Source organism: Pelecanus crispus, chromosome Z (assembly GCF_030463565.1).
Source record: "Pelecanus crispus isolate bPelCri1 chromosome Z, bPelCri1.pri, whole genome shotgun sequence".
Lineage (NCBI taxonomy): Eukaryota > Metazoa > Chordata > Aves > Pelecaniformes > Pelecanidae > Pelecanus > Pelecanus crispus.
The window spans coordinates 6,402,221-6,690,578 of record NC_134676.1 but is presented as its reverse complement, the minus strand read 5'-3'; the positions used below and the strand labels follow the sequence as shown (position 1 = coordinate 6,690,578).

Here is a 288,358-nt window from a genome sequence, read left to right as displayed (position 1 = left end):
CACACCTCTGCTTTTGGGACTTTTCTGTGATTTTTTACTGTATTTCTATTTTTTTAATACAATAAAAGGTATCCAGATTACTTTTTCACTTTATTTCTGTGGGGAATGTCGGCAGACTCATTAAAGAGTTTAAAAGTGGGTACATGGAAATTAAGATAAAGGTTTACATCATAATCACCTAACACTATAGCTGTTGAGAAAGATAGAACTGCAAAAATGCAGATGCAGATATAAGGGCTACCTACTTCCAAAGTTAATTTATGAAATGTTAAATGGATAATGCATAATTCATCATTTCAGAAGGGATAAAATGATCATTGAATGTGCAAAGAGAGTCTGAAAGTTTAAGACAGTGCTAAAATTCTAGAAGTTAGTTCACAGATAAGTAAGAATATGGGCTATTTCCAGGAAGGGAAGTCAACGGTGAGCCCCGAGATTTCTACTGGTAGTAAGCTGAAGAGCTCTTACAATGCAGACTGTAGAAACCTGCAAAGCTGCAGTATGGGAATCTGGTTAGCAGATGATTGTCTGTGTGATGAGCAAAAGTGCAATCACTTCTCTTGAGCAATGCTATCATTAGTGTGATATGAAAGTGGGATAAGTAGCATTTACCCCTCTAAGGTTCAATAATGGACTCGTTCTGTACCCTGACCAATTTGCAGTTTTGGTAACTACAGACTGGCCTGAAGAAGTATTTCTAAACTTTCCACCGCAAACTCTAAGTAGCTGTCTCTTAAATGTATCTACACAAAGGATTAGGAGGACGGGATACGGTGTGTAAAAACCAAACTGGAAATGAGGATTTAAAAAAAGCTGTGGCTAAAAAACACAAGTGAGATCTCCTTGTACTGTTTCCTGCAGTGATTGTAGATTGGATGCTCATCTTTCTGTCAACCATGGGAGGGAAGATCTCCAGGGAGGAAGACGCTTTCTGGCAGTGTGACACCTTGGTCTCTCACAGCACCTCTCTTCCTTTACCTGAACACCCCCAAAGTGATTCTGTAGACACATGAGCTTAGAGAGAGATCAATATATCTGTAAATATCCAGGGACAGAACAGATTTTACTGAAAATGTAACTTCTAAAGGCATATTCAGTTACCTATGAATACATTTTTTTAAATTACAAATTGGGGGTTTCATACGCTGACATTTGGGGCCCACAGGGCAATTTAATAGCTGGCAGAGATCCCCTAGTCAAAAGATACGGCAAAAGCTAGTGACAGGGATAGCATTAACATTCCCAGCTTCTCCCGCCCTCACAGGCACAGAGATATATTGATGTGGGGCCAGGAAAAGAAGTATGTTGCAACGTATGGAAACAATCAGCAACTATATATTTCGCACATGTTTTATAACATATGCCATACGGCATTTGTCACAGGTCCCTCGCCCTGTAGGAAGAGCACAAAGTGAAGGAAAAGGAAAATATATTAACTTTCAAGTAGTTATTTTCATGTAATTGTCTGGTCTCAGCCCAAGTCTCAATCAGATAAAACCCACCAAATTCTCCATTGATCAAAGTCTCTCCAGGATGCAGTGCTATATTCAACATTGATCTTCCATTGATTTAGTGTTATTTAAACAAGGCTAAATTTAAGCTAGCATTTTGAGACAGATAATCAAGAACAGAACCAAGTTTATTGGGCCTCTTAGTAAATTACAGTGAATTGAGGAACTCTGTTAACCAAAGTCAGCTATATTCTTGTTAAAAATAAGCCCAGAAATGGTGTTAAACTAGACATTGTTAACCTGTTCCAAACACACTTTGAACAATGTAACTCTTTTTCAATGTTGAAATCTTTGCTTATATTTTTATAAAGGCATTTGGTTTTGCCATCAAGAAACCATGAGGAAAAAAAAAATGGATGTAGTACAATATACACAGAAAAATCATGGAGTTAGACATCTCTTCTCCTTTACCTCCTCCATAAATATAAAGTATCAGATAATAGAAACCAATTCATGTGATGTACTGTAAGTCAGGTGTTATTAGAGTCAAAGGTGTTATCTGCCTTAGTAAATAGTTGCAATAATCTATAGCCTAATACACTGTAAACCATGGTAATAGATAAGAATAAAGCCAAGAATACCTCTTACAAATAGTCTCTAATGTTTATTTGAGTTTTCAGGGAGCAGCATGGAAAGATTTTACTCCCCCGTCACAACCCAAGGAGTGATGTATATTTCAACCTGTGCAAATTAAGCAAAATAAATAACTACTTAAAAAAAAAGATAAAGAAATAACAGTCTGGAGAAGTCAGAGTCTCTCAGAACTGTTTCTGTAATAACTCATCCTGTATGATACTAATAAACCAAAAATAAGGGGGAAGGGAATGACAAGGTTTGTTTTCTTTTCCACCCGTTACATTTGAGAGAAGAGGAACAAGATGTGTAGACTCAGTTTCTAAATCAGATATCCACAGAGACCAATACCAACTGTTGGAAAATATTGGAATCAGGACTTTATGATTCAGTAACCTTGTGAAAGCTTCTCCGGACACTGTATTGGCACCCCAAGTATTTACCCTACATATCCAATATATTGACAAGTAAGCAAAGCACTAACAGTGACCCACCTGGTAGAAGAGTAAAGCTGCTAGAGCAGCACACTCTAGCTAATTCCAATTTTTACAGCCAAAGCCTTCCACTGTCTGTAACCTGAACTGTTTCCATTTATTGATAAATGGAGATCTAGTTTTCTAAGCATTTATAATAGATACTGCTTTGCACAAAACCCACAACTGTACCAGATGTATAAAACAAGTCTTTAAACACTTAATAGTGTGTCTGGTGGTATCAAAGAGAGCCTAGTAATACCAAAATTTAGGAATCTCTGATCCAAAAAACCAGTCTTCAAGAACAAATTGCACAGAAGCAAACTCAAAGGTTTCTTGTATGTTTTATTTATACGTTGTTTTGATTATGCTTCTTTTTCCCCACCTTCATTTCTTATGTCTTTTCTAGTCCATTCAGTAAATTTCTGTATTTATATTTCAGTTCTTCAATGTGTAGATCTTTAGTATCTGCTTTCCTGAAATTTAGACATTTTTCATCAGTGTTTTCGTGCTTGTAACAATTTGCAGATGAACATGTTGAACAGTTCTAGTACATTGCTCAGCTGTGATCCCTTTTTTGAGTGCGCTTTGTCTTTAATATATTTCTAGATGTTTTGTACTCTGTTCTCTTACTGGCAATTCTTACATCTTTCATATAGGTGAAGTTAGGTTCACAAGCTAGCTATTTCCTGCATACTCTGTTATTCTCTTTGAAGTGTGCCTCTTAAGTGCTCAACATAACCTTACTGAGGATACCTATGAGCAAAATAGCAAAAGGTTAATATGTTAAAGCATGGTGGGACTTATTTGGAGGGTCACAGACACTGCTACAGAAAGGAAGGGCTACATTTGGATTGAATTCAGTGAAAAGACAGGATAAAATTGCAAGCAGATGGATTTTTTCTTTTATTTGTCCAAGTGACAGAAAGCAGCATTCTCACTAAAATTCTGTTCCATGATACTTCTCAGAGTTATTAAGGCTCAGGGATGCAGAACACCTCTTTCATCCTACCTTTCCCCAAGATACAAAGCAGATTCTGCTGAGGTTTTGACATATTCACATCACTTTGCATAATGATTGTAAAAACATCACTTTTAATTATCCATTTTATTATGCCTTTTTTTTTTCCTCAAGTAGGGACAAGTAGCTGTGACAAGAAAAGCCAAAATACTATAGAAAATGCCAGTTAAGGCACTTTCTGATAGGAATAGGAAAAAACGCATCATTATTTCTGCTTAGCTTTCCAACTCAAATTTCCAAATTAAAAAAAAAAAAAAAAGCCAGGCAATTCAACTGAAAATCCGCATTGCTCCAGAGATGTGAGTGGATCTGGAGGATTCTTCCTTGCTAAATGGCCAGTGATGCTGTTGACTACTCGCCTATGTTTGTTGATAGTGGCCATAACTTCTTTGGATGTACAGTCTCATGAAAACACATTTGGACTAGCTTTCATTGAGTATTGTATTAGGACTTCTCAACAAGTGTGACGGTGTTTAATTATCTATGAGACTTTCTTCTGAAGCTGACCCAGTAAGTGAATACTTTGTGTCATGATATGATTCATATATCATTGTTTCAAAGGTTTTAAACTGATAGCTGTTTGTTTCCAGTTACACTTGGTTTTGATAATGGTTTTTTAAACTTTGTTGCTGTTAAGCAACAACAAAAGTGATGTCTTAGTGCTACAAAAGCACCCCAAACCTGTGTGAAGTTCTATGAAGCGTGGTTTGAGCAGCATGCTCTGGAGAGACCCAGCTCTGAGCAGAGCCGCTCTTCACTAATCAGCCTGGAGCCATTTAAAACACCCATTATGTGATGCAATACTGGTGACTCAAGATATTTAACCAAAAATGTCAAAAAAATGTCGTTTAATCTTCACAAAAGAGAGAGGGGAATGAGTTGCTATACAATTTTTCTATGAACATGCACTTCCCAAAAAGTTGAAACCTTGTGTCGTGGTTTAGCTCCAGCCAGCAGCTCAGCACCACGCAGCCGCTCCCTCACTCCCCCTGCCCTGATGGAATGGGGGAGAGAATCGGAGGAGTAAGAGTGAGAAACACTCCTGGGTGGAGATAAGAACAGTTTAATAATTGAAATAAGGTAAAATGATAATAATAACAATATAATAATGATAATAACAATAACAATATCCAAAGCAAGTGATGCACAATGCAATTGCTCACCACCCACCGACCGATACCCAGACAGTTCCCGAGCAGCGATCGCTGCTCCCCGGCCAACCCCCCCCAGTTTCTATACTGAGCATGACATCATATTGTATGGAATAGCCCTTGGGGCAGTTTGGATCAACTATTCTGGCTGTGCCCCCTCCCAGCTTCTTGTGCGCCTGGCAGAGCATGGGAAGCTGAAAAGTCCTTGCCTAGCATAAACAGTACTCAGCAACAACTAAAACATCAGCATGTTATCAACATTCTTCTCCTACTAAATCCAAAACACAGCACTATGCCTGCTGCTAGGAAGAAAATTAACTCTATGCCAGCCGAAACCAGGACACCTTGCCACCTTCTTTCCCTTTCCAGCTTTGGCTATTTTTCCTCTCTCCCTTTTGGAATGGAGGGTGTTTCCTCCTTCCTTTCTTTTTGTTTTGTTTTGCTTTTAAACTTGTAGCCCTCCAACCCACTCCCCGTGAACAGGCTGCACAGACTTTTGCAAGCCCACAGGTAAACTGCAGAACGAATCAGGCCTGAATTTTCAGGTGATGCCATACGTGACTGCCTGTCCTTCTGCCAGCCCTTATAAATGCTTAACAAAGGGCCTTATAAGGACAAAATAGGTAGTTGAAATATTCATACTCTCCATGGCTATATTATTCTCTTACAGTCAAACTACACAGAAATTGCATATTTCCTGTCTTTCTTGTTCAAAGTAAAAAAAAAAAAAAAAAAGATAAAGAGGAGAGGAAATGGCCAAACTGCTCATACCCATCACACCAAACCCATCACTGAATTCGTCCCATCAGCAGAAGCTGCAATGGTAACATAGAAATGAAAGCCTTCATCATTTTTCCACTTAGTTTTCCTTTCTTACATTTTCTGAAAGTCCTCATCAGTTCATTTTGATTTATATTTGGCAATGTTTACTAAACCTTTAGGGAAAAAACAGTTTATATAGGAAGCAATCACGCAGTTTACCAGTATTTCATCTAGCAGGCAAACTGAGAAACTGAGATGGCCAGCAGTTATTGAATGTGGTGGGGATGTAGTGGTGGGCCAAGAAACCAAAAGACCGGTGAATACAGCAAGCAGATGGCATGGTGAATCTCCCACACAGGTCATGCAAAGCAACCAATCTTGTCAAAAATCTTCTTTGCAATTATTAAGGTGATCTCTGGTTTTGACTGCTAATTTCTCTAATGACATTCACCCTGCATTACCAAAATAGGGAGGCCAACATAAACACTAAAACCCAAATCCACATGTAATCCCCTAAATAATCACAACTTGCATTTCAGTCTTTTTAAGAGGTATCAATTCACTGATTTGAGTGGATTAAGTCTTTGTTGTGTTGTAGAGTGCGGGCTGCTGTAGTCTGCTCTTTCTGGCTACTTCCACAGCATTGCACAAGTGAAATGTCACAAGGGTTCTTAATGCCTGCTTTTCCTGGCTGTTTGCATGTGTTTAATAAAGTCTGATTCACTTATGATTTCTGAGTGCAGTTTATTAGCTTTGCCAGGAAGATGAAAATGCAAGGCAAATTCAATTGAGTAGATGTGAATGTTTTTTAAAAGAAAATGTCAGTTGTCTTTTTTTGCCCCCCTTACTGGTCCAAAACCATACATTTCCATCAAATCTTTATGGAACCCTAGGGAAATTAGAGTAAAATATTTATAATTGAGTTAGAACAAGTGGTTGATTTGGAGATAACTGGAAAGGTATCCGTGATATTTTTACCCTATAACCTGGAATATCCTGACTGTGACAACCATTTCATATTCAGCAAAAATGCAGTCTTAGCAGATGATGGCATATGCAAACAGTGGCCACAACTAAGTATTTTATGTTAATGTGCCACTGGGCTGATTTTCTCTTTTTTGCTAAAGACTTCAACCTTGATTTTTCATATAAATTATGTATATAAAAAAGAATGAAAATGCTTGAGTAGCTTTTCTGAAAAACTTTTTAAAATAAATTGTTGTTGTTGTTAGTGACCTTCTCTGTTTTCCCATTTCTAACTTTGATATTGGAGGTGAAATGTTGAATTTTAAAATGTTTTATTTTTGTCTTCATTAGCATCTGCTGTGCAGTGACTGTGCCAGCTGCTTTAGAAAAAGGCTTGATGCATGTGGCCTTGCTTGAAAAACTTGTAAAGTTGATAGTCAAAATGAACAGCTGATGTGTGAACACAAGAAATAACATCGGAGTTAAGGAGTCACAGATTGGTAGCTTCTCTCTATCTTTAGTTCAAGGAGAAAAAAAAAAAGGTCCACCATTATAGTTTCTAGACATTCTTTTAAGGACGGGATAGAGGAAGAAAGGACATTCAAATTATTAATGACCAATGATTAAAGCAAAATCTAGTTAAAATGGCCTGAGCCTTCACAGGATAATTTTTAAAGTTTATTATTCCAGCTTAGGTCATCTCATATTCATATAACTGATACAGGTGATCCCTCCCAGCAGACTATTTACCTTACCACCCTGAATAATTCACTTTCTTCCCAGTAGTATTGTTGTTCCTGTATCCTGGAAAAAGCCTCAAAATTAAAAAAGAAGTAAAAGCTCTCTTGGGTTTGACATAGAATAATTACTTTTAATAACCAATGTAAATCATCACAGATTCTTGATTCAATATAGTGACTTCTGATTTACTTTGCGTGACTGATGGGAGAATCGGGCCAATTGCACTTGCACTTTAAAAGGCCAGTGGTTTCATTTTCATAAGTAAAATAGAGGGATTCCTAGGAAACAGCTGTATTTCTTTATTTCTGGGTGTTACTGAGGGGGCTCAAGAAACTATACAAATGTTGCAGGGTAAACCAGCCTGATGGATTGCTGGTGTAGAGTGCCCTTAATGTGAGATGTTCAGCTTTGCATCTCCCCTGCTCATATGTTACCACTAACTTGGTTTTATGCTTCATTATTAATCTGTAAACTGTCTGCAGAACAACAGGAGATGAATGTCCAGGCTGAAATGGGCGGGGGTAGTCATTGATCAAACTGCTCAAGACAGTTCCTATCGATTTTTTGAAGATATGCATCCCTACATGTCTGCAATAATATGGGAATGGCTTTTGCAATACAAAAAAATAAAAATAAAATCCCATGTGTTTGGATTTTGCTTAGAAGGTAGACGATTTTACAACATTATATGTGTATATTCTGGTTTGCCCTATTGGTTACGCTGACCTCAGTAAGTTCTGGGGACTAGACTGCTAAGAGCTTTTTAATTGTGGGTAAAAAAAGCCTGAACAGAATAGTAGCTATAACTTTTGTAGGTGAAGAATTTAGATGATTGTTTTTATGTCTCTGAAAAGAAGCTTCCAAAGACCAGCATTTTATTGTAATGGTGCAAATAGGTTGACTCAATGATTTGGATAAACGTGCTATATAACCCATCAGCTTCTATGTCTATGAAGATTTGTACATTACAGGGCTAGACCATGACACAAATAGGTGTGGTTTTCTCCTGACAACGTGTTCTTTTCATCAGGGAAAAAAATCTAAAAAGTGTAAGAATTTTGCTGGGAGATTCTCCAACTGTTATCTTTACCTAAAAAAAGAAAAAAAAAAAAAAATTGAGTCTGCACAATTTAGCTGGAAACCTCTGAGGGGAAATCACTTCTTTCTGGTCCTGCTGCATTCCACCTCCAGGAATTAGACTGAACTTTCTAACAGGATATTGGCTGGAATCTGGAAATATAAATGAAAAAAATAGAAGGAATTGAAAAGCACCATGCAAAGACCTAAAAAGATATTGAAATCCACTTAAAATATGTCCAGGCTGGTTTCAGTAGCAAGAGATGTATATTTTTCTATATATATACATACACACACCCCTAGTGATAATATGATGAATTGTTGAGAAATAGCACTAGAGATTAATTTGGGTGAAAAAAACATTGAATTAGGTTAATTAATTTTGTGATACTGTTCATTTCTGTCTCCTGGCAATATCTAGTTGGGGATTTGATACAAAGCTGGAACAGGAAAAGTTAAATATTTCTCATCAGACTTTTATGACTTGCCTTGTCGTATGCCGCACCTTCAAATTCTGGGGAATGAGGAATGTTAATAGCTGGCAGAGATGGTGACTGGTGCTTTTGCAAAGTTCCTCCAGTCTGCTCCAGATCAAACATGAACACGCTATACTGTCTTATAAGGAATTTACAATTATGCTTTTTCTCTGTGTCTACCATCTGAACCAAAGTTAATTTAGGTAGAAGAATATGGAAAGCTATGTAATAATTTCCTAGCATTGAAGAAAATTTGCATCTTTTCTATACAATGACTAATGGTCATGAATCACATAAATATAGTGAGGAAGATTGGTTGTGTTGATGTTATGATGCCACTTCCATCTTCCACTTCTTCCTCTTCAGCAGCTCTGTTAATTCAAAATTTACTGCAAATAAAGATTTCAGCTTTGCCTTGCAGCATTGATCTGAAGCACAGTTGAACCAGTTATTAAAACATAGAGTCTTCCGAGCCAAAGAAATAATCAAAATTCCAATTAATGCTGCTGCAGCATTACACTATTGTCATAGTAACAGTGGCATGAAAGTTTACATCAAAAGCCTTGTTAGGAAGTGCCAGTCTAAAAGCAATCAAATCCCTGGGAAAGCATTCAGAATTTCAAAAGAAACTAATGAAAGAGGCCTTTAGTATGTAATTTCATTGACAGCTATTCTTAGTTAATAGAGGCAACCCAACCAGGGTCTTCTGTTACAAGGAAGCTCAGTGGTTAAAACAAATGTATTAGAGCAATAGTGTTAAGATTAACAGAAACAAAGAGGCACTGTGCAGAAACACCAAAGCACAAATTTGTGCTTGTAAAAGGTAAATCCACAAAACAGTAACAGCATTAGGAAGATTCTGGAAAAAGATGCTTCATGGACTGAAAAAATGGGTAGGTAACTTGGGTTCAGAGAGCATGAAAGAGATGACTTCCAGGCTCTTGGAGATTGACCAAGTGTTTTAAATGCTCAGATGAATGGTCCTTAGCTTGTGACCTGTGTATAATATGCTGCCTGAAAGACCATCTGATCTGTCTTGAGGGCACAGAGGGAGGGAAAATACCAACAAAAAATAAAAGAAACTAGCTGAGCATATTCTGATGTTGGTCAGCATGCTAGCTTTTATGTGATTTCCGTCGTAAAGTTAAGGAATGTGTACTAAATACTTTTTCTTATGGTATGTTTTGTTGGAGCTTTTGGTGGGGAAGTGGATTGTTGTTGATTACAGTTCAAAAGCAGCTGAAATCCCACAAGAAAAGCCATCCTTACACAGTGTTCCAGGAAAAGATAGAGGCATTGTCATAAAGATGGATATTCTCATGAGAGTTCTTCTGCTTGCATGAAGGGAAGAAAAAAACTTACACAACCTCAGAAAGTCATTCCAGTATCTCCTAAGCTCACTAGGCTGCCAGATTCAAACTGAGATACAAGTCTTGATTTGCAATCTAACAGAAAACTTAGTCTTCATTTTGAATCAAATTTAGACTCAGTGGTCAAATTTTGCAAGCTTGGATAACTAAAGTCAAGTCAATGTGACTGAAATAATCATTGGTCACGTCCCCAGTATGTGCAAGGCAGTCCTGTCAAACCAAAAGCAGACAAAAAAGAATAACAGATGTGAAATAGCATCTAAAAGTAGAAAAGAGAAGTGAGTCTTGGGAGGAAAGAGGGGGGGATATGAGAGATTCGTGCACATTCAGGTAATGTTCTTTTGATCTTCTCTCACTCCTGTATTTCATGTTCATCATTAATGCCTGCACAGAGGGGAGGAAGGATGGAAAATCAGGTAATTAGTTACACATGTACTTTGATCAGTATCGCATTTTTCTTTTTCAAGTTGGTTACCTAAGTGCTAACAGACAAGAGGGAGGGTTTCATTTATGGCAATTGTTCAGCCAAGCACATTCTCAGGAAGGTTTCCATAATCTCTAGATTTAATCCTGTCCTCCTCTAATGATAACTTAAAGGTGATTTGGATTTGATTTTATTTCCACATCATCAAAGCATTCTTCCTGGTAGAGTTTCTGTATTTCCATGTCCTCGATCTCAAGACACTGTACAAAGGTATTTAACTGGCACACTTTTGCAGATGATGAGCACAAAGTCTGGAGAGATAAATAAATGGAGAGTGACTTGAAAAGTTAGAACTAGATTTAGAAATCTGTTTAGTGCTCAAATGGTGACCTTCCACAGAGGGGAAAAACTTCCCCTGCTCTTTTCTGATGGTAGTAGCTGATGCTATACACGATGTCTGATGAAGTGAAATAGTGCCTGTCATGCAGATAGGGTCCTCATCACCATCTTCAGCTTATCATATCCCCCCTACACCATTCAACATAAGAGAGAGGGAAAAGAAAGTAGTGGGAAAATACTTCTTTAAAAGAGGCAGGGTCTTTTATCTCAGATATTCTGCTGGAGTGAGGCATTTTTAGGCTAGTCTTGACATTGAAATAGGGATCTACTCTAAAGAGGGGCACGGTTGTACCCATTCATTTCCCGCCTGGAAGGGGAAGGGGAGCGATACACCGTCAAATACCACGAGCGTGCATAGCTCTGTTTTTGTCCTTCCCTAACGCTGCAGACAGGATGCTGATCGGCTTGTGAGATAAGACACAGGTCATTTCCCTTCATGTCCTGGCTGGGGGCAACATTTGAAAGCAAGGTTGTGTGTTAATGATGACAATCCTCTATAGGAACTTTTACTGAAACTTCAAAAATGTGCCCGTAATAGCCTTAGACAGCGGTCAGCGTGGGTCCTTTTCTTCTCCATGACACAGTCCCAGGACACCTGTCCATAGAGGTCCCCACATCCGCTATAACTAATGAGGTTGTGGAGCACAACAGAACAGCATAGGTCACTCACTACCAACAGCATGACAAGTGTCGGTTCTGTATAAATTACCTTGTAGACAGGTTTTGTAGAATATTTCATTATTTTGCGTGGCAGCTTCAATAGCAGCAGTATGGGACACATCTCCCATTAGTAGTCTACAATATATTTTCTTGTCAGTTAATCTTGAAAGCTGGCTACCGTTCCTCAAAAAGGCTGGATCTTTCATTTCCTTCTAATAAATACTTCACACTAAATGCATTATTGCTAGAGAGATGTCAGTAATCAAATGCTTATCATCACATTTTCCTTGTGACTTATGACAAAAATATTTTCTGTAGTGGATGCAAAAGGAGAGTAAGAGAGGTGATGGGAGTAAAATAAGGAAAGGAGATCAAATCAAGTGTTAGACAAATAGCCCCCTGAACAGCCAGATCTCCTGTAGCCAACGCAAAGACTGGAAGGCTCTGAGACATGAAAGAAAACAGACAATATGTTTCAGTGGCAAAAAAAAAAAAAAAAAAAAAAAGGTCTGAAGAACAGAAGTATGCAAAGTATTAATATCTCCTTAAATATTTTGTGAATCTTCCATGGTGCTTATTCTGTTCTATGTACTTTATAACCTCTCTGTGTGTGTAAAGTCTGAGTATTTAATCCTGGCACACTTACGCACTTTAAAAGACAGTTATTGGAGACCTGGCTCTGCTAAAATTGTTGCTATGAATTTTTTGGTAGCATAAATGTGTAGCCCAGAGCAATAACCCACTATTTCTTTTGCATCATTATCTTTTGCAGCTCCTTACGAAGAATTAGCCATTTTAGACATGTTGCATATGTTTCAGTTTCATATTGCATGCAGAAAAAAAGCACAGCAGCAGCTTGCATTATATTTATTCCAAGCAATTATGATGCAGCTGCCATATGAGTACTGAGAACACAGACTGGTCAAAAATTGAAGCAAATGAAGGAGAACAAAAAGGACTCCTACAAAAATGCTTATGAGGATGTGGTGAGTGGAGGAATCGGAAGGGACAGGCTTAGGGTGGTTGGTTGCTTTTTGCTTAAAACATTTTGAAGATCAGAGATTCATGTAGTTCTCTAAAGAAATGTGCCTGCAGATCATTTACGCTGCGAAGCAAGATTCCAGCTGATAACTACTCATTGGCTGAGTCCCGTTTTTCCACGTTCCCTCCGGGAAGGAGCAGGTTTAGAACCTTCTTAGCTGCAAACTATCGAAGGCTCCAGAGAGCAAACTCTCCCTCAGTTATGGCAAAGGAACAAAAGTACCCAACTTAATCCTTTCACAAGCCGAACCCTGTGCCTTCCAGTTCTACAGTGTGTCCATCCATCTCAGTGCGTATCCCCACCCCTTCCCATTAAAGCGTGGAATGAACCCCAGTGGTTCAGAGGGAGGATGTTGCTGTGTTTGGGTCTCAACTCTTCTACAGGCTGAGAAAATCACTTAGTCTTTCTATACCTCTTTGCCCCTGGTGATGGAGATAAAATCTGTCATTCCTTCCATACTTTTTCTTGTCCTTATCATGTTTATATAAGTTCTTAGGCTGAACTTCTTATCAGTGATAAAATGGTATTTTGTAAATGGGGCCAATTCCAGTGTTAGAGGTCCTCAGTGAACTCTTGTACAGGTATTAATGAGAGGTGAACAGGGATATTTGGCACATACCAGGCCTCACAAATTCAGAAGCTACTTAACTAAGGAGTTTTCAGGTATTTTTTGAGCTCTTAAAGCCCAGTGATACATTTAAGGAATATAAAATTCAATCTTCCTTAATGTATCTGCCTGCCTATCTGTGTGTTGGTTTTACATTACCGTCCTATCACAGTATCTGAACAGTTTTCACAAAAAAAAAAAATCAATAACAGTGGTGTTATCTCTCTCTGCCTGCACTGGCTTTTCTCCTTTTCACTCCTTTTAGGCTGGGTCTGAGTTTGTCACCTCCATGCTGTGAACACCAGCACTGCCCATTAGCTGGCTCGGCTGAGGCAGGGATGCCGTTTCACTTGAAATCAAGAGGCCCAGCAAGTGTGATTTATCCTTTTTATCACACCCACCACGTACCCTGCTGAGATGCAAAAGTCTGACTTCCCTATGCACGTGGCGGTGTTGGCGGATGGGAAATGTATCTCCGCTGGTGCAGGAGGTCTGTGTCCTACCAGGGGGAACGTGTCCTCGCCTCCTCGGGAAGAGGACAACCAACCAACATCTACACCTGTGGCTTCGCACCGCTCCAGGGAGGGTTTTATCTGCTCGGTGTGACTTCAGTCACCTGTTGAGCCTAAGCAGTCTGAAGTTCTTCTTGTTTTTTTTTTCTTTTTTCCTTTCCCTCTTTTCTTTCTTTTTTTTTTTTTTTTTGCCAAGCTCTCCTGACTTTTGCATTCTCTCTGTGTGCGATGAGGGTGGTTGTGTGAGTTGCTCAGAGAATAATTATCCTTGCTGAGACCTGAGGAGGCAATTCATCATGTCAGACTAACAATGGCTGCAGATAGCACAAGGAAGCCTACATAACTAAGCGTTGAATACTAAGCACAGAGTGCACTGAATTTCCCTGGTGAATATAGAATTTGGGGTCATTATCGCACATTTTTGCTGAATATCAGTGGACGTATTTTGAGGCTAACAGATGCATCACTTTGGCTTTATTTCCATCTGCCAGGCAAACAGAGGATTTACGGCTATTTCACAGAGCCCACCAAGCAATGCTATGAATAGTATCAAATAGTCTTTTTGCTAAATTCTGCTTGCCTTGGGGGTATGTATAATTATCTCTTCTGATATATTGCATATTGAATTGTATTTATTTTTATTGTGATGTGCAATGGTATGTTCCTGCTCCATTTATTGGCATCTTGCAGATAGATGGCAATTTTGTATAAATTTGTTATTTGTTGCAGAGGAAGGCTTCTCTGAGTGTTTGGACCTGGGCAAATAAACTTCATTTACAGCTCTTGTAGTGATGGGCTCTTTCCTCCTTTCAAACCTGGTGTACAGCGGGAATACCCACACCAGCAACATGCCTTCTCTTTTGTATTTCAAGGCCGCAGTGTCAAAGTCTGCTGAACTCAGGGGGAGCATGTTCTATAAGCTGAGATAGCTTTGTTTAGGGCTGCACGGAAAACAGATTTGAATTAGTTCGGTGTGTCTGATAGCACTGGAAAGAAGGTAGGCCAAGCCCTGCCAGAGATCTCCTTTTTTAAAGCCATCTGGGATAGATATATGTATTCATATACATATGTATTCAGTGATGTTTGTGAGTGTATGTGTGGTTTTATTCCTTTTTTTACCAAAGCTTTGATAATTTTGTGGAGGAAAGCAGATTTTGAAGAAGTTTTCAGCCAGATTTTCTGGGAGTAAGTTCTCCTTTGTTAATAAGGAGCAAGAATGGGTAAATCAACTTGGAAATATTAACAAATAAACTGTTGTGAAATAAATTAGACCTTTTTTTTCAATTTGAGTTCACTTTAATATGAAAAGGAATTTTGAAATTTAAAAGAATATAATGAAAGAAATTTGTCATTTTATGATTATTAATTTGAGATTAGACCTTTAAAATAAAGCTGTTAATTCACAAGAATCTTGTTTCAGATGTCATCATAAGCTACTGGTACAAGTCAGAACTTTCCTGTGTGTCTTTTTGCAGAATAAAGAATATTTTCACTTCTTTCACAAGAGAGAGAGAAAAGGCAAAGAAAACTCTTCAAAACCTTAGTGTGAAAAATTTTAAGAGCTGGACTTTGAACAAAACTTTTTTTTTTTTTATTGTTCTCAAATGAAAATGATATAAATACAGCTGGAAATAAAGCCATTCACAAAACATCTGTTACAATGACCCAAAGTAGTTCAGTAGGGGAAAGCTGAAATACAAAGTGGATTTAAGATTGAAGAAAAAATACCTGTGCACTCGGGATGGTCTGCATGTGAATAAGAACTGTGCCACGTCCTCGGAAAAGTGTAAAGACAGGAGAGGGAATTTCTCTAACCAGCTTCTGTGCGCATCGGTATCTACCTGGGTGAGTCATTCTCTAAGGGCTAGCTCGTAGCATAGATTATCTGCCCACGAAAGAGAGAGAAGACACGTCCTAGCTCTCTCACACTGCTCTACAGGGTATGAAGAAGAAAGGTGAGGTCTTGGCTCCATCTCTATCCTTGCTGCCTCATGCAGGGTGCTAACCAGGCTTTCCATAAATCACCGAACCACAGAGAAAAAAGAAAGTGATGCTTTAGAGAGGGACCTCCGAAGCAGAGCTTTGTATTTAAACTTTAAGACTGCACCTAATGCTGCCGACAAGTTTCTCACTATTATCACCTACAGAGCTTGTTGGGCCAAGACATCATTGTGCCAGAGAGCAGACAGTGTGACAGCTTCCCTTTTGCCTTGGGTAAAGTAGGAGCCTTCAAAACTCTGTAACTTTCCAAAGCTTGGTCTGTAGATTCACACAGTTTTGCAGCTCCTTTGCTTCTTGCTGAACCGAGAGGCTTTATGCTGGCTGGTCAGAAATAATTTATCTGGAATTCACAGTGGTTTTCATCTTTTGCAAGACTTTTTCATTCTGTTACTTGTGAGTTTGACAGATTGGACTATGAGTCTTCATAAAATAAAATCAGACCCGGTCAGATACTAGAACCCTTTTTCTCTGGAAATTTAGAAAACGTGCAAAAAGTCATATTAGATTTCCTTCCAATAGGCTTATTGGAGCACAACAGGTGACGGATTCCTCATGAAATTCCACAACTGTGTTTAGAAAATGAACGCTGTGGTAATATTCCCTGTGAAGAAGTTAAAACCTGTCTGAAGCTGTCCTAATTACAGGACTAATGAAGAATTAGGCTTGAGAGCTGCAAACTTCACGGCCCTGTGTACCTTGCTGGGTGGCTCCTGATTTCGAAGCCACCATGCAGAGTTACTGATGGGCCAAGCAGGGCCAAGCAAAAGACATCTGACTCCAGATACTCTTGCATAGCAAGCCACAAATTCCCCCAGATCTTTCTAATTTTTGCTAAAATTATTTCTGATAGAGTAAACAACACCCTTTTTCATGCAAAAGAATTGGGTTCAGAAGTAGATAACCAGTTAATAGTCTCAGTCACAGGTTCAGATATAGGGAGACGTATGTACCATATACTATCAGTGCCTTCTGTGAATGGACAATCTTCGATCAGTGAAGCAGATCTGAAATGTGTTGAACACATGATTCAGGATTTTGTTCACAATGAGAGAGAGGAGAAGGAAGTGGCAATATATATATACAACTTGATACTAACCTGGAATGAAATTCTAAGAAAATTACATTTTTGAAATAAAATAAACTACATGGCTGCAATACTTCAACACCCTTCTCCATTCTGTGACTTCTGAAATTGCCAGCATGGTGTGAAAACCATGGTGATTTCTGTGATGTTTCTACTTAGCTGTGATGCAGAAAATGCATCTTCAATCTTTCTTTGTTGTTTTCAGACCCCCAGTTTAGAGAAGTTAATGGTCTGTTGTAATTCTATTATGAACTCAGCTGAATCACCACATTTTCCAAATCCACAAGGCTGGGTTGCATTTTCTAGCTTCCCCCAACAGATGGCAATTTTGGAAAGTCAGGATGATGCCCAAATAGTATATTAAAAACAGAGTTGAAGCACTTGTTTCTCAGTTCATGCTCTGCAGTCCTGGCTATAATCTAGTCCTTATCAATGTCCCATATAGAAATAAAGGCTGTTTCTTTTGATGTGTAAGATATTTTATTGTCATTGAGAATTTCTTATCTTCAGAGGGAACTGCCCCTCCTTCCCTTCCTAGCCCAGGGAATTACAGGAATCCCTCCCACAATCATTTGCAGGCATAATGAATTTTATGACTCAGTGTACTGAGGATTTGCTGCTAGACTGCTAGAACAATACTGTTTAGCAAGATGCTTTGGTGGAGTTTATGATTTTGGGAATATTTTATTAACATTTTCACTTCAGTGAAGATGACCCCAATTTTAGGATAACGAAACAAAACTCCCTCAAAGAATAGGCTTTTAATCCTACACCATCTTCTACATCTATGTCACAACTCAACCAGCTATCAGGCTCCAACTGTTGACTTGAAACACACAAAAGTTAGAAGAGGTTTTGCGCTCTGCTAAAATGAGAGTTCCCTGCTGAAGATCTGGCTGTTCGAGTGTGTTGGTCCAACAGTCATGATTGGAGACCTAACAATTCACCTAACTCCCAGGAATAAAAATCATCCAAGGCTGTACTCCTCAGTGCAGTTGTCTCCTGTTCATACTTTATTCACTTGGAAATCCCTCAAGCAACGAACATTGTTCTCTTTTTCACAGTCCAGCAGTGACAGTCCTTAGGAACAGCGCTTATCCCTGTCCTCTCCCCACCACCTCTCCTACATGCCATCGCTACCCACCTGTTCTAAATACTGAAAATGAACACAGTAAGTGATATTCACTCAAAAACAACGTATGATGTGAATGGACAAGTGAAGCATGGTTATTGCAGTTTAACAGCTGGAGAAACTGGGACAGTATAAGGTTCGGTGGTTTATCTAAAGCTGCAAAGGTAGTGGCAGAGAAGAGAGAAATGTCAGACTCGCAGACCCAAGCCTTACATACCAGGCAGTCCTTCCTCAAGATTGTAGGAGTCACATTTAATTGATGAGCTGATTTAGGATGAAGCAGAGTTTGCCATCAATTACAGAGCAACATTATTGTGTCTAACTTTGCTAAGCCCCTGAATGAACCAAAGGTCTGCCAGGGCCAAAAGGGCCCCAGTCAATTCTGCTAACTGTGTAATTCTTAAACAGAGCTGAATTCTCCTAAACTGTATTTATGCTAAATTTTGTGGCACCTGATGACCTCAATTAAAACCTTTCAGAGGAAATCAGAAGTGCCAGCAAGGTCCTGCAAGATGAATGCCTATGGTTTTCTCCTGCTAACTGCTGATATAAACTTGGCAATTTTAAAGAAGATTTTATAGCGATGCTGCTGCTGTTTTTATCGAAGGTGTCAGAATGCCAGTAGTGATAATGTCTCACTGAATGAGCAGCTTGCTTTCTCTGGTCCCTTTCCTAAAGCACATAATAGACATCATTAGCATCCAGATAAATCTCCCTTTATGGTGCATTTGGTCACAGAGAAGAATAAAGTTGTGTTTTCCTAAAGCTCCCAAGATTATTTCTACTGTGATCATTGACAAGGGCACAAACTTTTATAACTTTACTGGTCTTTATTGGACAAGCCAGTAATTACAAAGAAGAAAAGAATTTCTTAAGAATGGACCTAGCTTGACAAACAAGATGAAAGCCTGCATGCCATTTGCTTTAAAATACATATATAATGTAACTTGTAGGGTACAGAGAACTGTACAGGGCAAATTCCAGGCTCAAGCATGAGCACCAAACCCCACACATAATCGTCATACAACTGAATAAATATACATACAGGAGTTGGAAAATAAAAAGCCAGATGCTCAGTGTTCCTGAATATCGCCTTCTTGAAAAGATAAATGCATGCATCTGCTCTTCTTCTGGTGACATAGGGATTTCAGCTTAAACTTTTCTAATGAATAAGTATTTAAGACCTGCCAAGGAGTTTAGAAATTTCCTTTTTAAAAAAATTGCGTAGGAAATCACACCAAAATGACCATAGGAGTGGTTATTTCACTTGCTTCAAATTCAAGTCAGGATTTCTTGAAGTTTAAAAAAGATTTTCATTATTTTAATTGCAAATAATAGTATTTGAACATTTCTTGATGCTTCTGTTAAGCAAAAGCTTGGCAAAATATCCACCATGGCAGGAATTTTTTCACCAATGATGGAATAAAAAAATGCCATTCTGAGGAGAATATATTTTTAATTGCATGTCTGTTGTAATATTTAGGACTTGAAAATTAATTGTCTAATTAGGATGAAGTTTAGGCATGTTTTTAGCTGCACTGACCCATAACATAAATATATTTTGGTTGAACATAGGATTTGCTTGAACAATTTTAAATCCCCACAATCACAAGTGTGCAGCAACTGCAGTCTCAAATTGTTCATTTAATGTTAATCATCGCCGTTGTAACTTGGAGCCAACCGGCTCTAAGGGACATGACCTTATCACAGTGGACAGATGGCAAAAAATTTTCAAGGCGTGTTAAACCTTTTTCTTCAACACTTTTTTGTTCTTAACATATTTATTGCTGACACCATATATCAGTGTTATAGCTTCTGTTCAGGTGAATACGATCAGTTGGCAGTAATAGGTTCAGCTCTGGGAGCCTTTCAGCCATTGCTTTTTGAGCTGTTTCTGTAAACTCACCGTCTGGAAGAAACAAGGAAAAAAAAAAACAAGAAAGGGAGGGAGAGAGGTTTTTGGAAACCCTTCAGCTTGGCTTAATTCCCATGCAAAGAGGAGAATAAATTAATGCAGACACTGTGTTTTCCTGGCTCGCATGTCATATTTTCTCGTGATTGGAAAGATCAGTGACAGCACAGGATGCGTGGAAGAGAGAGGGGGAAGCAGAAAATGCAAGAGGAAAAATATATTTGAAAATGTTAAACTCAGCTCTAGCAGTATCTGTTAAATGTCTCCTGTATTTGTAAGAGAGCTATGTTTCCCTGCATTAGCACTTAGCCTCCGCTGCTCCACTGATGTCTGTCATCCGAGTGAAAGAACCGAATATGATTTCGAGACACAGTAAGAAACACGCCTTAATAAATGCATTTGCAATTGTATCATATGACTTTATGAATGCCCAGTGTAACTGTGCAAACTATGAACGTATTTTATGTGTGTCAGATTTTCCATTCCAGTGCTTCTTCCACATTTTTCCTCTGTTCTTGAAGAAAAGGGTAATATGGACACCTTTCTCATTGTGTTTTTGGGGTGAAGAATTATTCCTGCCTAGCTCCAATTCAGCAAGTCCATGAAGGGCTTTCTAGGTTCAATAGCACTTTTCTCTTCTGCAGGCAAGTATACTCATGATACGACAGAAGATTTTTTAAAGGGACTTTGTGTTTTCTCTGTGCCAAAACCAAGCTCAGCCGCAACTACTCTTATTTCCTATTTGCTAAATATCTTGGCTGAGGTGACGTGGTATACATTGGACATATGTTCTACATGAGAAATGTGAGTATCAAGAGGAAAGATAAGAACATCCCACCCAGAGAGTCATCACTCAGAGGTCCTAAGAACAGATTTACTGGGACGAAGATGGAAGGAGGTGCGGGAATTGCCTCTCTTAGCAGCAAGGAGAACTCACCCCTGATAAGTATCATCCCTGCAAAGTTGTGTGGTTGCAGATGCATCAAACTGCGAGTGCACAGCACGTGTTCTGGGCTGAGAGGCTCCCGGTGATTAAGTTGTACGTTCAATTAAACTTAATGCCCCAATAACTTTGAGAAATGCAAAGGGCCCACAGGTGCAGGAAGGAAGAAAATCCTCAGGCTCCCTTTAGTGGCCAATAAACCTACTATAAATGCTCGTGACTGGAGGCCCAGATCTTTATATATAGCTGCAAAGCAGCATTTCCATTAGCTTTAGCGGTGACAAGCTGGTTTCTGTTGGTTTTGGATTAGATCATGAAAGCTCTAGATAACAACTCCTGTGCCACTTTGGGAAAGACGTGGGGGGCAGTTGTTCTTGGTTATGTTTTGGGAGTCAGGGACCAACTTTTAATCTTAGTTCTAAGCATTTTTTAGTTCCTTAAAGCCTTTCAAAAATAGACAGGGAAAAAGTTAAAAAAAAATAGTCAAAATTAATGTCAGTATGCTCTACTATTTAGAAAACATTACTCCACCTCTCTTACTGAGGGTTCCTGAAGAATTCACCAGGCTGACTCCATAAAGCATGTGAGATTTTCTCACCCAGCTTTAGCTCTCTAAAAATTAAGAAAATTGGTGGTGTGGCTGATTACAGAGGAAACCAAAGCACCTGTTTCAAACTAAAAAATAATTAGGTAGATGCACCTACTGAGTATATTAGCTGTAAAGAGAAGCTCACATAAAGAACTTAGATCCGTTTAAGGTGTTTATGTTTAGCAGACTTGAACATCACCCAAAGAGAGGTGCAAGGTCTTCTTACCTTTCTGGCAAGCAACTCCCTCTCCTCCCTTGCCTGCCCCAAATTCTGTGCTTATGCAGCTCATCCCAAAGTGGCCCATCGACCAACGAGAGCTTTGGTAAGGTAGGGGTGCCAATACAGACATTGTCATTATTTGTTGTTTTCTCATGCTCTACCCTGTCTCTTTTTTTCCTCTCTGTGTCTCCCATGTTAGGTTGAGAAGGCAAATTGTAGGGAACAGGCCCTGTCCTTTCATTGTACTAGCAAAGACTTCCTGGGAAATCTGAGTCTACATTTGAATAAAGACTTGACTACCTTGCTGTATTTATTACTGCTGCTGTTTGTTTGTTTGTTTTCCTCAGACGAGTCATCTTCGGGTATGGAAAGTAGGAATCATTCATCATCCCCAATAAAACACAGCAAGCAAATGAAAATAACATTCAGACAGACAGCAGACCAAACCCGGAGCCTTTGCAGAGAGGTTTCCTTTTAGATGAGAAATCAGTGACCTGGGACATGGAGGACCAGGGTGGGGGTGAGGGGAAGAGGAAACGGATTTCTCAGGGCAGGTTTTGGGATGCGGTGTGACAGTTATTAGCCAGAAAACACAGCTGAATGCAAAGTGGCAAGGCAGACTGGGGAACTGCAGTGCTGCTGAACCAAAACTGAAGGAAAAGGTGCTGGCGAGTGAACTGGAAAGATGAAATGTGTACTTGGCTGGAATCGATAATAAAGCACGCTGTATTTGGCTTGGCAGCAGACACCAAAGAGCTTATCAAAACCAACACATTCTCTTGTAGCGGAAGGCAGTACAGTAACTATCTGATTACTGAGCAGACTATGTAAAACTGTATAAAAACTTTCTTATTGTACTTAAGTCAGCAGGGGACAGAGATCCTCGCTCTCCTTGCGGGAAGAGGGGAGACTGATAGAGTCATCTTGGCTTACACAGAGTAGAGCACATGGCGAATGGGAATTTCACAGAGAAGCACTTTCTCTCTCTCTTTTTTTTAAAAAGATATTTTGACAGCTAAGTGCAAACTATTCTGAAAAGTGTCAACTGTCCAAACAGTTTTTATAAAAAATAAAGCCAGTAAGAGTCTATAGAAATTACAGAATGAGACTTTCACAGCACCTTTTAAACCAAGAAATAATTTTAAACATGTATATCCCCAGTCAGGATTTCATGGGTGAAATTGTAAGTGGATGAAAATCTTCCTAGCCAATTTTAAATAAGCAGAATAATCTACTACAATTTAAAGGTCCTAAATGAAATCACAGGGTCATCCACAACTTCTATATCTTGTCTTAGAGTATGGCTAAGGTTAGAAAGCAGTTATTCCTCCCCCGACTTTTTATGATTTTATAGAAGGGAGTGTAATAGAAAATACAAATGGAAAAAATAATTTTTCCTTGATGAAACTCTTTCTTAACCAGATGTACAAAGCAGCTAAAATTCTTTGGCTTTGATAAACAGGAACAAGGTGCTGCTAACCATTAGTATTGTAAAAGAGCAAAAGATTTAAGGATCCAGACCTAAGAGCAGCCTGGTTGTTGGAGGCCCATTTGCTACAAATTAACCTGACTTTGACCCTAGCCACAGAAAGAGATCTAAAACAAAGCTGAATATTAGCATATACATGTATATGCCTTATAAATAAATACGCACAATTTACTCACTCAACCCACAGCACCAGGAACTCCTTACCAAATGCACCGACCCGCCAATACAGAACATCACTAATTACGAAGTGGTGATTGTCTGTGATTTCATGACTTGATTAATGAGTTTGATTTTCCACTGTGTGATTATCGATTGAAACTGTGTCCGGTAATTTTGTATGGATTTAGTACTCCAGCTACTCAAACTTAGACAAAGATACATATAAGATATGGAAAAACTTTTTGCACATTAAAGGCAAAGGCTTGCCATTTAGGTCACATGCAAGTAATTACATGGCTGATATTGAGCACAGAGAGGTGTTTGTTGCAATAGAGTGGCCTGCAAGAACTGCTGGCTGCTGAACACTTCCAAAAGATAAGAAAGATCCTTCAAATCCTTCAAACCTGCTATGCAATTACTGAAGATTTACAGGATATGTTTTTCATCTTTTGCAAAACAAGGGTTTGCAATAGAGATGAAATTGGATTGGACCAGCAGTTGGCTCCGTCAGGCATGCAAGCTGTATTAAAAAAAAGAAAAAGAAAGATTCTTCCCCTATAAAATAAGCCAGATGGTTAGCAAACCAGACTCATGTCACAGTGGAAATATATGGCTGATTTGTCCACGCACTTCTTGATTTAGTAAGTAAAATTGCCAGTGGAATAAAGACAAGTGAGAAATGGTGTTATGAAAATACAAATTATATAAATATAAAAAAAGGAGCATATCAGAGAAGATAGTTCAGCTGTACTGGCACCGCACACAGCCCAGAGGAAGAGGTGCTGTAAATTGTCAAGAAAAATGTGTTAAAAAATGGATATGCAGCTGACTTAAGGAAAAAAAAAAAAAATCATATCAATGCCTCAAAAAGACAAAGAAGCCATGCCAGTGAGTTTTCTACAGGAAGAGAGAAGCTGAAAAAGAGGTGGCAAAGAGATAAAAGATGCTGCAGATGTTGTAAACAGTGAACTGGGTAGAAAGAGACAAGAGGAGGGTATCAGAGAATTGAAAGGAATAAAAAATGTAGGTGTAGAGGAAAGAAACACTAGGAAAGCATTGTGTTCTGGGTGTCATTATGAGTTTGATCAGCTCTCAGGAAACGAGTTCACTTTGATGCAGCCCACACCACTACTTGTATAATGGGTAAAAGAAGTAAGGGGAAAAAAAAAAAAAAAAAGACGTTCAATCAGCAAGAGCTATATAAAGGGTACTGAATTTGAGGTGATGGTAAATGGAGAGAGGAGATGTCTGAGTTGTAAAAGGGAGGATGTTTAAAGAGAGAATCAGCAGCTGCATTTTGCTAGTCAACAAAGACCGGTTCAATGCCCAAGGGAGACATTTCGGACTGGACACTGATAGAAACCATCTCATTTCCTAGCAAGAGAAAAACACTGAACAGTAGAAAAGGTGAGTAATGCACATTGCAGAGTCTCTGGGAGGGATGTGATAGAATAAATAGCAGGAACAACCAAGTATAGGAAATGAGAACATGACAATGATGTTGATCACGTCCTTGCAAAAAACATGGCTGTGTAGCACTGCACTTCCATAATGACCCAGACCCCGGAAAAAAGGGAGAGGAAAATGGTCTTTTTATGACAGTCAGTCTCTCTCGCATGGGGAATCCTAACAAGCAAAAAGCTGGTGTGACTGGTTTCTACGTTACCTCCCAACAGGTGAAAAAAATGCTTTGGGGGAAAAAAACCCCAGTTACATAAAAGAAGTTGCCGTAGCCAAATGCTCCTCAGCTCTCTCCAGCTGATATATAGCATTTTGATCTGGACTCTAGCAGAGGACCCAGCAGCATTAATCTACTTCTGACAGCTTCTCCCTGTAAGTGCAGAAGCAAATGATACATCCTGGTAGGTAGTGGTAGTATTTTTCCCTATCTATTAAATATAGTTTCATGGCCATCTTGATAAAACTATGCCTTGCATTTAACACTGCACTAACACAATCTCCTTACCAAAAGGTCACCATGGCTAATTGCCTTATTTACAATTACAACTGTAAAAATCCAATACGAAATATGTATTTGCAAATAAAACGTTTCAGCTCAACAGTTACACTTAGCACAAGAACCAGTGCTTGACTTGTGAAATAATGCAGATGGATCGAAGTCAAAGGTACAGTGGTAAACTACCTTGTTCAGTGGCCTTTTTCCACTAAAACAAAATCATTCTTTAGCATGCTCTCATTTATACCACTTGTTTACATGTACAGCGAGTGTTAATTTCTCTCATATTTTCAACTTGTTCATTTTTCTCTTTTTGTTTTCAATATCTCTACGTTTTCCCTTCATTCCCTCTGCCATCAAATTAAATTACATACTTATGCCATAATTTGTCTTATTTGCAAGAAAGAACGAACTTGGGAAGAAGGTGCAGAAATGCTTATTATTAAACAAGTCCGCAATGGGTAGAAGTTGGTCTGTAATAGGCATAATGGAACGAATGGGTTTGTGTCCTTTGTCTCCTTTGCCACTTTTCTGGCAATAAGCCTGAGTCCTTCCACTGTTTCCAGTGATTCTCAATTTCCTATTTCCTTCAGTACTGCTGAATCTCTTCGTAAGTTAGTGCCATCTGGTTCCTCTCGTTTCCCCCAAATCTTCTCGCCTATTACACACATCTCTTCCCCAGCCCCCTCTTTGACTCTGTGTAACACCTTTGTACGTAACTCTCTAAAATTTCTCTTCACAATGCGTAAACTCGTCCCCTTTCCTCTGTCTATATATTTTTTGGCTTACACCTGGGAAAGAGTTGGAATATACTGCAGGCAACCTGCAAACATATATCTGTGGATTGCCCACCTGCTATTACCATCCAATTTTAAATGGGTAAGAGCTGAGGTTTTTTTCTACCTTTTCTTCAGTAGTAACATTCAAAAGTTTCCTTCCTTCACCTAAAGGTATAGGAACTTGATATCTTTCAGAATTCAGCCTTTCTCTCAAATTTCGTTGAGTCTGACAAGAAGATTAAATGTTATTAGAGGAAGATAAATTTACTGACAGCTGGACAGGCAGAATGAGACCATGACTGCGTGAACTCTTTTCCTTTAGGAAACCAGGCTAAAAAGCTGTCACCTCAAAAATGCAAGGCCTGACTCTTCTGGGCAGCTGAAGGATTCTTCCAAAAATGAAGCACATTGTCATGATGGTGCAGTGCTGATAAAAAACTGGGAGAAGTGGCTGATACACCAGATGGTTGCATTTCCAGGCCTCGACAGGCTGGAGAAATGGACCCACAGGGATCCTGTGAAGTTTAACAGAGGGAATTGCCAAGACCTGCACCTGGAGATGACTTTATTTTGCAGAAAAAGACTTGAGGGTCCTGGTGGGCAGCAATTAAACAGGAGCTGTGAATGTTTCCTTGTAGCAAATAATCTCCAACAGCCTCCTGGGCTACATTAGGACCATAAGAAAAAAAAATTGCTGTAGATTCTATGGAGCTGCCAAAAAACCTGGAAAATATTGAGGGACTTACACTCCCAAGATCTCTAAACATCAAAAGCAAACTCAGGAATAAGGGTCCTTCCCAGTGGGAGAACTAGTTCAAGAGAGCTAGAATATAAACTTTGTTCACAGTTTTTCCAATACACTTGGTGTATTTCTGAAGAAGTCTGCTCTTAGAGAGAAAAATAATAAGGAAATCGTTTCAGCTTTTAATAAAATTTTCCCTTCCATGCTACATCTGTACTCTCAAATGTTTTAAATAAGCAATTTTGGGCTTTTTCTCATGCTGCCTTGCACACTTAGAAAAGGCTCAATGTAATGAATATTTGCTGAGACACTTCATTAACCTTCTTGAAACCACCTTAAAACTCACCCTGATGTAGACAACTGAGAAGATTTCAACAGCCGCATGCTGAGCTGACTGCTATAACTGTCTTGAACAGTCTTAAGTAAGGCCTACCAGTGGTGTCCTTTTGCACAATGGCTGGCATTTAAGCTTTTGGGGCAGATTATTCTCTCTTTTTCCACACTTTAGACAACAGTAATTATAATGATCATCATCATAATAAACATAATAATAGATTTTCTGCAACTCCGTATTGTATAATTGTAAGTATACTCTTTGAAGGCACTCCCATTAACTTCCAAGAAGGTTATGGTCAAAAAATGCAAATATTGGTATGAATGGGTCCCTCTAATTGCTCTCCATAGTCCACTGTGCTTCCCCAGACCTACTTTTTTTTCACACTAGAGTTACCAGGCTGTTTCATCTTCCTGCAGCCCTGGACAGTGGCATCTTTGTTAAATGGTTTCTTTCTGGCATTTTTTCCTCCCTTATTAGCTCCTGGGGGTTCCTGCAATTGTCAGAGACAATTTATGAAGCTTTTCTGATGTTAGGGTAAAGCAACGTCCTCAAGGTTAAAAGTGTTATTCGATTGTAGCATGAGGGGTAAAAACTCCTCTTTCCCCTGACCTTTTTCATTTAATTAGAGATTCTTGGGAAACCTCTCCATGTGTCATTCTACATTTAAAGGCTAGAAAGGAAAGGGTGCCTTGGTCTTGTAAAAAGACACTGACTGTTGGTCTCCATATGGAATACACCACTGGAAAGGTTGGCAGTAGTGACCGGTTGCTCCACAGGATAATAAGACTGATGACTAAAGTCTGAGAGCGTGACAATCTTAACGTTTACGTTTTGATGTATACAGATAAGGGCACAGTGAGGCTGTAACTAACTGCATGACCTGAGGGTGTAAGAGGGAAACGTGGGAATCTTGTAAAAGATCCTAAAGTCCCCATGCCTCCAAAGCTAGGGAGGCAGAAGAGCATGCTGTTTTCATGCAAGGCATTTGTGCACTACCTGTAGGCAGAAGAGTTTTTGTATCCCATTATATTAGAACAGATATGTATATTATCCTTTCTTTAAAAATTATTTTATCTTCCTTGCTTTTAGTCAGGCTGTGTTGTCTTAAATCACGGCTGGAAAGGTGTAGAATTAGAGTGCGAGGGTCACAATCAATTACCACAACTTAGACTTTCTCTGCTTCTCTCTGGTATTCTTCAATTTGAGGAAGAAGCAATGGAAGATTGTAGCATTCCCTGCTCTGGTAAGCTTTTAGAGTTTTTTTCCATAAGTGTAGAGCTTTGATATACAGTCTTGCATCACTGAGAAAAGTTGTGGTTCCTCTGTCACTTCAGGGAGCAAAACCAAGAATCACAGAATTTTAGAATCATTTAGCCTGGAAAAGACCTTTAAGATCATCCAGTCCAACCATTAACCTAACACTACCAAGTCCACCACTAAACCGATTAAGGGTAGGGTAATAATTAATTTCATGTTTCCTGGCTTGGTGGCTGCATTATTTTTTAATGGAAGTAAAACTGGGAATCACTAAGTTTGGAAAGGATCTCTAAGATCATCAGTCCAACCATCAACCCAACACCACCATGCCCACTAAACCATGTCCCAGAGTGCCACATCTACCCGTTTTTTGAACACTTCCAGGGATGGGGACTCCCCCACCTCTCTGGGCAGCCTGTTCCAATGCTTGACCACTCTTTCAGTGAAGAAATTTTTCCTAATATCCGAGACTGAATCCCTGAGAAAGTGGCAAGGAAGGAAGGAACTTTGAGGGGAAGTGAGTGAAATTACAAGTCCAGACATCAGAAATTTTAGTGTCTGCTGTTTTATAGGTATTGGTGATTTTTTTTTTTTTGTTTCCATCACAGACCTCATTATAAACAAATTCTCCTTTCTGCTCCTTTTAGGAGATAAGTACCACCTATCAGCTTCATGGTGAGAAGACATTAAGTCATTCCAGTGAGACCTGGGATGAGAACGTAGCTGGCTAATAAAGCGGAGTTACTGCTCAACCATTTTATCACTCAGGCTTCTGGCTGGCTTGATGCAAAGTGGATGCTTCAGTAGGCCACATGGCATTACCCATGTGCAGGTAGATGATAGATGGGGACTTTTATCATTAAAGCATCTCATGCATATGCTTGGATGGCAAAGGTCTGAGATCCAAAGTTTGTCCTACACAAATAATGTTTGGATGTTTTTTGTCTGGCAATGCTTCATCCAAGTTTGCTTCTAAATTTAGAAAGTGGAGGAAAAGGAGGTGAAGGAAAAAAGAAGACAAGAAGTAATGTCGCATTGCTCTCCATCCAACAGTTCGCTGAGCCTTCTCCTTACAGAGCATGGGTCCCGCTGATGGATTTTGACCTTTGTGATTTTGGATCACTGAGAATAATGTCTGGAAATTGTGTTACCATAATATTTTAAATCTAAAGACAATGAAGTTTAACAGCAAGCTCTTAAAAACAAAACCAAGACAAAAAATGGAACCAAACGGAAAAAAAAAAAAAAAAAAAAGAAAAAAACCACACCTAACTAGCTTCGAATATCCAGGTTTTGGATGTCTAACTTGAAACATCATTACCAGATATCATTTTTTAACATTGGATGTCCGTGCCTGCATTCTGATACAGGCAAAAACTTAATGGTTACAGGAGAAATTAAAACGCCAGGTTAACAAGTTATAGATACAGAAAATTAAAACCATCTGGTTTAATCCCCCTGTATTAACAAGGACTATAGACTTTCCCTGAATTGGCTCCTGTGTGAATTAGAATTTAATTTTTAGGGAGAAAAATGAAACAATACAAAACAAAACCACATTCAATCTCCATTAAAATTGTTGATGATGGGATCTGAGACACTAAATCAGCATGCAAGTGAGGCTAACAGTAGAAAACGGCAGTCTTTTGCATATATTCCTCAGGATAAATAAGAAAGAAAAATCCAATGCCTTCCTAATATAGAGATGGTATAGTATGCCTTGCACAGAATACACAGTACTGTGTCTGAGAAAAAGGAAAAAGTTCCATGTTTTTACAACAGGCCATAGGCCTGGTAGCTTGCCCTCAGAGATTTAACAAATACGGGCATAGAAAGAAGCCTTATTATAATATTTAACATCAGATTTGAACCAAGTCGAACTAGCTGAGCATCTTTCACTGAGAAGATAATTGATTTCCTCTGGGGAATATGTTAGATCTCATTTGTTTGGACTTCAGTAAAACATTTGATATGGTGCTCATAGGAAATGCCAGTGATATTTGAGAAGAAAGGGATGACTATTATAATTGCATGATGGATAAGGAGCTGGCTACCTAGGCACCCATTAGCTTTTCGAAAGCCGAATTGTGTTACTGGAGAAGAGTTATTAATGGTGTTTCTCCACGACTAGTCAGGACAGGAATCACTGGGGGTTTTGTTTTTTCTTTTTTTATTATTATATTTTTATAAATCACTGGTATAAAATCAATCAAATTAACAATATATAACTAAGTTTAGTAAAACAGAGGTAAATACACTGTAAAATTACTTTCTAGTAACACATGAGTGTAACCTCTGGATATTATATCATTTTTAAGAGTAAAGCTAGTTTTTCAATAAGCACTAACTGATTCATTAATAACAATTAATTGTCTGAGGAAATATTTCTAAAAAAATTCCTACTGATCTTAAATATAGCCTTTACCACCTGTGGATCCTGGGTCATGAAAAATGTACCTTACAGCATACCAGGAGGGGACAAGAAAGGTTTATGCAAAAGGACAATGATAAGCTGAAAATACATACTAATAAATGAATAGGTTTAAGTTAAAATTAGAATGTTTCTAGCAATAAACCCAGTAAGATTCAGGAAACAGTTGTCTCTCTAGGATAACAAGAACAGAAATATATCCCATTTAAGAGGGGGTTGGATTATGAAAAGGATTATATGAGATGGCTGCTGGAAAACTGGGTTTGTGGCAATCCTTGCTTCTCTCTCATTATTTTTAATGCCTCTGTGTCTTGCAATTACTAAATTCTAAAATGTGTCTAAAGAGGCTTATTTCTAGAGGACTTTTACTCACTGATTTACACTATCAGAGGTTCCCCGGAGTAATTAACCTGCCCCAGCCACTTCTGGAAATGAATTTCCACAGAGCCATCCTATGCCTGATGGGATTTCTGCTCTTTCGCTGTGTGCTGGTCAGCCTTTGGCAAGCCATCAGCTCTGGATACTTTCAGTGGAGGCAAAAAATGCACGTTTTTATTTTCTTTTGAGATGAAAAAGGTTTAGAGATCATAGGTGAGTTTCGCTCTCAACTCAAGGTAGCTTTACTGCCTTTGAAACATGGTTTGATTATTCAAATGTTTGGCTTAAACAAAACCCAACTTTAGGCTGGGCGCTAATTTATGTACCAGCATAAATTATTACCTGCTTATTTCCTTACTGCTTGTTTGCAACAATAATTCAATTTACTATAGTCAAAATTATTTCAATAAATATAACAAATTATGGATGTAATTATTACAGCATGTATTTCAGAACGCAGCTTTATTTACAAAGGACACAGCATTGATTAAAACAGCTTGAATTATGCTAACTACAACACTGAGATCTCTTTACAAAGCCATCTGAGAAGCACAGTAATTTGAGTTCAAGGGAGAGGCAGTATTACAAGAACGCTAATGATAATCGTGTTTAAGGTCATTGGCAACTAAAGTACTTACTGTACAGGAACCTTCTGTCAGAGACTATTATAGTTGAAGGGCCTTTGAATGGGGTCGAAACACTCGGAGTGTGTTTCTGTGACAGCTTTGTTCTTACAATATTTATTCTGTTTCTAGTTTATCTGCAGCGCAGTATTAAATTTAGAGTGTCATGAGCCAAGTGGTTCATGCAAAACTAAATTGACAGAATGCAATGATGGTGTAGTCACACCACAGCCTTTCTAATAATGGCAATGCCTTGTTAGATCAAAAGCATCCCCCAGGACCTAGGAGGCAGCGCCAATAGTCCTGTTCACACAGATTACAGAAGTACTGCTGGCTGCACAAGGCTGTTGGAAATAAAGACAAATCTTCTAGGATCATATTCTTTTGTAGCTGGTCATCAGTGCACAATTTTATTTGCTGCACATCTATTTTATTGCATTTTATTTTTGTTTGTCTGGAAAAGGAGGAAGTAGATGAGCAATTAACTTCACATACTGTACTGTATCGAAACTTCTCCCAGTCTTTAATCTGTTCAGATTCACCACAAAACTTCATGGTATTGTGAATATTGCAGAAGGAAAACTGAGTCATGCAACATATCAATTGCTACCCTACCCTTAATTGGTTTAGTGGTGGACTTGGTAGTGTTAGGTTAATGGCTGGACTGGATGATCTTAAAGGTCTTTTCCAACCTAAACGATTCTATGATTCTGTGATCAAGTAGCTTGAGTGTTGTTTCCTAAATGGTTGCAGAGTGTCCACTTGCCAGCATCATGGCTTGGGGACCTAATGGTGCTGCCATCCTACCCAAATAATACTGGTCTCCACCAGGGTGTCTCAGCACTCTGAAGTGGCAGAGGAATTGAAATAACTCCAGTGTGTATGGCAAAAGATTGTTTCACACAAACAGGACATGTAACCGGTCACTTGGGTCGGGAGTACCACACTGTCAGATTTTGAATGACACACGTTACACATGTGCCTGGTGATGGGGACAGGTTCAGCATTGCCTTCCCTCCCTGTCTAATGGGCTCAAGCTGTGCCAGGGGAGGTTTAGATTGGATATTAGGAAAAATTTCTTCATGGAAAGGGTGGTCAAGCATTGGAACAGGCTGCCCAGAGAGGTGGTGGAGTCACCATCCCTGGAGGTGTTCAAAAAATGGGTAGATGTGGCACTCTGGGACATGGTTTAGTGGGCATGGTGGTGTTGGGTTGATGGTTGGACTGATGATCTTAGAGGTCCTTTCCAACTTAGTGATTCCTAGTTTTTAGTTTCATTAAAAACTAATCCAGCCACCAAACCAGGAAACATGAATTTGCTACTCTACCCTTAATTGGTTTAGTGATGGACTTGGTAATGTTGGTTGGACTGGATGATCTTAAAGGTGTTTTCTAACCTAAATGATGCTATGATTATATGATTCTCTATGATTCTATCTGTTTGCATTGGGTTGGTGATGGACAGTCAAACTATATCTTAAAGCTCATGGGAAATCTTCCATAAGTACTGGACTTTGGAGATTATTGTTCATAATATTAGTTGTCTATTGAATAATATTAGTTGTCTATAGATATATTCTTATATTCTTATTTATCTGTTAAAATCAAAAACAGAGCCAGAAAAGTGTTTTCATAGGAGCCTCATTAGATGGCAGCTTGTCTTTTTCCATTTTGACAGCAGCTTTTCTGCAAACTTCAGTCTTTGCTATTTTCTTGAGAAAAAATAACTCACCTGGGTCCTGTCCTCTATAAGGATTAGTTAGAATTGAAAGGAAAGATTAAAAAAACAATCTATCATTTTGACAACAGTTTTTTAATTAACATCTGGATTTACAGATTAAAAGCCCTTTAATATTTTAATGAAAAAATAAGGAAACTTACAATATTGTTGATTCATCTTCAAATAGGTTTAGGATTAAATTTTAAACAAATAGTGGATTTGGTCAGATATTTGAAAATGTTGCTGTCTTGATTTTTTCAAGTGTTCTGTGCAACCAATGTAGTTTGAATTCCTTATTCTTATATCACATTTATGGGCCAGGTTGTCTTATCAAATAATAGTTTTCATTCTTTTACCCTTTTAGAGAAGTGAGGAAAGTAACAGCAGGCTAGGCATGGTGTTTCCTTGAGTACATACTTCCCCACAGACTGCATCCCCAGAGACGTGCGAAGACAGGAACCAACAAAACCACCATTTCCAGAATGCAATGGAAAATCTTATTAAATCTGCCACCTTCGGTCTTCAGTAAGATTATTGGGTGTTTATCTGAAATAAGGCAAGCTGAGTTAGCAAAATGGTACATTTTCATCATGGGTAGTTTTCAGTGGAAAAAACAGCTTTATGAAAAAAATCATTTTCCATCAAAAAACCATAGTGATAGGCATTTTGTTACAGAACTTAATGTGAACACTTATTACTTTACAGCAAACATTGATCCTCTTAAGCATACGGATATGGTGGATTATTCCGCTTATTTCATTTTAAGCGACAGACAAGAAAAGCAAACTTTAAAGCACATACACGACATTGCGCATTAACCACAGACTTATCAAAAATCAGCCACTCCTACATCAGCAAATTAATACAGAGTGCCAAGCAGGGTTTTTTTCGAATGTAAATAGGAGAAAAAAAAACAGATAGATTTGCCGTTCCCTGGTGAGTGAACATCATCTCCCTGTGTTTAAGTCTGAATACTTTTTATACTTCTTATGCATTAACATGGGCCCATTTAGACGGTTTTGAACAGATGTCAGACTTAAAAATAATACACACGGCCACGGGTCGATTTTTCCATTGAGTGATCCATTTCCTTCTCTGATAGGGAAAAAACAAGGGGGAAAAAGCAGAAAGGAGAAGGCAAGGAAAACCTTATCCTTTAGTGCCTGGTCGTAAAGACTGAGCTGTGAGGGCAGAGCCATTCAAGGAGGTTTCAATGCAAAGTTTCGGGCAGCTCTGGGATGTGCACACACACAACCACTGGCATTTGGTTTCACCCTTAATGGTACCATCTCCTTGGCACCGACGGAGGGGCATTAAATATTCATGAGTTTCTTAAAGGCTTTTGGAAAGAAAGTGCTAGAAAGGAGCATTAACATGCTGATCTTTTCACTAGCCTGTGTCAGCGAGGGGATATTAAATAATTAAGCCAATTTAAGCCATTTTTGGCGCAGAAGGAGGTTAAGATTAGCGGCCCCCACATGCTGGGAGATGTCGCCTTTTCCACTGCTGATGCTTTTAGGCCTAGGAAAGCAAAAACAGAATAAAAGGGCCAGGTTGATTCCCAATAAAAAATGCACTAAAGCGCTGTTTGTTCTATGTTGTAGCCCCTGTGTTAGATCATGCACGCCTTTTTATGGCTCCAGATGGAAATGTGACCTCGTAAAAACCTCTCCGTACACAATATGTTCTCTAACCTCTGCCTATGAAAAGGCTCATGCAGAAATTAAACAACTGTGCAGAAATGACTTTGTCTGCTTGTGAAAATACAGATTCACGAAGGGCTATCCTCCCAAGTCCTGCCTCCTGGCACCCTACATTATATTTTCCTTTTCCTGCTGAGCCTCAGGGTGTTGAGACATTCATCGGCTGAACACCACTGAAGCCCAATCTCCAGGAGGGTGCTTCAGCTTGGGGCATTTGGATCAACAAAACAAGGGTAATTTTAACCGAGTCAAAATGGGCAAAACATGCATATCTAAATTGAGAGAACACATTTTTGTGAGGTTTACTCATACACACACAGACACACTCGCATAAAAAGGTCAGAACTACGGGCTGTGAACAACCAGGCACCTTTGGGGAAGATATTTTCCAGTTTGAAATTTTGGGTCCAGAATAGAATTGAGCTAAAAAATGCCAAAGATTGTCTTGGAATAATTTTCAAACCTTATCTCACATGGAGATGTGGGTTTAATTTCCATCTCTAATTAGTATTTAACTGTTTGTACAAACTGGGAACATTTCAGCTGGGAGAGTTAGAAACCTCTTTCTTCTGCAGCACATGTTTAGGAGTTGATACTGCACGTCAGAAAGTTCAAGGCTTTGATCTGTAAAAGGCAGAAAAGAAATGTAAAATAGCTCTCTGACACGGCAGGTGGCAGTTGGGCTATTAGCTGTTATGGGTAGATTCAGGTCTCTCACCCTCATTTTTCATAGCAAATTTGACAGCTCTTGAAACATTCCTGAGACAGACTGGAGGGGGAAAAAAAAAATCATTGGATGGGAAATGCATTTCCACAGAACTCTTCCAAATGGTGTTCAGTACTTCCTATCACAGAACAGAAAACCTTTCAAGTCAATTAACACATTTTTTTCTCAAATACATTTTTAATACTTGCTTTATTTTTATCCAACTCACTAATTTCCACATATTGAACCCAGAACACAACGGAAGACTTTACTTACAGGGACTGACTCTAACTTGGTTTACAGTAGAGTGGAGGGAGAGAGCAAAACCAAAAAAAAGTCACTGTAATAAATGCAATGTTACCTATAAGAAACAAAATCCTTGTTTTAAGCAAGATCAAAGCCAAGTTTGTGATGTGGCTACATAATCAGTCTTTTTGTAAGCAGGCTGCTTGCTGGCGAGAGTGCTTCTGTGTGTGCTATATTAATGTTTTCTAAACATGGGGTTATGTCTATACCAGCCACAGGAATCCAAGTGCATATTAATAAAGAGTCCTTTTTATATAGCTTGTGATTTTTATGCAGCATTGTTTCCTTCAGCTTTCTTTTTCATTAATATTTAAGGAGAAAGTCACTTCACTACGATATTCAGATTCCAGTGAGATCATTCCTAAAATATTTAAAGTGGGTAATGCAAGTTTCCAGAAATAGTGATAAATATAACCTCAGTCTCCTGACCTCATAACACCTGCAGGTGGGGAAATATACTGGAGGCATTTTAGAGATCCACATGCCAGACCGACCCCATTTTTTATATCAAGAAATGGAGACAAACAAGGACAAAGCCATCAGAAGGTTGTCTGATGTATACTTCTGGCCACAGTGAAGGTCTTTCCAATCTTTTCTGAGAGAGTATCTGCTAAGAAAGAAATCCTTACTGTGACATTGGGCTAGAAATATAATCTTTCTGTGCTTAGTTTTGCATCAGAAGTTCATGATAACAGCTAGATAATGTTGGGAAATGTGGATTTATTTATTTTTCTTAGAACGAGAAGAAAATAATAGACTTTTTCAGTGATTACCTGTTCTGGAAGATCTTCAAAGAAATTTTGAAATATGTCTTTTCTTTATCAGAAAACCTCCTTTCCCTGTTTCTTCCCCAGAAGAGAGAGAAAAGAAGATAAAGAGAATATCTTATGTGCCAGTGGTGCTTTTTGGTGCTCTCTTACTTTTCTTTCTCTCATGGGTTTTTATTGTAACTCTCCCCACGTACCTTTTACCTGGTCATGGTGAAATCCAAGGTATTAGAGTACGAAATAAAAGTTTCAGAGCTTAGTCACCATCCATCCAAGGGGATCTGAAGTCATGGAGCAGATCCTCCCCTCCGGACTATGCAAACTCTCAAATGGCATCCTGAAATCTGAGCCTCACAAACCCTCCTAATGGGGAACAGAGACCCCTTCTTTGCATCCTTTCTGGTCCATGTGAGAGAAGGACATGATATGTGACTGTGGGAACTGTACAGAGGATAAACAAATAACCTGCATTAAAACTACCTTTACAAGCGAAAAAGTAAATAATACATCTTGAGATTATTTTTCTTCCCCTGTGGCTAATCAAAAAGTGGTTGACTGAAACCTGTTTAGTACTCTAGTGTGTTCAGAGAATCAAGTGCTTAAAGACAATAAATTAATTTCCCCTATCCGTCTCCTTATTGCTGTTTCCCCCCTTTCTGATTCTGGATTTTTCTGGTTGCTGGGCTCTGGCTCAGTTTTACCAGCTGCAGGTGTGAGACAGTATGAAACCTTTAACGAACCTGTCATTGGCTTGTGACTATATGGAGTATTTTGCACTCAACAACATCTCATTTGGCTGAATAAATAAAAACCTCAAAACAAACATCCTTTCCAAAGGTAAAATGCTACTTGTATTTTGGACTCAGCACTTACTGCACTTGTAAATATGCATCAACGTGGCTTGTGGTATATATGATTAGATGCTACATGGGGAGTTTTATTGTTTTATAGTTACTGCAGCAGCAGCAGCAGAGCACAGACTACATGAAATTTAGATAATTGTGGATGGGAACCAAGCAATTTTAGTTACAGTTATTCCCTTATCTGTAAGTGAATCTATGGTATTTTCTTATTTTGTTTGCAACGCTAACTTTAAGGAGAGCTTAGCTGGGACTCTGCGCTACTTTCCCCTTCCCCTTCTGTTTGAACATGCAAGTGTAACCCATTGATATAAAAATATGGGTCACTCTTCTCATGTAATATGAAGTTGACAAACGAGCAGATACATCCATAAATCCTTTAAATGACTAAGGAAAGCTCATTTAAAACTCTCAACTGACATCCTCATTACTGCTGTTCAACAACACAAGGCTATTCATGCAATCTGGCTCACATACCATTGTTTGAAAACCATCAAAACCACCGACAGCCGCATGCTGAGATACAATAAATGTCAAGTCTATAGTGCCTATTTTCGAGAATTGTTTAATGCTGGCACAGTGTGTGTGCCAAAGAACGCATAATCAAACAGGCAGCGCTCCTCATTGTGGCCATCCCATCGGGGCTTGAAAATTGCTCAAATTTGACCCAGCAGCAGAAAATGACAAAGTGGAGACATGTTAGGACTTTGGATAGAAGCTACCTAGCAGAAAGCAAGTAAGCATACTGTTATGTAAGAAGGTTTTTGATCCATCAGTGCAAAAAGTCATCATCGTGTGTCGATTACATCAACTTCTAGTAAGCAAGGCTGAAGGAAAGTCTCTCAAATTTCAAGTTTAAAAGAACAGGTGGAGGTCAGCCAAAAATATCAATTATTGTCACAAGTCACCCGAGTTGCCTTGATGAGGATTTTGTAGATCACTTCAGTGATTATACCTACCAGCAGGTGGTATTACTGGATAGTATGAGCAGATCTGCTTGGGTTTTGCACACAGTTTGGCATCTCTGGTTCGTTTGTCCGGGATATATTAATGATTAATCCCAGAACATCTCAGCTTATCCACATCTGGGATAAAGGACAGAGTGACATTCATTACACTCCTATTATACATAAAATAAAAATTGAAAAATGAGACATTTGTTTATCCAGTTTGTGCAAAATCTAAGAGGAGAAAGGAACACAGGAGCATGCTTTCCTAAACAGCAGTGTGGACCAATGGGCTTCAGAAGTTTTTAGGATCCCTGGAAGAGGAGGAGCAGGTAGGGAGCAGGGATAGGAGTTTTTCGGCAGCACGACTTTATGCTTGGGCTATTTTTTTCTCTACCTGAAAATCCTGACTGGATGTAAATGGAGATGCTTCTATTTGGCTAGATTTTTCCCTGGGAGGAAAAATTTCTTCAATAAGGCTGCCAGATATGCAGGAAACTGGGACATATGCACAGCATGTGTGAAAAACAGCTCTGCACATTAGTTAGTCTGACACATCTGGGAAATGTCAGACTTGCAGAACAAGCGATCTGTGAGTCACAGATGTCTTGGGTTGATTGAACACAAAGAGAAGATGTAGGTAGTAAGAGTCCCGCAGCTGCAAACCACTGGACTCGGTGAGCATCCCATGAATGAGCACACATTTCTTCCTGGGATTAAAAACGGCACTTGTGAGCCAACAGAAATTTGGACACACCATGTGCAGTCCCCAGCCGCGACATACCTGACCAAGATCTGGACTCAGCACAAACACAACTTCATCCAACCCCTCCCAGCTTTCCCTCTCATCCAGCCTATTTCTTTTTGTGTGATTTCAGAACCATGAACTGCAAATTTCCCTGAGCATTCAGAGTCTCCACAAAGTTGCTGTTTTGAAGACCATTTATTTATTTACAGTAGCAAAGTGACCTCAAAGGATTTGGCCCAAGCTCCCTCTGACAGCAATATTACATAGGCATGGGACTGCAGTCGGAGAAGCTACTATTAGTATAAACCAGCAAAGCAATTAGCAAAAAATAGATTCTTTCAACGGGTAGATTTATTTTTTTGATGAAGAAAATAACTAACTTTCCCCTTAAAAATGGTAGGAAAATGGAAGTAATAAGAAGTAAATTTACTTTTTCTGGGTTACTCATCTAGACAGAAGTAGATCAGAAGCTAGAATCACAGTGTCTTGAGCAGTGTTTCTCATCCTTTTAAAGCTAAGAGCCTTCTAGCTCCCCCAAAGTTAAAAAGCCCACTAACCACCCCAGCAACAGTGCCAAAGTTTATTTTCCATTTGCAGCTGAATAGGAGCTATATTAAACTTTGACTTGTAATTTTATTATTTGCTTTCATTTTCCGCTATATGGTTTATTTCCTTCCTATCTTAAAAAAAAAAAATGGTTATTACAATTATTTCACAGACCAATTTCTGTCTTAATAATTAGCCCACAAACAGGGATAGACAAACACCATCCCAGTTAAACTACATCACAGATGTATAACTGTAAATGACAGATGAAATAAGACTTCTATGTACAACTGCAAGATAGAGTAAACCAATTACTAAACTGCAGAAATGATGGAAGGGGATTTTCTCTCTCATCTGGAGCAGCAGCCCTCCAGGAATAATCAACAAAGACATCTTGTTGCAAATGTGGATACTCATTCTTTGCATAAAGAATTACTGGGGTTTAAACAAACAAACAAAAAAAAAAAAAAAAGAGAGAGAACAGACATTTAATAGTTTGAAGCTTTTCAGACAATTCAGAATATACTGGAACACAAGTATAAATTGCTATGGAGGGGAGAAATTAAAGTAAAGTGCCTGTTCACTCATGTGTAAACCTAAGGTTAATAATTCATACTTGCTCCACAGAGTTGTTGCAGTGAGATGTGATTAATTAATGTTTATAAAATACTTTACAGTCCTTGGGTTTCCAGAGCTATACTATATATAAATCCAAGTGATGATGGACATTACTCTTATTAATTTACTACTGCTGCTCTTTGTGTATGATCTCAAGAAACTTCTGAAACTTTAATCTCAAACTGCAATGTTAGTGCATCATCCGATTTTGGCATCTTTACATATGATTTCATCACAGTTAGGAGGGCACCAGAAAAATAGATGTAATTCCAAAAAGCTGAAATGACTCATGTTAACACTGCAGTCCTAAAGCATGACAAATCTCTATACAGACCTGTGAAAGGATGTTAACAGTATGACAGCATAATGAAGGTTTTTTTTCACTACACTGTATTCTACATCATTACACTTCATAACTGATGCGATCCAGGACCAGAAGTCAAAGATGTTTGTGAGCTTCAGTTGTGGACCTCCAAAATTAAAATATATGACAGGGTGAGGCATTTTCATTGATTTTTTTCTTTTTTTTTTTTTTTTTAATTTTTACTTTATGTATCATAGGCTAAAAGAGGAGCTCATAATGCACCAGCAAGATGTTAATTTTTTTTTAAAATAGTTAATGAGATCCTGAGTGTGATCATCTTGGAAGAAAAGACTCTGAATAAACTAGATAATAAAAATAGTACGAGGAGTTCTCATTGGCTGCATTTCCTACGAGAAACAAGGCTTGTGTGGTACAGCATCAGTGCACATGGGTTTATGTGTTTGTTAGTTTACCTGCTGCCCTAATAACTTATAAACTCAGTTTGACAAATTTTAACCATATTTGACAAAAGAGTGGGCACCCTAGATACATGAACTTTTAACAAGATTCATCAGAATACAGGGGCAGGGAGGAGAGAGAAAACCTGCCAGTATTCCAGCTGAGGTTCAGGCTACAGTGTGATCTTCACTTTTCATTGACACCAGAAATTGCACCCTGAAAAACTATCTGTATGCAAGAAATTTTTTAATTCAGGCATTCATTTTTGGAATGTAAGAAATTAAGAAATTAATTGCCAACATCAAGTAATGCCAAAAAGTAAAACCACAAGAGAGCAAGACTCCTTAGTTCTGATCTTTCCTCACAGATAGCTGTTTTGTTGTGCTTCATAAATTGGTGTGGTTTTGTTCCCTTAGAGGATCAAGACATTAGTTTTCCATGTGACAAAATGTAGATACTTGCAGAAAAAGGATTGAAGTCAAGAAGGACCAAGAATAAAGGCATTTGAGATGAATTCGATACTGATAGAGTGCTCATGGGAATGTTCCAGGATGTGGAGTTAAACGGGAACCAAACACCCCTTGTCTATACCATGAAATGGACCAAACTTTAAAACCAGGGAGGCTGCATGTTAACTGTTCACAGGGAAAGGTCCTTCAACTATTCTAATTTGCTTGACAGCCGGCTGAACATGAGCCAGCAGTGTGACCAGGTGGCCAAGAAGGCCAACAGCATCCTGGCTTGTATCAGGAATAGTGTGGCCAGCAGGAGCAGTGACATGATTGTCCCCCTGTACTCAGTGCTGGTGAGGCCGCACCTGGAATACTGTGTCCAGTTTTGGGCCCCTCACTCCAGGAAAGACATTGAGGTGCTGGAGCGTGTTCAGAGAAGGGCAACGAAGCTGGTGAAGGGTCTGGAGCACAGGTCTGATGGGGAGTGGCTGAGGGAACTGGGGGTGTTCAGCCTGGAGAAGAGGAGGCTGAGGGGAGACCTGATCGCTCTCTACAACTACCTGAGAGGAGGGTGTAGTGAGGTGGGTGTTGGTCTCTTCTCCCAAGTAGTTAGCAATAGGATGAGAAGAAATGGGTTCAAGCTGCGCCAGGGGAGGTTTAGGTTGGGTATTAGGAAAAACTTCTTCACAGAAAGAGTAGTCAAGCATTGGAACAGGCTGCCCAGAGAGGTGGGGGAGTCACCATCCCTGGAGGTGTTCAAAAAACGGGCAGAGGTGGCACTTTGGGACATGGTTTAGTGGGCATGGTGGTGTTGGGTTGATGATTGGACTGATGATCTCAGAGATCCTTTCCAACCTTAATGATTCCTAGTTTTTACTTTCATTAAAAACTAATCCAGCCACCAAGCCATGAAACAAGAAATTACTCTTAATTGATTTAGTGGTGGACTTGGTAGTGTTAGGTTAATGGTTGGACAGGATGATCTTAAAGGTCTTTTCCAACCTAAACGATTCTATGATTCTAATTACAAAATGATGCCCAATAATTATTTAGGGAAATTGCTGCTGGAGCAAGCTGGTAAGGGTTCTGTCAGATTAGCAGCGTAAAAGATCATATTCCAGTGCCTATGAATATTTCCCAGTTCATCTGAATTTCTGCTACAAAGACATAGCTTATTAAAATATTTTAAACTTAATCTAACATTTATTTATCTTGATGGCATTTACTTGGTTTTGATTGTTTTTCTTAGCTTTAATGAAAAAGAATAAAATGGGAGGATGGAATCCTCTCCCCCTGGGTGTTAGGAAATGACAAAAGATTTTGACATTCCTGCCACCACCATGACAATCCTTCATGGGAAGTGCGATTGCATTTCCTTCCCCTCCTTTGAAGCCTGGGTTTGCCAATGGGAAAAAAATAACTATCATAGATTATGACCAGACACACTCAGAATATAAACTCAGTGTGAAGGGAGCTAGACTGCCCTCCTGAAAATAAAATGTAAATCAGGGACTTTTGCCCATTCTCCACAATCTTAGGAATTCAGTGTTTGGAATATGCTAGCCGAGTGGTCTTAGCAATGCTGTCGAAATCACTGGGTAGTAATAGTTTAAAGCATTCCCAAAGGTGGTGTAAAGTGAGCCAGGACTGTGCAGAACTAATATTTGACTCAGCTTTATTATGTGATGTCTCAGACACAGATCCCTTGCTGGCATTTAATCAAGTTTATTGAACATTTTGGACCCAACAAAATGAAGCTGAAATTTGGAAGTCCTAAGAGATCAGATTCCATATAATTATTTGTATCAGTACTGAAGAGAATAAAATATGTATTAGGGTGTTTTTGGATTATAACATCATAGTTTGCTTGGATAAGGTGATGAGAAAGCTGAATTTTCTCTGCATTTTTCGATTTATTGTTAATTACTATGATGTTTTGCTCTAATAAATCGTATTCACACTCAGAATTTTCAAATGGATGCCAATTTTCTATAATAATTTATCAGAAAATGTGCAGAACTGCTGCATGGAGTGAAATGATAAAACTATTTAGAAAAGATTTATTGCACTGCTCGTGGTGTAGCCTCTATGACTTAAGATCATTAGTATTTTGCCTTCCTGCTCTCAGATCTGACAATACGTGAGGGCAGATTTAGCAGTGGATATTAAACAACTAAGGATTATAAACCACATAAATCATTTGTGAAAGGCTGTTTTCCATGAAAAACAATGCTGGAACCTAGCTCTTCTCCTCCCAAAATTCTTTCATATTCTCCCATTTAAGCACCTACCATAACAGCGGTGCACAGACAGACAGACGCATATGGGTCCACAGCTGAACCCCATCGTGCAGAAAGCCATACTGGTATAGTTCCTTAGCCACCTGATGTGGCTGGAGGCAGAATTTCTAAATAATGTTTTATTGCCACCATCAACCCCCCCCAAGAAAGACAGATTAAGAAATAATCACAACCACATGAAGAAGTTAAGGAAATAATGATAATGATGCCATTGATAACAGTGAAGTCCTGATGCTTTTGCTCAGGATTCACTCAAGTTTTGGTCAGAAAAGGAAAAATAACAAGAAAACAAGAACTGGCAGAACTGGTAAATTCAGAAAGAAGGGGTGAATTTGTGATAAGATTTTAGGCTGAAATACAGAACAAATTGATGGGTTTTCTGTGAGGGAGACATTTCACAGCTTTCTGACCTTTACAGGCACAAAGCTGAGATGAGACCCACCCATACGGTGCTGCCCCACATTGCAGTGGGCTGTGCAAACATGCCAAGATCCCGGTGAATCTTCCTCAATATATTTCCTGTGCCTAATTTCCTTAATATATTCCCTACTTTTTGCGCTCCCAGAAATGAAACCTGTGATTCTTATAAACAATTTTTTTTAGTCCTTTAAAGCTGTCACCCCTGTCACCAGTGTCCACTTGTGGCCAATCTCTGCTACTTCAAATCCAGGTGATAAATAGACAACAACTACAAAATACACCCAGTCAAAGGAGAGTTTTATAAAGTACAGTCACATAAAGCACTCGCCTTGATTCTTTTCATAGTGATGTCAATAGCAAATCACCTATTTACTTCAGTGAAAACAGAGTTAAACCACTTATCAAACCCTTATTATAGGAGCACAAAATATTTAGCCAACATCATCTACTACCAAGTGTTTGGTTTAGCATGTTGGCTGAGCCACAGGAAGTATACTAATGAAATTATTGTCATTTGGGAAACAGCCCACTCTCTGGAAGCTTGCCTGGATGATTTGATCTGAATCCAACATAACTTGGAATTTTTTTTTTTTTTTTTAAACTGAAACGTACAGTAATGCAAATATGTTAACTAACACTATCTTCTTAAAAACCTGCTGCTGCGCTAAGATATTGCAGGCTGTGCAAGGATATTCATTTTAAAGTCTGTAGAAAAAGCAACCATTTTTGGCCCTTTTACCTGAAATTATCATAGTAATGAAAGTCCCAGTTTCTCAGCTGAGAGTTGAAGTGTAGCCTTTCTGCCCAGCAAGATTTAAGCCTTTGTATTATAGTGGTGTTGTCTCACCATATGTTTAGAATATCACAAAAACCAGAATCACCTTGGCAACATTATTTCTACTGCTCCAGTGAGATAATGGTTTTATGTAACTGTTAGTACTGGTCAGTGCCTTAATTGCAGCAGAGAACTGATAAAAATGAAGCACGGTTTTACAGCAGGCAGCAGCATACTTACAAAGAACTCTTAATCTTCATCTGCAGATCTAATTGTTTATGGTGTTCCCTTTAGGAGGATGCTCACCCAGATAATGCATTTTGAAACTTTGACAGAAACTGTGCAATAGAAATAAAACGCTCCAAATCAAGACACGTGAAATGGAAGGTAACAATATCCCACTTCTAACATAAAATTTAGAAATCTAAATTCATCCACCAAAATCCCTGCCTGACTCCATCATTGTGTGCTACATTTTAACAACTTTCATAGCTGTCTTCATGTGGTGTATGCCCAGACTTCTAAGATAATGAACATCTGGAGCCATCTCAGATGCATAAATTTGGGCCTGTGGATGGAGGAACTCTCTTCCTCACAGCCCCTGAATCCTGAATTCAGAGAGATCGTCACTTACTGTCCTACTCTGCTTTTCTCAGTACATTTCAAGAAAGAATAAACATTTTTATATGCTTAAATACAGAAGAAGACACAAGCCTGAGACAGGTGCTTTACTCGAGTTTTAAGTAGACCACTAAATCATGAAATAAGCAGGATCTGATACACTCTCCTTGAACACTGCTTTCTGCTGACTAGCTCAATTATTTATCAGTGTTGGCCTTTAAATCCCATTGTTCATCTCCCAGCACGGCTTACACTTTGATTAAAGAATTTAGAAACCCACTTTGGGCATCTGATTTAGCAAACTAGGAGTAAAACCTTCTCACATGAGGTCTGGTTTGTTCTTCAGCCTTCGGTTATATGTGCTGAGGACAGATCTGTCATGAGCTGTTCACGGATGCAGGTGTGAAAGTGTGCTTTTTTCTAAGTTATTCACCTCCATCACCTGACAGGACTGGTAGAAATTGTGTGCCCACACATGCATAGCTCTTTTTTTTTCTTTTTATTCTTTTTGAGTAAGATGTATGGGATATTGTGGAAAATAAGCATAAAAAAAAAAAAATTGAAACAGATATTTCTATAACAAATTTCTTTTTTTGTTACAAACTAAATATATTTCACAAAATCATATCAAATCTGTTTTTAAGATTGAAATCCAAACCTCATGTTGTGATTTATGATCTCATATTCTTTAACAATACCACAGATGCCATCAAGAACTGCAGAAATTAATGTCATTTTGAAAAAAAATCCAACACAAAACTGTTATCTGGTGTAGGTAGGAGGCTCCTACAGACCTTCAAGCTCTTTCAAGCAGGAGTAAACAAAGTTTCCGTGGATATTGTCCTTCTCTTAGTGCTTAACAAAATATCTTGTGCTCTCAGAGACAACATCATGGGGTGGGGGAGTCTTGTCTGATCTAGTGCAGAAGTGCACCTCTCTTTCTGGAAATGACAGGAGTTCCCATGAATTTTATGTTATTCTTCTCATTGTAACTGATGCCACCCATCCTGTTGAATGCTTCTTCAAATATCTAAGAGAAAGATTTTATTACAGCTTGAGTCATGTGAATGCCCCCATACATGCTTTGAACAAAAGCTATGTAAAGATTAACGTATTTTGGACAACTTCAGTTTTATCATTTATTTTTGCCTTCAATGTATTGAAGCTGAAAATGCACCTATGGCACTGGAAGATTCATTATAAACTCAGTTATACTCCAGATTTGATGGTTGAAAGGCCGTGTGTAACAATAGCAATGGTATGTAACAAAAGCAACACCGTCCTCTGGACAACGGCATGAAAATCTAAGATATATAACATCAAGGATGGAAAAAGAGTTTCATAATCAGCTTCCACCATTCTCTTGCATTTCAAATTGTCATTTTACCATATTTTAAGCCAAATTTCTAACAAGCCTAATTAGAAGAGATAATGATTTGTAAAAGAAACCTTTATAATTTCTTCATTTTTTTTAATGTTTAAACACATTTGCCAAGTACAGAATTACTTAGGGCTCAAGGTTGCATTTCTAAGACAGTTGGAGGCAATTGAGGTAAAACTGTTGCAGCCCTGCCCTCCTCCTTGAGCTGCCAGATTTTGAGTGCTAAACTGGCAGAAAATTCATCCTTTTGCTGCTCTTGTTTTGCTGAGTGACATTTCTGCTCCACAGATTTAGCTGATGTGGACCGGTTCACAAAGGGGGTCACTGAATATTAGTTTTGCACAAAGCAAGAGGCAATACCATTGCTTTAAGCCCTACCTGGTCATGTAGGAACATGGGGAATGTCACTGCCGTAAAGGAAGACTGTCTGGACAAAGCCTTTGTAAATATGAAGACAGATTCTACTGGCAACCATCAACCAGCTCAGATTTTAAAAAAGGGGAAGGAAAAAAGAAAAAAAAGGGAAGAAAGAAAAGGAAAAAAGTTTTTTTTAAAGCCCTTGAATTCTGATGTGGTGGGTTTTTGGAGGTTTTTTTTTTGAGTTTTCCATTAAAGCTACCTTCAAGGAAACAAGAAAACAATTCTTCAGGGTTTACTCCAAAAAACTTGAACTGGAAACAAGGAAAGCATACAAAGCGTGCCCTTTAATAATCAAAATTAATATTTTCTGTCAAGAAGTTACAGATTTCTAGTTACTGTATTAATTTTATATATAAATAACCTGACATATTTGTAATTTTTATATATGAACTGCAAAAGTATATATGTTCTTAAATCCATATATGTCAGAGAGCAGAAATAATGCGCTCTAGGGCTATGTTTAAAAAGAGGAAAAGCTTCACTGAACATGGTATAGCCATGGGAAGCCTTCAAGAAAACAATTTACTGCTCTTAAAAATAATTTTAAAATCCTCTCTTTCTTCACAACATGTTTCCTAGTTGAAATGGTTCTTAAGTCATCAAGACTTGATTAAAACTTCCAGCTTAATTCTTTTTGTCATCATTTTGTCAAAAATTTATGATAATTTTATAATACTTTGAAAAAGCCCTAGAAAATATGGTTTAGAGAAGATTTCAGAAATATCCCTGAAGCTTAGATTATACAACCCACACAGGTAATGCTTTGTTTTTAATTTCTATGCTCAGATGAGGGAACTAGGACTAAGGTAAAATAAATGTATCTGGAGAAAAGCATGTAGCTACCCAGAGCCGATGTGGAATAGAACATCTTTCTTCAAAGTTCAAGATCCATTCAAGCAAATGAGTAACTGCTTTAAACATTTTTCTCCATTGGGGGTGGCCTTTTTTCAAAAGCATGAGCTCGCTCAATACATTGCTTCTTCTAGACTCCGTAGCACTCATTTTCACTGCAAACTCAAAGGTTACTCGTATTTCTTCCTGATGGCCCATAGAAGCTGAACTTCTATCACATCTCAGACCAGCTGCCACAATTCTCTCAAACTTGTTTTTATATTTACAAGGCAACAAAACACACATAAACATCTCTGACATAGTCTAGTGACTTGAAAATGTGCCAATAATAATTTTGTTGGCTGCACTGGTCCCATCCTACTTTGCTGTTTCACACACAGAGCTCAAAATTGGTTCAAGCAGCTGCTGAGAGAAATGTGAAACAGCTCGCTCTCCTTCCAGTGGGGAATTACAGGATTTTTGTTAGTGATTACTTTAGAGGGCAACCTTGCCATTTTGTGTTTGAGAAGAAAGCCAGCCGTATCCTGGGCTGCATCCAAAGCAGTGTGGCCAGCAGGACGAGGGAGGGGATTCTGCCCCTCTGGTCTGCTCTGGTGAAACCTCACCTGCAGCCCTGCGTCCAGCTCTGGAGCCCTCAGCACAAGGAGGGCATGGACCTGCTGGAGCGGGTCCAGAGGAGGCCACAAAAATGATCCGAGGGCTGGAGCCCCCCTGCTATGAGGCCAGGCTGGGAGAGTTGGGATTGTTCAGCCTGGAGAAGAGAAGGCTGCGAGGAGACCTGATTGTGGCCTTTCAGTACTTAAAGGGGGCTTGTAGGAAGGATGGGGACAAGGTTTTTAACAAGGCCTGTAGTGACAGGACAAGGGGTGATGGATTTAAACTAAAGAAGAATAGATTTAGACTAGACGTAAGGAAGAAATTTTTTACACTGAGGGTGGTGAAGCACTGGCACAGGTTGCCCAGAGAGGCGGTAGAGGCCCCATCCCTGGCAACATCCCAGGTCAGGCTGGACGGGGCTCTGAGCACCCTGGTCTGGTTAAAGCTGTCCCTGCTCACTGCAGGGGTTGGGCTGGATGGCCTCTAAAGTTCCCTTCCAACCCAAAGCATTCTATGATTCTATGATTCTAAGACTGCATCTCCCAGGATCACAAAGTAAGATGGATATATATGGACCTACCTGTAAAATGTATTGAGCACATCTCAGAGTACTCAGAGTACCTGGAATACGGATTCCTTCAGGACGAACCAAACTCCCTAGAAGCAATGACCTGGCACTGTTTGGACATTGGCATGGGCCAGGAATCATCCCATGCAAGTAATTTGCAATGAGACACATTATTATGGTGGGGTTGTGTTCGTCTCCTGTATTCTCATGAATAGCTACCTGCCCAAGCAGTCCTCATGCCGTTGGGATGTCCCAGAGTGCCATGCAGTGCTTCCAGCCACGGCTACAGAAGAGCCGGAGTGTCTTTGTGCCATGTCTCTCAGCTCTCTGTGGGCTTTTGGGTCTGTCAAGAGGCAAAAAAAGCCCACATTTAGCTAATGAAATTAAACCCTAGCAGTCTAAATGCTGTTTTCTACAGATAACGTCCAGAGAAAGTCTGTGAATATTTATGATGCTTATAAAATACTTTCTACCACAGAAAAGGCAAATCATTCACGTTTCTCCAGGTTTCTCAGGAAGGTCTCATGCAACTTAGCCTGGAGTGACCCTCTTACCATGAAGAGGTAAAGAGAGTCTTCTCAAATGGTGGGGGGTAATTCTTGAAGAATTCACAAAACCTCTACTGTCAAGTTTTGGAGTCCTAGCCATTGGATGTTGTGGATACAAAAGTTTACAGGCCAAAAAAAACTTTTCCAGAACAACTTCATGAAAGAGAATTTGACTGAAGATCATTGAATTCTGACTCAGGAAGTTTCTGATGAATGATGTCTGAGAGAGCATATGTAACATATCTTAATGTGTTTTAATATTCTTTCCTGGGATCCTGCTTTTGGTCTCAGGAGGAAACAGTTATTTGGTTGGCTGCAGTATAGAACATGCATTCTTCTATATTATAAATCTTTAATTAAGATAAAGCAATATGAAGTATACCAAAACAAGAATCTGAGAGCGTTTCCTCCTACAAGAAGAGGGAAACCCTTGATAGATGTTAGTCATGTTACCTGAGTCATTGCAAGTGCTTACACTCAGAAACCTAACCAAACAATATCCGACAAAAAATACTGTGAATTGATCAAAATGAAGTAGATCCCTATACCTTTCAACCTATTATTCTCTAAAGATAAATGCATTTTATTTCTGGGTAAATAATACTCGTATTTCTTTCAAATCCAGTCATTGTTTTGCAGTCAGCAGCACAGCAGCCCCCTGTAGAAATGTGAAAGCTGGAAATGATCTATTAAGCTGGGACCATTCTTAGTAGGACAAGACACAGTGCTTTATCTTGTCTAAATATAGGTGATCTAAATGTAAAGACCTTTACCAGTTCCCTTGGAAGCCTTGCCTACCATCAAATGCATCTCACCAGCTGGAAGTTAGCCAAATATTTAAATTCTATTTACTTCTTTCTATTACTACTGATTAATTTACATATCCAAAGTCATCCCAGCAGAATCCTCTCTCTCTGGCCCACTTTTATTACACAGATTAGAAATCTCTAAGATAAGTTGTCATATGCAAGTACTCCACCAAGTGCCAACAGCCCGCTCATCCACACTGTGAATTGTTACAAGCCCAAGCTGAAGCACTTGCACATGTTTAGTACTTCTTTTAGGTAAATATAGCCACATAAAAGTTAAATATTTAATTTAAGTTAGTTTTCCTGGCTTTCTCTACAGTGAAAGTAAGAGTATTCTGATCTGTATGTTTAGTAAAACAGCAACTGGAAGATACCAAGTGAGGCACACAGAAAACACATGCTGTGGGTATTAGCAGTAATACTACCAAGAACATGGTCTCTTTTATTTTCCTCTAGTGGCACAAATATGGAGAAAAAATACTTTTTTTTTCCCCCCACCATAGTTTTACTTCAGATACAGGATGCAAGATAGATGGGGACAGATGAAATTCTGGGGTTTGAACACTGTGTTTTTGTGAAATTATACATGTGTGTCTCTGAGATTATTTAGGATGTATAGAGTATATATTTTCCAGTGAGGAAGCAGTCATATACTGCCTGTCCTGCTTTACAAGATGAAAAGAATACATATAGCTCAAAAATGGTAAAAAGCATTTTATTTAACTATAGCATTTTGACATTTTTTGCAGGAAAAAATGTGTCAAGGAGAGCTGTCATTCACCTGCTGTTTGATCAGCAGAGCTGAGGGAGGGTCGGGGAAGCGCATCTGCCTTCAGACACCCTGCCAGCGGTGACGGTGCTGCTGCTCATGGCCGCCCCAGGGGGAAAGGACCAGCCGCAGCCCAGAGGGTTGTGATCATAGAATCATAGAATCATTTAGGTTGGAAAAGACCTTTAAGAGCATCTAGTCCAACCATTAACCTAACATTACCAAGTCCTCCCTAAACCAATTAAGGGGAGAGTAGAAATGTCATGTTTCCTGGCCTGGTGGCTGCATTATTTTTAATGGAAGTAAAACTAGGAATCATTAAGGTTGGAAAGGATCTCTAAGATCATCAGTGCAATCATCAGCCCAACACCACCATGCCCACTAAACCATGTCCCAAAGTGCCACGTCTGCCCTTTTTTTGAACACTTCCAGGGATGGTGACTCCACCACCTCTCTGGGCAGCCTGTTCCAATGCTTGACCACTCTTTCCATGAAGAAATTTTTCCTAATATCCAACCTAAACCTCCCCTGGCACAGCTTGAGCCCATTTCCTCTTGTCCTATCACTTGTTACTTGGGAGAACAGACCAACACCCGCCTCACTACTACCTCCTTTCAGGTAGTTGTAGAGAGCAATAAGGTCTCCCCTCAGCCTCCTCTGATAGGTGTAACTAGAAGAATTCTTTCTCCAGGCTCCAGCTTTATTCGCCTCTGCCCCCTAAGTGAGACCCGCAGGTGACCATAGCACGAACATCAGGTTTGTAGGGCAGACCTTGAGGTTTAACATTCAGCATCAACGCAACTCTACTGATGAACCATATAGCAACGAATGAGTATCTTAGGCTGCAGTTTCTATATGGTATCTGGAAGATGTTGTCCAAAGAGGACAGGCTGCTTTAAGATCAGGTTTGAGATCAGCACAGACACTTGTGTATTGATGTAATTATTGACACTGATTTATATTGCTTAGGCTACTGCCAGGGCCTGGAAGCGTTGATGCCCCAACATGGTGGCAGGCAGTCGAGCCCTGCCAAGAGACCCGTCCAGGTCTCCACAGCGACAAACCGGGGCCTGCCCAGCCCCAGGGGTGCGGAGTCGAGGGCCCGGAGCCGGGAGGCTGCCGCAGCACTCGCACCCCGCCCCTGAGGGCCGAGGGTCCCGCAGGTCCCTGTGAGGAAGGGGCTCACCCCCCCGAAAGGGCCCTCGCCACCACCCCCCGGCGGCGCCCGCGCGGGAGCCGGAGAACATTCTGGAAGGAGCCGGGGGGGCGGGACGAGCGGCGGGGCCCGGCCCCAGCCCCGAGGGGCCCCGGGCGCACCCCCGGTATTTGGGTTGGGACCCGCGGGGCCTGTGGCGGTGCTTTCCCGGCCCGGGCCGCATCCTGGTGCCCATCACCCCCTGACCGAGCCTGAGAGCGAGATGGGACCCGGCCGCAGCTCGGCCCCGCTCTGGAAAGGAGCTCGGAAAGCAGGGGGGTCTGTGCTGAACCCCGCGGCTCAACGGGAGGGTCCCCCTTATCCCCTCCACATCGTGGTGCCTTCCGAGTTCAGGTGGGTGTTTACCATCAATAAAGCATTTAATTGATCATTTGATGCCGTTTCACCGTAATTTAGCCCAAGGGAACCACAGAACTGCCACGATCCTCTCCGGACAGCCCAGTTCAGGTCGTGATATATACTGAGGGCTTTCAACAGTGGCCTTCAAACCCGTTCTTAATTTACAAAATCTGACACAAGGTGGGCAGCCTGCAAACCAGTCACACCTCCTTACCCATTAAAAGCGAAGGTCCTTTTGTGTCACAGTGTGTCTTCTCCTGCCTATTTGAATCCCTGTGATTCCCTATAAGGATTTTTATCACTCAGTGGCAAGTAGATTGAAAAGTTTCTGTCAGGTGAAAGAACTGATATGGTACTGGCTGTTCTCAAATTTCTCGGTAGTCCCTGGAGGTCCATCCTGGCTCAGAAGTTTTATCACAGCAATATTTTACAGCTTCTATAACTTAAGTCTTTCTGAAGTTTATTGTTGGCAGGTATAGCATATTCTCCTAGGCTTTGTGGTTTCATCTATTTTTCTTCTTATCTTTCATCCACATCATGGTAATCAACTCTGCACAGGTTGAAGAACTCTTCAAAGTACTCCTTTGAACATCTGCCTCCTTAAAGACATCCCTGCTGTATTCTCTGATAACTTGGATCTCATCCAGTTTTGCTAGATAAAGACTTAGGAGTATTTGGTGAACACCTTATTAACTAAACAGGAGAGCAGAAACAGGTTCTTACATTTTTCATTAACATCTGGTCTGAGAACAGTGGGAGGGAAAAAGCCAGCAGTGAATGATCTGCATGCACTGGTTGGAAACTGGTAGCTGCTCTCCCAGATGAAACTACATATTTGAAGTACCATTTAAAATCTTCAACAGGGAGCTATCATACCATCTTTTATGTTAGTTATGAGGAATATAAATGAGGGTTTAGCTACTATCCATCCAAAATGCAGAGCTGAGCATCCTACTTTTTCCCCAACTGTTCAGCTGAAACCAGCTGCTTTCTGTTTCGGAAGCATACACAGTACGGGGAGCCAGCAAACACCACAGAGAGATAAGTAAGGATTCTCATATGTATCCAAAGAAGCTTCAGTGAAGGGGCACCTTATTCCACAGTCACCTGCAGTCAGATTCTCATTAGAAACCTGATGCGTACTGCAGGGAATGAAAACCAAACTTCCCATTGACTTCACTGAGTTTTGATATTGTTTCTTCCTGTTTAATTTTCCATTCTGTGCTGTGTTCTCCATATTTTTTTCATTAAAATGTGTTCCCAAGCTGTCTTGCATATTCACAGCAGTAGTAATTTCTCTGACCTCTTCCCATCATTTTCTATGCCAACCAAATTGTGTCATCCACAGGATGAAGCAAATCATCATCAATTTCTATTGCTCTTAGTATTACCCATCTCATCTTAATACCCTCCATTAAACTCATATACTGTGTGCACTTGAAACAAAACTCTGGATCTTGTCTTGTATCTTTTTGTCATTATATCTGCTCTTTTTCCCTTTCTAGAAGGCATTAAGACACATCCAGAGTAGAGAATGATGTAAGGCATTCCAGGTGGCCAAGAAGGCCAACAGCATCCTGGCTGGTATCAGGAATAGTGTGGCCAGCAGGAGCAGTGACGTGATTGTCCCCCTGTACTCAGCGCTGGTGAGGCTGCACCTGGAATACTGTGTCCAGTTTTGGGCCCCTCAATACAAGAAAGACATTGAGGTGCTGGAGCGTGTCCAGAGAAGGGCAATGAAGCTGGTGAAGGGTCTGGAGCACAGGGCTGATGGGGAGCGGCTGAGGGAACTGGGATTGTTTAGTCTGGAGAAGAGGAGGCTGAGGGAGACCTTATAGCTCCCTACAACTACCTGAAAGGAGGTTGTAGTGAGGTGGGTGTTGATCTCTTCTCCCAAGTAACAAGTGATAGGATGAGAGGAAATGGGCTCAAGTTGCGTCAGGGGAGGTTTAGGTTGGATATTAGGAAAAATTTCTTCACAGAAAGGGTAGTGAAGCATTGAAACAGGCTGCCCAGAGAGGTGGGGGAGTCCCCATCCCTGGAGGTGTTCAAAAAATGGGTGGATGTGGCACTCTGGGACATGGTTTAGTGGGCATGGTGGTGTTGGGTTGATGATTGGACTGATGATCTTAGAGATCCTTTCCAACCTTAATGATTCCTAGTTTCACTTCCATTGAAAAATAATGCAGCCACCAGGCCAAGAAACATGAAATTGCTACTCTCCCCTTAATTGTTTTAGTGGTGGACTTGGTAGTGTTAAGTTAATGGTTGGACTGGATGATCTTAAAGGTCTTTTCCAACCTAAACGATTCTATGATTCTAAGTTTGCTTGATTTTCATACATTTACTCATACTGTATTCTCACCTACCGCCTCTGCATATCCTTCCCATCACTAAGAGTCTGTTTATTCTGTTTTCCTTAAATTGTCTTTTGCTTTGGGTTATGGCTTTTGTAAGTTTTCAGGGACAGAAACCTCATCTTCCTCTGTGTGACTGAAGTATATTCATCATCATGCGAGAACGTGTAATTCTTTTCTGGAGAGGGATGTGAATCAACTGTAAGATTTTCCACTGCCTTCGGAAAAGCTGCCCACTTACACTGACTAAATACCTTAAGTGTTCAAGCTTATTCATTCAACGTCCTAGCTAAAGAGGCATCTGTGATTAGTCAGCATTGTCTAGCAGTGAAGGCAAAGTCAGTTTGCAGGAACTGTCAGCTTCTTATTGAGAAAGCTGAGTGACTTTGCAAAACTTTATCATTAAAAATATTACTCATTCTCCTCAGTGTGAACATTAAATTAATGGGAAATTTATGAAGAAGGCAGAAGATGCACTTTGTTAAAAACATGCAAGACCATCGTTTACATTGCTGAGAGTGATGCAATAGAACAAGTGGAATAAAAAGGAAAAAGACTGAGTGTTTCCGGATGGAGCTCAAGATGGAGTGGTTAGCGTTGATATTTTGGGCTTGCAGAAAAACTAATGAAAGGAACTGCCAAGGAATCTTTGTCAGGCTATAATGTTGGAAGGGACTGAATGAAGTCACAACCATCATTTATGAAACAAATCTTGAACCTGCTACCCCTATCGTGATTTATTTTTTCCAGGACCAGGAATTCCAAACTATCTTGTTTGCAGAATGCAGCAAGAACAGAAAAATATAGAACTTTCATCCACCGAATTTCATAGATGTGAAATAGACTGCCTTCCTCTTTTTATACAAATAAAGGTAACATAATATTAATATAAAATACTTGCTTTACTTTACTCTCGTAACGTTGTTCTTTAACTGGAATTCTGTTCCAACTGCAGCCATGAAAAATAATGGCTTTTGAGCTTGGTCATGTAGTTGTTGATACTGTTGTAAGTCTAAAAGCACTGCAAAAAAAATGGTGCATGACAAAGTACGAGAATGGGAAAATCTCATTGTCACATTAATTATCTATTGACAGAAGATATACAGTAGGTGATGCAATGGCTTTGGATGTTCTTGTCTTTATTACCTCTTGGGGGAAAAGTTCAGATCATGAAATGAGTTTGGTGCTCTTGAGTGGACATTTGTCCTCATCACAAAACAACCTCATAATTCAGCGCAGTGTAACAAAATTGGAGAGCTCAAATTGCGGAGGCTTAGAACCAGGAGCATCAGGGAGTGATAAATCAGGCTAGAGGTGCAGGGCAATGCCGCTTGGGGTGACTTTCACAGCATCTGTGAGACAATGCCATCCCCATTACAAATCATTTTGCCGGGCAGACATCCTAAGGAGCTCCACATATTTGAAGGGACAGATCAAGCTAGAAACAGTGCTAAAAAGAAGGCTGATCAGAACTGGTGTAAGACACTACTCTGTTCAACTGCCATTCAATTTTATGAGAACAGAGATCTTAATAACACATTAAAGTCACATTCTGTAATTTTGCCTTTCCTCTGCTAATTTTCAGTGATTTTTTTCAGAGTCGTAAACAATGAGCAGTGTGCATGATGCACACTTGTATAAACAAGAGTCCCTGAGGGGGGATGTCTAAATATGGCTAACTACTGTAAGTATACTTAATTGAATTATATTAGCATAATTGTCTACATTAGACATCCATCTTTCAGTTGCTAGTACAAATTCAGGCAAACACTGATGCATTCCTATAGCTAACTATAAACTTTGTGTGGTTTACATGAAATGCATTGACAGTCTTCAGTTTAATTTTTGACAGTCAACATCATTACCTCAGTATCACGTCCCGAGTTCTGAAGTGGCTGCAGCAGGTACCTTTGTTTACTGTCTCTACAGGAAGGCCCACTGGCAGATATTTTGTTTTTCACTAATAATCACAATCTGGCCCACAGAAAGTAACATTCAACTTGGGAGAAGATGTTAGCACAGTTGTAGAGTGTAAATCATCGCTATGAGACACTAAACTCTGCTGAGGCCCATCTTTTGCTTGTTGCATACGTTTGTTTCTGTCTGTCATGATACAGGGAGGGCTCAAATATCTAAGAAAGGCTAAGAACGAGAGAGAGAAACTACATATATTATTGTTTATATATTTTTAATATATTTATATATAGTGTATATATATTATATAATATATACAGCAGACAAAATGAGAATTCCTTGTTTTCATTCTAGCTATGCATTCTAACAACTCAGTCTCAAAATATACATTTTTTTGTGTGTCTCAAGAAATTCTTTTCAATCATTTGTAAAGACATCGGACCTTTAATGCAGTTCATGAACTGACAAGCTGATGGAAGACAGAAGGCTTCTGTGCTTAAGTCCTAAGGCCTATATGCAAAACCCATGAAAAAGGAAAACTTGAGTACTGCAGTATTCCACCTTGACTTACAGCCTTCCCCAGATTACTTCTCAACTAGACACAACATGTGATCTGCCATAACTGGGAGGAGGGGTAATTAACTGCCATATATTATGTATTTGCAAGAGACACCATGGATACATTTGCAAAGTGTTATTATTTTATTTTATTTATTAGCTGGCTTTAATTATAATCCTGAAGGAAGCTGAATTACAGTCTTAACTGCAACACAGTCTGACAGTGGAGTAAGTTATATCTGCCACCTTCATGGGACTGTAGGCAACACAGCAAAATATAGTGATCAGTTTACTTTTTCAAATCTCCCAGACATGATTAGTTGAGAGACTAGTCAGAGATGTAAAAGTCTTTAGACACAGAGCTGCTGTTTTTTAATTCTGTCAGCTAGGTTTGACAGCTAAATACGATCTTCTGTGATGGAATTATAATGATTAATTAGGTAAAGCAGCTGCACCCAGCCTCTTGTGCAGTTATGACTTATGTTATCCTCACTGACTATAACCTCCATCAGCTCTGCTCAATTAACTGAGGTTAAGCATTATAGATTATTGAGGAATTGGGTGATGGTAAATCAGAATGACTTTCCCATTTTAAAAATAGAGGATGGTCAGGTGCTTCAGAGGCAATATGCAATGCCAAGCATTTACAGCACCATTCTCTGCCATAGATAGTGGCTGGACAAATCATTAAAGATGGGGTTTATCCTAACTGAATAACTGAATTTTGTCATCAAAAAATTAGACTTGGAGACCAAGTTGCTCTTTATGGAGTGACATACAGTCACCAGAAAGAGGCACCCATTTCAGCCATCCAAGCTAGATGGGACAAATCACCAACCAGAGGAACCTCTCTCTCCTTATTAACCAAAGAGGGACTCTTAACGACTAGATGTCATGCTCAAATTTTACATGATCAAAGTGGAGTGAGATAAATACATACTCAGATGCCTGAAATTGCTCATGGAAGATGTAGCATTCAATCCTCAGAGAGGATGATGCCTCATTCTTCTTGAAGAGACTAACCTAGTACCAAATCTCTTTCAAAATGTTGCGTGTATGAGCTGGTTGTGGAGACACTCCAAACCTGGAGATTTCATGGGCTTGCTACACCTGAAAATATGACTGTGTAAGCTGTGTCTGTGCTAGTATTTTGAACATACACAGGGAGGCACCCAAGCACATCTATACTGTTAAATTGTTAAAATGATCCCTAGCTTGGTTTCAGACCACGTCAGGCTAGCACTTTTGTAACCAGTTGCTGAGCATGTTGCAGAACTTAAGCATAGTCCAGGGACCACTTCCAACAGCAGTTTGTGTGTGGTAACCCTGCTGTGAAGGCTAAGAGAGTTTAATAGTATGGAAAGACGTTGCTCCGTGCCAGATGATCTTAATGTCAGAGAATGGGCATATTTAACTTATGAATCCATTTAAGGCTTAATCTTAGACTGTATCTATGCCTTCTTCTACGACGTTTTCTGCATTGCAAACTGACCAGAAGCAAGGTATCCCTAAAACTATGAAGCCAAGCCAGTGTGGATATATGTCCCTCAGTAGGGTGGGTGAAATGACATACTAACCAATACTAAATGGTTTTCAATTGACTCAAAGCTTAGGCATCTGCCTGAAAAAGACCAATGAGCATCCCTCAAGGTTTCTCAGAATCGTAATTTCTATGGTCTCTTACATGTGGAACGACTGCTTCATTCTCCTCTGTGCAGTGTGCAGCATTGGAACAGTCACAGATGTTTCCCCTTGTTATTTATTGTCTCATAGCTGCCATCTGTTCAGTGCAGCATCCTGTTGTCTCTCCACCAATATTTCCCTCATAAACTCTTTGGACAAGCACATCTCTTTGTCTCTAGGATGCTTGACTTAAAATCTCTGTGGCAATACAGGTAAAATAATAATAGTAATTACAATAGCATAAATGTAGACTTCAGCAGTTGGAGGCAGGAAACAGAAAATTCACCTTAAAGGCATGTATGTGTTTATATTCCTCTGAAATAATCTTTCTGAAATAGAAATGTAGCCACATATTATCGAACTATATACTGTAAAGTAGTACTTTTGATGGGGAATTTTTGACATCAAAAAATACCACTGGGTTTTCTTGAAAGGAAGGGGAAATGGAGAACAAAACACCACATTTTAATGAACAGAAATTCTTCATGAAACTATAACCTTTTCAAATTTAACAGAGCAAAACAAATCAACTGCCCCCCAGATCATCCAAAATATAATTAGTTTAAACCCTGCAAAACAGCCAAAGAAGAAGAGTGAAAAAATGAACATTTGCTAATGAACATACATATTTTTCTAATTATATCAGTTATCACTCCAGGACAGACACAAATGACACTGACTACTAGTATGGTTTCATGGAAATCACAGTCTTTATTTTTTGACAAAATGTATGCATGTTTTAATTGTAAAATTTATAAATAAATTCAATAGTAGAAGTCGGGGGGGGGGGGGGGGGGGAAGAAGTTGATGAGGCTATACTGTACTTCATGCCAGCTTTAAAAAGGAATATTTAAAAGACCTGTCCAACTGATCGATCAAATGATTTCCTTGGATGGTCAAGGACTGTGAAAGATGGTGACTGACCTGATGCAATTCTCTAGTAAGTCAAGGGCTGAATGCTACGTCGCAGATGTTACTACATGGTGGAACAGAGCTGCACCACTGTAGGGAGGGAAGGATTAGGCAGACAGTGCCTTTGAGCACTCCTTGGTGGGATGCAGGAGTGAGGCCAATGTGTTGTATGTCTGTAGGACGCCGCACCTCCGCTAGTGAGTCCTGGTGAGCCATGAGCAGAGACAGAGCAGTAGCCCTGCAGCCTCCGGATGGCTGGTGCGTGACTTGTGCTATGCTTGCCAACCCTTTCTGCTAAATGGAAAGGACACAATGAGGATGGGGCTCTACAGGGTCAAAATTGGGAGCCTCCAAGCATTCCCTTTGGGCCTGGTTCACACACACACATTCTCACACAGACACGCATGCATGAGCTGAGCACAGTCTAATCCTAAACCTACGTGTGAATGCAAAGCTGAAGGTCAAATCCTAAAGTCCTTAAACTGTCAAAATGTCCATTGAAATCAGTGTTACTCATTTGTGGGTTGGTGAAATGATCCATGCATGTAGAGAGGAGGCAATAAGTGCATCCCTTGTCCTAGAGCTGATGGAAGCTGGTTCTGCCTTGGATGCTGTCTTAACTCCTAGCATTTGAAGACCAGCCAAGGACCATAGGGAAAAAAACACCGTATTTTCTCCACTCAGATTTGCAGAGAAGGGATGAGAGGGTATGCTAAGTGACTTTATCTATAATACAGAGGAACCACAGGGCAACCATGAATTGGGCCTTCAAGAAGCTACTTCTGCATGAGGGCTGAAGGGAAGGAACTCCAGGACCTGGTCTGGAAGATGCTGTGTCAATGCTGCCTTTTTGAACTGTTACAGGTTACTGTGGTCAGCTCCTGATGGGTGGCTCATGGGGAATTGCCATCAGGTAGTACTTTCCTTTTTTTTCTTCAGGGATCCTTTCAGCTTTCGCCACAGACTATCCTTCCTCTTCATCTTCTTCTCTACCATGGGCAGTGAGGACTCTTTCCTTCGGATTTCCCTCACTAGTCCATGAAAGACATCATCAATGTAGAAGCGGAGAGCAGCTGAAGTCTCAAAAAAGGAGCAGGAGTATTCTCTGGCTAAGCTCATTCCTTCTTCAGTCGAGACCTAGAAGGAAAAGAAAAGTCCATAAATATTGCCCAGTGCACAGAGCATGAATCAACACGAGAACATTGCAGTATATGTAGTCTGACTTTTTGGATACTGCAAATCACTGACCTTTAATTTTACAGGAAAGTATTCTAACAGTACCCCACGGAGAAGATTCAAGAGTGAAAGGACCAGATTGGATCCATGAGATGTTTTAACAGAGCTTACTGGCAATATTCATGTCCTCAGGTATATTATTTCCCTAATTCTGATGTATCAATTTTTCCATGCATTTCCTCTCTTTAGTGCAGTAATCCTGTACAGTTCAATAGTGCTGGTACCTTTATTCCACAGACTGGAACAGATAGCCAAAAAGACTTACATAGAATTAAGGTCCTAGAAAATCCCTGTTCAGCATTAACCTAATCCTGGAGGCAACTTGACTCTTTAGGCACACCAGTGTTCATACCTTAAGATTTTTCAGTCACATTAATTTCTGAGTACGCCTTTAAGTGTTTTGGTCTTGGCAGGCCTGTAATCCTATCACTTAGCTCATGCCTGAGCTGTACAAAGATACAAAATCTATTTGTTTTTCAGCTCATCTTCCCCAAGTGGCTTTGTGTACTTACTATTCTCAGAGAACACGGAGGAAATGTGTCTTTGTATTTTAAGGAACTGTAAGGGAAGGAATCACCATGAATCTAGCGGGAACCAAGGGAGTTCTTTTTTAATTTGCCTGAATTCTGAAACAAGGATCTTATTCCTAAAATTTCCATACTGGCTACCTCTTGGCATTTGACTTCCCAGCCTGCTAAATGGCAGGGTGCTCAGCACGCTGATTAATGTGTGGTTTAAATAGAGTTTAAATGCTTGTCATAAGGAGTACCACTGCCTACCACTTAAGGTACTTTTTTGCACTTTGGGAGCTCATCCAGTAACATGTAACAAGTCTGCAGCAAAACAAGGAGCAAACCCTATGAGCTTCTAAAAGTTATGCTGTCTTCCAGCCAGCAGACTATTCTTTCTTTTCAGTAGTTGAACATAAAACAATGAATGAGCTGTATGAATGAAATATATGGTGTATATTCAAATTCTAGGTCAGAAATACCAGCCTTTGGTTTTATTTGTATTTGGATATCAAGATTTCTTCAGGTAACTTTCCAACCATCTGGATAAAAAGGCAAAAAATTACTTTGAGATAGACTTGTGAAAGCCTACATAATACTATGAAAAGTACCAATTGCTACTGTCTACCACAAGACTAATCTTGGGGTTTTTTTTCTCATTTCTACCTCCATGCACCCAAAGGTGCCATTTATATTTATTAGGGAAATAAACCCTGATGTTTCAAGATACAAACAAACTCTCTTATACCTAAATGCCCTTTATGATAAAGTTGTGATACCACCATGCATTTTTTGTACCTATCTGTTAAGCCTGATGCAGTGAGAAACAGAATTTTGGATGAAACAGATCATCAGTTCATTCCAGCCCAGAGATAAATCTGCACCGAGCTTGTATCTGCATAACACAGATCACAGAATTCCTCCCCATCGCCTTTGCATTGAGTCACAAACTTTGTAACATTAGTAAGATCGTTCCTTTATGTTACAGGTATAACTGCAATTTAATTAAGAATATTGTAAGGGTAAGCAGGGAGGTTGTACGCCAACCTGAATAATACTCACTGACACAATGAAAGATTGTTACCGCTTTCCAACTGCTGTAATTGCCAACCTTTAGCAAAAGGAGATGGGTAGCAATATGGTCCTTGTTTTTCTCTGGGCAGCTGTGTAAGCAAAAAGTGTGATTCAACATGTCTGTTGGGCACCATTGAGAAATTGATTGTCTGGATAGAAGACTACTTTGGTCTATTTTGCACTTTATAATCATTTTTTCCCTTGCTATGCCTTGCGTGAGCTGTAGGAGGATTTTTTATTTTATTTTGTTAAAGACACTGCAGTTCTGAGCAAATGATTACACAGAGCTGCAGTTTCAGTGAAGATTTTATACATTCATTACCTAAAAGGAAAAAAAAAATGCACATAAATTGAAACATCCTTATGTTAAAGAATGGTAAGGCTGTAAATACAATTAGGATGCAAGCACAGCAATACTCAAATACAAAAAATTGCCCTTCCCTTTGCTCTATGGCTTTCTAGTCTTTGCCCATCTAATTCCTCCTTTATTCCACCCTTTTTTTTTTTTTCTTTTGTCTTTTCTAGGATCAAAACTGTGTTTTCTCCCACCTGCAAGGAAGAACAACTGCAGGGAAGACATGCTATGTTCCATAATGAAACAAGACTGCTAAGAGCTGCAAGAACTGGAGAATACTCAGGAGAAATAAATTGTGCAGAAAAACTTCCTCCCAGTCTCTGTGTGGCTGGAGGCTTGTAACTTGGCCAAATTTGGCTGGATTTCTATTAAAAGCAGCAGAAGTTTGGTTCTGGACTCCAGCTTCCTACCAAATTGTAGAGACAACTTTAAAGTTACTAATGGCAGTACTTCATTTCAAAGTATAGTATTTTTCCTAAATCTTGCCCTCAGGAACTGATTAACTGCTTTGGTGAAATTTTATTAACTAATTCAACATGAGCAGGACACCTGGCACAAACAATTTCAGGATGTTTGGTTGAACTTTTTCAGCTTCAAGGCTGAAAACAGACTTCTCTGAAATCTAATGCTGTCATAATTAGCGCTACTGCTTCCAACACCAATGAAAATACAGCTGTAGTAATTTAATTGATCTCTTTGCTGAAGAAACTGTAAAATACAGAGAGATGTCTAGAGGAAAAATAGACATTTTTCTTTCGGTTCATAATTCGGTCAAGAGGCTGGACACCTATGGAATGAGAAACAAGGGATAAAGCCATTGATGAGGTCACTGACACTCATATAATTCCAGGGATTTACCTTGTTCCCATCTTATTGTCAGACGAGAAACTATATCATAGAAATCCATCCCAGATCTGCACAGCCCAGGGACTTGTTGACAAATTGCAGCTTCCGCGAGTCTGCATCAGCGGAAGATATGATCTGTCAACGTGACATGGACAGACAGGTCAGGGAGCGAGGTCGTTCAATTGAATATATATCTGGGAAGCAGAGCTTTATATCTCATCTGTAGAGTAACCCTCCGTGATTGAATGTGGCATTGTTTCCCAGACGATAATTTTGGTTATATTGATTCCAATTTAGCTCATTCCTTTGCTGGTAAACCTTAAGAAGGGAATGAAGGAGGAAGAGTGGTGTAGTGAAGATAATGAAAAATGAAAATTTAGGAGCTGGCAGAATCTTCCTGAGTTTGATCCAAACTTTAAAAACTATGATTGTCTGGGTGCAGTTTGCATCGGGACTTAGAGAATTAGAGAAGCAGGACATGAAGCTCGCAGTACAACCAAAGAGTAAGATCCCCCAGAAGGACAAGTCCATAAAATGGGCAATGAAGCCTCATGAACATGATGTGTGAGCCCCAGGAAAAGTCTTTTCACATCTTCCTTGGAAAACGCGTGGTTTTCAGTGCCCATTTAGGCACATGTGAGTTGAGAAGGAAGATATAATAGTTACAACAGCATGTGGACTGTGGATAGCACATGGGACTGTAGGCTGAATTTGGGAGTTTTTCATCTCTGGGTAGTTCAGGGCAGCTGGAACGCAGCACAGCTTCATACAGACAGGAAGTATTCACTGGCTACAAACCGCATTTTATAGCATTAAGATTCTGTTTGTGGCTTTTGCAAACCTCCCTTGGAAAATTACAAGTGAGATTAAATGCAACGCTGACAGCCTGTGAAAGCTGTGATGGATGAGCTGCCATCTTTAAGACAGCTAGTTCCCCACTAAGGTCAGCTCCTGAACAACTGAAAGGAGAGCACAAAGCCACCCGGGCTGGATGGTGGGTGGGGAGGCACTGGCAATCGTTGGCCCCCATAGGCAGAACATAAAAATATCTGGATCTGAGAAGGAAAGTGCAAAGAAACTGAACAGATCAATAATCTACCTCTGCCCTTGGATTGTCATTAGCTGGCAAATCTCCATCAGGATCAGACTATTCTGTATTCAGCTTTGTCTCTCCTTTGGTCAAGGCAGCAACAGAAGCATCCCAAAGTAGATTTCATTGACAGAGATCATATTAGCAGAGTCAACAGCATCACCTTGGGTGAGGCAGTGGTGGTCTTCATGCAGGGAAGTAACGCATTTGCCCTTGTGACTCTCAACCCTGCAACAGCATGGTCTACTTGACATGGCTTTTGCAGCTTTCCCCCTGTGATTTGAACCTCCAAGTTGCCATGGAGAGGTCTGGAGGCAGCAGCTGGAGTGCTAAGGGTTGCAAGGATTCTCCTAAATTTTTGTTACAGACTTCCACCCTGGCAGTCCTCATTTAACTTCGCAGTGGGAAACAGAGTGATAATTATAGAACCAAAAGCTTCGTTCTGTGAATTTTTTTTGCTGAAGACATGAGGTCTTGATCACTAATCAGAGACAGAAGGGGACACATGTTGGTCAACAGAGTGCTCATCTAAATCCCACTGCGGCTAACAGGAGGAATTCCAGTGGGTTTTCATCAAGATCTGTATTTTTGACAGGCAATAATTTATGTGAACAATAAACAAAACATAACTGTTTAAGAACATAGGGAAAGGGATACAGCATCTTGAGCAGCCTTGTTTGTACCACAGCAAATAATAAGAGGACTAGGAAAAACCACGAGCGCTCTGAACAATGTCTAGGAAAGATCCACATCTCTTCCTTTCATCTCTGGTAGATTTTTTCTGTTTCCTGACAGGCCCCATTGCAGAAAACAAGCAATCAGATGCCAGGTTGTTGATATCAGTTTAGAGACAAGCAGGCAACCCAGAAGAATCTACACAAACACTTGTATCCCTTCCCATCACAGTCCATTCCCTCAGCATATCAGAAACAACATCATAAGCTTTTGGTACAGGCACAAACCTATAATATGCCAGAGGAAAAAGCTGGAGAGATCAAAGGTATTGACAATTTCCTAGGTCTCTAATAAGCAAATTTGCCAAGAGAAAAAGAGAAAAATATTCTCATGAGTCTAGAAAGTGTGAATGCCATCTTGGACAACCAAAAGCAAAAAATGGGTATTGCCTATCTGACTTGAATGATAATTTGATTAATCCCAGAACTGACCACTGAGTTTATGCCGAAGGCACTCCCGCACAACACTTGCGAGATTTCTCATTAATGGTGAACAATAACCACGACTGACCAATTTTCACTCGTCTCAGTTCATCACCTTATGTCTAAGGTACCAGGAAGAAATTAGGTGTCCCCCGGCCACCCAGAACTGACAAGCGTTAGGGACCTACCTGGTAATCTGGATGGGGACGAGCTGGATTTTGGTGGGTGGGACTGGGTCCAGTGAAGGCTGAGCTGAGCATTCCTACATTGCCACCTGCCTTTCTAAGAGCCAAAGGCTTTCACTGTAAGCATTTGATTCCTGTTTTGAGAAACACGCAACCCAATCCACTAACCCAAAAGTAGTTCTATTATACCTATGTCATTTTTGACAGTTACTCATTTTTTCCTCGGACAAGTGTTGTATCAACAGGCACGGTGGCAGAGACTTTCTACAGGCTGGTGTAAGGATCTTTCCAAGTGTGAAATGCTATTGTTCAGGTCAAAGCTCAAATACTTGGATATTACAGAAGTGGCTAGGGTTGAAAACCTGAGCAGAACCAGATAAAACAGAAAAATCAATCTTTCTGTCTTCTTAAGACAAGCAGCACTGTTGTTATTTGTTCACATAATATTTGTTATGGAATATTTTTTAAAAAGAAGAAAAAAGTGTTCCAAGCCCTTTTACCCTTCTTCTCTTTCTTCAGATATTTACGTTTATAAACTGCCTATCATATTCTTGCCACTGAGCAATGACATCCTTGAAATGAGTGGAAAAAACAAGATCAAGTGGAAATCAATTCAGGCTGAAAGAAATGTTGAACACTAGGCTTTGGGAGTAACCAGTATTTCCTCTCTGTGGCCAGACGTTCAATATGACTATGTTTCAGGTCTAAACAAATGTACAGTAAATGCGAAAGTAAAACAAAAATTGTTGGTGTTAAAATCTCCGGTTTCCATCTCCCTCAACACAAACATTCTGTTTTGTTTCAGAATCTTAAATGAGTTTTAAAGTGAATTATTTTTTAAAAATATATTGTTGAAACTTTCCTTCTGCAAACATAAACATTTTAACCTTTACTTACAATCACATTCTCAAATGTATACACCACAGTTACCAGTTTGATTTGACCAAGATTCCACTAGAATTCACTAGTTTCTGCTGACATAAACCAGCATTTTTCATTCAACCAAACACGGGCACCTTATTTTTTTCCTCACTCCATAGGGAAGCAGGCTCCTCTTTTCAGCAGCCTGATCAGTAAATAAGTAATGTGCTGCAGAAACATGAGAGGAGAATTTCATGTCAACACCATTACTCTTAAATCCATTTGGAAGTCTTCAGAAGTAATTAGTTGAACAAACCTCACTCCGACTTCATGGCAGGCAATTCTGCAGGCTCAGCCTTGCTGGATTTCCAGATTACAAGGCTAGATGAGATAAAGGCTGCCATACAATTAATCAGTATTGTGAAGGTATTGCAATTAGTTCTGTTCCTCTTTCTCTCTCCCCAGAGTTACATGATAGCTCGTGTCTTAGAAGAGTTTTCCATGTTTTCCTTCCTGCCTTGCCACTCTGTGACACTTTTTACTGGTTTCCCACTTAAGAATTATTGGTGACCAAGCATGAATGGCCATGGGAGCAGACAGGATTAGTAGACTGGGCCAAAGAGATGATGTGGTCTTGCTGTGTGAACTGATGTCCTGCCAGCCTGGATGCCATGGAGATAGCACATGGCACAGTACTACACATCTCACGTCCTGAGCTGTTCCGACCTCTGAAGGCACTTGCATTACAGAGGCTCAGATATTCTTTCCCTTCCCCTCATAACCTGGCCTTTGCGTTTGGACAGGAAGTAAAATGTGGTTTTACCAATGCAGAAAAATAATAGGATTGTCTGGGGCTTCAGTGATGAGCTTTGTGTCTTATTTTTAGGGGATGGAGGATGGAGAGTGTGGGATTGTAAAACTAATTTGCTCATTTTTTAAAAGAAAACTGTATAATAGTCTTGAGAAAAATTAAATTCCTAGACAAAACTGGAGAGATTCATCTGTCCCAAATCATGCACTTCTCACCTGGTTAGTCACTAAGGCGGGACATGAAACACAGCTTAAACTCTCTGCTCTGAGTCAGGAAGAATCATACTCTCATTTGATCCGAGAGAACTGCAAACTGTTGGGGGCTGGGAAAGTAATCTGATGAAGCATCACCGAACACTTGTTCTTACGTTTTTCACTATTGACCACTGTTAGATTAGACTGACATTTTCTCTGACCTGCTATGGTCATTGCTACACTCTAACATGAAAACTCTAAATTCTTACTAGCTATTTCATTAAATACATCTGTCTCACCCTTTTTCATATTAAAAAATTCTAGATCCAATGCTAATTCACACTTGAATAATTTCTGGAGATTTTTAACATCTTTTGTGATGAAGATTACTGCCCAGCACTGATTTCTGTCTAGTCTTTCACACCCTTTTGGTTTCCCCTCCCTCCCACCACACTTTGGATCCACAATGTCTGTGTAACACAGGAGCTATGCCTCCAGGTAATTTCCTTCCTGCTTTGGGGAAATGTTTGGAGTAAAGAGAAACATTCTCCATGCAGTTGCCTGGTTGCAAAGCAAGCGGAACACATGAGGCTCCTAGGTCTATTGTTTCCAACTTGTGATAATGTTACTTCATTATTTCACAGACATAATGCTAAATAATTAAATCAACATCTCATTTCATGTAAAAATCACTATGGAATCAGGGTGCTGCCTGCAGGTTAGGCTCTGAAGTTGTTCTTCTCTACTATAGACTGTACTCTTTTGGCTTTATCTTGTCAAAAGCAAGACTGATGAGTGGGTTAAAGCATCTTTATAGCAGGAAATGTTTCTAGAGAGATGGCCTCAGGATCTGACTGAATTGGATACTCAAAGCCACGTGATCTTGCATCAGTCAGCAATAGCTCTGGGTCTAATTTGAAGAGAATGTGGAAGTGTTAAATCCTTAGCATCAGTCTTCAAGATGAACAAGTACGGGTCAATTGCCCAAAGCATTTTTCAGAGATCTGACAATTTTCTAAATTGTCCATCATCTTTAAAGGTACTTTGATTGCAACCCTCAGCTGAAGACACAGATGGCCATAAGATGGTTGCAATAAGCGGACGTTTCTACACCAGTTCAGCTTGGAACATCCACAGGAGGAGAGTAGGTTTCTGTACGGAAAAAATCTAGGAATTGCAGTTTTAAGTTCGCAAGAAAGGAAAATCTTTTCAATTTTCTTGTAAGCAACAACAAAAAAAAGCAATTATCATCTGCTAACAACAGATGGTTATTAAAAAATTTACATGTAAAAGAAGCTGCAAATATACCTTTTAGACTTTTTTTTTTAAGCAAATAGGAAGTCAGTAGCGTTGAACTCTTACCTTAACACTGCAAGTGATTTCTATTGCTTTATGAGCACAAGTTAACTATCAGTCCAGTACAGCCAACCCCCATATCTTTTATCTATCTATAGACTGGTGTAGGCTATTTTCATTTATGTGTTAGACATTAAAATTCCACTAGTCACTTGAATTCAGTTCTTCATTAGGAGTCAAGCACTAAGCAGACTGGGTACTGAGTAAATCCACTTAATACCTGGTAACCTATGCAAATCTCTCTGTCATTATATTGCATTGAAGATGGGAGTAACACAGCCTCTAACAGCAATATTTTGTCCTGAAAACACTCCACCGACATGAGAAGGTACAAAACCATAGCGGGAGTCAGTGAGGAGGGCAGAGCAGAACACTGCTTTCAGTGTGCTATTTTCCACAGTTGTCTGCTGAAGATTGGGAACTGTGATTCAAGAAGTTTGAAAGAAATCAGAAAGAAATCTGAAGAGCTAAATAGGAAACGACAAAGAGGCAGAAACAGCTGTATATTTATTTGTGTGTGTTTTTACATATAATCACAAAGAAGAACTGTAAATCAAGTAAAAAAAACCCACACAACCAAACAAAAATATTAGTGATGCAAAGAACTGAAATAATCTTTTGAGCCAAAGTATCCAAAACTTGTGTTCAGTCAAATGTGTCATTTTTAGATATATGAACAGACTACTGGAATTAAGCTCTGAAAGTTCCCTTTATGCTTAAGCCAAATATGAGCTTCCAACACTGGACTAAAAAGGTCACAAAAAAAAAATCTGTTCCAAATGCAGTAAATAGTGTTGTGTGTCCTGACACCACATATTGCTTCACACTCCATGGAGTGCAATACACATATATTCCGGTGTACAGTTTTCACATCTAAACATACTCCCAGATACAGCTTGCAGGCAGACAGAGAACACTATGCTAAGTTCCTGGCAGTGAAAGGAAAATTGCAACAAATCTCTCCCTCCTTCCTTCATCTCCATGGAATTGTCATCTGCTGGGATTCAGGGATTCTGTCCAGGCTGCTGAAGTGGGTATTCAACAGAAGGGAGGCAGAGAAAGAATTTCTAATGAATTTATAGAGATTTGGATGGCAATAGAATAATATTTTTTTTCAGAGGTCATTTGCTGAAGTAAGCAAGTGTTGAAATGTATGAGGTATCAAAGTGCCTTATGCACAGTTTACAGAACAATATTTCACCTTTCCACCTATTATTATTTCCTACTTGGGTTTCTTTTCAAAGAAAAAGTTACTCAATGTAATGAGAGGGAGATGTTATATCAGGAAATGGGAATGGTGAGCTGTTGGGTTTTTCCCTGGAACATGTAATTAATTTTGAGGGTTTAGTAATTTTGAAGTTTATTGGGAAGGTTTGTCAAACAATCTCATTACAGGAAATACTTGCACAGTATCTTTATTAAACTAATGACATTGATCTTCCCCATGTCAATATTAGTTCAGACAAAATATTACACTTTTTCAGAATATGAATTGACTGAAAAAATTCATGGGAGCTTCACTGGAGTCTTCCTTTTGAGCTCCTTTCTAACATGCTGAAAGGAGAGCTCATGGATGAGCAAAGGATCTTTTCTTGGTCACAGGAACATTGGAAAAAAGAGGTCCATGACACAGGAACCTTAAAATGGGAATGACAGCTGCATAAGGAGCATCCACTTAGCTCCATCATGTGATGTGATCCGCCAGTGTGGACAATGCATAATAAAATATTGAGTCTGAAGAACTGCATATGAAGGGGATAACAATGAGAAACGAATGTGCTGAGGGAGAAAAATTAAAAATCTTAAATGGCCTGTGGGTAGGAAGAGCTGTAAGAATGCATTTAGGTAATTAGACATAACAAGCTCTCTTACTGCCTGCTAACCTCACTCAAATTACCTCACTTTTGCCTCAGGCTAAGAACATGCACTCGGACAGTTTCCGTGGTAACTTGTTCGTACATCTGGGGTTAGCTTGTCCTGTTGGCAGGCTCCCTGTTCGGTGGGCAGTTTCTTTGGACAACCCTTCTGTATTTGCCACCTGTGGGCTTTGATTTTTACTCGGGGGACTGATCACCTTAAACTAAGCAAAGTAACAGCTAACAGCTGGTTGAATCTTAACTTTGCTGAATATAGCCCCAAACTTTCTTGCATACATCCCCAGGACATCGTGGATGCTGTACTAACAGAAACTTAAGCAATGATGATGCTCAAGGATTAATCGGTAGGGCTTTTTTCTAGAATCTTAATTTTTGACCAAAGCCAAACAGGTTAGCTGGGATGCTAGTTCTTGTTTATTGCCACAAAGGAAAGGCTATAGTGAAGAGAGAAGAAGAGAGAAGCAGAAGAGTGAAGGTGGAAGGATGGTGGAGGGGAGGAAGACAGATTGTATCTTTATTATGCTAGCTTGGGGGTAGAATGAGAAAACAGACTCTTAAACAGAACAGCGGAAACTCCTTGCTAGAAGCATCTGTTTAACCTCCTCTATCCATGATGTATCCATCCAATTATGCAGATATTCTTTTGATGTGTAAAAGATGCTGTATTAATACAACCTAGGAGCCCAAATCGTAATTAGAGCTGGTAAACTCTTATTCTTATCCAGAGTAATAGACTTTTCCGCACGCAACTGATAAAGCTGTAGCTCAGTTTACCTAGTGGCACGTGTGAATGTGCAGCTACACACATAAACACACACACGCACAAATGCTGCTGGGATCAGATTGAGCCTCTCCAATACACCTGGCAGAAGAGGTTGGCCTTACAGCAAAACTTGAATGTGGATGCTAACAAAACACTGCTCTAAAGAGTCCCTTTGGTACTGGGAGGCATTCAGCATCAGCTCCTCTGCAGATTAGAGCTGCTTTCTGGCATTTATGTATTTCCCGTGTTTCAGTCAGCTAGCTAGTTCAAACTCTGGAAATGGCACTGAGAAGGTGAAAAGACAGCGTGTGTAGTGCAGATGCCACAAGCCAGGCTGCCCTCCTGCCTCTTCTCAAGGTTTTTCCAGAAATTCTTAGAGGAAAAATGGTGGGTTGTAACCTGGAGTACAAGCAGCCAGGTCAGCTGCTGCTTCTGCATCCTCATGGACAGGAAAGATTGAAAATGAAGGCCAGGAAACAGATAACACATAAGTTACGATAAATACATCAGTAATACTATGTGGGAAATAAATAATACCTTAAAACATAAAGAATATTAAGGGCTGGGGGGAAGAAAGACACAGCTTTTCAGGAGTAAACTAATCTGGCTGATGAAATATTAACAGTATTTTATCACTGTGATAATCACGGTAGGTAAATCTGGAACTGGCGCAGATCTCCATGGATGCTTGGATGAGCAACACCATGGTTCAGACCACAGAGTGGAACTGTGACACCTTTACCCAGCTATGCAGGTATAGCAATGACAAAGACAGACAATAACTCATTTGATTTCTCTCAGGAAGCTTGCTCACAATTTCCTAATGGCTGGGCTCCCCCCACCCCCCCCCCCCACCCCCCCCCCCCCCTTAAATACATAAATAAGGCTAGGTTTGGGGGAATAAAATTGCTGGTACTAAAAGCAACAGCTGGTGAAAAACAGTAAGTGCTTGAAGCCTTAACAGTTACTGTCACTAGCAATTCAGGACATGTTATCACCCCATTATTTTTTTACCCTTAAAAATAAAATGAGTCTTATTAAATGGTTTAGAAAACGACAACTGCCTGTGGTAGAATTTTGTTGTTGTCAATGGAAGGAATATTAATAAGAGGATAGGTGTGATATCTTTGAGAAAAAGGTGTGGAAAAAGAAACTTAGATCCCATTTGAGAGAGAGGAGGCAGTTACTATGGCTGACACAAATGATTCAAGCTGGGATTAATATATTTTGCTAAAAGATGTACAGAAATCAGAGAATCATAGCATGGTTTAGGATGCAAGAGATCTCTGTAGTTCATCTAATCCAAACTACTGCTCATAGTGAGTCCACACAGAGCAGACTACCCATGTCATACTCAATCAAGTTTTGAACACCTCGGAGGCAGGACATCTCACAGCCTCTTTGGGCACTTGTTCCACTGTTTGACCACCCTCATGATGAAGAAAACTTTGTCATTAATCAGATTTTTTTCCGCTGCAAAACATTTTTCATTTCTTCTCATTCTTTCACTGTGCACCTCCAAGAAAAATCTGGCTTTGTTTTCATTTTACTGATTATTAGGTGGCTGAAGACAACAAGATAGCTCCCCTTTGGCTCTTCAGGCTGAACAAATCCACAAGCTCATATTTCTCAGCCTCTCCAGTTACTTTTTGTGCTCTATCCACAAGACCATGTTGGGGATTTCTGCTGAACTCACTCCAGTATGTCAAGATATTTCTTGTCCTGGGGAACCCAAAACAGACACAATTCTCCAGATACCTTCCCACAAGTGGTGAAAAAAGGTCCAAGGATCACTTCCTTGGATCTGCTGGCTACATTTTTGCTAATACAACCCAGGGTGCACCTGGCCATCTGCACTGTAAGGGCATATTGTTGATTCATGGTCAACTCGTCCACCAGTACTTCCATGTCCTCTTCTGCAGAGCTATTTTCTCTGCAGTACTGCCCAACTGCTACTGCTGCAGGGTGTTGTCCATCCCAGGTGCAGGCTTAGCATTGCTTTTGCTGGACTTCATGTCATTCCTGTCAGACCATTTCTCCAGTCTGGCAATGTCTCTGTGTGTACACCCTACCTGCCAGTGTATCAACCACACCACTCAATTAGGTAGCCCTCATGAAGGTACCAGCATCCAGCTGTTAGTAAAGATATTCAAAATACTGCCTTGCAATTGACCTCTGAGGAATGCTACCAGTAATTTGCTGTTAACTGGGCTTTGTACTGCTCGTCAGAACTCTCTGAGCTTGGTGGTCCAGTTAATTCCATCCATATCCATCTAAACCATATCTCACTTGTTTGGCTACATGGACACTATGAGAGACTGAGTTGAAAGTCTTCTTAGACTCAAGGTAAACATAATCTGCTCTTCTCATCCACAGAGTGAGTCATCTGAAGGCAACCACAGAAGTCAGTCAGCTTGTCGGGCATGATTTGCCCTTGGTAAATCCATGCTAGCTGTTGCCAACCACTATCTTATCCTTCATGTGCCTAGATGTGGCTTTTGGGGATGATTTCCTTCATAAACAAATCATCTGTTTTTTTCAAGGCAACTAGATTGAAAAAAATTACAGACATAATTGATTTAGCTTTAAACTCCTTAGCTCAGGTATTGATATTTAAAAACACAGACATCAGTGCAGGCTGCACAGTCTTATACAGGAACCTCAGTGTACACCCACCCGCTGAGTCCTCTATCACTTCAGCCTCATTGAAGGTTCTTCCAAGGCTGCTCAAAGAATGTACATGCAGATGTAACTGCTGAGTTGTGATAAACATAACAAGAGATAACCCTGTCCCATATAAGTAAAGACAGGTGGAAGTTTTGATAATTAAAGATTTTGGGTCACAACTTGAATTTTTCTACCTGCTGGATTTCTGCTTTGCCACTTTTAGTTTTTGTTTTTCTAACCACTTTTCATGTTTTAAAATCTTGATTTGATACTTCTGACCTTTTTTTTCCCCTTACTAGTATTTTATTGAAAGAATGCAAAACTAAAGTAGACTACATATTATCAAGGAGGGCAGAATACAGCCTCACAGCCTGAGACAATGAAAAAGAGAGTAGAAGTACTCAATTCTCATACCATATGGGCAAGAAGGCTCAGCAAATAAAGCAAAATTACTCAAGTAAATGGAAAAATTCCTATTACACCTCAGTTCAGGCTCTAAAGAAAATAGTCTGGTAACAAGCAGTCATCCATCTCTGAACAGGTGGTACACCTGAGTATACAGAACAAAAAGTGGGAGGAGGAGGGGGGCAATGAAGGAAGGGAACAGCTTAGGCCACAGATGGCTTAAAATTATCCAAGAGAATGTTTGTTTTTAATCCAGAATGACTGCACCTTTTCATTTACAGCTCTGGATACTGAGACCTACCCAGGAAAAAGGTGGTTTGCTGTTGCTTTCCTATGTAGACTTGACAATTATGGCAATGGTTACTTTTCTCAGATGTGTCTAGTGAAAGACGAACTGGTTTGATCTATATGTGCTATTCAATACTGCTTTCTTTCCGCAACATATGCTGAACTTTGCACTCCATAATCTGATGGTGGGGCACACTGCAGACCGCAGAACCGCTGTACCTATGGGAAGAGTAAATAGCTTAAATGAAAATTACACTACAGCTCATCCGCAATAGGATTTAACAGTTTTCAATTTCTTTGGTCTTCTAGGGATTAAGTATTTGATGTTGACTCACTTTCTTTCCTGTTACTACTGTTCTGTGCATTTGTAAGGCATGTAGTCCTGTGAAATCAATAGAGTTACTCATAGAAAATACAAATGTTTAACTCTGCCCATCAGTTGTAATAGTTCTCTTGTCTTGGGTAAGGTTCTCTGTCCTTTCAACATTCTTGTGTACAACCAAAACAGAATTTTGCTGAGCTGGGTGTCAGCAGGTTGAGTGAACTGCTAACAGGAGACCATGAGCCATATCTCAGTGGCATTCCACCCGTGTAAGTGTACATGTCTCTTGTACGAGCAAAAGGATGGGCAGGAAGTGTTACAGCTGGAGTGGCACATAGCCAAAGCTAAAACTCCAGAATTTATAGCTATTTTTGATGCCAAATTCAGGGATTCAAGTAAAATATGGCATCTCTTCCTACCTTTCTCTTCCTTTTTGTTAATTAAGTTTGTAGCTTAATAGTTGTAGAGCAACATTTTCAGATGTTATGAAAGTTTTTCTGAAAGCCCCCGAAAAATCAGAAGACAACACAAAGAACAAGATGAGTAAAGAATAAAAAATAATCATTGAAGGGAAGCTTTTTGAGGGTAAACCTATTGTTTATAGAACTTATATAGAACTTAATTCTTTTTTCTTTTTTTTTTTTTTTACCTACTAGGACTGGTGGTCATGGGTATATGAAAAGCTATATTTAGTACTCTATTTTAACACTCATTGATACAGTCCAGAAAGCAATGGAGAAGCAGTATTTTATCTGTCAACTCATTTGATATAACTGGAAAAAAGAAAACATAGACAAACTTTAGCTATATAATCTGTTTTTCAGGTCTGAATCAGAAGCTGCAAATCTCAGGTTAAAGTTGATTGGGGGCAATTGCTCTGATCTTAACATAATGAAATCAATTATGCACACACTGTAGAGAAATAGGTACCCTAGCACCTGTGGAGGATGCTCAGAAGAATGACATAGGTTTTTAAGAACTCCTTGTCATTGTTTCAGTCCTTCAATGTTTCTGGCAATGACAGTATATACCCCATTCAAAAACAGAAGAGAAGAAAACCTTGTGCCCCATTTCATTCCCACTGAACGGCTGTCCTGAAGCCTCTGTACTGTCACGAGATGACCAGTAACCATCACCTAACTTCTAGGCTGAATGTGTTCCTTGCCACTTAATACCCATTAGATGTTATCCCACCATTGTTCTTTATTTTAAATGGTTCTTCCTCACAATTCTTTAAGTCCCTTCACTTCGTATCAACGTATGCACAGTACTTTTATCACCTCTCTACTTTCATTTACCTAGGCTAAAGAAATTAAGCTGCCTTTAATTTCCACTGATAGGACCAGCCTGATGTGCACTGTCTGCACCTGTGCCAGTCTGAATTTGCTGACATCATCCATAAGCAACTACAGCTAATCTTAGCTGGGATTTCTCTTGAATCTTCTATAATACCTTTGATGCTTCCATGCCACTCATAAACATACCACTCCAAATACCTCTTGAAGTGACATTTATTTTATGCACAATTGCATGAAGTTTGTGGTTTATAACCACCCTGTAAGTGGCTGATTTATCCAACTTTCACTCCTGCCTTCCAGCTGATGTGTTATACCAAACAGTCTGTCTATTAGTCCTTAAGGGCACGGCCCTGCACTTTTTACAATTACATTTAATTCCACTTCTATCACTCCTCTGGGTCACACAGCTTTTCCTCTACAATAATCCTGTCTCTTCTAGATAGGAAATGCTCCCACTTTGTGTTATCAGCAAATTTTGTCAGTACACTCCTGCATTTTTATGCTTAGGTCATTAATGAAAATGTTAAAGATCAGCAAATTGAAGGGTAATACCTAATATTCTTAGGGGGTAGATCTAGTTCCAATTGGTGGGGTCAGAACCAAACCCTCCCTTTCTAAAGTGTTACTTAAATTTAAGAGTGTGTGTAGCTGTATATGTGTGCAATCCAGCTGTCATAAATTTTTGCCAGTAAATCACCCATCTCTGTTGGCCCATCTCAACTAACCCATCTGTTACGGTTATACAGAAAATAGCGGAGAAAAGGCTGATTTATGAAATGCTGGATGATTGTCCCTATTTTTATTAATGTGTGATTATGACTTCCCAGCTACATTGGGTAAAAATAGTCTAAGGCATGGCTTTCCGTGTGAAAATACTGAGTTGACAGACACTAAACGCTCCATGGCAAGGAGCCATGAAGCTGTGCTGCTCCAGACACCCCACTCCGCGAATAGCCTTTAGTGCGGCTCCTATCGCAACAGGGGCCCTGGTTCACGACCCATGCTGGTCAGCAGTGCAATTTTAATTCCAATAATCCAACGCCTTGAGGCTTCTGTATGAATTAACTGCATGGGCTTGCTTCTAAGTGCCATTTTTTGGAGACAGGGATAGAGCAGATGGGGATTTGCACAGGCCAAACTGTTGGAAGCCAGTGATAAGGAGGAAAAAAAAAAAAAAAGGAAAAAAAAAAAAAAAGAAAAGCCGTGAAAGACAACCCTTTCATTTGTGTTCTTTGCATTGCCACCTGCCAACCTCAGGCTTTGTGATCTCCTCTCAGTGAACCGTAGAGGCAGCAGTTGGAAAGATCAGATATATGCTCAGGGCAATCTGTCAGAAACTACTTTGTCACATTCCCCAACACTAAAACCCATGGAAATAAAAACTCTGTGTTTAAAACTCTAACTGCCCTATATATGGGAGAACTACTCTTTTAACAGAGAAAAAAACACTGAACATGACTCCTGTCCTGACATCCTTTTTTTTTTTTTGTAACATCACTAAAATATTAGCTTTTTTTTTTTTTTTATCTCCCTTAAGCATCTGTACCTTGTTTGTTTGCCTCTGGCAACACAGTTGTAATGTCATTCTCAAGAGAGTATACTGAATTCCATTATACAATAAATGAAATAAAAAATAGCAGAACAAACCAGCAGATAAATCCAACAATTATTATTAAACACATTTAAAGATATTATTTGTCTATGTTTTGCCACAGTATCAGCCCTGTTTGGTCCACTACTTGGCTATACTTTGTTTTTTCTAAGAGATGAGGCAGATAAATGGTGTGTGATTTTTTTTAAACTAAGTACTGAAGTTTAAGAAAAAAGGTATATTTAAGTATGCGTAGACTATCCTTGAAGAGACAAGGATCTCGGAGTAAATTTCTGACTTTTTTATGCTATAATACTTCTACATACCACACAGATTATGCTGTATAGCATATTTCCTTTCAAGCTCAAAGCACTCTGCAGATATCCAATTAAGTTTTATATCAACCTGTTACGTGGTATAATCTTATAATACCTGTCAAATGCAGTGATAAGTATCCAAACTATATTTGGATAATGAGGAGTAGATAGAAGGAAATAAATATTTTTCCACCTATACTGTCATCCTTAGAATAATTAAGAAGCTGTATTAAATTAAATATTCCAGCTTCAGTTGTAACTACGGCACGAAAGCATAGTATAATGTCGTACTTGTTTACCTGTAGAGTTAAGAACAGATTCCCCATTTCTTTATTTAGCCTATGGGGTGGATAACATATTTACCCTTCCATGTACTAAGGGGGCTGTTGGAGTTATTTTCTTTTCATTCAAACCTCATTTCACATGGGTCACACACAGGAATAAGCTTGGAATCTCATCTGAGTCTGTACAATGAAGCCACCACGTACTGGCAGAATTTGGCAGACTCGGGCAGTTTTTGCTGGAAAGAAGCTAGGCATTATCATGAGGGCAGGACTGAATTGTACTGACAAGGCTCTACGTTGGGATGTTTTCACAGCATTTCTCCAAACTACTCTTGAATACAGAAGTTTTGGTGAGTTTCAGTACTGCCATGAGGCCTAAATGTACTCACATCTTTTGAAAAATAAGTTTGAAAACAATTAAGTAATTATCTAGGCAATATAATCTCTTTGGCAGTCCTCACTATATGATGCTCTTCCACAGTGCTCAGAGATTCATAAGCATACTGACTGACCAGTCTGCCTAATATAGTCTCAGTAATATAATTTCTTTCATTTTGTGCAGGTTGTTAAAATAATTACCAAGTCTAGCCATCCTTCAGAATACCATGGCCTCTGAATAATGTAGTTTCACTCAAATTTATGCAAGGTGAATTCAGCTCTGTGAGCGTATCGCTTTAATTCCTGCTCATTAGTGAAGTAAAATTTAACATACATTTTGAGAGGTATTGTCTTCCTTTTCCTTTCACCTCCATGTTTTGCCAATACTTTCAGAACTGACTATCTGTTCTGGGTATCTCCATTGTTTGGCTTGTGACTGGAGAACCGCTGACTGGTCCTAGTTTTCAAAGGTCGTGTTCTACAGTCTTTTCTAAATATGAGATGCTTTCTAAATATTCTCTGAAAAAAAATATCCCCAAATCTCCCATACATGGATTTTTTTGTTTCATTTACTCATCAACGACTTAACTTTACTCTCACTACAGTTGTGTTACTGACCTGTAATACTTAGAGCGAGGCCAATAAGCGCTTTTGAAAATCAAGCCACATATCACAAATACATCATCATCAGAGTCACTTTAAAATCAATGACAGTCATCAGTCATCCAAAGAAAACCTAATCAACCAAACAAAGGTCAAAAAGACGCTCAGTTGTATCTGACCACTTCCATGTGGTGTCATGCATATTGTTAAAAAAAAAAAAGTTAAAACGATAGAGGCAATTAGGTAGCAATATTAAGCCTTTTATCAAAAAAGATTTAATCTTTACCACATTTTCTTTTCATTTTGTGCAATCTTTGTGATGCATTCTGCAGAAGACTGTTTTCACTTGCCTATTCCCCCCGCCCCCCCCCTGATTTTTTCAGATATTTAGAGGCATGGAGCACATGAAAAGAAAGAAAAGTAGAGTATTTTAGAGGTAATATAGATCATCTCTGGATCTGGTGAGTTCTCTTAACATAGAAACATGTCGCCCTCCATATCCCATTGTAAGTAATTGTGGTTATCAGATAAAGCAGTCATCAAAAGGTGTTTTATGAACCATTGTGCTTATATAAAGCGAGCTGCCGCTTTGTCACTGAAGGAAATTCACAATCATCCATTTTCTATAACTAGTCAGAGTAAGTTTCTTCGCAGTCTGTAGATCTGCTTTCTAAGACTTGCAGATACCTCCCTCAAAGCAAAAGCCTCTATCCCACAAAGGCAAATGTGATGAATTTTGACCTCTGGGACTGTGCTTGCAGCAGTAGGAATAATGATAACAATAAGTAGCTCTTTCAACTGCCACACCTTGCACAGTTTTGGACTAATTAAGCCTCAGATTGCACCTATTTATTTATTACGGGTGCCTCTATTGAAAGATTAAGAAATAGAGGTGCCAACAGACATACAATCCTCTTAAGTATTTTTCTCATTACCACAGTCTCAAATGCACATAATATGTAGACATAATAATATGTAATATTTATAGACTTTAAGGTACAATTAACTAATCAGACCTCCTCCAGAGTAAATAGGCTATAGAATTTCATTTGTCTCAGTACCCTGTGTTAAAAATCATCTGCAAAGGAAATTATTCAACCTTGGGAGGAAGGAGACAAGAGAAGGAGAAGCTTCTGTGGTGGCATGCTGCAGTGGTCAAACACTGCGGAAAATGCTGAACCTCCTTTCAAATATGAATGGGCTTTAACTGTAATTGGCTTTAGCTCCCAGCCATTGATGCTTGTTTCAATCCTGGCTACGGTAAACACGAGCATGGATTTTGCCCCATCTCTGTTCTCCCTGGGGTATTTAAAACTCTGCAATCGAGTCACCTTTCAACCTTCTGTTTAATAAGGCAAACAGACCGAGCTCTTTAAGTCTCTCATAGTAATGTGCATCCTGCAGGCCTCATCCCTGGGATGATACATATTTTATGAAACAAAAAAAAAAAAATCTTTTTTGACCCATTCTGGCTCCATAGCAGTGTGATACAGAAGCTGTTCTAGCAGTGAAAAAAACAGGGACATAGTAGTACCAGACAATTGGACCGAAGACAACTTGATTCTAAAGCAAAGCACAAGGTGAAAATGGATGGAGCTTTTATTACAGCAGTATCTAGAGACTGGAGCCAGTGTTGGGTGAGATTTCATGCTCCATAATCATACATAGCCTAGAGATCAGTGGGTTTAGTCTACAGAGGCCACAGAAAAGAGAGGTGAGTGTCCTGGTTTCGGCTGGGATAGAGTTAATTTTCTTCCTAGCAGCAGGCATAGTGCTGTGTTTTGGATTTAGTAGGAGAATAATGCTGATAACATGCTGATGTTTTAGTTGTTGCTGAGTACTGCTTATGCCAGTCAAGGACTTTTCAGCTTCCCATGCTCTGCCAGGGGCACAAGAAGCTGGGAGGGGGCACAGCCAGAAGAGTTGATCCAAACTGACCAAAGGGCTATTCCATACCATACGGCGTCATGCTCAGTATAGAAACTGGGGGGGGTTGGCTGGGGAGCAGGGATCGCTGCTTGGGGACTGTCTGGGTATCGGTCGGTGGGTGGTGAGCAATTGCATTGCGCATCACTTGCTTTGTATATTATTATTATTATTATCATTATTATATTATTATATTATTATTATCATTACTATTTTACTTTATTTTAATCATTAAACTGTTCTTATCTCAACCCAGGAGTGTTTCTCACTCTTACTCCTCCGATTCTCTCCCCCATCCCACCGGGGTAGGGGGAGCGAGCGAGCGAGTGGCTGCGTGGTGCTGAGTTGCTGGCTGGGGCTAAACCACGACAGTGAGCTAGAAAAAGACACAAAGAGATAAAATGCCTTGCTTTAAATGTCTTTAAACCAGAAAAAGTTTAAAAGAGGTTTAAAAGAATAAAAAGTATTTCTTCTGACTCCTTGTGGGTTACTCCCCCCCCCCCCTCCCCTTTGCTTTAAATTGATTTATGAATGTGTTCTTTAAACACTGATGGCTGAGATCAAGATCTCTTTTGCTCAGTCACTGTGCTGGCGTATAGCCCTTTGGATTTTTCTAATGGGTATGTCAGATTTTGCTCTGAGAGCCACAGCATTTGACTGGTCTTGGACATATTCCCTGTACGTCTGTGAAGCACAAATGAGGACAGCACAGAAAGAGCAGTGGTGATCGACTCTCCTTCCTCACCAAGGCCAGCATCTTCTCTGCAGTAGCAGCCAGCTGCTAACAGAAAAGGACCTGGAAACCCCACATTAAACAGGCTGAATGCATTACATCACATGCTGTTAGATGGGTTTTTTTGTTCTTTTTTCTATATAATACGTAATATACAGATTGCTGCTGATGCCTGCACTGGGGCTTTACTACCTTTAGTCTCCTCTCCAAATTGTGCCCTACTATATGGGTGTGGAAGAACATCTAGAAGCTAAAAAAGTATTTCACTTTTTCCCAGCAAGCACACTTAGAGTAACTCTTGTTTTGTAAACTACCTGTCAACACACTCTCTCTAAGGCTGATTGGCAACTAGGTGGAGGGGACTTCAAGAAGTGGCTTGTATCCTTATTATCAAAAACTTTCAAATTACAAGAATGGCTACATTTTCACTGTTAATGTGTGACCACAAAAGCTACAATCAGAGACTAACAATGTCAGGCAGCCCTAAGGCAGGGAACAAACTGTATCGACCATTTATTGACTTATATAGACTGTCTTTTAGGTAAGTTTTCAGGGTTTGTTTTTTTTTAAGAAATTATTTACCCAGTCTAAATCTATCCCAATAAATAAAATAAATAAAATGGACTAGGGACCATTCTCTAATCTAATCCTAAATTTATATAGCTAAACTTTCTTTGTACCCCAAAGAAAGGTCCCCTTGCCTATATTGCCTAGAAAAGATAGCCTGTGGCCTTGCCTCCCTCCAGATCACCTGTGGACATCATCCTGGAAGCTGCTACTTCCCATGCATCAATATTTCCAAGTGAGCATGCTAAGTATTAAACAACACAAACAGCTATGGATCAGTGCTTGAGCCCACTCCTTGGCCCTAACCATAAACGTCAGAGCAGATCTTGCACCAGTCTCTGTGTCATTATGCTTATCTGAGATAAGCTGCGTCTAACAAAGTGGGGTCACGCAAACTTGGCTCCAGAGGTACCTACGGCATGGACCCACTCACTCTAGGATCTTGCTGTAATTAGTAGGCACAGTGTTAAACCACCCTCTGGAGATGCTTTCCCCGATTGTGAAGAGGCTGAGAGACAGGCTCCCAGCCTCAATTGCCTCATTACAAAAAAGGATGAATTGCTGCCCAAGTGCGACATATGCCGTGGAATGCCTTGGATTGTTGCGGCAGATATTTGGGTGGATTTTCTGTAGTTTGTTACCATACTTGTTGCTCAGGACTGCTGTCAGGGGGGAGCGGACAAAGGAGAGCTGCAGACAACGGGACAGTACGTGGTGATGTGCAAAAACTCGCTCCTTAGTCCAGGCAGAGGTCTCTCAGCAGTTCCCAAGTGTGTCTTCCACTCAGGAGACCTAGTACTAGTATAATTGTTGCTGCTGTTATTATTATTACCATCACTGTTGTTGTTATTACTCAATTACTCTAGTTAAAAGCAGAGAGGCAGTCACTTTTGTGGACTTAACCACAGACGCTACCACGGACTTTGTTTCTGCCAAGGAAGATTTTGTTCCCGGTATTTGCAATTATAACGCCCATCCTTGTTTTAAGTCTACAGCATTTTTCTTCAGTCCTCTGGTACACTGTATCAGCTGTTTCCCCTGCTTGATATAGCCTTCTTACAATGTATTTCTGTCTTACCCGTAGCTTCTCACATAAAAACAAGTGCTAAAGGCTTAGGGAGGTGTATTTTACAGCTATACTGGATTTGATGGGTGCTCTAAGAGATCCATTTAACATATGAGCCTGAGCAACTCTAGTAACAACCAATATCCAATAAAGCTGATAGAATTACTATTTGTTGCACTTTTACTACGGGAAAATGTTTCACAATGTGTGATATACCCTGATTCATATCCTGTCATTTATCAAGAGACGTCTTCTTATTAGACCTTGTTAACCAGAAAATAAACCCTTTTTTCGACTTTATGAGCAGTAAAACATGATAAATAATAATGGAAGAAATAACTGTCAAGCAATTTACAAATGATATGTTGTGAAAATATGGCACCTTGATGGTTTCTCCTAGGAAGACATATGCTGCAGCAATACCATGATTCACAAGGTGCTTTGCTTATTAGGGGTAAAATGAATGTGAATGGACAAATATCAGCTTAAAGCTCAAGTTGAATCAGTCTAATGTCAAACATGGCATTAAAATCTTGTGCCAGGTAGCCAAGAGAAGTTATGCAGAGATGAGTCAGGAGATGGCTCTTGACAGGCTTGAGCTGGATAAAGCAGGCACCTTTGTAGCCTAAAGATTTCTGAACGCTTCAATGTGCAGAAGCCACCCCAGACTCCTGCGTGTGCCGCGGAACTGCCTCCCACCTCAGTGCATTCTCACTGGGTAAGTGATGCTTACCCAGTCCCTTAGAGTTTGCACAGTGCTTGGGAAGCAGTATTAAAACTTCTCCTGAACATCAGGAAAAAAGAAAGGACTTGCTTCGCTCAAGATTACAGGCATTTTAACATGTCCATCCCTACTTTTATCTCCATGAGATATAGTGAATGAGAGTGAGAATCTTATTCTGGACACCTAATCAAATTATACAAGATTTTTTATTAGCTAAATAATGAGAAATAGTGAACTAAAACATTAAAATAAATGAAACCTATGAAGAATGGTAAGACAGATATACATTTAGGCTCTGTTTTGGATTATCTGGACAATGATTCAGGTACTGGAAGTCTTAAACAGGTCATTTGAATACAACCTGTGACATTTTCTAAGACTTTTTCAAACAAGTCTTTAGTACAAAAATGCAATCTGTTGGCATTTTTCAGACGTTCACACACACACACACACTTTCATAAGCATTTCCCTTCTGTTTTGGAGAGGAGGAGAGAGGGAAGGAGAGAAAAAACCTGGAAAAGCAAGGCAATGAAAAAGTATATTTGTGAGAAAGTAACCAAACAGAAAGCAATTTGGAGCTTGGTGAAATGTTGGAGGTGGTTGTTTGTATCTGTTGATTGGTTCCATAGCATCCAAGTAGAATGTAAAAAATAGCTTTTCTTCTGTCTTGTTTAGTGGTGATTTTCAAAACACTGAAGATAACTTGAGTTCCCCAAAGCACAAGATGATCCTGACAATTTACTCTTACAAGAAAGCTCTATGACCTGAAAGCGCAACAACAAAATTAGAATCTTATTATAGACTTGGGACCAGTTTGGGGTGTAATGCTATTATACCAATTCTCTTCTCTGCAGGAGAACAGTGAGCTAAGAAAATATTATCTATTGTCTTCAAGACTGCAGTACAGCAGAAAGGAGAAAAATACCAGCAAAAATCTGGCTACAGCTTTGATAGAAACAAGATTTCATGTAGCTTTCATTACCTGTAATTTAATGTGTTGAGTAAAAAACACCTTAGATGGTAAAGAAAAAAAACAATTCCAATTTCTGAAACCTCAACCTGGTATTTAAATGTTTTAATTTTAATTAGTGCCATTATGTTGTTTTCCTCTGCCATGGTGAAGATCTCATTTTCATTTTACATTTGAACTTCTATATTTATCTTACTTATGAGAGGTTTTTTGTGTGCTTTAGAGTTGGCCACAAATTGAACTGCAGATATCTTTTGAGATGCGAAATATTTAGATTAAATCTCAGCTATGGACCTAAAAGTGAGAATATCCTTGAATCAGAATACACACTGAATACAAAGGGCTGGTTTCATCCTATGATCTTTAAGCACTTAACTAACTTAGTGGTTTAATCACCTCTTGCTGCCTGTACAGTTAACAACAGGTAACAGCTGGTTCACCTAACATCTGAATTGCTCTTTGAAGGACCTAGGCTTCCCTTCTAGTGGTAAGGAAGCCACCATGACTTCATCCTTAACTACATATAATATTTTATTTATCTAAAAATTTATCTAATCTAGGCTGAAGCTCATTTTTATTTACACCTTTATGAACACTCATGAAAATAGCTACTGTCATGAGAATGTATTATGAAATTCAGACCCACATCTTACTCATCCTTTGAATTGCTATCATAAATCCTAAATATCAGATAGTATATACTGATGGTTTTCTATAGACTTTGGGGAAAAAAATGATGATAGATTTAAAGAGGTTTCAGTTGAATTTCTTTACTTTCATGTGTGTGAAAACATCACGTTCTAAAGTCTGCCTCTAATTCTTTTACAAAATTGCTGGAAACTTTGTGAATAGGTATTTGCATTTTTTTTTACAAGTAATGTATTCAGCAATGAGAAATAGAGAACTTGAGTCATGAGCCGAATCAAATGTTTTCATGTAGATCATAAGTAAGTGGCTATAAATTTCTCAGGTCATTATCAGAAAAGGGGAATTCCGCTCTGATTTCTGGAATATATCTAATTAGATTAACTGATAAGGGAAGGGAAGGGAAGGGAAGGGAAGGGAAGGGAAGGGAAGGGAAGGGAAGGGAAAAATAGAAAATAGAAAATAGAAAATAGAAAATAGAAAATAGAAAATAGAAAATAGAAAATAGAAAATAGAAAATAGAAAATAGAAAATAGAAAATAGAAAATAGAAAATAGAAAATAGAAAATAGAAAATAGAAAATAGAAAATAGAAAAGCTTTTTTAAAGTCTAGTTTTGGGGATTCTGTACTCTGTAAATATTTTTAATGTCTTTATGTCTACTCAGTGTAGAAATTCATATTGCAACCTAAGTATATGACTTTCTTTGCCTTTACAGTTCCAATCCTTTCTTTTCATTTATTACTATCAGTCAGTATGTTTCATCTAACATCTAGCCTCTAGGGAAGAATGGATCTTGTCATATTTGTGTAAAAAATCTAATACATTTCTGGGGATATTTAAATAATGGAAGAAGTCAAAATAATATATGCAACAGTCTTGACCTGGATCAGACTAAAAGTTTACTACAAATGTACTTCACAGTTTTACTGAAGATTCTTTTTCTAAATGAAACAGGTTTTAAATTTGATTCCAGCTTCCAGATCTGTTCTACTAATCCTGTGGGATGAACTTTTATGGTGACACTGTTCTACATCCATAAAATAAGATAAATACATCTTCCTTTCCCCACTGAACTTAGATTCCTGTTGATCTGCTCATACTTATGCTTGTGCCACGCACATTCATATTTTTCACATGTATTGGAACAGTTATTAACTTTCAAGCTTTTATGACATGGGTTGTCTCATAGCAAAAACAAGTGTAGAACCTAAACTTAACTGAGTTTCCACTTAGTTGTTACAATAAGGATTTGGCATGAGTTTTATATCTAGAAATAATATTTTTTATCCTATCACCTTTGCAATATCATTCTAAATTGACTGGAATTACAGCATCATCTGGAATGATGGAGGAAATTTACCAAGGTTGTTCCCTCAAAAAAATGCACTGAACATTGAAAAACTAGCTTTCTGCTTATCTGCATCAGAACTTACTATTTATCTGAATCTGAATCAATTAAGGATAGGATGAAACTTCTTTCCTGTGAGGGTGGTCAGACACTGGAACAAGTTGCCCAAAGAAGTTGTGGAGTCTCCATTCTTGGAGACACTCGACAGAACCCTGAGCAATCTGCTCTAGACTCTACTTTGAACAGGGATGCTGGACTTGACGATCTCCAGAGGTGCTTCCAAGCCTCAAGTAGTCTGTGCCTGTGATTCTATGATTCCATGAATAAAATAAATTTTCTTTTTATTAAATTAGTCACCTGTTCAGAAAGGAACACATTTTATAGTAGCTCATTGTAGTGCTCTGTTTAGAACAATACATTCCATGTACCTAAAGTAGTAAGTCATTACAAGGATAATTTACCAAAGGACAAACTTCTGCATAATATTATCTTTACTCCAGCTGAGAACAACTTGCTTCTGTTGTACTTGGACACAGAGAAGACAAATCATTTTTCCACAGTGGCAACAAGATTCAAGCCTCCCGGACTACAGTGGTTCCCATGTTCCGAGTTTTATTTATGTGGGGATTTTTTGCACCATGTAAATCTGCTTTGAAGCTGAAGACAAAGGATAAGTATGTGAAGAACCAGAGACCAGCACATATTTGGATGAAGATAGCTCTTCAAGTCTCAAGGTAGACTTGAAAAGAAAATCCCAGAGGGCATCCCACTGAAGTGCTGTGTCGGAAATTTACAGTCTGGTATTATTCATAATCTTTGAAGAATGTAAAATTAGGAATGGGTCACTTGCAAATATTAAAATTAATCTAGTGTGAACGAAGAGATGGATTTTTTGGGTTCACAAGGTAAGAAGAAATCTCCCATTAATCTTGTTAATTTACTGCAGTAGTAAGTGTCATGCATCTCGGTTCATTTCTGCAGATTATGGGGATGTATGGCTTTGACATAGCCAGTTTAATTTGCCTGTAAAAAGCAAAACAGTGGTTCAGATATAAGCAGTGAATTAAACATGGCAGTCACACAAATACGCAAGTTAGAGAAGGTAACAATAGCTGAAGAGCTATATCCTGGTTTTCAGCAACATATGTACAACATCTCAGAGAAAATCCTCGTGACCTCAGTTCAAATAACAGGACAAGAATATCTCAAAAAATGTTGTCTCTGAACTTAAAAGGTTTCTGTTTCAAAGCTTTCTCATGGCTATGATTACTGACGATGTAGAACACAACAGTTAACAGTAATGTCCAGCGCACAATTTGGCTGATATTTCTACTCTGTGTGGGCCACTGTACGCACGAAGTAAATGAATGGCCCCTTCCCTTGAGAATTTACACAAAATGGTACCCCAAGGAACGAAACAGAAGGTGAAGAGATGAGATTAAGAAAATGCTGTACTAAGTGTACACAAGACACTGATATTTTCAAAGGGCTACTGCATAAGCTTTCCTGTTCTTTTTATTGTCATCATTGAATGGAAAAATACCGAGATGAACACAGAAAGTTTATTCAATAAGAATATCTTTGTTATTGCTTTTCTCTTAGATAATCCATTTCCCTGTGTGCATTGTGTGAGTAATGCCACAATTTATCCTGCTCAGGTCAATTCGGAAACCTGTTTTCTCTTATGTATGACTTCTGAGTTCACTCACTAAATCTCTCTTCACCCTTTATTTTACACAAATGAGGGATTTACATTAGCTCAGCACTCTGCAGCACTATTCGCTAGCAACACTACTTTTCTTGTCATTTGTTTTCCATGAAGAAAAGCAAAACTGTCAGGATATTACAAGAACTGTTTCAAGTCTCATTTTGTAAAATTACTGTTGTTTAATGTTTTTAAGTACTTACAAAGTACCTGGTACTATATGAGCTAGATTTAGAGAAAAAAGAGAACTAAAAGTCTGTCAACTATTTTTAGAACTCTCTGAAAAGTATATTTAGTCGTCAAAAAGAATAAATCAAAAGAGAAGAACATGTTCCCCTTTTATAAAAAAAAGGTCAAAGAATATTTTGGTCAATGAAGCATGCATCCAAAGATGTAAGTATTTAGCTGCTAAAACTGTATTTTTTCTTGTGATTTCCGTCCCTGTATATTTTCTGTTCACCTGAGAGTTTTACACTGCTGGTATCACTGCTCAGTCTGGTGGCATTTGAGGTTGTATACTCATGGGTGGAGATGCTTGGTGATGGAGGGTACTAACAGAAATGATCTGGTTCCAAGAGTGCATTTCAGGTCCCAACATGCACTCGCACTTCCTCTTGTTGCAAGATTTAGTTTGCTGGCACCACATCTCTGCTAATAAGCCCCACTTACTGAAACAAGACACTTGGGTCTACACTATTTCAGTGACCACCGCTTTCATGCCATGACGATACAGCCCAAGTAACGTCTCATAAATATTAATAGTTGTTACCATCCTTCCATCTCCTATGTTGTATCTTTCAGGCTGTTCTTTTTGTTCTGCAAACGCTTCAAACTTTTATCTCTGTGCATACACTCCCAAGCCTTACAGCCCTCCATTCTCTTATATTGTGCCATTCTTTTCACTCTATGAAAACACTGGTTCCTTTTTCTAATGTTTTCTACTTGTTATTGACTACAACCAGTCGCATTATTCAATGCAATTTAAGTGTCTGCTGCTCATAGCCCATCCTCTATTTCTCTGCTTGCAAACACATCCCGAGCAGAGTCATCATTTGTCATTGTGTACCAGCAATCCGCAGCCATCAATTTGCAAGGTAAGGTTTGTTCCCGAATTGTTTATCTCAGCAGTTACATACTTTGAATTCAAGGAGTGTAATTTCTAACTCACAGGAAAGAAACTGAATTCCAGGGGGAAAAGTTTTGGGACCCTTGGGCTAGGAATCTGGTTCCCAGATCTCTCTCTGGGATAAAGGGAGTTTTTGGTGTTGCTATTCATATTTCTCTTAGTCAAAGCAGCTTGACCAAATTAATATTTTTTTACACCGAATCTTGTTTGAGACAAGGTATAGGTGATTTTTATTTGAGCAGCATCAGGTTAATTAACAGTAACTGTTTTTCTACATTTCTATTGACTACCTGTAGGAAAACAAAACTAAAAATTTCTGGGGTTTAAACATTTTTTTATTCTTTTTGGCATTAAAAACATAGCCACCATTAACAATCAACACCTTAAAAGCTTTTAAAGCCTAAAACTGGAATTTAAATTCCTATACTAGGAATGTATCCACCTGAACTTCAGACCATCATTTAATATGAGGAGCTCATGTGGCTGAAATGATGTTAAATTCTGACCACATTGTTACCGAGTAATTTGCTGTAAAGAAAATCTGTTTGGAAAACATGTAGATATGATAAAGAAAAAACTATTTCCAATTAATAGTATCAGCTCACTCTATTCTGATTTCTGCCCCTTTTTATAAGGCACATTGTGAGAGGAAAAGATACACCAAAATAAAACAAATGAATAAGTAAATTAATAAATCATCTGGGAAAAAAAACCCCAAACAAACCTTATCCAAACAAATGGAATTGCTTTTGAATTTTATTCCAGTAAAACAATTCCCAGTATAATTTTGCTGTGTGGCTAAAGGTCAGCTTTGAGGTTGCTGCGTACTCAAAGCATACATAAATTGCCCTATAAAAAGAAACTTTTGTCTCACAGCTTAAATTAAGACTTGTTACCACGAAAATTTTTGAGTCACATGATTCATGAACTATCGTTTGTGGTGGCATTCTTCTGATCAAATGTTAATCTCTTTAACAGGGACCTCAACATCAGAATTAGTCTTACAAGACTCCCTGTCTGTTAAGAGAGAAATAAACCTTTCTAGGATGGGTTTCATTCCATCACAAGATAAATGTCTAAAACAGTTAAAAAAAAAAAAAGGATATGTAAAACTGTCCTTTTTTGCCAGTAAACTCTAGTCTTTTATCCCTCTAAGTTATATGGTATGTGATTTGCAACACTTGGTTGTACGGAAATTTTTATATGTAGTCTAATAAGTCAGGATTATTGCTCATACCTATTGCAAGCAGAGGTAAATCATCATCCCATCTTTCCTTCCTTCATTCCGGTCCTTTATGGCACTGCATTGGAACTGAAGTTCATAGCTTTGTTTATGCCCTCTAATTATTTATGTGTTTTTTTTTCAGAAATACTAAGTAACTAAAATTTCAGAAATACTAAATACTAAAAAACTCCCTCCTGTAGACAGGGGAGATACACTTCAGCATAAAACTTGTGGTGAAAACAAATATATTGATGCACAGATTTGGATCAGACTGTATGCAGAAACAATTTTTTTTTTTGTTCTATATCATACTATAATAAAAATAGTGTTAAATAAAAATAACATATATTTCATGTTGACACACATACACACATGCCCACATGCTTATATATATAACACTATATATTTTTCATCTCTCAATTACTCAGGTAGAAAGTAGTTAGTAGAACAATCAGATGTGTCTTGACAGGAAAAAAGCAGATTTTAGTTTTACAATGCTATCAGGCTTCTCTGATGAACTTCTAAAGTAATCTAGGAAAGACATGATCATTAGAGTCTCATTACTTGGCTGGGTAATTGCTGTTCGTATCAGAAACACAAATCACAAGAAAGGCTTATTAAAACAACCTATTAAAAATCTCAGACAGACAGACTGCTCTGCTAAGTCATGTAAACATTACCAAGGAAATTACAAAATTGGAAAGACTTGTTAAGGTTATGTTTTTTGTCTTTCTGCTTGTAAGAACAGGATTTTTTTCCCTACTATTGTCTGTTTATGAATACCTTATCCCATCTAGTGTGCAGTGAGTCAAAAATTAGAATATCTATCATTTCCTACAGCAGATAATTTCGTATACTAATAGACTTCAGTGCTAGGAACTTTATTCTTGCTGTTTGAGTCTTTCTTTTTCTCAGTTTCCTCCTCTCACTTACAAACTCTTTTTATTTTGAGCTATCTGACTGCTTTAAACTGCTCGTCCATCGCCAGAGCTGACCATGGCCCATCCCCTGTCCTTCTGCTGACCTAGCCAGTTCTCCTTCCTTAGCCTCCTAAGAGGTGCACAGATAACAGCTATAGTTCTGATCCAGCAAAGCGGATAAACACTGCTTAATATGAAGGAGATACTCCTTGTATTCATTAATATTAAGGAGATGTTAAGTATTGTGATGTTTGACTTAATAGTATCTACTTTTGTCTGCCCCTCATCGTTCACATGCTAAAGCAAATGTCAGTACTCGGACAGTGCAACCAAGCCTCCCGGCCAGCATTCCCCAGCACCACCCCCATACTTCAGCGGGTCAAGAGGAGACCCGCCACTTGTGAAATCAAATTTTTAATTCAACAACCCCAAATAACTGTCCAGAAAATATCAGAGGGACCTTCTCTCCTTTTTTTTTTCCTGCATAAGAATGGTTTAGTGCACGATGGCGACATTTATAGGCAATGTAATGAGTTTGCAGTCGAACTTATAAATATACCACTGTTGACAGCTTTTTAATGTTTCATCAGTTACATACAAAGATGATGTGGAAGGACACAATTGGTAAATATTTGATGAATGTCATCAAGACAAGGGCAGAGTTACATTTCTAAGAACTTTAAAACTAATAAAAGAAAGTTGTAGGATTTTTTTTTTCAGAGCACCAATCATCTATTTCCTAAAAGGTCCTGAGGGGCACCCTAGGGAATGTTTATGAAGACAGTCACACAGAACTAAATTCATGCTGTTACTGTAGGAAAGGAAGAACTGTTATTTTATTCTCACTGGACACTTTAATGCAATTTAAAATGACTGAGATAATATATTCTCTTCATAATTTCAGGATAAAAGGTTTGCATGGCATTATGTTTATCATAAGCCTAGAGGCAGAATTTTACTAATATACTGTTACTGCCCTGATGGAAAATAGTAAAAGCCAAAAATTTAGTATTTTTCTTGTCATTTAAAATGAACCTTTTTCCTCTGCAGAAAAAAAAAAAAAAAAAGGCTCTGATATTTAAATCATGGACCTTTTCACTTGCTAACAGCAGACATTATTTGTAGATAAAAATAATTTTAAAAATAACTATAACAGATTATAATCCCATCAGTAGAAATAAAAATAAAACTGCATGCAGTTTTATAAGGTTAAGGATCTCAACATGAGATCAATAAAACCAATTAAAAGATACAAATTGTTATCCTTAAGTTAGAGTTCATATTCACATATCCCACTAGGTTTACAGTCCCCTTTCCCACACTGACTGTCAGTTACATTTGATTTTATGTATATAATGCAAATCATTTTATAAAGAACATCCTTATGGAAAAATTACCACTAATAAAATTATTATTTCTTATATGTTCACTTTTGTATATAATTGTATATATCATATTTTCCATGCAATCTTAATTCTGCCCATCTGTCTGTGCAATCCTGTTACAGAAATCAGTAATACTTTCTTAGCTAGAGCTTCTAAATTTTTATTAAGCATACTTGACTTAATTTTAATAATGCCTGCACTAGTGTACAATCAGTCTTCTTGTAGCATTACATCCCTACCACTTGTGGGGATGCACAGAATGGGCTTCTCCAGATAACAGTCAAGAAAGGTCATCTCCTCTGTCATCCCTACTTGTCTGATCCTTTCTCCCATCACCCACAAAAACCAGAGAGAGTGGCTGCTGTCCGTCATCCTTATTTTGTATGAAGAAAGAAAACCTGCCCAGGAAAGTGTCACTCTGTTCATTTTGACTCCTCTGCTTGCCCTCCTTCAACAGTTAGCAAGCTAAGAAAGGGAATGTGTCCTGCAAATTCACCAACACCATCGACAGAGGTACGCTTTCTGCTTTTGAGGACAGGCAGATTGGTCTCAAGGGTGGAAGAAAATAGGGCCCATACTATGGGAAGTTAGGATGTTGGAGGGAGACATATCTATCTCCTGGAGAATCACCTCTAATGTGGAGATACAATGCCAGCTCCAAACTTTTTGTCCTCAGTCCCAGACTCAGAAGAGGATCTAACGATCTTTGCATCGCCAGTTGGGCCCATGACTGATATGGAAAGGCACTTGAAAGGTATCACAGCAAAATAGACCCAAAATGTTAGGAAGGATGAATGCTCCCTGACACTGCATGGATCTGCCTTGAGTACCTTATGAAGAAACTTTGTTTGAATTGTCTCTGTATCTGGCTGCAGAGAAAAAAGCGTTATCTGCAAATAGTTGTTCAGTAGGTAGACATTAAATTTCACCACAAATGGTATTTTGCAATAATTATTTGACTAACTTGAGCAGTTACTGTATATAGTGCCCATGGTTGAAATTAAAAAGAGACAAATTGAAATGAAAAGCTGACTCTTAGCCAAAGCTGAAGGGATGCTGCTGATACCATCTGCTAGTACAGCCCACAGGAACCAGGAAACCACAGAATTAGCTTTATGTGAGGAATTATGTTTCATCTGCTTTTTAGGGAAGATTAACAGAAGCCTGTTGTCCAATTGCAATATTAGTACCCATTTAATATTGCTTCTGATTTTACTAGGAGTGATTTTAAATCTCTGTTGAGAAGTGTAAATGCTTTATCCAAATGACACAACTTTTGCTGCATTGACAAGCTAGGTGGAATCATAGTCACAACTGGTTTTCCTGTGCATTTTCCAGATGTGCTAATGATCCAGTCCTAGGATACCAAGAATGATTTTTTTTTTAATTTTTCTTTTGCAGTTCTAAATGTTGCTCTTTCTCTAGTAAGCAGCATCCTTATGTGGGGAGAAGTCTTGAGTATTTTGAAGACTGTTACATATGAGAATGAAGGAGTGAAAGTTTTGAGGTTTTTTTTGTCCTAGTCCAAATTATTTTTTTAGATATGAGATTCATCGTTACGTTAAAACACTCAAAAATTAATTTAAATATTTTTTTGATAGACTGCAGTGAAGTAAGCTAAAAAACAAGACTTCCAGTATATAAGAAAATCATAGAATCATACAATCATTTAGATTGGAAAAGATATTTAAGATCATCAGTCCAACTGTAAACCTAGCTTTGCCAAGTCCATCACTAAACCATGTTCCTAAGCACCACATCTACACATCTTTTAGATACCTCCAGGGATGGGGACTCAACCACTTCCCTGGGCAGCCTGTTCCAATGCTTGACTACCCTTTCCGTAAAGAAATTTTTCCTAATATCCAATCTACACCTCCTCTGGCACAATCTGAAGCCATTTCCTCTTGTCCTATCGCTAACTACTTGGGAGAAGAGACCAACTCCCACCTCACTACAACCTCCTTTCGGGTCGCTGTAGAGAGCGATAAGGTCTCCCCTCAGCCTCCTCTTCTCCAGGCTGAACAACCCCAGCTCCCTCAGCCGCTCCTCATAAAACTTGCCCTCCAGACCCTTCCCCAGCTTTGTTGCCCTTCTCTGGACACGCTCCAGCACCTCAATGTCTTTCCTGGAGTGAGGGGCTCAAAACTGGACACAGTATTCCAGGTGCAGCCTCACCAGTGCCGAGTACAGGGGCACAATCACCTCCCTGCTCCTGCTGGCCACACTATTCCTGATACAAGCCAGGATGCTGTTGGCCTTCTTGGCCACCTGGTCACACTGCTGGCTCATGTTCAGCCAGCTGTCAACCAACACCCCCAGGTCCTTTTCGGCCAGGCAGCTTTCCAGCCACTCTTCCCCAAGCCTGCAGCATTGCATGGGGTTGTTGTGACCGAAGTGCAGGACCCGGCACTTGGCCTTGTTGAACCTCATACAGTTGGCCTCGGCCCATCAGTCCAGCCTGTCCAGGTCCCTCTGCAGGGCCATCCTACCCTTGAGAACATTGACACTCCCACCCAGCTTCGCGTCATCTGCAAACTTACTGAGGGTACACTCAATCCCCTCATCCAGATCGTTGATAAAGATATTGAACAAGACTGGCCCCAGTACTGAGCCCTGGGGAACACCACTTGTGACCAGCTGCCAACTAGTTCTAATGCCATTTACCGCAACTATTTGGGCCCAACCATCTGGCCAGTTTTTTACGGCACTACTCTGAGACTTGGGGGTTCAGATGTGGCACCCTGTACCTGCTAGAGACAGAGTAACGATATTCTGGGAGGGAATAGAAAAGATCCTCCCGTGATTTTGGAGCCCAGCAGAACATTAATATAGAAAGGATATGATATAAATAGAACAAAAATAGCTCTAGCCATACCATGTGAAATGGGTGGGAGAAGTATTTGGAAGAGAGTTTTTCACTAGTGTTATTATTGGAGATGTAAAATGAACTGTGCATGGGCAGAACATTTCCAACTAAATACCTGACATTGAGCCTGAACCCCAAACATAGATTCTCTGTCTGATGGCTCAGTGATCTAAAATGGAGCCTGAATTAAGAGCAAAGTTAGCTATTGTCCTTGGCCTTAACAGCTACAGAAAATCTTCCACTTGGTTTGACTCTAGAGATGCACAGGAAGGGAGGGAGGTTTAGAACATTCAGCAATGAGATTTATGTTTTCCTAACTGTGCTAATCTCATGCTGTTACCAAAAAAAGCAACTGACACAAGGTAAAGTGAGAGCTAGGCTTTTTATATCAGTCATTGCCAGATGCTGGCTTCTCAGCTAAATGTGAGTCCCTGCTAGCTCCACAGCTGATTTTGCTAACTGCAATAGCAGTACGTACGCTCGTTTCTTCGAGACCTAGGCCCTAAGGCTCATTTTGTTATTCCCCGTGTTGTGCTTTTTCTTGTGCTTTTTCTTCAACATTAAAATCCTTACTTAAAGGTAACTTTACTTCTTTTGTGTGTATGTGGGGTGTGAAGCATTTTAAAAATCACATTTCAGGGTGTTTTCCATAAGGGAATGCCCTGAGTCTTTATGGACTACTGGAATACTGTGTCCAGTCTTGGGCCCCTCGGTACAAGAAAGACATTGAGGTGCTGGAACGTGTTCAGAGAAGGGCAACAAGGCTGGTGAAGAGTCTGGAGCACAGGCCTTATGAGGAGCGGCTGAGGGAACTGGGGTTGTTTAGTCTGGAGAAGAGGAGGCTGAGGGGAGACCTTATCGCTCTCTACAGCTACCTGAAAGGAGGGTGTAGTGAGGTGGGTGTTGGTCTCTTCTCCCAAGTAGTTAGCGATAGGATGAGAGGAAATGGGCTTAAGCTGCGCTAGGGGAGGTTTAGGTTGGAAATTAGGAAAAAATTTTTTACGGAAAGGGTGGTCAAGCATTGGAACAGGCTGCCCAGAGAGGTGGTGGAGTCACCATCCCTGGAAGTGTTCAAAAAACGGGCAGACGTGGCACTTTGTGACATGGCTTAGTCTAGTCTACCCTTGATTGGTTTAGTGTGGACTTGGTAGTGTAGGTTAATGGTTGGACTGGATGATCTTAAAGGTCTTTTCCAACCTAAACAATTCTGTGATTCTATAAAGAAGCCACATACTCTTTGTGTTATTAATCTTGAACTGGATGTAGAAACTCCACTAGTGTTGATATGGGAGAAAATAGTTTTCAGCAAAGACAACTGTCGTGGTTTGTATAATCACTTTCTGCTGATCTAATAAGTTTGCACATAGAATTCCCATCAGGAATTAATGCATTTTCTACACAAGTGCTGTATTCCCAGTGCACTACGTTTTAGAGCAAAGCAGGACAAGTACTGAATGAGAATATTTTCACTAAAGCAAATAAGGTCTAAAAGAAAGGGTTATGTCAAGAATAGGATAAATTCAGGGCCCCAATGAAGCCAGTTGACAATTTTTGTAAATTATGAATTAACCAGCACAGCAGAATTTTTTCTGCTCATTCTCAGTGTCAAAGGATCTCTAGCAACAAGAGGCTGGCTCCTGATTTTCATGCTGTATGAAGAGGACTACACCTCCAGTAATTACTAACCCCATGATCCACCATTAACAAAAAAAAAAAAAACAAAACCACTTCCAGTGATTTTGTTCTCACTGCCCAGCATCAGGTCAAGATTTTGTTGTTATCCACAAAGCATTTTTACTTAATGTGCAATCTTTAGGATTAGTATCTTTGTGATCTTTTATGGACAAGAGGTTGTTTCCAGTTTATTTATTAACAGAATTTACACCACAATGACTAAGACTCCTGCTGAAACAAAGTCTTTGTATTGTAAATTATTTCCAATGTATCCAGTTCCTGGGTTTCCATTAAACAAGAAATGACTCTTGTAAATGAAACTGTTTACCATGCCAATTACTAACACTATGATATCTTATTTCAGATTATGTTAATCAGAGAAAATGTAACCTTGAGTGTTATTCTCTGGTCTGGAAATCTAATTGAAATAGTTGCCAGAAAATTCTTATTTCTCTTCCTTTTGAACCTATTCTAGAAGCTGCATAAAATTATATAACAATCTAAGCATTAAGCAGGGAGATAATAACTGACATTTCAGATCTACTAATACATAGTTATAAATCAGATAATTTTATATCTCAGCAGATTTATTAATCTGAAAAAATTCATTTGAAGCTGTGGGATTTTAATAATGATATTCATATTAAATTACTTTCTGAGGCTAACCTCTTGCTAACGCTACTCAATCTTTTCTTTTTTTTTTTTTTTAATAAGTGAGGGAGCTACACAGGATAATTTTTTAAAAAAAAAAATCCTTAAGATAATCTCATAAGTACAGTGTTGACATTTTCATGAATAAGGTACACCCTTGTTTTGCTAGGCCGTCTGTTATTTTAAGCCCATAAAATATTTGGAACAGATACTTCCCATCACACTGTGCAAATGCCAGGTGTGAAATATAGGTTCAATTTAAGCCACATACTCTTTTCACTGACTTCAGTGGGGCTAGGATTTTTCCCCATGAATTCAGCTTTCAGCATCTTGTTTTGACTTCATATACAGCCAAAAGCAAGGGTTGATGTACGAGTAGCATTTAGCCAGTAGTAGCCCTAGGAAGTACCATAACACATCTAAATCATAACGTCTTTCCTACTTCTTCTTTGCTTTCAGGGATTGTAATATGCTGCTCATCTACAACAACATTAAATTGCTTTACCCTTCCTACATATGCACTTAGCAACTCAAGTTCTCTACATTGAAAAGTGGAGTCATAGACTAGTTTGAAACTTATTTCCAGCTTATTCCTCATATGAGCCTTTTAGCTACCTGGGAAAGGAATAAGTGACCTCTACTTGCTTTATGCTACAGAAGCATGAAAGAAATTCCTACTATTTTTCAGCGAGTGTCATGACGGGAGATGTAGCCTGATCAGTCTCCTCCAACAAGGCTGGAAGTGTGAAGTATGCTTTACCATCAAACATGTGTTACGTATGACTTAAAAGTGAAAATATTTTGTCTTTTATTTTTTGCCAAAACTTTTCAGTGTTTCATACAGGTTCTTCCTCCCTCCCTTCCACCCCTTCCTCCAGATACGTTTTACAGGAATAGGGAAAGGATGGCAGAGACTAGTATTTCTAATCAAACTTCAGGCTTAAGGGATCATACTAAATTTCTTAGTTTGCATGTTCTTTAAACTATTGCTGAAAGCATCCAGACTGACTACCCTAGAACTGAAACCATAGGACCAGTAAAATACTCTGACTGGTTTTCAAGCTTTGCTGTATTTTATCTCTTATATGTTTCTTGGCCAAATATTCAGTCTATAGGTACTGATTTTAAATACTTATCTACCTAAGTAACAGTCTTGTGGAACTTCATAAAAAATATACAGAACGAATGCAAAGTCTTCAAAGCCAAATGAAGAACTGGGCCAAACTATTCAAGGAGAATTCTCCCTTTCTCCTACTGTCAAAGAATTTCCAGAATTTAAGAAAACAATATTTTCTTAACTGTTTAACTACCTTGACCCCATTTCCTAAAGGAAAGCAAACAAGACTAACCTTTAATTGGATTTAGAAAAACTGACCAAGAGTGAAAGAAAAGTACATGGAAATTTTTGAACTACTCTTATTTTTGTGAATCTGGTAGTGACTCTTGCTTCTATGGCAAATTAATGAAAATGTTTAATATATTATGGAAACTGCTTCAAAGGGAGTTGGAATTCTCCCCAAAAGGATTTCTTCTTCCCTGACACACTGTCTAAGATGAAAAATTACCGGTTTCAGAATATCAAGTTTCTAATTTAGTGTCTGAATCTAAGGTAGGTAATGAGAATCAACACACGATAATGTCTGTCTCATTTTAATACTTTTGCATCTGACACCTTTCCAACCTTGAGGAGTCATGACAGCATGTGATACATAACCTACGTTCATGTGTTCTGTTCAACATTGTAACAGCCAAAGCCACGCTGAAGAGAAATATTTTATTCAATTTTGGAGAGAGGTAGCTTATTTTAATGTTATATATATTGACTACAATGACCTAAAGAGAAAAGTAGTGAAGGTATAATTTGAAGCCAGTGTTGAAGTTACACAGCTTGTGTTCAATAGAGAAGTAACTAGAATAACAGATGATTTTGGAGAATGATGTGGTACTTCAAACATCAGGGAAGTCTCAGAGGCACTGTACTACAAACTGACCTAGTATTCCTCAGGCTGCTTTCAATGGCATGGTTTTATTACATGTTTTGGTACCTAGGACTACACTGACACTGTTCTCCAGTGTTTTATGCAGGCATCGGAATAGCTAAAAAGGAATAAACTTCTTCCTCTTCATCCCCTGTGTCTGTTCCCGGGGTGTTATGGAAACGATCCTTCTATTGTTGATGAAGGCATCTCAGTGTGAATTAAGCACCTAACATGATCAGATATTTTTAAAAATATCTTTAAGTTTGCATATGCATTTTTAGATACTGTTAAATACCTACTATCCTTTGAAAAAAACCTCTCAGCTGGGAGCCAGAATCTTGCTGCATGACAATTTTTTACAAATGGTGCTGAAGCATTTAGGTCACTTCAGTGTTCTTGCAAATATTAACCAGCTAAAACATGGCTAACAACCCAGCCATGGTCCAAGTAAAATAATTCACAGCTGAGTCACCTTTTGGATATGACACTGATAACACCTTTTGGAATGGTTGGATTGCTCTCTGAGTGTGTTTGTCGCTTATCACATGACAAACCATATGAGAATGCATTCCTTGAGGGCAGCAGTTAATAGCTTCTCTTTGGATTAGGACTGAGCTACAAAGTGGAATGTGTCTCAGCTCTCTAAGTGGTTTTGAAAAAGCAGGCTGGTGGCCAACTCTCTGGACATTTGCAAAATGCAGTTTCACTGCATTGTCTTTCATTATTTAAATTATCCTACACTTATATCAAGAAAGCAATTTTAAAATGCTCAAAGTGGGATTCATCCCACTACACTTAAGAAGGTTAAAAATCAGTTCTAAACAAATTTCTTTTTTGCAGACTGTTTCTGTAATCAATAGACCTTACTGGGATACAACACTGGACTTCATGACAATGATCACAACATTCTAAATGCCATATGATAGTTATCTTATAAATTGGCACGCATTCTTTTACAATATATTACAAATTCTCACTAGGTTTTGTCTTCTCCCTACCTGAATGGGACAAAAATTGTATGTTTTTGTACCATAAAATAAAATTGCAATAAGGGATGCTGAAAGACAGGATATTACAGCAAGTTCTCATGAAAATCCACTTTGTACATTGTGGTGCTGCCATGTCTTTGCTTCTAGTGGACTTTCTTAGTAGCAATGCCTCAGGCCTGATAGATAAGTTTAATTCTTTACTTACTTAGGTATGCAGCTGTGTATTGAACGGCAGCTAGCTGATGCCATACTGGATGTAGTACGTCTGAAAAAACACTCTTGACATGTTTGACATAAATTAGTCATATAAAAGGCATCATTGCTAAACTGTCTGAACATAAAACAAAGTTCACTTAATATTGCTGAATGAGCTGGTCAGGTAAGAGTCCTCTAGCTGTCCTTACGCCATCAGATAACACAACTAGAAGAAGAATTATAGGGAGAGACCAGGCAAAATGCAGAACTCAGTGGACCCAATATAGGATCTGATGCTTCATCTTGAAAGCACTGGAAAGCAATGGCAGTTTTGGGTAAAGAGGATTTATCAGACTCTTCAGCACTTAACTATACGAAACTCACAGTTAAGAATGAATAGATGTATTTGCTAAGCAAAATCTAGATTTTTGGAAGTGTGATCATGATAGTCTGCTAAAAAATCCTAAAAGGAACAAGGCTGCATTTCACACTTGCAATAAGAGACAATGTGAAAGGGTGGCTGAATCAGTTCAGCCGGGAAAAAAAGGGGTGAAAGGAGGTGAATATTTTAAAAATGCATCACAAATTGAATAATATGTCTTAAGTCTAGCCATGTGGAAGTTAGGAACCAATTCTTGACTCCTTCTCTAGCTTCCTTTTATACTCAAGAGAAGAGGCAGATACCCCTGGGCCATGTGCACCACCTGAATTTCTACCATTCTGAATGGTAGATCTGAATTTCACCATGTGCACCCTTGAATTTCTACTTCTTCCCCCAGCTTTATAAGCTGAGCATGACGTCATATGGTACAGAATATCCCTTGGGTCAGTTGGGGTCAGCTGTCCCAGCTGTGTCCCCTCCCAGCTTCTTGTGCACACCCAGCCTGCTCGCTGGTGGGGTGGGGTGAGGAGCAGAAAAGGCCTGGACTCTGAGTAAGCACTGCTCAGCAATAACTAGAACATCCCTGTGTTATCAACACTGTTTTAAGCACAAATCCAAAACATAGCCCCATACTAGCTACTGTGAAGAAAATTATCTCAGCCAAACCCAGCACATTCTCCACCCTTATTCCATACCATTCACATCGTGGTCAGGTCCCACACTATCCAGTACATCCTCATTAACCACCCCCCCTCCCATCCTTTGATATAACACACAGATACCATTTCCTTAGTCTATGGACCACCTCTGCGAAATGTCTGTAAAATGTCCATAAATTTCCACAAATGTCCACTGAGTTCCTTTAGTCCATGACTTTGGGCTCCATCTGTTATGGTGGTCTCTCAGGACAGGAGAGGTGGTGTGTTGCGTGGAGTTACTGGGCACCAAAACCAGCTCAAATTGGGTCACTGCTGCACTTGCACTGCTTTCTGTAAGGCTTGTCCTCCATTGGTTCAGGTGGTTAGTTGGCTGATTCTCATCTGCTTTCAAAAATTGTTACAGCCAGGATGTCAGCTGACAACATGTATAAGCACGATAACCGGAAAATGTTTTCAGTGTAATAAAATATGTTTCATTTTATAGAGGACATTTTCTTCTCTTGAGTAGCTCTGTTAGCATGCACTTATTCATCTATGTCCTCTTTCTGCCTTTTTTTACCTAAGTTTCTAAAGTTTCTGTTTTTCTTTTTTTCTGTTGAGGACTACTATTATCACCTTCATTAGAGCTCATTGAGTCCTGAAACTAAAGTAGCAGCATCTGACTATTGGGCAAAATGGAAAAGTCTGATTCTACCATGCTGCACTGAACAATGTGTTACCTCCGGCCCATGTATTTAACACTAAAAATCATTTTATTTTCATCAAAATATCACACAGGCATGTTTGGGTTTTATTTCACAGGAGACTGTTGCGTAACAGCAGACAAGGCATATTCAGACAGCTAATGAAAAGAGTCATACACTAATTCTGTACTTTCTTTGGAATAGCAAGGCTAACGAGTTCTGGTCTGGAAAACATGTAGCTATGGGCAAAGTTTCAAGTTAATGTACTCTTCGGAGAGGAGTTCTCTTGTTCTTTACCAGCTAAAATTGTCTGTCTGTGTCTGGTTCTATAGCTACGCTCTAGGGGATCAGGAAAGTGGCTTCTCATGCATAGGTGTTTCACAGTAAAGCTATCTGAAGATACATTCATAGGGCAAATCAAATGGTACAGTTCAATCTTAGGGCTAGAATAACTGAGCTATATGAATCTCTAACGAATCATGGTTTGTTTTCCTTTGTTTTGTACATAGTAGCAGCAGTAAATGTCTGAAGTGATTTTCACAGCTTTTATAAGAGAATATGACATTTTGGCCTTCCTCAAGAAACACATTCGCACACGATTTGTCATGTCCAAAAGATTCTCAAAAGGCATGACATGGCCTTAAAGGACAAATTAGAAAGAACTCAGTTTGACTGACAAGAGGGAAGCAGCTTTTGTCTGCCTGACCCATGTCAAGTATGGACAATGAGCCAATGTAAAGGTCACTGTGAACAACAGCCATGGGGAATTTCAGACTTCCAAAGATGAAGCAGTACGGCCAGTAGCTGTGAAGTCTGTAAAGCCTGAAGTGAATGAAACACTTTCTGAAACCCATTTTACACTTAGCAGAGACTCAAGTGTCTAACATATTTCAACACCCTTTCTGCAAACTTTTTGACTTTGTGTCACTAATGACATTTTAAGTCAAATTATTTGCTTCATTTTCCTCTATGTGGCAGGCAGATACCTTTTACAATGGATAATTTTAGAAGTGTGCCTCCTAATTTACAGAGATGGATTGAATGTTCCCACAAACATGTCCTAACTGTTTAGTCACTCATTAAGCCACCAATATTATTGCTATGAACAGCCTGGAGAAGGAGACAATTAGAATTCCATTTGCTTCAGAAGTTGTGTGAACATATTCATAGCATAGAGTTATATAAAAGGCAATCCAGAGAAGAAAAAAAGTATACATTTTACCTAAGAAAGAGCAGTCTGGGGGGATTCAAGCAGTTTTGTGTGATGTTTCAGATATGCATGTGCCATGAAATGCAAATGTCCTTTGTACGTGTGGGTATGAAAATTGACTTAAACACAGAATTCTATAAAAAAGCAAAACACTACCTGACTAGCTTTGCTTTTAAAATTGTCTGCTTGAATGTAACCCATGTTTGTTACAATTTGATGACTGAATAAACTCCATTACTGCTTATCATAACTTCTGTGGCTGTGTCATCTCAAAGACAAGCTCAGTAAGGATCAGAACCCTGATGTGCTAGGTTCTATGAAAGTGAATTGGAAGATATGACCTCTTCCTGGAACAACTCAAGATTCAATTTCAGACATAGCAGACAGGTGTAACAAACAATAGCCCCATCTCACAGTTTCATCTTTAATTATTTGCTTGCAGAGTACAATAATTCATTGCGGACCCACACTTCAGTAGTAAATTAATACTCCCACTCCCGGTGCTGGCTCAGCTATTGTGACTATAAGACCAGAATTAAAGTTCTGACCCATGTTTTCAAACATACTTCCACCCTACTCCAACTCCAGTAGCTTCTACAAGGTAAATTCATTATGTATTCTAAGACGAGACACAATCTGAGTTACAGTCTACCAGTGTCCCAAAGGGACACAAATAAAAACAATCTTTCTGAGTATGTTGCATTTTTTACAATAATTATTTCCACTTTAGATTTTACCCAGAAAAATGTATATCATATTCTTGAAGAAACAGTAACAGCAGAAATAAATAATTCCTTAGACACTTGATAAAGTTGAAGGTTCTTCACAGTTTGTAAACAACTTTAATATTGCATGGCATGTAAAAAGGCACAAAAAAGGAAATTGATTACAAAACTGAAAATGAGAAAAACAAAATCCCAATAAACTAAATTAACAAAAATCAAGAAGGGCAAGTTTGTACTGGTGACCTTAGCTGACCTCCATTAGAGGGTAATTACTACCCAATCAATAGTCCTTATGCATAACTACGGACACAAATGGTCAATGGAAAGTGATAAAAGAATGGTGATCAATAAACATTACAGTCTGGCATACAATTGTCCAAGAAGTGGGAGGAAATGTATTACTTTTTTACTTTGGAAAGACAATATGCAAACCAGGATTCATCAAAATTTGGGATTTGAGCAGTTTCTACGATATAACACATCACCATTCATTTTTAAATCCTTCCTTTGCAACTGAGTTAAATGATCTGGTTACAACATGGCTGCTTAATGATCACCTTCAGTGCAATTCCATTTTGTTGGTATATGGATTGCCAACATCCCTGAAGAACCCCTATAAACCTTGCATGGTGCTTGTGAAAATAAACATTCTCCACTTAGCTGTTTGAGACCAGAATCAAATCAAAATATTGTTTCTTTGCCAGGACAACAGAAAAGAGAGAAGCAAGGCTCTAAGCCTCAGAGCTTTTGTTGAGACGGTGAACCTCCTGTTGATGGCGCGTATACAATTGCAGGGGCCTAAACCAAAGTGCAATGAAATATCTGATGAAGGGGAGGAGGAAACTCTTTCACTAAATCCAAGCAATCTTGAATCTGGCCCTCAATGAGACCCAACTGCAAAAAATAATTTGGTATTATTCCCTGATCACTGCTAGAAAATCAGTCATGAGCAGTCCTTCAGAATCGTACTTTATATTTCAGAAAATGTTCCTGATTTGTAATTTTTGCTATCTAATTTACATTCACTGAGAGACAGCAGTCAGTCAGCAATATAATATAAAACACATTTACTGCAGCTTCACACATATACACTCCTCCTCCTGCAGTCAAAGAACATTGATGAAAATTATCCCTGGGACATGGTTTCCACAGACAGCACATGAATTTTTGTACTGGCAATGTTTAGCTATTCCTTGTGATCCTGGTCAGGATCCACTCCTATGTGAGTGGTTGGTCAGAATCAAAAATAGAATCAAAAAAGATTCACGTAAAAGGACTACAATTTTGGTAATTTAAAATTGGATTAGGAAGTCCTTCCCCCCAAAGAGAAAGACAACAGACTCACTATTGTAGAAATATGGCAATCCGTCTGTTAGATCTTCCCAAAACCCCTTCATGAACACAGTCTTGAAAGGTGCCTAGGTGATTTTGAAGTAGATACGCTAATTTAAATCAAGAGAATGAGCAACTTCTTGATTCCCTCAAAACCTCATTTTTAGAACAATTTTACCTATTTTACCATTAACCATGAATAGTAGTATAAATCAAATCAGAATTCTATTGCTAATACTGCTTTTAGATCTCAACCTTCTGGATGCCCAGAGCATATAACCCTGATTTTTAGTGATACCAATAACATATTCCTTGTTCAAGTTGGGAAGTGCTGACCCACCAGTGTGGTTCCAAGAACTTGATCAAGATTAGTCGCCCGAATAAGTGCTATGGGATAAGCGTTACAATGTTACAACATCAAACAAAGCAAAATAAAGTTACCTTCTTCCTCCCATCTTTTGCTACACATTTTTCACTAAGCAGTAAGATTGTTTAAGATCATTTGGCCAGAATGGATGAATTTGAATTTCAGAATATGACACCACCTTTGATTGCCGTCCCCCACCCTTTTACTTTGCCATGATTAATTTGCTATTATGAATAGTCAGTTTACATCTGGACATGAAGCTCCGAGTGACACCAGTCTCTGAATCATTTTACCCTGGGGTAGCGATATCGTCTGTTCCACCATTACCCACATTATCTAAATTGCTTGAACATGTTTATGCACAGCTAATGGATTGTATTGTAAGGAATAATGTTTTGGCTAGACATAAATCTGGTTTTAGACCTCATTCCATGATAAATATATTAATAGCCTTTACGCATAATTTGTTTGTACCTCCACACAGTGCACAACTGGCAGGTAGTATTGTTGGTGACTGATAGTATCTTTATAACATTAGATTTAGATGACTGTGGCCTTTGATTAAAACACATTAAACTTTCTGCCTGTGTTATTCCCTTGTCTGGGATTGATTAAAGAGATTATGATGTGCTTTCTTGGGTAGGGCTGCATGACTAATTACTCGTGGTGCTCCTTGGAACAACAATATTCATGAAACTGATTGGCCACACTTTATGGACCTCAGTTCTGCAACTTTTACTCAGTGAAACAGAACTTAGTCTTGCAAAGCCAATGGGATTTCTTCCATGAGCAGCTTCAGACAGCTTATCCATTCCATTTACCCTCTCCACTTAAAAACTGGCAAAGGTTTGTCTGAGAGCAACGTACACATTCAACGTTCTTTAAGTAACTCGTCACAGGATCTGCAACTCTTTAAGGAAATATTCCTCTTTGTTTTCTACTCATCCCAAAGGTCAACAGTCCTGCAAGATTTCTCCAGTGCATTAGCTCAGTTCTGCTGATGGAGCATTCTTCAGATAAAGCCCTTCTTGATCAAGAGTAACAGATTTGCATGAACCATGGCAGCTGGCCTCAGAGCCAGACAACAGACCATGGGGTCTGTGCTTTCCTGATATAGCTGTGTGTATCCCTCACTGTGCAAGTTCATGCTTCCAGCACTGAAGTCCCCTGTTCATTCCCTGGTATTAGATTAGGGCATAGCCTCCACCATATCTATTAATTAAAATTACATTGTAAGTGCACATATGTATGTATGTATATATATTCTATATATATTCCACTATATATTTACTTCAGCCTGTACTTCGCGTGTGTGTGTGTTATGTTCCAGTAGCAGCTGAGACCCCTTGCAGGTCCTCAGAAAGACAAGGAGGTTATTCATGTCTTTCACGTGCAGCTGCAAAGCTGGGTTAAGATGAAGTTACCTGCCATCCTCCAAACACTGGTAGTTTCTACATGAACAGTAAAGTTCCAGATGCGGGTTTATTAAGCAGCCAATATGGTTTTGATCTCCTCTGTTAGCACTGGCTGGTGTAGTGTGTTTCTGTTACACTTCTGTGACTCTGCAACTTCATGGCGACTTCATTTATATTGGGACTGCAATTCTCCCTTCTGTCCTGTAACTTAGCTATTAGCAACATGCAGTAGATATTTATGACTTATTTGTATATTAAGTTGAGAGACTTAATGTAATGACCATTATTATCATTACCAGTCATATCATAGAGAAGGGATTATCTGTAATACGGCAATATCTAATGTGTGACATAAGGAATTGTGTGCTCCTTGAACACCTATAAAGTAAAATCAATCCTTCCTTCCACACTCCCCACAGATTAAATATAATAAGCCTAGCTGCAGATGAATGATAGGGGAAGCTTTCTGCTTTAGCAGCTTTCTGCTATCCCTCCTTCCTAGTTATTGTAATTGGATAATGTTCTGAAAAGTACCCTGGTAATAGCACAAAAGTAGGTGGTGATGGTTCTCTTGACACGTGACCTTATCAGAAAAATCATCAAATGACAATGTTTCTCCCCAGGAATAATATACACCCCCCCCCCCTGTACTTGTTAACTTTTTCAACATGGAAGACAAAATGCACCACAGCAAAAAAACATCCTGGAGGTCAGAACTCAGGCAAGGTAAAAGCAATTTTTTTTACAGGCCAGAAGTTTTAACTATGGTAAGCACTTCTGCAACCACAGCTGCAGTGTTAGTTTTTCTTTCCTTTAATTCTGCAACATTGCTGCACAAGGATAACATTGCATGACCACGTTGTACACTTCAATGGGATCCAACTTCCTTCCTTGCTCTGTTGAAAAGGGTCATCTTTGACTTTGCATGCAAAGAAATAATGCACTGAATTCCCCTGTACCACTTTCCATGCCCAGGAACAGTCAGTCAATCAAGCCACACAATATTGAAAGAGGTTAAATGTCCTCTGCACACTGTCATAATTCACCAAATATATCAGGCAATAAAATCCCGTGATAACTCACTTTTCATGACAAACCTTGTAATGAGAAGTGAAAATGGGACAAATTCATCTATTCACTTGACATAGATTGTAACTAGGAGGAGAAAAACTAGCCCAGAATTAACCCATTCTTGTAATGATCGCATAACTGAAAGCAGATTTTTCTCCTTGGCTGTAGACTTGAGTGGTGGTTCTTGATTTTATTTATCTTCTTTTCTCTCAAGTACCTCTCTAGCAGCATGACTAGAGTATAGCAACTACAAATGAATGAAAAGAAACATTTGAAAATGTCTAGCTATCTCATGCCAATTTCCATGGAACAGAAGAGCAATCCAGACTTCCATTGAATTTAGATGCGTAATTGAACCACTGCCTAACAGCTATTCCCCCTTTAAAGAAACTTGACTTCTCCTTTTAGAATTTTTAACTCACTAAATTCATATATGCTCATCTGCCACAAACAACTTTTCCCCATTTTATGAAAACACTATAGGTACAGAACACGATACATTTAATGATGAACTGCAAGGTAATTAGAAAATGAAGGGAATTTAGTCCCATCTTCAAAAAGATGGTGCCACGATCCAGGTGCCTACAGCCAGATCCTAAGATTAATGCAATTTTACTTCTTGGGTAGCAGATGGGACTAAAAAAGCTGGAAATCAACAGATATGAGTAATGCAAATTCTCTACACATTTGCAAGAAACCATGCAATATACTGTTGAAACAAGGCCGACTCTGAAACCTCTTCTGTATCCAGTACTTAAAGACTCTCACGAGGGGTCTCAAATTACTAGAGGGGCTTTTGCACCTTGATCTTTATAAATGAAAAGCCTAGATACCTTAGGCATCGCAGGAGAATAAAGTGAAGTGGTACATGGGATATCACAAAAATATGGGGTTGGAGAGGTGGCTCAACTACATAAAATTGTATGAAAGCAGAAAGCTTAAAAATATTAAGACTGTGGCATTGCTGACACATTCTGGAAAACTACATCGTGTAGTATCAAAGTGACCTCTGCCCATCTTGTCATGCCAAATCAGCTTGTCTTTTGTTACTGTGTCTGTTGACAGCACATTATGTGATGAAGAATGACATAATACGGAGGACAATATGAAATGAAAAGGTAACCTTTTGTGACACGTATGGCATTAAAACACCAATAATACAAGTAACCGATAACATTTCGATCTCCTCAGAGGATTAGAATGAATGCCTCCCATTGTTATACGGGAACATGTGTTTACAGATTTGAGTTAAAATGAGTTTTCAAGTAAATGGACCAGTATCCTGTTATTTTGAATGAAAGTGAGATCCTTTTACATTGAGGATCATTTTCTCTCACAATATGTGTCATTCTGTTCTCTTGTATGGTGTCAGTAGTGAGATCTATTCCCTGGCTAGTCCCTTTTCAGGAGAGAATGGAAGTGATTTGGTATCTACTGTGATATGTATAAGAAACTTCTGAATGAAAACCACAGTAAAAAGACTTCCACTCTCCACAGAGCTGGAGTTCTCAGAGGAGCAGAGCACCCCCCTCCACCTTCCACCATCGAGTTTAACAGGAGTGTACTTAGCTGGGAAGGAGTAGGGATGGAAAGAAAAAAAAAAAGAAGAGAAGATGGTACAGGGAGCAGTACAGAAGAAACGCTAGGAAAAGACTGATGGCAAAAGAAAAATAAAGGGAAAGAAAACAGATGGAGATTTACTGATAAGAATGATAAAGAATAACAAGGAACAGTTGATGGAGGCTGGAAACCATGGGAAAATGTGCTTGCAAGCAGACAGTTCAAACAAAGACACTGATACGAAAAAGAAAGCTGGAAAAAGAAGAGGATTTGGAAAGACTGGAATGTTCAGAAGAGAAAAAGGACAAGCAGCCCCGAGGGAGGCCCTCTGTTAGTATTTTAACTGCTACTTACACTTCATCATATCTCTGTAACAGCACGTAATACATTGGTTTTAATTCCTGTGTTTCTTGGCTATGAAACAGAGGACTGGGACAGAGTATGCTGTCATGAAATACTATATTTATTACTAGATTTTTTCCCGGGTTTTCCTGACACAGTCCACCAGAAACTGTTTTTTTAAAAAAAATTTTTCTTCTTTATATAGGACCTCTTCGAGATATGGCTAACTACCTTTTATTTCTAACCTTACATTACATACATTATTATTTAGTGTACCACCTATATTATATTTTTGTCATATATCTGTTTCTGAGAAGCTCAGAGCCTACATTTTTTCATACTTCTTAACCGGCCCTAAAAAGACATTTCTGAAGAGCCTGATGCTTTGCTAAGGCTGATACAGCTTCTAGGATCCAAACTATCTTTGCATTAGTTGTTTGCACAATTAAGATTATTTAATGCCAGTGCTGTCAGTGCTTTGAAGCCATTGGTGAAAGATATTTATAAAAATATAAGTGGTAGGAAGAAGGTGAATGGAGAACAATTTTTCACTTTCAAAAAGCAAACGCAAAACAATAAAATAAACCACGGTATTTACTATGTGGCAGAAATGAACATCAAACATTAAAAAGTTTACATTACCCTAAAAAGAGATCGATGAAATTCCTAGGAGAAAAATTCACTGAGGACTAGTAAATACAAAAATTTCACCTCTGGCTCAAGAATTTTTTAGTCCAGAAGATTCTTGAGGCTTAGAGTGAGTCCTGGAAAAAAAGTTATTACCTGTTCTCCTGACCTCCCTGGGCTCTGCTGGTAGGCACCGTCAGAGACCGAAGGCTGGAGGAGCATGGTCTGCCTCGCAAGGCCACATCGTCTCATCTCTGTCACGGGGAGGAGTGGCTGGCACTGCTTAAAATGAAGCCGAGTAGCTTGCAATGCAGAAACGCGCATCTTAGATCCTAGGAGTTAGCTCCAGAATTGGAAATGGTATGGCTGTATCAACACGGTTCTGAGCAAAGTCTAATTAACAAGACTAATTAGTGCTTTGAACAGCGTCTTACAGAAGAGGCTAAACTATGTCTGGCCTACAAATTATCTCTATTTCTCATCTGCACAATTCTGTTTATTTTATATTAGGTCTGGGATGTCTCTGTTATGCCATGTAGAGATACGTATAGTATGCTTGTTATGACATTTGGTTTTCTTATTTTTCTACCACTGCTTAAAATAAATGAAGAAGGAGTTAATTTAAAATTGCATATCTATATATTTACATTATACGTACACATAACATTATCTCATATATATTCCTCTTCAGGCAACTTTCCAAGCTGCATTAACTAAAACTGTCATCTTTATATATAAAACATTTTTCAGGTGCTCTTTTGTATTTACAGCATCAGTCAAACTGTTTATCAAACCAAGAATGGATCCCTTTATTGTCAACAAAATTGGTATTCATTTCTTTTTAACAGACTGGCTGAGGAACCAAAGTAATCAGTTTTAGGAAGTGGATTTTTTGTAAATGGTTTTCTACTAAGGTTCAGTTTCAGGTGATAGATTTATTCAAGTGATAGGGTTTGGTTTTTTTCCTTTATTGAAAGATTTCTTTTTACTTATTAATTAGTATTTATTTAATAATTAATATGACCTAGACAGGCATGAGCTAAAAATCATCCCTCCTCCAGTTAAGGAACTAGTTATGATTTGGAAATATATTCACCTTTACTTTCTGGATTCTTTACTTCTTCATAAAGCAAACAAAGACTTGCTGTTAAACTGTAATAAACTCAGCAATGTCTTTTGACAAGCTATAACCGTAGTTCTATAATTTTATTTTTTGGTTTGTGAATCAATCTTCTCTAGATCAACAAGAAGTGAAGGTGACAAAAGTATAAATGTCAGTCACTGAAAATGTACTATTGAGAAGTAGAGCACACTTTTGCTGTGACTTTTCCTTAGAGCAAGGATCCTTTATTTTTGCATTTCAAAGCAAGATGATGTAGGCTATTAACTTCTCACTTTGAAGAAGAAAGAAATAGTTCCAAACGGGAGAAGAGGAGAAAAGAACGTATTTATTCTGTGTGAGTTCTACTCCTCTACTGTCATCATTTTTTAAAAGTTGTCCTGAGCTCTGTGGTAGATCTCCACTCCTCCTTTCCCTTAGAAGTCAGACTTTTCTTGCACCTGTGGTTTTCAAACTAAAGAATTGGTAGTTTTTTCTTAGCATGCACAAATCCACTCCGATGAGTGAGAATTATGTTTTTACAAAATACACTAAGTCAAAAGCATCCAGAAGGAAATAAACCCGCGCTGAATGAAAGAACTGGAGAACAGCCAATCTATCCAACTTTTAATAATGAAATGGCACTGCAATAGCATCCGCTGGCCCCAACCCAAGCACAGAGTTTTTATTACCCTAGGTCCTTAATGCACATGTAATATTCTAAGCTGTGTATGTTACTTCAATCCTTATTAAGTTGTTTAACATGCAGCGAAATAAACAATTATTATACATACTTCTGAAGTAGTGAGAGAAGGACGGGGAAAAAATAAATTACCTATGGCTGCTGAGCAGGTGAGGTGATAGAAATTAGAGTATAATGTCACTAAACATTGAATCAGAATATCACAAGTTCTCTGAACAGGTTTTTTGCATTAAAATTTTTCTCTGCTGCTTTTCTTCTCCCAAGTCCCTCTGCAGTCTCTTCCTCTAAATACAGCAGAAGTAGTTCCCTCTGTTTTTCTCTCCCTTCTTTCCTCCATATTACAATAACGAAGCAACACTCTTGCTGGCTTCAAGCTGCAAAAGACAGAACTGACTGGGTAGGGATACACAAGCCCTGTGAGCACAGGGATTTTTGAAAGCACAGTTTAGTTCCAAGGCTCCAGTTTTGCATCATTAAGAACTGGTGCTTAGGTGGCATTATCCAACCAATGTCCCTCTCCAAATTGTAATTAGTGTTACAACTGAAAGAAGCAAACTCAAGTCATCGTAAAACTCAGTCAGCCAAGCTCTCATTTTTGTAAAGCTAGAAAATAGATGGTTGTTTTTCTCCTATATGAAGGCTTCAGATGAAACTTTGGGAAGAGACTTCAGGCACTTTCAGCAGCTCATTTTATTCTTTTTAATAGAGCCATTTGTTTTTGTACTTTTTAAAAATTAGGTGACAATAAAAGCTGTCAGGAAGACAAGCCTGGAATCTGATTTTCCTCTTTCCGTAACTGTCCCCCATCAGCAGTCATTCTGCTGAAGTCAGCGGAAGTGCTCCCAAGACTTTCTGAGGGAAGAATCAAGCCCTTCGTTTTTGTGCCAGTATAGCACATCCAGTGAAATTTCTTCCTGCTGCCTTTAGCTCACTGTGTTTTGGTGCTATAAGGGAGCGAATGGCTGCTACAACTCTGCTGTTCACCCCTCTCTTTGTTGACAAGTCTCTGGCCTTTTAGATTCTCTGAGGACAAGTGTACTTGCAAGGATGATTTCTATATGACAAAGGACTCTGCCTTAAAACTTTAATGGAACTATCATCCCATTTCATATTGGTTAATGAAACATTGTCAAATTCTCTCCTGTGGGATTATAGATTTCAATGATCTAATCCCAATGATCTCTCAGTGTCTTAATTTTTTTTTTTTAATTCTTTTTTTGATTAACTACTATACAATTTCATTTTTTTAAACCTTCTTTTTCTTTTGCTATAGTTCCACACAGACACAGGTATTATACCTATTACATTATATACAGCTATCAGCATACCAAAATGTGTGAGATCTCATCCGATGTCCGCTGTACGCAAAGGAAGCGTTCCCAATTACTGCAGCAGTTGATGAGCAAAAGAGGGTTGATTAGAAAAACCTACATATATTAAAACCCTTTGAAAGGACATTATAGATTTCAACCTAAACCTGGGATGGTGGCAAAAGCAGCTAATGAAAACAGGTTTCATAGATCAGCCAGACACAGAAACAGCAAACACAAGCATGGTGTAATTCACTGATTGTTGTAACATATTTGAGCTTGACTGTGAAGCTCTTTACTACTAGACACAGCGTATGATGAAAGTCAGTAGAATTCCTTTCATTTACTTTGATGAGCTTACTGTCAAGTTCATAATGTTTACAGTGCTTGAAATTACATGATTCAGTCATAACTACAGCTGGTCAGAATCTATGACTTTGTTTCCAAACAAATTTCAAAAGCAATGGTTTTTGGTAAAAGCTGTTCATGGAAAATCCAATTTGTCAAAGTATTATTAATGGAATTGTTTTACTTTTTGATGTACAATTTTGTAAGTATCAGTACTGTGAAAGGAAATGAACAGTTTAAAAAAAGTTAGTTGAAAACTCAGTTAATGTAAAAAAAATCCAGCTCAAGTAGAAATATTCCAACCATTCTTGCTCACTAATAGGCAGCAAACTATCAAATAAACATATTGGCAGGACATGGTCCCAGGTGAACTATTAACAGTCAAGGGAACATTTGTTACAGGGTTAGATAGCTTTTAAAATGATCTCTGAGCTTTTCACTAATTCCCTGGCCTACACCACACGAACAGACAATGCTTCTTCCCAACCCAACTGTGTTTTTCTGGCAGTCATTCTCTACAGATGTCCTTTGTCTTAAAACATCTGCAGTTGCAAAGGGATCCAGCCATGTGCCTGTGTAGGTGCCCGGCTAGCAGGAGCAGTTAATGGGATTTTCAATTTGCTTTTCAATATTCACTTTTTCCACCTTAGAAATCTAAATAATTGAAAAAGTTTTGTGAATTACAAATCCCATTGAAACCCCTGTACACAATAATAATTTAATTATTCAAGTCTTTCTACTGTTATCGTTGATGCAGTAATTGGAATTTCTTTTGCAATGTGTACGCTAATCATATTCCTAAGAGAAGGAAAATCTCTTTATTTCACATTTTTTCTGTTCTTTTCCATTATTCTTTTTTCAAATGGAAGAATAGTTGGAATCTTCCTGAAGTTTTCAGGACAGCTAATCCATATAATTATCCAGAACACTAAATCTCCAGCCTATTTGTCCAAAGAACAGTTATTCAGAAATGTGGCAGCAGAAATACTGTTACTCCCTGCTTTCTGAGGATCAGGGAATGCAGTGTCACAGGGTGGGGTTTTTTGCACTAATATGCCTTCTTCAGTTGCCAAAGGTTGTCCACATATGGTAAAGAGCGAGAATGAGCAAGATGGTATTCTTTGGGTCAGAGGACAGAAGACTGTCAGTAAATCATAGAATCATAGAATCATAGAATCGTTTAGGTTGGAAAAGACCTTTAAGATCATCCAGCCCAACCATTAACCTAACGTTACCAAGTCCACCACTAAACCAATTCAGGGTAGAGTAGCAATTTCATGTTTCCTGGCTTGCTGGCTGGATTATTTATAATGAAAGTAAAAACTAGGAATCATTAAGGTTGGAAAGGATCTCTAAGATCATCATTCCAATCATCAACCCAACACCACCATGACTAGTGAACCATGTCCCAAAGTGCCACATCTACCCATTTTTTGAACACTTGTTGGTACTCCTTAGGAGGGTGTGTTTTTACATCTTTCCAAAGATGCATTTCCCCTTACACTTGACTCCACAGGAGGTCTGGATCATGTAGACAACTCCAGACTAAAAGGTACTCAAAAAACACATTTGCAATGTGCAGTAGGTTATTCTGTAAAACATTGGCTGCATACCACACTACTGAGCTCCCTGAACTGGCACCTTAATTAGTTATTTGTATTTACGCAGAGTCATCTTCCATTAATATGGGAATCCTGTAACACAGTGATCAACGAAGGAAAAGTCGGTCATAAAATGAGCAAGACATGGGAAAGAGTATAGACCAGAGAGAGATGATAATGTGCTAATTTGATTCCTGTTACACAGTAGTACTAGCAACACTGACTGTTAGTGGAATGGCATGGAAACATTTCGCCCGTGCAATGGACACCAGAAATGTATTTACCATTTTAGCACAAACCCAAGAAACAGTGGAGTTGCGTCCCCATGGTCTCTGCCTGATTTAGTCATCTCATTCCCTGCTCACCAGGCAGCACGGCTTGCAGAACCCAGGTGACTGTCTTGGGCCAGTGTTGCACCAAGTCCCTGGTTGTGCCAGCTTAAATTCATGCACTGTGAGGGCTCTGTCTGGCATTTCAGTGTACAGTGCACATAGCCAGTGTGTTCAGGAAAAATTATTCTGCAATTAGAACAAACAATATTCACAGCGGCCATGCGAAGCAGATAATCTTATTAAAACTAGCTAACTGAACATAAGGTTTGGGGTTTTTTTAAAATTATTTCTTTTGCAAGAAATATTAACTTCATGAGCTGATCAAGGAGGGGGGGAAAGCTTTAAGATGAAGTCCTATCTCTAGGTTTGATTGGTAAGAAATGAAATTATACTTGACTTTTAAAAATAGAAAGAGTATCCAACTGAGGTCTGGATATATTTAAAACACTTAAAACATCATGAGATTCTATTAATTTGTGAAAATTAAAACCTTAATGAAAGAATAAGGAAATCACTTTGCTAGTACTATATGACATGGCCTTGCTCTCCCCAGTGGTCTTAGAGGAAGGCCATTCTTGGGCAAATTATAAGTACACAAACAAAACCTCCTAGAAATTTATAGCATTAAATGTAGCATGGAAGTGATAAGAATAATGAGATAACATGGCCTGGACACTGGCATGGACCCTTTCCCAGTTGAAGATTTAATCATGACTCTAGATAGCTTCTTTCTGTAGATTTTTTTGAATTCACAAATTTTGTATTTTTGACCACAGTTGATTCAGGTTTATCAAACTCTCCTAAACTCTCCTAAAACTTGGGAACTGTTGGTAAATTTCATAAGACTGAGGTGAACCTTAAATGCAGGTTTTCTGTTTCTCATATCTGGGTTTGCCCAACAATGCTTTATACAGAAAATTAATACCAACCTATTCAAGTATAAGAAATTAAATTAAAAAAAACCCAAACAACAACAACAACAAAACTGATAGCTATAAAATAATTGTCCATTGTGGAATGAAAGCAGCTACAGAAGTTTGCAAAATCAAGATCCTGAAACAATCTGAAGGAGGAAAAAAACCTCTTTTCATTTCTCCGGTGATTTGAGGAGAAAACTTAGCTGTGCTTGGGGTCAGTTCTGGAGATGAGTTATTATTTTCTTTTCAAGTTCAAGTATGAAGAACACAACATAGAAGAAAGAACATAAACTGAGGCTGTATACTGTGCTACAGCATTCACTGTCTTGAGAAAATCGGATGGTAACAAATTATGAATCAACATAACCCCACTCTCATCTCTGAATTATTGAGCATGAAACTAAAACCTTTGAGAGGCTTAAACAATCTATCACTTGCTAAGCTTTCATTAGAAAATTAGCTCATGATATGTAATGATCTCTCCTATACATTTTAATTCCTTTTAACTGTTTAAATAGAATTTGAGTAATAACTTCTTAATGTTCACCACAGAAGGTAACTAAATCTTTAATGAACTCCTGATGCAACCAGTTTAATACTTTAATTTAATTGAGGTTTATGAAAAAAAGAAGAAAAGGAAAACAGAAAAGACACCTTCCTTCTTTAATATGTAAAATAGTGACAATATTTTCTTTTAAAAAACAGGAAAAATATTTTGAAGCCAACTGTGTTTTCTCGATCCTCAAATAATGTAGCTATAGTCAATCCATTTTGAGAATTTCTCTTTCAAAATATTTTGTTTTCTTATATATACTAATTGAAGTCAGACTATTATTCTTCAAGCGTACAGAACTTGTTCTTTTGTCTCTTTTCCTTAAGCACAAACACCATGTTTATTATCCTTTGGTCTTCCAGCAAACACTAATTTTAAGATATTTACTAAAACTCCCTTTGAAGCAGCCCTTCAATTCATTCTTCCATTTCATTCCAGATTCTAGGGTGTACATTGTCAAATTCTTCTGATTTAAGGATATTTTAAGATTTAATTCTAACCCTGACTACAGCAACTTTCACTTCCACTCCATCACCTCCTGCACACATCTTGCCATTGCGCATTTTCAACACGTTCTCCTTTAAAACATAAACAAGGTATTAGTTTAACTTTGGGGCCACAATTCAAGAGTGTGTTGTCAGCCACAGACTCTCTGAATGCTTGATCCCACTTCATCCTTTCACATTCTCCTGTCATTTCCCTTGGATTAGTATTTTTTTACTGTTTACATTGTTTTTTTTAAGATCTAACAACTTTGGTCAGAACGGCTCATTTGATATACACTTTTGGTTGGATATAATCTTTAAAAAATGCATTTAATTTGCATCTAAATAATTTATTCATCTTCAATTTGGACACTGAGTAAAGAAATGTAATTGTTATTTGCACAACTACATCACAAAGAGTTCAGAGAAGAGCAAATTCTGTTCCTTGGATGGGAGGTCTTCACTGACTAATTAGAAGTCCATGGAAACCTCCAACAGTTCAATGGTCACTTTAAATATTAACAAATAAAACTAATGTTTTTTTTCTGCTTGACCCACAAGACTTCTTAGTTCTATTATACAACTTCCTTACTGTGGTTTTGAAAGTTTTCACTGTATTTATGAAGTGCTTGTGATTCCCAGATGTTAGACTCGATATAAGTATGCACTGTTGTTATTACTCTCATCCACATCTGTGGAACTTTTCCTAAGAACTAGTTATGTCTCCAGATGGTGATTGACTCTGCAAGAAAGTTCTGTAGGAAACAATTAATGAACAGCATTTTCATCACTGTCCTTCTTAAACCATAGGCGCACCTGGTAGGAAATGAGCCACAAAGGATTTCCACTTTACTGTGTTATTATATCTGGTGCAATGTAACAGATTGTTTCTGTATACTATTCAGAGTCTCCCTAATTTATCTCTGTCTATTACAGATGCTTTTGGTTAAACACCTTTTGTGCTGTGTTCTTACAATTGCTTTGTTTAAACACACCACGCAAACCATCCAAAAATACAAACACAAACCCCCATGAGGAATAATACAGCAGTTTCTACCTGTAGACTCTGACAGATGGGCTGCTCTGAAATTAATTTTTCACTGGGATTTTATATGGACATATCCTAGCTTTTAAGAATAGTTAAGATATTTTCAACTGTTATAAACCATAATAATCTTAAATTTGATCTAGTCATCTTGACTCCATTTTCTCTTTATCAGGGAAAAGAGATCAACAGTCTCATATATGGTTCATTCAGAGATCCTCTTTAGGATGCCACTCATCCTGCTGTAGAGATCTACATTTTAGATTTCCAAAGCTAGGAGAGATTAGTCCCAACCCTAATGACGTTAATGGATGTGAATTTAAGATCTGACCCTGTGAGGACAATATAGGGGATATGTCTACTTGGGGAGACCTCAACTTCCTTCTGTATGCTGCCAGATGCATGTAGTCAGGGAAGAATAAAGATTCAACTGGAATCTAAATACAGATGTTAACAGAGCAGGACATGGTGTCATGCAGATGAAACTACGCAATTCCCAGACAAGAGCTTTTGTCTGGCTATCTTGCAACTAGGCAAAGTCAGCTATGCTTCTTTGAAAACACCACAGTTAAATATGTTCTGCTAATTCGCTAGCATTCAAAAGGAGAGAGGGGAAATCCTTGCTAATAATAATTTAGTAAATGGTAGAAACCCCACTGCCTAATGTGTGCATACATAACTACATTACTCTAGCCGATTATAGCCTTACAGCTTATCACTTCTACAGAATGTCTATAAAACAGAGGTTGGGAGGAGAGAGGAGAAAACTATATAGCAGACCCAGACCCAGACCTCTCTTTTGAAAAACTGAAGGTCTTCTATGTCTGTAAAAAACCCAAATGGCTCCTTGTTACCAATTTCCTGATGGAAGCTCTATAATATTAATTTCACTAACCTCAATTGAATGTTATGTGACAAACTACTGGTTTTACTGGGGTGAAAAGCCCTTGATCTGCAATATAGACTGCAGAATTTTCTTTATACTTTTCTTCCTTTGTTTTCTTTCTTAAACAATAAGAAAAATGAAACTCTTTCCAAAGAGAATCCTATATTCCTCTGAGCCTATGTTAAACAGGATGAACCTACAAGTCTAATGGACTCTCTCTTCTAAGGTAATTGCAAAGCAATGGAATTGCATAGCCAGTGTTAGTAGTTATTAATCCAGATCTGTTTCTAAATTCCATTTGTACTGTCTTAAAAAAAACCCAGAATCTACATATTACTGAGCAAGAGACACATAGATCTCAATAACTGTCTTTAAAATGTAAGTATTGATGTGGTCTGTATTGTGTTAATCAGCAAGACAGAACTGTAAAGGGAACTCGGAATGAAAAAGAGGAAAAAATCCCTTCTGAACATTTTTTCATAGTTCCAGCGAAGTTACACTATCACTCTCACAGTTTATGATACAGAATGAAAACAAAATCATCACTATATACAACAGAAGTTACAGCTTCTTTGCAAAGATTTTGATTCAGGCATAGGTATTAATTGCCATTAAAAATGGAAACAATCAAAACCACTACAAATGTGCAAAGTATAACCGTAAAAAGAAGTCTGTTTTCCACAGCCCTGCTTAGTATTCCACCCCGTGCCCCAACACACACAATCTAGATGACTGCTTATTATAATTTTAATGTAATGACTTGGATCATTCACACTGTAGTGTATTAAATAAGTTTGAAAACAGAGGAGAAAAAGATGATCTGACTTTAGATGTCTAAGATCCTTTTCCCAGCTTCACTAACCTTTATGAAACCCAACTACAATCCTGCTCGTTACAAAGTGCTCTGAGAAGTTTCCTCACCCACACCACCTGCACATTAGAAATCTTCGTGAATTGAATGCAGATGCACGAAGATGGTAAAAAGATCTACTACTAATTTTAGACTCTTCAAAGGCTGGAGAACTCAAAGAACTCATCAGAATGTTGGGATTGGTATATTCCTCTTTGGAATCTGGTTTCACTTGTAGCTTACCCATAATTTGTTATAAGGTTTCCTGTTAGATGATTGCACAGAGGAAACAGGTTCATCCCTATGGCCTTGCCTGACGATCTCTGGATTGTGGCTGATGCTGGTTGCTGTCACCAGAGCCGATCCTGACCTTGGCTTTGTGGCTCCTATTCCTGCCTTCTTCTCCTTGGATTTGCCTCTTCACCACAGACTCATCTGAGGATCTGGGCTCTCAGCCGTCCCTGGTTCCCATCTCTGGATACGCTCTGCTCACCTCTCTCAGGTTCTGTGGGACTACCCCGTGCTGGCACAGCCGCTGCCTTGTTACGAAGCCTGGCTCCTGGCTCCCGGCTCCCCTGCCCTTAGAGAGCAGCCAGCCCATCCTGCTCCCAGCAGTTACACCAGTAACCAGCCCAGTGCTGGTTTTTACGCTGAAGTCACCGATGTACGTAACGATCTTTCATTTACTTCAATAACAAGAATTTGTTCATGGGTGAATACTTTCCTTGCTTGTAGAAAACTTATTACCTGGATCCTCATCGGCTTAGAAAATGAGGGAAATTGGCTGGTAATCTCCACTGTGAGGCCTCTCAAAATGAGACAGGAGCCTAGTAGGAGAGTAGCTCCCTAAGTCCCAGCAGCGGGGACATGCATGTCTGCTTCTGCTTCGGCTCCTGCTTAGAAGTCTCTTAATGAGGAAATAAACAAGGAGCAGAACCAGAAACTTGTGAGTGATGCAATCCATTAAGCAGCATGAATTGCAAATTTTGATGAGCCAGGATTCTTTGTAATAGTCTTGGAGCAAAATTGATGAACAATCTCTAAAATAAACTGCATTCTTATCTTTATGGAGATTTTGAATAATAAAGAGATTCATGCAAGGAAAAGCTTGTTCACTGATAAATTACAATGAAAAAGAGGGATAAATTTGCTGAGAATTCCACTGTTGATAAAAACTGTTTGAGAACGTTATTTGTTGTGAAAGTTATATATGAAATAAATTTACATACTCAGTCAAAGGAACCATTAAACTACAAAGACAGGCTCTGTTAGTTGCTCCTGGGGATGGGGCAAGGACCTCTGCAGAAGAGTCCCTTTAGGAACCATTTGCTTTGGGCAAAATTTCCACCTAGCCAAACTGCTTTGTTTACTAAACCTGTACGATTCGCAGAACACATAATGCTTTCAGATATTAGACCCCCTCTACAGCTTATATCCCCCAGGATATACTTGTGATCCACATATATTTTTAGTTTTATTTTATTTAATTTCCCCTGCATTGCCTACGTTTGTTCTATTCTCAAAATTACAAGCCAGAAGAACTAAAATCCAGTATACTTTGCAGACCTGGTTCTCTATATCTGTTCTCCGTATCTGGCTGCCAAGTGTGGGGCAGTTACAGCTCGGTGTCATCCAGATGTTCTCATATAAAGAGGATGAAGGAGGTTTCCTACTAATTCCTTTGAATCTTCCAACCCACTCTGTTGGCATATGCCAGTGACGAACCAAGTGGTTGACCTTTCTGCCTCCTCCTAAATGTCTGAAAGTGTCTAAAAGCCTCTAAGTCTAAACCAGTCATACATGGTTTAGAATCATCAGGAAGAAAAAGTCAGTGTCAGATAGGTATTTACCACAGCCCAGGAAAAGGTTCTTAAATAGGACGGGTGATTACCTGATTGCACAGAACATCTGTTTCTCCCCTTGAACATCAAGGCAATGGGTGACCAGATCAGCTTCAGACAACTAATTGTCGCTACCTTAGGTTACTCAGATGAGGTGTATCCTACCCAGGGAGGGGGTACTTCTGACAGTGCCTTTTACATCGGTGATGACATGCTAACGTAACAAAACCCAACTCTTCCCCCACCATTTTTTCAGTATGCCTGGAAATTTTCCTAAAGCTCCCAGCTGAGAATAAGCTTGCATTCAGACAGCTTGTGCATGAAGTAAGTTTGCACTTAAGACTGGTGTCAAATTTGTGCTCAGAATATAACTACATCTATCCACTGCTTCTCTCTGGTAATTACTAGTTTCATGGGGATCATTTTTTCAGTCATGTTTTTGCATTATGAGATACATGGAATACAAATTTGTTTAACATTACTTACACCATAAAACCTAGAATAAATGCAGGGACTTTGTGTCATTGCTTCTCACAATCTAGCAACAATTTTCATTTCCATTTAGAAGCAAAACCTAACTGCTTCTTTGAGGGGTATGGTTTTTTTACTGAAAAACAAATTACCATATTGTTTCATGCAAGCACAATGACAATGTAACAGCTAATATTCATCTACACTAACACTACTCCAGCCCAAATAATTTTGGTTTCAGCCAATCGTCTCTGTACTATTAGCCATAGGATAATTAGAATACAACCAATCTTAGTATTATAATTACTTGCAGCTTAATTCTCACATTGACCTGATATTGCACACCACTATGGCTCATTACACTTGTTTTATTAACGCAGTGTACCAAAAATTACGTTAACACTCTTGCTAGCTACAACATAATCTTCTGGTTCACCCACACACAAAATAGCCTCCATTAAAGGTGAAATAATAATAATAAAAATATCACAGTAAAACTTAAATGCTTAGTTAGACTCTGCTTTCCAAGAATCACAACAATTTACATAATTGTTCAGACATTTTTCACAGCATATTCCTAACCATTCTATTTTGTGTGGAAAATTATATGTATATGTGCTTCTGCAATGTTCAAAGATACTGTATTGTATGACAGCAGGAATTGAAATAAAATGAGTTCATAAAATCAATGATGCCAGTGTATTAGCAGTTTACCCTCAATATTTTGCTGCAATGGTTATCAAAAGTACATTAATTTTTCTTATTGAAAACTATTTATATATCCCTAATTATCATTAAAATGTTATTTTGTCTACAGCACAACAAATTAATCTTCTTTTCTATTAAAAAGAAATAATCTGATTTTTTTTTCCAGGCTTTGCCTGTTAATGATGCTTCTGTGAAGCAAACACAAGAGAAAGCTCAAATAAAAAGAATTAAAAGAAAAAAATGAAAGGAAGAACTAGAAACTTGTTAACAGAAATTACAGACAAGGTTTATCAGTCTCCACATTAATGGTCTATTGTTGCTGAAGGTTTTTTTAAGTGTATCTTCTTCAGTGAAACACCCACAGTTGTTTACTAATTCTTAATAAAATTGATTAGAATGCAGGCCACAAAAAAAATAAATCTGTGGATCAGTGATGGAAAAAGCCATGCTACCTACATGGCTGAGTAAAACAGGACTTGGGCAACAGCTGGGTAACAGACTCCAACACAATCAATCTAGAAAAAACATGGTTTAGTTATTACTGACATCTTCTGATAGTCTCCAGTTCACCATTTAGGCAAGAATTAAGAGAGTGAAATAAAGAAAACCCTCCAGGAAAACCTTGCCTAACTTGGAGTGACACCTAATACCTGGGGGAAACACTTTTTAGGGAAGAAGGCTTTCTGGAGTTGTGTGAATGGCATGTCTAGTGATTTTTGTCGAACCGAGTTGTATAGTTTCCCAAGTTCTTCCAGAATGTAGGGGACTCAGAAAATGGGATTACTAGGTGTAATTCTCACACAGGATCCAAAATATTAATGCATTCAAAGGAAGCTAATTCACTCCTTGAGATGTTTGGAGGAGGAGGCAACATTATAAACAGTTATATTACTACTGCCAGTTCATAGGTACCTCATTTATATTTATATTGACCAGAAGACCATTCTGCTATAGATACCAAAAAACACTTCATGAAAGACAGACTCTGATCTCAGACTACACAGCCTCAGAAACAGTATTAAATTCACAGCTCATTAAAATGCAAGGCTACTAGATTAGACTTAATTTTTAGGCCCAAGTCATCAATCTTGATACAGATTTCCAGCCTTTATTTCGAGGTTAAAGTAAAAAATAGTGAGATATAGTACATTATAGCACATTATAGCACATGACAGTAAATCTTGTGAATACCTGCAATTATTTAGTATGACTAGCGACTTCAGAAACTAATATTGGATTTGAATAAGCAAATAGACGCTGCAAAATATATCTGGAATTAATCTGATAAAAAGTTTACAGAATGGTAAATATTAGGAAAAGACACTGCATAAAGGAATCGGTAGTCAGAGTAGAATGAGCATCTCAACTTTGCCTGAAATATTCACACTTATTCAGCAAAAGTAGCCTGCTTTTAAAAATGCAGCATTTCACACCAGGATAATGACTCAAATCATACCGACTCTTCCTGAACAACCAAATGCAGCGGTGGTGTTTGCAGCTTTGGGAAATGAGAACAAAGTGGCAATTGCCAATTGTCTCTAATACATCAAGGGTGCAGCTCAAAGGCAATAAAACATTTGCATCTTTTAATTTCGTAACTACATACAGCCCATTATGCATTATGATACCGAAGACTCAGTTCTGCTGATTTTATTCATTATTCTTCAGGACTGAAGGAGCAGCAGTGTAGCAAACAACTCGAATGACTTCTAACTTGCTGAGGCTCCATCTTTAATTATACTGAAGCTAGAGGAAAGCCCTACATGGCCATTCTCCTTTCTTTGGAGAAAGAGGGACCTCTAGAAAGTAGCAATATTAAAAATAAAGACTATGCATTTTCTTAAAAGGAAAGACAAAGCATAGAAAGACATTGTTCTTTACTTATTTCTAGCTGTGCATGATGGCCAAGTACTTCAAATTAAGGGGAGTGTAAGCCTGAACTTGAAAGGTTTTCAATTCAATAAAGTTGCGTCCGAAAGTTCGGATCACCACTTGAAATGTAAGTGAAATCAAGGGTTTTGACTCAAAGTCAACACAAGCTTAATCTTTTAAGAATGCCCCATCACTAAACATCCAGCTTGGAAGACAATCTTGTCAAGGCTCCTCTTCTTGGCAGAAAGGTAAATGTAAATCTGAGAGCACAGGAAGTATGCTTGATTTTTCCTTCCTGGCATGCCAGATAATTGGGATAATAACTCTGTCTATGCACCTAGTGTTTTCCCAACATTGCTATAAACATCTCAGCTCTGTGCTACAGAAAACAAACACTTTTTATGTTTCCCTATATTAGCCCTTAGATTCCAATTTGTCCCTCACTATCTTAGACAAATGGGGTCACGTAGATCTTTTGCCTTCATTCAGGTTTATGAGTATGCAATAAAAGGCAGGTTTAATGGGCCAGTAGTCCAGAATGGGAAATCATCCAGCTAGTGAAGCATTGAGGACATCAAATTAGTGGCACTGCTGATCAGGTTTTTTTCCCCAGCTTGACATCTGTTTGCAAACACTCACAGCCAAAATTGTTTTGAAAGGCAATGTCAGCCATAGGCTTTGGAGCTTGCCTCCTCTGATGCATCAGTGAACATCTCCACCCCTTACTACTTGTTATTTTCTGCTGTGAAATGACACAAAACATATAATCATGCGCAAGGGAGACAACATTATCCAGTGTTTTGATCTGATGAGTAGAAGTCAGGATTCCTGGACTCTGACACCATTCCTGATTCTCTTGTGACTCTGTCTTATGTGCATGTTTAATATGTACATTAAATTAGAGAACACATGTAAGAAAACATGTGTTTGTGTTTCTTACAAACACATGTAAGAAAAGTTTCTGGAAATCTTGAGTTTGAATTGAATTAGCTTTGATAATTCTTTGATTTTCCTTTCCAGAAACTGTTCTACTAAATGTGACTACTATTGAGAATCAACTTGCACTTAAAGAATAAATGAAAGAATATTAAAAGATGCATATACTTTTGAAAAGAAAGGACTCTTGGGACCACTGTTCTGGACTGCTTTGTAGTGCAGACTGAACATCTTTATCCAGTGATTTCTGCTTCAAGCTCACATTTGCTTGGAAAATAGAGTACCTCAGAAAAAGAAACAAAGAAGAAAAAATGAAGAGTGGAAACCAAGTACCAACCAGCAGTAATTATCACATAATATCAATGATTTTATAATAATCATATGATCACAGTATAAGTACAGTGGTTACTCTATATTAACACTATGTTAATACTGCTGTACACATTAATGTATAACATGTGGGTGTATGTAAATGTAAGTGTTTATGTAAATGAATGTTTTCATGAGACCTCTGTGTGTTTGCCCTATCCAAGTTAGTTGTTACGGTTCATTTTTTATACACGTTACAGCAGAAAAGCAGTGACACTAAATAAATCAGTGCACAGTTTTGTCTTGTCCCCCATGCTATCATCAACAGCAGCAACTTGCTTAGGGACAGGACATGAAAATAGACCAAGCATAGAGAATATTTCTGCTATATTGTAGAATCATAGAATCGGTTAGGTTGGAAGAGACCTTTAAGAATATCCTTACAGCTTCTGGGAATCTAAGGCTCCTGAGCTAGAAATGTCATGTTTTTCTTTAATACTCCTCAGATGGCTGGTTGAATTACTTTTTTTAATCCATCAAAAGAACTTTTACATTTACAATTCCTGCAGCAATGAGTTCCATCATTTAGTAAGGCACTGTGTAGGAAAGCATTTTCATTTGTTTACCATAAACCTGATTAATCAGATTGTAATTTAGATTAATCAGATTGCAATTTAATTCTTCTCAATTCTTTTTTTGGAACAATTAATACTCTATTTATTCACATTTTCCATGACATTTTCTCCCCATGTCAAAATTCTCACAGTTTCCTGACTGAAACTTCAAAATTTATTTGATGTAGCCACATTATATCTTTACCTACCTACTTTTATATTTTCAAATTCTACTGTATCACTTTAGAGCAGAATGAAGAAGAGGCCGTTACCACTTCTCACAGTATTTAAGCAATGTTTAATGACATGTAGCATTTGCTTTTTTCTCCTCTGTTCTTTATTCCCTTGGTAATATTTCAGTTTGCTTTTTGGCTCCTACAGAGCATTGAGCTGACAGAAATCAGTCAACAGTAATTTTAAGATGACTTTTTTCAGTGGTGATAGCTTGTCTACAGACCTTTGGCATGTATTTGTTGTCATGGCTGTCCCTTTACTACTTTCCAATTCCAGCACTGAATTTCGTCTTACAATCTAGGCTTTAAATATATTAAGAATTACTCTTAAACCTCATCATGGTCAGCTGTCATTTTTACTACCCAATATAGTTAACTATCATTGAAAATATTTCATTTTATTGTCCAGTTACTAATGGATATATTTACAACAGGAGTATCTATATCTACACGGAATTACAACGATAATCTCTGTTCATTGTTGACCATTTATTCCTCCCTTTTGACAGTTATTAACATGTGACATGTCTTCCTTCAATTTTAGTTTTGTTATCCACATAAATCTCTTCAGAAATTTAAGAAAAATATAACTGGAACCCTGTTCCCTGTATGTTTGATGACTTAATCGAAGAACTCTAAAAGATTTGTTAGGTGTGAGTAACCTCTGTGAAAACCATGATGACTTCTGCCTGTAAAAACATATTTATTCATGTACCTGTTATTTCTGTTCTTTCTTACAGCAGCTATCAATTTGCTCAGCAAAACTCAGATTTACTGGGCCATAGATCCCTGGACTGTTCTAAACTTGCCATCTTCCATTTCACTGGCGCTGATTCCATTTTAAACACAGTTAATAGTTCAGCAATTTTATACTTGAATTCTTTTAGAACTCTTGGGTGAATACCATCTGTTCCTGATGATTTGTTACCATTCATATTATCAGTTAGTTCTAAAACATCTCATTTCAAGCATTTTTATAAGCTGCCCAAGTACTGAATTCAGACAGTCTACTAGAGAAATGCTTAAATCTGAAGTCCCAATTCTAAATTTTGGGAAGCTTATGTTCAGACTGCAGATCTTCTATAACTATCAGTCTTTTTCTGATATAAATAATGAACTAAACTTAATGTCATAATCCCATTTTTCAGTTTTAGATACCCACATTTCTATCATTCAAAGTCACCTCAGCATTCTCTGTCTTTCCTGTGATTGTTCAGAATAAAAATATTACAAAATCCTTTAATTTAGATACATTATTCATAAAGATAAAACCACATATATAGAGCCAAGTAAAGGCAGAACATTACTGACTTTGTTCAGATCTTATATAGAATTTCACTGAGAATCACAAACGGGAAAACTAGATATGGTGTAGGCACTCTTGACACTCTCATCAATATAGAAAAATGGAGATGTCCTAAATTATCTGTTTATTTTTAATCACTATCTAGACAAATAAAACCATACACTGAAGAAGTAGGAGGCTTAATACATTTTAACTGGTAATGGCATTACGGAGTTTCTTAGTAATAGCTTACTACTTAATTTTAGGTATCATGGGGTATTTTTTTAATTACTGTGTTGTGTTAATTTTCTCTCTAAGTATCAGAGGTTTTTAACACAACTATTTTCTGCCAGAAATTCAATACTATGAACCTTTCTGCTGCTTCTTTCTGTTTTTACTTGTTGAAGGAAAATAGCCATTCCAACCTTATTTTGCTTTAATGAAGCATGCTTCCAAAGAACAACAGACTTTCTAGTCACAAGGTTAAGGAACTTGCTAATTAAAAAAATAAAGAAGATTTCTATACTACTGTGTAAGTTTGGCACAACAGTAAGCCTTTAACTTAAGTGCACAGGGGGAATAAAAAAATTCCTATCAGAACTATTCTATAGTTTTTAATGAATTTTTTTTATTAATTATCTTCTCTTTCCTTTGTGACCTTTTTACCTGTGCTCCATAAAAAGCAATTTCTCTTTTACGGACATTCCATATTGAAAATGTCAGGCAATCAGGACAAATATAAAATTATTTTTATGTGCTATGGTTCCAAAATTAGTAAAAGCAGTATTTTGTGTGTGTGTGTGTGTGTTAAATTTAAATGATATAAATGGTGCTATGTTGACAGCCCTGGAGAATGAAGCACTCTTTCTGTCCACAGAAGAGTGGTACAAACAGCGTGTGTTTCTCTAGCATGTTCTGAAGAACTAATTGCACTTCAGATAGACAGAGCGTTGGCATGGACCAAAATTCAGTTCTATTACCTCTAAATTTTTCACCCCTGTTACTAAAAATGTCAGGAAAGTTTTTCAGAAGAGAGTCCAAGGGCACTTTCACCATTGTCCCATCTAGCCATGGCTTCATACTCCAGATTCCACAAAGTCTGAAGGAAAAAATACACTGACTTCCCTGGATTTTTTGTAAGTTAGATGGGCATTTTTCATCTAGGAATTATCCTTACGTGCAGTTCTTTGGTACTGGTTCCCTGCCAGTAAAATGTAAAGGACTGAAGCATATGCTTTCAGCAAGGAAAACCAGTAATTAATGAACGGAGATCTATGGGCCCTCCCCACCTTCCACTTCTTCCTCCTCACAGGCTCAAGTGTTTATCAAATGAGGTACAAAACCCTAGCAAGAGCAAAGACATCAGACGTAGCAGTGAAATACCCTTTGTCTCAAAATGCAGATGTATGGGAACATTAAATACTTTTAAAATCTTATACAGCAACTGTTCAGGGGTTCCAGAAAGATTTCCTTTGCAGCCACCACCGTGTCTGAAGTCCTGCCTGATGTTTCCCAAAGGACTTTCAGGCTTCAGTCTCACTGATCACAAAGCATTGCTGACCCATGGATGATCTCTGTAACTCTCCCATTCCTCTTTTTTCTGACTGATTCTCACAACTGCAGATCCTCAAAATGAAATCAAACTATTCTCAAGTTCTAACCCCCTCCTGGTTTTGGGAACATTATAATCCTGAAAAGGTTAATTGGCACCACCAGTCATCTTGTAGTCACCGGCAATCAATCATCAGTGAAAACATCTCATTCACTTCAGATGGGAAAGAAAACAGGATTAAAAGGGAATACGACTTCTCCATAACCAACATTTCTTCAGTGGGGTGAACTGGGAATGTAGCTACACAGGTCTGTAGCCCAAACCAAATCAGATGCCACTAGATCTGATGAATGCTCAACGCATATTTCACTCCAATGAATGCATAGATCATCTCTACCCCCTCTTCCAGCCTCCTGCTCTTCCACCTTCTCTTCTGACTCCACCAAACACACAACCACCTGTAGTCCCTTCCCGACCTATAACAAATAACCTATTAAAAAATTATTTTAAAAAAACCCTATTTTTTTATTAAATAGAGAAAATCCACACAATTTTGTTCATACAGTATGTTAAGAAAGAGAGCAAAAGACATCAGGAATGCCACCTGAAGCCCACATTCCTGCATCAGTTCAGATTTCATTCAGTGAAAATGCCCAGATAATTCTGAGAATCTGGCCATACCTCCCAGCCTGATTGCCAATAGTCAGTGTACCTCTTGTGTTTGACTTCAGTGGAAAATAGACCAGGACTTTATGGCAATAGCTTGTGTGGAGTTTGAAGAAATCCCTAGGAAGGTTTGCCACAATGATAGGAAGGTGACTAGGTTTGGTCTGTAGTTTCAGTGGGCTAGGACTAAGCACATCTGGGGTAATATCACTCAGATTTCAGAGGGAGGAAAAAAACCAACAAAACATATCTATCTCATGCATTCCTTAGATTTCAAAACCCAAGAAATCAAGAACTGTAGAAATGAATGGAGTCTTAGAAACAAAGGCAAATTTTACTTCTTGGTAGTGTTAGGTTAATGGTTGGACTTGATGATCTTAAAGGTCTTTTCCAACCTAAATGATTGTATGATTCTATGATTCTAAGAGATTGTATGAGTCACAACCAGGAAAAGAACGGAAGAACTGTCCCATGGTTTTGGTAAAGCCAGACATAATTAAATGTAAAGACACTGTCTTCCCCACCACCTCAGAGGAGATGTAAAGCAAATTCAAAATTTCAATGACCAACTATGAATGACAGGAATACCCAAAGGGCGGCCTGTGGTGCTGATGAATCTCCTACACTGAGCATGCTGTTGGTTTTAGATTACAATGTTAAAACATCCGGACACACAAGCACACACAAAACCCCATGCATTTGTGTCAGTGCTTGTACCAGACAATTTAAAAAAATTGACAAGACATATAATTTTTCTCCTTATTAACCTTTTTGGATTGTAGTAGGTGGTAAAAATGACATAGATGGAAACAGAGGAAATGAACATTCCCTGCGCAACAGAGGAAATAAATGCAGCAATGACAGAAGGGATGCCCATCCTTTTTTCTTTTTGAAATAACACCCATCAGGACAAGGTGGATGAAGATTTTAAACTGTATCAACTCCAATACCGATTAGTTTCAAATAAACAACATATCATACCCTGACTCCCAGACTGGGTCTGGGTTTCTGATCAGTAAAACTGTGTGATTAATACTGCTAATGACTGTAACACCAAAACCTGAGTTCTGACATTTTATAGTCATTTAACATCTTGAATTTCCAGTGTAGTAATGTGCTTTAATATCATTTTGTCATAGCTAATTTTCTGGACCTTCTTGAATTAACTATGCTATATCAAACAATTTACTCAGAGATTTAGAAACTGCCATTATACACAGACTTTACAGTGTAAAATTTGGACACTATGGATGAGAGATTGGAAGTTCCTAGAATGGATATAGCACAGAGATATTTTCCTTTTAATTTTGTTTGTCAGATTGGGTTGTTTGTGTAAGGGTTTTTTGGGCTTTTTTTTTTTTTTTGCTTGTCATGACTGCACAGCTTAAAGTCACAGCATGTGAAGCTAGCATGCTGCTATTCTTAGTCAAGTTGTTAGATCTAGATAAAAAACAAATCTTTCTAACTTCCTAATACATCGGGGAAAAAAAAAAAAGTGAGTTGTTAAGACAAGAATACAAGCAAATCTTCAAAACCCAAAGATGATTAAACTGATTAATCTTCTTTTCTTTAAATGCTAGGTCATGCTCTTATTATTTGTGACACCATGATGAGCTGTAATTAAATTCTGTCAAAGTTTTTTCTTTCAAGTAATTTGAGCTACTACTGTAAAAACACACAGGAAACTATCCTTGCTACCAGGATTTCACATTTTTATATAAACAATGCACTCAGTAAATGTGGCCTCCTATATTAATCTGCTACTTTGCCAAGAGATTTTCATTTCTACAAAGTTGCTCATTACTGTCTCACTTTCAGGACAGCATCTTCGCTCAAGTGCAGATTAACATGAAGAACATGTATTAGTTCCACTCTAATTAAGCATATGCTTAAATAGTTTCCTGAACTGGAATGGTAGTAAATAATATATGAGTTAGGCTGAAACCTTGATTTTGCTGATGTAAAAATAGCAGCATGTATATAAAAAGATACCTTCCCATTGCATGCCATTCTCTTTCACTTATATGTGCCCCTGTGGAGAAAATGAGAGGATAAATCTTGAGAGATGGAAGGTCAGATTGCTTCAGGCATGAATGGTGGAGAGGCAAAACTGTGCCCCAATTACTACTGCCTGGTGTGGTATGTTTATGCCTCTCCCCTTTCTGCATTAAGAGCAGGTTGATACCTCGCTGTGCACGGTGTGGAAGAGGAAGTTTCACAGAGAGGACAATGAAGATCCCAGCAATTAAACTGAAAATGAATAAAACTGAATTTTGCATCCCGACTTTTGGAGCACTGCCCCTAAAGCAGGGCAGGAACTGGAGTGACAGTCACACACAGCTCCTTCCTTACACCTTTCTCTGCTGGCAAAAGAATGAACTATGGATGTCCTTCGGGGATAATTAGCTTCCTCGCAAATTTTGCTTTCCAGCACAGGAATCTGTACAGGCTACTAACAGCCCTAGTCACCCAACAAATGACACCACTGTGGTTTTCTTTGCAAGCTGTACCTCTTTCTGTGGTCACTGTGTAACCAGTGGGTTTCCTACTGACAGGCTCTGAGGAATGCAACAGCATCCTGAACTTACTCACAGTAAGTTCTGTACTTAAAGGGGGCCTATAGGAAGGATGGGGGCAATCTTTTTAGCAAGGCCTGTTGTGACAGAACAAGGAGTAATGTATTTAAACTGAAGAAGAAGAGATTTAGGCTAGACATAAGGAAGACATTTTTTACAGTGAGGGTGGTCAAGCAGTGGCACAGGTTGCCCAGAGAGGTGGTGGAGGCCCCATCCCTGGAAACATCCCAGGCCAGGTTGGACGGGGCTCTGAGCACCCTGGTCTGGTTAAAGCTGTCCCTGCTCACTGCAGGGGGTTGGGCTGGGTGACGTCTAAAGGTCCCTTCCCACCCAAAGCGTTCTGTGATTCTGTGATTCCACAAACAAGCCCTACACAAAGCTGTTTTGCAGAAGGCTTGTGTGGGTAGTTTTCCAACAGCACTTGCTTGCTTTAATTTAGAAGAAAGATCCTGCTGGCACGGCTGCCGAATGAAAAGTGCATTAAAGTCTTCACAACAGCTAATCTCCCAATTTACAGACCAAACAGACAAATCTCATAGTCCAAGTTGACCTCGAGGAACAATCTAGATCAAGAAGACAAGAGGTGAGAGAGTATCTCTGTAGCTTCACACCCCTCCTCCTAGGGTTTCTCCCACTGGAGTCAAATGTGGCCACACCAGCTCAGGGTTTGGTACATGGGGAGAACAAAATCTCTGAGGTGAAGGGTGAAAGTAAAGCAGGTAGAGGTAACAAGTACTGTGAGTCTTTTAAATTGATATAAAGGGTGGTGGTGTTTAATATCCCTAGCCATGAAGTGACCTTGCAGCACCATCCCTAGTGCATACCCCTTGCTACATGTCCTGTGTTGTCCTGCTTTCGCAACAAACAATTCTTTGCCTCTGTTTTTATCTCTGAATATCCAGGTTTTCTGTTATAAAAGTTTTCTATCTGTAGTTCAGCTTTTGTTTCTCCTCTTACAAAGCAGCTTGTTATCTGCATCTTAGTCCCCTTCAAATGTCTTCTGCTCTGTGTTGAAGGGATTATGGGCTTACAGGATGGTTCACTAGAGGTTAACACAATTATGAATCGAGAAATGAGCCAACAGTTTCATTACAATTGTCTGTGTGTCTGATTGCATTTACTGCAGCCTGGGTAACATGAAACTGTGGTTTGGGGTTTTTTGTGGAAATATAAAAACATTGTAATGACAGAGAGGTAAATTATGTATAAATGAACGTTTGCTAGAGACAGTTAAGTTAATAATAATAGAATTTCCTTCCAAGAGAATATAACTGCCAAATTGACTTCTACAATTGCATTGGCATAGAAAAGCACACACTTGGTGGGGGGGGAGGGGGGGGGCAGACACTAAAAGATTTTATTTAAATGATATAAGGAAGACTTCTTAGGATAGTGAATAGTGTGAAAGAAATGTTGAAAAATCAAAATAATTTAAAAATACAGAGAAATTAGAGGTGTAGAGGAACATAACAGAATCCAGACATATTTTGGTAATGTAAGAAAGTGATTATCAAAGGTTTGACAGTTTTCTAAAATAATAAAACATCATAACAACTTCAGTGGCTTTAGTTCCACATACTCAGACAACTGTCATAGCTCCATCAAAACAACAAAAATGTCTTATGTTATTCAGAATTTGGAAAGCAAAGAATATGATGTGATGTCATGTGGGAAAGGCAATATGTAGGCAAGTGAATGGAAGTGATGATGGCAGCTCCTTACAAATGTAATTCATTCTCAGCAGGCATTCATGCTAGCAAAATGGAACTGCATGGATGTCCATGGAAAATGAACAGTCAAGATGACACCAAGATGGGTGAATGAATTAACCTAAAAATTCATTGCAACATTCAAATAAACAGTTCTGAAAAATTTGGTCTTCTGTTCCATATTCTCCTCTGGCTTTTTTCCACTGAGGATACCACTATGCTTTTTGTAGTCATTACTTAGGGAAAGCCTGCCTGAATACATCTGAGATATTTTAAGATCACAGCTCACACTGTTCTTTAGAAGGGAGCACCACCTAAGAATGACTATTTATTAGATTTTTATTCATTCAAAAACCAGAAGCAAGCTGAGCATGCTTCAAAAGTCTAGGATATTGTTAGCAGCAACAATAACAACAGAATGAATCAGTAAGTTTAGGTTCTCAACTGAAAGGATGTCATAAACAATTTTGTTAGTCTTCATCTCACCCAAGTATTGCTGCATAAAGTCTAGGAAGCTAGTTGTTCATGCCTCCCTCTAGAGTCAACAGAAAGACAGACGTCTTCAAGGGCAGATACATTTTATGACACAGTTCTACAATATGTGATAAATCCCGTTTTTCTGCATGGATTTTATAGAGAATCTGGCCAACTTGTTTAGTCTAATCACTTTACCATAGTTATAGGTAACTATGTTTAGCTCTATATTTAACTCAAATGTGTACTATTCCTTGTCAGTAAATAGCAGAAAATGCATTTCCCTTGACTTAAATAGAAAGTTCAGAAGAAATAATGAAACTTTTCACTCTTTGTGTAGGGCACTGGCCTGATAAATGGGAAACAAGAGTCTTCAGTAAACACACTCTTCCACCCAAATGTCTTTAAAAGAAAATGGAACTGCTGGTAGTAAAGGACATTTACAAATCTGAAAGCAGTTTTAATCTCAAAAGCAAAATAATTCAGCCTGATGCTAAGGTAAGAAGTTCAGAATACTGCAATTTCATGATTAATATGAGTAAGGGAGCATCTACTAAATAGTGCTTCATAGTCATGCACTGGAAAATGAAAATAAAATAAAATACAATGTCATATTCTCTAAGTATTTTCAGTGTCTCAGCCAGACACCAGAAGGTATATACTGACAATGTTTGAAATATACTGAACAGTTATTCATACAAACAAAACCAAACCAAAACAAAAAGAACATTAGTTGTCTCAGACTCAACAGATATTTCAAGGTTTTAGAAGCCAGCATGAAAATAAAGCAACTGTCAAAACGAGAAATCTAAAAGTTGATGCCCACAGTATCTGATAACCAGTCAGCTCATCTTGAGCAAATTCCAGAGTAAAACCTCATCAAAGGTTCTACATCAGAGTAGTTCTACATCAGAACATCAGAGAATGTTCTGCGGGCAGCTGGTTCAGATCATGAGAATGTTTTGAACCACTGTAATCCTGGTTTGAGAATTATCTTATGGTATAATAAAACCTTAGAAAGAAAATATAATGAAGCCCCTGTAATTAATTTACACTCCAAATAAGATACTGTTCCATGTTAAAGACAGATTTTGTACTGATTTTATATTTCCTACTGAAGCAGGGAGGCTGTAGAGGGCAAGAAAAGGAAGAAAATGCTTTCAAAAGCACTTGTCCTGCTCATATTTGTACTTGAAGCCAATAAGACAACTCATGTGTGGAAGGGTAAACAACTGCATAATTTTTTTCAGGACAAAGCCTGCACTGGCAAAACTAACAACTTTGATGACAGGCTTCCCAGAGAGGCCAAGAGCTGAATGAAGCGTGAGCTGCCCTCATAACCTTGGGCTCAATGGACATCAACGCGTCATCCATGGACTTGACGGAGCCCACAGCGTATTCCTCTGGCATCAAACAAAAGCATATACGAAAAGCTGCCCCATGAGCAAGTCTATGCGATTTCTATACAGGTAAAATTTCCAGGGGGGTTCTCACATCTACATTAAAAGTTTGAAAGAACTGCTAGAAACTCTATTCTTTCCGTCTCAGAGCTAGAGCACATTGCTCAGAGGAGCTGATGTAACTAGTTCCCCTCTGAATTGCTGAACGTAATATATTGCAATGGTCAGTAAGCAAAGTCTTATGGATATTTTTTTCAAACAACCTTTCAGCAGTGCCACATGTCTTTATTACAAAATATTTTAATTAAAGGCTGCAATTTAGCTTTCACATGACCTGAACTCAAATAGGATCAGTTGTTTATTGTATTTCTTAAAAATGAATATGTCTTAACTAGATATTTATATACTATACAGATTTTAAACTTCAGGAAGAACCAGATGTTGATCTGGGGTAAAGTGACAAAGCTTACCTGAAGTAAAAGTTTCTATTGTACTACGTATCAGCTGGTCCTAAATGTTTCTGAAACTCTAATGACATTAAAAGACATATACAGCCTACCTTTATTAATCTAATAACTTTCATGTTAGAAAGCCCTGTAATTAAAATGGTATCTAATCAAGCACTTAGTGCTCTATGTTTTACATCAAACAGCTATAGGATAAAATACATATAATGTTTAAATATTTCTTAGAGCAATGGCTAAAAATCAAGGAATGAACACAGATGAATGCCTTAACCGTTCATATCCATGCACTTTCCCAGTGAATCTCTGAACACAAAACAGAGCAAGGTCAGAAAGGACCAGCTGCAGCTGCAGTACAAATGGGTGGAAGGGAATGGAGGAATGGAGGGAGCCTTGAATATGCACATCAAGATAATGAGTTATTATATTTTTTCCCCACAGTTGTTTCACAGTTGTAAAATGGAAAGTGTTTATTTTTTAGGCTGATGGATGTAATTAAAACTTGTTTTAAGAAGGAGTGCAGACAAACCCATTTCTTAAGACATTAAAAATGACAGGCATACTGAAAGACAACAATAATTTCACTGAAGCCAACAGAAAATAAAAACATTATTTAAAAATAATAAGTTTGTTGGTTTTGTTTTTCAGTAGTGTTTCTCCTAACACAAAATTTTAATTGCAGATTCGTTTTATTCTTGTAGTCCTGTTGATAGATTTGAGGCAAGAGACATACATCATTAATTGTATTGTGTAGGGGATCGCATTTCAAGCAAGAGCTTTGTCTGACCGAACTCCTACAGCCTGTCTGATTGTTGCAGAATTGTCATTAAATGGAAATGATGCTCGGGAATGTTGAACTTAATGTTATGTTTCCAAATAACATGAATAACATTACAGTAGCTTCAATGAATTTCACAGGAGAAAAGTGTCGTTAAACAAAGCAACAATATTAGCCCTGGTGCCCTGGCCAAATTTCAGTCTGGCTAATTGCATTCTGACACCTACTATTTCTCAGTTGTTTGAATTTGGTATGTTTGTGTACTTCACTGTTTGATCATTGATATGTTAATGCCATACATTGTCAGACCATTGCTGTCTGTCACCCCACAGTTAGCTGGCTACCACTCTTGACTATCCAAGCACTTTTAATGAAGCCATAACTACAGCACGTGACCTTGAAAAGATTTCTTTCAATCTACCTTCCCACAGTTCATCAAGTTACTTAGATATTGCTTAACCTAACAGGTAAGCATAGATATAACTTATTTCAGTGTTTGTTAAACAAACGGCACAACCTCACTTCCCAGTTCTGAAATAATGAGCTGCTGAAGTCCATTAACATGTCTTAAAGCTGGGCACAGAGATGACCTCCCACACATTAGTGCTTTAGCTGATGTCAGAGAGGCACTCAGACCAATACCTCCTAATCACCTCCACCTAACCGTGCTTTGCTTTGAATTGTGGAGTGGTCTCTGAGAATATCACCTGAACTATGGATGAAACTGAAGTGAAGATATGCTCCAGGAACACAACTTAGACACTTCAGCACCACCTAATCATGGAGACAATGGCCCTGGAGTAGAACTAATCCAAAGTTAAAAAAATTCCCCAAAATGTGGACTTCAGAATAAACTGTTTTGTTCTACAGTTCTGTTCCTGTTGGTTCTTGTTACTTGCTCACGTAGCTGTAGTCATTTTCAAATGCTTTATTCAAAGGAGCAGATCTGCGTTGTATTATCTTACTAGTCTTTGATGTAAAGGTGCCCCATGGCTCAAAGTCTGGATTGCAGAATATTTGAGAAAACCCTTCTGACATTGCCGAGTTTGTTGACAGTTGTAGAGCGGTTATGGAGGAAAAGACTCTGAAGACCTAAATCCTGGCTCATTGAAAGCTTTAAAAAAAAAATAGGACCACGATTTGAACAGCCTTCATACACACTCAGGGAGAATCTTCAGTGACAACCTTGTATATGGTCTTTTGTGTGTCTGTCACATCTCAAAGACATAATTTCTAATATGCTTTCCAAAAGCCTCCCCATGCCCTTTAATCTTGAGTGCTGTTTGTGGTATCTAATTCAGACATTCATGCACACTAATTTTCCCTTTTGGGAGACCAGATAAGGTCATCAAGGAGCATGTAAATAATTTAAATCAGGCATATATTTTTTATATGCATTGACAGTGATTAAAATATAAATACTCAACAAAACATAAGATCAGAAAGAGGTAGTACCAAATATAACTCTCTTCTGAGAGTCTTCATATCACTTAGGGAATAGAGCATTCCTGAAACCCTAATCTATAGGTAACTGTAGGTAATCAATCATATTCCATTTCTGTTGGGATCAGGTACAATGTCCTGGTTGCTCAGCAGAACAACTGAGTCCACATCCAGCCCCAATCTGCTACATAAGTACCCCAGAAGCTGCACAGATTGTACTCCATGTTGCTTGCACATGGCACTGTTGTTTGAAGTCTCAAGCTGTGTGTTCACAGCAACTGGATCATCACCATTAAGGTTTTGTCACAGTATGATTTAGGGAGAAACTCAATGATCTGGAAACACATGTGAAGTTTTAAATGTACATCATTAGATCTTCAGGACTAATTTCAGGCTTAACACTGCCTTGGATTTTCTTCAGGTAGAAGAAAGAAGACAAGGAAATGGGGAGAAGACTGACAAGATAAGTGGAAAAGAGTAGACAGGATCATGTGAGCACAGATGCTAATGAACTGAAAAACACCATTTTATTTAACCGTTACATATGTCTGCACAGAAGTCAGTCATTTGAAAGCAATTGTAGTGTATATAAAGAGCCTCTTAAGATTTCCATATAGGAGAATCTTTTTTTTTCCCCCCTTTTCAAAGTTTCTGCTTAAGATTAAGGATATTTTCCAGTCAGTACTAGGTCACAACCAAGCTGTTTCTAAGATGGTCTCTCTCTAACTCACTCCCTTACACACACACACATCAACACAAACAGCAAGGTGGAAGTGGAGAGGAAGCAAAAGGAAAAGAGGGAACAAAGATTAGTAAAGACTCTTAGAGCGCCACAGTCAATGCCCTCATAGTCAAAGAAATCTACTGCTATGGGTGGTGGTGGCTCAAATCTTGTACACAAATCAAAGTGAATTCAAGCCTTGCATGTCCCCATCTTACCTGAACACTCTAATAACACAGCCACTGGCTTTTCAGGCAAAGATAAACTTATATGCATTTATCTTTTTTAACTAGAAATCTTTTCAGTCTGAGTTTGAGAAACCTTTAATTAAATCTGGTACATTTATGAAAAAAATCTATTTAATGGTTGGTAACTTCCAAAGAAAACCACAAAGATCCTGACTGAATCTATTTCCATGTTGAACTTATATATAATTTCCAATGAAAATAGTGGAAATCCTTTTCAAGTAAAAATGAAGAACTTTTGGATGTGATTGGCCAAGACTACTTTAAGATCCATAACATATGAATGAAAAGTACTGCTAAATCCTTCATTTATTACCAATCCTAGTGTGTTGTTCTTTGATTAAACCTCATCTTACGCTGATAATTCTCAGAAGTATCGTACAACATATGCTACCGAAATCCCTGAGGTAGCCGAGGAAAACCAAGCCAAAAACAGCAGAGGAGTTGCTTACCTGTCTGAACTCTTCAAGATCTATTTTATTTCCCACGAGCACTAAGGGGATGTCATAGGTGTGCCGGACACGATAAATGAGTTCCTTAAACTCAGCAGCTTCTTGAAAGGATTGGCGGTCTGTTATGGAATAGCAGATAATGAAGCCTTCTCCGCCTCGCATGTATTGGTCCCTCATGGCTGTGAATTCTGCCTGTGGAATAGGAAGAACATGCTCAGTAATTTGGCAAACAAAATTATCCATCTTTAAATCATGAACTTGCTGAAAACTTCCCCCATTCCCTACGTAATTCCACAGTGCTTGATTTCTGTTTTAAATACTGCTTGCTGAAACTTGTGCATCCTTCTGGGGTCATCATCCTGGATAATACACCATCAGGATTTCTCTTAGGACCTTTATTTTTCCTTTTCCCATCAAGGGAGCTCTGTCCTCTAAGAATATGAACTTATTATGCCAGCGCCTGCATACAGAAAATACTGTCTCATGTATTTCTAGAACCTTCTGCAGCACTTTTGGTAAACATAGATGACTTGTAATTGAATGAATATTAACAGGTGTAAAAGAAGAGTTATATTACTATCTAGGGATGGGAGACAAGCTCCTTATTATGCACTCATCTCAAAAGCTCAGTAATATCAAAAAGACATTCATTGACTCCCACCAGCTTTAGAATGGTGCTTAGTAAAACAGGAACATAATCTGCAAAAAGTTCTACTCTTTCAAATACTCTCAGAGAAGCTGGGGGGTTCAGTTCAGTGTGGGATAATGAAATTCATTAAATGAAAATGAACAATTTGAAATAGTGTGAGAATTGGCTTAATTTTCTCCTCCTGCATTTTCCTCTATTTAGGTATGTATTTATTGACACAGCAACACTTCTGGTTATCGGTATGGTTTTTCAGAAGTATTTAACAACTGCAATACTGTACAAAAATCACTGTGGCTTGAGAATATGTTTTAAAGCCAGTTTCTTTTTCAAGTTTGTTTGCTCGTCTTGATCACAGCCCAGAATAACCCAATACCATGGCAACAGTCGGTCAGGATCAGAATCCTCCTGACAGAATCAGTTCTCCAGAGATATTAAGATGCAGGAAGGTGTGATAAAGCAAGGAATACACATATCAACATTGGACCATTTCTATGAGCAGCAGGATGCAATATCAAGTCCTGTATTTTTTACTCTGTTGAGAATTTAGTCTAGGATTTTTAAAACAGTTTATGTTATATATATATCCTCAGTTCTTGCTGAAAATTGAAGGGAAATGGATTGCTTATGCTCTTTTAAAAGTCTCAGCCTTAAATCTCTCTCAATAGTCACTCACATTGATTGATAATACTTCCTGTGAATAGACTTTCATGTTGACCATTATCATTTATTCATGATGTATCTTTTACCCAAGGGCTTTCTTATATATCACCGAAAATATTTCACCTGCTACAGGAAAAAGTTCATAGACTAAGCTCCAAAATAGCAGCCTAATAGGCAATTTAAGGGTAGGATTCTGCTTTGAGACTTACTCGGAATTTCAAAATGTCTAACCTATCACCACTGGCATCCCAGGAGAGTTTATTAACTACCAAGCTACCACACGGAGTGGATCAGGCCATATTCTACCCCATCCTCTTGAAACTAGATCTGTAGAAGCAGGTCAGTGATGGGGAGAAACACAGGTGTCAAACAAAAAGGATTCTACACTGCTGGTTCAGGCGAGACAATGAATGGAGATCTTTCTCTGTTCCCAGCTCGTTGCCTGCCACCTACATTAGATAGCCACTGTGTTAATAAACAATGCAATACCAAACTGGAGACCATACCCAAGGTCTCCAGATTACGGGTAGGGAGTGTTAATGACTAAACATGGAGACATACTCCCTTTCCCTTCCTCAACCTCAGATGCCAGGCTTTCTTGCCAGAACAGGTTTCTCTGCACCGCTCTGTGCCCCTAATTTTCTTGTCTTTGCATCAAACACCTAGAACTGTTCTTCATCATGATTAGTAGAGTAGTCTCCTTTGTAGGAGGAGCTGAACAAGGCCAGGATCCCTTCAGGCTGAGCAGACAATGAAAACCTTATGTGGAGTTAAAATTGTGGATTAACGCTCCTGAATTTAGCTGCCTATGTGTAGCTGCAGGCCACTCTCTAAACTCCCGTTGTAGACAATAGTAAGCTAGGCAATGCAACCAGTGGACTACAGATTGCTTCTGCTGATGAAAAAGAATTATCTCTTATCTAATTATCTATTTTTTCTTTATTTTTGTTTTTAGAGTGAGCTGAATATTTGTACAACTGAATGGAGCCAGTAGCTCCCATGTAGACACCTAAAAGTAGATGTTTTGGTATGGAACCTAAATCCCAGCCCAGATGACCTGTCTTCCTGGGTTAAAGATTTCATAAATCAATTACTGTAACACTGTATGAATATTCTGCACAGCCTTTTACAAAGAATGAGCTCTGCTTAGTGAGTTGATCCCCTTCTAGGAAGTGCTCAGAACTTTGTACACTCATTTATAGCCATTTACGGCAAACTAAGAAGGAATTAGGTCAAGTATCCCTGTTTAAGTGACTTGTTGCAGCATGAGGACTCCCAGGACCACTCCCTAGGAATGTTTAATGATTTTCCTTGACTGCCAAAAGACTCTGGATTCCTGATTTTACACACCGAATCTTTCCAAAGGGACAAACTGCTCAGCTTTTAGGCATCGCCATTCTTGAGCTGGAGTCACTTACCTACACATTCTGGTTCATGCCTGGGCATAATTATGACTTTAAGGATAAGAATTACTTTACTTCTGCAATTTTTTATTACGACATGTTATTGCTGCTGATGTATTAGACTAAACAGCCAAAATACTTTAGTGTCATGTTTGCAGTCATCCATTTTCAGAGGCATTAATTATTCTATGCAAACTAGACTGGGGATATACACTTGGTTTTCTGTTGTTAACTCAGTTAGCAATTTCCTTTCTTATTTTTTGATGTTGACTTCCAATTCTCAGATTTTTCCCCTTGTAATGATTATTCATTACAGAGTCAAGGACTCCAAGGTCAAGCATAAATAAGCCTTTTGTTGGATTTCAAAAAAAGTAAGTTTATTTTTTATTCTGTTCACCAAGAACCCCAACATAATATACACTGAGAAAAAGAAAAATACAATTTCCAATAAACATACTATAACCCTTGCAATAATGTACACATATTATATATACAAGACAAAGGACTAAGATATAATTAAATATTTGTTCATTTTTTAGTTCAAGTCCTACTTCAGATTTCACAGGTTACATGTATCTCTACAGTAAGCAGAATCAAAATCCAAGTTCACCTGGTTTTGTGGATGTTCAGAGGTAGATGGAGATAGATCCAAAGGTTTTACAGATTTTTCAGTGGTTTTATTTTTATATTTTATAAAATAAGCAGCAGTGTATCTGTGTAGGTGGCACACTAATATCTTCTTTAATTGTTTCCTGCTTTAAAAGTAGCTTTTAAAAAAAAAATATTTAGGAATAGTACTAGATGCCATTTGCTACTCAACAGGGGGAAAATATGAAACATTCCCAAATCAGTAAATGCCAAAGGGAAGAGACAGAAGGAAATCACACCTTCTCGAAAGGAAATCAATTCTTAGAATTAAAGTGAAGATTTGTCATGCTTATAGCACTTTGCAGCCTGACATCAGTCTCTAATACTCTCTTGTGTATTATGATTAAGACTTAACTGAAAAGTAGGATAAGAAATCTTTTGAAACAAAATCACCATTCTTCTTGGCAGAGATGTTATACTTGAGAACAAGCATCAAGTCTGGATAGAAACAAAATAAAACTTTTCTAAAAGTTAAAAGAAGGCAGCATAACTTTTTCCTTTTCTTTTTTCCATTATAATTGAATGCAGAAAAAACTTGATACACATTGTCATAAGACTACATATGTCTACCTGTTGTTGAAGAAAGTTAGCAAGAAAATCTCGCAATGATGAGGTTGCTCCTAAATGGATGTAACATTTCCCTTTTACCAGTTACTGGGCATCCCATACGATTTTCCAAAGATGACAGAATGGCCTCCCAATGACATAGAGCAGCTCCCTCAACATGCTCCGATGCATCCCATCCTGTTTTATCAAACTGCATACACCTAGCTTAACTAACTTGTCTTTTGTTGATCTCTCTCTACCAAGGGTAGTATATCTCTTCCTCAAAATTTTCTGCAAGGCATAATGACCTGGAAGGCATAAAAACACACCTTGCCTGTAAAGGTTGGGGTAGAGAAAGTCCTAAGTGTGATAGTCCTTTCTGCGTTCCTCATCATTAGGCCACTGACTCCTTTCAGCAGCAGTCCCACGTTTTTCTTGGTCTTAGTTTAGTTGTCAGTGTACCTGTAGTCACCTTTTACATCTCTCAAAAGTTTCAACTCCAGTGATACTTTGGCTTTCATAATCTGATCCATTCATGCCCAAGAAATTCTTCCATACTAATCCTTGGGACTCTGTCCCTGTTTCCACCTTTCATGCTTCTGTATATGCTTGCTTCTTCTATGAGCTTTTAGGAGAACAACTTAGCAAAGAAGAAAATACTTATCCCCTGTTTTCTCTCTCTCATCTTTATTTAATCCTCTTTTATCCCATGTTTCATAATAAGCAAGAGAAAGCTTTTCATAAAGAGCAGTATTTTTAATTAGTTTTACAATTCATATTGTTTTCATATAAATATAAATGACTTGTATGTTTTCTTTTTTTCATTAAAGATTAGAATCCTTTCCAAATAAGATCAGTATTTTAATGTCTCCAGAAAAGGAAACAAAGGCATTAAGCAGCAATGTCAGATAGACTACACTTAGATACATAGATCCTTGTGAAGGATTAGTTTATGGGTGGCTATCAAACATAACAGCCTGGATCTAACGTTCAGGTCAGGACAACCCTACCTTGTTGACTGGAAGAATCTAGGAAGGTGTATCACAAAGTTCACTGAAGCTAAGCCTGGTTCTTTACTGTTTCCTAAGTATTTCCTCCTGAACAATGCTGGAGAAAGAGTGCTGGGCTAGAAGAGCTTTTATCCAACTCAGAATACAAGTTGTTAAGAAGCAACCTCTTCCACATCACCATTTTACACCAGCAGAACTCAAAACTGAAGCCAATTCTCCTGCATCCCCGTGTTATGTATTGTTAATAGAAAGCTTTGTCAGCCCCAAAAGGATAAGAGAAAAAGGGGGGGGGGGGGCGGGGAGAAAAACTAACAAAAAAAGAAGGACACAGGCAATGAGCAGGGGGTCACCATATGTGTCCCTTCTTTTTATTGTGTGCTGATGTATTTGAGGAGGAAACACGGTTTCAATGTTTAGAAGTGCAGTCTTTCTCCACACTCCTCAGAAGTGCAGTGCTTAGAAATTTAAAGATGCAGCACCTCAGAAACAAGGGTGTCATGTTTTTCAAACTACACACACACTCCACACATTTTGATGTCTCTTCTTTTTTTATGATCTTGGCTTGTATCTCTGGAAGAGGTCAGAGTCTCCCCAGGGAGGCCAGCCTCACAGTTTGAGAAATGCCACTTTCTATATCTTCTCATCTTATGTTCTGCTTGACTTTAGAACCGGGAATCTGCTAACAGATGTTCTTAATCAAAGCTGTCTCCCTGATTACCACAGGGGTCATTCTTATTATGAAGGGTTTTTTTACATTTCTAGTGAACACTGGGGGAGGGAGGGGTATATTCTTGGAAACAGGCAGGATATTGTTCATCTATGACAATGAAAAAACAAGGGTAAGATGAACAAAAAGGACACAGAAAACTCAGTGGGGAAAAAAAAATCTTTCAAAGAGTGAGAGAATCAAAAGTAAGGACCATACAACATAAAAAAAAAGTGAAAATGCATTGTTCACTTAAAACAACCCAGATTTTTTGCTTACAAAAAAGTTGAGAATTTCTTTTATCTCAGGAAAGTTTTTGTGAATATGTTCAAAGATTATTTTTTAACAGCAATTTTTTTTTTAAAGCTAAAGTGCACTCCTCCCATATTTCTCTGTTAATAAATTCTTACACACATAAACATCACAGTGGACTTCACTGGGATTACGTATCATTCACCTGGCATGGCTTGTCATAAAGTGTGCTTTGTTTTTCTTTTACCTCTTGAAACAGATTTACCTAAGGAAAATACAATGGTGAGAAGTGCTGTGATGATTATTTGGTTTTCACTCATTTTTCAGTCTTTTTTTGGGGGGATGGGGTGAGGGGGGGATGAAAGCAAATAGCTTTTAAAAGCTCATATGTAAAAGCAAGTAGCATGACACCTGCAGCAGTTACATTTCAAATAAGAAAGCATCCAAATAAGAAGTTGGGTGGATATTATGTCTTATAACCACCATAATACTGCTACTAATCTAGATACAAAGGATGAAACTTGTTTCATCTGCTTTCTGCCACTGAAGAGGTAGTCACCTATTCTACATTAGTCTTCAAGTCTCTCTCTACAGTCAGGAGAGAGACACGATCAACTCCAGAGAGTAGTTCAACCCATCCTCAGAGAAGTGTTTCACATAACAGGGATGACTTTCCTTCTTACCTCTCCCACTACCTCAACAGAGACTAAATACCAGTCACAGCCTCTGAGGTCCACAATATCAGCCACAGCCCCTGCCCAGTCATATCCTTCATACATTTGGATGATAAGCTTGTGCTCCTCTTCATTTTAAACTTTTCATTTAGTTTCTACAAGGCTGTTCCATTTCTAGTGGAGTTTGAAAGGTTAAGAGGAAGTAACATCTAGTGCCTGAAGCCAACAGAGGATTTTTGCCTTCACAGCACTCAGCAGTGGGAAACACTATCTATCAGCATGGGTTAAGCTACATTAGGAGATAATAAACAGATATGCTTTCTCCATCACAGAAGTCAAAGTTTCAAACCTGCTGCCTTTGCTGACAGCATTCCAGCACGCGCTAGCTATAGGTTCCCAGCAACCACAGAAAACAAGCAAGCGCTGAACAACATCAGCACCACTTCACACTCTCTTCTTCGTTCCTTCCTGTTTCCAGTCATCCTTTGCAAACAGCAACAACAAAAGGAGTTACACAGCAAAAGATACAGAAAAGTTTGCCGCAGGTGGTACTCAGCCACCTGTGCCAGCCTAAGCCATCTGCCACATCCCTGGGAGGAAGGAAGGGAGCTGAATGACGGCTCTGACACAGACCAGAGAAAATGCAGGGGCTCTGGCTAACATACTGGAGGACAGGGTTTGATTCTTCTCTGCGTCAAGTCTTTGCACTGCTCTGGTTGTACATCAAACCGCTCTCTCATGACCCTTTTTGCCTGCTCTAGTAATGATCCAGGAGCAGTTCAAAATGGGATTAGTATAAATGAGAATTAGCCCGTAAGCCTGCAGTGGAAGTGGATTATTATTATAATCAGTCCCTTGATTAATGATCAGTCAGTGTCTCATGCCTTATAATTACAGGAAGGAATCCTTGCTTCTGTTATAAAACAGCAATATCCCTTTCCTTCTGTGAATTTGTACTGGAGACAAAATGCACATCACTGATGATGGGAACAGTATAAAGATAACAGAAAAGATACAGTCCATGTTCCTAGCAGACGAATGTCTTTCTGAACTTAATCTGACAGCCTTCCAAGGCAATATTATGAACTCTACATTGTATAAAATCAGTAGTGTTTTCTTAACTCTGGGAAGGTACAAGTAAAATGCTGAGACAGATACCAAAATTAATCTGTAATTTAGGAGACAAGCAGTAGCAACAATATCAACCCTGCTGAAATCAGTGCCTATTTATCTGGCCACTCCTCCCCCTGTTTAAGCCGGTTTATTTACCTGGAAAGGGAAACAAGCAGGAAGAAGGAGAATATTCATAATAGGTGATCTTTGCTGGAAGAGAAGGGTATGAGTTTCAGTTTTGTGACAAACAGCAATGTAACTTCTTAGCTGCTAATTTCCAGGGTTTTCTGGTGATCAGTGTACACTCTGCAAATGGAGGAGATAAGCTCACCCAGGTAGGCTGAATGAGAGGGAGCACCTCAAGACCTTGCCTTTGGCAAGAAGACAGTCCAAGCTGAGTGATGGGTGGTTGGCAATTGAAGAAACATGATTAGACTCACACGGAACATGAAATGCCAGCACAGTCTTACTCCCCAATTTTGGCAAAATTTTGGCTGAAAGCTTTCTAAAATAGTTTCCCTCTCCTACCCTTCCCCTACACTTATGTTCTTCAGCATCAACCTTTTCCCTCTAGAAACAGGTCTTCAGTCCCAGACAGGAGCTGGTATTACACCAGACCTCAGTTCAGGATTCTTTCTGAAGACTAATGTATTTGCATGGAAAGAGATGGATTCCTTCACACCGGTTAATCCATCTTTAATCTCTGACTACTGGAGAGACTATATGAACCTCTAAAGTCCTGAAGATAAAGAATGAATTAATTAAAAATAAAGACTTTTATTTCTTAATCTGAGTTAGCATATCAGGTTAATTCATGAGGACATTTGTCTCATCTTCATTCAGATGAGTCTGAGACTTTGAATTGGTACGTCTAAATTTTTACTCTTTCTGAAAATCAGCAGTTTGTGAGGTTAGTGTGATTACTGACTTCTTTAAACCACTGTGGGACACAATCTGTTTTCATCACTTGTGAATTCATGTCATTTCCTACATGTGAGCTTAAAGATTCAGGTTCCCCTTCTCTTTTCAGCTATGATACTTCTTCCCATCATATCTGATATTGCTCACAGTCACAGACCATGCAGGATTAAGTCTCGTGAAAGGCAGGTGTAGATGTCCCTTCACACCCTGAATGCTGACGGATCACTATTGCACTGCCCCACTCGCTAACAGCACAACATTTTGTATGCATTTGCTATTCTGTATTCACATGCTGTCCAACATCATGGCTGGCTTATAAAGTAAGATTGAACCACATCGGCCTGGTAGAAAAACATAAGTAAAGAAGAATAAATAAGGAAAAAAAGACAAATAAGAACACCTTCCAATAAAATAACTCAGGACTTCAAAAAAATAGCATCACACAGTGACCCTTCTTTCTCACTAAGGAACTCCTAAATAACCTGCACTGGCACCCAGACCCTCCCTCCAGAAGTAGCTTCTCTGCCTTGATGTTCCCAATGTTCCCACTTTCATTGTCCTCCTGCCTTCAGGTGATAATATATTTGCCGGTGTGCTACAATTGTGCTTTTGTTAACTTTATTAATCTTGTTCTTATAAAGATGGTTTGTCATATACAGTAATGAAAATATGCCGTCCATCACCTGGGAGATGATATCTACTTTTCATTCACCCTAAAACAAGGTTGAAATCACTGTATTAGTTCTCCACAATGCCAGTAAAAATGCCTCGGTGCTACAGTCTCTAACTCAGAGAACTGTCTTTTTCTTTCATATTGATGCTAATGGTTTCTCTCTTAGGGATAAACACCTTAGTAATTTTCTCCTAAATGCAGGCACTGAAGCAATCTTCATTGTTAACTGCCTCTAAAACCCCCAACTGCATTTGGTTTATCATGCACCATATGATACTCTTCCCCCCCTCCTCATTGGTATGCAAGAAAGAATAAAGCTAATTTTCACCTTTTATCACAAATGCATCATAAATGGTAAAGGGAAAGAATTAATAGCTTGGTAATTACATTTTAGTAAACAGCAGAGGGGAAAAAAAAAAAAAAAAAGACAACAACCCACCAGTGAAGAGGTAATGACTGCAGCTGCAAGCAAGGGCTCACCAGGGATTCAAACAACCTCTTGTCAGCTTACGGGGGGATCGCAGCCTTGCCATCTTCCCCAGCGAGGTTTGTGCAGCCTTGCAGAAGTGAAGCAGGAGCCTATGGAGTCAGGCACCTCATTGCTCTGATAAATAACTGCAAATGATATTCCGGCTTGCATATATATTCTCTCATGATGACTTCCATAACAAGTGTGCTTACCTTAAAAATTCCACAACATAGATATTTCTCTCCCCTCCCTTGTGCCCTACTCATCACCAGAGATATAATTTGAACTAAGAATCTGAAGCGGGGGCAGGAGGGGAAGAAGCAAACAACCTGCAGAGTGGCTTTTTTAGACTTTGGTAGCTTTAATCAATTGTGCGCTCATTTCTGCCACTGAAATTTAGCTCAGTGTTTATCTGAGGGATGTGCTCCCTGGGGACTACATAAATGTTCACAAATATGAATGCAAAATAGCTGCGTTATAGCTGCACTGATTTTGTATCGCTTACAATATTAAAACCTGGTTTGAATCTGTGACAAAAAAACCCTGAGTTGTCATGTCCCTGTGACTTCCAGCATGAAGGACATCCCACTGTTCTTTTTTCTTTGCATTTGCGCTAGTGTTTCTGGTGCAGGTGAGAGGACTAGGTAGCACTATGTGCACAGAGATAGTCACTGGATCGGCATCAATACAGTCCTGCAACACTGTTCTCGGTGACCTTCTGGGGACCTGTGGGAACAGAGCCTTGGCTGAAAGAGCAGGAATGTGTGCCGCCTCAACTGGGAGCTGTTCACAAAATGTCTCTAAGGTACCTTCACATGCAATGCAGCTATCCCACACTAGGAGACGTTCAGTGGGACCAATTCTCCTGTAACAATTCAGACAAACGTCTAACTTTTTATGGAGTTGATCATCACCTCGTACACTCAACATACACTGAAGATTTCATCCAGATCCATTACGAGGATATCTAGGCTTTAAAGTAAATGAGGAATAGTTTAACTGAAGCTAACTAATTTCTGGTGGGGCAAATGATACCAAGATCCATTTTCAGATCCATAGCCTCTGCCTCTGTTTATAAAAACAGGGGTGTAGTTTTCACTTCTTTAGAAAAAAGCTGTGAGGATAAAGAGAGAGCTCCAAAACTGTAGTTATGAGGTATCTAGGTTAGATCAATAGAACCTGCAAGATGCTGAGTAGCTTCTGAGATATGCCAAGACTGTCCAACACAAGGACACAACTCATCTGCAATTCTGAAAGTTAGTGGAGTCTGACTTCTTCAGCTTGCTTCAAGGTGTTACTCAGTTACTCCACTGTAAGTAAGAGAAGATCTGATTTCTTACACAGGTACAGCTGATGCAGCTACTGCTAAGCTGTTGGGTTTTGACTTTTTAAAAGAAAAGATTGCTCCCCAGCATGGTTTGTTTCACATCATCCTGCTGCTCTGATAATGACATGGAACTCCCACGGCAACTATTTATTCTCTTCAGCCCTTAGGCACAAAATAAAAGCAGGCACAAAAATCTATGCAAGCTATGCAAGCTTGCTCCTATGGAAGCAAAAAAAAATACATATCTGAAAAACGTCTAGTTTCAAAGAGAAAACAGAAATTGTTCCATATTTTGACTAATTATTGTCTTGAACTTCTCTTTGCTCTTCACTTCCTCTTTTAAAAATTCCTCAGATTGTAAAGAAGAGGTGAAAAGCAACAGAGTTCAAAATGTACTGAGCTTTCCTTTTTCTTTTCTTTTTTTTTTTTATTGGTGGGGGGCAGATGCCTCTTCTAGGTTCTGGAACTTCAGCTGCGAAAGATGTCTTTTGGTTTTAGGTTTTTCCAGCTCACTCCTGCTACTGTGAAATGAAAATAACATCTTTTAGAAAACCTCTTCCAGCCAACTATCTCATGCAGTTTTGCAGTTCAAAGGTTTGGATGATTCAGATCAGACTATGTAAGTTTTTGTTCTGTTTTGGTTTTGTCTGGAGACACCACCATTCAATGTATTGGTAGAATACCCAGCAGCTACAGAATAGCACAAAAGACAAGTAAGTTTTATTAAATTATGGTTCTTTGGGACAATCCACTTTGCCAGGGAAGCATTAACACCCCACTCTGCAAAAGATCCTTCTCTTGGTCATTTAGTACTCTCAGGTCAAACGGCACCAGGTAGTACTGTTATACATGCCAGTGTTCTCAGCATGCAAGCCAGGTTTTTAGTCCTAGAAATACCTTTTTGATATTAATTTTGTGAAAATTGGTACAGGTAGAAAACAGTTTTCTGTCCACTGGAGTCCCTGGTCGTGTGTAGAGCTGCTTGGTAACAAGACAAACCTCTGTAAAATGGAATTCTAGTGAGATTATCTAGAACGGTTGCATATATATAAAGAAATCAGGGCACACTTAGAGCATGTCCAACATCTTGCTGGAAGTAACTTCAAAGGGCTTCAGTGCCATTCAACAGTGGGAAGAAAAAGTAGACAATACAATTTGTGGTGTTAGATGAAAAGGCAAATTTACATAATCATAGTCTTGTGGATGGAGTTTGTCTGGATGAAGTTTAATTGTATGGGATGTGCTTATATAGGTGTTTTCCATACAACGTACACCAGACCGCAACAAAAAAAAAACAGGAAATACTACAGGGAAAGATCTGTGAAGAAGAAAAAAGGAGTTTGCTACTTCTATTAGAATTTGTAATAAAGTATTTTCTTCTTTTAAAGGTTCTTATTTTATTAAAAAAGTCAAAAAGTAAACATTCAGCAGTATCACTGGGGATTTATCTATTTTTGGAAGTTATTAGTTAAAGAAAGACAAAGAACAACGAGAAAGAAAGCATTTGAAGAGAAAAAAAAAAAGAATTTATTGAAAAAGAATGGACAACACTGGAAAGTATTCCTCCACCTGCACTATGGAACCACTAGCATTGACTTTACTGAAGTGGAATGGTAGTGAGGGGCAGGAAATCAGTATCGTTGGACTCAATAAACTCTGATGTTCAGCCTAAATGCCTGCTCCCTGCAACATGTTATTGCACCTGTTTGTCAGAAAGATAAATGCAGAGCTAGAAATACAAACTGATTCATCCTTTATTGCACCGTGATTCATTCATTGACAGGGGTGGGAAAGGAACTTGGGAATCTTAGTTGCTAGTTGCCTGTTCTTGCTAAACTAATATGCTCTTTTTTTGACAGTATATGCCTAGATCTTTTCCCACTGAAGCCAAAGAATATTTTGTCCATAATTTGAAGAAAATGGAGTCAGGTCTGCAATTGCATCTATGATTTACTGGAACCTTTTTTCCCTCAATATCTGTGCCAAATAAATGTTTCTTCAAAATCTGTCCATTCCCAAATAAAATGGCTTGGTCATGGGAGACATTTTAGCTCTCCCTAGAAGGTACAGAACAGCTTGTCTTGAGAATCCACCAAATTTTCAGTGCCATGGTTTGAATTTCTAAGTATGCCATCATCAGCCTGTGAAACAACATATAAAGAAAATGAAATTAATGTTCCTCACCTAATACACTGTGTTAATGGTTGCTACTTAGTTCACTACCACTATGCTTTAAAAATAAAATGGATTTCATTTACACACTACAGTACCTAGCAGAAAGTGCACTAAAATTATTTTCCCCTTAAAAGAACATGCTGTAAAGACCCATTAAAATATAATTACTGCCAAAAAGGCATTTTACATTTCCTTGAGATAAGCTGCAGTAGTGTAGTTTGAAAGTCGACTTCCATTGATTCAGGATTAGAGCAGCATGTTTAGATAATAAGCAGAAGGATCTCAGATAACAGCCTGAGTGAGTCATCGGACTACAGTGTTTAGTCTAAGAAAGTGTGTTTATCTGAAGGGCTCTTGGGACTAATATGGTTCCTCTTCAAAGCTTGAAGCAGGGGGCAAAATCATAGTCCTGGAGGTTGGCAGGATAAACATGGCCTGTGATTTGCTAGCAATTTGAGAGATGGATTTCACTACAGAGCGCACTGTTGTTGTCAGGTTGAAAAGTGTCTGCTTGGAAATGAATTCATGTGCACACAGCTCCAGACAAAGGAAAATCTCCCTGAAATGGCATGCCATCACATTTTAAGGCCAATTTTTCAAGTCTCTGACTCACACCTGGGAAATATACTGGTGCACTAAGTTTATCATAAAAAGCTCACATTTTAACAAGCAAAAATTGGCGCAATAATCTTACAATGTACTGTCTCGCTGACAGGTACAGAAATCCATTCTTCTGCATATTTGCCTGCTTTGTGTCTGAAAACAAGTTTGCCTTGCCTACGTAGGGTCATCTCAGATTGTTTTTCGGTGAAGGGAACGCTGGCTGATGCTCTTTTAACGTTCGGCGTGAGGTCTAAACAGGGAGGTTGAGTAATGTGTCATCAGGAGGAGAGCTGTGGCAAGAATAAAAGCTCCTGTGTCAGTCAACAGTTTATAAATACAGCAGGAGAGAGAACTGCTGTGTATGCTCCACGAGGAAGAATTCAAACAGGGCTCCAGAAGTAGCAACATATTTTTAAGTTAGAAGAGAGGGTGAGAAAGCGTAAATCAGTGAACAGAAGGTTTCTATAACTCGGTGTGGAGGCTTTTTGTGCACGGTTGGAGCAGTTGGGGGTTGTCAGTCTCTGACAATAATTGTGAAGGGAACTGAACACAGAATAAAGGACTTGAGGTCTGAATGTCCTTTCATTTGCACCCACAAGTTTCCTGAAGTCAAAGAGTTTACACCAGTTTAAACCAAATATATGTAAGAGCAGACGAGGTTTATGACGCATTGCATAAGAAAAGGGAAAACCCAGAACTACCTCCTCCCCGACACCTCTCCCAACATTAAGGGACAATTTCAAGGCAGAATTACTTAAAAAATGTCCCATGAACATGGCTGAACACGGAAGATCAAGCTATCTTTATGGATAATAGTTTGCATTTGCAGATTTCCATTAAGGTTTTATTATTTACCCCACATGCCAAATTGTAGCTAGCCTTGAGGGTTAAAAGCTAACTAAATAAAATTCCTCCTGAAGCTCAATCTTACATTTACTCTCTGGTGGGTTTTATTTGCTTTTGGGTTTTGTTTTAATTGAAATGTAGATGCAAAAAGAAAACTTTTGGTTTAAGAAGATAACTTCTAGTTAAACAAGAGCCAAAGGCATCATTGATAGCTTCTTCTAGCAGCAAATGTGAGGCTAAGGATAAATGTCTTCTAGATTCAGTTGTGCCATTGAAAAAGAAAAGAAACATCAATTTTTTTCTTTCCTTCTTCTTGCACGCCACATTTTCAGGTCTTATGGTAGGAACTGCTCAAGTAAGTGCTGTTTATGACAACTTGGCTATGAGCAACTACATCAGCAATACTTTCTCTTGAAACTCTCTGAGGTAAACGTAACCTTATTTTGCCTGAAGTTGGTTGTGGTGAGCAAAGACAGGCTACCCTGCTGGCAGGTTAAGAACGTCCCTCCCATTGTATTTTCAGTGGAAAAATGGTATTGGAAGAGCACTAGAGGACAACTGATGATGTAGAAAATATGTATCCAGAGCTCATGGAAGATCAGTCTGCTTCTTGAGAGCAGCAATCTGTCGTATTTAATGGTGTCTATGCATATGCATGAGAAGAGGAAGACCAACAACTAGATGAGCAATACTAATAGTTTATTCATGTTTCTGCTTTTCACTTTGCTTGAATGTTTTTTAACCTCAGAAAGTTGAGAACCGGAAATGTATTTCTGAAGCACCATCTATGGTTTTGGTGCTCCAAACTGTATCTACCAGTTAAAATAGCAAAGATTTTTATCCAGTTTCAGGTATGAAATCAGATGTGGATTTTTACCTCTGGACTTGACAGTAAAGAATTATATTAATTATTAATAAATCACAATATTTGGTCAGTGTTGAAGTGTTCAATTAGTTCATAGGTACAGCAGGGAAAGGAGAAACATATTTGGTGAAACATATTCTCTAGAACAACAGCAAAATACATTAACTTCAGTCAGTTTCTCTATTGACTTCCTGTATTTCCCAAATAGGGAAGCATTACAATTTTAACTCCTTGATCTTCTGAAGTGATTAACGTCACGATTCAAAGTTGATGATGAATTATTTATGACTTCAAGGACACCCAGAGAGAAATGAGATTTCCACTACATGATTTAGAAGCTGTAATACCACCTCTGCTTTAACATGAAACCCAGCAAGGTACCATCAGAGCACACCTTCATCACCATAACTGGGCACTTTGGATTTTGACCCTGAGTCACCAAGGTCACAGCAGGATTTCAGTTTGAACTTCAGTGAGAGTAACATTAAGCCCTCTGTGAGGAAAGAGGTTATTTTAGCTGTTGACTTCAAGGGGAGTTGGATTAGGTCTTGATTTATTCTGGATCTGTGTAGGGCAGATAGAGAGGCAACAAATTGAAAGACTTCTGCAAAGACAAGTGGCTAAATCCAGGATACTTAGAATGGACAGTTTCTGAAAAATAAGAGCCTAGGGAAGTGGGAAGAGCTTCCTAGCACAGATACACTGAGACATGTTTCAGTGACAGTCTCTGTTGGAACAGGGAAATTTAAAGCAGAGATTTTTCTCATATCAGTTCAGCGTGGATCATGAGGTAGAACAGATATGCCCAGGCTGTAGAACGTCCTGGGCTGATGCATCTGCAGAGTGTGGCGCTACTGGCACAGGTCTCTGCTTGCCTCAAAATTCCTGTGTTACATTTCATTACGTGGTCATTACATGCCTTGGGCCTCTATCATGGATATTTTGACCCGTTCTTGAAAGAAAATTTAAAACTCTCCAGCCTTTCTCTACTATTATTCTCACCAGCTTTCACTGCTTGCATTATTCTGATGGCTTCTCTTACCTTACAACTCTCAGTTCTGCTAAAATTCATAATATTGGGAATAAATTCCCCCCTCAATTAAAAATGAGGTTTTGTTCTAGCTTTTTTACATGATCAAAAATCAAAAATCATATAAAAATTGTACAGTTTTGTGGGGAGTTTTTCCTAAAAAGCAAACATGACTGACAAAAGATGAGATTTGTTTAAATTGGAAAACATTATATTTTCAACTACTTAAAAGGGCAGTGCATAGGGATATTTTTTCCTTTTTCCTGAATCTAAAAAAAATTTTCAAAGGATTCAAGATTGTGCTCCAATTTCTCTTTTTCATTTTAAAAGAAGCTGACAGAAAATTAAGTACCAATTAAAAATACTTGTTCTAATAAAAAGAAAAAAGAAAGAAAAAATAGAGGCTTTGATTTTGGTGGGAGCTTAGGAAGAGAAGGAAACTCTCAATATCTGATTCTAGGTTTTTTTTTTATCAACAACACAAACTTTTATGTTTCTAGTAACAAAAGCAAATGGGAAAAAGTCAAAGTAGAAGAAATTATTCCTCTTGGGTTTTACAACATATTACTCCCCAGCTCAAAATAACAGCATACTATCCATTTTTGTTTCACTCATCATCTGTTCTTTGCTTTGATTTTAAGCTGCTGCATTTCCTTTGTATAAACAATATTTGTATTACTGATGCAAATTTAGGATCAGGTAGCTCAACTTCTCTGCACAGGTCTGTAAGCAGGAGCACAACGCAAGGAGCTCTGTACCTACTGTACCCTCTTCTATGGTTTGCAGAATTTAACTCCTGCACTCTCAAATCTCCACGGCAAATTAGGAACCCACCTATGAAGATGAATAAATCCTGTATAGCACTTTGCTCCTCTTTGCATTAACAAAAAGCTGGATGCATAAACTCTGATTCATCATTTCTTTCAGCTCTGGGTAAGAAAGTATTTTACTTTTTAGCATTTTAATTCTACAAAAGAGGACTAAGGGAATTTAGGAGTAGACTGAAGTAGATGTAGACAGTGAACTATATTAAAGGATAACACAGGAGGTCCCTAACACATAAAGCCTTACAAGACTAAACAGCTTCAGATTTAATTTCCTTAATGACTGTGTACTAATAATGATATAAGGCTGAAGTTACTAGTCTCAGACTTCCTGAGTGAGTAAAGAAGATTTTGCTTCCTTTTCTCCAACAGAAGTACTGATATTTTCAGACCTATTGAGTAACAACTATGATGTTCCTTCTTTCCCCCAGCCAAATCATTGCTGAAGCTATGCTAGGACTATTATGCATAAGAAACTTCTTGGGCCTGTTATAATAATAAATTCTAGGTCAATTAAATGCACAGCTTTGGAGACATGCCTTGAAATTTAGCTTAAATTTTCTGGAGAATCACTTTCACAGGAGACTCAGCAGCAAGTCACTGGTTAACTGCTGAGTCTGTATAATTTTGGGTCAAGGAAGAATAATTCAGGGCATCTTTTGATTCCTGAAACTGGGTTGAGTTCACTTTTAAATTGGCCTATATTTCATTCACATGTAAAACTCATGCCACGATCCCCCTGAACTACATTCAATTTATATAACTTAATGCCGTTCTAATTCCTGGTAGCAGACCACATTTCCAACCATTTGCAGTGCCCGGCTAAGGGGCATTCACATGTTTGGGAAGCTGAGATCAAGGTTTCCAGGCTTATACTTGCTTTTTTTTTTTTTTTTTTTTTTGAAGGATCTACCATCTTTGTTGACTGACTCATTCCTGTACGAGGTGCACACACACTATGGAAACTCATGAAAGCCTTCAAAGACAACCTGACACATACCTCAAGAAAAGATCAACCAGCTGCAACATTTTGATAAAACAATAAAAACTTTTTGGGATGGAAAAGGGATGAACTGAGTCAGGTAGAAGGAATTCTTGCATTTAACCCCTTCTTTTGCCTTACTGTATGTGAAACTTAATTCCCTGACTGATGCTCACACATGCATATACACATTATATGTACACTGGATGTTACTTCTGCAGTTAAGATCTTTTCCTTATGGGTGAGCATTTGATGTTTAAATATAATGTGGGGAGGAGAAGAATGGTAACAAAATACTTGCTCTACAAGTAGACCAGAAGATTCCTGTAATATATAGAAGAGCAGGAACGATAAACACATCAGACAAATGAACAACGGCATTCATTCTCTAATTGTGACAGATGTTTCTGCATATGAGAGAAAAAGAAACAAACAGCTTTTTATTTTCTACTCGATTAAATTTTCCTGTCTCTTCTGGTCAGATTCTGAAGTTATGCAATACCACTGAAGCACTCCTTTAATCTTCTCCTTTGTTAATTCCTCAATGTTTTTATGCCACTGTTCCCTTTATGTTTGAATAGGGAACCTCTTTTCTAGCTCTGCGACCCATGTATCTGAGGTTGAAATCTTTCGGGTTTTTTCTGATTGAATGGTTCACGTTGGGAAACTACTTACCTGCCCAGCAGTGTCTAGAATGTCCAAATAGGCTGGTTCGTCATCAATTCGGACTTGAGTTTTATAGGCATCCTCTGAAAAACATAGGGCAGTACAACTAAGCATAGGCGTGGCTCAGAGAATGGCAAAATGAAATAGCTTTGCTAGTTTGGAGCAGGCTTTTCAAAGCTTTCTAGTCTGACCTAACTTTGCCTTTGTTCAAGTCAAAAAGACACTTTCTGAAACCCTACCATCACTGCAAAGTATTGGCAAAAGGGAGTGATCTAGTCTTTTCCATTACATTACCTCAAAATATTAAAGAAGCAAATTTGCCTCTCTTTAAAAGGATAGCGGAGACCATAGGTGTTGTTTAAGTCACAAAGCTTCAGAGAAAGCTTCAGAAAGATTGTCTAAATTCCCGGGATAGTCTCCCTGTGGCTGAAGGGGGCCTCTGGCTCAGATATGTCAGAGCAATTAATTAGACCTCTGTATATCTCTGGAAAGGATGCAAATGGATTTTTTAAAATAAATTCTGCGATCAGTGTCCTCACACTGATCATGGCTGGGGGTGGAGGAGGGAAAAACTGTGCTTGGTGGACATGATTTTGTCAAGCTAAATTTGGAAGGAGAAAACCAAAAAAGGTGACCTACTATTTGCATAAGCTGTTTTCCTCGCATTTAAATTTCATTCTCCTCTCAGCATTCGTACTTCCTTCCCAAGGTTAAACAGAGCTTAGATACCAGGCCATGTTTATACTTGAAATAGTCTTGGAAATTACCTGTGTTGTTTAATTAAACAATAATGCACAGCAGCCTGAGTGGTTTTGGTGACTGATGTTACGCGTTGGCTGTGCCTTGAGGTGTGAAGACAAGATAAGTGCATTTAATGCATCTGAGAAGTGTCATTAATCATCACGAGCATATGCCTGGCCCTGCACAAAGACTCAATCCTGCAAGCCCTCCTGCCAGAGACCCTCAGAACTAGGCCCTCAGTGATTATTGAGATAATTGTGGGATTATAATATGGGATTACATTGCAGGTGCCTGGAATTCTCAGGACAGTCCATTTTGTACCCTTTGAATCGTATGACCCTATATCATATGACCCTCAGCACCGCACGGGCATGGAGCTGTCGGAGCGGGGCCGGAGGAGGCCACAGCAATGATGCGAGGGCTGGAGCAGCTCTGCTGTGAGGCCAGGCTGGGAGAGCTGGGGGTGCTCAGCCTGGAGAGGAGAAGGCTGCGGGGAGACCTGACTGTGGCCTGGCAGTGCTGGCAGGGGCTCAGGAGAAAGATGGGGACAGGCTTTTTAGCAGGGCCTCTTGTGACAGGACAAGGAGTAATGGTTCTAAACTAAACAAGAATAGGTTTAGACTGGATATAAGGAAGAAATGTTTTACAATGAGGGTGGTGAAGCACTGGAACAGGTTGCCCAGAGAGGTGGTGGAGGCCCCATCCCTGGGAACCCCATCCCCAACCCAGGCCAGGTTGGACGGGGCTCTGAGCACCCTGGTCTGGTTAAAGCTGTCCCTGTCACTGCAGGGGTTGGGCTGGGTGGCCTCTAAAGGTCCCTTCCCACCCAAAGCATTCTGTGATTCTATGATTCTATATCATATGATACTTCATAAAGGCATGTAGAAACCCGGTTTCCAGCTACACAAAGGAAACACCAAAGCATTCGGATATGAAGGATTCTGTACGGCCTTAACTCAGCCCACTCCTGGGCAGCCAGCGGCCGGCTATCTTTAATGACATAATCACGTAACAGTAATTTCCGTGACTCTCCTGCTTCTTTTAGGCCTCAGTTCAGCAAATTACTTAGGCACATGCCTTGCTTTAGACAAATACGTGATCCCATTGATACCAGGAGGACCCAGAGGCTTAAGTAAATGTATGATACATTGCCTTGCTGAGCAAACCAGGGCACTCCAACCAGCGTACATTTCAGTCAATAGATCTCTTTCTAGGGATTGCTGAATAAGAAACGCCGTGCCAAAGAGGGACCATATAGAGTGAAATAGGCTATTTACAGTTTAAGCAATCTATTATGGCATGGCAATGATGAGTGCAGCAGAATTTTTATCTTTTAACTAAAAATGAAAAAGAAAATATGAAAATATGTAAAATCAAATACAGCATTTCCTTCATATAGATTCTATTAATGCTGTAAAATATTGTTAGTATATTGCCATGCAGGTGGGTGCCCATTTGCATTACATTAATGCATACATAATTAACATATGACTTGCATAAATTTAGCTTGCGCTCTTGGCTCCACAGCTGGATACTCCAAAGCCAATACGCCGTGGTCCTATTTCCCTCTTCACTGAGACCAATCTAAGTTTTAATACAGTAGCTTTAAAACAGTTAATGCAGAGAGATATTTGCATACTTAAATTCAACTTGGATAAAAATGAAGCTGGAATCTAGATAAATCCTGTCTTGTTTGCTAAGGAATGAATTAGGAGTTCAGAGTTACTAACTGAAAACCCCACTGGCCTCTGAATATAAGTCATAGCTTTCAGTAAGTAAATCTAAGATATCTATGTCTAATTTCCCTGCTGAGCTACTCCAGGTATACCCCGATATCATGCTACTGTAATCAGTAAAGTTTCAACTGCTAAAAGCTGGAGTGAGGTTATGGTTATAACCCTTTTACTTTGCAAAGATAAAACTGAACTTACAAACCCCATTGGGTTATTTTCATTTGTTTTGTTTTCTCAAACGACTGACCTTAAAACACTTCACAGAGGTGTGCCAGAATCACTGTCACATTTTCATTCTTAATATGTGCTAACGTCTTCTGTTGGTGGTAGTGAAAGATATTGTGTTGAACACTGACCAAGCACATGAATCTAAATGGTTTTCTAGACAACTGTGCTTGCAAGATGCTTTTTACTTGTAAGATTTGCCTTTGCCCCAGGAAATGTAGGGATGAAAGAGGAAGGAAATATGACTTTCCTTTGTAATATTCTCTCTCTGCATATGTGCAAAAAAGCAGGATAGCACAGATAATTTAGAAAAGCTAAAAAATATCCTCAACTGGAGTGTGATAAGCAGGGGTATTCTCAACCTGTATTTGAATGGAAAATAAATGGGAGATTTAACGCCTACTTTACTTACGGCACTCATTTAAGAGGAAGTCCTAAAGCCCACACTTATCAAGGGAATTGCTATCTTGAACTGACACACTCATACCACAGATCAGAACATAGCACCCACTTACGACCTATCAGCTTATTAATGCTCAAACACAACCAGCCTTTTGAGAAGCACTATCTTTCCATTAACCCTGTGTATTCACTCCTGGGCTACCAGGACAATGAATTTTTCCAGAGCCGGAGGTAGGAGGAAGATACATAAATCAAAAACCATGTTTGCCACCTCATGTTGTATGGGCCAAGAAGACAAGCTAGGAGTGGAAGAGCTGTACCATTTAGTTCTGGTGTACAATTAATACTTTTAAACAGGGATTTCATCTCAGGAAGTAATGGAAATAGAGCTGAGTGAGGGATTACATAGACAAACATCTTTATTTTACTCAGTAAAATTAACTCTATCCCAGCTGAAACCAGGACAACAGGGTATGGGCATTAACCTGGAAAGAAACAACCTCCTAGAGATCAAGAGTTGGTTATGTACATATGTTGGACCCAGTTAACAGATTTTTGGTTTATTAGTAGCTATAATGCTAAGCAGAAACCCTGGAGTCTTTGCATGCTTCCTAAAGGATTTCAAAAGGGACTACTATGTGCCTAGTCTTTTTAGTCCAGGCAACACTGTGCACACTATGGTCACATGAAGGAAAGAGAAACCCTGAGATCTGAGAGAAACTTGCTGTTTACATGTGGACAGAGAAGAACAGAAGTGAAGATGTTCCACTGAAATGGCATCTGAGTGTATAAAAACCAAAGCAGGAAATTCTTCAGCAGGAGCACTAGCAAACTCATTGTCTGATCTCCTCTCTTTAAAAATTATTGACATTATTACAAATGCCGTCTGGTATATTTACACTATTTACAATGTTTGAGTACATTACATTTTCTTTCACCTAATTAATTTGTAACACTAATATAATGCTCCCTTTAAAGTTAATTAGGAGCTGCTAAGCCACGTGTATCTGGATTTTACACCCTAGAGCTCTAAGGACTGATATTTATTAAAAGGCCAAACTCCAGCTGTCATTTCAGTAAAGTATTAAAAGAAGGTACAAAAAAGAGTTGAGAATAATAGTCAGACATCAGACAATAAATCAGACAATAACTATATTTCTCGTATTAAGTTCCATATTAGTCTTTTTCTGTGAGGCTAACTGTAAGGTCCCAGCTTTAAATGCAGCAGAAAGATAGCGCATTATACGAAAAGAATTGCGGATGTTTATTGATATTGCTGTGAGATATAACCATGATTCAAACACAGACTGCAAGAATGAGCATTTTGTAAGTACCAAAGAGAAAAATTAAATAAAAAGTCCTTACAATCTGTATGATACATGAATATATGAATATATGAACTGGATAGTTAAAATATGTGGTAAAATTTTATTTTTAAAGAGAATTAGTCTCTTTTTTTTCCCATCTAGAACATGGGCTTCTTTAAGAATTTTATTTCCTACAAACATTAAAAACAAAACCTAAAATAGATAAAAATTTTAGCTTAAGAAATTATACTATTTGGCTTGAATTATTACTGACTATTTACCGTTTTCCAGGGTGGGAAAAAAACAAATAGAGCTCCAACTGTTTTCTGAATGACATCTATTCCTTTGTATTGTTAATTCTTTCCTCCTTTACTGAATAGTTCATTTAAACCAAGAAAAGATGTTTTTTCAAAAGGTGTTTTTAAACTTTTTTTCTTAATTGTTTGATTGTCCTTTGCAGTACAATGAAAGAAAAGAAAAAATCCTTTCTTAAGACTTTTGTTATCTGGCTTTTTAAAATTTTTTTAAAAATGAACGCATCCTCTTTTTTCAGCTTTCCTGTTTTATAGGACATCATTCTGGAGACAGAAGTACAATAATTAATGCAAGGTTGTGTTGCGATCAGTTGTCTTAGCACTGGAAAAGCTAGATTCATAAAAAATATATCAAAGAGCTTTTTCAGCTATGAGCAGGTAACTGCTTCATGACAAAGGGATTCGGATGGTGTAAATTTAAAGGCGAGTTGGAACAGGCTTTTCATCTGCATTACAGACATGTTCTAGTCCCTGAAATATAGGTCAGCTGCTTTTTTCTTCCATTTGTTAATTCTCCCTATATTCTTTCTAGATAAATATTCTCTTTGCTTCTGTCTTATACGCTATCAATTGCAGTTAAAACCAGATTCTCATATATATAGATGAGCCAAAACATATTTTATTTGGCTAAGGAGGTACCAAACCAGCAGAAGGAAGTCCCAAGCTCAGTCAGCCACACCTGGAGTTCTGCTTCTTGTTCTCCCTGTGTGCCAAAAAGACAGTAGGAGACCCAGCTCTCGGTGTGCTTAGATTATCTGCTACATACACATTTTAATTCAGAGATGCTCCTGAACGTAGGATGATCATGATTCTTTGGCTGGATGAGTGCTGTTTCTATTTACAACAAGGAATTTTTAAATAAAAAGAGAGTGGATGAACAGGGACTTAAAACACTGTACCAACTACTACACATAAACTTCTATTTGAGATAAAAATATGCTTGTCATAGGAATTGCCCATCAAAATACATTGGTCTTACAATTTGCCTTAGCATATAATTATTTTCCTGGAGTATGACTGTTTTATAATTTGGATGAGCATTGCTATCAGCATTTTGCAGACAAGGACACCAAGTCACAGAGGTTGCCTTCTTATGAGCTATGCACACATGATAAGCAATGAATGGCTTGGAATAGTAGAACTGACAGATTTGATTGCCTTGTATTCTGTAAATACTCATGTACATAGCAATATCCTTTAAAATAAGGCAAGTAGGAAAATTAGTACTAGACTAGTAGCTAGGATACTTAAATATCTCATTTCCAGTTCTGCCTGGTGTTACATAATTCTACATTATACCAGCAATTAAGAATACTTCAGATTATTCTTGCCGGTGCTTTTTATTTCTCAGCATTGAACTGCATTTACCATTATGCTGTAGTTTGTTTAGCTCTGTCAGGTCTTTGTCAGATCTTTCAGGTTTTGCTCAGTTTTGTGTTAACAGCATAAGTTGCCTGCTCCCGCCTATACAAGTGATGGTAACAGACAACACCATTCTAAGGCAGAAGAATCTTGCTAATGGTTTGCCGAACAGAGGAAAAATGACCGCTGCTTTTCCAAACCCACAGATAGAAACTCTTTCTTCAGTAACCACACACTTCAAACATCTCTGCTGTTTCTATGAAAGAGAAGCGGGTAAGTAATGCAGCATTTAATGCAGACAGTACCTCTCTGCTAGCCTTATTCTTATAAAAAGACTATGGTGTAGGCCTTGAGAAAATTAAAATAATCTGAGAAAAAACAAAGCATTAGTCATGTTAAGTGCTTATCGTAAAAGGAATTCATACATTTATTCATTATACGTTCAGTTGCATAATGAGAAACACAGCACTTTCTTTCTTTCAGTTTTCATTTTAGCATTCAAATTACCATAAACATATTTTCAGATAAGATATTAAACCCAGGTCTTAGCCACATACATCTTCAGAAAAGATTCTGTAATGTTGTTTTCAAATGGCCTTGCTAAATTCAAATGCATATTACTGTTGTACATTCCAACTCTCCTTATTAATTTCAATTGAAGATGCAATTCTTCGTTTCCTTTATTTAGCCTTTGTTCAGCGTTATGACATGCTCTTAACTAACTACTGTGTTCTGGTTTAGATATTCCTGTATCTTCAGTGGCACATGAAACTATATCCTTGAGTGTTTAGAAGATAATTCATGATTTCAAGGAGCAAAGATGCAAATAGAAGCCCGAGGCACTTCTATTCTCTAAGTCTGAAAACGAAAGACCAAAACAACTCGTAACTTTTAGTTGATTTTGTCCTCCTGAAATAAGCAGTGCTAATATCTTCAGTGGAAAGCAAAGGCATAAGTAGACTATGCCCAGATCCTCAAATAAACCTCTGCACTTAATCCTGCTATCATCAATGAAAAGTGGTGCCTAAATACCTGGAGGGGGACAGGGCCTAAACTACCTGTTGAACATCCAGAGCCATTGCAGCATAATAAAGATTTGAGTTTAGGCCCAGTAAGTACCATGCAGTCTATTTGTTAATTGTAATTTTTAAACTGAGCCATCTACGTTCTCATACTCTCATCTCACTCCTTTAACTTAGGCTCTGCCTGCCATTGACCGTACTTTCTCTGCATCTGGTTACAATAATAAAACTAAAAGCTTCCTCAGCCTAATGGGTATTCTGTTCGGTTCTCACCTCACCGCAGTGCTCCTCTTTCAATACCGTTATGTATCTGTCTTAAAACAGCTGCTCTCAAATTAGGTTTCTCCCTCTTGTTGGGCTGCCTAATGTTTCAGATCTGTGCTTTGCAGGGCAAGACTGATAACATACAGCAGCTGAAGGAGCCTGATTGATTTTCAGCTTTGGGTACTTAGACGGCAGCTTTCTCGGTGACCTGAAACGCACTCAGTACCCTTCAAATTGGGAAATGGGTTATCCATTGAACCTACTGTCTTCTTTTTTTTTTTTTTTTTTTTTTTTTTTGCAGTTGTACCTATAGATATGTACAAGCACCTCTTCTTCAATGTCAGCTTGCAGTTTCATTACTGTGGTACCCTTTCATTCTCTGCTGAAAAGCAGGGGAAGCAAAAGCAACTTAATCTCACTTAGTCTGTGGTAGGCACAAAAAAGAAGCGTTATCTGTGCTCTGAAAGGTTTTGTGTGAAGAGAAATCTGAGTGAAATGAACTTTGAGTCAGTTAAGTCTCGTTTTATCTTCTCCCTTTGGGTCCTCATTATCACGGTGTTTACTAACAAAACAGTTGGAAAAGGAGACAATGGCCTGGGTGGCTTTCAAGAAGAACCAAAATTAAGAGTGATTTTATTGCACAAAGCGTTGCATACACATCTATATGGGCTCATCAAGAAGGAGAGAAAGCACAATGTACACCAGAAAACTCAAGGAAAGATATCCACTTTCAGGCAAAGAAAGTAAAAAATATAAGACCTAAGTGGCCAGGCAAGGCAAACTCATTGATACATTCTCTGGTCGTACAGCATCTTGCACACAGTCAGATCTCTGTCATCAGAGCTCAAAGTTTTTATATGGTGCAAATAAATTATAACAGTATATGTGAACATGACACCTTCAGGGTGCATTTATGGTAGCAAGTGCTCCACAGAAATCAATCAAAGCCATCCCCCATTTATAACAATACCGACTACAACAAACACCTTCTCTGCTACTGCTTGCCCTCCATACAGTGAACACTTTCACACTGTTGTCTTGGATGCATCATAGTTCTTTTACTTCAGTTCCAGCTCAATATTCTGATGCAACAAGTCACTAGATCCTTCCACAGCAAGTACTGGTATTTATCCATTCCCATGAGGTGCTTCATTATAAGGAGATTAGACATATACACGTATATATGTGCTTTTATGTGTTTGTGCATTGGTATATATGTACCTATGTATACAAACACAGAGAGACATGTAAGACTGAGAGTATCTGAATGTGTGAGAAGAGAGTATCATAAATTAATCCCTATGTGGAGCACCTGCAATGTGTAAACCTACTTACCTCGTCCTGAAAAAATTCAGGACCAGGAGCAGACTGAAAATTCAACACAAAAAATCTAATACAAATGTCTTCTGCTGTAGAAACATAGGCTATTTTCATACTGTTACACTATATATTTTTTTTCTATTTGCAACATTTTATTTTCTAGTTGCAGATATGCATTTCCCTCCTTAACATGTAATTATTAATAAAAGCAAAATGCATGTTCACAAGAGCCCATGAAAAATGGAATTGTTAAGAGTTCTGATCAAGTTCTAACTTCTAACTACAATTCATATCACCAAGATGAAGTCTATAAAACAATGTGCCCTTCTTCCTTCTTTCCCACAGGCATATGGATGGAGAAGCCGATTACATTCTTACATTACAACATATTGTGAAACATAGGATTTGCCTGGTTGTAGAATAGTTACCTCCTGCAAATGATGGGCTTCTGCAGAGGCTGGGATACAGCAGAGATTTGGATAAAAGACTGACAAAGTCTATCTGAATAATTTGTCCCAGTGCAGTAAATATCATTTATGACGCAAATGCTGTTATCGACAAAGCCACCAGTTATGATTTTAATCTGCAAACATGCACAGATGTGACTAAATTTGTATAAACAATTATAAAGGATATGACTTGCTGCCCAGAAAACTCACTCAACTCTCCTTCAGACTTTGTACTATAGGCCTTCGAATAGGCTAAATTTTGCTTATAAAGGGTCCCACCCACGTGAATAAGACTATTCGAGTGACAAATATTTTTCTCAGAGCCAGCTCTCAAAGCGATTTCTTACAAATGTAAGCATTTTTGCAAATTAGGGCTAAAGATAACTCATGCAAACCTTTGCCATAGCACTTGCTTTTCTGTTAGAAACCACTTGCAATATAGATAATGCTGCTAATATTTAATAAAGGCATATCATTACTTTCTCTGTTTCCAGAAAAATGTCATTTACTTCAAAGATGTACATGAACAAAGTGAACAAAGTACTTCTGTTTAATCAAAACATGATAATTAACAGGAGTCCAGGTACCCTTATCTTGGGGAACAAAGAATAGCAGGTAGCAATTTCACTACTCTTTCAAGTCCAGGATTGTGCTACTGAGTGGGAGGATCTGACAGCTACGAATTCACTTCTTGTCATTTCAGGGGGAGTAATTAACAAGTTGACTACATCTGTGTGGCTATTAGCATGGATGGTGCCTTGGATTTAGTAAGGTGTAGATGGGCTGCCGGCTTCCATGAAAGAAAGGTTAATGGAGACATTTGTCCTGTGATGAAGAACTTTGAATCAGCGTGGTGAATCATCCACCTCTAGGAAACGATAGCATGAGTGCCTCTTGTAATGTCAAAAATCATTTAAGGAATACTTTTACAAATCACAATGTACAGGGAATAGGTAAGCAAGTTTTCCACTGGTGACCTTATTTACAGGTTGCAAGTCTCAGTTCAGCTCCTTCTAAGTTTATGATCCTAATCATAACTGGGGTTGTTCAGCCTGGAGAAGAGGAGGATGAGGGGAGACCTTATCGGTCTCCACAACTGCCTGAAAGGAGGGCATAGTGAGGTGGGTGTTGGTCTCTTCTCCCAAGTAGTTAGTGCTAGGACAAGAGGAAATGGGCTCAAGCTGCACCAGGGGAGGTTTAGATTGGATATTAGGAAAAATTTCTTCACAGAAAGGGTAGTCAAGCATTGGAACATGCTTGTTCTAGGCTGCCTAGAGAGGTGGTGGAGTCCCCATACCTGGAAGCATTCAAAAAACGGGTAGACGTGGCACTTTGGGACATGGTTTAGTCTAGTCTACCCTTAATTGGTTTAGTGTGGACTTGGTAATGTTAGGTTAATGGTTGACTGGATGGTCTTAAAGGTCTTTTCCAACCTAAACGATTCTATGATTCTATAATGTTCATCACTGTACGTGGGTTGTGATAGCTGTAACATAACCACAGGTCTAAAACAACAGAATGGCTTAGGTGTTCACTCCAACTTCAGTCCTCACATTCCCAGGCCCTTTGAATCTCCCCAGTTGCCACATAACATGACATTCCACCCTGCTTTAGCCCTAAGAACCTAAGCTCTCTTTATAGTATTTCACATTTTAGAGCATTATTCATTTGACTAACTTAAAATGCAGATGTTAAGGTGAGATGAATCATGCTCTAGAACTTCGATACATTTATGTTATGAATTAGAAACCACAACCCACATGTGACTTCACTGTGGTTTATAGTTTTGGATAAACATAAACTCTCCTGCCTTTAATGTCACCAGCCAAATGGAAACTGCTTACACCTAAACCCAGTCAGGATCTATATATTAGGATCTGAAATCTCCAGATTATTAGAGGGGCTCAATCCAATTAAAGTGTGTAAAACCCTACTAAAAACCTTACAGTAGCTAAGAACCTCAGAAGGAGCTGTTGTCCCACATTTCTGATATGTCAGTGTTTGGAGTATCACTGAAGGCCTGAAGGGAGGACTGAAGAGCTCAGCTCGGAGAATAAGCTCTTCTGTGATAATAAGAAACACTCTTCAACTCCTTTTCCCACTTCAGTTTATTAGATGGACCAGTTAGAGACTTGGCGAATTAGAGCAGGGGAGGTGAGGATTATTGGACTGAGTCAAATCAAAACCACCAGCTGCTGACATAAAGGTCTTCTGCCTGTATGAAGCTGATACGAAAAAGAAAAAAAAGCCTATTTTGTGTAGAACAGACAAAAATATTTTAACAATGGTTTCTATTCTTGGCTGTGTCCTTCTAGATTCTGAATATGGTAGATATCATTATGAAATAATTCTAATAAAATTGTTTCATTATTATCATTATTACTAATATTACTATTTTAAAAAAATATGCAAAAGAAATGTTTTGATATTGTCACTGTTATGAGAAAAGGATTTTATTCCTTCCTAAATTTTAACCTGGCTAATCAGTGCTTCAGGATGGCAACCCCAAGGTCACACTTCTGTACAGTTTTTGGTAGTTTTCTTCTATGTTTAGCAGATCTGCAATTAAACTCAGAGGTTTCTAGGAGGAATAGAAGGGTTATACACCATCCTTTGATCCCCCATTGACACTTTGTTCAGTGGAGAAGATGGCCAAGGCAGGAATATATCTTCTAACGCAAAGAGAGTTAGAGGATAGAAACTAGTATGAACCATTAACAGTTAAGGGGTATTGGTGCTTTTTTGCATGTGAACATAGAATCATAGATCTCTCATGGCAACACACAGGAGAAAGACTTTTCTCGCCCTTTCCAGGCATGGTAGGCAAATGTTGGGCAGAGATGTTTGAGAAATAGAGTTGTTCCTCTGTGCGCTTGCTTTCTGAAACAAAGGAGAAAGGGAAGTCAGATCACTGGCCAGACTATCAATTAAGGTCACTCAGATTAGGTAAATGCTCCAAAGAAGAGTATAAACAGTAGAGGCATAGAAGATCAACAGTCCATCTAAACCATTTTCCTCTTTTGGAGAGTGACCAATAGGCCAGGGAATCCCGCAATAGTTTTTGCTTGGCATATTCTCTCAGCTTCCAGTTATTTGCACCTCAAAAGCCCTTCTAACCTGGAAGCAGGATCTTTGTTTTTAACAGCCCTTGGTGTTTTTTTGTTTGTGGGTTTGTTTTTTTTTTTTCCCTGCAATGGTTTACCTAAATGGTTTTTGAATCTATCTACATTTTTGGCACAGGTAATTATCCCTATTGTCTTTGAGAACAGAGATCAACTTAGGAAGGAATTTTGGCTCATGGGCTGGTGTCTGAGAGTGACTCTGCATGGGATGGTTGACTCAGTTTTCACATCTTGCCTGCCCCAGAAATAAAACGATCTCTTTTCTCCTCTTTCGTCCCCACTTATACTCCCATTTCCCCATAGGTGGTTCTGCACTATCCTTTTTGCCACTTTTTGAGATTGCTGAATTGTTTCTACTAAAGTGATTAAACTCACTAACCCGGTAGACAACATTCTGTGTTGGGGTGGCTTAGTTTTCTTCTAGACTAGTCTTGAATCAGACTGGAAAATTGTCCAATGAATGCCAGAGGCCCCATATGTCTGGGAGAAGGGCAGAGATGAAGAATGGGACTTCCTCGTTTTCCCCATAAGTAAGTTGTTAGATTTGGCTCATCCCATTTCACAAAACTACGATCTATTGCAGAGCCTGCAAAGTCTGTTCCTAGCAAGTGATAATTCACGCATCATTCCTTGTTTGTGATTTCGGGTAAAGAAATTAGATAGCTCTACACTGGGTCTCCTCTATATGTTATGTCCTTCCTTGAGACCTCACCGTGCACTGCAGACTCGTAACTGTAGCTGCTGTCTGGTACCACTGTGGCTGAAGTGAATCTGCTAGCATAGCTGTTGCATTACATTTTCTAAGGGCGTGAGTGATGGACACAGACAGACAACTGCATTTCCAAGACTAAACTGCAAGCTTAAATGCTCGTCAATGTGTTCTGATTAACCTCCAACCTTCAAGCAGGTGTTCAGTGAAATGATACGGAGAAAATGACAACTGTAGGGACAGCTCTCTGGGCCACCTACTCCCTGGGAAGACATAGACTGCATTTGCTTGTCTGCTATTGTTTATATCAGAGATATTAGCAAAGGCAAATTACTAGATTAAGCACTGTTTCCCAACTCTCTGAAAATGCTAAGTGACAGTGAGCTGTCACCTGCTGTAAACAGCCCTCAAATAATTGCATGATGAGTTGCATTTGTAAGAAAATATGAATGTGACAAAGCAGTAGCAGACATTAAGTGTGTGTCCAGGATTTTATATGTGATTCATCTTGAGTATGGACAGGAAAATGTAATTGGTTACTTTGGTTATTTCTTGCATGAAGTCTGTAAACTGTTTAGGACTGAATAATTGGCTTGTCAAAGCAAAGTCCCAGGAAAGAAAGTTTAACAGTAGAGCTAGAGATCATGTATCTGAGTAACACAGCATATTTAGAAAGGAGCCAGACTGTTTCATTAATGAGGAAAATATTGAAGTTCTCAACAGAGGAAGGGGTAAAGAATCAAAGATCATCTTGAGCTGAGAATACATCTAAAGTAGATGATATAGCTCAGGCTGAAATGTTGAGAGATGATCCAACTATCATTAGAGAGAGACAGAATCTTTAGAAGGAATTAGAATCTTTAGAGGGAAACTACCAACTTTACAAATAATTCTTCCCAAGAGAAATGGGATTTTTTTGTTTTATCAAATTTTTTAATCAAATTGCCTTCATCATAGAGGGAAAGATCTGCTACGATTTTCCAGTCTCCTTTCTCCACGGCTTCAAATAATTTCTTTTTCCCTTCATAGCGGGACATAATAACAACACTAAGCAGAAGGCATTTTGTTGCCTCATTGAAACTAACTGAGCAGCTTAAGCACTTTTTGCATTCTTAATTTTTTAACACTACTCCCTCCTTTTCTATTAATGTTTTTTTTTTTTTTAATTTTACAGTTGGAGCACTTATGCCGGCAGAGGCATGCCAATGTTCTCCTTTCTTTTGCCACCTTTACAAGGAGTCTGCATGCCAAGTCCCACTCTACGTTTTCCTCCCTTCACTGCAGGACATCTATCCAGACACTGAGAGATATCATCATGATCTGTGAAGGCCCTGGTTCTGACACGCTGTCAGGGAAGGCGCTGCAATTCAGACTCAGGCACCTACATTTAGACAGCTACAAAAATACATGTCTACATGCAAGGCAGGTGTCTGAAATCCCCTTGCGCTTAATGGAAGTACAGCATCTATTCAGTTGCCCACATCTGACTCTTGCTATTTGATATGCTCTCAGGAATCTTGTCTGGCTTTCCTTTACCAGACTAGAAGGGCTGTGGTGCCCCACAGGTCCTGTGTCACATCCACAGGGGGCCCGATGAGGATGACACAAGACCTGTGGGACATCTACAGCACTCTGAATCAGGAACCTGGACCCACGCAGGATACTGTAGGATCTATCAAATGGCTCTTGAAGGCTGTGATAAGGGAAATGAGCAAAGACCTCAATCTCTACTCCTAAACCTCCCTGAATACCACAAAACCAGGACCTAGCTCCTCAGCTCATATGTGGATATTTTAATTTAGGTGTCTGAATGTAAGGCTTAGTCCTAACATAGTAGGCATAATTTCTGTTTGCTCTTCTATGTGTAGGTAGACATAAGTCAAAATAAGTCAAAATGCTTTATACTGAAAGTGAGCATTAACCTCTTAATGTGACGTATGATGCAGATAATACCAACAGATAGAAAAATGAAAACTAAAACTAAAACACAGGTTTAGGATTATGATTCAAATGCATACACCCGTATTCTTCTATATTCTCCATTTCTCATTTTAAATGATGATGAATATGGGACACAAACATAGGCAATTTAGCTATGTCTACACAATCAGTCTAAATACCCTCGACGACATTCTTTGGAGACAAACTGTGCTGGTTCCAGACCATTTCGTATAAGTTGTTTATCCAGTCTCAGGTAAGGTTACTAAATGTATGGAGAATGATGAATGAAAGGCAGTGGTGACTATTTAGCTATCAATCATATAAATTTTTTGAAAAACAATAATTTTGGAGCTGAAATCCAGTTGTGGCTTGTCCAATCCAAATATTTTACCTTCTGTGAAAAAATGAGAATAAGAATGAAATTAAGGATGGAGCATACACAAATACACATCTTAGATAATAGTAGAAATGATCTAGAAACCATTTGTACCCTAAAAATGGATTTGAATAGTACTTTTGTGGCAAGATGTCCCTCTCCTGATCTAGTAGATGCGTCCCATCTTTGTCTTCTTTCACTCTGTCATTACTAATGAGTTCGTATTTCCTTTGCTTTATCCTTTTTCATTTTTGCACCTTGAAAACATATACAATATTCTTCATCACACAGACGTTTTTTTGGTATGCATTATATAACCTTAGAATATTTGCAGCCACATTTTATCTTTTTTCTCAAATTCATCCACGCATTTCCACCATCTTATTAAAGATGAGTTTAAATGTGTTTTATTTGATGCATTGGTGAATGCATTACTTCGTTAGGGAACCTCATGGAAATTCATGTGCTTAATGCTAAAGTGCCTCCCATCCCACACCCATTTCAATTAAAGTGTGACATTGACACAGCCTTAATGCCCTCAACTGCTCATTTGACACAATCTCATGCAGTGATATCTCACCAAAACAGGAAGCTGCTTTCACATCTCGTTTACATTATGTATTCATTTTAAGATTAGTCACATGGCTAATGAGCATCTTGGAGGCTGTCCAGTTTGCTACACTATGTCATGCTTCCTTTCCTGCCACTCTACTTGCATTAACTCTCTGTGATATTGCCAAAGACTGTACAGAGTGTAAATTGCTCTTATCCATTTGTTCCAGAAAATGATCACATCCGCTGCCACTTGGAAATTGTTCCCATTGTTGACTACAATTAAATATTAAATGTGTGCTGAAATAATTTCATTTTCATGAAGTGCTAACCTCTGAAATTTTTCCCACATATAATCTAATACTAAAAGAATTTCCTCCTTCCCCTCCCCATTTACTTACAAAAATAATATTCTTCTGTCTCAAAATTCTGAACTGCAATGTTTGTAGCAAGCTTAAAATACAGTCATTATTTCCCCTTGGAAATATCTTTATCTTGGCATTAAACTCAAAGTGACAGCATTAAAATTAACACTTCAGGTAGCATTTAAGTTTTTAATCAATGTTTAGTCTATATTTTAAACAAATACTGTCATATCTATTTGTGTATTTATGTGTATGCACATTTATTTATATCTGTATATAATGTCTGCAGTCTAAGTGTCTCAAGATCTTTTCAGCTTTTCCAAAGAAAGACAACCAGCTAAAATAAAAGATGGTTTCATGCATCAGAAGGGACCATTTATTGTGATCATTTATGCAGTATGTCTGATCCACGTTGTACATTTATTCTCTGAATAAATTCCTACTGGAACAAAAATGGACCACTTACAAAAAAAGAAAAAAAAACAAAAAAAAAACCAACAAAAAAACCCCCACCACCAAAAAAACCCTGAACAAAAAGCAGTCTCTTCCCTCATATAAATCCATACTAGTTTTTAAAAACGTTTTGGACTTAAAAAAGTGTTGGACTATCCATCACAACATCCAGTAAATTCTTCAAAAAGTATAGGTACTCCTTCTATAAATGATAAACACAGAAGGGAAAACATGTAAATAATTCTAAATCTATTTGCATAGCTCTTTTAGGATCAAAATTAACACATTTGAAATACACGTATGTATTTGACACACAAATCTATGGGCACGTCTATCATATAATGTAGCAACTGAAATATCCTTTTAACAAAAATTCTGCATCATCTCACAGTAGCAGCAGCTTTCTGTGATCAGTAAGATCCCCCAAAATATTTCAAAAATGTAATGGATAACAGAAAAAAAGTTGTAAGTACAAAACACCATTATATTCGAATTGTATATTTCTACTGTATTGCTAGAGATACGAGTCACTGTAGAAAGAGAAAACTCTAAGGCATTAGTAGCATAATCTTGAACCACAATGAAAAGGAATCATAGGGAAAAACCATGTTCCTAGGGACTGTCACAAAAAATGGAAAAATAATGCCTCTGGATTTTTAAAGCTGCATGATTATTACTGCATAATGTTCAGGATAAATTCCTAACTGTGTTTTTGGAGGGAAGCAGAAGCAGGAAGGGGAAGAACGTTTGGCAGCATATTAAAGTGAAAGGACTCCTCTGTATTCTCTGGTCAGTAATAGTAAGCAAAAGACAAAAGAGAAATATATCCTCATCTTCAGACTCCCTTTAAAGCTCACTGTATTATCAGTTTATAGATTAAGTACAAAATAAAAATAAGAGAAAAAAACCCTTCTAAAAATCCTCAAAAGTCAATTGCCCATGGATATGCTTCTATGGAGCAAGGAATAGGTCAGGACATGAAATATGTTCTTTATACCAAAAGAATCAAACTTCAGAACACTTCTTAGAACTGAAAAGATTTGGGCTTTTATGGAATAAAGTACAAAAACCAGTTGGCAGACATTTATGCGTAAGTCAAAGTAAAAAACTATTGTATATTCCTCGTTACAGGTTTTTTATGTGTTCTTCACTGATCAGATGAGATGCTTTTGTGGATCCTTTGTATGGACTGAATGCGGTTTCGTTCTGCGTTTCAACTAGAATATCAGCCAGATTGTATCAGTCCTATGCTCATGTGCTTTGGGAGCGTTTCATTGTCCCCTGTCGTCTTTACCTAGATGCAAATTTATTTCACAAGAATCTACAGAAATGAAAACCAGCTGAAATTATTATTCCACTCTCATGTCAACACTTAAGGTGGACAACGAAAAGTTAAAATAGACAAAGTTGTTATAAACATTGAGTAGCCCCAGGTGTCATTGAAGCCTTTCCCATAAAACTGAAAGTGCTAGACTTCTGGGATTTAAAAGACAATGATGTTATTTACAAAGGCCCCTCCATTTTACACTCTCCCACCTCCCATTTCTATTAGGACAGCTCTTAGAAAAAGCCCTATCAAATGCAAGGAACTACAGTATCAATTCTGTCAGCACTACCTACTTAAGTCATGCACAGCGAAGTATCGTGGTCACTACTGCCACAATTTCACACCATAGAAAACATAAAGAATGGAGTTGCTAGGGCAAGGAAATTAGGAAAAATATGTAGGTATTTATTAGATTCTTATGTCCACGTAAAGCAAAAGAAACAATAGACTTTATCTTAAAGCTCAACAGGAGAATAGTAGACTCAGCAGGTTGGTTAATACTGAAAATCAATGGTTTAACGTTCAAACACATCATAGACATTTATTCCAGAGAATATCAGCCTCTCAGTGATGCCTACAGAATCATAGAATCATAGAAACTCTTGTTCCTTTAAATGCCCAAAGACAATTGAAACCATAGGTAAGCAGAATACCTAAAAAGCAGCACACTAAAATCTGAGGTCAGGATGCCCAGACAAGTTCAGGACAGCTCATGAGTTCCATAAACAGGATACAAATTGCTGAGGAATGAAAGTAGCCTAAAATGTATGACACAAAAGAAGGCAATATATTGATATCCAGAGAGATCAGTGCTCTCAGACACAGCTGAAAAGCTATGTTCAATTTTCTGCTCTGCCACTCTGCCAGGGTGAACATACATGTCACAAGTGGCCTGGGTATTTTTTTTTTTTTTCTTTCCTCATCATTTGCTGCTGTGTTACTGTGAGAAACAAAACTCTGACTAGGCAGATCACTGTTCTGCCCCAACATGGTAACTTCCCCGTGACACAAAGCACCTGTTTGTGGCTAGCTCCTTGCCACTTTGAGGAATAACTTCTCCTCTAGCGACTCCTGGCATCAACGTAGTCTTGGCCCTGGATATGCTCATTCTGGATCACCAAATTTTTTTTTATAGACTGATGGAAAATAGTTAAAATATGCCTACCAGTGGATGTACAAAAACCCACGAGATTAATTCTGCGATTGGAGTCCACAGGCTCAAAACTAGTAAAAACAATCTCAACAGTATAAACTTTTTCAGTGTACTGAGATTTTTAAATGTATTTGTTTGTTATTACAAGTCAGATAACAAACAATTCCTTCTGTTTGTTTTTTGGCTTCATGCCCAATTTTGAGGCGTCATACCACATATTTACCCAAGAGGAAATGTACATCCTTAGCCCAAGATTATACTCTGCTGTTTAGTATATGTTTTAGAGCATGAATAAAAATCAGCCTTTCTCAGGATGGCCTCAGCACGTTCTGAGAGACAGAAGTGCTGAACAGATAAAACTCAGTCATACTTCCAGTTCTGCCTCCAGCCAGCTGTTTGAGTTTGAATTCAATATTTCATTTCTCTGTTCTCTATCTCCCTCTCTCTTCTGCTAGTTAGAGTGTTGGTTTTATCGAGCAGAAGCTGTTTCTTACTCAAGGAGACCTTCACCCTGATTAGGTCCTCTAGGCATTCCTGCAGTATGTACTTATAATGCATCATAAGCTTTCCTTCTCTTTATGATTATCTATTATTCATATTGTGGTGGTGTCTAGAGACCAATAAGTTAAGATTATGACAAGATACAATATACGGATAAATACAGATGGCAGGTGGATAGTTAATAATAAAGATGGGTGTCTGTACATAACTTAATGGTGTCAGTAACTACTAATGCTCCTCTTTTCCAATTAGATCTAATGATTATTTTTTTCCTGAGCGCAACAAATGAAATTGTAGAAATTCTACAGAAGCTTTGCCTTCGTTAGAGTTAACGCATCTCATTTTTGTTTTGTAATATTTTTAAGGGTTATAAAATTACTAATGGCATGAAGAGTTTATACATCTGAGTTTTTTTCATCATTAAAATACCACAACTTACCAGGAATTAATATCCAGGAAATGTAGAATCCTACAGAAATGACAAATTAAAATAAATACTAACATTAGCTGTTCTATTTAGCAATGCAGTAATTTTATACAGGTTAAACCTGAGTTTGAAATATTTGAAAATTTCAAAGATAACAAAAAATTGTTTTGGCTGAAGGGGTTGGAAAAATCTTTTTTTTTCCCAAAGTAATCTTTGAATATGTTAGTATTTTTAGTGCCTCCCACTTATCAGGCTCAGATTCTGCCATCTTCTCCTAAGTATAACCAAATATTACACATGGATAGTCCCTATAAATGCAAGGGCTATTTAGTGTAAGTAAAACTAACTAATAAAGCCACCCTTAAATGAATAAGCATTCAATTCTGCAGATTTCTACCTCAACGTGACATATATTTACTACATTCATTGATATTAATGATTCTAGCAGTGCCCAATAGATGCTCAACAGCAAGAAAAAAAACAGTCTTTTGACACCATTCTTGACATCACAGAGTCATAGAATTGTTGGGGTTGTCAGAACCTCTGGAGGTCATCTGCTTCAAACCCTTGCTCAAGCAAGTCTGCCTAGAGCAGGCTGCCCAGGACTATGTCTAGACAGTTTTGAGTATCTCCAAGGACGGAGACTCAACAATCTCTCTAGGCAACCTATGCCAAGGCTCTCCTGTACTGGGGAGCCCAGAACCAGGCATGGTCCTCCAGGTGTGGCCTCAAGAGTACTGAGTAGAGGGGAAAGATCACCTCCCTCAACATGCTGTCAATACTTCTAATGCAGCCCAGGATACCATGGGCCTTCTTTGCTGCAAGGGCACGTTGCTGGCTTGTGCTCAACTTGGTGTCCACATGGTGTCCAGCAGGATGTGAACAGATGATACCCAATACAACAGAAATCTGGGGCTGTTCAAGGTATTGAATTACTTGGTTTTATACTCTGTAAATATCTTCCAAATCTGTACCCAACTTAGAAGGGGGAAAAACATTTGAAATGCTTTAATGAGACACAATTTTTGCCACAGCCATTTTGAATTACCTGACTTAGAAATAGAAATTCAGTTCAGTCAACCAGAACTCATCCCAGATCTCTCAGACTATCCCATCGTACTCCAGCCACATAGTCATGCAATGGTCAGCATCAAAAGACGATGACTTTCAGTGTATTGTAGATACACGTGAATATTTATCACTATTTAAGGTTACAATGCAGGTAAACCCAGTGGAGTTAGCAGAGTATCTGATCCCAGAGCACAACTCCAGTATATTAAATTCAGTAGGCACTTGATTTTTCTAGAGAAGGTCAATGAAGAGTTAAAAGTGGAAAACAGTACTAAAATAACAAAATTTTTCAAAACACACCCAGACTGCAGTTTTTACATTATTTTAGTATTTTGAAAGGTTGCTTTCTATCTTGTAAGATTTTTGGTTTCTGTGATTATAATTGCATAGCATTAATAGTTATGGAGCATGAAGCTACAAACCTGTTGTTGAAAGAGATTTTGTACAAAGCATTTCAGGAAGAAATAACTATGGTATGACCATGACACAATCTAATTGTCATCACAAAATTAAGGTTTCATTTAAAGTTTACAAATCTTGCTTCTATCTAAGTCCTATTTAGGAGCATCTTCTCACTGTACAGCAATCTTGAACAGGCAGAGACATTGAAAGGGATGAAGAAGAGAATAATCTCTACTCACCTATAGTTGGATCATGATAGTCAGGGAACCGATGGCTTATGAACTGCATTGTCATTGCTGGAAAGGAGAAATGAGAGGGAAGAAAAAGAATTATATTACTGTTTTTAAATGAAAACAGGGAAAAGAACAAGCAGAGAATTCACTCATCCAAGTATTAGCTTAGAAAGTGACTCAAAAGTTGGTCTTGTATCTACAGCTGCAAGAATGCATTGGCATTACAGTGATAACTAAGAACTGATAAATGAAAAAAAATATATGACTGAAACTTCTTTATTTGTCTTAATTTCTTCCTTTTTCAACTGTATTTTATCAACTGTGGTATTGAAATATTACATCTTTTTAACACTTGGTAAATACTATTAACCTGATATTGTCTACAGATGAAAATTGCCATGAAGAAAGCATAAAATATAATTTACAAGGCTGATTCATAAAAGTTTTCATGATGTTACAAAATGCCACTAACTGCAGTACCTGATTTGATTTCTGGTGCATTTTAGGAATACCTAACTCATTAAACTTGATGCAGTAGACGAATGCTTTCTAGAGCTCGGTTTCTTCTGAACAGATTGTTTTATGGCTGAATATTCCTTGCTTTCAGAAATTTTAGGAAAGTTACATGTGCATTCAGGAAAACTGCTTTGCCTCATTAGGAACAGGTGGCACCCTGGAACTGAAATTCCAATTTATGTAGAAAGCTGCAAGCATTCATATCTTGTCTAACCCTGAGTTTCCAACAAGCCATCTAAAGTTCACAGACTTTGAATAAACACAAAAGTAGGCTTGGGTATTCAACGGTCACAGTAATACCATCAGTTATGAGAACAACATGGGAAGTAATGTTACTTCCAACAGGATCCAACAGGTTTGTTTGTTTGTTTTTTTAATATGGCTTGATTTTTAAGCCAATGCCATTATTTTAATTTTTCATGTTTTTTTAATGCCTGTATTAAAATTCCACTATAGTTGCTATGTGACTGTTTGTTTAAAAAAAAAGTACCCACCTGAATCATTACTATCAGTCACAACATGTTAAACCAAACATGAGATTCTGCCTTATGTCTGGAACATCTCAGTTACCTTCAACAGCAAAGGTTATAAACAAGAAATGTGACATTTTAAAAATTCTGTGTATAAATACACCCATTTTTAAAACAGCAATGGTTTAGTTTAATGTTTGTCCTCCTTATATTTTCAAGAATCAGGGGGTTAAGGAGATAGTTGTACAAAATGATACAGACAAGGAGTATTAAACATTTATTACCATGTTAATAAATTATTGCATCTTTAGTGTAGACAAATATAAATGTTAAGAAGCAGCATTATAAATTCATGGTAACTCAGAGAGGGTAACTGTGTAAAAAAGCTCATTCAGTCTATACATATTATAGGGGAATAAATCTATGTGCAGTGACACTCATGTCTTCTATATTATCTGTTGTCAGATGCATTATTTTGAAGTACTGTGTATGTTTGGACACTTTCATTTCCAGGACACCTGTTTTTTTAATCACAACAGATTTTTAGGCACCTCCATCTGATAAGTCTTAGTGGTTTATGAAGAATAAATTGATGCCTAATGTGATCTGCCTAGTTTGCTCTGAGAAGCAGAAGCAGCTAGCAGAGATGCTGTTCATATGGTTTATGCCTACACATTCTGAGCTTTCTGAGGGCCTGTACCACAAATGAATTCAATTTGGTTTACTACCTGCTGCTTTTCCTTGCCAAGATTTTTTTTTTAAAAGCAAACCACCCTGTGTCTGATCTCATTCTGCTTCCTTTTGGAGCTGTGTCTACGTCACAAAATCTTTTGTTACAACTGAAATGGAAATTCTCAGAGGATACCCAGAACTAATGGTAAACATTTTTCCTCTCTCCTGAGACAGCCCCAAATCAATACAACATTTATATCCTCATTAAATCCACAGGATCTAAGAGGATTGAAATAATTTGGAAGCATCATAATGACTTTCAACTGTAACGGTCAAAACGTTAGCCACTGGGATGTGTAAAATTTCTATCTCTGTGTGTGTGAATATGCATCACCAAAACTTTCACAGGAACCTAGGCTGCACACAGTGCTTTAGAAGCAGATCTGAAGAGGAACTTTTGTCTTATAGTGTTGAGTACAACAATACTGACTTGTATACGCCTGATCCTAGTCTCAGTCCAGAGCCCTACATGAGCTGATTTGGCTATATATAAAATGAATCTGTAGAGGTACAGAATTCAAGAAAAGTGTTCACAGAAGTACTCTGCATAATGAAATGAAAACACCTTACAGTCATCTGGCTGGTGAAACGGTGAATAAAAACTTCTTTTTATGTGCATTTTGTCCCACAACTGCTTCCATGACAGCCCTTTGTCAAAGGCTCCTCCTAAGCACCAGGGTAAGGAACCTCTTTGGCCTCTTTAGTGCTTGTCACCTCTTGAGAGGGAATTAGCACCCTCTCCCAGAAACAGGTTACATGGTTTTGTTTTCTCAGACAGAAGGAGTTGAGGTATACTGTCTGATCTCTTTAATCACTGACTTACAAAGTAAAATAAGGGAACTGGGGTATAAGAGATGGAAATTGCAACCCATCTTCCTCTGTGTGTTCTTTAAAATAAGAATTAGCATTTTCTGTTAAACCCTACTGCATATTAGTGCAGCACGTATTTTCAGAGCAGGCACAACAGGCCACTTCCCCTAGAGGAAAGGAACAACGAGCTTTTGGCTTTGAACACCAAACTCCTTACTCCATGAGGATGGAGGACAAGGAAGCCTGAATACATCAGGTCTGATGTACGACACCACTTGTGTCCAGATTTACCAGATATTCCACAGGTTTGGCTGCTGGACATGCAGAAATTACTTCTGAATGATGGTCAGAAGTTGGTGGAATGCTTCCCAGAGCAAGAGAAGGCTCAGTCACCCCTGGCGTGAAACCACTCAGCTGGAGCCTGGGGAATTAGACCTGCTTCTAACCAACTCTGCTTAGGCTCCCCAGCAGGACAGCTGCCTCAGCTGGAACACGCTGGCTTCTTCACCGATACCAACATCAGCTCTGAAGTAATTTCCCAGAGCAAATTAATTTTGAAAACTAATACCAAAATGGTATGGGTGTTCCATGCTGCTTTATGAAAATATTCTCCTTGGTCCCTCCTTTTTTCCTTATCTATTATCCTTATTTCCATGAAAATTAACACTCACACCTAACAAATCCAAACCATCCTCATTGTTGTGACCATTTTCCTTTGGAAATCCAAATAATACTGCTCAAAATTTTTACAGATCTATAAATTAGGGACCTTTAACTCTAATTTATGCCACACATAAAGAACTGTAACAAAATGTAGCTTTAAAGCAGGTTGTTAAAACAGAATAAATGGATAAGACCGATATTTGAATAAATACATATACATGTAAAAGCAGAGTCAGTTAAAAAATGGTAAAAAAACCCAAAACACTTTTTAAGCCATAGCAGATATTGTGAAACATTTTGAATTGCAAGTCTCCTGAAAATTTTTAATGAATATTTTATAACACTGTGAAGATCATTCCATTTAAATGGGACATGTACATCACGTGGCAACTACTATAAGTACAAGGATCATTGTTTTAGATGAATAGTATCTTCTTTACATCCATCTGTGGCTAAGCAAGTGCAGATTGCCTCAGTTGAACAAATGTAAGCCTGATATGCATGAGTAGCTAGGTAACTTGAAAGTTCTCTTGTGTTTTCAAAATAAAAAAAGGGGTTCAGATCCTTCATTTCATTTTTAGTTCTTTCCAATTATGCTTATCCAATGTTTATTAACTATCTAGAATGGTATATATGATATCTATGCTGGCACTGAAATATATAAGTTTTCAATGGGTAATAAACTCAGTCCTGTCTGTTACTTTCAATATAATTCCTACTCTCTTTCTAATACTAATTTATTTACCTCCCAATAGGAAATGTCATGCTTAGAAAAAGGTTGAGGTTATATTATTTGCTCTAAAGCATCCTTTTGATCAGTGCAGCAATATTAGATTTCATGTAAAGGAAGGTATCAACTTCTAAAAATATGTGCTTGTGTGGTCTAATAGAAAAAATGCTTCAATACCTATGCAGTTGCACGAACAAGTAGAATAGAATCCTGCTGTCCTTCCAATTTGTTCTAAATTTGATTTTTACTGACAACTTTGAAAGTAGTCCTACACCTGTTTTTCAAGGCTGGAGAGTACGTTGAGATCTTATACAGTATTTTTTATGGTAATAGTATCCCCGATGTGAATATCTCACCCTGAGCTTCCTTTCACTCTTTATTTACCCAAGAACTTGCACGTATCCGTACTCACCTGGGTGTTGTGTATCTTCATTTATTAATCTGTTCCCAAAAGAATCTCTACCATTGTCACAAAATCCTACACTTTAAACAGTCTAACAAATGACCACAGTAGTTGCAACTCAGAGATCTGTGATTCCATATGGTTGATTCACTTTACTAGATGCACTAGTCCAGTGGATCTTTAACTGTTTTTTTAATAAACATTGAGATTTCAAAGATACCAGCATAGAAGATGGGCTTAAAAATAATCTAATATGGTAAAGTCAGTGGATTTACAGATTAGTTCATGAAGTTCATGAGAAAAGAAGAAAGTATATATGTATTATTAGCATAGAGAAGGTAGAAAAGAAGCTACAGAGTCTAAAAACAGAACAGTAGATCATATTAACAAAGTACGCACCATAGGAAGAGACTTTGTCACAGAACAGAAAAAGTGATAAATATGCTAAAAGTTTAAGAGACACCCTTGCCTCTATCAATCTGTAAAATGAAATAACTTTCCAAACACATGGCCAGGGCATGTTGAAGATATCTGATTTTATTCTTTTGATAAGGTGTTTGTAAATAACTAAATATGTAAAAATATTACAATATCAAAGTTAGACTCTTTCAGCAACTAGACAAGCATTTTATTACTACTATTTTATCTCTGAAATACTGGATGGTTTGAACAGTTCTGGTCTTTCTGATGGTTTCAAACCCACAAGACCCTAGGTATCACCTTCTAAAATGTATGATCTTTTCAAATGTTCATCCTGAAAACTGGAATGTTGACTTCTGTTTCATTGGTCTGGAAAAATGACAAATATCCTCATAACTAACTCTTGTGGAGCTCATTCCTGAATTTTTAGATTGACTTGTCACGTAAAAAGTCATTTGCAATCATTCTTCTGCCCATTGAGTCTTATCAAATAGACTTTGTAATAACAATGTGCAAACATATACATGATGAACAGCAAGAGGTGAAGACAGTAGTTTTTCCAAAATCTTATCTACTCTCTGAATTGCATTAACACTCACAGCAACTTTGAATAGCTGGAGACACCAATAATGTTAGAATATATTAGGGAAAAAAAAAAAGGAAAAAGTTAGAAAACCTCTAAGTACAGTTTCAGGAAGATTTCATGTATGTTCAGGTTCTGCAAGTTTAATAAAACAAGGTAAAAGGCAACCAAGGAAAAGAAAAGCTATTAAAGCCAAAGGGAAATTTTGCTGTGAAAAAAAATGGGAGATGCTAGTTATGAACAAATTTAGGTTACAAATTAGAAAATATTTCTAGCCACCAGATGAGGGATTTTCTGAAACAGAATTCAAACATGGGTGGAAGGGGCGAGAAACATCTTTGATTTTAAGTTGCTTCCTAAGTGAAAGGGTTGCCTTGAATCAGTGACACATAAGGTTCTTTTGGAGAATTTTCCCCTGTATTCTCAATTTCAGGTAGGGAAAATGTTGATTTATTGTATGATATTTTAATGTAGATAGCATCTATAATCAGGTCTTCGACTAATATGAGTGATGGAAAAAAATGTTTGCTTTCCTAAAATACTACGTGCTTTTGATCTCGAACATATAATAAAGAGCCTCTGCTTTCCAGGGAGAAGTTTCCATATGGAAAACATTGCTTTGAAATAACCAGGGATAACTTCAATGACTGCCGTGGTTTAACCCCAACCAAGCACCACAGAGCTGCTTGTTCACCCTCCCCTGACCCAGCGGGATGAGGGAAGGAATTGGAAGGGCAAAAATAAGAAAACTCATGGGTTGAGATAAGAACAGTTAATAATTTAATAATAATAATACATTGTAATGAAAAGAAAAAAAAAAAAAAAGAAAGAGAGAGGAATAAAACCCAGGAAAAACAAGTGATGCAACCTCTCACCACTTGCTGACCAATCCCCAGCCAGCCCCTGAGCAGCGATCACCACTCCCGGGGCCAACTCCTCCCAGTTTCTATACTGGGCATGGCGCCATATGGTATGGAATAGCCCTTGGGGCAGTTTGGATTGCTGTCCTGGCTGTGCCCCCTCCCAGCTTCTTGTGCCCCTGGCAGAGCCTGGGAAGCTGAAAAGTCCTTGACTGGCATAAGCAGTACTGAGCAACAACTAAACCATCAGTGTGTTATCAACATTCTTCTCATCCTAAATCCAAAACACAGCACTATGCCTGCTACTAGGAAGAAAATTAACTCTATCCCAGCTGAGACCAGGACAATGACACTATGTTTATGATATACTTGTGTAGGGGAAAAAAAAAAACAAAACAAGAATCTGAGAGGGCTTCATATACGATTCATTAAGTTAAAGCCAGCCCATCTGCAGCCTTCCTGTCTTGAACAAAGTGTGTTGCAATTCTGAGGTACCGCACTGTTACCTTTGGTAACCAAAACCCTTATCTAGAAGAGTATGTGAATGACTGGCCTCACACTGAAATCAACGGGATTACCCATTTTACTGCTCTGCTGAGACCCCGCCTGCAGCCCTGCGCCCAGCTCGGGGGCCCTCAGCACCGCACGGGCATGGAGCTGTCGGAGCGGGGCTGGAGGAAGCCACAGCAATGATGCGAGGGCTGGAGCAGCTCTGCTGTGAGGCCAGGCTGGGAGAGCTGGGGGTGCTCAGCCTGGAGAGGAGAAGGCTGCGGGGAGACCTGACTGCGGCCTGGCAGTGCTGGCAGGGGGCCTGTAGGAAGGATGGGGACAAGCTTTTTAACAAGGCCTGTAGTGACAGGACAAGGGGTGATGGATTTAAACTAAAGGAGGGGAGATTCAAACTAGACGAAAGGAAGAAATTATTTACAATGAGGGTGGTGAGGCACTGGCACAGGTTGCCCAGAGAGGTGGGAGATGCCCCATCCCTGGAAACATCCCAGGCCAGGTTGGACAGGGCTCTGAGCACCCTGGTCTGGTTAAAGCTGTCCCTGCTCACTGCAGGGGTTGGGCTGGATGGCCTCTAAAGGTCCCTTCCCACCCAAAGCATTCCATGATTCTGTGATTCTGTTGTTGAAGTACATGTGAGGTTAGATCTGAGCACTGAGCATCCATAGTGGCTGAAAGTTATGTCTACCAGAAGGTATATATTGAAAGTCTTGAGAAGTATCTCTTCTAGTCAAAAAGGTAAATGAGAAGAAGAGTGATATCTAATGCAGGGTATTACAGAGTGTTAAGAAATTTTAAGAGTACAGGGAAGATATATAGAGAATGATTATTTATTCTCTTTCCGTACAAGGCAATATTATCTAGCAATAAAATATTTTTGCACATTGAGTCTGGTTAACTGCATGATTGTGCCATGACAATGGTAAATGGCAAGGTGTATTGTTGGATTAAAAATTTGGATTTTTTTAAAACTGATTCTAACAAGGATCTCATCCTATGATAAGATATTCTTATCTTCACACTGCTGGAAGATGTGAAGATTTTCAAGAAGTTGTATTATCTTTTATTTTGTTCGTATATTCTTCCCAAAATAACCACCTCAGGCTAGATTCACTGATAGGATACCAGCCTAAAGGCACCTTTGTTCTGACCCAATACGGCCATTTTTACATTGTTATACCCTGTAAGAAATAGGTTAAGAGCTTTACTACACCATTTCAGGAAAGAATGCTGCAAAGTCTGTGAGCTGCAATTATTAATTTTTTAGGTGTTACAATGTATTATTTATTGAGCATTGGCTGTGAAATGAAGGCAAGCTAAATTTTATTTCTCTGTGTTAAATTCATTCTGGTGTACTAGAAAAATACAGAAGCCTGCTGTACATCAATCTGCTGCATATGCTAGGCTGCTGATACAAGATTGCTTTTTGCACTGTTTCCTGCTAAAATGATGGGTGTTTTGTTCACCTACCAAAGCTGAAGTCCACAAGTAGTAAGCATCAGAAGGGCAGAGGCTTAAAAGCCAAAAGTCTTTTAAGTTAAATCAGTCTTATCAGAATGAAAATCAAACACATAAACCCCCAGAACACGTAAATTTTAAACAGAGAAAATTCAAGTTACTAAGACAGCCAGAACAGAACAAAGGAACTCCTCCTTGTCCACTGAATTCTTACAGATGGATCCTTCTGTTCACTTGTGTTGACTTGGTCTTGGTTAAAGACTGAGCTGAAGCAAGCACTTCACAGGCTTCTGTGGTCTCCTGAAAAATTATTTCCGTCACCTTCAAGGCCTGTCCATCTTCTATTTGCTCCTGTCAGTTCTGACTCTCATTGCCTGGCACCCCATTCCCTCTCTGGGAATCCGCACTTTCTTGCCAGGAAGATCATGGTCTTTCTCTCCCTCCAGAGGGTCCCAGCTAGATCCCTCATTTCCTTGATCTAAAAGTGTAACACACAAAACTACTAGGGAAACGTGTTCAAATATGTCTCAAGAAAAACACAACAAAACAAAACCAAAAATGAACATTTACAGTAATTGAAATAGGAGAGCCAGTTTTGTTGCTCAGACTGCAGAACAAGAGAAAGGCTTCTTCATATAGTTTTGTACCCTCTACCATTGTAAAGTAAGAGCGGACAATAATCAAAATACGTTGAAGTGGAGTTGGTGGTGACAGAGCAAGGCAGAAAACAGTTTTCTTTGGAGAATATTTTATATATATATATAATATATATATATATAAAACTTTGGAGAGTTTTATAATTTCTCCTCTAGCATCAGAAGGAAACAAAGGACTCAATGCAGAAATCTGTATGTTGTGGCAATATGTACCCCCAGGGTAAAAGCAAAGAATTAGGAAGCAGATGAGGAGAATCACTCCCTAGAAAGAAAAGACATTAAAAAAAAATCTTTATTTTGTGCTGGGACCCACCTTGAATGAATAAATAAAAATAACTAATCTCAGAGTATCTCTCAAGCTGATCTTTCGCAAAAGCATTAGATGAAAAGGCATGAGTTCTCACTATTTCTCTTCAAAGTGTGATCAGTGGAACAAAGACATATACTAGGTACTAGTTACAGCTTTCCAGCACGGACTGAAGGACAAAAAGAAATTGTGCAAAAATTCATCCTGGACTTCAGAAACTTTCAGGAAACCTTCAGCAAAAGTGCTCTCGCTGCAGAAAAGTTCCATGTCTTCTGAATCAGCGCATTCTAGTGAAAAATGGTTGTAATAAAAGCTTCTGACTAACATTACTATCTACATCCAGACTCAGTTCCTGGTGTAATATAAGAAGGCAGAATGCACTGCGTTGTAAAATTCATGTTTAAAATTTTGTTCAGTGTTTAAAGACACAGGGAAGCAGATGAGACTTGTATATATTCCCCATATAAGAGACATCATCATAATGTGATACAAATTAACGATAATGACAAGATAGATTGCTACCACTTATGCACCATTTCCTCCGTAGTATATCCCTGACCCCTACCAGAAAGATCTCCCACAAAAATACTGAACATTTCCTACCCGGCTTAGCTTATCCAACTTGACAAGACGCATTAATAAACAGAAATCACTTCTGGCAAATGCTGCTGTTCGTGTATTTTCCCACTGTGTTTCTTCCATCAAGTTAAAAACGGTGAGAAAACTTAATGTGTCTTCCTTCTACTGTACTTCAGCTAGAAAATCCAATGGTAACTTAAGCCTTCCATTAGTGAGCAATCCAAAATGTAATGACATAAAAAGGTTTTAAGCCAGACTCCAGTATAATGTGATTTTTAAAACAGAATACATTGAATAAAGCTAGAAAGACTCAATTTTCGCATATTATTTCAGAGAACAATAGAGCCAATCTTGAACCATTACAAATAGACACGTTTCAATTAAAGTCATTGGATAAATCTCCTAATTTTACAAAGGAAGTACAGCAAACGAGAAAAATATAGGTTAGTTCTTTACATAAGTGGGCCCTGGCTTGTAGCTACCAGTCTCAAGTATGATCAGCTCACTGTGAAAGAGACTTTCAAGGAAGGATAAAGTCATTTCATTCCATGGAAAGAAACCTCTCAGCAGCCACATTTATTTCTCTCCCTTTTTTTAACTGCTGACATGTTTCCATATAATGATAACTTGAGATGCTCCGACTTGGTTTACTGCTGTTTCAGGTAGTGGTAAATTGATGTTGTTTGCAGGTTTCCTAACATAAACTAGTGGTTAGCTCCTGTGATACCTTCCATGTGAAATTATACCCCATACATCAAGCAGTGATGAATTGGCAGTGACAGCAGCTGTATTTTCTTGCGAGTGGGAGAATAGTTGCTGCTCTGTAATGCAGTACCAACTTTTCTGTACTTCAAACCTATGGTCTGGAAAATTGATGACACATCAAAGAGGAAGGTACAACTCTTCCATTTAACCCCTCACAGAAGTCTTATTTGGGGTTAAAACACAGACCAGCCTTTTTTTTTTTTTTTTTTTTTTTTTTTTTCCTTACCATTTCTAGGGTTTCTCAATATATCAGTTAAAGTCTTGTAGAGGATAACATCCAGATTCACAGATATTGCTGGTACCCAATTCCCTTTACTTAACAAGGTTGAGCTGTTTATCTGTCCTTGCTGATCTGAACAATAACGTGCGTGTCTCTCAAAAAATCAGATCTGATTTTTAAAGGTGTTGATGATTAGAATGATGAACTTGTTTCCTACTGCTGGCTGAACTTTCATTGAAATGAAAATACTTTATGGAGAGAAAATTGACTTGGATGAAATTCAGGAGAGGAAACTAAACCAAATAATGGTAAATTTACTGCTTTGGATTGATGGTATCAAAATTATTCAAAGTACAGAACTGATTTATTCATTTTACTGTTAAATATTTTATAGCACACATATTATTTTATTTACACTTTTACTATAAATTATGTGATGTATAGATAATTTTTCATCACTTTCATGATCTTTTTCAAAATGTCAATTTACTAAGGTAGCTTAATATGCTGAATTTCTCTTTCAATACAAGATGTAAACAAAATGTAAAATGCTGCATTTTGCTCAGAGATTCTCTGATCTATTCTTTTAACACCTGACCCAGTTTTTCCAGTGGTAACAATGGTATTCAAATCATATTTGAAGGAAGTAGACTAAGAAAGAAGGGAGCGTTTCTGAAGTTAGATCTAAAGCCAGAAAACTGACACCAGGACATTGTTAAAATCCCAATAAAAATTTGAATTCATCAATTACATTTGATTATTCCCAGAATGCTGTCCTCAACAATTTATTTCCTACTCATACGCTTAAATTTATATTTATCTCAGTGGAGTTATTTATCTCAGTGGAGATAAATATCACATAATTTGCATTATATGAGTTTAAAAGTGTTCTTCACTACAGACATGACTTTGAACTGAACATATTTTCCTTGTCAGATTTCAGAGATGTTTCTCTCTCAGCTAATTAGGCAACATTTCACAATGAAGTAAAATCTGACACATTATCACTTATACCAACATGAGTTCTTAATGTCTTTTCTACTGGATTGGAAGAATTTCCGTAAGATTAGGGAAGGGTGAGGCTCTCCAGTTGGTGAGGCTCTTCAGCTGTTTACCCCCCCACCCCGCATACATATATGCACACACACAAATCAAAAAGCCTGATAATTATGAACTGTTACCCAAAAAGCAAATCAAATAGTTGAGAATGCTTGGAACTGAGGATAACAAGGTCTTCTGGGTAGGGAAGAAGTAGTTCTGTTTTGCTACCACTTAGGAGATGGTTATGCAGGGAAAATGAAAATCACAAAGGTAACAATATTGAAAAGAAATTGTTGAACTAAGACTCAAGTTCTGGGGCAATCCTTTTCCATGGTAAATCAACTCCTGGATTTATCACTCTTATTCAATACTCTTGCAGTATTAAAATACGCATTTCAGCTGCAATATCATAAAAACACGCAAGAGAAAAGCTGTGGGTTTGCACTGGCAGATCTAAAGGGCTGCAGGTTTTGTGTGCTGACTTTAGGTGGCTCCCAGCCACGAGTGCTGCCTTTCTAATCCCTCTGGGAGACACCAGACTCTTCCTGGTGACAGCTGATGTATGTGTTTCACAGAGGATTCGTGATATTGCTCAGAGGCAAGACACCTGAGAGACCCTAAACATTCAGCTGTTAGGATCTGACCTCTGCAAATTTTAGACGCCCTGCAATAGACATCCTACAGTTCTAAACATCAGCTTGAACATTTTAAGGACATGGGAAGGAATATCGTAACTAAACACCTAGATGCTTCAGAGGCTGAGTTGACTGGGAAGAAGAGAGCTTCTAGATCCAGAAAACATGTACTTTGGAAACAAAACAATAGGAAATAGTGAGCTACCTCAGAGGACAGTAGTGGCCCAAGACTTTCTGTTATTTTTATTTTACAAAGACTTAATAAGCACTGTAAGACTACTGAAGAAGGCTTATGTGATTGTGTGAATCTGGGGAGAGGTGTTTCTAGCTTTTGGCTCTGCTATCAGCTCTTTATCCTTTGATTATCACCAACATCTTTTTTGCCTCAGTTTCCACACCTGCAAAAAGAGCCCCCAGGGCAACAGCAATATGGACAGAGAGCTCTGAGATTTATGGGATTGCTGCATAAGGTCTGGCTGTGAATGCATTCCTTAACTGTTGATCTAAAATCAAATTAGTAAAACCTTGAAATTTTTAAGAACAGACTTAACCAATCCCTTCAGCATGAAGTGATCTGGATGAAAGGAGGCAGGAAGCATGAAATCAAACACCTTACACAACAAATAGGAGTTATCAGTACAGTGGAGATGAAGAAACTACAAAGTACAAGGATGATAAAGTAAAATAACTACATATCCTCTCATTCTCTTCCCCCTCTCCTAGTACAAAGCCAACTGGAAGTTTACATCTCCCAAAAGCACATTCATATTGCTTGACACATGTACACGTTACATTATGATGATATATTGACAGCGGGCACAGTTGCAAGACATGTTTGGGGGTGAAAGGTAGCACTTCAGGCACTAAAAGAGGTGATTTATTATAGCATTAGCGTGACACTGAAAAGGTCAGAAAGCTACAAAACACATACAAAAGTTCTAGAGGGCTGATTATATTTTCACAGAGAAAATCTACATTAGCCTGTTCAGGTTTGTACCCTCAGTGTGAATAAGAAATGTTAAAGCCATCAATACTGGCAACATGGAAAGAGTTTACAATGTTTTTTTCCTACAGCGGGAAGGGGATGGCTCATGACTCAGGAATGAGCTTCAGAATACTTAGGCCCCTAGAATAGGCTGAGTCTCAGCCTTTCATCCTTCTGGGGTAAACTTGCTTTCATGTATTTCATAATGCACTTTCTGCCCTTGATGCACTTGTCATTTATTCTAGTGTGAACCTAGCTGTCTCAGGGGTTTATGGTACTATGTATCACCTCAGCTTGATAGGTGACAGAAGCTGTATTTGGTGACATTAGACCTTTCCATGCAAAACCAGCAGCAGGTAAAACAAAACAAAACGAACAAAGAAAAACTCCAAAACTCCCCCCACCCCCCAAACAAGCAAAAAACCACCGCAGAGTGGACTTACAGAAGTCTCAAATACTTCCCTCATATTAGAGGTAAAATTCTACTCAGGATTTCTGAAGCTTAATGGGGAACACGATATATTGGGATGGGAATGACAAGTAAAACCAGTTCTTTGAACTGTGAAAAAAATCCTTAAAACCAAAATGTTATTCTTATTCATAAAAAGCCATAAAAGACATGGGTATATTTAGCCATTTCTGGATTTTCCTAATTACTCCAGAAAGTTGTTCCATAATAAGATCTCCTTAACAAAAATAATTTTGCCCCAGGGTTAGGAGCTGTACTTCATCTGCTCCATCATATGACTGGGATTTATGTTTTCCCAATCCCTGTAGTAATTATGACACTGAAATATTGCTTGGTGGTGCAGTGGCATCATAACTCAGTACCCTGAAGATGAGGATTTGGGAGCTGACTGGGAAACAGTAGAGGAACTTTTTCAAGACCCTGTTAAGCTTGTGACTACTTAAAACACAAAGCAACACACAGCTTATGTTATAACAACTGGAAATGTTTCCTCATGAATGCTAAAAAGGATTTAGGAGGACTTTTAGGGGCTCAGTGAGTAAGATGGTATGGAAGTACTCCATATCCCAACAGTGTGATGATACTGTGCTCTGCTGATTCAGAAATGAGTCAGCTCAGTTACCAGAAAAGAGGAGAATCAGGTCTTTTTTGAAGGTACTTGCAGTGATATAGATGTGGCAGAATGACTCATCTGTCATCAGAGTTTTAGTCAGCAAAGTCTTTGGCTCAATGGCAAGTATTTATAACTGGAAAATAAAAGGAGGTAATCAAAATGAAATAAGCAAAAAAGATCTGGATGTTAAGCCTGTTCTATAACATCCAACTATGAGGTCCTCTCTCCACCTGGCTGAACACAGTGACTTAAGGGACAGGGGGCAATAGTGACAAGTTCTCACCCAGCACAGCAGCACATCTCCTCTGTGACCGCCCCACCTCCCCAGGTGCCCTTGCATAAGAGGTACAAGGGTTTGCAAGTGGAATCGAACATAATGAGGATGAGGGTTCATCTAGCTTGGAGGTGTTGCTGAGGTTAAGTCACCTATGCCCTGCATCAAAACTGCTTCCATAAAGAAAAAAAGGTGTGCCATTGGCATAGGAGACTCCCTTCTGAAGGGAACAGAAGGCCCAATGTGCAGACTGGACCCACTTCTTAGGGAAGTCTGCTGTCTCCCTGGGGTTCTGGGTTAAAAATGTGAAGAGTAAACTTCCTACCCTGGTACGGCCCCCAGATTATTATCCATTATTGATTTTTCATGTAGGCAAGGATCAAGTTGTAACAAGAAGTCCGAGGGCAATCACCAAAGACTTCAGGGCCTTGGGACACCACTGGTTAAGGGATCAGGAGCACAAGTAGCGTTCTTCTCTATACTTCCAGTTGCAAGGAATGATGAGGGAAGAAACAGGAAGAGCCAACAGATCAATGCCTGGCTCTGAGCCTGGTGTCACTGGCAGAATTTTGGGGTTTTTGATCAGTCTACGTGACACAAGGCCTGCTGGCAACAGATGGGGTACACGTGTCTCAAAGCAGGAAAAGGATCTTAGCACAGGAGTTAGCAGGGCTCATTGAAAGAGCTTTAAACGAGATTTGAAGGGGAAAAGGGATAAAACCAGACTCACTGGAGATAAGCCTGGGGACAGCATGTCAATGTTTGAGGGACTGTGTGCTAGCAAGGTTCTTCGGTCTGCCATCTCAGTGGAGGCAGGGGATGGAGATCCACATGGCAGCAAAGACACAAGGGTTATGGATGCCTTAGAACCATGGAAACACCTGAGAATGGTCACGTAGGAATTAGGGCTTCTCCCCCCAAAAAGGTGGTGGGAGTAATAGCCTAACTGAAGTACATCTACACCAAAGCCCAACTAGAACTTCATCTGGCTACTGCCATGAAAGACAGTAAAAAATGTTTCTATAAAAACATTAGCAAGAAAAGGAGGGCTAAGGAGAATCTTCATCCTTTATTGGGTACGGGGGGAAACATAGTGACAAAGGATGAGGAAAAGGATGAGGTACTTAATGCCTTCTTTGCCTCAGTCTTTAATAGTCAGACCAGTTGTTCTCTGGGTACCCAGCCCCCTGAGCTGGAAGACAAGGATGGGGTGCAGAATGAAGCCCCCATAATCCCATAATCTTGGTGAGCTGTGAGTGACCACTACACCACTTAGGCGCACGCAAGTCGATGGTGCCAGCTGGGATCCACCCAAGGGTACTGAGGGAGCTGGCAGAAGTGCTCATGAAGCCACTTTCAATCCTTTACCAGCAGTCCTGGCTAACTGGGGAGGTCCCAGTTCACTAGAGGTTAGCAAATGTGACACCCACCTACAAAAAAGGCTGGAAGGAGGATCTGGAGAACTACAGGCCTGTCAGTGTGACCTTGGTGCCAGGGAAGGTTACAGAGCAGATCATCCTGAATGCGATCACGTGGCATGTACAGGATAACCAGGTGATCAGGCCTAGTCAGTATGTGTTTATGAAAGGCAGGTCCTTCATGGCTGACCTGATCTCCTTCTATGACAAGGTGACCTGCTTAGTGGATGAAGGAAAGGCCATGCATGTTGTCTACCTGGATTTTAGTAAAGCCTTTGACACCGTTTCCCACAGCATTCTTCTGGAGAAACTGGTTGCTCATGGCTTGGACGGACGTACTCCACTGGGTAAAAAACTTGCCGGATGTCCAGGCCCAAAGAGCAGTGGTGAATGGAGTTAAATCCAGTTGGTGGCCAGTCACAAGTGGTGTTCCCCAGGGCTCAGTACTAGGGCCAGTTCTGGTGAGTATCTTTCTCAATGACCTGAATGAGGGGATCAGGTGCACCCTCAGTGAGTTTGCAGATGACACCAAGTTGGGCAGGAGTGTCGATCTGCTCAAGGGTAGGAAGTCTCTATAGAGGGACCTGGACAGGCTGGACTGATGGGCTGAGGCCAACTGTACGAGGTTCAACAAGGCCAAGTGCCGGGTCCTGCACTTGGGTCACAACAACCCCATGCAACGCTGCAGGCTTGGGGAAGAGTGGCTGGAAAGCTGCCTGGCAGAAAAGGACCTGGGGGTGCTGGTTGACAGCTGCTGAACATGAGCCAGCAGTGTGCCCAGGTGGCCAAGAAGGCCAACAGCATCCTGGCTTGTATCGGGAATGGTGTGGCCAGCAGGAGCAAGGAGGTGATTGTCCCCCTGTACTCGGCTCTGGAGAGGTCGCACCTGGAATACTGTGTCCAGTTTTGGGCCCCACAATACAAGACATTGAGGTGCTGGAGCGTGTCCAGAGAAGGGCAATGAAGCTGGGGAAGGGTCTGGAGGGCAAGTTTTATGAGGAGCGGCTGAGGGAGCTGGGGTTGTTCAGCTTGGAGAAGAGGAGGCTCAGACTTATCGCTCTCTCCAGCTGCTTGAAAGGAGGGTGTAGTGAGGTGGGTGTCGGTCTCTTCTCCCAAGTAACACGCAGTAGGACAAGAGGAAATGGCTTCAGGTTGTGTCAGGGGAGGTTTAGATTGGATATTAGGAAAAATTTCTTCATGGAAAGGGTAGTCAAGCACTGGAACAGGCTGCCCAGAGAGGTGGTGAATTCCCCATCCCTGGAGGTATCTAAAAGACGTGTAGATGTGGCATTTAGGGACATGGTTTAGTGGTGGACTTGGCAGTGCTAGGTTCATGGTTGGACTTGGTGATCCGAAAGGTCTTTTCCAGCCTAAATGATTCTATGATTCCAGGATTCTATGATTACACTTGTAACCCTAAACACCATTTTAATGCTACTATGTGTCCAAGTCCAACCCACTGTACAATGTGCTTTATGCATTTCTGTCTGTTCCTCATTCAGAGGATATAAGTTTGCTGCAGTGCTCATCTAAGCAGAGAACAGTAAAACTCTGTCCATTTTCTTGTGAAAATAATTTTTTCATCTGTAGTATTTCCCTCAGTACATGTTTTACTTCAGTTTTAGGTGGCATGCATGAGAGGGCTTGAGACCTTTTCCTTTGAGAGATCCTTCATGAAGGACATGAACCAAGATCCACAGAAATCAATGGGAGCTTTTGCATTGATATTAGTAGGTGTTTAATTAAATTTTTACATCCGCAATGCTCTTTCCACAATGTTCTTGAGTAGGAGTAATTAAATATCTTTCAAAAGAAATTATAATGAGTGAAATTGTGAATCCTCTGAAATGAGTGGCAAACCTTTCTTTGACATTATTGGGGTTGGAACTTCTCTGATATTAATGTATGACTGTGGTTATTTGCCTTTACATTGTATAAGTGAATACATTCACTACCTTCAATTTTGCTTTGGTGCAAATGTATTTTCACACCTCCAAATTTTGATGATCTTCTAAATGAAAAAGGTAGAATACCTCCAAAGCACAACCTTCTTTTTGTAGTTTTTAGTAGAAAAATGAACAAACTAATGATCTTCATTATTATTTTTAACTAAGAGATGTTTTTTCTTGCAAAGAAAGACAATTTTATGAATGCTCAGGTCTTGAACACAGCTGTCTCTAGGGAGCTGTGTTACTGAAAGGATCCAAAAGTTTCTTTGACCCAACTGTCTATCTTCCATGAGGACAGCTCTAAATTAGGCTATGATAGATACATTCAGCTAAGACAAAAAAGAGTCAGAATTACACAGGATGTTCAAATCTGTGCATAGGTGAAACCCAAGCAAATACAGAGTATGTATGTCATGTTAAAATTATTTGCTGGCAACTGTAAATTGACTGATTTCACTTAATGACCAAACCGGAGAAAGAGCTGTTAATGGCATTCAGGAGGTCTTGGTTCTCAGCTAGTTTTTTGTAACTCAATAGATCACAGTTTTTCTCCAAAGTTTTCTAACAATAAAGGAATAATTTTTGATATAAAAGCCAGTATTTGCTGTGGGGGGAGTAAAAGATACTTACAAAATTACTTCACCTTCCAGTTTCTCATCACAGTGATCTAATCTATTAGATGCTTCATCAGATAAGACCTGAGGAGGCTACTGGTCTTATGAGTGACTCTAGTTTTAGCACTTCCACTCTGTAGGCTGTATTTTTCTCAAGTATAAAATGAACACAATGATACTGTTCTTTGCAACCTGAGTTTTGTGTTGTACTATAGAAAGAGCTATATGAAAACTATATTTTACAGAAAAAGCCATATTGTATTTTTTATTTCATACAGCTGGTCTACAATTGTGTTTATGGAAATTATGATGGATGAAATCCTGACTGCACTAAGGCCAGTGGGTGTGCGGGTGAATTTATCTTATTTTCTGGGTGTTAGCCTTCTATTTTCAGCAGAATTTGATAAGACATTTCTCCTTACTCTGATACAACATTTGAACAACAACTTCCTATAAGATCTAAATACTTTTAAAGTTGACAGATGTCTGGAACACAAACAGAAAAATTCAAGAAAGCAGAAATAATGCAAAAATAAGACACAGTAGCAGTGAATTAAACAAAATTCTAGATATCACCTGTATATCAAGATATATATATTTTATAACACATGTTTATTGCTACCTCTAATCATATATGCTTTTGAAGTCAAAACTAGAGCACTTGCTTAACTTTAAAGGCAATTAGGTTATTTGTATATTTAAAGATAAAATTATGCTCATGTGAATTGTCAAAATTGGGTATAATCTTCTAATTTTCAAAATTCAGCAATCCTCGTTGAGTTCTGTTATTATCATTTTGAATCAGCAAAAATGTACACTGTTGAAAATCAAATCAAATCAAACCAGTCACTATTCTTGATGGAGTAAGATATTTAGAGAAACTGTTATAAAAACTGTATATTCAGAAACTAAAGAGTAAAATCTATTTAATATACTTCTGTATTTGTAAATATTTCTATATTGAATATATTTCAATTTATAGTAACTAAATTTTTCAAGAAACTAAATTTTGCAATATACTACCAGCCTTGTATATCATCTTGATAAGTGGTTAATATGGTGGCACAACTAAACCTTTTACTTATTTTATTGTAGCTGGAACAAACTGGATAGAATATGTCATGAAACAAAACAGAGTTTTGTAAAATCCCCAATCAAGATGAGAATTTACCTCTCAGGAAGACCGCTATATGATGGTCTCTGAGTTGGTGCATGGAGGCCAGTGGTCCCTCAGGGCCTTAATTGAAAAGCTAAATCCAATATGGTACAAGGAAAAGACAAATGTACCTCCCCACATACAGGATTCCTTTTCACCTATGTCAAAAACAAACGCTTGCACAGCTTCATGGAGGATCGCTTTGCCTTCTTGGCAGTTTGAGCATTCTGAAGAAATTAACTTTTTTTTTGTTACCGTAACAGAGGTTAGACAAACAGAAGGTCTGACTAACCAAAGAGAGATAAATAACCCAGAGAGTGGGATGAGGAGGAAAGCTTATTATTAGTTTAAAGACTTCTGGAGCAGAGTTTATAAGGAAGCCAAGTAACAAGTAGAACACAACATGAAATGTTTATGCATGTCTGTAGAACCCAGTTATTCTTCTCTGTCTTTCTGTCTTCCCCTAATTTACTGTTCTAATCAACAGACCTATTTTCTGCCCTCTTGGATACTACCACCCCCCTTATGGGTTGACGTAAATAACAAACAGCTCTAGCCCTTGGCTTCACCAATAAGAAACACTATATACAAAATGAGTTACTGCAAATAAGGCAAGGGCTAATGTCGTAAAGCTGTCACCTTTACCTCCAGGATTTTCCTTCCTAATAGACCTAAACACTTTCTTGTTATCATCCACAGTAATTTCTTCTAAAACGCTGAAGCTGCTGTTAGTCAGATACAAAATCATTTAAGGGCAGCAAGCAAAGGCATGTTTTCTTAATAAAGAGCAGGGTAGACAATAACTGTTGGGAATTTTGGAGTTATTTCTGCCAAAGAGAGTCTGATTCTGCACTCCTTGGCATTAATGATAAAACTCCTGAATTCTGGGGAGGATCTGACTAAACTCTTTACTAAATAGTCTTAGGTCATTGGGATGCTGAAGCAATTGCGTTCCAAGCTACAGCTGGGGATTTACCTAGATGGATGTATCTCTGCTGCCACCCTATCCGGTTTTTAAATTACAGCTTGAGTCAAATTTATCAGCTATAAATAACAGCAAAATTAACCAAACCATGTATGCATTACAGTCTAATATGTACAACATAGCAGTTGGAAACTGACATTTGATTTAGTAAGGGGGAAATCTCAGATGATTTTTGAGGTCTGCTTGCATAAAACAATCAAAAGTTCAAAGACATTATGATGAAGTACAGCATTAAGAATCTCTTACATACAAAGGTAAATATTCAGGCCTTATTTCAGTGGATAAGTTGGCGCAGCTCTATGAGGTCTTTATGGTTCTTTTCTCTCACTTTTTAAAATATTTATAGTCACTCTGAAATTCATGTTTAAACTAGGGAGAGACTGCAATTCTAGCCTTCGCCTTTATATAGACTTCTGTGTTCAGTCCTAGAGCTGAATGACTTTCAACTTTGGTTTCTATCTTCTGGTCTCTATTGCTGTTCACTGAAGTCAACAGATCAATTTAAAGTGATCATTGTGTTATACCCCAAGTCCTAAAGTGAACATTCATTTCAGCAGTTTGGGTGCGCATGCTTGAGAAGGCACGTGTTTCTTCCTAAGCAGAATGAGTAACCTACATGTCAGAGTTGCCAGTAACTGCCAGGTTTTGATTGAAGAACCTGCAACAGATAACCTCACTCTTAGAATGGATGCAGCAGCTTACACCCAATATTTAAAATTTAGTTGCATGAGCCCTGTGAGCACAACAAACATTACAGCAACCCCCTGAAGCTCAGAACACTGCCAGTAACTGAGGATCACCATCTGGCCCAGCACCAGTGGCTGGACCATTTCTGCGAAGAGACTATTTACAGACCAAGTTCAACTAATCAACTTCGTGACCCTTACTATAAAAAACCTATGCTGAAGGTGCACTGACTCCTGGGTTACAAAACCAATGAAGAAATGCTAACCTTTTGTCTCTCCTACACTAATCCTCACCTTAACCCAAACTAGTTGCTCAAAATTCTGTTCAAGCTTCTTCTATGGACCAAATTAATTCAAAATTTTGTAACTCATTTTATTCAGTGATCTCAGCACAATTCCCTTTCAGTTCAACATCATTCCCTTGTGAGAGCATTACAGAAGTCTTCTTTAATGCCTCAAAGAAGTCACAAATGAACTGTGTCCTGGACACCTGCAAGGAGATGAATTTCAACCACTTACTTAGGAATAAACATTAGCTCACAATTCTTCAGAAGAGTTATTTTTATTCCAATTTTACCAATGTAATTCTCAAGCAACATGAAATAAAAGTTTAGACACATGAAGAAGACTATTAGCAGGAAACACCTCTGATTTCTTAACCCTTACTATAGTTCCACACTTCTAGAAGTTGTCATGGAAATGTATGGTGACAAGGGTCTGAGTTTCTTCTGGCATCAAATGAAGAAATGTCACTTATTTTAACTATTGTTAATATAACTATGTGAATGGAACATTACATATTAGTCACTCATAGAGAAAAAGTACTGCTTATCTGGGGTCTATCCTTTTTATATATTTGAGAAATGTAGACAAAACTAAGCATTCCATTTGTTATCTGGAGTTCTTTAACATTAATCATATGGTTGAATTTGCACTGGATGCTGCAAAAATCTAAAATGATGAATACTGAATAAGTAGCTAGTAGCATTACACAACAATAAATCATACTTCTACCTGCCCAGTTTTGCATTGCATACAGAAATGTTAATCACAGAGTAAAAAACAGTGCTTATCATAAATGACAATTTAATTCTATGCTCTGGTCACTTTGTAAAAGTAGCTCTGAAAAGAGTATATGGTCCAAACGGTAATAGGACACACAAATAGATATATGTATGTATGTATGTATGTATGTATGTATGTATCTCTACTTGCACATACAGGTACATGTACTTACACTTTTCTTTTTGCTCTGCAATTGACAGCACTCTATGGCATGTCAACCTTGGCATATGAATTATGCAGTGGATTTAACATATTTACCATGGTCTTGTCGTATCTTTTAATTCTTTAGATTTTCCACCTTTCATATGTTTGTATTATCATAGAATTGTTTATGTTGGAAAAGACCTTTAAGATTATCCAGACCAACCATTTACCTAACACTACCAAGTCCACCACTAAAACAATTAAGGGGAGAGTAATAATTAATTTCATGTTTCCTGGCTTGGTGGCTGGATTAGTTTTAATGAAAGTAAAAACTAGGAATCATTAAGGTTGGAAAGGATCTCTGAGATCATCAGTCCAACCATCAACCCAACACCACCATGCCCACTAAACCATGTCCCAAAGTGCCACGTCTGCCCGTTTTTTGAACGCCTCCAGGGATGGTGACTCCCCCACCTCTCTGGGCAGCCTGTTCCAATGCTTGACTACCCCTTTCCATGAAGAAATTTTTCCTAATATCCAATCTAAATCTCCCTTGGCGCAGTTATATACATACTCATGCACACACTTGTACATACATGTACATACACACACACACACACGCATGTATACATTTATATTCTGGAGCTACAGATGGTTTATTTCTGCACTGCTATAATGCCCCATCTGAACCACAAGCTACTGAAAAGTTAGTGTAACCTGTGGTATTCAGGTTAGCTCAAGGGGAAATAATGAGAGTCCATTAGTGTAGAACTGAAAAAAACAAAACTTGCCTTTCTTCAACTCCAGTACTACTACAAAAATCCATACTGTGTGCCTAAAGGGAATATTAAAATACGCTTTATGACACGCAATAGGTAAACAAACACATCTTCCTTTAGGATTCTGCAGAACATACATAAATTGTACACTGAAAGCAACCGCAGGAAGTCCACCATAGTTTGCATAACACAAACATTTTCTCTTAAAAAAGCAGCATGCATCTCACATGCAATCAGTTTAAGCTACTTACTATATTTCCTGATAAAGACATGATTTTAAGAAAAATATTAGGAAAAATGAAAAATTATGAAGTTGCATTTTATGATAAATGAAATTGAAACACATTACCTGATTGACTGGGAAAGCATAAAATTTACATTTTAACTAATGGCAGTATTTATATGGGAAATATGTTGATTACTGTAAGTAGAATATGTAACTTGCAGGATAATGAAAATACAGAGAACTAGATCAACATCAAGCTTCTTGTACTTGGGATATTTACACATTTCCTAGAGAATTGCATAATTTTGGGTCGAATACATGGATTAAAACCAAAATTTCATGCAATAAATGAGAAAGCAGATCTGGAGTTAAAACATCATCTACTGGCACAAAATATGCTCTGCCTAGTCCACAACAAATTTGTTCATTTAAGAGATGCTCTGAAGTCATACTTCATGAGTCCTTCATGAAACAAATTAAAAAAGCCCTCAAGATAACTGTATTTTGTATTTTAATTAGGCATATTTTTAGCACTTTACTAGCCTTGAAACAGAAGTACCACTTATATTTCAGCCCCAGCCACAGTGCAGGAAGATTGTTTCTAATTCTGTCTTGTTTTAATGGTCATTTCAGTTATATCAACATAGCTATACACATCAGCAAGTAAAGAATAAGGTACATTTTTGCAGTCTGAAATTACAGAACTTGCCAGAGTAGTTCGTTACTAGTTAAGAACAGAGGCCTTCTAAGTCAACACAATTTATTTTCTTGGAGTGTTGTGTCAAGGTAGCAGCTGCTATAAACAATGATGGATGTGCAGTGATTTCATAGTTTGTGTACCATTAAGTTTCATAGAATCATAACATCATAGAATGGTTTGTGTTGGAAGGGACTTACAGATTCCCTGCCATGAACAGGGACGTCTTCCTCTAGACCAAGTTGCTCAAAGACCCATCCAACCTGACCTCGAACACTTCCAGTGATGGGACATCTGTGACTTCTCTGGGCAACCTCTTCCAGTCTCTCACCACTTCATCATGAAAAAATTTCTTCCTTAAATAGAATCTAAATCTGCCCTTTCAGTTTAAAACTGCAACTCTTTGGCCTACTGTCGTGGTTTAGCCCCAGCCAGCAGCTCAGCACCACACAGCCGCTTGCTCACTCCCCCTGCCCCGGTGGGATGGGGGAGAGAATCAGAAGAGTAAAAGTAAGAAAACTCCTGGGTTGAGATAAGAAGTTAAATAATTGAAATAAAATAAAGCAGAATAGTAGTAATAATAATAACAATATAATAATAATAACAACAGTAATAATAATATACAAAGTGATGCACAATGCAATTGCTCACCCCCTGCTGAGCAGCGATCGCTGCCCCCCAGCCAACCCCCCCCCAGTTTCCATACTGAGCATGATGCCATACGGTATGGAATAGCCCTTTGGGCAGTTTGGGTCAGCTGTCCTGGCTGTGCCCCCTCCCAGCTTCTTGTGCACCTGGCAGAGCCTGGGAAGCTGAAAAGTCCTTGACTGATATAAGCACTACTTAAAAACTAAACCATCAGTGTGTTATCAGCATTATTCTCATACTAGAGCCAAAACACAGCACTATGCCAGCTACTAGGAAGAAAATTAACTCTATCCCAGCCAAAACCAGGACACCTATCACTACAGGTGCCCTTGTAAAAATTCTCTCTCCATTTTTCTTATAAGCCCCCTTTAAGGACTGAAAGGCTGCAATAAGGTCTCCCTGAAGCCTTCTTTTCTCCAGGCTGAAGAACCCCAACTCTCTCAGCCTTTCTTCATAGGAGATGTTCTCCAGCCCTCTGATAATTTTTGTGGTTTATGCATCAACAACTAATATTTTTTTTTTTTTTTAGGAGGCATTCTGGAAGTCTCTGGTGAGTTTATAACACAAGGCTGATGAGCAGAAGAGATTTTCTCAAACTTAGAAGAGACAGAGAAAACTTTCTGGTTTGCCATATACTGCTGCTTATTGAAACATTACCTGGAAGAGGATATACTAGCTGTAAACTTTTATTATATGCTTTTTAGAATATAATATCCAGTTTGGTTCCTCTCCATTTTCTTACACTGTTCACTTGGCAAATAAACATTAATGCTGGAGATGATAGCTATAAACTGCTTGTTACTAAATATATTAATTTTATGCTTTTAATGAATCCAGAATGAGTGTGAATGTCTATGATATACTGCTGCAGTGACATATAAGGAAAAACTAATTAATGATAATCTTTGTATATGTCACAAATTAGAAGATGCCACAGTTAACTTCCCATGTAAAAGCTGAAGTCATACTTCAACAGTAAGATGCTGCCATTCTGCAACAAAAGAGCACAAACTAAAAATGCCACCTTTCCTTTTAAAGGAGGACAGTTTTGTCCTCTTAAGGAAAAAATGTAAGGGAAACTTATTCGTAAAGAATGCTTGTATGGGAACTTACCGCACAGGAGCTGTAATTGTCCCTTTAAGTTTTCAGTATCTGTTGGACATTTTTCTGTAGTTGGGTTCTCCTAGCAAAGCCATCAAAGATTTAGTGCATTTCCCTTACCTCTGTGTTTGTTTCCTGAGTGTGACCTTTTTTGAGTCACTTTTGTTTGAATTCAATACCGGCTCCTCAGGCTGAGCCTCGAGAACACTTAAGTCATGTGTGCTTACTGAGGTAATGCATCCAAGAGTAAAAATCTTGCTGCGTAAGAGAGGTGCTGCATTTCTGACCACTGCTTTCTGGGCATCTCCCAGCTGTGATACAAGAGGGAGCGGATTTAGTTGACTAATCCTAGAGAGTACCCAAGGCTTGCCACATGGACTCCACATATAGCCAAGTGAAAAAATTCCTATATATGATAGCACTCGGTTTCACTGAACAGGTGATAGAAGAGGACTGTTGGATCATATCCTGGAATTCCTACTCTCTCTATTGGGTGTAAAGCCTACTAGATTAGACTAGTTGTAAACAGACACATTTTACGCATTTAAAACTAAGTGAATTACACATGGGTAAAATCCTGTACAGAGAGCCACATATCCTGTTCCTTTCAATTCTTAACATCTTAAACATTCCCATAATGTCAGCCTAAGAAGTTACCTGAAAGCAACAGCTAAATGGCTGCTGGAGTATCACCACTGCTTATTATGCTTAGCTTTAGAGTCTCCTTGTTGACTTTTTTCCTCCTTCATCTGCTTGTTATACCTTGTCTATTATTTAGGTAATATTTATTTGATTTTTTTTTTTTTTTCAGACAGAGTTCCTTGCACAACACAGCCCTAATTCTTCCTGGGATTTACTGCAATGCAAAATAATCAGCCACAGCTATGATAAAACCAGTGATAATAAGTGGGGGAAAGGACAGATAAATTCCCTGGCACTAAAGGTTCAGACGAACCTGCAAGAACTAGAATGACTGATTTCCACACTGCAGGCTGATTACAGAAGGCCTGTCCTGGCTACAATTTATTATAAACATAATGTAGATATTTAGCTTTAGAGAGGCTTTTTCTTCTCAGAGGAAATTAGAAAAAGAGAAACAAAATTTATGTATATGCAACAACTGATATGAATTTAGAAGAATTACCGTGTTCCTGTACTATGATGGAGGCTAAAGTGTTAACAGGAGTTTAATGAGGAGACAAATAGTTCCTTTTATTTCTATCACATTATTTGCTACAAAATAGAGATACAACTATTGCCAGTACTGTTTGTTGTGGTTTAACCCAGCAGGCAGCTAAATACCACACAGCCGTTCGCTCACTCCCCCTCCCCAGTGGGATGGGAGAGAGAATCGGAAAAAAAAAAAGTAAAATTTGTGGGTTGAGATAAAGACACTTTAATAGAATAGAAAAGGAAGGGAAAATAATAATAGTAATAATAATACACAAAGCAAGTGATGCACAATGCAATTGCTCACCACCCACCGACCAAAACCCAGACAGTCCCTGAGCAGCGATCACCACTCCCGGGGCCAACTCCTCCCAGTTTCTCTACTGGGCATGACGCCATATGGTATGGAATAGCCCTTGGGGCAGTTTGGGTCCACTGTTCTGGCTGTGCCCCCTCCCAGATTCTTGTGCGCCTGGCAGAGCATGGGAAGCTGAAAAGCCCTTGACTGGTGTAAACCCTACTGAGCAACAACTAAACCATCAGCGTGTTATCAACATTCTTCTCCTGCTAAATCCAAAACACAGCACTATGCCTGCTACTAGGAAGAAAATTAGCTCTATCCCAGGTGAAACCAGGACACTGTTGGAGTTGTTTAAGCTGGAAAGGGCAAAAAGAGCTAAAACTGAAAAGAACATTTTGTGGGGCAAATGAGTTAAAAGTTGCCCCCACAAAACTAAAACTTTAAAAAGAATATACATTTTAGGTGATTTGCTGCCACATTCTCACTGAGTTAAATGATCAGTCCTCCAGATATCAGATCTAAGCAGCGTTGGCATAAACCTGTAGTACAAATTTAAAATTGGCTGAATTATGGGCCAATGCTGGACCTTGGCAAGGCCTAATCCTGCAAAGAGTCTTTGCTATAGAGATTGTTCAGCAAAACTGCTAAAGAATTTAATTATTCAAGTATTCCAGCATGTATTTAAGAAATTGTTTTCAGTAGGATTGAGACACCCACTTATAGTTGGTTGTGTGTTTAAGTGTTTTAGAGAGTTTGCACTAAAGCATGAAGAATTCATCCCATAAGAAACTTTATAACACAGTTTTGAATCACTGAAAACAGGATCAGAACAGACTTTTCATCTTAAGCTCATTGTTTTCAAGCGTTAAATACTGGACTGGCAAAATTTCAAGACCTATACACTGATAATTAGAATCCAGCCTTTTCAGGGTGAATTCGGTAATCAAAAAGGTCTTTCTGGTAAACATTATTCTTTCTTCTATTGCTGCAGCATTTCCAGCTAATGTGCACTTATTTTGTAGATAACAAATCTTTTCTTAGCTCCCATTACTAAATGATGCCATTTTACTGACCATAACCTATGAATTAAATAACAAGATATCATTTCAGAAAAGAATACTTGGCATCATCAGATCTGATAGCACTGTGCCTCTTGAAGCATTTATAGAAGATAGGTACATGATCCTCAGAATGATTGTTTTTCCTACTTCAGTTTATTTATGCTCACTTCAATGCTGAAACAAATTTCAAAATAAAGAACTCACTGAATTAAGAAAATTGTATTTCTGCATGCTGTTTTGGTTTTATTTCTAACATAATCATATCATGGGTGTTTATAAGACTAATATTTCAAATACCTATAACAATTTTCATACTAAAACTTCTTCAGAAATACCAGAGACTGCTCTACAAACTCACAGTAAAGAATAATCCAGGCATGTCTTTGGTTTGTTGGCCACTTGATCAGACAGTAAACTTGGAGGATTGGTCTATTATTAGTAGGAAATACCTTCCAGAGTACACAGGTGTCTGCAGATCTGATGATCTGGCTATTCAACACCATTCAGCAGCTTAGCATTACAATGGAATGGCTGGACTGGTGTTTGCTGACTATTCAAGAAACATATGAGAATCTTCTAATGCTGTGAGATGCATGAATCGGGTCATATGCAGAATAGACATAGAATCATAGAAACATAGAATCGTTTAGGTTGGAAAAGACCTTTAAGATCATCCAGTCCAACCATTTACCTAACACTACCAGGTCCACCACTAAACCAATTAAGGGGAGAGGAGTAATTTCTTGTTTCCTGGCTTGGTGGCTGGATTAGTTTTTAATGCAAGTAAAAACTAGGAATTATTGAAGTTGGAAAGGATCTCTAAGATCATCATTCCAACCATCAACCCAACACCACCATGCCCACTAAACCATGTCCCAAAGTGCCACGTCTACCCATTTTTTGAACACTTCCAGGGATGGTGACTCCACCACCTCTCTGGGCAGCCTCTTCCAATGCTTGACTCCCTTTTCTGTGAAGAAATTTTTCCTAATATCTAATCTAAACCTCCCCTGGCGCAGCTTGAACCCATTTCCTCTCGTCCTATCGCTAACTACTTGGGAGAAGAGACCAACACCCACCTCACTACAACCTCCTTTCAGGTAGCTGGAGAGAGCGATAAGGGCTCCTCTCAGCCTCCTCTGCTCCAGGTTGAATAACACCAGTTCCCTCAGCCGCTTCTCATCAGCCCTGTGCTCCAGACCCTTCACCAGCTTTGCTGCCCTTCTCTAGACACGCTCCAGCACCTCAATGTCCTTCTTGTACTGAGGCGGCCAAAACTGGACACAGTATTCCAGGTGCGGCCTCACCAGTGCTGAGTACAGGGGGAAAATCACTTCCCTGCTCCTGCTGGCCACACTATTCCTGATACAAGCCAGGATGCTGTTGGCCTTCTTGGCCACCTGGGCACACTGCTGGCTCATGTTCAGCCGGTTGTCAACCAACACCCCCAGATCCTTTTTGGCCAGGCAGCTTTCCAGCCACTCTTCCCCAAGCCTGCAGCGTTGCATGGGGTTGTTGTGACCGAAGTGCAGGACCCGGCACTTGGCCTTGTTGAACCTCATACAGCTGGCCTCGGCCCATCAGTCCAGCCTGTCCAGGTCCCTCTGCAGGGCCATCCTACCCTCCAGCAGATCGACACTCCCACCCAACTTGGTGTCATCTGCAAACTTACTGAGGGCACAATTAAGCCCCTCGTCCAGATATGATATGTTTGTGTTCATACAGATACTGGTGATAGCTTTCCAGTGGGCTCCATGAACAGTATAGAGAGAGAAGCATTTTTCTCTGCCTGTTACTTTCATGACTGTGTATATGTGAATATGTGTGTGTTCTTTTTATAATCTTCTTGTATTAATAACATTTGCTGTCCAGGAAAGAAGTAAGATGACTCCTACACTGTAAAATTACTACTTTTGACTAGAGTTTCAAAAACAAAGAACAAAAATCCTGCTTTCTTCTTCAAGGAGCTTACTACCAAAGAATATGATAACATGGAGTGCATAGTAAAAAAATAAGTTGGATTTCAGGTGGAAACAATGAGGAAACAATAGGTTTTTAATGCCAACAATATTGTATCACACATCTGGCAGGAGGTAGGTCTCTGCTTTATGTATCAGAGTTCATGCAAGATCTTGTGGCTATGTACCTCATTGTGAAAATTACGTTCCAAACTCAAACTTTTCTTTAGGAATATCAGTGATAAAGAAATGACAAAATATATGACAACAATGGCAAGTCTTTTGATGAATATCCTCAAGATTTAAAATAGCAATACGAGATGACATATGCCAATGCTGATTCATTTTACCCTCCATCATTACTCTGTCATGATGTAGCATATCAGTCAATGGAAAAAAGATATATAGGACCATTTTACAGCTGATCAGATTGATCCGATTGATTGACACATATAGAATCACTGACCATGTTATGTCTGATGGGTCAACATTTGTCTGACTGTCAGTTTTATTGTGTATGCTATCGATGCGATTGAATCCCAGGGCTCTCTGCATATTAGTGAACACAGTGTGCTGTACTTTGAGGAGAAGTGAAAACTAGAAAACAAAGAAATGAAAAGAGAAAATAAGAAAAGATCTTCCCTGTGTATTAGCTGCTCAGCACATGCAAAGATAGATGGCATGTGTCTTGGATAAGTGCCCAAGCTGAAAATCTGCCACTCTGGAGTTCTCGCAGTATAAGCAGTGAAGTACAAGAAGTAAATTAAGAAATAAGAGTTACGCAGTCCAAATGCACACCAGCATATACAATGGTTACTGTTTCCTAATGATCATCTATGTGTTTGGGAAAGGTTACAAGAGAGAAAGTTGTTGGCTGTCAGATTGAGCAGGCAGCATCTGCACTGTACTTAAGAATAGCCGAGCTGATCCGAGTGCTGCACATAGCTGGGATTTCTTCCCTCCCTCTCCCCCAAGAACGGACAAATTTCCCCTTTCTGGGTGAACAAAACACATTCCTTCTGTGCTTGGAGAGGAACTCTACTCTCTGTAAGCTGATGTGCTTTACATTTTCTGCTCAGGTATGTCTCACTGTGTAATTATAGTTTGTCCCTGTCTTAGACATTATTAGTCTGGGTTTGTGATGCTCCTTCGGAATATCTCAGAAAGTAGAAAATGGTGTGAAAGATTCATGAGCCTGTAGAACAATAACAATTTTACAAAATTATTCCTGTCTGATCCTTCCAGGGTTTGATCTTGTTATTAAAAACTACATGACCATTTTCATTACAAGGCAAGCTATGCAACATCAAACACGTAAAATCTTCAGGCCCACTGAGCTACACAGACTGAGGCTCACTGCAGAGTTGTAGATGGCCAAGACTTGAAAATGTGAGATAGATGCCTCCATTTTAAGATGTGATAAGATAGCTAAAAACACCGTAAGATATGTAAGAAAGGCCAGTTTCTGGAGTATAAAGAAATTGCTGATTATGAGGGTGACAGGTTAAGTGATTGAAAACAGGGACATTTTGACTCATCTGCAATATCAGGAAATTTTTACCATGTACGTTTCTTCCAAAAATGAGTCAGCTAAGACAATTTATATAAGCTACATTTTAAAATATATACATAATGTTTCTTGCACATGTGCATTTTAAAAGATCGTATAAAGACCATTGTAAGAGATTTCCCAGTTCCTTCCTAAAAGGCTACTATGAAGACAGACAACACATTTCTCTTGAGAGCTTTAAAATCCACAGACAAGTTTTCATAGATTCATTTTACTTTCTCTCCCACAAGGTAACTGAGTAGCATTTTTTTTAATGTATGTGAAGAATCTTCACTGTCAGACGTGTATCAGAAGAGAAGACATAGGTGATCATCTAGCAACAAAACGTACTGTCTAGGACAAAGTAGATTCTTGAAGTTTCATTATCAGTCTTTGGACATGATATATTAGATACGTGGCCCCGCTTTCCCTACCCAGGGTATATTTAGAATTATAAAGTGATATATTCATTTTGTTTGGAAGATGTCTCAGGAAGAAGTCTGGTTCAACATCCTGCTCAAAACAGTAGCATTGTATAATCATACTCATTTTATAGGCAACTGATTACAAATCCTGCAGTCTAGTTCCCAAGCATTGTTCTTGAGTCCCATAGAGGTGTCCCTTTAACAATGATCGTGGTAATTCCTGTTATAATTAATTTGCAGTTACACAGAGTTTAGCTGAAAACAAAGTCAGAGAAATAATGACTCTGGAAGAGTAAAAACAACACTTAAGTGTTGCCAGTTAATGATAGTCGCTGCTATATAACTTCACCCCAATATACAAAGTTAGGACATTTCAAAAGAAAAGCGTAATTAAAAAGACATATAAATAATCTAGGCTCCTGAAGACAACAGCAGCTGCTAAGGCACTGTTTCAGTAGATCTGTATAGTGAAAGAACATCACTGAAGTCTTCAGCACCAAACAACACAGTCTGTAAAGCTGCTTTCAAACACCAGGAGCTTACAGCTGTCCACGGCTATGCTCTGGGCCAAAAGGTCCACATACTGGTCACAAGGTTAATGAGCTCTGTGCTGGTTATCCATGCCAGCAGCTAATACATTCCTGTCAGCAAGCTAAATTACCAATGAGAAGATAAAATAACAAGTGGCAAGTGCAACATCACCCTCTTGCCTCCTAAAAAACTAAGAAAAAATGTTTTCACTTCCATAATGAAAAATCTAAGTTTTAAAGTGAGTTTGACCAAGAGATGGTCTAGAGCTTCTGCCACGCTATTAAAATGTTTGTCAAAAAGACAAATGCTTCGTGGAAAAGCAATTAGCAAATCCTTGATTTTTACAGGAGTCATTTTCATCTCTGATAGACCTGAATCAAAGGAAGAGAATGCGACGATGGTATATCGGACCAGGAAGAAAAGCATGAGTAAGTCATAAGAAAGGAAATTATTGTTTTTCATTGGTTTCAAGGGTTTGTCACTGTCAATTAAGGTAGTTTCACTTTAGCTGTAGGTTTGCTTGTTAATCAAAGCCTTCTCTTCTGCAAACTCTCTACGGAGTGTTAAAGAGCGTTTCTCTCCAACAGAGGTTTGAAATCAGCTGAAAATAACGATTGCTCCTGGCTCACACAGAGCAGATTTATTTTTAAGAAAGATGAGCTGGTCCTGAAAGCGTGGTAATAGCTGTCCCTGACCATTTTATTTATAGAAACACAATTCAATTTGTTTGAATGATTACTTATTAAATATATCGGTGATTAGCTAATGTGTCCCTTACCTTGCAACATAAAGACAAAGCATTCATATCAAAATCAACTGTCAAATACTCTTTCATACAACACTCTGAAAAACAGATAATCAACTAGCAAAGCAAAAGTTGATCTTACTTGATTTTATTTCCATTTATTGTGTTGAGTACCTTACCATAGGTACCTTTTTACTTTCTGTCATGTGTACTTGGACAACTATCACTGTCTTTAAACACAGAGTTGCATTTTTTTTTTCAGTTTAGATGCTGAGCTGATTTAACAAAGAAGGTTTCAACTTTCCCATTATTTTAACCGAGGGGTTCCCTGTCTGAAGCCCTTCCCCAATTTAAGATCTGCTCCATATTCATTAAAGTCTATGGAATCACCTTTATTTAATCCATTAAGCAGTCAATCAAAAGTATTATAAATAATTTCTTGTTGGATTTTTTGAGTTCTTGGTCTGATGATGTTCTCAGTAGATGTACAAGCTGTGTATGAACATGTATTCATATGCAGAGCATATAGCAAATGTCTAAAACAGCATGAAGGCTCAGAGGTTTCTTCCCATAAAGCACTCATTGAGTGTAAACTTAGGTAGGAGTCATCACCTTGATTTTCAGAGAATTTAGGCCTGAATACCACTTGGTTGTGCCCAAAATTTCTCCTTTCCGAACCCTATCTCAGTTGTCTGGAGAAACACCCATTCCCAGTATCTGAACTTTTTTCATTCAATTTCCCTTTTAACGTATCTGTTCAAACATAAGTGTTTCTGACCTTCTCAGAAGTAACTGGATCTGGAATTTGTTCTCGTCTAGGTCCTTTGGTGATTCATAAACTCAGGACTACCTCAGCAAAGGACATGCTCAGGAAGGATTTTAGAAGTTATACTTTACCAGCTCTGAACACTGATAAGAATAACGTAGCAGTGCTCTTTTAACCACTAAGTTACAAAGTCCCTTGAAACCGAAGGAATCTTTCAGCTATTTTCAAATTACTTGAATCAGACCCCTTAAGCAGAAGTCACCAGTAGCACTGTTTCTGCCTGAGAAAAACGTCTCTTGAGATTCATTTGGGTGCATCTCCATTACTTCAGAATGGGACAGAGGCACAGTTTGTTTCTTTTAAGTAGTCTATGCATTTTATTCAGCTTTTTCTTTTTAATACTCACTCTGATTTAACTTTTTAGTGTTGTATGATAACTAGCAGAATGTCAAAATCAGAATTAACATGGATGATATAATATATGATCTGCTATGTTTATATGCTGCTAAGGTGAAACATTTTCCTGGCACTTTGGTAAATATTCTCCATTAAACAAATCTGTGTATAAAGACAAAGGAAAAAAAATACTTAATATTAAATAACCTTTTCAGGGCAATGTAGTGGCTCATCAAACTATTCTGTAGCTGAACTGTTTGAAAACTGTTATGAATGCACGGGGATAGCTAGTCTTTAGAAAGATTTAAAAAAAAAAAAAGCAAATATTAGAATTTAATTCAATTTCTCCATTGAAATCTTCTTTAAATCCTTCCCCCCACCCCCATGTAATTGCTGGCTTTTCTTTGTTACGCTAAGAATAGAGATGGCTTTCCAGGGCTTTATTCAGATACAAGGATAACCATTCATTTAAGTATTGGACATGGGTCATCCCTTCCCCTCAAGACAGTACCTGCTCAGAAGTCTCTTAAGTGCTTAATTCAGGTGGACTGTATATTGTTGTACCTAAAACCAAAAGCAGGATCTTCTGTTTCTAATGGACACATGGCAGGAATTGTTCCCTCCTCCTTAACCCCCAGTATTACAAGTGAGAGATTTGTTTGCTGTGTGAAAACTAAGAAATACCAGCTCTTATGTTTTTAATCTACTATTACGTTCAACTTTCTATCAGTCCCACCCTGATATATCCATTTTCCACTCCCCTTTCTCCTACGGTTATGTACCTTGGAAAAGGAAAGGAAAAGTGATTCAGCTTATCACAAAGTCTCAGACCACAGTTCAACCACCTCTTCTAAACTGCAGAGAACTGACAGTGGACCGTTTAGTATAGAGATTATACATTAAAGTGGTGGCAGCTGATTTAAAACATTTGCATTTCATGACCTAAAGCTGTTTTCTTACATGATATCCATTCTAATAGAAGATAATGTCTCACAGTAACACTTTATCCAAAGCCTACTGGAATCTACAGAGGTGTTTTCACTGATTCATTAGATTTTGAGTAAGGACACAGCAGCCTAGTTGAAGAAATACCAAAACCTCATCTCTAGCCACCATAAAATATGCCTAAATAGGGATCAGTTCTTTTCTAAATAGGGAAGGACTTCTGAATCTGAACCCAAAACCTTTTCAAAGTATTAAGTGGACTACATCATGTTACCCTTCAAATGAATTCTCAGTGACTGAATTGTTGTTTTGTTGTGGTGTTGTATTCTCAAACTGGAAAAATTCTACCCGTTTTACTTTCAAGTACTTACATCAAGCTGAGATTCTTCAACATTTTTGTACAACTCATGAAGAAAGAAAAGAGAAATGAGTCTCTTGAAGATCGCTGAATGGCACATAAACCTGGAACTCATTTCCTATTTGGTGTCAGTGTATAAAGGACAGTAGCAAAATCCTGTAATATTTCTGCTGTACATTTATCACTGTGTGGGAAAAACTCTTGAGAACTGAGGAAAGATTAAGAGTAGTTATACATACAAAGAGATTAGTAAAACTTCTGGTGCAGCTAAATACAGAGAAGGTGAGCACTACATCTTTGTTCACAGCCCAGGGATGTTGACATAAATCTTGCCACTATCTTCAGCTGGCTTTAGAACACCAAAATGTTAACCACAAGTTTATGTAACAGAAAGGAAAATCAACCAAATAGCTTCTCAGACATTCAGTCAGACTGATCCAGCCACTCACAGAATATTAAGAAGAGCACAGTCACCTTTTCAATTTATTTTTTAACATAGAGTGTCATATTATTGATTCTTTAGATTATTGCTTTAAAAGAATTACTCTCAGAATTTGTTTCTTTTTACCTTCTTTTGAAAGTCTGATATTCTCAAGTGGATAATGACAAGACAGGTGCACAGTGTATTTTTATGCATTTTGCAATTACTGAATTGATTTTTGTAAAGAGCTGCTTTTGGAGCAACTGTGCATCAGTTTTGAAATGTACAATATTTATCAGAGATTGGGCTTTACTTTATTTTTATACATTTCAAGAGACTTGACAGCAGTAATCTCTATCTCATAAAGAGATCTTCTTGACCCTAAAGTTCTCCACAGGTTTTGTAGCTATATCAATGTGCTATTAAACAGGATTTGGAGCAGGCTTCATCTGCTTTGGGTCTGGAGGCTTGCAAAGGCTAGGTGGTTTGCATTTCTCTTCTCTGGAGCCTTCTGGAAACCCATGCAGTCACTCTGTTTCACAGCACACACACCTGATCTCATTCAGGCTATCTTTTTGCTAAGCAGCTTTATCTGGTGACAAGGGTCAAGAAGAAATGCTGATACCTCTCTCATAGAATCATAGAATCATAGAATCGTTTAGGTTGGAAAAGACCTTTAAGATCATCCAATCCAACCATTAACCTACACTACCAAGTCCACCACTAAACCAATTAAGGACAGAGGAGTAATTTCTTGTTTCCTGGCTTGGTGGCTGGATTATTTTTTAATGCAAGTAAAAACTAGGAATTATTGAAGTTGGAAAGGATCTCTAAGATCATCATTCCAACCATCAACCCAACACCACCATGCCCACTAAACCATGTCCCAAAGTGCCACGTCTACCCATTTTTTGAACCCCTCCAGGGATGGTGACTCCACCACCTCTCTGGGCAGCCTGTTCCAATGCTTGACTACCCTTTCTGTGAAGAAATTTTTCCTAATATCCAATCTAAACTTCCCCTGGTGCAGCTTGAACCCATTTCCTTTCATCCTATTGCTAACTACCTGGGAGAAGAGACCAACACCCACCTCACTACAACCTCCTTTCAGGCAGTTGCAGAGAGCAATAAGGTCTCCCCTCATCCTCCTCTTCTCCAGGCTAAACCACCCCAGTTCCCTCAGCCGCTTCTCATAAGACCTGTGCTCCTGACCCTTCACCAGCTTCATTGCCCTTCTCTGGACACGCTATGCTCAATGCTATCAATGTTTCTCCCATTTTAGAGGGCCTCAGTTTTTCCATATTTCATCCTGAACTTTGGCTTTGCACTGTATGGCAGTGTCTAATACAGTTGGTCAGGAATAGATACAGAAAACAAGTCAGGGAAATCCCTATGATTGGTCCAACAGCTGCTGTAGAGCAAGAAATTCAGCAAATGGCTACTTAAATCCATTTAAATTTTATTATTTATTTTTAACATGGGGTCTAGTGGAGGAATAGAGACTGACTTCTTCACACTATTAGAAGATCCCTCTTGGTTGACTCTCTTGAGGGATGAGAGTTCTTGCAGAGGGATCTAGATAGACTGGAACATTGGGCAATCATCAATAGCATGAAATTTAATGTGAACAAATGCCAGATTCTGCACCTGGGACAGAGTAATACTGGACACAAGTATAAATTAGGAGAGGAGAGGCTTGAGAGCAGCCCTGCAGAATGGGATCTGGGGGTGCTGGTTGACAGCAGGCTCAGTATGGGTCAGCAGTGTGCCCTGGCAGCCAAAAGGGCAAACAACATCCTGGGGTGCATCAAAGACAGTCAAGAAATTCACTGGCAACACTGATCTCTCTTTGAGAATTCAAACAGAGAAAACATACCTTCAGATACAAGCAGACCTTCAAATGTAGGTCATCATATAGAAACCTGAATCTCTATGACCCATTTTACTGGTATGGCTGAGGATATTCCTTTTTGGAGGCTAGCATGTGTAAGAAGGTGACAGGGATGACACCATATCATTCTGCTTTTGAAAATCTAGCCACCTGGTGAAATATCTGTTTGAAGTATACATCTGACTAAACATGGCTTCCTGCACAAGTCTGCCAAAGTCTGTGAAATTTTAGTGGCATACTGCTCATGCTAATCACAGCGCTGGTCAGTTGGGACTGGAATTGATATGTAGTGCCACTAACGGAACTGCATAAATTCATACCAGCCCAGAGCTGCCACGTTAAGACCATTGCCTCCTCCTCCCTGAACACATGCAAAATGCATGTAAAGTTCAATCATTTTCTGATAAATCACTCTCATAAGACTTACAGAAACGTTGGTGTTTGTGAATAAAAAACATGAGCAGTTCTACACAAACAGATACATGAAGAAAATAAGCAGATGATGTTAATTCTTAGAAAGCATTAGAGATGTAGTATGAGGCAAAAAGTATGAGGCAAAAGAACATGACAAGAGCCGTCCTGTATTACAGTGACACAAGCATCATAATATGATGCAGCTTTTGAAGTATAAAGAGAAAATGTCTCTTCTTTGCACAATAGAAAAGATCTGACAAGATTTATGTTTAACCTGAATATAGTGAGACAGAGAGAAGCATGGACAAAGAGGTGAAGTAACAAGAGCCTAGGAACAAACAGGTGCGTGATTTGGGCTCCCTTACCTTAGTTATGCACCACATGTTCAGCTCCGACACATGTGCACCAGCTATTTACTCATATTGTACCAGATGACTCCACCACTTGTTTTCAGGAAAGTAATTTGTTCAACTCAATTACTGTAGTCAGCCACTAGATAGTTTAAATTACGTATCATCTGTCTCTTATGCAAAATTCTCACTTCATTTGTCTCTTTGATTGTTTCAGATGCCACTTTGTCATACAGGAGATAACATAAAAAGCATCAGACAGCATTTATCAAATATCACAATTTCTAGGTCTGATGATGTGCAAATTGGACTCACATTCTGGGAGAGGAAAGGTGATCTTGGGGATAAGACTCTGTCCTGCAATTTGGGAGCTGTATATTCATTTCTTTGACCTAATAATAGCTGATTGCATAGTTTTCATTTGAGCATCTGCAAAGTAGCTACAGTACAACACCATTCCAGTTCTTTTACTTGAAATCTCTGCTGAAAAAAATGGGTCTCAACTGCAAGTTTAGAGAGGAGCACACATTACAGAGCCATTCTGCTTGTGGAAGATCAAATTTTAATGGAGATGAGTAAGGTATCACAATAAATAAAGGTACAGTGACACAAAGACGGTCTGGAATTTATTTATCTAAGAAAGATAAGTAGTTTAAAACAGGAATTTTTCTTAAAAAGAAAATTGTTGTTGATATAGGTCTATACATCTGTCTGCAAATTTAGTACATAGTATTAAGTGGTACTTACCATTAGGGCAGAAATAAATTCTTTTGCACAACCCACTCCCTTAGACAAATTACTTTTTGTCATTATTTAGGTAATTCAGCCCTGCAACACATTATCTTTACTCCTGCATGAGAGAATTGAGACACACAATTGTGCTTGCTCTCTCCACAGAAATACCAGTATTACTATACTCCATAAGTTTTCTGCTCTCTGGAGGAATTAACTGTCTTGAATCCAAAGGGAAAGAAATATCATAAGCTACAAAGTATTTGTTGTCTTGGGATGAATTTTTCATGCCCTTGGATCACTGACCATGATGAATCAAGTGGAACAGAACAAGAGATCAAGTGCCAGCAAAAGTGAGAAGCACAGCAAAGTGATGTCAATGTCAGAAAATATGTCTGCTCCATGACGCACTGACTCATCTTTCAACAAACTCTCTAAATATGCTGATACCATTTTGAAACTGTTGACTTAACTTGCTTCAGTGAAACTATGAATATCAAGTACCTACCTGGTTAAGAATTCTCTGCCTGAACGCAAGCAAAGCAAAGCCTTGCAGCCTCTCAGCTTCCTTCAATGCTACATTTCTGGAAAACTTAGCTACCATGTGATTAAAAATATTTCTTAAAGAGATGTAGTCTGTGATGCTGCTTCTCCCTTATGAGATCCTTAGCAGTGTGCCCAGGTGGCCAAGAAGGCCAACAGCATTCTGGCTTGTATCAGGAATGGTGTGGCCAGCAGGAGCAGGGCAGGGATCGTCCCCCTGTACTTGACACTGGTGAGGCTGCAACTGGAATACTGTGTCCAGTTTTGGGCCCCTCAATACAAGAAGGACATTGAGGAGCTATAGCATGTCCAGAGAAGGGCAACAAAGCTGGTGAAGGGTCTGGAGCACAGGGCTGATGAGGAGCAACTTAGGGAACTGGGGTTGTTTAGCCTGGAGAAGAGGAGGCTGAGGGGAGACCTTATCGCTCTCTACAACTACCTGAAAGGAGGTTGTAGTGAGGTGGGTATTAGTCTCTTCTCCCAAGTAACAAGTGATAGGATGAGAGGAAATGGGCTCAAGCTGCGCCAGGGGAAGTTTAGATTGGATATTAGGAAAAAATTCTTCACGGAAAGAGTAGTCAAGCATTGGAAGAGGCTGCCCAGAGAAGTGGTGGAGTCCCCATCCCTGGAAGTGTTCAAAAAAAGGGTAGATGTGGCACTCTGGGACATGGTTTAGTGGGCATGGTGGTGTTGGGTTGATGGTTGGAATTATGATCTTAGAGTTCCTTTCCAACTTTAATGATTCCTAGTTTTTACTTTTCATTAAAACTAATCCAGCCACCAAGCCAGGAAACAAGAGATTACTACTCTACCCTTAATTGGTTTAGTGGTAGACTTGGTAGTGTTAGGTTAGTGGTTGGACTGGATAATCTTAAAGGTCTTTTCCAACCTAAACGATTCTATGATTCTATGAAATTTGCAGCAATATAGATTTTATAAAATATTCTAAGGTACGTACTGCAGAAAAAATTAACACTCCCTAAATAATAATTGATTCACAGTTTTGTCATGTGTAGAAGCTAAAGTGTTTCAGTTGGAAAATGGGTGAAGATAAGATTGCAGGAGGACAGCAATTGCTTACTGTTTACTTCACTGAAAATAAAAAAGTCATAAATTGAACTTGCTTTAATAAAAGTGAAATGTAACTGAAAGCTTCACCCATGGGCATGTTGAAGGCTACTGTATTGGCCAGCATTGATACCAGAACAGGGAACTCTGAAGTTAAATTCATCAGTCTTCATGAGCTAAAAGGTACAAGCTCTTTAGACTGGGGACTGAAAAAATCTCACACACCCAGTGGACTAATGGCTGAGGAAGACACACACAACACTAACCACCTGACTACACATTTTCAATTTAGAGGGGAGCATTATCATCACTGAAATTATAGACGGTTTTAACAGAGGAAAAATACCTTCAAACAAATTTAAGTGAAGCCATCATATATATCTGATATAAAAAAGAGGAAACATTGCTAAATTCTGCAATAATATGAACTGGTACTGAATACAACAATTTATTATGTTCAAGAACTCTCCACGTCAATTACAGCCATCCATCCCTACCAACATTTGGATTCTGGTTATTACCACCTATCCTTTGAAAACTAGTCATCCTGGTTGCCTAGTCATCCAGGCTTCTCAAGCAACGGAAAGCATTCAGTATCTCTAGGATTGTCCACCCCGCTCCATTGACTACAGAAAGACCCTACATATCTAGAGTCAGATAATGTTTTCAGAAGCTGAAATTAGGCAAGAGAAATTTTAGCACTGTTACCTAAATTTCTCCCCACAGAGTCTCCTGGGTGCTTCTTTCTGGGAAATCCCAGAGCTGCCTGAATCTTGAACACCTAATTAAGTCTTTCACATTTAAGACTATCAAGGTTTAAAATAAACTATTATTTGTCTTTTGGAGTTTCAATTTGGGAGAAATTCTGAGAGATGAGGAATAATATTGGGCCCTGCCCAAAACACAGCCAAGAAGAAGCTGGCTGTGCCTCCCCATCTGCTTAGTAATTCAGTAGTTGTGGCAAGTAGGCATTCAAAGTCCCTCTTCTGTTTGAGGAGATATACACTAATTTCACTGATTTCTTAGTTTACCAAAATGTATTACAGACTCTCTTTCTTTGAATCATTATGTCTAGCTGTGACATCTTTACAGAAGTTATCTTAGTGCTTATCACATTTATCCTAATTTGCTTACTGAGATGACATAGAGTCTGAAGAAATTGCTGGATAAAGTTCAAAGAACTTGTCACTTAGTACCAGTCACAGAACTACGCTGCACATGATGACCCCTTGTGGCTTAAATATCTACTAAGATGTATAATTTAATAGGTTTAAAAAAGTATTCTGCATTTGAAGGTCAGAAAGTGTATTACCTACAAAGGAAGGCAAATACCTCTGGTCTCATTTTACAGACGGGAAACAGAAGCAGAGAGATGGGGTGTATGCTAGACCACAAAACAGTATAAAATATGGAAATCAGGTAAAAGGCTAAGATTCTGTGTTCCAATGCAAGTTTTTGCCATTAGAAAATTAGTGGCAATGTGGCCCCATGTTCCAGTGTCAGGGGTTTAGGAGGCTTAGACCAGAAAGATATTTACATTTACTCATATATTACGCTTGCTATACCTTGCTGACTTCCACCAGCACATTCATCAGCTGCCACAACAATAATACCAGTGATTTAATTGCTACACATCATGCAGCTTACATTTCTTTTTATTTCTAAGTAAATGGTGAGATCATTAATCATACAGATTTATGTATTTAAAAACTGAAAATTAAAATCCAGCCACCGATTTATGGCTGTCTGGGGACTACTAGGTCACTCAAACTTCTTGTGTCTTTTCAATGTCCAAAAACTAACAAACAGATACGCATTTTTTAAAAATATGTATGAAGCAAGATAGCAACAGGGGAAAGAACACAGAAATACACAGCCTTAAGCTACAGTCATAAGCAGTACATTAGATCAGGTGAAATAGTGAAGAAAATAATTTTATTTTTTAGTTTTGTATTCGTTTATTGCGTTTATGTCTCTCAAATTAACTTAACTGAAAGAAACAGGGACAACACCTCATCTGCCTTTAATAACTTGCACTTCAGTCAGTCTTGTCCACAGCATAGTTCAATACTGACTACTGGGATTGGTAGGAACGTGCTAAAAATCTTTGGGAATCACCATTCAGAACTGTCCATTCCCTGCCTCAGAGCAGAGATAAAGATTCACCAGGAATCCTGACGAGGCCAATAAACTACCACGCTTTGAAAAATACCACCTGGGCATTGAGAACTGCAGCCAGCATCACAGAGATGACGAGAGCCACAGTGTGAAGGCAGCACTGCTGTCCTGCTCTAGTGTCGACCCTGCATAGCACCAAAATTGCCTGGAAGACTGCTGCTGACCCATTCCACCATCTCAGCTGTTCTGCAGTGTGTCTCATTTCTGCACGTGGTTGATATTGGCTCCAAGTTACTGAGCTGTAATAGAACAGCTAAACTGAATAGTCTTAGACTTCAAAAGAAGTTTGATTTCCCAGACTGACTTCCAAATACTGTGTTGTAGGGAGAATCCTGAGACTGAGAACTAAAGACCTGGTGTGGAAGATGACTGCAGTACTGGTCGGTGCTGACCTGCAGTATGGTCTTCAACAGATTCCCTCCAGGAAAGATAGTTCAAAGTGATTTGAGTCTCCTTGGAACTATAGGTACTTTAGCAGTGGCACCAAATGCTAGGGGTACTGACCCATCTCTTGCCAATGATGATTCAATGATGCTATAAATATGGCATTCCTCATGTCAACTGCAAAAAAATAAGTAGTATGCCATAAACTTCCTCTTGTGTGAAAAAGCTAAAAGAACTCTGTAAGCACCTTAGCATCTGACCGTAAGACTCAACTGGATTCAATGCTAGTGCTCCCCAGGAACATGTGAAGCAGCCGCACTGCAAATATTTCTAAACCACTGTGTGTGCACTGCAGAGATGACCTACAAATAAACCATACATGTGCAAGGTGTACAGCGGAAATACCTCCATGCCACCAAGTTGTCCATCTATAGTTAGATTTTAACTGAGATGTTTCTAAGAAAAATGAGGAAACAAAGAAACAGCAGGTAGTTTTTCAACAGCCAAATTGTAAACAAGGAGAAAAGAGAAGGAAAATAATGATGGCCCCCATTGGCTTTGTGGCCTCCAATAGCAACTGAACAAAATACAAGAGCATGGCGGTACCAACATATGGTTAAAATTATATAAGCATGATGTCAGAGACACAAACTACAAAGAACAATTAAATCTCCTTCACTCCTTTTCAGGCTATAAATTGCTGTACTGGCTCTGACTGGGATGGAGTCAATTTTCTTCATAGCAGCCCATATGGTGCTAAGTTTTGGATTGACGACTAAATCAGTGTTGATAACTCACCAATATTTTGGCTATTGCTGAACAGTGCATACACAGTATCAAGATTTTTTCTTTTTCCCACTCTGCCCCCAGCGAGTAGGCTAAGGGTAGGCAAGAAACAGGGAGGAGACCCGGCTGAGGCAGCTCATCCAAACTGACCAAAGAGATATTCCGTATCATATGACATCCTGCTCGGAAATAAAAGCTCAAGGACAGTAGGAGGAAGCAGGGTTTTGGTTATGGCACTTGTCTTCCCAAGTAACCATTACATGTGCTGAGGCCCTGCTTTCCAGGAAGTGGCTAAAAATCTGTCTGCCAATGGGAAACTGTAAGTAAATTCCTCATTTTTCTTTGCTTGTTCAGGCAGCTTTTTCTTAAGCTATTAAACTATAATCTCAAGCCACAAGTGTTCTCACCTTCCACTTTCTCATTTTCCTGTGCGCAGAGAGTGAGCAAGCTGCTCGGTGGGTGTTTGGTTGTTTGCTGGGGTCAAGCCACCATAATTGCTTGCCCAAGCACTTACGTCTTAAGCTTTAGAAGGTTTTTTTGTAACCCAGGAACATTTATCCTGCTAGCTATTCTCTTCTATAATGTATCAAACTCCAAACATGCTGGAGGTTCTTTGTCCTTCAAATTCTGTTATAAATTCTGTTATAATAACTGCCAGATACAAGACTATTTGACACTTCTCCCCAGACCTACAGAAATTACTGGAGTAATTCCTACATATTGCCCTCTCTCTGCTCCATCCCTTTTAACCATGTGCTACTTTAACCCTTTTAATACAGATACTTGAGTGTGTAGGGTAGAAATAGGGGTCAAGGCATTCTGTGGTAATTTCAAAGACACAGTTAGGAACATATGCAGATTTCTTTCTTCAGCTGCGTAATTTTTCCCTGTTTCCCCCCACACACACTCCTGTGTGAATGGTGTCCCCATTAAGATGCATTCATTTGGATGGAACTCTCAGTATAAAGAAAAAGAGCTGTATTCTTTCTGCTCTACTGCTAAGGTCAAGCAAAGAGTCTGCGTTAAGCTGTCAGTTTTCTTTGTGATATGTAAGGCAGCACAGAACACAAATTGCATTTCCACTCTCTCTTCAGCTCTTCTTTTAAACACCACAATACTGACAGTAATCACTGAGCTGAACAGATATGACACAGAAGACACTGACGGAACAAATAAAGCCCATCCTATCTTGGTTTTCCAGTGTTAAAGTAAACAAATATGTATTTGGTTATCAGTTTAGCTAGAGATGGTTCTGAAGATATGTAAGTTTTTAGCACTGTGCCATTGTGGGAAACTCATCATATGTTAAGCATCCTGAAATTAATATAAATATCGAAATAAATTAGAAATATAAAAAATTTAAAATGGGAACAGAACAACTATTTCACAATAGATTATCAATCTAAGCCCTTCAACACTGCCATATTCCTGGTAAAATATTTCATTAGCAAGGAGTACATTTAAAGTAAGTTTATGAGAAAGATAAAAAGAATTTTGAAAGATAGCATGGGCTCCACACACTGTACTAACATAAACAGGTGGTATTTTACATTTCCCACATCCCTCATAAATTCTACCATATGCTTGAAGGGAAAGCCTGCAAGAAAAAGGACAGAAAAGTGGGAGGAAGGAATTAGAACTCAGAAGCAAGTAATTCTATCACCAACCTCTTAATGATTTTTTAGCAACCCATTACACACTAAACCTGAAAAGACTTATTCATGGTATTTGTCTATGGCATTGAAATTGAACCGTAAGCCAGGGAAACCTTTGATTCCCTCAGGAATTTTCATCAGAGTGCAAGATGTTATTCTGTCTACTTAGGTCATTTCCTGAACAATCATGTCTACTACAGCCTATCATCTAATCTGTTCCCAATCCACATCCTGCTATTTGTTGTGACTAAATTAACATCACTGGTGCCAAAGATATTCCCATGAGTTCCAACCCTGTAAACTATTCACTGCCTACAGTTTTTATCAACTTCATTTAGATACTCAGAGTCAGGAAGGGAACAGTGAAAAATTTCTTGGAACAAAAATGTTCATTTCTGCATTTTTTTTCTGCTTATAGACAAGGCAAAATATACTTAATTCACAAGCTTATTAATGTATTTGAATTACACCATCCTAGAGTATCCCAACATACAAAACCGGTTTAACTAATATGTGAAACTTAATATACTAATATTCACCTAGCAGGTACAGTAACGTTTTAGACACATACGATGCAGCTTCGCAAACTAGTTTGACCCATAGTTCTTTTTATGTAAACGACACTGAGGAATAAAGGCTTTCAATCACCAAATAATTCTATTCTTTATATATATTGTTACTGTCAATCAGTAGAAGTCATTATCTCACTGAGTTTTGCAGAGCTTTCTGTAATTCTTTGAGTAACGCATTGGCACTAACAACTATTTTCCTTAAAGAGTGAAAATGTGTGTTACTTTACACTTAAATAAACCTTACATGAGTATGTTTCAATGATATGTGTATTTAAATCTGTTTATAGTCACTGGCACTTTGTTTTGATTTTTCCTCCTACCACCATTTGTCCACATTTGATTATAGGGAGGTAGTTGTTTGTTTATAGGCAAGTGTGATGAGCGGTAAAAGCTAGGGAATGAGAGCGAAGGTAACAGCTGGGTCACAAAGAATAAGAGCAAACATACAGAAATACATATATTTTTGCTTTGCAACTTGACATTTTTCCCAGATCAGTGAAAAACAGAACTTGCTTTTATTTCCTGGTAGTGAGTGAAATACATGTCTAGTACCACTGTGATTCATTATTTTATTTGAGATTTTGCTGTGTGGATGGATCTAATTTTTCAAAGAACAGAGGAGAGTCTGACAAACGCTGGGCTTCCCACCGATTTCACTAGGTGCTAGCTATTGCTAAGCTAGGGCCCACAAATTCCTCTCAGTTCTGGATGATTGTAAGAACGCTACACAGGAAAAGCACTGCTTTGCCTAGCACCCCAGAAATTTATATTAATGTTTGATTTACACAGCCTTGTCCATGGCTGAGGCAACCTTCTACAGCACCTGAAGAGTTGGGACAAAAAGGGCCTTGCCAAGAAGATTTGTGCTATTGCCTGTCCAGCTTCCTATTCTAGAAAACCAGTGTGTGAGAAACACGGGTAAGAAGTCACAGAGGTAAGAGAAAGATGCACTAAGGTGACCTCTGTATACTTTTTGGCCACCAGTACCTGCAGAAGGTGTTGGGGCATAACCATGGGCCAAGTAGCATCGAGTAGGGTAAGCACAATGAAAAGACAGCATCTGAAACCAATGTTCTCTGCAGTATGAACTACTGCCCTTTCCTTCTATCCCTTTACTCCCTTACCATTGCTTTCACTCATCTTTGCCTAGTTTTCTGTTTTCTCAGTCTTTTTCCTATGCCTCTGTTTTTTCTAATGTCGTCTTCTCTATTATTGGTTGTTCACCTGTTACGTATCCCCCTCCTACTGCTCAGTTTGTTTCTCTTGTATCTTCTGATTTGCTTTTTTCCTAACCACTTCTCCACCCTCAAATATCACAGCCAATTGTCATTTTGAGCATGTTATCTGAAAAAAAGTGGAAACTTATGTGATTTACTATTTGTTGTTATGTCAGACATTTAATAACTTTTCAGTTACTAGGATATTGAGGTGCTGGAGCGTGTTCAGAAAAGGGCAACGAAGCTGGTGAAGGGTCTGGAGCACAGGGCTGATGAGGAGCAGCTGAGGGAACTGGGGGTGTTTAGCCTGGAGAAGAGGAGGCTGAGGGGAGACCTGATCGCTCTCTACAACTACCTGAAAGGAGGGTGTAGTGAGGTGGGTGTTGGTCTCCTCCCAAGTAGTTAGCGATAGGACGAGAGGAAATGGGCTCAAGCTGCACCAGGGGAGGTTTAGATTGGATATTAGGAAAAAATTCTTCATGGAAAGAGTGGTCAAGCATTGGAACAGGCTGCCCAGAGAGGTGATGGAGTCCCCATCCCTGGAAGTGTTCAAAACTCGGGCAGACGTGGCACTCTGTGACATGGTTTAGTGGGCATGGTGGTGTTGGGTCGATGGTTGGACTGATGATCTTAGAGATCCTTTCCAACCTTAATGATTCCTAGTTTTACTTTCATTAAAAAATAATCCAGCCACCAAGCCAGGAAACATGAAATTAATTATTACTCTACCCTTAAATTGGTTCAGTGGTGGACTTGGTAGTGTTAGGTTAATGGTTGGACTTCATGACATTAAAGGTCTTTTCCAACCTAAAAGATTCTAAATATCGTGTTCAATTTTCATGGTGTAAAGATTTCAAGAATGGGTCTTTTGACCTTCACTTTTATAAAAATGGATCAGTAAACAGAGTACCTACTGAGGAAGAAACTATGATGCAAATTCACAGCTATTATTAGACATCACAAAATCCACTGAAAAGTGCTCTAAGTGAAAGAAAGTCATAGGAAACCAGGTTTCTGGAGCTCATGCTCAGCTCACGCTGGCTACTTGATTACTGTGATAGATTGCTCTTTCTTCTCTATTCCCAGCAGAGAGATAAAGTGTCTCTAGAGCATATCTACAAACATAAGGAGAGGCCCGGGAATACGTTCTTTGGCTGTATGCAGTGGCAGATACTGTACAAAGCAGACACTGGTATACTGTGTGTGATGAGTGAACAGATGACCCTGTCACCAAGCAACCCAAGTAAGATTATTCACTGTGTAGAAAACATCTAATGATTGCTTTTAATTAAAATTGAGAAAGGAATGTAATTGTTATTTAAGAAAGTTCCAGACAAAATTTTAGAGAAGGGGAAACTACATCCTGCCTGGCATTCTGCATAATGTAAGAAGCTAGAGCTCTGCTGATTTGAAGCAGTGTAGGATTTGCCAATACTTGGGTTTGGTTTTGGACATTCTGAGTAAAAATCTGAAACAATGGTACATATTTTGCAAGCTGCTAGAGACATTTCTGAGAAGACACTGCAGATCCTGCTTAGCAGGCAACAGTTCAGTATAACACAACAAGCTGTCATGCAGGTAGTAGGCTAGTAAAGTTACTAAAGGAATCAGAGGATCTTAGAGGTCCTTTCCAATCTTAATGATTCCTAGTTTTTACTTTCATTATAAATAATCCAGCCACCAAGCCAGGAAACATGAAATTGCTACTCTGCCCTTAATTGGTTTAGTGGTGGACTTGTCAGTGTTAGGTTAATGGTTGGACTGGATGATCTTAAAGGTCTTTTCCAACCTAAACAATTCTATGATTCTATGACAGAGAATATGAATGTCAGCTAGGGTTCCTTTATTTTATGCGTGTGAAAGTGGATAAGAATCACAGAATTACAAAGCTGCAGAGCACTTCACTGCAATTGCAAGGAAAGAAATTAAACAACAGCTCTTCTCGTAACTGTAGTCAGTGGAAGCTAAGGAACTATATACTTCAGTCTCTCAGCTGATTACAGCTTTTACTTTGCAAAAGTTTATAAACTTAATTTTTAAATCTTACAACCATTTGTGGATCCACCTTTGGGTCCCCTGAAATAACTAGTTTAGTTTTTTTGGTTTTATCTGAGTGAAAAGATAAAACACTGCTTTACAACACATAACGGAGTTGAAAACATACCTCTTTTGGAAGCCAGAATCACAATAACCCAACTTGACAACTCCCGAGATAGTCTTTTATACACACGCACACACTCTTCTTTTGGATAATCTCCACACAACTTGAAACAAAGTGGTTTTAGCCAGTGTCTCCACTGGGATCTGGTTAGTGGGCAGGTTAATGCATGAGCAAATCACTCCAGCTTGCAGCAAAGTGTCTTCCCAAGACAGCAAGACCTCTGAAACTGGGACCCTGTGCAATGCTTTGGTAACATTCAATACCTGTCAGCGGGGCTGCGTGAACATGACGAGTCTTCTAGCTTCTAGGAAAAAATATTAGAAATGCTTGCAGGCATAAAGGGAGACTAATTAAAGTCAACGAACAAATTAAAAGCAGAAAAGGATTACCAGAGGAATGGAAGGAAATAAAAGGGAAAGTATGGAAGGAAAAGAGATGAAGGCAGCAACAGAAGGAAAAAAAAAATCTTTACTAATTGTGCTTTCAAGAATGTCCCTAATGGATTTAATCTCATCCAAATTCTAGCAGATAGCATGTGCCGAAAATGCTGCAGATGGCTCAGCTCAGCAGCAGGGATGTCTTGGAAGGGAAACAGTTCCTGTGGCTGCCTCAACAGATTGTTTACAGCAAAGATACCGACAGTGCCCAGTCATTGTCATGAAACAGTGCTTGTTCCCTTATTTGAGACTTCAATCTGGACATTTCAAATGGCAGATTTGTGTTTGGTTGAAACCAGGAGGGTCCTTGATAGTTCATTTCCTGTTGTTAAGGAATAGCCCGGAAGATTTCCTATCTCTTAAGAGCAAGCAGTATGAATGGGAAAAGCTGAGCAGTATACATCTCACTGAAATCTTCACTAAGTGAAGCCCTCTTTCAATAAATCACACCATGAAAAGCAGATTCATTAATATAACCTTCCACGAGCTCTAATCGCTTCACATCATTGTTCACATAGAAGAGGTTTAGATGAAGCTCCCGAATCAGTAAATCCCATTTCCATCAGCACAACAGAGAACAGTTTTTTTGCAAGCGGTGAGCTAACAGATCTACTTACCTTCTATCTGCACCACGATCCAACACATACATCAGGTGGCCACTACTGGTAGGATGCCACCTCAGCATGTTTCCAGTTATACAGGAGCCCTTATACTCTAAAGGATGCACTTTAGCTTTGTGTGAGGCAACATAAATTACTTTTTTGCACAGAACAAGCAAGTCCAGTCTTGAGACCAGGCTCAGGATCTCTCTTAAGCAGTCTGAACATAAAGAAAAATGCTGGTTATACACATTACTATTGCCACATCAGCCACAAGTCCTGATGAATTTTAACACATTTCATAATTTTGAGGTATTCTTCCTCCTCCTCCTCTATAAGAGAACTGAAGACTGTAAATGCTTTTTTTTTGTTCAAGTATATTTGCTCATTAATGCTCAATCTCTATAAAGTGTAATTCTATCTTAAATTAACATAAACCACTTAGTCTAATGCATCTTTCACCAACCTGTTCCTTTCAAAGACTATTCCACAGTCTTCTCCATCTCACTTTTAAGTAAATAGTTAAGGAAATATACTGCTCTTATTGACCAAAGGAAGTCAGGCCTGAAGATCTCTATACATCTCTATGTGTTTTAATTCTACCACTTAACTGATTACTCCCCATTAAGCAATCTGGTCTCTTTCCTCCTCAAATTTTGGAAAAGTTGTCTTCTTTTCTTGATATTTATTACCTTCAAATATCTTAAATTCTCTATACCCTGTGCCAAAGTGGCACAGACAGTGACCAGCCCACTTGCTAGCCTTATCCAAGTGGGTATTCATCATCTGGGTGTTATGATGGAAGCACATGGATAGATCAACCCATTCACATTACAGCTGCATCCAGTCCCATTTACATTAAATCACTGTATACATATGCAAGTTGTACAATAAAGAGTCATGGACTACTGGTTGACAGAGTTATTTGAATATAGTCATAGTCATTTGTCATCATAAATCATATTGTGTCAGCCCTTTTATCATCTCTGTTGGTCTTCTCTGAACTCTCTCCTATTTATCAGATGGCTTCTGGTATTGAAGAAACCAGAACTGCAGACAGCTTTCTCAGTAGCCAATTGGTATCTCACATGCAGAAACCATCCTATTAAATGCAGGAGCCATAATTGAATCCTCCACCCCTCCAGCCATTGAATTATGTGAACTGGCAGAATAATGAAAACATCTTTAACTCATTTCCCCAAGGCAAATAATTCTGGCCACAAGGTCTGCCCATAGTCAAGAAAATTAATGCATAAGCAATGTGTCTTATCCTTTCAAGTGGATAACAAACACACTAAAGATAAATTAAGAATATTGGAAACGGGTCCAGAATTATTTGAATCATCAGCTTGAATGGTCACAACCCAGCAAAATACTTCCAAAATAGGTTAACACATATAGAAATGCAGAATTCAGGTCATCACTAGAGAGGTGATAGCACAGGTGATTGCACTGGGGGAAAGAGCAAGTAACTTGAGCGTTACTGCAGATACTTCTCTGTATGTGACCTTTGTGAAGCATACCTGAACAAAAGTATTCATTATTCTCAGAGGAACAAAAAAGGACTGTCAAGAGGAAACCAGTAAGCAATGTTGCTTCTACTAAAACCACTAACAGAATAGCATGTGAATTTTTGGAATTCATATTCAGAAAATGATGTGGAAATATTAAGGCACTTGAATTAAGGATACCAAATGCAGGAAAATAAGCTTCTAGAAATGAGGTTTCAGATGTTCAATGTATTGAAGAGAAAGAAGACCAAGGTGTGAACTGATCGTTGTCTATAGGTATTAACAGATAGGAAAGTAAGAGAATAGGGAGTTTTTCAAAGTTGTTAACAAAGAAGCGATAAGATAAATTGGCTGGAAGTTGGAATAACACAAAATCAAGCTTGAAACAAATTCAATAAACTATCTGTGAAGGTAACTGAAATATAAGAACAGTTTTATTATCGAAGATCATAAATATATCAGAACTCCGCATTTATAAAGTCTCCAGCACTTACTCTGGTTTATGGGAAAAACTGGAAGTTCCCCATACCCAGGGATGTGGTTGTCTGGCAGTGGTGGGCCTTCTCTACAATTTTTTTTTTTTTTTAATGGGGAAAATACAACCTACACCACCATCAATATGCGTATAACATTTGTAATTCTTCATTAGAACTAGGACTGTAATTCGGTTTACAGCATCCCAGATGTGATAAATTTAGCTGGTGGCTTGCAGTGTTCAGTTAGGGTTTTTTCTCCATGGATACATAATTGTCAAGAAGTATTATTACATCTTTTGGGCTGTACCACTGTTAGTATTCTGCTGTCTCCTCTCTTCCTCTCCCAGCCTAGCACTGACACTTCCAGATCGCAGGTTACAGTCAGTACTATGAAGTGACCAAGGGAATTTATATGTCATTTGGACTGATCGATACCCTTATGCTTTCAGAATTATTACCAAGCAAGGAAGTTCTTCTCTGGTCAACAAATAGATGTCCTTTCTTCTTCCTCATTTTTAAAATTCTTCATGTGAATGAGTATAATTAACTATTTCCCTGAAATTTCCAGGGTTTTATATTTGGCCTTAAAAAATCCAAATTACCTTTTTTCAGACAGAGGATGATGAGGGAGCAAACATTTATTTTCAGAGGGATGCAGACGGGTGTCTTTATTAATTGGGTATCTCAATTCCTACTCCAGTTAAAAAAAGATGGGTATTTGTGCAGTCACAGGAGAAACAGTACCAAATTAGACAGGAAAAGCTATATTTATATTGACTTTGGGGGAGGAAAAGCAACTTGGTTTGCCTTAACTATTACCACAGCATGCCCAGACACTTGAAAGGCTACTTTTTTCACCTTGACTTATACTGAGCAGCAACTTAATCCTCCACCTCCATTCTGACTATCAGTTTGGCTCAGAAGACAACAGAAGGCCAGACTCTTTCCTTTTAGTCATTTACCAGGCATTGAGGGAAGCACAGCTGTACCTGAGAGCATATCGGGGGGAAAAAAAAGCCCAAACCAAAATGAACTCCCCCCCCAAAAAAACATACCGAGAAGGTGTTTGATCAATGTATGAAGTGTGTTCTACAACACTGAGCCCTGTGATGGTGTAAGAACATCAGCAGACCCAAATGGTCCTTTGCAACCTCAGCTCTTTTGATGCCAGTGGAATCTTCTCCCTGTGCTCTTCATCCTTTTCCAGTGTAGCCTGGATCATATGCTAGTTTATCTCCATGGGATTAACAAACAGCTGGAGTGGGCCAGTTCTCCAGTACACACTCCATGGAGCTATATTTACTGGGGAATCTTGCTCTGAGGACATGCTTGAAATGAATAGGCACAGAATTTGCTCTATCTAGACAGAATAAGAGGTAAAACTAGTAGAAAAAAAGGCAGTTGATCACATAAATAAAAAGAAGTTGGGGATTTAATGTTATTCCTAGTACAGAAGTTCCCACATCACAAAAACCATTGCTGTTTTCACACATTTTGGAACTTACTTTGTACAAGTTAACCTGAAATTAATTGGATGAGTCACCTGTATCTGCGGAAATACGGTATATGTGCAACACTGCCAAAAAAAATGAAGGAAATCAGTGGGGTAAGCATGCCTCCCTTAACCAGATTAGGCTGAGAAATACATTTCTTCATAGTCTTCCTCTACCAAACCTAAGATAATATTTTCTTAATTCCTTCTCTTCCTCTCTTTTTTATTTTTTTTTGTAAGATTGAAGACTGGAAATATTTATCTAAATGTTTTCCAAACCTGTACATTAAAACTAAAAATGTATTAACTTTACAAAAATCTTGGGGTAATTATTTGACAATCCCTTCAATTTTTTTTAAGGTGGCAACAAATAAACTGGCAATCAGTCTGAGAAATTAATCTAGAAAATTGTACATTTTCTCTAAGGTAAAAAACCAATTTACTAGCAACAAATATTTATTAATTTTTGAATTGTTTAAAAATTCCTCTTCTCATCTGAAATGCAACTTACAAAGGACAGGAAGCCTGAAATTAATTTTGCATCTATGTTACATCCATTCTATGGATAAACATGTAATTCCAATTAGCAGGAATAACCATAGGGCATCTCCACCCTTAAATAAATCAACTTTACTAGCATTAGGGAAAAAAAAAAACAAATTAGAATAACATTTTAATTTAACCCAGAAGTTGTACAAAAAGTTAGATTATGGTGCAATCTCATCAACATTTGAAGGATGCCTGGGTAATAACAATTTTTCATTAGACAGAAGTTTTCTATTTTATTCAGTTGCACAGGTACATCGATTTGTTCTTTTTGGTTGTCAGTGTGCAACCCCTCAGTTAATTATTGTTAATGTTTTGCAGAATGTGCTGCAGTTAATTATTGTTATTAGTGTAATTGGTTTGCTAAATATAAGCCAACAATGCATGGACTCAGGATTTAGAGGCTCTTTTGTGTAAATGTTTTGTAATACTGAAAAATAGAGCTAAACCCAGAAGTCTGAGCTGCATCAGACTGGGGACCATGAGAGTACCGGTTTACTGTCCACATACAGACCACTGAAGGTATTTGTAAGCAAAAACTGGTTTCAAAACCACTAAGATTCTTAGGATTTAAACCCCACATCAGGCAACTTGAGGTAAGTTTCAACGGTACTGAGCTGACCTGAGATTTGTCATCAAGCCAGAGAAGAACGAGTGTCAAAATCTTTTTTTTAATTGAAATTTAATTATCATTAGAAATGTGTAATTTCAGCATGGACTACTATCAAACGGGAGTCAGTAGAAAGTTTACTTTTATTTTATTTCATTTCAGTTTATTTCCTGGTTCTAGCCTACTTTTGGTCTGAATTTACAGCAGAGTGTATAGCTGTGCTTGATGTCAGACACAACCTACACATAGTAATAAATTAGCATATTGCTCTGAAAACAAAAACAGTTCTGTTTTCAGAAGTCTTAGAAGGGATAAATCATTGTAGGGAATCTATAATTTTGGTACAGAAATCACTTCCCAGGAAAATTTACATACAGAATCATAGAACCATTTAGGTTGGAAAAAACCCTTAAGATCAAGTCCAACCATAAACCTAACACTGCCAGGTTATAGTTTTGTACATTTTAATCAAAAGTCACTATTAGCTGCTTGTTCTGAACTCAGGGGTTTGGGGTGGGTTTTTTCCTCCTATAAAACACTGGCAGAGATTTTTTTTCTTTTCTGACACCAATTTTGAGATCTGAAGACCCTTAAATGACAATTCTTAAACTATTTGCAGTTTATACATCATTACTTTTAATGTGGTAGGTAACATATTTGGATGTGCTGAGTTTATCTTCTATTACCAATTCTTGTAAAACGTCTACGACACTGAATAACCCAAATAACAGGAGGTTGGCTGTCCTCCTGGATTTTCTGCCATCTTGGAACACAGAAGTGAAGAGGCAAGCCTGACAACTGAAAGCAAATATTCTACAAACACCAAAGTCAAAAACACATCCGTTGTTGGTGTCCTCTTCCCCATTCCTCCCTGTCCACACATACAACCACCAGCCTCAGCCCCTTGTAATGAGTGTGCAATTTTCAATGCAAAAACATCCATATGTACAGTATGAAATGGCACAGTAAGAGAGCAGAAGCGGGTAGGAAAGAGAAGATTAAAATGTCCAGGGGATCCCTAGAAGTGAACTCTGTCCAGGGCAGAAAGAAATGTTCTAATGTTTCTGTGGTTCTTAAGGAAAATTCTTTCCAAACCTGAATTATGTAATACTGAACCAAATGAGGAACAGAAACGCTTTCATCCAAAAGAGGTTTCCCACTCAGCAACTTAACCCCAGCTGTTACTGCTTTTACCATGACTTAAAAACCAAAGGTGGAGAGAAAAGATGGGGAAAGAAGCCAATATATTATCAATACATCATCCCATATATCACTTATCTGTCAAACTCTAAGTTGGAAATTGAACTTTTTTTTAATCTCTCAACCTTATTCTACCCTGCCCTTTTTTATGGTTAAATTCTTAATTTCCTGGACAGAGTGAATCTAGGTCATTAGGGGAGAGCAGAGCTCCTCTTGAAGAATGCAAGTAGTCATTCAGGCTTTTTTCTGCTTTTACTCCTTTGTAAATTAATCCTGCTTCTACAGCAGTCAGAATGAATTAATGATTTATGGAAGGACATCAGTTTTTCCTTCTCTCTATCAGAATTGTATCAGCTGGATTATCTCAGGATTCTACTGAAATATTTCACACCCATTCCACATTAGAAGTTCATAGCCAGTAAATGAACTGCCCACCTCTTTTCTTCTAGACTCTTAATTCTCAGTTGCTGTTCTTTCCCCTAGAAGTTGCACATTATGAAAACAACAGAAGTTTTCATTAATCCCACTGAAAGTCATAACTATCCACTTCATCTTATTTTCATTTCTCTACACCACACAGACGCCCAATTCTTCTTGAATAATTATGTGGTCCTCAGTTTTAGAGATATATTACCTTGTGTAATCCACATATTTGAAGGCTTTATTCTCATGAAATCAACAGCTAATTTTGTCTGAACAAGGAGACTTGAATAAACTTCATGTGTGCTTTAAAACTCTTATCTAACAGTAAATGGGAACTCTAAAATTTCCTCAGTGTGTATATAAAATTTGGCTCTTGTGATTCAGTTATACTATGAATATGGTATAGTTTGCAATATCTTTTGTTTTGGTGAATGAGTCTTCAAAATGACATTGTTCTTACAATAATATATTTGGGAAAAATTGCTGCCATCTTTTGGATGCACTCAGAAAAAAAAAAGAAAAGAAAGAAAAAAAAAAGAGAAGTGACATTTTGCTGAAAGTTCCAGTTGACACATCCTGGATATCTGCTTTACCATGGAAAACAGAATTTCAAACTGCAGAAAGTTACTTGGAGATAAGCAATATTTTCTTCTCTCTCATTTTATATAGTGATCATAGCATAACATCTGTGCAAGAATTGTTTGCTTGGTTAAGCAATACTGATGGGAAATAGCTTTCACTGATAGATGTGCCACTGAAGTTAAAGCTAAACCTAACAAGAAAACAGACAGTATGGATACAGAGAGGAAACTATATCCACTCCCAATATTTAATTTTTTGCATCTATATCTTGTCTTGTTGTTTGACTAGGAAATAAAACTTATTTTATTACAGTTTAGGGTAACAGCTTGTTTATCCTGAAATTTGTTTGGAATCTAGCCTGGATATATTATTTTTTTTGTTGGTGGTGTTTTTTTCTTCTTTTTTCTTTTGAATTTCCAGAAGATGTAATCAAATGCTTGTTGTGTGGCCAGCTCAATTTACTGGCTTCAGAGACAAACACCGTATGTTCAGCAAAGTCTTTTTAGGATTAGAGAATGCTAGTGTCAGTGAAAATAAATCAAAGGTGATAATATCTGTGAAAAAGAAAACATTGTCCAGAGAAAATAATAAATCCTCTGAAGAGATACCATTGTCATACACTTGCCAGCACTGGACAGTGATATTAAAATATGCTGCAAATCTACCTTATCGCCTGGAGTGCGATTCAGACATGCATTCTGTAACTGTCCGGACAGGAGAGGAGACTGAGCCATAATGACACTCAGCAAAAAAAAGTCAAAAGAAGATGTGGGAAAGAAAAGAGAGTCACCGTAGGCATCCTCCACACTTTGCACTGTACAGCTGACTCTGCCGTCAGTTCCAGCCCTGCCTGGGCATGAGGACCGGCAGGCCAACAAGTTACAGGCACGCTACCCAGCAAACAAGCACCCCTCACCAAGTGTCAGAGCGACATGACCGCTTGCTGTGACACTAACAGCAGCAAGATAACCACTCTCTCCTCATATGCAATGAAGTCAAAGTTAGTTTTACAAAAGCAGCCAATGAAAAAGGCTTATAACATTTCAGTCTGTAACAAATTAAGCTGACTCACTGCCCCGATCGTGAATTGTAGTCTTTTATCCAAGCCATGTGCCAGAGAAAGAGGAATGAAACCCCTCATTAAACAGCGTTCTTCTTCTGTAAACTTTACACTCCCCATTCACCCCTTCTCCCCAAAAATGCTGTTGCTCAAACTTACCGCTTTTGCCAACTCCCCCTGCTCCTAGCATCACCACCTTGTACTCTCTGGAGCCTGCTGAAGAATTGCTGGAGGAGCTGATCATTTCATTTTCTAGCTCCATCTTGCACGAGGCAGAAGAAGGAAGCAAAAGGGAAGAAAAAGCAACCGGCAGGTGCTTTCTCTGATCTTAAACAACTATAAAAGCTGTGTTAGGAAAAGAAAAGCAGAAAGGAAAAGGTATAATACAAGAGGTACGATTTATCAGCCTCACACTCGCTGCTCTGCCTGTGTTAGCTGGAGAAGGTCTCATAGCAACCACTTTAACAGCTTCCAATAAAAATCTCTCTCTGCCCCCTCCCAGCTCTGTAGCATTCTCTGTGTTTCTCTTCCTGGACAGAAGCAGTTTTGTGAGGCTCAAGAGCCCTGGTACCTCTGGGTGTTGCTGTGTCACTGGAATTAATTTGAGCAGAACCTCCAGAAAAAGAAAATGGATCAAATTTCTTAATGATGATGCTTGTTATTCCATGTAGCACTTGCTTGAATCTTAAACAATAATGAAACAGACCAGACAACTTCCTTGCCACCTTGGAGTTAAATATTCATCCTATGTTCATCATGTTTGCTAGATTTACACTTAATATTATTAGCACTGAAATAAGAAACAACTTTTAAGAGTCTCTGTTCTTTGTGACACTTACTGCAAAGCAAAGAAGTTTTCTAAGGTTAGGTTTGTTCACAGATCAATTCCCTTTTAGTTCAGTTTACATCAATTATTTGTAGAAATAAACCAGGTATTTTGAAAAAAATGCTTTCTTTGTTGGTTTTGGTGTTTTTTGGTTTTTTTTTTTTTTTCCCACGTACAGAATTTCTGAAGGGGATTGGAACTGAAGGGAGGGGGGAAGATCTATTCATCCAGAAAATATCCATGTAAGCAAAGAAGAAAAACAAATTGTTATAAATATTTCATACTAGTATCAAGTGATTTATCCAACCAACCTGGTCAGCCCAAATAAATAAGAAAAGAACAAAGCAAAAAGTTTGTGAATGACATCCAGTGTGAAAATATCCCATTAGAATTATTCAGTGAAAACTTACAACAAAAGACTGCAGCTCATCATTGATTTCTTATGATGTCCTTAACAGATCTAGTATATTTAAAGATGTGTTAAATAATAAGGTACTTGCCCAGCTTTAACTGTTATGCAATATTTTGGAGGACCAAAAAGCATCTACTGCAAAAGGGGTGGAAAGAAAAACTTGCTCTCCTTTGAAAAGTGTTGGGCTTTCATGACACGTGCAACTACTAAGGAGACAGGGAAATGGAAGCAGGAGAGGCGACTAGTAAAGTAATCCATCTTGGAAGTCAGACATCTTCATCTGTCCACTCCTCCAATTATTTCACAGAGAGCAAACATATGGCATTACACAGGAATACAGAATTAAAAGTTGAAAGGAAAAGGAAAAAAAAAAACAGAAAACAAACAATCAAAAACTCATAGCCTGATCAAGGACATGATTTAAAGAAAATTAGGGAGGAGAGGAAAAGGTATAGAAAAGCACATGTATGAAAGATAGTTTAATGGACTAAGAAAATACATGATTAAAAAGATAGGCAGGTATGAAAATAGAATTATAATTGGAATGGAAAAGGTGAACAGAACACAAATACTCATTTTCCCTCCTCATAAAAAAGAATTAGGAAACATCAGATGAAAGAGACAGCAGCTGGATTCAAAACCAAAGTACTTATAAGAGTGGACTATTAAAGTCACCACCTCTTGCTTACGAAGTACTATACCAGCAGATCCTGAGAAAACACTGAAGAACAACAGTATGATGGTCTGTTTGCAGCGACACAGACAGAGGGAACAGAAGGAGAGCCTCTGTGTTCTGAGAACTCCTCCAGAATCAGGATCTGCTACAGGACTTCTGTAATCACCATGCTGCGAGCAGCTTTGTACTGCCAGGGCTGGGTGGCTTTATTGGTGCCTGGATGCAAACCTCAGAATTCAGCAGGATTTGGTCCTCAGAGCATAAAATAAGACTTAAGCAGGAAATTCTGAATATAATAATGTGATGTCTAAATATTGAACTTCAGGAGAAAGAGACAGGTAGGTCAGTAAGACCCTGTTATGATTAGAATTCCATTTTCACTAAAACCATCAAGCATTCAGTATTGACATATGAGATAAAACTAACAACGATACCAAAAGCACTGCTTAGAACAGCTGGGTTTTCCTGCTGATCTCCCATCAACACAGCAACCTCCCCCTCAGGAGCTTTTAACCCCATAGCTGGCAGTGATGTTTGGCTGACTTTAAAATTCAGGAAACCGAGTGGTTGTGGGCGTGACTCAAAAGACAAGCTAGGCAAAATATTCAAAAAAATATTAGTGAAAATTATGTATACATAGTAGATAAGTCAGATTTTTTTTCCCGGTGTTGGTGGTGTTTGCCAGAGAGAAGTAGCAAGTCATTTTTTTTTTCTTTTGTTTGCAGCTGGAAATTGCAGAAGGAATACAAGCAATGGAAGTGGCTAGAAAAGGGAATTATGCTAGTGCAGGAAGCAGAGTAAGACAGAACTAAATGGAAAGCCAGTTCTTCATCTTTTAAGAAAATCTAGAAAAATGAAGACAGCATTTTTATATCTGAAAGAGTGGAATTGAATATTTTTATCTATTGGTTGAGGATTAACCGTTTAAAATGCCTGCCTTAAAGATAAAGATTCAAGTTTATTAAACTTCAACAGTTAATAGTATTATTACATTATATAAACACTTGGACAAACATATCCTCCTAACTTTCACAGAGACTTGTCCAGAGCCTAAAAAGGTGATACCGCATTCCTATTTATAATGCAGGACTTGTTCTAATTGGTTTTCCTCATAACTTCCTACTGATGAACACTTTACTCCGCCCTAATTTCATTCAGTTCAGTGGTGGAGGACAAGTATTTAGCTTCACTCCCATTTATGAGAACATCAATTAGTCTTCCTTCTCCCACCTGAGCAGAAAAGTACAAGGTTTTGCTTTCAGTCTCCCGCTAACAAAATGAATACTGAGATGATTTGAAATGACTCAGCTTGAAACACTTAACAATATAGGAAAAAAATCACCAGTGTAAATGCTTTATGGACAACAGGAGGAAACAGTCCAAAATACAACAATTGAACCTGAGATACTAGAGTTTATACAATGAGTGACTTATTCCAAGAAGTTCCAACCCTCTATTTTATCTCTGTTTCCCTGCTTTAAGGGCATATTTATCATGAGGTAAATTCATAGAAAAGTGTCCACAGGCAAACGAGAGCAACAGCAAAGGTGTTGGAAAAAAGCTTGGGGTACTAGTCTGTAATGAATCATTTATTTAACAAATTCAGACTCTATTGTTGTTTACATATTGCTTATAACCATACAGCAAATCTGCTGATTTTTCTTCTATTTTTTTAATTTGCTATTCAAACTCATTCTAAAATACAGCAATCAACTGAAAGCATTCAGTACCCAAAATCTAACAACCGCTTTGTTTGAATTCGTATTTTGATGGTTAATATTGAAATAGCTGTATGCTTAGATCTTTAAGGATGCTTAAGCAAAAGACAATGTACAGATAGGTGTGTTAGAAGAGAAGTAGATGAGCTTTTTCTAGAGAAAATGCCATTAGAAAACACATTCCATTCATCCTACATCTGCAGTTGCTCTGGGGGTGTTGAATAAAATAATGAGATGTTAATACAACATTTAAATGTTTCCTAGAGCACTTTATGTTAAGCAGATTTTATCAATTAACCTGGATAAATATTCTTGTCATTAGGCAGAGAGCTCATGAGTTTAAAATCTTGAATAGCAAGCAAAATGCAAATCTTGACTGATTTGTGCTCCAGTAAGTGATGAGTTTAAAGGCATGTGAACCATTTAATAATAAGCGAATATGTATGAGCCCACTGGGGGCCATGTTATTATAGAAACACTGACCACTCTTTTGTCCCTCATGTTTACGTATTAGGCACAGCAGAGAGAGGAAATGTAAAAAGCATCCTTCATAAAAAGGCATATAAGCCCACCTTGCTGAATTACTGAAGTGCTGCTATGACAAGAAAGAGTGCTAATGTAGAAATCATTGCAGAGCACAGGAGAACTGATCCAATCTGCTCCTGAGAAAAAATGCATTTGGCACACTAGCTTAACTTGATCAATTCTGAGTAAAGCTGGCATAATAAAGTAATTGCTAGGGGACTTCACAAATTTTAAACTTAAATTTTACATTAATAGATTCAACATTAATTCTTAAATATGCTGAGCACCTCTGAATTGTATTGCTAAGGGACCTCCAACAACCTACAGAAGTAGCTCTGCATTTTTTTAATTCAGATTCCTACTACAAATACGCAGTATCTCAGTCACCCATCTGCCACAGGCACCCTGAGTTCCTTAGGTAATCCCCATCCTTTTTCTAGTCTCTAAATTACTCGTCTGTAGGATGACTCGGTGTGTCACACATAGTATACTTGATGGGACACTTGACAACCTCCCACCTTGAAGCTTGCTCTTCAGCTCAAGCTGTTGAGACAAATGCCTTTGGTTCTGAAGTTCTTATTTCTGTCCCCAGTGTCAGACAACATACTCTCCCCTGCCTCTGCTGCAATACACTTTAATCTCAAGCTGTGTCAGGGGAGGTTTAGATTGGATATCAGGAAATATTTCTTCACGGAAAGACGTAGTCAAGCATTGGAACAGGCTGCCCAGAGAGGTGGTGGAGTCCCCATCCCTGGAAGTGTTCAAAAAACAGGCAGACGTGGCACTCTGGGACATGGTTTAGTGGGCATGGTGGTGTTGGGTTGATGGTTGGACTGATGATCTTAGAGATCCTTTCCAACCTTAATGATTCCTAGTTTTTACTTTCTTTAAAAACTAATCCAGCCACCAAGCCAGGAAACATGAAATTGTTACTCTGTCCTTAATTGGTTTAGTGGTGGACTTGGTAGTGTTAGGTAAATGGTTGGACTTGATGATCTTAAAGGTCTTTTCCAACCCAAACAGTTCTATGATTCTATGATTCTAAGCCTTATTAGTGCATTACGTGGCAAAAGCAAATGAAAGGAGAAAAGATATGAGACTATTAACAGAAAATGTGAAACAACTTCAGAGTCCATAGAGTAAAGGAGCATTGTGGTTTTCGTCTTGTCAAAGAAAGGAGGTTTGCCATAAGCAATACCTTCCCTTTGCTTATCAAACAGGTCAAACAATGCAACTAATATTGTACTTACTGTACAAAGGTTTGAAAAATAGAGGCAGTTCATCACATACTTGAGAACACTCAAGTAGTGTTAACTTTAAAAGTTCTTCCAAGTGACTACTAACTTATAGAACAGAAACACTGAAGGTCATGTCTTAGAGCATGTCAAAGGGAAAAGCTATTTTCTCTGGGTTTCCAATAAGGCTTCACAAATGATTTATGATCTTACTGTCAAGAAGTACTAATGATTGCAGGTCATTTATGGATTTCTGTTGAATTTTAATTACATTTATAGATAAGACTTTTACACTTTCAAATGCAACACTGATATTCAGAATGTGCAAATCTTCAAGATCTCAAAGCCTTAACTCCACATAAACATGTTCTCTGTGAGCACGAATATATGTTTATTCTAAACTCATTCACATTCCAGTGCTTTTGCTAGGAAGGAAAATTATAAGCACAGATACAATATGAAATACTATAAAGGTAAGGTTAGAAGAGCTCTGAAGAGGCCGTCTTTTTCATCCCTGCCCCACTTCACAAATCTGTTTAAGCAATTTGAACAATATTTTCTTAACCTTACTTTAATGTATTCCAGAGAGAGAAATTCCAGTTTCTCAAATGCTGAAATAAATTGCCTTACTATCCTATTAGAAATGTCTTTGAAACCTGAATGTCCTTTATTACACAATAAGACTATCACTTCTCATCCTAACTGCTACAGCTATTAAGAAAAGGCACAGTGAACACACGTAACACATATTTAAATAGTGATCTAGTGAATCAAATGCACAAGATAAATATAGGGAATGTTGTTCTTCTCAGCCTTCCTGTCTCTTCGCATTCTTACATGCCTCTATCAGTCCTCCTTCATAGGTTATTTATTAACCTTTTATGCTTCTTGTGTTCCCAAAAGACTCTCTACTGCCTGTTTTGAAGTGTGCTTCCCAAATCTGGCCACATTATTGTTTCAAGACTTCATGTAATATGGATTTACACCTACTACTGGTGCATTTCAAGCTTAGAATAGTTACAGTAAACACAGGCAATCAACAGTAACAGATGTAAAATTTGGGGTATTTTCTACTCTGTATTTGAATGCTCTCAGTGACAAATCACAATCTACTGGGATTGTGTCAGTTTCTGATTTTTAGCTTTTTCCTACTCTCTTCTTTTTCAAGTCATCTTTGTCGTATTGGTTTCTGGAAAAAGAAGATTCTTTCAATTTTGATTGTTACAAAAAAGAAGATTTTCTCATTTTGACTGCAACCTTGAAGATGTTTATAAATGACGATTATTTACTGCAGCCTTCCGGTACTGAAAGGGGGCCTATAGGAAGGATGAAGACAACCTTTTTAGCAAGGCCTGTTGTGACAGGACAAGGAGTAATGGTTCTAAACTAAACAAGAATAGATTTAGACTAGATATAGGGAAGAAACTTTTTACAGTGAGTGTGGTGAAGCACTGGCACAGGTTACCCAGAGAGGTGGGAGATGCCCCATCCCTGGGAACATCCCAGGCCAGGTTGGACGGGGCTCTGAGCACCCTGATCTGGTTAAAGCTGTCCCTGCTCACTGCAGGGGTTGGGCTGGGTGGCCTCTAAAGGTCCCTTCCCACCCAAAGCACTCTGTGATTCTGTGATTCTATAATGCACTCAAAAACAGTTTCCTGAACTTCACTTCAAGCATGTGAATTTTAACACTGAACCATGTCAAATGGTGTATCAGTTAAAAAAAAAAAATCAGTAGAGAGACTCTTGAATTTGATCTGCTATCAGTCATTCAGATGCTTCCACTTTGCTGTCCATAATGAGTATATCTACAGAGACTAGCTTCAGCTTCATCAGGGAAACACCAAACAGGACAAATCTGAATTTTTCTGACCTAGACTTTCATAGTAGCATTGATTATTTTCCATGTTGAACTAGTTTTATTCTAGAAATCAAATTGTTTATTGGTATTCTGTTGGTTAAACAGAAGTGAGTACTTTTGCAGTTCTTAAACCTGTTGCAATTAACAATAATCTTCTAAGTGCATAATTAAACTGAACAACTGTACCAACAATAAGAAAAACAGAGTCAGTTCCTTTCAAATTATCAGTGAAAGATCTTTTCAAGAAAATTCAGACTTTTGGTTAGCTAAATCTCCCACTGGACATATTGTTTCCTATGCTGACTAGAGGAACATTTAGCGAGCTTAGAGTAAGAGAGGCTTGGACTCAGCTACGTAATGGGCTGAATAAAGGATTACAAGAAATTACAGAAAATTGATATATATATATCTATACTGTTGTTTCCAGAAGTAGTAGTACAATATCTTCTTGACTAAAATTTTCTGTTGTCATTCTGTTCATACCTGTGTTTGAATTCTGACAAACCTACCTATTTTGATCGGTTCCAATCTGTTTAAAGGGACCAGTTTCATATGTAAAAATAGCACTGAAAACACTAGGAATCCTGCATGAAAGATATCACCATGTTTTACAAATCTGAGACAACTTCTTGCATTTGAGCTCTAGCAAGTGGATTATGAACTAGATAAGTAAGTAAACTCATTTATTTGGAAAGTTCTTACAGAGTTGTGCTGTAAAAGACTAGAAATATTCCACTTGTGACTTCCACTGCGTTTCAAGATCTGCTTCTGCCAAAGACACTAGACACTGAAGTCTGTCACTAGTTAGTCTGTTAATCAGTTTAAAGTTGCTATTCTTAGAAAATATTGTAAGATCAATAGGTTTGCATGTTAGGAAAAGAGCTAATCTAACCTCTCTATGACACAAAAAGCAAAGCAGTGCAGTAATTTTATAATGTTAAATAACCATGAGTGAAAAAATCCATCACTGTAGAGTTCATTGTATCTAACTGTTTAACTTTAAAAAGCTCAGCTTAGGCAAAAAAAAATTCATTCAGAAAACTGGTGCAAAATCAGGATCCCAGTTCTTTGCATTGGAATTACTTAATAACCCTTACTGGACTAAAATTTGGTAAAGAATCATCCAAGATAATATTGTGTGTCAGGTGACCTATTAATCTTCTATTTCATAACAGTTTTCGTATCAGGTGTGGTTTTCATTGCTCTATAAAGAAAATAAAACTCTTTGCAATCTGGAAGAAGAAGGATAAAGACATGAGATGGCTCTGAAAATTAAAATACTGAACTGATTAAGGGGTTAAATTCACCAGGGGATGTCTTTCTTGCAGCTCTCAGCAGCATACTGAGATCACCAAAAGTAGGCTCTTCAGATACCCACAGAGATCCTTCTGTCTGCTCAGCAAAGACAGTATTTTGATTAAGTATTCACTGGTGTTCCTATAAAATCGGTAAAAATATAGCCTGAAGGGAGGCAAAAAAAAAAAAAAAAACCAAATTAGCCCTGCTTCAGTGACATGTCATCATTACCAAAGCTCTGGGAAATGACAAAGAAAAGCCTAAATCTGTTATTTGTGACTATGTTATTAAAAAAGAGATAAAACAGTAAAGAGTGGTTAGCTAGATAAAATCTTTCATATTTCTGTGAAGTGCTTTCAACAAAGACTGCATAATCAAATATTTTCTTCTCTTAGGAGAACAGATTTCTCTTGACAAGGAAAACATATTTTTCAAATTCTGTATTGAGGATCATCTCAAAAGGCCACAGTCAATAAAGCCTGCAGACGGGACTTAGAGGGTTTAAAGAAAGCTGAATCACCTTATGTTTGTCTTCAACTTAGAAAGCTCATAAATGGGACGAGTCCTGTAAAGTTTAAGAAGTTATCTAAATTGGTTACTGAAACCATAGAATCAACAAGTATCCATGTAGGCATGCTGCCGACACAAGCTAATTAATTAATAATTCAAATTATTCAAATTATTCAAAAACTAATAATTCAAATTAAGTCCCACTATTTCTCTGTGTTTACCAAAGGTAGTTTACGTTTCTTTTCCCGAAGTACCCAATCCAACTCTAAGCAGTCTGTTAGTACTTTCAGCTATAGCTATGTGGAAATACAATCACTTTATGAAAGAATAGAAAAATCTTGGTGGTAGTGCTTTCCCTGATTCATCTTTACTCAGTGATGGGAAAGTGTCTCATGGCTAGGTGCATACCCAAATTCCTTTAAGCAACTGAGCTCCGAGTTTTAAGATGATGAACCATATATCTCTGTCCAAAATAAATGTATCTTATGTATTAATCTCGGTGACAAGTGAAATTCAAATACTAACAAATACATCTATCTCCCAAATTCCACCTTATTATGTCCACAAATGTCTACTAAGACATTTTCCTTCTGATGTTTTTTTTAAATTTGGAGTCAAATGTATACATATATATTTATGTATAAAAACCCTCATACATAATAAAATATATATGGACGATGTAACTTTAAACAGAGTATTTTAAAACAAGACTTAAAAAGCTACCCTACAACATGAGGTTCAACAAGGCCAAGTGCAAGGTCCTGCACCTGGGATGGGGCAACCCCTGGTATCAGTACAGGTTGGGGGATGAAGAGATTGAGAGCAGCCCTGCAGAGAAGGACTTGGGGGTACTGGTGGATGAAAAGCTGGACATGAGCCGGCAATGTGCGCTTGCAGCCCAGAAAACCAACCATAACCTGGGCTGCATCACCAGCAGCGTGGGCAGCAGGTCGAGGGAGGGGATTCTGCCCCTCTGCTCTGCTCTGGTGAGACCTCACCTGGGGCACTGCGTCCAGCTCTGGGGCCCTCAGCACAAGAAGGACATGGACCTGCTGGAGCGGGTCCAGAAGAGGGCCACCAAAATGATCCGATGGCTGGAGCACCTCTCCTGTGAGGCCAGGCTGAAAGAGTTGGGGTTGTTCAGCCTGGAGAAGAGAAGGCTGCAAGGAGACCTTATTGCGACCTTCCAGTACTTAAAGGGGGCCTACAGGAAAGATGGGGAGAATCTTTTTAGCAAGGCCTGTTGTGACAGGACAAGGAATAATGGATTTAAACTGAAGAAGAATAGATTTAGACTAGACATTAGAAAGAAGTTTTTGACAGTGAGGGTGGTGAAGCACTGGCACAGGTTGCCCAGAGAGGCGGTGGAGGCCCCATCCCTGGCAACATCCCAGGCCAGGTTGGACGGGGCTCTGAGCACCCTGATCTGGTTAAAGCTGTCCCTGCTCACTGCAGGGGGTTGGGCTGGATGGCCTCTAAAGGTCCCTTCCAACCCAAAGCATTCTGTGATTCTATGATTCTATGAACATTATTTTGCAGCATGCATTCAAAGCAGTGTAAAATTTTACCATTTTCTTAGTGGTAATGTTGTTCCAGTGCTCCAAAAGGTAAGAATGGTATTGTTGAGAAGTCATTTAATTTGCTGCCTGTGAGAACAAAGTAGTAAAAAAAAAAAATTTTTCTGATGAAAATAACTTGAATGGGAGCCACATCTGGTCAAGTGTCAAGTCCCAGATACTTTTTCCTTCCATAAGATCAGGTTCAGAGTTCTGACACAAAAGCTCTGAGGATCAGAACACCTGTGTCAGACTGAAGTTAGGAGAGGAACAGAGAATTCTGTATGTGCCCATGAGACAGTTTTTGGTAGTTTTTGATGTCTGTGGATACTAATGTGCCTGGAAGACATACCCACAGTTATTCATGAAGAGGGCTAGACTGAAAAATTTATCCTCCTTAGTTTTGCTGTAGCTGCTGTAGAGGGACCTTGACAATATAACAAAAGGAAAAGGCTGATACAATAATGGATCTTTAATAGGAAGAAGTACACAAATACCATGTTAGACAGAGGCCAACAAAGAGATCGGTGGAATTTATGTTCTTCTTATTAACTACAGACCATAAAGGATTCTTGAATACTGGCAACCAGCCAAGCCCCTGATACACATCAGATGAAAAACGCACTTCTTCCAGGACCTTGACTGTGTTTTGGGAATCCTTCAATAGCTCAGTACCACCTCAGGACAGTCTTTATAATACCATCATTTTACAAATATTGAGTTGGCTAGTCTGTGCTGCATTTCTCGTTTGTATGCATATCATTCAATCTTTGGGACAAAAAGTTTACAAAATTTAATTTGAAAACCAAACCCTAATTCTTACTTAGGCTATTTTTCAAAGCATCCTTTACTTCCATGTTTTTTTAATTAGAATTTAAGGTCTATTTCAAATAAAACCAAACATCTTTTTTCCTATGGAAATACCTTTTAGCTCCTCAAGTTTGTATGTTCATTCACACTTAAATGACTTTAAAGACTTGCACATTCTAATGGTACTAGAGTGAACTGACTCCTCTCCTACCATACCTGGAAAGGTCATTCTCCTTCTGTGTTGTAACATGCCTTCCATTTTTTTGTAAGTTCCTCAAAATCATACTCATACTTTCTTGTTCCTTGAGCAACAACTATTTTTATAACCACATTGCGAGCAACAACTATTTTTATAACCACATTGTTTAAGGTTTTAGTAAAGCATATACATCTCAATAACAGTACAGCAACTAATGCTCTCATCTGAAGACCCACTTTTAGATCAGTATTGCCAAAAAATCTCTCTCAGCATCTTAACCACCAGATGAGAAGCAGACTATGGCTTTGACAGAACTGTTGCCTCTCAGCCATCAATATTCTCTGCAGTATTTAAGCCCTTCATGCTCCAGAAAGATTATGAGATACATTGGCTTTAATAACAGAATCTGTAAAATTATGTAAATTTAAAATGGAAGGTTCACTTTTCTTTCCGTTTTTTTTTTTAACAGAGAAGTAGAAAAGACAACCTCTTTTATGACCCATCGTTCCTTTTGATTACCCTGAAAACAGACCATCCTCTATCCTGAAGAGAACATTCTCACATTCTTTATTAAATAAGCTTCCCTTTTAAGATAAAGACCATAGCTATGTCTTACTTTTTTTACATAAAGGAATAGATGTCTGCTCTTTTAGAAGGCAGTCTAGTTCTAAGTTTGCCTGAAGTAAATGGTGTCTAGACTTATCATGCACCTCATTAAATAGTTAAATTCTTCCATGAATTAAATGATAATTCTTTGTGAAATACAGAAAAAATGTTACAAGTTAGCAAAAGAGAAATAGAAAGGGAAAGCAAAATACAATGATAAGAATTCATTGACTATAGAGATGGATTTGAGATGCTGTAAATAAACTTATAGGTAAGTAAGAAAGGTATTATTCCTTTGCAGTTATGGTAATTGCTACATAACTAGTGACATAGCTTAGTAATTCCTTAATTGTCTTTGACATCTTTTTCATTTGGCTATTAGTAACAGAAATTTATTTGATCGTGTAGAAAGTGTCACTGACAACAACTGTATTACATAAACACGCTAATGAGTCAAAATAAGTTTGATTACAATTTTTGCGTTGTATTCATTTCCACTGACAGTAATGCAGAAGCATCACTAAAATTTTCTCAATAAAAACTTTGTCTTTTTATTTTGCAAAAGTGAATCACCACAATTTTGGTCGTCTTTTTTAACAATCTTCCCTCTCACAGCTTTTTCATATTTCTCAATGATTTCTAAAAAAAAAAAAAAAGAGAAGAGTTCTCTGACCCATGTCTCTAGAATCTCTAGCTACCTCCAGCGGATCTTTGTCTAACACTACTACTGCAGCATGGCACTTACACCTGCTGAATGCTGAATGTTCACATTTCCAGCTATTTTTTTTCTATTTATACTCAACAGCAGTATTCACTTCTATGAAAAAATGACAGGATTATCTCATTTAAATCTTCCTATAAATCCTATTCATACAATCAGGTGCTACAAAATTTTATTCTAAATAAAGGAAGTTTTAATGGCCAAGCTCGCATACAGGCAGAGTCTAGAATGCCCTCCGGAGAAAGTTCTTTCCCTGGGCCCTCGGAATCCCAAAGAAAACATTTCCAAAGCAAATCTGGAATACTGAATTTGCCAGCCTGCATTTCTTTTTCTGCTCATGTATATGTAATAGTGATTCATCTGGCAGGTATGGGCCATGAACCAGGCTAAAGAATCTTCCAATTGCAGCAGAAATGCACTATAATGAGTCCCATAAAAATCACTAAGTCTGACATTGGAAGGACATTGGGAATATTAAAATTGAGATTCAGGTGTCTGGAGAGCATGGGTGCACATTACCATACATTTCCCTAAGCCTGTAAACTATTCTTGTCCTGCTGCAATTTGCACAGTATAGCAATTAATTGTGGATTATCTTTATAGGATAACGGTGAGCATAATCAGTCAAATTTAATTGACAGCCCACTGGAACTTAAGGAGATTTGATTTTCTGGAGTTCTGAATCTTTGGAAACCTCAAATTAAAGGCAGGCAATTAAGACTGATATCGTCAAAGACTGTCCAATTAATCACAATTTGTTTACCAATGCACTTTACAAGACGGTGATTGCCTTGCATCCTGTTGTACCTAAGACAATAATGTCAAATAGATTTTTTCTTACTGCATTTTATTTTTTAGATGGGCTTTCATTTTCTTTCCTAAACCACTGGCAATATGAGTATTTCCTTATGACTTGCTGTTCTTTTGCATTCATGTGCAAAGCTTCTGCTCTTAATATTTTCTTTTTTAATATACTTCTATTTTATGGGTATATCATATATAATCATTATAAAATTTCTTTCACAAAGCTTTCTAATGTTCTATCCACAGAATTTTATCCAGTTCATGACTGAAATTACATCTTTATTTCATCTAGTACCCTGTTACTTGTTTGCACAGAATTCACTGAAGCGTGTAGTAGAAGGATATCTAATTTGCCTGTTGCTTGTTACTTCCCCCAGTCTTTGGGCAGGATTACTCAGTCACATAGGTTTCAGTAACAAAAATCAAGGTTTTCTTTCTTTTTCCTGGGCTTTGGATTTGGTTTATGTGAAGTAAGAATAATCATAAACTAGGACAACTGGAAGTGGAGTCTGAGTCGTGCAGTTCTTCAAACTGCCTGGGCTTCTCCCATCTGCCTACTTTTTTTTTCAAATTAATGAATAGTAACGGAGACCTGTCTGATGAATTTACATCCTCCAGAAGAATCACTGGCATCACATTACTTCCTCAAAATCATTCATAATCACAGGAGACTTTTCCATTGATGTTGTCTCAATGTAATCTTCAACAGAAATAATACTAGACGTGTGTGTGTACTTGCATGTGTACACACATGTACATATCCCTAGTGCGGAAGATGATTTTAGGTCCTCAAAGTATTTACTGAAACTAGACAGAGGTTTTCTGAGAAGGCATTGTAAATCTGACAATGCTAATTTCTCAGAATGTTGATTTTTATTTTTATTCAAACTAAAGTAATTCTGTACCTACAGTGGTCATGTTTGAATGAGACCTTATTATGAGAATCACATTGCTCTGGATTTCTGTTATTTTTCACTTCTGCACAAGAGAAGGGTAAAGGGGCTCAAAGGCTCAACCCAAAAAACTCAAACTACAAAAGTAATTTATAAGTCCAGGAATCCTTCCACTTGAGCCCCCACTCTACTTTCCCATTTTGCTGTCAAATGGCGCACAAACTTTTGAAGTTTCACGTCATCCTGACTCCTTGAAAGCGCAGCTTATCACTAGACCCCTAGATTTTCAGAATCCCAGATTTTGGAGCAGTCTGAAAGGTGATGTGCTTCAAATCAACATTCAGGGCTTCATTAACCCAAGGCAAAAGCATTTCCTGATCCCATATTCCAACAAAATGCTTAGAGAGGACTTGGCAGGAGAACAAGGAAGAACTATTTTACTCGCTAACTTGAAATGTTTGGGGAAATGAAGTGCTAGGCCTCCAGTTGGTATGATTCTGCATACCTTCATTAACATGATTCATTTATTAACAGTGTGATACAATGCTAATTGTTGGTGTAGGTGTTTCTAGGATGAGGGCCTTACAAAATTCCTTATTGAAAAAGTATTTATTTCATAAGTCATCCTAAGTGATAGGAGCCTGAAGACAGAGAGGCAGGCTGATCCTCTGTGGGCTACTAAGGTCACAGATCTGTGCAATTTATTGTGCAGAACCAACAACAGCTGAGACCTGCAAGAGAGAGAGATTTTGATGAGAGCCAATCCCTAACCCAAATTCAGATTGGGTTATGCTTTCATAAACATTACGTCATCCAGTTTTGACAACAAAATGCCATGAAGTTGACAGTTTTTCCATTGGCAACTATCAAAAAATGGACATGATACCCATCTGAATTTACCACAGATTGTTTACATTTTTTTTTTTATTTTGGCTTACTTTTTTTAGCATTGTGAAGTGTTTGTCTTGTGTTTTTATGCTTCCCTTGCAATCAGTTCCTCTGTATTTTATAGTAACTTTGTCTTCTGCTCTTGTCCTTGTCACCCAATTTAGTTGTTTTTATCTTATTTACCATACTAGAACACAGCAGACAGATTAGGAAGAAACATCTGGGATTTTTATAGTCTGGGCTTCCCTTGCTTACCATGAAGTTCATGATAAAAATGGTACTGCATTGATTCTGATCTTATTTGAATTGGATTAGTGTTTTGCTTTGTTTTTTCTCATAGACTTAATGGGGTCCAACAATGAAAGTCTTTAAGGGTGAATCCAGACTAGCATGTTAGTTTGGACTAGAAGTATCCTTTTGAAGAAAATTAGTTGACTGCCCTCAGTGATGTGTTTAGTGAGGATGTTTGGTCCGTAGCACCAGGTTATTCACTCTACAGATCCACTCTTTTGGGCTACATAACTCACTAGTAATGTTGTTGTTTAGTGTCATTTCTAAGAGCTAAGAAACAAAGAGAGCAGGGAAGGACAGGGAAGTATAATGAGTTTTCTGGAGGTAATTAATAATTGGTTGGGGTTTTTTTCCTCTCACCACAACCTTTGAATTAACCAATTTCATAAATTTCAAAGAACTAGCAGATGCAAATATTCAACAAAGCTGGAAAAATTTATAAGATAAAACTGGATCTATGTGTAGGGATGGCAATTTTGGGTACAACAGCTTCACCAGTGCTTTATTAAGTGTTGATAAGAGTATAACTCCATCTCCAGAAAAGAAGCTTTCAATATTCTTCAGACAAAGGAAAAATACAGTAACTGCAAAAATGCTTTATGTAATACCGGCTTAAAATATGGAGATTTAAGACAAAAATTCTTCCTGAAAGAAGAGAGGCAGAGAACTGCAAGGTGTCTGATGTTATCAAATGCAAAATAAAAAACATTTTTGTTTACTTCTTGTGTCCAGTTAAAGCTTTAGGACTGTCATGGTTTAGCCCCAGCCAGCGACTAAGCACCACGCAGCCGCTCCCTCACTCCCCCTGCCCTGGTGGGATGGGGGAGAGAATCGGAGGAGTAAGAGTGAGAAACACTCCTGGGTTGAGATAAGAACAGTTTAATAATTGAAATAAAGTAAAATAGTAATGATAATAATAACAATATAATAATGATACCAATAACAATATACAAAGCAAGTGATGCACAATGCAATTGCTCACGACCCGCCGACCGATACCCAGCCAGTTCCCGAGCAGCGATCGCTGCTCCCCGGCCAACCCCCCCCAGTTTCTATACTGGGCATGGCGCCATATGGTATGGAATAGCCCTTTGGTCAGTTTGGATTGCTGTCCTGGCTGTGCCCCCTCCCAGATTCTTGTGCCCCTGGCAGAGCCTGGGAAGCTGAAAAGTCCTTGCCTAGCATAAGCAGTACTGAGCAACAACTAAACCATCAGCGTGTTATCAGCATCAATGTCATCCTAAATCCAAAACACAGCACTGTGCCAGCTACTAGGAAGAAAATTAACTCTATCCCAGCTGAAACCAGGACAAGCACCAGGTTTTCCATATTCCTTGTTGAGTGCAAAGGGAGAGACCCTTTCCACTTCACAAAAATATCACATGGCCTATTTCAGCAGCAGCATTTGTGATGTGCCTTAAGCCTAAACTTGTTACACAGCTTTTAGATCTGGATAGTTCATTCAAAGCTGCCCAAACCCCAGTAAATCAACCCAGTGGAAAATCTTTTACCAATGGGAAGAAATTGCTAGCGAGTCCTCTAGTAATACCTATGGTATTTTGGTCTCTAGGAGAGGAAAAATCACATAGGTTTTTTTTAACTCTCTCCTTGATTCACGTCTTCCTGACACTGTGTCAGGAGTCTTTGAGAAACATTGTATTTTAGTAAAACCCTCAGACTGGAGAAGTCTACTTCAGGAAGCCTGTCAGAAAAGCTCTAAGAAATCTGGATGGCTTTTAAGCTAGCATGAAACCACTTTTACCCTCATTTTCCTTTAATCTTTTTCTGGGGTAAGACCAGCCAAACCACAAGAGGAAAGTATTAACACTTCACAATCATGTCCTTCTTAAGAAAATACATCTCAGTGTCCACAGTTAGTTCCAAATTAACAGCACGTTTACTTCAAGTACTTAAGAACTCCTAATAAAGACAAGTGTCAGACACATCCATAAATCATAAGCCTACATAGTACTTTCAAAGGCTGAAACTGTTTTTAAGGATTTCTAGCAAACAGGTGTCTCTGGAATTACCTGACGTGCTCAGGGACCCAGAAACATGAGAACATGACAGGTATAGATTTCAAACTGGAGTTTCATTTTACATCTGACACTGGAGGCTATGCACCAGTGCTGAACAGTACCCACAGAGCAGTCAGAGCATATGGCCTAACATAATGTATGACAAGCCCTGATTTTAAATAACATCCCTCCAGGGCTGAAAAGAGTTGCCCTATAGCAACACTCCTATAATGTTTCACTGCCACTCTGGTTGGGTATACAAGTCCATGTTTATGTCTATTAATCAACACAACCGCAGTAGCACTAGTAACTACAATTTGCAAAGGAATTTGGGAGCTACTTGCACAAGAAACACTATGGTAAAGTATTAGAGTTAGTACTGTGTTTCTCAGCTTGCTGCAGCGTGAATGACAACGATCCCTCCAAGCAATATTTCCAAAATACCACAATTCCAACTTTAGCTGAAAGAATAGGCAGTTTGCTTATTAAGGAGAAGACATAGATGGAGACAGAAGAAAGTAAGAGAGAGAGAGAGAAAGGGAGCAAATGAGAAAGGAAGAAAAAGAGAAAGAAGGACAGGAAGACAGAAAAACAGAAAAAGACAGGGAGAAGGAGGGAGAGAGGGTTGATTTAGGTCCTTCATAGCTAAAAATCCAGATTGCTTAAATGCCATAGTTGCATACATGCCAGAAAATCAGTACCTAACACTACCTATTCCCAGGGCAACTGCAAAGTAATTGCTTCCGTGGCTTGTTCAGAAGTCTCCCATGGTGCTTATCATGCCCAGAAACACTGTGGTCTGGACAACAAGGCAATCTGAAAACTCCACATTTTTGTTTCAGTCCACGTATTTCTCTTCAGTTTCTCCATCCAAACAGTATGCTTAAAGTGGGCCCATAACGTACCAGAAAAAGTGATTTCTTTTAAAAATGTCATTATAGCTACAACTCATTTTGTTCAAAGAGCCTTTTTTCCATTACAGTTCTGAACCTTTTTGAAATCACTTTTCCTATACCATAGAAGCAGCCCTTTACTTTCAGTCCATAAGCAATTCAGGGGAAAGAGAGATACGGGGCACTTCCAGTTATGGTGCCAGCACAATACACCATCAAAAATGCAAGAGAAAAAGAACCAGAAGTGTCATTCCAGCTCCATAGCTCTAAAGCATTTAGGAACTTAATCACATAACTCACATCTTGCAGGGGAACATATTAAACCACTGCATATTGGCTGCTAGGACAGATTCCACTTGCCCTACTATAACTTTGCCACTATGCAGACACATAGGATTGTTAGGACAGGATTGTAAGAACCCAGCTCCATCCTGGCTGTTGGGACAGTCAGCTAAGGATGAACCCTGGATTCCAGCTGATGGTTTCTCAAGAATTCATGTATCATTAGTAATATGAGAAGTAGCAGCATCTTACGGTGAACTGGCAGAGCCAGAAAGAATCATAGAATCATAGAATCATTTAGGTTGGAAAAGACCTTTAAGATCATCCAGTCCAACCATTAACCTAACATTACCAAGCCCACCACTGAACCAATTAAGGGTAGACTAGACTAAACCATGTCCTGAAGTGCTACATCTATCCATTTTTTGAACGCTTCCAGGGATGGGGACTCCACCACCTCTCTGGGCAGCCTGTTCCAATGCTTGACCACCCTTTCCGTAAAGAAATTTTTCCTAATTTCCAACCTAAACGTCCCCTGGCACAGCTTGAGCCCATTCCCTCTTGTCCTATTGCTAACTACTTGGGAGAAGAGACCAACACCCACCTCACTACAACCTCCTTTCAGGTAGCTGTAGAGAGCAATAAGGTCACCCCTCAGCCTCCTCTTCTCCAGGCTCAACAACCCCAGTTCCCTCAGCCGCTCCTCATAAGGCCTGTGCTCCAGACCCTTCACCAGCTTCATTGCCCTTCTCTGAACACGCTCCAGCACCTCAATGTCTTTCTTGTAGTGAGGGGCCCAAAACTGGACACAGTATTCCAGGTGCGGCCTCACAAGCGCCAAGTACAGGGGGACAATCACCTCCCTGCTCCTGCTGGCCACACTAGTCCTGATACAAGCCAGGATGCTGTGTCTGCTTTCAGAATGGGATAATACTTCGCAGCACATAAATTCATCCTCGTTTCAGCAAATGTTCGAAACTTCAGCCAGCAATTATAGTCCATTTACACAGGATAATTCCTTAACTTCTGTAGAAAAAAATCACCACTCCTGATACAATATTCTACTGGATTTACATAGCTCTAGCTACAGACTCATGCCTTTCCACCTGCACTGCCTCAAAAAGCACATTTACACTCACTATAAATATTTCAGATAATCAGAACGATACCGCACTTCTTAAATGCTCTGTGTACTAGGCTCCTTCTCCTCATTCCCCATTTTCCTGAGATAGCACAGAGTTGTCAGGAAGTCTAGATTTTTATTATCACTGGTGACATGGATATAAATGATACTGATGTGATAAGCTGGACATCTTGTTCAGCATCATTTCCTTGTGTAGAGAACATGCATTAAATAACATGATGATAGAAGGTGCAAGATGCAATGTACACTTGTAGCAAAAATCCTTTGGTGATTGGCATTCAAGCAGAATAAATGGATAGCACTTAACCAGCTGAAAGCAAACATTCCCTCCCACCAAAAAAGAAAGAGGCACCAAATGACTCTTGAATCTCTGTAGTCATATAAGAAAATGAGTTCCCAGAAAGTTGCATTCCTTCCTTCCTTTCATTAAGCATAATGACAAATAAAAAGTTAATATTCAGTGGCTAACTATTCCTCATCTAACAGTTTGTGGTTTTGGTACAGAAAGCTTTTCAGAAACTCAGGTCCCAGCTCAGGCTAAAAACATCAAAAATCATGACATCCCAAATTATTAGTAGCCACAGAAGTCTGGGTCAGCATTCACCCTTGTGCCTTCCAGTTCTCCCTATGTATCATTTTTAGTAGCGTGAAGCAACAGCAACAAGACAACAAGACAACATGCAGTTCAGCAGATAGTTAGGCAGTAAATTCTTATTACAGCTCTGAGCAAATAACAGCATCTGTAACATGAGGTGCTCTTCTCCCATCTCCTACTCAGATCCAAATTCACTCTGCTGGTGAATTAGTGTTTCAGTATAGCAGATTCTTGCCTGGGTGTCCACACAACACAATCATCGCAATCTAAACTAGAGCACGCAGAAGACCTTACAGGAGGGGTAACTCCCATCTTTATCTTCCCAGTTCCACTTGCATGCTCTTACCATGCCCTTTTATGCTTACTCCATGCATGTTCATTCCATTGTATCATAAACTAAGATGCAAATAACCTATAAAATACTATTAAGATTGCAGATATATATACTCCCCCCCATCCTTCAAAGTGCAAACCTCATTTTAGCTTTATCATTATGTTTAAAGAATTGCAAACAGTAAAGAATGAGCATAGGGAAATGATGACTACAAAATACTCAGTTCAGTGCCACACAAGGTATCATAGTGTCTTGAGATTATCCATCCAAAAATCTAAATAACAGAAGTAGATGACAAAGTGCTTTGCAGGATCTATAAGAGGGTACTCACTATTATTGTTACTTCTAATGCACACTTGACTAATTTCTGTGGAGAAGTACGTCTACAGGAAATGTGGAATGTAAAAAGAATACAACCACTTAAAAGACAAGAATAAAATACTGTTCCTTGCGTAGGTGGAAAGCTGAGAGTTTACTCTGGGAACTGTAGAGAGAATTAGATTCAAAATGTACAAATGAAGAAAAATGTTACATAACAAAGTGGAACAATATGTACATAAAGCAAGTAATGGCTGTTATTGCCCAAGGGAGGTGACCAGTACTAAATGTTAGTGAAATGAATCTTTACTTTCTCCTGTAAATCTGTATCCCTAATTAATACAAAATAAAAGCCTAGCGAAATCTTGAATTTGCACTTGTAAACCATCGTGGCAACATCCTTCAGTCCCTGACAAACAGGTTTATTTTCTTTACGGCAGCTTCCATGATAAACAATAACTGCACAGATTTAGAGGCCTAATTTCATTTGGCGGTGAGACAGTTCCATGGCCTTTCCTTCCAGAAGAGATGAAGCAGATGAAGAAAGGGTGAGAAGTAATAGAAGACACTGCAGCTTCTTACATTTTTGTACTAGACTCTGCAAGAGAATCTAAAACTCCCGTAGGAACTGGGAAGCTACAGTTTGAATCTGATCCCCCGAACTATAGAATAGTACAGAAGAGTTGGGAAGAAGGAGCCCCCCTCTGCCATATAGACACGCAATTCTACAATATGCATGATGGGTGGAGAGAGAAAGCAGTTGGTAAAGACACATCAAAAGAAAGAGGAATGTGCTCTCTTCTCGTCCCAGAGCTGGTTTTAAGGCAGTATCTAGTGTTTTGGGTTGTTGCATCGTTGGTTGCCACAGAATCATAGAATCGTTTAGGTTGGAAAAGACCTTTAAGATCATCCAGCCCAACCATTTACCTAACATTACCAAGTCCACCACTAAACCAATTAAGGGTAGAGTAGCAATTTCATGTTTCCTGGCTTGGTGGCTGGATTAGTTTTTAATGAAAGTAAAAACTAGGAATCATTGAAGTTGAAAAGGATCTCTTAAGATCCAACCATCAACCCAACACCACCATGTCCACTAAACCATGTCCCAAAGTGCCACATCTACCCATTTTTTGAACATTTCCAGGGATGGTGACTCCACCACCTCTCTGGGCAGCCTCTTCCAATGCTTGACTACTCTTTCTGTGAAGAAATTTTTCCTAATATCCAATCTAAACCTCCCCTGGCACAGCTTGAGGCTGTTCTCTCTTGTCCCATCACTAACTACTTGGATAGTAGTGTTCTGAAACACAATTTTAGAAACAGGAACATAAGGCAGGATTCCTCTCACCTAATTTCAGATTTTAAAAGGAGATCAGGAAAGTAACTCATGTGTAGGTATTTACAGTTAATAAAAGAAACAATGTCCCTATACCTTATCTTAAGATTCTCAGTCATTTTTGTTTTCCCAGTGACTGTGAATGCAATTTTTCCCAATACATCTGTAGTAGCTAATTCTTAATCTTATCTGAGAATTCATTCAATGTTAACCCAAGCACTTACTGGGAATGTCCCTAACTTTCAAACAATTTTTTGCTGTTTTAGTTGAGCCTGCAGTTGTTTTAGTCAGAATGAATAAATCTGCAAGGGTTACAAATGCTGGGGGAGAAAACTATGAACTACATAGTGACGACGTTACATTCAATTTGTCAAACAAACCTGGTGTCATTTAGAAGAGCAATAATTGATAAATTAAAAATATATGAGCCAGATGTGCTAAATTACTTGTTCAGGTGTTTAGTAATGGGGCAGCTGATTTTTTTTGAACACTGACTTACAGATTACAAAGTTACAGAATTGGAGTTGGAATGCAATCATGGTATACACATAGGACAAGCACAGAAGCATGACAAGTCTTTTGCCACGTGAGCTTCTCCGAACAATGTTTACAGAGATATCCTTCCTGCTACCTTCCTATTAACTCTCCCAAGGAATTCTCCCATGAACTGTGAAAGAACTGGCATACTGTAATAGGAATCAAAACCCATTAAACATCTGCAGAAACAGAGTATTTCCATGTAAGGTCTGTTCTGTTTTTTTTTTTTTAAACAGAAAACTCAAGTTAAAAAAACAGCAGAAAAAGAAAGTTGTGGGTTTTTTTTTCTCCCCCTAGAATAACAGCAATAATAAAAAACACTGGCAGGATATAAGTTGTCAGAACAGAGGAGAGAATTTCTCTTTTTCATGAAGGAATTCTGCATCCTCACAAATGGGTATCATTAGTTCCCTTTCTTGTTGTCTAATGGAAAACAGAAAAGTTTCTTATAACCTAGTAATGAATTTGTATGATTTAGTTGCCGTATGTACCATACTTGTTACTCTGAAATACTCATTACGACTTCTGCATTGGCCTAGGAAACACCTTTTCATTAACGACACTCTTCCTTCTATGTCAAGGAAAAGCACCCAACATTTTTGCTTTTGAACTCTCCAATCTTTCTTTCCCTACTAAAATATCTGTGTGTCTGTCTAACAACAGGTTTTATAGGAATGCTGCCTGGAAAAGATATGCTTTTCGTAAGTGGCCTATTCACTGCACAGTGAAATCAAGAGGAAGTTTTTTCCCCATCAGCTTCAGACAGCTCTGGATAAGCGTATTTTCAAAGCATGGTTTGGGGATATATGGAAATCCTATTGACTGTCAGGATTCATATGACTAAGACCCATATACACTGATTTGAACACTTAGTCCTAAGTCATCAATTTTTTTTGCTGGCTTGGTTTATAAACTTCTGTAGGGTTTCAGCACCCCATGTCAAGCCTTATGCCTTAGTATTAGCATATTTTTCTGTCCTTTGTTAAGTCAAATAGATTTTTCAGGCTACCCAGCTGCTTCAAATTAAAGCTATGATTCCCTCATGGACTTTAGCTTGCTATAGATTTTCTTAAAAATGTTGACAACCTCCATTTCTCTGAAGAGATGAGCTTAGGGAAGATAACCTTTGCACAGACAAAGCACCTGTATTTGCTGAACCTCAGTCCAGAATCATCTGTAAACTACACTTAGGAAACCTCAAGTGTTTTTCGTTTGTTTTGGACAGCAGACAAAACATTCTATTTCCTCCCAACTGTGTAAGAGTTATTATAGTTTGAAATGAACAGTAGTTTTATTTTTATTTCTTCTTTATCTGTTTCTCTAGATAATCTGTGGTATGATAAAAAAGCCCCAATTTCACCTATGTTCAGTTCATTAAAAACTCTCAAATCTGGGAGATTTTTCATTAAGAATGATTGTCATATTTGAGTCTGATGTTCTCGGGAAGGATCCTTGTTGCACAGGTATGTTCTTCACAGAGATGATAATAATGATGTAAACTGACAGGAGAGTAATCGCATACACAAATCACAAAGAAGCAATTTAGAATCATAGAATCACAGAATAGTTTGCGTTGGAAGGGACCGTTAGAGATCATCCAGTGCAACCCCCCTGCAATGAGCAAGGACATCTTCAACTGGATCAGGTTGCTCAGAGCCCTGTCCAACTTGGCCTGGAATGTTCCCAGGGATGGGGCATCTCCCACCTCTCTGGGCAACCTGTGCCAGTGCCTCACCACCCTCAGCGTAAAACATTTCTTCCTTATATCCAGTCAAAGTCTCCCCTCTTTTAGTTTACAACCATTACTCCTTGTCCTGTCACAAGAGGCCCTGCTAAAACATCTGTCCCCATCTTTCTCCTGAGCCCCTGCCAGCACTGCCAGGCCGCAGTCAGGTCTCCCCGCAGCCTTCTCCTCTCCAGGCTGAGCACCCCCAGCTCTCCCAGCCTGGCCTCACAGCAGAGCTGCTCCAGCCCTCGCATCATTGCTGTGGCCTCCTCCGGCCCCGCTCCGACAGCTCCATGCCCGTGCGGTGCTGAGGGCCCCCGAGCTGGGCGCAGGGCTGCAGGCGGGGTCTCAGCAGAGCGGAGCAGAGGGGCAGAACCCCCTCCCTCGCCCTGTGCCCACGCTGCTCTGGGGGCAGCCCAGGACACGGTTGGCCTTCTGGGCTGCCAGCGCACATTTAGGCTAACAGTAGTGAATGCTGCAAAGGGAACATGGTCCATCCATCCCAAACATGACAACACTGAAAACTGTGCCACCAAGGGAAAGTTGTGTTCAATCACAGACAAATTTATATTAAATACAAAGCTACTGGTAACTGAAAAAAAAAAAAAATTGGAAAAGACTGTATAGGATTCCAGTTCTTCCTTAGGTTAACACATCTACCTCTCAGCAATGCCAAAAAATAGGTCTAGATGAGTGTCCTGGTTTTGGCTGGGATAGAGTTAATTTTCTTCCTAGTAGGGAGCATAGTGCTGTGTTTTGGATTTAGTAGGAGAAGAATGTTGATAACACACTGATGGTTTAGTTGTTGCTAAGTACTGCTTATGCCAGTCAAGGACTGTTCAGCTTCCCATGCTCTGTCAGGGGCACAAGAATCTGGGAGGGGGCACAGCCAGAATAGTTGATCCAAACTGCCCCAAGGGCTATTCCATACCACATGACATCATGCTCAGTATAGAAACTGGGGGGGGTTGGCCGGGGAGCAGCGATCGCTGCTGGGGAACTGTCTGGGTATCGGTCGGCGGGTGGTGAGCAATTGCGTTGTGCATCACTTGCTTTGGATATTGTTATTACTATTATTATTATATTGTTATTATTATTATTTAACTTTATTTTATTTCAATTATTAAACTGTTCTTATCTCCCCCCAGGAGTGTTTCTCACTCTTACTCCTCTGATTCTCTCCCCCATCCCATCGGGGCAGGGGGAGTGAGCGAGCGGCTGGGTGGTGCTGAGCTGCTGGCTGGGGCTAAACCACGACAATGAGTAACTTCTTTTTTTGGTTTGGTGGCCAAATCTATAAATCACGTGAAAGGTACCACTTTTTAAAAAGAAGTACTTATGTAAGAATAGTTGAATTTTGTTTAAAACTCTAAATATCTTCAGACTGGCTGAAACCAATTTTTTCTATGATAAATGACACAGCAAAACCCTTAAAAAATGCTGAAGTGTATCACTGATAACACTGGCAAATATGATCTATGTATAAAGATATTCTAAACATAACAGGATGGACAAATCACAGGTCATGGAGTGTTTTCAGTTTCCTAAAAAAGTACACAAAAACCTAAAAAAAAGGAAGACTGAAAAGAATAAGTGCCAAAAGCAGTGATTTGAGCCGTCTATTATCTTCCTTGTATTCATTCTTTATTTCATCAAGCCACTATAAATAATGTAAACTCTAACAAGTATTTTTCAAACTTTTGTGGGTTTTTTCAAGTTTCATTAAGATTTGCAAAAAAAGGACTTCAAGCGTCAATTCAAAGTGAATTGGGTATCAACACCTGAGTGATGCTACTGGTACAAACTGGGAAAAAAGGGTCCTATTTTAGTTTAGGGGATCACTGATGAAAAACATAACTGTATGAACTTTTATAACATTGATGCAAACACCTAGCATTTTTTTGTTATACTTCACAATTAGATAATACATTATATTTATTGGTCATAGATAATCAAACTCCTTTCCCCTTCCAAAAAAAAATTTCTGGTGCAGAAGCCAGCTAGTATTTGCAATATGTTCTTAAGACTCATATAAAAATATACTATTTGGCAAGTGGAACAATTACAGAATATAATTTCTTAATATCCTATACGAAATTAGTACTTTAAGGTTTTTTTTTAAGCACAATCTTTAAAATTGGAGGTAGAAAGCAACCTCTGCATTTAAATCTTGTAAGTAAGAGCCCTAGCCATAAATCTTAGACTCAAAATCCACTCGTACTGCGATGCTCAAAAGCCACTGGCACTAACTGAACCCAAGCTACAATTATCATCATTTGGCTAAAAAATAAAAAAAATAACTTGGATGCTGAATTAATTTACAGTATTTTACACTGCAGTTGGAAAACCATGTGACAAGTTCTGGCATAGCATCGCTGGGAATAAATCAAAAGACGAAAGAATTCTGGGGGAAACAAGTCTAACTGGGTACCTATAGAGCAGAATGCTGGAGTTGTACAACTCATGAAAATGGCTGCGTTGCAGTCTTCAAAGCCCTTGATCTTCCATGGATTATGTAAAGTTGACCCCCAGAAACAAAGACAACCATAAACTTTGACAAACATTGCTATCAAGACATTTCATTCAGATGATCTTATAATCTTGCCACCTGGGAAAACAGATGAAGTTAATGAAAATCTTTTACTGACTTTAGTGGTTCATGATCATGCAGCTGTCAAACCCAGATTTAGCTACAACATATAATGTAGCTGTCCAATGACAAAAATACAGACCATATGGTTACAACAGGTTGAATACAGTAACAAGACAAAAAAAGGTTTGATTTTTGTTGGGCATTTTTTGTTTTCATTTTTCTATTTAACTTTTGCAACCATTTAGAAATTGTTTCTCTGATAAGCATTTTTTTTCACATTTGTATTTGCCAGTTGGATGAGTCTACTGCTACCAAATTAGCAGCTTAAGGTTACTTTTGGAAGAACCCCCTGCTCCCAGTCTATTTCTATGAGTTAGAAGTATCCCCAGTAGGTACTGATAGCTATTAATTTGTAATTTTAAGGTAGAATGACCGTTACTTCAAGTAACAGAAGCAGAATTGGCAAATTATTATCTACCATAAATACAGTAACCTTGGAAAGTTGTGGAGCCATAAAACGCACATCACAAAGACAACTCTCGGGATGAAAAAGGACCTGGTATTAACGAACAGCAGAGCACCATCAGTCTTACTGATAGATGGACATAGATTAATCTGCTGTTCAGTGGTTCATAGCAAATCATGGAATGTCTACCTTTCTTTACACTGAAAATGCTACTCCCTTTACTTGTCAGGTTTTTCTCTTAAACACAGATTAATCTGTTCCTTCCTCTGGTGGTAAACTCAGTCTATCTTTGCTGAATTCTAATAACTACCTCCTGATTTTATTTTACTGTATTTTGCACTAAAAATTTTCACCAAATAGGATACTGGTGGACTGTTCTGCTATTTATTTTGAATAGATTAAGTTAAGAAAGCATGGGTCTTACTGTATTTTGGTAAGAAGCAATGACAATTGCATTTTTTAAATAATCCTCATACGGCCTTTTTTAAAAAATATCTTCTGTTTATTTAACTATTCAACTTACATCTTCTATGCATCATGTCAACCAGAACCTGAACAAAAGTTTTAAAAATAACCACAAAAAAGCTTATACCTTACATCTAAGTCCTGGAATACAACGAAGGTTTCAAATTGCCCTTTATCAGTTTTATCTTGAGTTCTGTACAATACTGCCCATTTGGAGTTGAATCTGAATTTGAATTTCTCCAGAGGATTCATTGATTTTCCACTGGCAATTAAGCCTGGAGCCCTGAGATGCTCCCACATTATTTCATTGTCATATAATTTTTCTAAAAATTAAATTTCAATTAGCCAAATTTGATTTGGCTTATTTTATTCTTGTTTATTTCTACCTACTTAGCCCTCCATTTTTGCTGGCCATTCTAAATTATATGCAGGCACACAACTATTTTCAATAGATTTTTCATAAAATTGCATAAACACTAATGAACTACCCTTGCCAAGGTGCAAGATGAAATTAAACTCATGTTTTATTGCAGCAGGTGTTGCTGTTTACTGACACCCAGCCATTTTTTTTTTTGCATGGTTCCTTCCCTACTGCAAACTTAATTCTGAGAATGTTCCCTATATATTAAGCAAGTTTCACGTATCTAGTTAATGCAACCCTGGTCTGTCTGCATCTTAAAAAAAATTTGTGCCTAAGCAATACAATTGTTTGGGAAGATGTGTATTTTCATACCTAAAAAAGGAATAACACCTTACCAAACAATGACATTTATTGCAACTTACAGCCTGGGTATGAAAACAGATGGTCCAAATTGAGGATTAACTTTCCTTCAAAACTTGTAGAGTTTTTGCTTTGGTTTTGTTTTTTTTTTTCCCTCCCCAAATAAAAAGTGGCTTTTAAACAAGTGATTTTTTTTTTTTTTTTTTTTAAGTGGGAAAGTTATCTCTCTCCCAAATAGACTTTAATACTTAAAGAAAGTAGTTCAAAAACTGAACAGTCCTAAGTCTGAGGTGACGAATCCATCTAAAAAAGAAGAAAAGAAAGGTGGAGGGGGGAATCATTAAAATATCGCAGAAATCTATTTTCTATACTGGCTTTCCAGTTTATTAGTCAACATACTGGAGGATTTTCCTATTTTTCCTATTTTCCCTTTACTTTCAAAGGTAAAGTAGAGTTTCTTCGACAATATGGATGTTGAGTAAACATCTTGTGTCATTGCTTTTCCACTATTTTTTTTTTTTTTTCTGACCTGGCTTGCTTTAGGCATTTCTGAGAAAGATCATCTTCTCCGTATAAAGTTCTACCATGCCTGATAATTGTGTCCTTTTCATAATTTTAACTGTTCTATTTTATATCATCCCTTAAGGACAACTATCATAACAATACTATTGTACAATGTAAGCGTAAAACACAAACAAGTTACCTTAAAAGGAAATAAAGTGGTTTGTACTTTAACAGTCCTTGTGCGTACTTAAAATCAGAAACGTCCAAGTTGAGAGACCTGTGAACCTTCAGTATCAGCACAACTGAACAATTTTTATGGTACTTAAGAATGTTTAAAGTAGTGATGTGACACTCAGAATGTATGGTTCTGTCACAGACTTCCTGCATAGCATCTTAATCTCACTGCTGCTTCTTCTTCCAACCATAAATGTAGCACTATTAGGTGTCACATTCACAAACCAAAAATTATGGCTTTTTTCAAATGTTAATTTGACTTTAATCAAGCCAGAATCATTTGGTCTTTGTTATATGACTACCTGAGGTGTTAAGTCTCAATATCACGCTTATATATTGACATGATAGTGTAACTATGCTCACTTAAGTCATTTAATGCTGTTGAATTGTCAAAATGAGGACCTTAAAGCATTTGTATAAAATTCTGTTCCTACAGTGGAGTCAATTTGGACAAAAGAGTCAGAATTACACTAGAGGTTTTTTGAAGACTATTTGGGAGAAACAAGGAAAAAGGTGGAACAATAGAAAACCAAGTGACAATGATTAGCTGTTCTAATAATAATGGTTACATATTCTATTAATTGTACAATTAATAATTTGTATGATTTGAAAACATATGCTAGAAAACTACGAGTTTAAAGAATTATAAACGTTAATGCTTTCTGCTTTGCTTTATGCTTACCGAGCCAAAAGAGGTCAGTTGGTTTGGGTTGTTTTTTTTTTTTTTCTGGCAAACACTACAACATAAGAAAATGCCACAAGAAGTAAGGGAATCTGTTAATTTTCAATTGTTAAATAAAAATAAGATTAAAAACTTATTTAAGTAAAAAAGAGAAAATTTGTCAAAAACATTCTGCATTAAAATAATCTCCCATGTCCAATTATAACATTAGGGTGCATTTAGTTATGTGATGCTAAAAGTTCCATACAGTTCCCGTGAGACCCTTAGAGCCTTATAATGCCTTTCACATTACAGTCCTATGCATAAAATTCTGATAAGCATTTCTTTGCTGAGTAGCTCTACAGCAAGCCAGAGTGAAAAACTGGTTAAAGCTGTATTACCACCTCTCAGAAAAGCTCTACCAAACTTTTATTGTTTCCTGTTCTTGTGATTTAAACCACGGTAGAATCATAGAATTGTTTGGGTTGGAAGGGACCTCAAAGATCATCCAGTTCCAACCGCCCTGCCATGGGAAGGGACACCTTCCACTAGACCAGGTTGCTCAAAGCCTCATCCAGCCTGGCCTTGTACACTTCCAGGGATGGGGCATCCACAACTTCTCTGAGCAACCTGTTCCAGCACCTCACCACCCTCATGGTGAAGAATTTCTTCCTTATATCTACTCTAAATCTACCCTCTTTCAGTTTAAAGCCATTACTCCTTGTCCTATCACTACATGCCCTGTAAAAACTCCCTCTTCCGCTTTCTTGTAGGTCCCCTTCAGGTAGTGGAAGGCTGCAATAAGGTCTCCCCGGAACCTTCTATTCTCCAGGCTGAACAACCCCAACTGCCTTAGCCTCTCTTCATAGGAGAGGTGCTCCAGCCCTCGGATCATCTTCGTGGCCCTGCGCTGGACCCGCTCCAACAGGTCCATGTCTTTCTTGTACTGGGGACTCCAGAGCTGGAAGCAGTACTCCAGGCGAGGTCTCACCAGAGTGGAGTAGAGGGGCAGAATCACCTCCCTCGAACTGCTGGCCACACTTCTTTTGATGCAGCCCAGGATACAGTTGGCTCTCTGGGCTGCAAGCGCACATTGCCAGGTCACGCTGAGCTTCTTGTCAACCAACAGCCTCAAGTCCTTCTCCTCAGGGCTGCTCTCAACCCATTCTCTGCCTAGCCTGTATTTGTGCTTGGGATTGCCCCAATCCAGGTGCAGGACCTTGCACTTGGCCTTGTTGAACTTCATGAGGTTCGCACGGGCCCGCCTCTCAAACCTGTCAAGGTCCATCTGGATGGCATCGCTTCCCTCCAGCATGTTGATCGCACCATACATCTTGGTGTCATCGGCCAACTTGCTGAGGGTGCACTCAGTCCCATTGTCCATGTTGCCAACAAAGATGTTAAACAGCGCTGGTCCAGATACCAACCCCTGAGGAACTCCACTCACCACTGGTCTCCACCTGGACATCAAGCTGTTGACCGCAACTCTTTGAGTGTGACCATCCAGCCAATTTCTTATCCACCAAGTGTTCCATCTGTCAAATCCATGTCTTTCCAATTTAGAGACAAGGATGTTGTACAGGACACTGTCAAATGCTTTGCACAAGTCAGGTAGATGATGTCAGTAGCTCTTTTCTTATCCACCAATGCTGTAACCCCATCATAGAAGGCCACCGAATCTGTCAGGCACAATTTGCCCTTAGTGAAGCCATGTTGGCTGTCACCAGTCACCTCCTTATTTTCCATGTGCCTTAGGGTAGTTTCCAGGAGGATCTGTTCTATGATCTTGCCAGGCACAAAGGTTAGACTGACTGGCCTGTAGTTCCTCAGCTCTTCCTTTTTTCCCTTTTTAAAAATGGAGGTTATATTTCACCTTTTGCAGTCAGTGAGAACTTCACCAGGCTACCATGACTTCTCCAATATGATGGACAGTGGCTTAGCAACTTCACCTACCAGTTCCCTCAGGACACACGGATGCATCTCATCAGGTCCCATGGATTTGTGCACCTTCAGATTCTTTAGACGGTCTCAAACCACCTGGGTGGTTCATTTTCTCCCAGTTCCTGCCTTTGCCTTCTGCGACTTGGATGGTGTGGCCTGAGCGCTTGCCAGTGAAGACTGAGGCAAAAAAGTCATTGAGTACCTCAACAAGATTTCCCATTTCCTTCCAGAGAGGACCCATACCTTCCCTAGTCTTCCTTTTATCATCGACACCTCCTACAGAAACTTTTGTTGTTGTCATTGATGTCCCTGGCCAGATTTAATTCTATCAGGGCTTCAGCTTTCCTAACCTGATCCCTGGCTGCTCGGACAATTTCTCTGTATTCTTCCCTGGCTACCTGTCCTTGCTTTCACCCTGTGTAGGCTTCCTTTTTGTGTTTGAGTTTGTCCAGGAGCTCCTTTTTCATCAATACAGGTCTGCTGGTGTTTTTGCCTGACTTCCTTGTTGTTGGAATGCGTCACTCCTGAGCTTGGAGGAGGTGATCCTTGTATATTAACCAGCTTTCTTGGGCCCCTCTTCCCTCCAGGGCTTTATCCCATGGTACTCTACCAAGCAGATCACTGAAGAGGCCAAAGTCTGCTCTCCGGTATGCACGTATGAATGTATGTATTACATTCAGTTTAATGGACTCCTTGCATGTTCATTTTAAGCATTTCAATGTGTAATTTCCCCAAGCACCACAACAGAAATACCTGTTAAAATATTTATATCGCTTTACTGCTTTAGTGATAGAGGCAAGATTCTTACTGTAACTGTTAATACAATAGCAGATTTAACAGACCAGGGTTTTACTTCCATGGAGTCTTGTAATGCTTTCTTACAATGGGTTAGAATGACTTTCTGTTTTATTTATAATCTGAAGTAAAATATGCTTCACACTGATAGCACAATTAGAGTTCTAACAGCCAAAGGTTCTTGCCAGTAATTTAAACCCTAGAAACAATCCTTTTCTAGGCTTTATTGCCAAAGCTCATGAATGGACTATTCATTGCTCGCTTGGGTAACGATCCTGCTAAGGATCACAAAATTCCAACTGTAGTACTAAAGCACTCCTGACATCAGCCACTGGAGCAGCAAATAACCTCAAATTTGCCGAACCCTCTAGACCTGCAAACTTTTTCAGGAATCGCTTTGTCACCTATATGCTTGTGGATGACAAATAATAATTTGGAAATGCATTGTATTTTTGCTTAGAATAGCAGTAGCTGAGAGTCAAGGATTTCAGAAGTCCCTGCCATCCAATACTCTGCAGCCTTATAAACATCCGTGAATGTAAGAGAAATCAGCCTATCTTTTTCTCCAGAAAAAAATAGTCTTAAATATTGATCCTCTGTTTTGCTTTTTTTTTTTTTAATATTACAGAAAGATTAGCTGTCTCTTCTTTCCTCCTCCTCACCTCTCTTAACAAGAACCTCTTGTCAAAACCTGCATCAAGATACAAGGAGATATGAGGCTACCGTCTAGCCAGTCAGCCCCCAGCAGGTCTTAAGGCATGGGGCCATTTCTGTCCCCAGCACAGGACTTCACATTTGGCTGTTGAAATTCCTGTTTGCTATCAGCTCCCTCCTCCAGTCTATTGAACTCCCTCTGACCAGCAGCCCTGAGGAATGTTACTCACACCTGACAGGCAGTTAAGACTTTCAATCAGTGACACCTGGCTTTTAAGCCCAACAGTCCTGCCAGTTTTTCTCCCACCTCCTAATTCACCAATGCAGTCCCTATCTCCTCACTCCGACTGGAAAGATACTGTCAGAAGCCTTGCTAGTGTCAAGGTAAGACACTTTCTCTGCCTTCCTCTTGTCCACAGAGCTAGTTACTTCAAAATAAGAAGGCAGTCCTGTTGGTCTAGCATAATTTAACCCTGGCAAATCCATGCTGGCTGTTCTCAGCCACTTTCCTGTCCTTCATGTGCCTGGAAACTTGTTCCCAGGGACAGAGATGAGACTGACCAACCTCTAGTTCCTTGAATCATTCTTTGCCTTTTTGGGATATGGCTGAAACATTTGCCTTTTGCTATGACCAGGGTTACCTTAACTCTTCAAATGGCACACAACAGCCTCACAATGCAGCTCCTTCAACCCATTTTATCTGGTCTCAAGGACTTCTGTATATCCAAGTTAATTAAGTCATCCCTTACTTGATTCTCCTCTACTGTGGGTAGCATGTCTTCCCCCCAAAATTTGCAACTATGCAGAGAGAGCAGGGAGGCCCACCAGCAGACCTGATCTAATGAAGACTTGGGCAAAGAAGTCACTGAGTACCTCAACCATTTCATTTACATGTAGAAGGCCTTTTATTTTTGTTCTCCATACCCTTCTCCCACATCAACTCCCACATAGCTTTGACCTTAATTCTATCCCAACATGTCTGGGTGACACTTCTGTATTACCTTTTGGTTGTCTTTCCCTACTTCCCCTTTCTATATGCTTCCTTTTTTGTGTTTGACATCAGTCTGGAATTCCCTGTTCAAACAAGCTGGCTTCTTGTCATGCCTGTTTGCCTGCAAATCAAGACAGGTAGTTCTTGGGCTCTGAAGTAGTTGCCCCTGACAGTCATGACTCTTCTGGGTCTTGCTGTCCTTCAAAGCAGCTTCCCTAAGGAACATGTCTATCCATTCATTTAGCAAGCCAAAGTTTACTTCCCTCAATTCCTGGGTCTTTAGTTAAGTGTTTGTCTTCCTCACTTCTTTCATGTTCTTAAACTCTTCTCTTCCTTGGTCACTTGGTCCCTGTTTATGAATAGCCAGCTGCATTTATTTGTGACAGGCACATGAGATAGGCCTGTGTCACCCTGCTTCTCAAGCAGAATGTGAAAGGTCCCCTGTTGCTTGTTCTGTACATATTTCTGCCTTATCCTTCATCCTCCAATGAACCTGGTTTGAAATCTTCCTCACTAGGATAATAAGCCTGTAAGAAAAGATGGTCGTAGAATCATAGAATAGTTTGGGTTGGAAAGGACCTTTAAAGGTCATCTAGTCCAACCCCCTCTGCAATGAGCAGGGACATCTTCAATTAGATCAGGTTGCTTAGACCCCTGTCCAACCTGACCCTGAATGTTTCCAGGGATGGGACATCTACCACCCCTCTGGGCAACCTGTGCCAGTGTTTCACTACCCTCATTGTAAAAAAAGTCTTCCTTCTATCTAGTCTAAATCTACCCTTTTTTAGTTTAAAAGCATTACCCTTTGTCCTACCACAACAGCCCATACTAAAAAGTTTGTCCCCATCTTTCTTCTAAGCCCCCTTTAAGTACTGAAAGGCCGCAATAAGGTCTCCCCGGAGCCTTCTCTTCTCCAGGCTGAACAACCCCAACTATCTCAGCCTGTCCTCATAGGAGAGGTGCTCCAGCCCTCGGATCATCTTCATTGGCCTCCTCTGGACTCGTTCCAACAGGTCTATATCTTTCTTGTACTGGGGACTCCAGAGCTGGATGCAGTGCTCCAGGTGGGGTCTCACCAGAGTGGAGTAGAGGGGCAGAATAACCTCCCTCGACCTGCTGGCCACACTTCTTTTGATGCAGCCCATTTGGCTGCATGGTTGGCTTTCTGGGCTGCAAGCACACATTGTTGGGTCCTGTCCAGCTTTTCATCCAGTACCCCCAAGTCCTTCTCCACAGGGCTGCTCTCAATCCCTTCATCCCCCAGCCAATATTCATACTGGGGGTTGCCCCAACCCAGGTACAGGACTTCATAAGGTTCACATGGACCCACTTCTAGAGCTTGTCAAGGTCCCTCTGGATGGCAGCCTGTCCCTCAGGTGTCAACCACATCACTTGGCTTGGTGTTGTTTGCAAACTTGCTGAGGGTGCACTAGATCCCACTGTCTATGTCATTGATGAAGACGTTAAACAGCACTGGTCCCAGTACAGACCCCTGAGGGACACCACTCATCACTGATCTCCATCTGGACATCGAGTCGTTGACCACTACCCTCTGGATCCAACCATCCAACCAATTCCTCATCTACTGAACAGTCCACCCATCAAATCCGTATCTCTCTACTTTAGGGAGAAGGATGTTGTGGGGGACCAAGTTGAAGGCCTTACAGAAGTCCAGCTAGATGACATCAGTAGCTCTTCCCTTGTCCACTGATGTAGTCACTCCATCATAGAAGGCCACTAGGTTGGTAAGACAAGACTTGCCCTTGGTGAAGCCATGCTGGCTGTCTTGAATCATCTCCCTGTCCTGCTTTGTCAGGTCAATGGAAAAATGCTGACATCTCATCCCTCCTCCCTCAAGACTGAATGAATCAGATGGACGAGATATTCACCTATCCTCACTGATCATAGGGGGAGCAAGATGATCACTATTTAGACAGCTAGATTTAGGCAAGCTGCATTCCAGCTGTTACACAGGAACCTCAGCCTCTGAGGCTGACTTTCTATTAGTCATCTTGAAGCTTTTATTAATGCTTGACATAAATCTTATAAATAGGTTAACACTTGACTTTCCGTGGACTTCCATACTTCTGGAAAAAGACGAGAATTTGGGTAAATGTGATTGTACCCTGATTAAAATGGCTTGTATACCTGTATCCAGTGTCTTCATCAGTCCTCAGTATTTTCTCTGTGTCTACAGATTGATGCTATCACAGTCATCACACAATTTTTATACCTTTTTCCCCACAGTCTATTGAGATTTCTTTTCTATCTCACACAAACCCATCCAAGATGTAATCCAGATGTTTTTGGCTTACCGATTAAAGTGTCTACAAACCCTCTTGGGCATACTCAGTTTTATAGAAGTTTATAAAACTGAAGGTAGTCACTTATAAGATAACAGTTCCCATTCATATACTGCCACAATTAATATCTTGGCTCATACTACTCATGTTCTTTTCTGCTGGCAATCTCAAATTACTTCAAAATTCACAAGCTCCTTCAAGCGTTTTTTCTTCAGTTGTCATTTTTGTTGTGTGCTGTGGTTCTATTCAGGTAAAGAAGTATTCATAATGATTATTTTTTACCTGTTTGATTATCAAGCCCTTTGCTATCATTTAGACTGCACCAGTGACCTATCAGCACAGAAACTCAATGAATTTAAATCCTGTCAGATTGGTTTGTTCTGCGTTATGTTTAAATTCTGTGTTCAAAGAAACATTTTTGAAATCCTAACCTTATGGTAAGATAAAAAAAAGCTTAATTTCTTCACTCTTGACACTCTGAATTCTTTACTTTACACCGCTAACTCTAGTCTTTCCTACCCTGAAGCTGTTACTCATTGGCAGAAGGCACAGATATGAATCCTGTCAGCAGCATTGCTGCACTAGAAGCCAGACATCAAAACAGAAAACTATGCCATTTATTCTTTATAGGAGGAGCTTAATAGCCTGTGATCATATACAAATAATTCCTTGGAATTTACCCGTAATAACTAAAGTACACAATAAAAATTTCCGAAAAGACAGGTTCTACTGTAAATTGTTGCAAGGCAAGGAATGGGTTAAAGATTCTGGGGGATATATTTTGGAAATGTTTCTTCTGACACATCATGTCATGCTATTACGCATCTTTTGGCATTAGTCACATCATCATTTCTCACATGGAGAAGCATGTTCGATGCAACACAATGTGACATGTTCAAAGTAATACATCATCACTAAAATAAGACTTGTAGGTGCTTTCTGATCTCAGAAGCACAGCTTCTTCCTTTTGATTCAAAAAATATATGGTTTTCTGGATGTTTTGCTCTCTGACACTCCCTTCTTAAGTGAAATACGGTTCCCTACATGTCTCCCAGATTACTCATAATTGAGCAAGGTAGGATGAAAATATTCATTGTATCAATGGCAACGGGGAACACAATTTTTTGAGGGGACAGAAAGTGGGGTTTACTTTCTTGCTTATTTTGTATGGCAGCAGTACTTTTTAGCTTTTGGATGATCTCAGTATGAACAGTTCTTCTATCTACTGACTTTAAGGAACTTTCAATACAGCTGAAGGCTGGGAACATTTGGTAGCTTTATTTGTCTTCTCCACTAAATAAAAGGGCCTAATACTTATATTTTCAACCCTCCAATCCTGTATGATTAAAGTTAGAACTTATCCTGGTGATTAAGTCATGATACATTTTTCAGTGAGAGAGGCAGAAAGAAAGCAATTTTTAGTACATCTGCTGAGCAATGGTTGATCCTCTACTGAAAGTCTTTTTTTTTCAAAATGGGCAACTGAGCTCCACAGTCCAATCAGCATAGATAGGTAAAGTTGTGTCCAAAAATCTTGGTACTAAGACTCATCGAAAATCCAGAATGGGAAGCACCTAGGCAATAATTAATTGCCTGAAGAATGCTTCTTTTTTGGACTGATAGGAATACAATGTGACAATTTACCTCAGCCCAAGAGACACCAGGAGCCTGTCCTGTACTCTACAGAATGATTAATAATTTCTTGCTAAGAATAATAAGTTATCAAAACCAACAAACAGTTCCTGGTGTGATATGATTTACGTGAAGATGCAAGAGCAAACGTACCTTTTGATATTAACGCAGAGCGGACACAATTTCCATCTGTACATTTATATGTTCATTGTAATAAGTAAGATTCAATTTATCTAGGAGAGCCAATCCTTAGTTTCAGAAAACAACTAAGAAAGCTCCATCCTAGTGCAGTATCTGAGAACATGACTGTTGTTATTATTTTCAGAGGTATTTTAAATGGGTATTATGAAGGAAAATGCAGAAACAGCATTTGCTCTCACAGCTTCCTGGAGTATAAAGCAGCAAGCTAGTATTTCCCTAAGTGTCTAAACTTCAAGAAAAAATGATGCTGAAATCAAGAAGGCAGGAAAGAGAGAAAAATACCAGGGAGAAAGAAAGGTGTACAGCTTGGGGAAAAAAGCACAGAATTCTAAAAAGGGATGAGAACATATTCCCATTTTGCACCAGCTTTATCCTAGACTGACTCCAGTTTTACCGTAATATGCATGAGAATCATACCCAAGAGCTTGATTTTGAAGTGGAATACTTAAAACAGCCTCATCCACACCTCTTTGTGCCCTGAGGCTTGTAGGTGGCTGTGTGGGTATAAGTGGACCTAAGAGGCACAGAGATTTCAGAAAACAGGTTTCTGTATTGCAAAGGGTGATTAATTCTTATTGAATAGAGATGACTTCAGTTAACCTGATTATATTGTGTTCCTTGGTTGCTAGGAAGAGGGAGAAAAAAGCTGTCATAAAAAAGCAAGCAAGCACCCAGCTTAGTAACTCAAGATATTGTCTCACTTTATGGAATTACACTGACATCCTCTTCCTCAATAAAGAAAAAACAATGTCTTTTCCAATCCGTGTAATAATACTGATTTTTCCTTTTTTTACAGGGAGCCAGCTCTTCAAAAATGTAGCAACACAGAGTATCACTCATCTCAAACAGCTACAGAGCTTAATCATTTGGAATAGACCCAAATCATATGAAACAAATCCAGTTTATTCACCTAAACCAACAAGCAGTTGTGGAACATCTTGAGGAAAAAAAAAGATACATAGTCACACCATATAAATCTTTGAACAATTATCTGCATTATACAATCTGTATAGCTTCTAGCCTATCCTCTAAACTGTACCATGGGAGTGTTAAATTTTTCTTCCTCTTTACTTCTGTCTTTAGGAGAGCTACTCAAAAGCTTCATGTTCCAGCTCAGAGTCAGGCACTTCTAACTGCCCTGATACTTACCGTCACCTTTTTCTTCCTGTGAAACAAGTGTCCTACACACAGAGATGTGACTTCAAAAAGCTCCAGAAGATACTTTTTGCCCCCGCAGCACTCACATAGTGCTTATCTATGAACCTAATAACGAAAACTTCAGTTCCTGGAAAGCGTTTGCTAAATCTAGAGTGGCCCTGGAAGACTTTGCCTCAGGCACATTGATTGCCTCAGATTTGCAGCATTTTCTCAGCGGCAGAACAATCTTTCAAATGCAAGACCATCAAATGTCATTATTGATTTTTTTGAAGTACAAGCCAGGATCACAGTTTTCTTTCGTAAGATCATCATATGCTGTTGGTCCCTGACATGTTAGCTGGTCTTCTTGGCAATCCACTGAGATCACTCCAATGACTCAGTGCCCTCTATACGGAGGATGATTTTAACAGGCCAGTTCAACAGTGCAGTCTAATTTCCACCAGATAACGTATCTGCCCTGCCAGACTGGGCAGTTCTCACCTGTACCCCTGCTCCTACCTCTTGGTCAAACATTGAGCAGCCAAGAGTCACAGCTATCAGGACCAGCAGTTCCACAGTCATTCAGCAGGGAACAGGACCACACTAGGCAGCTCCCAGCTCTACCCTCGCTTCCCCATCTCAGTCAAATGCTTTGCAGCCAAGGATCATAGCTATCAGGATGAGTAGTTGCATAGTTATTCAGCAGGGAATAGGACCATACAACACTGACTAACAGGAGAGCCTGATTTTTTCACCCTCCACTTGACTGGCAAACTACACAGAGCAATTCCTGGGAATTATTTAAGAGTTGAAAGTGTGAAGGAGAAGGCTTGGTTGCTGCAGTCAGAAGGGGAAATATGTCTTGGGGAGGAAAGGAATACCATATAATGAAAGAGAAGGGGTGATTTGGAGGTCTGCCAGTTAGTGTGGAGAGTACTGAATAGAAAGAAGGCAGAGAAATATTAATGTCAAGAAAACTTTAAGAAATGAGGGTATTCAACAGGACTCTCTTGACTAATTCTCACCATTCTTCCACTGAAGTTATAATACAAGAGCCCTACAACAGGTGGATGAGGTATTGATGTATGTCAGATAAACAAGTCACTTCTGATTGGCTGCTTTGCTGTTGCTGTATTAGTTACAGTAGGTTGACTTATCCCTGAGGGGTATCTCTGCCTTACTCAACTGCACAGGCATCTCAAAGCTCAGTGACAGGCAGGAGCTGGTACCCTGCAAAAGTGCAATGACCTGTGATTTTTATATAAGATAGTGGCCTCTTCAACATACGCTGTGGAGTGCTTCTCTGTTCCAAGGACTGGCTGTCCACCTCTGTATCCTTATAAACTATGACTAACCCAATCCTTTTTTCTCCGCCTCCATCATTTTTCTTGTTCACAAACCACAGTGTGTCACGTCCTTAACAGGAGATTGCCAGGATGATTAGGGAACCAGAATCTTCCCCCAGGTACCCTGCACTTTGCATCAAAAGGCTAAAAGAAATGCTGATCAAGTCTTTAGTAGAAGCCACTCCACATGGAAGGAAAATACTTCCACACAGAAAGAAGATACAGAGCAATATTCTGAATTAGTGCTTCAGTATTCCCAGCTCTTGCTGAGCGAGAAAAGAAAGCAAGCCAAAACCATCAGTGACTCACCCCTTCATGTGATACATCCACGCCTGATAGATACGGCGTACAGCAGTCAGTTAACCCTCCCAGTAAGGTTTATGTGCGACGATGGCTGACTACAAGGGAATGGGCTTCCAATTCTGCAAGGGTTTTTGCCTCAACGCTTGCTTCCACAAAACAATCACAAACCCAGCAATCGACAAGGGACTGACCAATAATTTCTAAGTTTCTCAACAGAAAAGAAAAAAAAAAAAAAGAAAAAAAAGAAAGAAAAAAGCATAAAACTGATCTTTCAGGTTCTCTATAACTCATTGTATCTCTCAGGATATTTCTACCTGTTGGGCAGTGAGATCTGTTAACCATTTGTAAGTTGTCTTGTGACTTTCTAGTCTCACTCTGTGAGGGATGGCATTTTCAAAGCAAGAAATCCCACAAGATGGGTTTGCAGCATGCAGCAAGTTTCTAATAAAATTCCCGCTGTTGAACAGATCACATACTTTTTGCTCACCAACAGATGTTAGTTTTATTTATTCAGTTTCATGGAG

At 38.7% G+C, this 288,358-nt stretch overlaps 1 protein-coding gene across 1 annotated transcript; it reads right to left on the bottom strand.

The window, feature by feature from the left end:
• Positions 1–61,882: 61,882 nt before the first annotated feature.
• On the bottom strand, positions 61,883–246,142 carry RIT2 (Ras like without CAAX 2). The gene is made up of 5 exons (XM_075726826.1): positions 246,040–246,142; positions 186,210–186,266; positions 164,442–164,515; positions 145,391–145,582; positions 61,883–62,110 (listed from the first exon to the last, which is right to left on the bottom strand). Exons 1-5 carry the CDS (start codon positions 246,140–246,142, stop codon positions 61,883–61,885), a joined length of 654 nt encoding a protein of 217 aa, XP_075582941.1.
• Positions 246,143–288,358: the final 42,216 nt, after the last annotated feature.

Coding starts and splice junctions, on each gene's coding strand:
- RIT2 (XM_075726826.1), bottom strand. CDS start 246,142: ATGGAGCTAGAAAATGAAATGATCAGCTCCTCCAGCAATTCTTCAGCA. Junction 164,516..186,209: donor CTATCATGATCCAACTATAG/GTGAGTAGAGAT, acceptor TATGTTTTTCAG/AGGATGCCTATAAAACTCAA. Junction 62,111..145,390: donor ATCTTGAAGAGTTCAGACAG/GTAAGCAACTCC, acceptor TTTTCCTTCTAG/GTCTCGACTGAAGAAGGAAT.